Raw genomic sequence first — 288,358 nt, forward strand, 5'->3', positions numbered from 1 at the left:
ACTCACTCTAATAAATAAGGCATATTTATCCGACACTACAACATTTTGACCTGTACCCAGGTCTTTATCAAGTTTGATACTTGATCTTATGGGATATGCTGACATGCTCAGTTAGCACCCTGTTGTTTTTATGATTGAGTGCAGTCCCTCTTTTCTCTTTTAAAACTGGAGAATAATTAGGCTGCCAGGAGAACTTGGCCTTAGCAAAGGATTACATTAAGTTTTTGCTTTATTCTGAAAAAACTAAAAGAATAAAAAATACATTTGACGAAGGAGCAGGAAAGTAAGGGATGTTCTTGCCAAAAACTGTTTTTTTATTAAATGACTCACCACTAACACGTGTGCAGAGAAATGATAGAGAGACAGAGAGACAGACAGAAAGACAGACAGACAGAAAGATAGATATGCATCATATTTTGTTATTTTACATGATGTTAAAAAAACAAAACATAAGGACATACTGAGTAAAACGTAACAGTTTATTGCTCAAAAACGTTTAAAATTGAAACATCACCAAATACTATTGGTTTTAACCAGGATTAAATACAGACATTTAAAAACACGCAAATAATATATCTTGGTATGTACAGTTCTGAAAATTAGCCAAACTGTTTGATGTTATCAACAAAATTAAATGTTCTTTGATGGAAAAGTTGACATGTTGAGTTTCTAGATGTCATTTAAAAAAAAAATATTTTTCTTGTTATTTATTTATGAAACAAGCAAATAGAAGCCTGACTTAAATGGTCACTGTGTTATGCACCTCAGTTATCAATCATTCTTTTAGTTTTATTAAATTATGTTATATCTTTATATAATCACAATCTTTCAGTCATGCTTGAAATTTGAAAAAAAATGTCAGCATCCTTTTTTAGGAGTAAAATTTTACAATATAGTAAGTAACCATTTTTTTTTAATTTTGTAAAGTTTAAGTGTCTTTTTTCATGTACAAATTGAATTCAATAAATTTACAAACAGAAAACCTTATTTGATCAAACTGTAATAGGAGAGAGCAATCTTAATGCTATAGCAAGCAAAACCCTTGATTTCAAAGCTCTGATAATAGCCAAAAATTGTAGCCAGAGGGTACTGAACATTCTCCCTATACAATATTTCATATGTTTATAAATACCGCATAAGCATATGCTAGTTAATGATTTTAACAATTTTAAATGCAAATATTTAAATTATTTATAGCTTGTAACTGCTCTGGTGAATTATTCACATAATGTTATGTAAAAGAGAATAAAAAAAAAAAAAAAACAACTGTTTATTTTCGCTCCTGTACACATTTCAAGTATAAAATTGTCCCGTTCATTTAAGAAATAAAAATCATAAATAATGAAATTGTATGATTGCATTTAATTTACACGGCAGTTCAATGTATATAAAATAATACAAAAATTGTATACAAACATTTTCACAAAACATCAACAGTTCAAAAGATGCTTTTTTTCATTTTTTTTTTTCATTCTTTTTTTTAGTGCACTGTATACCATAACAGGAGAAGCTCAGATTATGGCATAAACACAAGTTGTTGAAGATGACATTTAAAAAAGGCAAGCTACATCACTTCCTTGAACAAAAATATACAAAACATTAGCGTCTAACTAGATATAACATAATACTGGTGATCACAGTTTAACATTGAGCAACTGTGTTTTTTTTAAAGAGTTCCCATACTATAAGGTAATATAAAAAAGTTCCATTCTTCTGAGATTAGTTCAGGTGACTTCAGTCATAGAGGAAGAGTGATTCTGGAAGACAAAAACAAACATTTCACAATTACGCACAGCCAAAATTTTACACAATATATTGTAAAATAGACTACTTGCTTTCTTTCAATAAAGAAGATTTAAAATGGTTGCTGGAAATGTTTTGACTCAACCTATAAGGAAAATAAGGAAAATTACATGATTGTTATTCTCATAGTGATTTTCTCATTAAAATAGTATCAACAGCTGCCAAACCTATAACATTGTCTGCTTGATACTACTGCATAGAAGACCACAGTCCACAACTGTTGTCTTTCTTTAAACTTGTAAGAACTAAAGATTCACTCAGTAACTCATTTTGGCAATTATGTCATTTCCCAGATTGTATGGTCTCCTGCTTTCTGTTCCTTTGTGTCTTTTGTTGATTATTTTACCAGTACCAGCTGAACTATGATAATTTAGCTGTGTCTGTCTTTGATCTATATGGCGACTCATTGTTTCTATTTGCAGAGACACATTGCATTATGCATTAAATATATCCATAGGGCATACCATCAGTTACATTAGCCTTAAAATGCAATATTTTTTTTAATTTGTCACCTACCTAATTAATACCTAACAATAAAACTTTTTTGTACTACTGGAGTATTTAAAAGTCCATTTAGATTATTATCCCAACTCTTCCAGTGCCACAAAAACGGGGTTAACCTACTTTAATCCAACCATGAGATGGTTCCTTGCCAAAGCTCTGCTCGGCTCCCAGGAGATCATCACTACTGATGATCTCACAGCCAACCTAATGTTTCTCACTGAGAATCAGTGAATATGCATGGCAATCAATGCATCGTACCTGCAATGATTTTTATAGTGAGACATTTAATCCAATGGTTTCAGTATTGCCTTCTGCTTTGTATTGGGCCACAAAGCAATCAAGAAGAGCACCCTCCCATTCAGCCTATCATTCAGACAGCTGGGACAGTGCATTCCAGATGCTTCATAAAAGTGTGGATTTCTATTGAACTTAACACTTTTAGAAAATGAGAAAGAGAGGATACTCTGCTAACCCTTAAAGTACTTCAGCATGCTCTAGGGGTTTGGAGTATTTTTAAAAGGTCTTCTATACATAAAAAGAGAATGTTGATTTCACATAAACGATACATTATAAAAATGTCACAAGATACATTTCGAAAGGAGGGGGCGTGGCCAACTGCCGACAGAGATGGTCGCACACTAACTGAGCTCCGGGCATAACAGGCGGTGAATCAGCTTCAAAAGGGGTACCTTACGAAAATGGGTAACCCCAAACGCTCCCAAGACAGCCACTCCACAGCGGGGAAGACCCCTTTGTGGAAACCGGGCTCCCTAATACTGACCGCATACCCAGAAGCTGACCGCATACCCGAGAGCTCTGACTCCAACATGGCGCTAACGGCCTTGCTGCCTGAATCTGCACCACCCAGTCCTGCACCCTCAGAGAATTAATTGAGCTACATGGAGCCCGACATAAGGGAGATACTAAAATATCTCCCCTCCCATAAAGACCTGGCGGATATGCTGGGGAAGCTGGAAACTACATTTCAGATGAGGCTGGAGGGCCTGGAATCTGAAGTACATGTGGGCCATCGCATCCAGGACCTAGAGGAAGATAGAGACATGACACAAGTGCAATTACAGATACTTACCTCCAGGGTAGAATCCCAAGCTGCATGTCTATCACACTTACAGTGTTCCATGGGTGATGTGGATAAAAGGGGACGCAGAAACAACCTCGGGGTCAGGGGCATACCTGAATCTGCAGGAGAGGACGTGCTCACTACTCTGACAGAGCTGTTCAATTTAATCCTGGGCAAGGCCGTAGACACATCACTATTGTTTGATAGAGCGCAATGCTCACTTAAACCAAGAAATACAGCTGAGACACACTGATATTACACAATTTCACTGATAAAGAGAAGCTTATACGTGCTCAACAACACCTTCACTACTCTTCCACGGTCGTGAGGTTCAGATTTACCCAGATATATCGTGGCTGACTCTGTACACTAGACGATCCCTAAAACCAGTCAAAGACCAACTAAGGAGCTGCAACATTAAATATCGCTGGGCTTCCCATTCACCCTCATAGTGTCTCATAAAGGTTCAACCCACCCTATAGCCACACACCAGGATATACAACCATTCTAACAGGTGCTGGAACATAACACGGTTCAAGTTGTAGCAAAAAACAGCCACACCGTCAGAAGGGAAGAACACCTCTGAAGAAATGATGGACAGAGCCCACAGAACCCACTATATACTTCAAAACCTTTTTAGGCCTCACTAGATCCGGTGGTTAACCCTCTAAATACACAACAGGTCTCAATGAACATTCAGACCTTAACCGCATTCATCCTGGAGTACCAGTGATGGGCCCATAGCAAGTAATATAACACTTATTCTCTCTTATTGGGTTATTTTCCACTTTTTCATACTCCTTCAGTGAGGTTGACAACAAAAAATACATAAATAAAAATAATATACTGTTATTATACCCTGTACTTTCCCTCCCACACCATCCCTATCTACTAGGTCTGGGGGATTTGTTCAGAGACTGGGAGTTATAAATATTGCATAAATATTACCCTTAGGTACCTCGTTATCAACTGGTTACCACTTAAAGGATTTCCGCCTAAAAGCTCGCACTCATCTACAATCACTAGCTACTCATACAAAATTTTCCATCACATTACAACACTCATCGAAACACGCATAACCATCCCCCCACATTAAAACTACATTATTGGCCATAAGGTAGTTAACTGGCCCACGCACTTAAGTTAACTTAACCCCCGACTCACCTACTAGTGGTGTCGTAAAATTCCAATCTGTTCCCTGTAGACTCTGGTAAATCTTAGGGATCGACACCAGCATTTTTGGTACAATCCCAAATTCTCATAGCAGAAAAAAGAAAGATATCTGACTGTTTGCTATAATATTGTATATAGTTATTGCTATTGCTATACATTTGTTTTTTAAGCATACTGCAATGTACTGGCATCTCTCTCTTCTCAATCTCCAAACCCCAGATAGCCATCACCCCATCACCCCAGGTATAGGAGAGAAACTAATGCTTCAATCACAGAGCTACTCATGGCTGAGATAAGGGTAACATCAATAAACATAAGAGCCCTAAATTCTCCAGAGAGGTACTTACTGAACTTCAATGACGCCAAGCAGAGGTGGTCTTCCTCCAGGAGACCTGTTTCCGCAGGGATGCAGCACCCAACCTCAGGGACAGACATTACCCCATAGGTTACTTTGGTAACTACACCAGGTCTAAATCTAGGGGGGGGGGGTTGCGATCCTTGTGGGGACCAACTTGCCTTTCACATACGGGGACTATAGAATAGATGATGATGGCAGGTACCTATTTGTAAAGGACAACACAAAATACACACTCGAATAGACTGTGCAAACACAATATAAATAATAAATAAATAAACTTAACTTAACAACAGCTTCCCAACGGCAACTTTCCACATAGGTGCCAAAATAGAACAAATGGGTATACAAATCGGGGAAATCGCTGTCTGAACCTATAAAAAATTAATAAGACATAGTGAAGACTGTTACATATATAAAATAACAGACACGTTCTTGAGTGCACTCACAAGATGTAGGAAGGCAAATCGCTCTGAAATAGCCACCACCTACTCCTGTAGGGGGGTCACACTGAGAATACACTGGATCTTGTAGATATTAAAATCCGGAAACCAAAAGTAGAGCAGGAACAAAGTATGGTAGAAAAAAGTATTTATTCATAAATACAATAAAAGGCACTGGTCCAACGCGTTTCGTTCAAACAGAACTTCTTCAGGGACCTTTCAAGTTCAAAATAATAATACAGATACCATACATAAAAATTCCCGCTGTACCCTCCCTTATCCCACAGTCCCAATATATAAGGCAGCTACTAATCCCATTGGTGGTGTGGTGGGTGTGTTCGAACTTGGTTCCGGATTCCTCAATCACTTGCCGACTCACAGCTGATCGTCAAATTATTTTCCCGCTTCTCGGGTTTCCAAAGTGTCGCCGGAAGTGACGTCTGCGTTCCAAAATAACACTTCCGTGCGTTCCATCTATGATTTCACGTCCGCGTGAAAAGTGGTCCTCGTGAGTCCCTATAGTTATGCATGCACATGCGTGGTCGGCAGAAAGCCGAACTTAGACAAAAAATGATCAGTAACTTGCTATTAACATAGCCCATTGGAAAAAAAGAAAAAAAGTATCAATTTCAAATCATGAAAATTTATCAAATGCACTCATTGCTTCAAATTTAATTCATATAGTGTCTATTTTCGATATTTTTAAACCCTTTAATCCAAAACATATTGAAAAATATGTATAGTAATCATAAAATGCACTCTGAATAATCAGTAATACGTGAAAGAAAAATATACAATAAAACTAATAATAATTCCCATAAAATTAAACAAAAATACTCCATATAGCTCAGACGATAATTATAATACTACAAATATCTAATCATCAAGAAAACAAATCAAATCAATGTCCACATTTAACCCCTTCGGCTCCAGTGTCTGTAAACAGTGTATCCAATAGGTTTCTTTCTGTCGAAGTCGTTTTAACCTATCTCCTCCTCTCCAATGGGGGGGAATATATTCAATGCCCTTACACACAAAATCTTTAAAATTAAATGCAGGACATGACTGACAGTGTAATGGAACCGAGTGGGTTGTGAGACGTTTTTTGATATTATTCAAATGCTCCATGACTTTCAGCAATCTATTAGTGCGTCCCACATATTGCCTGCCGCACGGACACTGCAGTAAATATACTACAAAATCCGTGCGACAGCCAATCAGGGACTTAATGGGAAATGAAATCCCTGTGATGGTACTCTGAAACGAGTCAGAATCTAGTAAAGATGCCGTGCCACATGCCACACATCCTCTACAGCCTCTAAAACCCTTTATAATATTGCTAGGGATTGGTTTATTAATAGGTTTAATATAGCTTGGTGCTAGCATATTCTTCAAATTTTTGTTCTTCCTATGGGCTGGCCATGGCTGGGGGGCATCCCTGGTGCTCTGGCGGCGATACATCGACGATGTTATTATAATTTGGAAGGGAGATAGGATTTCTTTTGACTGTTTTTCTACGTATTTAAATGGTAACAACCTAAACCTGAAATTCACTCCAACATGGGAGAAGGAATCTATTAATTTTCTAGACTTAGTCCTGTTTAGTCAACAAGAAAAGATTCACACTAGGTGCTATTTCAAACCAACAGATGGCAACAGCTACGTTGTCAGGGTACCTGAGGCCTCTACCTCTAAGGGAGGTAGAGACTTGGTGGTGTATCCGTCCAGGCGAGCTGTTTCCTCCGTTCCTCGCGGTTCATCCAGTCACTTAAACACCGGCCGCGAGGAATCCACGTCCTTTTCTAGCAGGACGCTCAATACGTGACGTCATGACGCTAGCACGAGCAATCTGTCACTCAAGTGTCCGATATCCAATCGGTACTTGTCAGAGGCGTGATTTCCATCCAGAGCCAGGGTATTTAAGCTTACTCCTTACTTCAGCTCATTGCCCTGTCGTGGTTCTAGCTTGTCTAGTCACTCAGTGCTCTGGTATTCTAGTTTGCTCTTTTGGTTTTGACTCGGCTCGTTGTACTACCCTGTTTCTCTGTTATCCCTTGACCCGGCTTGTCTCTCGCTTATCTGTCTTCTCGTTCCCTCGACCTCGGCTTGTCTCTGACTATTCTTTACTCTCGGTACGTTAGTCCGGCCATTCTAAGGCCCGGTATACGTACCTTTCCACTCTTTGTACTCTGCGTGTTGGATCCCTGTCCCGATCCTGACATTACGACAGGGCCAATGGATCCTGCAGGTACAAACAGTCAGCTTGGTTCTTCGGATCCCAGGTTTGACGCCATGGAACATAGGATGGATCAGATGGCTTTGGCACTACAGGCACTTTTGTCTCGTGCTAGTAATCCACCTGAGGAGACACGTACTCCTTCTATCTCTCCTGCAGTCTCAGGTCTAGAGGTAGCCACTGTAGGTGCTTCTTCCCGTATTACCCCACCAGTACGTTATGGCGGGTCACCGGAGAAGTGTCGTGGCTTTCTAAACCAGATTAGCATCCATTTCGAATTACAACCCCGCTCTTATCCTACAGATAGAGCAAAGGTTGGATTTATTATTACTCTGCTCATTGAAAAAGCTTTGAGATGGGCCAATCCTTTATGGGAGAATGATAATCCACTAGTCTATAATTATAATGCCTTTGTAGCTGCGTTTAGAAGAACTTTTGACCCTCCTGGCAGAAAGGTCAATGCAGCTAGATTAATGTTGCGCCTTAAACAGGACAATCGAACACTTGTGGATTATGCACTAGAGTTCAGATCCTTGGCGGCAGAAGTTAAGTGGAACGAACAGGCTTATATAGATGTGTTTCTGAATGGGTTATCAGATATAATTCTTGACGAGGTCGCTACTAGAGAACTCCCTGAAAATTTGGAGGATTTAATTTCTTTTATATCTCGTATTGATGAACGCTTAAGAGAGAGGCAGAACACTCGAGATAGGACCCGTAGACCCTCCTTTAAACTAGCGCCTACCTTTCAAATCTCTGAGTTCGAAGACTTACGTATTCCTGAACCTATGCAGATAGGCAGTACTCATCTCACTGAAAGGGAGAGACAGTACAGGAGAAGGGAGGGTTTATGTATGTATTGTGGAGTCAGGGGTCATTTACGCCTAAATTGTCCCAATCGTTCGGGAAACGCTCGCACCTAAGTTCCTCTAGAGGACAGGCCTTGGGTGTTTCTACTTTGTCCTCTATTCACAACTACAAGGAGCTCAGGCTTGTGTTACCCGTTTCTTTAAAGTGGGAGAAGGGAGTAGTTAAGACTATGGCACTAATCGATTCTGGAGCTGCTGAGAGCTTTATAGATCAGGGTTTTGCTGCCAAGCATGCTATTCCATCCCAGTTAAAAGAGACACCTCTGGCTGTCGAGGCCATCGATGGTAGACCGTTACTTGAGCCTGTTATTTTCCATGAGACCATACCGATTAACTTGACTGTTGGCATCCTGCATAAAGAGGATATATCCTTAATGCTCATTTCTTCTCCGTCTATTCCCATAGTCCTGGGGTACTCCTGGCTGAGGAGACACAACCCTATTATTAATTGGGAATCAGGGGAGATAGTTTCGTGGGGAGAGAATTGTCAAGAAAAATGCTTGCGGAAGGTCTTACCTCTTGGATTAACTAATACATCGAATACCTCTGACAATCCTACAGAGACACAAATTCCGCCTCAGTATCTAGATTTAAAGGCAGTATTTGACAAAAAGAAAGCCGATACCTTACCCCCACACAGGTCCTTTGATTGCAAAATTAACCTACTCCCTGGTACCATGCCTCCCAGAGGTCATGTATACCCATTATCTATAAAGGAGAACTCAGTCCTAGAGGAATATATTCACGAGAATTTAGACAAGGGATTCATCAGGAGGTCCTCCTCCCCTGCCGGGGCTGGATTTTTTTTTGTTAAAAAGAAAGATGGTTCTTTGAGACCTTGTATTGATTATCGAGGCTTGAATAAGATAACCATTAAAAATGCCTACCCGATTCCCTTGATCGCCGAACTCTTCGATCGTTTGAAGGGCTCTACAATTTTCACCAAGTTAGACCTCAGAGGGGCATATAACTTGGTGAGAATCCAGCAGGGACATGAGTGGATGACGGCATTCAATACTCGATATGGCCACTATGAATATACTGTCATGCCTTTTGGGTTATGCAATGCGCCAGCGGTATTCCAAGATCTGATTAATGAGGTTCTTAGGGAATTTCAGCAAGAGTGCGTCATTGTATACCTAGATGATATACTCATTCATTCTAGTGACATTGAGATTCATCACAAGCAAGTCAGGAGGGTTTTGCACAAGCTTCTCCAGCATGGCTTGTACTGCAAGTTGGAGAAATGTAGCTTTGATCAAACCCAGGTAACCTTTCTCGGCTATGTGATCTCTGGGGAGGGATTTAAGATGGATCCGGATAAGCTCCAATCCATTCTAGAGTGGCCTTTACCCACAGGTCTTAAAGCCATACAGAGATTTATTGGTTTTTCCAATTATTATAGGCGCTTTATTAAGGGCTATTCTTCCATTATTGCACCTATCACTAACATGACCAAACAGGGGGCTGACACTAAGAATTGGACTACTGAAGCTCTCCTTGCGTTCAAGACTCTCAAGGAGCTTTTCGCTTCCGCTCCAATTTTAGTTCACCCTGACACTTCTCTGCCTTTTTTGCTCGAGGTAGACGCATCAGAGACTGGTTTAGGTGCTGTTCTATCTCAAAGGTTGGGTGTTGATAAACCATTACATCCATGTGGATTTTTCTCTAAAAAATTGACCGGTACTGAAAGCAGGTATGACATTGGTGACAGAGAATTACTAGCGGTTATCAAGGCTTTGAAAGAATGGAGACATTTATTGGAAGGTACGTTACATCCTGTTACCATCCTGACAGACCACAAAAACTTGTCCTATATCGGAGAAGCCAAGCGTCTGTCCTCCAGGCAGGCTCGTTGGTCGTTGTTTCTTACCCATTTCAATTACGTTCTGACTTACAGACCTGGGTCAAAGAATTCTAAAGCCGATGCGCTATCTCGCCAATATGAACCCTCTGCTTCAGTTGAACCACTTTTGTCTTCCATTGTACCCAAATGCAATATTATTGCTAATACCAGTCTCAAAATTCATTCTCCGCTACTTGACCAGATCTTGAAGTCACAACATCTAGCTCCCGGAAACACTCCTGAGGGAAGAAACTTTGTTCCTCCTGAACTTCAACTGGAGCTCTTACAATGTTTTCATGAAAGTAAAATAGCTGGTCATCCTGGTATTCGCAAGACATACTCTCTGATATCCAAGGATTTCTGGTGGCCTTCACTTCGAAAGGATATTGAGGAGTTCGTCGCAGCTTGTGAGACTTGTGCCAAGACTAAACTACCTCATGCATCCCCATGTGGCCTGTTACACCCCTTGGACATTCCTGAGAAACCTTGGTCCTGTGTGTCCATAGACTTTATCGTTGATTTGCCTGCTTCCAAAAGACAGACCGTTATTCTCACGGTGGTGGATAGATTTACTAAGATGGCCCATTTCGTGCCATTACCTAAACTTCCGACTTCTCCTGAATTGGCGGAGATTTTTGCGAGAGAAGTTTTTCGCCTACATGGGATTCCTTCAGAGATTGTTTCTGATAGAGGCTCTCAATTTGTCTCACGTTTCTGGAGATCCTTTTGTTCTCAAATGGGCATCAAATTGAACTTCTCCTCTGCCTATCACCCTCAGTCTAACGGAGCTGCTGAACGTACTAATCAAAAGATCGAACAGTATCTGCGTTGCTTTGTTTCCGAACACCAGGACGATTGGGTCGGTCTGATTCCTTGGGCGGAGTTCGCACACAATAACCTTGTTTGCGATTCAACTCGCTCTAGCCCTTTCTTCATGAACTATGGCTTTCATCCTTCGATTTTTCCTTCGGTTTCCTCTTCTCAGGGGATACCGTCGGTTGATGATCATGTCGCCAACCTGAAGAAATTATGGGATCAGACTCGACAAATTCTATTACATAGTTCCTCGCTGTTCAAGAAACACGCTGACAAACATAGAAGAGCGGCTCCTGTTTTTGTTCCTGGGGATAGGGTATGGTTGAGTACTAAGAATATTCGCCTAAAAGTTCCGTCCATGAAATTTGCTCCTCGCTACATAGGCCCTTACAGGGTTCTCACTCGTATCAATCCGGTTGCGTATCGCCTTGCTCTGCCACCTGCCTTACGCATTCCTAACTCTTTTCATGTCTCCTTGTTGAAACCCCTCATTTGCAACAAATTCTCCTCTAAGGTCCCCTCGCCTCGTCCTGTTCAGGTGGAGGGTCGGGAGGAGTACGAGGTCAGCTCCATCATTGACTCCAGAATTTCAAGGGGAAAATTGCAATATCTGGTCAACTGGAGGGGATATGGTCCTGAGGAGAGGAGTTGGGTACCTCAGGAGGACGTCCATGCTTCTCGCCTTCGCAGAGCATTTCACCTCCGCTTCCCATCTCGCCCCGGTTCATTCCGCCCGGTGGGCGTATCTGAGAGGGGGGGTACTGTCAGGGTACCTGAGGCCTCTACCTCTAAGGGAGGTAGAGACTTGGTGGTGTATCCGTCCAGGCGAGCTGTTTCCTCCGTTCCTCGCGGTTCATCCAGTCACTTAAACACCGGCCGCGAGGAATCCACGTCCTTTTCTAGCAGGACGCTCAATACGTGACGTCATGACGCTAGCACGAGCAATCTGTCACTCAAGTGTCCGATATCCAATCGGTACTTGTCAGAGGCGTGATTTCCATCCAGAGCCAGGGTATTTAAGCTTACTCCTTACTTCAGCTCATTGCCCTGTCGTGGTTCTAGCTTGTCTAGTCACTCAGTGCTCTGGTATTCTAGTTTGCTCTTTTGGTTTTGACTCGGCTCGTTGTACTACCCTGTTTCTCTGTTATCCCTTGACCCGGCTTGTCTCTCGCTTATCTGTCTTCTCGTTCCCTCGACCTCGGCTTGTCTCTGACTATTCTTTACTCTCGGTACGTTAGTCCGGCCATTCTAAGGCCCGGTATACGTACCTTTCCACTCTTTGTACTCTGCGTGTTGGATCCCTGTCCCGATCCTGACATACGTACACAAGACCAGCTGCCATCACCAGCCTTGGCTGAGAGGAATAACTAAAAGTCAACTAATTAGAGTCAAGCGTAACTGTTCTATACCTCAAGAATTTCAAACACAGGCGGGATATATTAAACAAAAATTAATGAAACGTGGCTATAACAAAAATAGTATAGAAAAAGAGATGAGAATTATTGGTATTGGGGAGAGGGATGAGTTACTTAAGGACACGGATAAATCTAAGAAGAATTCAACATCCAAATTTAACTTTGCATTTAAGACAAGATTCAATACCCAACATAATGAAATTAGAAAAGTGTTTGGGAAACATTGGTCTATCTTACAAAGTGACCCTGTTATGGGACAATTGTTGCCGAACAATCCACAAATGATTTATAGGAAGAACAAAAATTTGAAGAATATGCTAGCACCAAGCTATATTAAACCTATTAATAAACCAATCCCTAGCAATATTATAAAGGGTTTTAGAGGCTGTAGAGGATGTGTGGCATGTGGCACGGCATCTTTACTAGATTCTGACTCGTTTCAGAGTACCATCACAGGGATTTCATTTCCCATTAAGTCCCTGATTGGCTGTCGCACGGATTTTGTAGTATATTTACTGCAGTGTCCGTGCGGCAGGCAATATGTGGGACGCACTAATAGATTGCTGAAAGTCATGGAGCATTTGAATAATATCAAAAAACGTCTCACAACCCACTCGGTTCCATTACACTGTCAGTCATGTCCTGCATTTAATTTTAAAGATTTTGTGTGTAAGGGCATTGAATATATACCCCCCATTGGAGAGGAGGAGATAGGTTAAAACGACTTCGACAGAAAGAAACCTATTGGATACACTGTTTACAGACACTGGAGCCGAAGGGGTTAAATGTGGACATTGATTTGATTTGTTTTCTTGATGATTAGATATTTGTAGTATTATAATTATCGTCTGAGCTATATGGAGTATTTTTGTTTAATTTTATGGGAATTATTATTAGTTTTATTGTATATTTTTCTTTCACGTATTACTGATTATTCAGAGTGCATTTTATGATTACTATACATATTTTTCAATATGTTTTGGATTAAAGGGTTTAAAACTATCGAAAATAGACACTATATGAATTACATTTGAAGCAATGATTGCATTTGATAAATTTTCATGATTTGAAATTGATACTTTTTTTCTTTTTTTCCAATGGGCTATGTTAATAGCAAGTTACTGATCATTTTTTGTCTAAGTTCGGCTTTCTGCCGACCACGCATGTGCATGCATAACTATAGGGACTCACGAGGACCACTTTTCACGCGGACGTGAAATCATAGATGGAACGCACGGAAGTGTTATTTTGGAACGCAGACGTCACTTCCGGCGACACTTTGGAAACCCGAGAAGCGGGAAAATAATTTGACGATCAGCTGTGAGTCGGCAAGTGATTGAGGAATCCGGAACCAAGTTCGAACACACCCACCACACCACCAATGGGATTAGTAGCTGCCTTATATATTGGGACTGTGGGATAAGGGAGGGTACAGCGGGAATTTTTATGTATGGTACCTGTATTATTATTTTGAACTTGAAAGGTCCCTGAAGAAGTTCTGTTTGAACGAAACGCGTTGGACCAGTGCCTTTTATTGTATTTATGAATAAATACTTTTTTCTACCATACTTTGTTCCTGCTCTACTTTTGGTTTCCGGATTTTAATATCTACAAGATCCAGTGTATTCTCAGTGTGACCCCCCTACAGGAGTAGGTGGTGGCTATTTCAGAGCGATTTGCCTTCCTACATCTTGTGAGTGCACTCAAGAACGTGTCTGTTATTTTATATATGTAACAGTCTTCACTATGTCTTATTAATTTTTTATAGGTTCAGACAGCGATTTCCCCGATTTGTATACCCATTTGACCTATTTGTAAAGGGACTGCTAGGCAACACAAAGGTCACCTTTGCAAACCTATATCTGCGTAATCGACAACAATATAATGCCCTATGCAAAATCTTGAATAAATTAGAACAATTTACAGAGGGCCTCCTGCTCATCGGAGGAGATTTCAACACATCGTAGACAGCACCTTAGACTCCACATCAACCATACAAACATATCAAAGCACTACACATAAAAAAATACAAACATTTCTAGACAAAACAGAACTGTTTGACTGCTGGTGGACACTACACCCAACAACCAGCGACTATTCCTTTTATTCACACTCTACGGGCTCATACACAAGAATTGATATGTTTTTCCTACCACATCGCCTCCTTCACCTGATCACCCACTGCTCCAACGGCACAATAACATGGTCGGATCATGCACCCCTGTCTCTTGCCATTCAAATCCCATCTCTTTATCCCTCACAGCCCAATGGAAACTAAATAACACTTTGCTAAACGACAGGGAGATACTGTTAAAGCTTAAATCCTCCTTAACCCCTTAAGGACACACGACATGTGTGACATGTCATGATTCCATTTTATTCCAGATGTTTGGTCCTTAAGGGGTTAAACTATTATTTTGCAACAAAGTCACATCCTGACTCACCAAATCCAATCATGTGGGAGGCACACAAAAGTGCGATCAGGGTACAATCATCCAAATAGCTTCTACTAACAAGCGCAAAAGGGAGAAACAGACCAAACATGTACTATCGGACATAAGAAAGCTAGAAAAAAAACATAAAGCCGACTCAGATATAGCAATATATAAAATCTTGGCAAAAGATCAGAACTATGTATCCTCATGGTTACCCAATTTAAAAATAAATTATTACTGAATAAAAGCAAATACTAGCCCAAGTGTTAAAGAAACAAAGACAGATCACATTTATTTTCACTTTAACTGATTCCAAGGGCACCAAATCAAGTATAATGTCTGACATTACCAAGGCCTTTCACAACTTACCATAAACTTTGCAATCTCAGGGATACCCCACCACCAACAGCTGATATCAGAGGTTTTCTTTCACAAAGGATTAAATCGACAATTCCACCCAATATAAAAAACTCCCTAGAATTACCCATTTCAAAGGACAAACTGGAGGTGGCAATTAGATTGCTTCTCTTGGGAAAAAGCCCAAGCCCGGCGGTTATACAGCCAAATACTACAAATGCTTCCACTTACAACTTTCACAGCCCTTTCTAAATACCTTCAACTCACTACTCGCAAACTCTTCCCTTCCACCATCTCTAGACACCACTATCACTCTCCTGCCTTAACCAGGCAAAGACCCCACTCTTTGTGGAAGCTACAGACCTATATCTCTCATAAATATTGACATCGAACTCTTTGCGAAAATCCTCACAAACTGCCTACGCCCCTGCTCCTGGGACTAATCCACACTGATTAGGCAGGGTTTGTACCTGGAAGGGAGGCTAAGAACAATACTACAAAACTACTAAATATCATACACCTCTCTAAATTTACTTACACGCCGACTCTACTACTATCCATAGATGCCGAAAAGGCTTTTGACAGGGTGGATTGGTCCCTAATGCTGGCTACACTGGAACAGATGGGATTTGGACCAAACTGGCTCCGGTGGATGGGAGCGCTTTACTCCAAACCAACAGCGAGGCTTCGTATTAATGGCCAACTGTCGGAGCGGGTTCAGATCACGAATGGCACGAGACAGGGGTTCCCGCTATCCCCACTCCTTTTTGTTTTGGAGCCCTCCATCCAAGGGGTAAGAGATTGGTCACAAATAAGGGGCTTCCGAGTGGGAGGGGTCGACGACAAAGTCACTGTATTCACTGACGATATGCTGTCGCACACATACTTCAAGAAATGGCCATATACAGCAAGGTCTCAAACTTCCAAGCTAATATAAGTAAGTATGTGATTCTACCCTTAAACATTACTAATGCAGCAAACACTCAGATTTGAGCGACATACTCATACACATGGACCAAAGTATCCATTAAATACCTGGGAGTATCGCTCCCCTCCACTCTGGCACAACTATATGACTGTAACATCCCACCCTTAATTCAAGCCATTATCAAAGATCTCACAACATGGCACACCCATTTTTGGATGGTTCTGTAGGATAAATATCTTGAAGATAAATGTCCTACCCAGAATTCTATACCTACTCCAAGTCCTCCCTATTGCCCTTCCGAAACTAGTCTTTAAAGCATTACGCATATTTTTCACAACATTCATTTGGTCACACAAACACCCAAGATTGTCATACACACTATTCACCAGGCCAAAGACGGATGGAGGCTTAGGACTTCCAGACATCGAAACATATCATAATGCAGTACTCCTGGAACGACACCAATTTGAAACAAGCTATTGGTCACAATAGAGAACTCATTCTTTCAGGTCCCTATATATACAGTCCTGTGGCACAAATCAGGTCAAACTTTTCCTACACATTCGCAAAATCCAACTATCACCCCAACCGTAATGCTGTGGTCCCACATCAGAAATCACAAGGATATCTCCCCATATCCATCTCCACTATACCCAGTCTCACACAACCCTCTTTTCAAACCAGGTGAATCCGGTGCCATTTACATACCACATGACCCCTTTCTTGGCTCTACACTCTCTTATAGATGGTAAAGACACTTTACTCTCAGAAGGGACCCACACATACCTACAAAAATTCCAGTACAGTCAACTCACCCACTTTCTGCAAGCGGGACACTACACCCAATAGGGCAACCACGCACTCTCACAGTTCGAAACCACATACTCCATGTACACACTGAAAAAAAAAACAGGTCTCTACCTTGTATTCCGTACTGCAAAACACACAACCAGAGCAATTTACAGGGTTAAGAGTGGGCTGGGTAAAGGATTTAAACCTGACACTGTCAGGTGGTGAATGGAAACAGATCCTGAAATTGATTCACAAATCTTCAATTAACCTCACCACGCAAGAAAGTAATTATAAGAGGATAATACATTGGCACTATACACCAACCAAACTTATTTTTTTTTCCCAAACTCCCAAAGCCATTGCTGGAAAAGGCCACCAACAAAATGGTAACTCAGGGCACAAATAGTGCACGTGTCCAGAGATTTAAAAATTCTGGTCTAGAATTGCCAAACTCAAACACACTATTCTGGGAATACACTTATCCCTAGCACCGGGTGTCTTCCTTTCATCTCATACCTTATACTCAAAAAAAACCCACAAATTCTCTAATCAAACACCTACTAACTGCATCTAACCAACTTGTCCCTATCAAATGGAAACAAGAGAATCACCCATCTTTTATGGGAATGGATACAAAAGGTCGAAAACATTAGGATAATGGAGGAAATGCATTATATATTCTCTCTCTAACAACTACCAGATATATACAAACACTTGGGACCCATGGTGCAAGTTCCTGAAAAGTAGTCCAATAGACGCAACTAACCAAACCCCCAACTAGCACTCCTAAGAAAGAACCTTCCCCCCTACTGCCCTAGGTACGACCCTTGAGCCCAGACGTCATAGGATTAACGGTTAGATAATAGACTAGCTGGACCTGGCTCACCAAACGACTCCTCACACCCATCCTCACTGATATCCCACCCTCCCCTTCCAGTCTATCGATTGCATTAGCCATTAAACAGCTGACGCTCCAAAGAGTTAGGGTGCCACTCAAGGTTGAACAATATGGCTAGAAATTATTTTCTTCCCACTTTTTATGCATTAACCCTGATATATAAGAGATACAGAAACTCCAGAGGAACCTTTATGACATTCACCGGAGCAAAAGGTCGGAACATTCCAACTTAGCTTGTCAGAAATGAATAGGCCAACTCAGGCCACAACACAAAAAGATCTACCAATACATCATCTTCCTAATCCTCCTAGTGGCAGAGAGAGATGCAAAACTTAGAAGAAATTTACAACTTGACAGAAAATGCTAACTGTATAAAACTGTTACTGTTAATTGAGAGAAATTATTTATAAAGATATAGGAAGTATATACATAGATGTATGTGTTAATCAACTATTCAAAGATGTGTTACTACTGTGGTTGTAATGGAGAATAATCTCTACTCGTTCAACTCCTGCTACCTGGTGTAATACTACCATTTCATCTTTGTATTTTATTGTATATGCATACAATCTGACAATAAAGAAATATAAAAAAAAAAAAAGATACATTTCAAAAGAACCCAGGGAATGCTAAAATTAAACAGAAGTCTTGCCCCACTGGATCATAAACATGCTTAGACTGTGCTTTAATTTTTTTTAGACCCTACAATGTTGATTTACAATAAGGCACAGAGATATAAGTCTCATTAGCAAAATACAATCATTCTAGTGGTTTTATAGTTTATGTGAATTTATAGTTTATGTGAATTTTTTTGTGAATTTTCTTTCTTTTTTACTGTTTATTTAGTATTTTTTGTCTTTTTGACATTACATCGTAGTGATTTTCCATTATTTTATGTTTTCTTTACCTTTTTGTTTGTGATATATTTCCTTTTTTTAAAATATATTTTCTTGTGTCATTCAGTGACAACTTTTATATTCTGCAATATCTTCTGATTTTATATATGTCAGTTCATACTGAGGAAAGCCCCGGACGAGGGCTGAAACATTGGTGTGACGATTTTTTGAAAAAAGAAAAACCTTTTATATTTCAAGTCCGTGAGTGCAAGCCATTTCTTTACATATATACTTTTTGGCTATGGCTTTGAAGCACCCGGCCCTTAAATTTGTGGTTAAGCCTGAGTGCAAGGACACAAGCATCTTTTTTTATGTATATACATATATACATATATGTATATATATGTATATACATATCTATATATATATATATATATATATATATATATATACACACACACACACACACAGAAGGTACATGTTCACTTTTTCTTTTTGTAGAAATGTTGATATAAGATTGCCATCAAGTGGTGACAGTGGTAAATTGTGTTTTGCAAAACCAAATATGCAAGGAGGTATAGATCAGTATTACATGAATGAAGTAAAAGTATTGCTTGAGGCACCTGTTTTTATTTGATTGATTTTATATGTCAAATATTTTATTAATGTTTTAAAATAATATATCATACAACATTGGCATGTATATAAATATAGGAAGCAAAAACCAAAAAAGGTTATGGTGCGGAAAAAAATGGGATTGGAAACCCCTTCCACCTGAATTCTGTTAAGCAAAAATCTGTACACCAGGCAAGTCATAAGACTTGTTTTTCCAAGAGAAATGACAAATCTGCAGTGATGTTACTACCGCAAAGGATTCTGATTGGGCATATGCAAATTAGTTTGTCTTACTCTTCCCAGCTCCTTGGTGTGTCTCTTTCCCCCCCAGGCCCCTCTGTGTGTCTCCATCACAAGCGACTCTGTGTGTTTCTCCTGAGCCCCTCTGTGTGTCTCTGCCTCCCCTACCAGCCCTTCTGTGCTTCTCTTTCACCCCTTCCTCAGCCTTTATGTGTGTATTACACTCCCCCTGTCCTTTAATGATCTCTCCCACTTCCCCACGTCCCTTAGTGGTCTCAACTCCACTTCTCCCATCCTGTCCCTTAGAACTCTCCCCTCCTGTCCCTTAGTGTTGTCCCCTTCCCCCCTGTTCCTTAGTGCTCTCCCTTTCCTTCCTGTCCCTTAGTGCTCTCCCATCCCTTAGTGACCTCCCCTCCTCCCCTGTCCCTTAGTGATCTCCCCTGCCCTCCTGCAGCACTAGCTCTTCCCTGCTCCCCTGTACCTTAGTGCTCTCCACTGCCCTACTGGCCCCTAGTGCTCCCCATGCACACCTGTTGCATAGTGCTCTCGCCCCTCCCCCATCCTTTCCTTAGTGCCCCCCTCAGTGTCCCTTAGTGGTCTCTCCCCCTCCCCAGTATCCCTTAGTGGTATCTCATTCCCCCCCCCCAGTGTCCCTTAGTGGTCTCTCCTCCTCTCCCTCCCCCCCCAGTGTCCCTTAGTGGTCTCTCCTCACCACCCAGTGTCCCTTAGTGGTCTCTCGCTCCTCCCCAGTGTCCCTTAATGGTCTCTCCTCCTCTCCGTCCCCCCTAGTGTCCCATAGTGGTCTTCTCCACCCCTAGTGTCCTTTAGTGGTCTCTCCTCCTCTTACTCCCCCCCACCCAGAGTCATTTAGTGGTCTCTCCTCCTCTCCCTCCTCCACCAGTGTCCCTTAGTGGTCTCTCCTCCTCTCCCTCCCCCACCCTGTGTCCCTTAGTGGTCTATCCCATCCCTTCCCTGTTTTGCCTCCTACCTCTGTGTAGTGTGGCCGGGTGGTGTGGACCACGGTACAGGAGCTTCTGTTTCCTGTACCCAGCCAGACAGACAGGAAGTGCTCACTGAGAGAGCACTTTCTTTCAGTCCGGCCAGCTACAGGAAGCTCCTGCATTGAGATCCGCGCCACCTTACCACGCTACATAGAGTGAACCGGTAGGTAAAAAATTGCACCCTAGGTGACTGCCTAAGTCACCTATAGGACGCGCCAGCCCTGGAGTTGGTTCAGGTAGACACTAGTAGTCAGACCACGGTGTCGAGATAACTCTGAATTGAGAGATTGGGTGAATTAAGAGATTTTTTTTTTCTTTGAGGCTTTTCATCTGCGTTTAGACCAGATTATCTGGTCCCTTGTTTACACTAACTTCCCATCAGTCGGACACTAGGGGAACTGGAACTTAGATGCAATGTAGTACTCCAGTTAATGGATCCCCTGAACAGCGTTTAGTAGATCTACCTTTTTTCAAGTTATACTTTTTTTGTTTGCATATCCCTTTTTATCTGTAGATTGATTCCTCATTTCTTGTACAGTATCTCACAAAAGTGAGTGCACCCCTCACATTTTTGAAAATATTTTATTTTATCTTTTCATGTGACAACACTGAAGAAATGACACTCTGCTACAATTTAAAGTAGTAAGTGTGCATCCTGTATAACAGTGTAAATTTGCTGTCCCCTCAAAATAACTCAACTCACAGCCATTAATGTCTAAACTGGTGGCAACAAAAGTAAGTAGTGTTGTCGCGAACCCGAAATTTTCGGTTCGCGAACGGCGAACACGAACTTCCGCAAATGTTCGCGAAACGGCGAACCGCGCGAACCGCCATTGACTTCAATGGGCAGGCGAATTTTAAAAACAACAGGGACTCTTTCTGGCCACAATAGCGATGGAAAAGTTGTTTCAAGGGGACTAACACCTGGACTGTGGCATGCCAGAGGGGGATCCATGGCAAAACTCCCATGGAAAATTGCACAGTTGATGCAGAGTCTGCTTTTAATCCATAAAGGGCAGAAATCACCTAACATTGACACCTGTCCTCAAAGCCCAGCCCTGATACACACTGACACAGAGCAGAATAGAGACTGTTCCCCCTACATAGGGTCACTTGGCAGATATGGATTGACACCTGTCCTCAAAACCCCTGATACACACTGACACAGAGCAGAATAGAGACTGTTCCCCCTACATAGGGTCACTTGGCAGATATGGATTGACACCTATCCTAATGATCCCTGATACACACTGACACAGAGCAGAATAGGGACTGTTCCTCCTACATAGGGTCACTTGGCAGATATGGATTGACACCTGTCCTCAAAACCCCTGATACACACTGACACAGAGCAGAATAGAGACTGTTCCCTGTCCACAGAGACCATGATACACACTGACACAGAGCAGAATAGAGACTGTTCACCGTCCACAGAGACCATGATACACACTGACACAGAGCAGAATAGAGACTGTTCCCCCTACATAGGGTCACTTGGCAGGTATGGATTGACACCTGTCCTCAAAGCCCCTGATACACACTGGGGGGAGCTACTGTCCTCCCCAACCCCTGCGCGGTGGGTGGGGGCCATAAATCACAATGGGGTGACCTACTGTCCTCCCCCCTTCGGCCCCCACCCCTGCGCAGTGGGTGGGGGGCATAAATCACAATGGGGGGGCCTACTTTCCTCCCCCCCGGCCCCCATCCCTGCGCGGTGGGTGGGGGGCATAAATCACAATGGGACGGACCTACTGATAGGAGTGGAGTATTGTTCATATCAGTTTAATACCTTCCGCGTCTCCTATCAGTGGACGTGTAAATGGCAGAGATTTTTAATTGTTGAATCACCTCCCCTTTTTAGGCCAAGGTGGGAAGATGCTTAGACCACTGGTATATTGGTGCCATCTTGGAGGATTTTAATTTTTGGTTTGGTTTTTGAAGCCACAGTGCTGCACCAGTGGGCCTAAAAATTAGGCATGTACACATGCCTGAAAAATTTGGTATTGTTGCAGCCGCTGCTGTAGCAGCGGCCAGAAAAATTGATGTTTGTTTCACAGGCAGAAAGTGCCCTAAAACATGGCGGCTTGAACCCTAGTTGGTGGCGGATAAGTCACGCAAGTCAAACGTCATTCAGAGCTAAAATACAGCAGCGTGTGGACCATTTTTAGCCCAAGGCAGCTCATCTCATCAGGCCTTTTTTAAGCGAATGTATCGCCCAGTGTCAGTCCCTTCGGGATCCATCCCTCATTCATCTTAATAAAGGTGAGGTAATCTAGACTTTTTGACCTAGGCGACTTCTCTTCTCAGTGACAATACCTCCTGCTGCACTGAAGGTCCTTTCTGACAGGACACTTGAAGCGGGGCAGGCCAGAAGTTCTATCGCAAATTGGGATAGCTCAGGCCACAGGTCAAGCCTGCACACCCAGTAGTCAAGGGGTTCATCGCTCCTCAGAGTGTCGATATCTGCAGTTAAGGCGAGGTATTCTGCTACCTGTCGGTCGAGTCGCTCTCTGAGGGTGGATCCCGAAGGGCTGTGGCGATGCATAGGACTTAAAAAGGTCCGCATGTCCTCCATCAACAACACGTCTTTAAAGCGTCCTGTCCTTGCCGGCGTGGTCGTGGGAGGAGGAGGAGGAGGATGACTTCCACCTCTCCCCCTGTTAGATTCCCGTTGTGCTGTGACATCACCCTTATACGCTGTGTAAAGCATACTTTTTAATTTATTTTGCAAATGCTGCATCCTTTCCGACTTGTTGTAATTGGGTAACATTTCCGCCACTTTCTGCTTATACCGGGGGTCTAGTAGCGTGGACACCCAGTACAGGTCGTTCTCCTTCAGCCTTTTTATACGAGGGTCCCTCAACAGGCAGGACAGCATGAAAGACCCCATTTGCACAAGGTTGGATGCTGAGCTACTCATTTCCCGTTCCTCCTCCTCACTGATGTCATTGAAGGTATGTTCTTCCCCCCAGCCACGTACAACACCACGGGTACCAGATAGGTGACAACGAGCACCCTGGAATGCCTGTTGTGTTTGGTCTTGCTCCTCCTCCTCCTCCTCAAAGCTACAATCCTCCTCTGACTCCTCTTCCTCACAATCCTCTTCCAGCGTTGCCGCAGGTCCAGCAAGCGATGCTGATAAGGCTGTTTCTGGTGGTGATGGTGACCACAACTCTTCCTCTTCCTCTTCACGCTCATCTACAGCCTGATCCAGCACTCTTCGCAGGGCACGCTCCATGAAGAAAACAAATGGTATGATGTCGCTGATGGTGCCTTCGGTGCGACTGACTAGGTTTGTCACCTCCTCAAAAGGACGCATGAGCCTACAGGCATTGCGCATGAGCGTCCAGTAACGTGGCAAAAAAATTCCCAGCTCCCCAGAGGCTGTCCTAGCACCCCGGTCATACAAATATTCATTAACAGCTTTTTCTTGTTGGAGCAGGCGGTCGAACATTAGGAGTGTTGAATTCCAACGTTTAGGGCTGTCGCAAATCAAGCGCCTCACTGGCATGTTGTTTCGCCGCTGGATATCGGCAAAGTGAGCCATGGCCGTGTAGGAACGCCTGAAATGGCCACACACCTTCCTGGCCTGCTTCAGGACGTCCTGTAAGCCTGTGTACTTATGCACAAAGCGTTGTACGATCAGATTACACACATGTGCCATGCACGCCACATGTGTCAACTTGCCCAACTTCAATGCCGCTATCAAATTTTTTCCGTTGTCACACACCACTTTGTCGATATCCAGTTGCTGCGGAGTCAGCCACTTTTCCACCTGTGCGTTCAGGGCGGACAGGAGTGCTTGTCCGGTGTGACTCTCTGCTTTCAAGCAAGTCAAACCCAAGACGGCGTGACACTGCCGTATCCGGGATGTGGAATAGTACCTGGGGAGCTGGGGGGGTGCCGTTGATGTGGAGCAAGAAGCAGCGGCACAAGAGGACTCAGCCGAGGAGGTTATGAAAGAGGATGGAGTAGGAGGAGTAGAGGAGGTGGCAGCAGGACTGCCTGCAATTCGTGGCGGTGTCACCAACTCCTCTGCAATGCCACGCATTCCTTGCTTGTCAGCCGTCAGCAGGTTTACCCAATGCGCAGTGTAGGTGATATACCTGCCCTGACCATGCTTTGCAGACCAGGTATCAGTGGTCAGATGGACCCTTGCCCCAACACTGTGTGCAAGACATGCCATGACTTCCTTTTGCACAATCGAGTACAAGTTGGGGATTGCCTTTTGTGAAAATAAATTCCGGCCGGGTACCTTCCACTGCGGTGTCCCAATAGCTACAAATTTTTTGAACACCTCAGACTCAACCAGATTGTATGGTAAAAGCTGGCGGGCTAATAGTTCGGACAAGCCAGCTGTCAGACGCTGGGCAAGGGGGTGACTTGGTGACATTGGCTTCTTACGCTCAAACATGTCCTTGACAGACACATGACTGTGGGCAGATGAGCGGGAACTGCTCAAGGCGGGATACGGAGTGGCGGATGGTTGAGAGGGGGCAAGAAGGACAGCAGTGGTTGACGTGGCTGAAGATGCTGGACCAGGAGGAGGATGGCGGCTTAGAGTAGGCGTGCTGCTTGCACTCATGTGTTGATCCCATAGGCGTTTGTGATGTGAGATCATGTGCCTACGCAAAGCAGTTGTACCTAGGTGGGTGTTGGACCTCCCACGACTCAGTTTCCTTTGGCACAGGTTGCAAATGGCATCGCTGTTGTCAGAGGCAGACACACAAAAAAAATGCCACACTGCTGAGCTCTGCAATGACGGCATTCTGGTGGTGGACACCGCATGCGTTGATTGGCGTGCTGTCGGGCTGACCCCGGGTGCCGATGCATGCTGTCTGACTGTGCCACTAGCTCCTTGCGACGACCCCCCCCTGCTTCCAACTGGTCTCCTCCTCCTCCTCTCTGTCTCCCCAACTGAACTTCCGCCCTGTTCTTCTTCTCTTCTAGCGGGCACCCACGTGACATCCATGGACGCATCGTCATCATCAACCGCTTCGCTTGTATCTGACAACTCAGAAAAGGAAGCAGCAGCGGGTACAACATCATCATCATCACACCGTACCTCCATGTGTTTAATGCTGCCTGCCTGAGACATATCCCTGTTATCTACATCCTCTAGCAATAATGGTTGCGCATCACTCATTTCTTCAAACGGGTGTGTGAATAACTCCTCTGACATACCAAGTAAAGCGGCTGTGGTGCTAGTTTTGGTGGTGGCGGCAGGCGGGTGAGTGCTATCTTGAGAGGTGCCTGAAGCTAAGCTGGAGGAGGATGGTGCGTCAAGGTTCCGAGCGGAGGCTGTACAAGATTGGGTGTCCTGTGTTAGCCAGTCAAATAAGTCCTCAGAACTTTTCAAGTTCAGGGTACGTGGCTTCTGAAAACTGGGCATTATTCTAGGGCAAAAGGGAATCACAGCACCACGACCACGACGGCCCCTGCGGGGTGGCCTGCCTCTGCCTGTCATTTTTTCGGGGATTAGTGGTACTATGCGTGCAAGCTACTGTGAGACCAGATATGATTGGCAATGTGCACTGGAACAGTTCTGCAGAGCACACGCTGAAGAAAGGACTGACAGAGCCGCTTGAAGACAAGTAACTGCTATTCAATCTATAACAGTGAAAAACTAATTTTGGTTTTAAAAGCACGCTATAGAGACACCAGATATGATTGGCAATGTGCACTGGAACAGTTCTGCAGAGCACACACTGTAGGCCTGAGACACCCGCTTGAAGACAAGTAACTGTTATTCAATCTATAACAGTGAAAAACAAATTTTGGTTTTAAAAGCACGCTATAGAGACACCAGATATGATTGGCAATGTGCACTGGAACAGTTCTGCAGAGCACACACTGTAGGCCTGAGACACCCGCTTGAAGACAAGTAACTGCTATTCAATCTATAACAGTGAAAAACTAATTTTGGTTTTAAAAGCACGCTATAGAGACACCAAATATGATTGGCAACTGTCAAAGCACGCTGGAACAGGTCTACAGAGCACACGCTGAAGTAGGCCTGACACCCAGACGCTTGCAGACAACTAACTGATCTTCTATTACTGTGAAAAAAAAAATATTTATTTTAAATCTAAAGCTTAACTAATTGTTAAAACAGATATGAGTGGTGGCACTGGGCAAATAGGCACAGTATCCAATGTGAACCTCACACAGAAGCTGGCAGGCAGGCAACTGCTCTTCTATTACAGTGGAAACAAAATTTTGGTTGTAAAAGCACGCTATAGAGACACAAGATATGAGTGGCAACTGTCAAAGCACGCTGGCACAGGTCTGCAGAGCACACGCTGAAGTAGGCCTGAAACACAGACGCTTGCAGACAACTAACTGCTCTTCTATTACAGTGAAAAAAAAATATTTATTTTAAATGTAAAGCTTAACCTATTGTTAAAACAGATATGAGTGGTGGCACTGGGCAAATAGGCACAGTATCCAATGTGAACCTCACACAGAAGCTGGCAGGCAGGCAACTGCTCTTCTATTACAGTGAAAAAAAATATTTATTTTAAATGTAAAGCTTAACCTATTGTTAAAACAGATATGAGTGGTGACACTGGGCAAACAGGCACAGTATCCAATGTGAACCTCACACAGAAGCTGGCAGGCAGGCAACTGCTCTTCTATTACAGTGAAAAAAATATTTATTTTAAATGTAAAGCTTAACCTATTGTTAAAACAGATATGAGTGGTGGCACTGGGCAAATAGGCACAGTATCCAATGTGAACCTCACACAGAAGCTGGCAGGCAGGCAACTGCTCTTCTATTACAGTGGAAACAAAATTTTGGTTGTAAAAGCACGCTATAGAGACACAAGATATGAGTGGCAACTGTCAAAGCACGCTGGCACAGGTCTGCAGAGCACACGCTGAAGTAGGCCTGAAACACAGACGCTTGCAGACAACTAACTGCTCTTCTATTACAGTGAAAAAAAAATATTTATTTTAAATGTAAAGCTTAACCTATTGTTAAAACAGATATGAGTAGTGGCACTGGGCAAATAGGCACAGTATCCAATGTGAACCTCACACAGAAGCTGGCAGGCAGGCAACTGCTCTTCTATTACAGTGAAAAAAAAATATTTATTTTAAATGTAAAGCTTAACCTATTGTTAAAACAGATATGAGTGGTGGCACTGGTCAAATAGGCACAGTATCCAATGTGAACCTCACACAGAAGCTGGCAGGCAGGCAACTGCTCTTCTATTACAGTGAAAAAAATATATTTATTTTAAATGTAAAGCTTAACCTATTGTTAAAACAGATATGAGTGGTGGCACTGGGCAAATAGGCACAGTATCCAATGTGAACCTCACACAGAAGCTGGCAGGCAGGCAACTGCTCTTCTATTACAGTGGAAACAAAATTTTGGTTGTAAAAGCACGCTATAGAGACACAAGATATGAGTGGCAACTGTCAAAGCACGCTGGCACAGGTCTGCAGAGCACACGCTGAAGTAGGCCTGAAACACAGACGCTTGCAGACAACTAACTGCTCTTCTATTACAGTGAAAAAAAAATATTTATTTTAAATGTAAAGCTTAACCTATTGTTAAAACAGATATGAGTGGTGACACTGGGCAAATAGGCACAGTATCCAATGTGAACCTCACACAGAAGCTGGCAGGCAGGCAACTGCTCTTCTATTACAGTGAAAAAAAATATTTATTTTAAATGTAAAGCTTAACCTATTGTTAAAACAGATATGAGTGGTGGCACTGGGCAAATAGGCACAGTATCCAATGTGAACCTCACACAGAAGCTGGCAGGCAGGCAACTGCTCTTCTATTACAGTGGAAACAAAATTTTGGTTGTAAAAGCACGCTATAGAGACACAAGATATGAGTGGCAACTGTCAAAGCACGCTGGCACAGGTCTGCAGAGCACACGCTGAAGTAGGCCTGAAACACAGACGCTTGCAGACAACTAACTGCTCTTCTATTACAGTGAAAAAAAAATATTTATTTTAAATGTAAAGCTTAACCTATTGTTAAAACAGATATGAGTGGTGGCACTGGGCAAATAGGCACAGTATCCAATGTGAACCTCACACAGAAGCTGGCAGGCAGGCAACTGCTCTTCTATTACAGTGAAAAAAAATATTTATTTTAAATGTAAAGCTTAACCTATTGTTAAAACAGATATGAGTGGTGGCACTGGGCAAATAGGCACAGTATCCAATGTGAACCTCACACAGAAGCTGGCAGGCAGGCAACTGCTCTTCTATTACAGTGGAAACAAAATTTTGGTTGTAAAAGCACGCTATAGAGACACAAGATATGAGTGGCAACTGTCAAAGCACGCTGGCACAGGTCTGCAGAGCACACGCTGAAGTAGGCCTGAAACACAGACGCTTGCAGACAACTAACTGCTCTTCTATTACAGTGAAAAAAAAATATTTATTTTAAATGTAAAGCTTAACCTATTGTTAAAACAGATATGAGTGGTGGCACTGGGCAAATAGGCACAGTATCCAATGTGAACCTCACACAGAAGCTGGCAGGCAGGCAACTGCTCTTCTATTACAGTGAAAAATAAATATTTATTTTAAATGTAAAGCTTAACCTATTGTTAAAACAGATATGAGTGGTGGCACTGGGCAAATAGGCACAGTATCCAATGTGAACCTCACACAGAAGCTGGCAGGCAGGCAACTGCTCTTCTATTACAGTGGAAACAAAATTTTGGTTGTAAAAGCACGCTATAGAGACACAAGATATGAGTGGCAACTGTCAAAGCACGCTGGCACAGGTCTGCAGAGCACACGCTGAAGTAGGCCTGAAACACAGACGCTTGCAGACAACTAACTGCTCTTCTATTACAGTGAAAAAAAAATATTTATTTTAAATGTAAAGCTTAACCTATTGTTAAAACAGATATGAGTGGTGACACTGGGCAAATAGGCACAGTATCCAATGTGAACCTCACACAGAAGCTGGCAGGCAGGCAACTGCTCTTCTATTACAGTGAAAAATAAATATTTATTTTAAATGTAAAGCTTAACCTATTGTTAAAACAGATATGAGTGGTGGCACTGGGCAAATAGGCACAGTATCCAATGTGAACCTCACACAGAAGCTGGCAGGCAGGCAACTGCTCTTCTATTACAGTGGAAACAAAATTTTGGTTGTAAAAGCACGCTATAGAGACACAAGATATGAGTGGCAACTGTCAAAGCACGCTGGCACAGGTCTGCAGAGCACACGCTGAAGTAGGCCTGAAACACAGACGCTTGCAGACAACTAACTGCTCTTCTATTACAGTGAAAAAAAAATATTTATTTTAAATGTAAAGCTTAACCTATTGTTAAAACAGATATGAGTGGTGACACTGGGCAAATAGGCACAGTATCCAATGTGAACCTCACACAGAAGCTGGCAGGCAGGCAACTGCTCTTCTATTACAGTGAAAAAAATATTTATTTTAAATGTAAAGCTTAACCTATTGTTAAAACAGATATGAGTGGTGGCACTGGGCAAATAGGCACAGTATCCAATGTGAACCTCACACAGAAGCTGGCAGGCAGGCAACTGCTCTTCTATTACAGTGAAAAAAAAATATTTATTTTAAATGTAAAGCTTAACCTATTGTTAAAACAGATATGAGTGGTGGCACTGGGCAAATAGGCACAGTATCCAATGTGAACCTCACACAGAAGCTGGCAGGCAGGCAACTGCTCTTCTATTACAGTGAAAAAAATATATTTATTTTAAATGTAAAGCTTAACCTATTGTTAAAACAGATATGAGTGGTGGCACTGGGCAAATAGGCACAGTATCCAATGTGAACCTCACACAGAAGCTGGCAGGCAGGCAACTGCTCTTCTATTACAGTGGAAACAAAATTTTGGTTGTAAAAGCACGCTATAGAGACACAAGATATGAGTGGCAACTGTCAAAGCACGCTGGCACAGGTCTGCAGAGCACACGCTGAAGTAGGCCTGAAACACAGACGCTTGCAGACAACTAACTGCTCTTCTATTACAGTGAAAAAAAAATATTTATTTTAAATGTAAAGCTTAACCTATTGTTAAAACAGATATGAGTGGTGGCACTGGGCAAATAGGCACAGTATCCAATGTGAACCTCACACAGAAGCTGGCAGGCAGGCAACTGCTCTTCTATTACAGTGGAAACAAAATTTTGGTTGTAAAAGCACGCTATAGAGACACAAGATATGAGTGGCAACTGTCAAAGCACGCTGGCACAGGTCTGCAGAGCACACGCTGAAGTAGGCCTGAAACACAGACGCTTGCAGACCACTAACTGCTCTTCTATTACAGTGAAAAAAATATATTTATTTTAAATGTAAAGCTTAACCTATTGTTAAAACAGATATGAGTGGTGGCACTGGGCAAATAGGCACAGTATCCAATGTGAACCTCACACAGAAGCTGGCAGGCAGGCAACTGCTCTTCTATTACAGTGAAAAATAAATATTTATTTTAAATGTAAAGCTTAACCTATTGTTAAAACAGATATGAGTGGTGGCACTGGGCAAATAGGCACAGTATCCAATGTGAACCTCACACAGAAGCTGGCAGGCAGGCAACTGCTCTTCTATTACAGTGGAAACAAAATTTTGGTTGTAAAAGCACGCTATAGAGACACAAGATATGAGTGGCAACTGTCAAAGCACGCTGGCACAGGTCTGCAGAGCACACGCCGAAGTAGGCCTGAAACACAGACGCTTGCAGACAACTAACTGCTCTTCTATTACAGTGAAAAAAAAATATTTATTTTAAATGTAAAGCTTAACCTATTGTTAAAACAGATATGAGTGGTGACACTGGGCAAATAGGCACAGTATCCAATGTGAACCTCACACAGAAGCTGGCAGGCAGGCAACTGCTCTTCTATTACAGTGAAAAAAAATATTTATTTTAAATGTAAAGCTTAACCTATTGTTAAAACAGATATGAGTGGTGGCACTGGGCAAATAGGCACAGTATCCAATGTGAACCTCACACAGAAGCTGGCAGGCAGGCAACTGCTCTTCTATTACAGTGGAAACAAAATTTTGGTTGTAAAATCACGCTATAGAGACACAAGATATGAGTGGCAACTGTCAAAGCACGCTGGCACAGGTCTGCAGAGCACACGCTGAAGTAGGCCTGAAACACAGATGCTTGCAGACAACTAACTGCTCTTCTATTACAGTGGAAAAAAAATATTTATTTTAAATGTAAAGCTTAACCTATTGTTAAAACAGATATGAGTGGTGGCACTGGGCAAATAGGCACAGTATCCAATGTGAACCTCACACAGAAGCTGGCAGGCAGGCAACTGCTCTTCTATTACAGTGAAAAAAAAATATTTATTTTAAATGTAAAGCTTAACCTATTGTTAAAACAGATATGAGTGGTGGCACTGGGCAAATAGGCACAGTATCCAATGTGAACCTCACACAGAAGCTGGCAGGCAGGCAACTGCTCTTCTATTACAGTGAAAAAAATATATTTATTTTAAATGTAAAGCTTAACCTATTGTTAAAACAGATATGAGTGGTGGCACTGGGTAAATAGGCACAGTATCCAATGTGAACCTCACACAGAAGCTGGCAGGCAGGCAACTGCTCTTCTATTACAGTGGAAACAAAATTTTGGTTGTAAAAGCACGCTATAGAGACACAAGATATGAGTGGCAACTGTCAAAGCACGCTGGCACAGGTCTGCAGAGCACACGCTGAAGTAGGCCTGAAACACAGACGCTTGCAGACAACTAACTGCTCTTCTATTACAGTGAAAAAAAAATATTTATTTTAAATGTAAAGCTTAACCTATTGTTAAAACAGATATGAGTGGTGGCACTGGGCAAATAGGCACAGTATCCAATGTGAACCTCACACAGAAGCTGGCAGGCAGGCAACTGCTCTTCTATTACAGTGGAAACAAAATTTTGGTTGTAAAAGCACGCTATAGAGACACAAGATATGAGTGGCAACTGTCAAAGCACGCTGGCACAGGTCTGCAGAGCACACGCTGAAGTAGGCCTGAAACACAGACGCTTGCAGACCACTAACTGCTCTTCTATTACAGTGAAAAAAATATATTTATTTTAAATGTAAAGCTTAACCTATTGTTAAAACAGATATGAGTGGTGGCACTGGGCAAATAGGCACAGTATCCAATGTGAACCTCACACAGAAGCTGGCAGGCAGGCAACTGCTCTTCTATTACAGTGAAAAATAAATATTTATTTTAAATGTAAAGCTTAACCTATTGTTAAAACAGATATGAGTGGTGGCACTGGGCAAATAGGCACAGTATCCAATGTGAACCTCACACAGAAGCTGGCAGGCAGGCAACTGCTCTTCTATTACAGTGGAAACAAAATTGTGGTTGTAAAAGCACGCTATAGAGACACAAGATATGAGTGGCAACTGTCAAAGCACGCTGGCACAGGTCTGCAGAGCACACGCCGAAGTAGGCCTGAAACACAGACGCTTGCAGACAACTAACTGCTCTTCTATTACAGTGAAAAAAAAATATTTATTTTAAATGTAAAGCTTAACCTATTGTTAAAACAGATATGAGTGGTGACACTGGGCAAATAGGCACAGTATCCAATGTGAACCTCACACAGAAGCTGGCAGGCAGGCAACTGCTCTTCTATTACAGTGAAAAAAAATATTTATTTTAAATGTAAAGCTTAACCTATTGTTAAAACAGATATGAGTGGTGGCACTGGGCAAATAGGCACAGTATCCAATGTGAACCTCACACAGAAGCTGGCAGGCAGGCAACTGCTCTTCTATTACAGTGGAAACAAAATTTTGGTTGTAAAAGCACGCTATAGAGACACAAGATATGAGTGGCAACTGTCAAAGCACGCTGGCACAGGTCTGCAGAGCACACGCTGAAGTAGGCCTGAAACACAGATGCTTGCAGACAACTAACTGCTCTTCTATTACAGTGGAAAAAAAATATTTATTTTAAATGTAAAGCTTAACCTATTGTTAAAACAGATATGAGTGGTGGCACTGGGCAAATAGGCACAGTATCCAATGTGAACCTCACACAGAAGCTGGCAGGCAGGCAACTGCTCTTCTATTACAGTGAAAAAAAAATATTTATTTTAAATGTAAAGCTTAACCTATTGTTAAAACAGATATGAGTGGTGGCACTGGGCAAATAGGCACAGTATCCAATGTGAACCTCACACAGAAGCTGGCAGGCAGGCAACTGCTCTTCTATTACAGTGAAAAAAATATATTTATTTTAAATGTAAAGCTTAACCTATTGTTAAAACAGATATGAGTGGTGGCACTGGGTAAATAGGCACAGTATCCAATGTGAACCTCACACAGAAGCTGGCAGGCAGGCAACTGCTCTTCTATTACAGTGGAAACAAAATTTTGGTTGTAAAAGCACGCTATAGAGACACAAGATATGAGTGGCAACTGTCAAAGCACGCTGGCACAGGTCTGCAGAGCACACGCTGAAGTAGGCCTGAAACACAGACGCTTGCAGACAACTAACTGCTCTTCTATTACAGTGAAAAAAAAATATTTATTTTAAATGTAAAGCTTAACCTATTGTTAAAACAGATATGAGTGGTGGCACTGGGCAAATAGGCACAGTATCCAATGTGAACCTCACACAGAAGCTGGCAGGCAGGCAACTGCTCTTCTATTACAGTGGAAACAAAATTTTGGTTGTAAAAGCACGCTATAGAGACACAAGATATGAGTGGCAACTGTCAAAGCACGCTGGCACAGGTCTGCAGAGCACACGCTGAAGTAGGCCTGAAACACAGACGCTTGCAGACAACTAACTGCTCTTCTATTACAGTGAAAAAAAAATATTTATTTTAAATGTAAAGCTTAACCTATTGTTAAAACAGATATGAGTGGTGGCACTGGGCAAATAGGCACAGTATCCAATGTGAACCTCACACAGAAGCTGGCAGGCAGGCAACTGCTCTTCTATTACAGTGAAAAAAATATATTTATTTTAAATGTAAAGCTTAACCTATTGTTAAAACAGATATGAGTGGTGGCACTGGGCAAATAGGCACAGTATCCAATGTGAACCTCACACAGAAGCTGGCAGGCAGGCAACTGCTCTTCTATTACAGTGAAAAATAAATATTTATTTTAAATGTAAAGCTTAACCTATTGTTAAAACAGATATGAGTGGTGGCACTGGGCAAATAGGCACAGTATCCAATGTGAACCTCACACAGAAGCTGGCAGGCAGGCAACTGCTCTTCTATTACAGTGGAAACAACATTTTGGTTGTAAAAGCACGCTATAGAGACACAAGATATGAGTGGCAACTGTCAAAGCACGCTGGCACAGGTCTGCAGAGCACACGCTGAAGTAGGCCTGAAACACAGACGCTTGCAGACCACTAACTGCTCTTCTATTACAGTGAAAAAAAAATATTTATTTTAAATGTAAAGCTTAACCTATTGTTAAAACAGATATGAGTGGTGACACTGGGCAAATAGGCACAGTATCCAATGTGAACCTCACACAGAAGCTGGCAGGCAGGCAACTGCTCTTCTATTACAGTGAAAAAAAAATATTTATTTTAAATGTAAAGCTTAACCTATTGTTAAAACAGATATGAGTGGTGGCACTGGGCAAATAGGCACAGTATCCAATGTGAACCTCACACAGAAGCTGACAGGCAGGCAACTGCTCTTCTATTACAGTGAAAAAAAAATATTTATTTTAAATGTAAAGCTTAACCTATTGTTAAAACAGATATGAGTGGTGGCACTGGGCAAATAGGCACAGTATCCAATGTGAACCTCACACAGAAGCTGGCAGGCAGGCAACTGCTCTTCTATTACAGTGAAAAATAAATATTTATTTTAAATGTAAAGCTTAACCTATTGTTAAAACAGATATGAGTGGTGGCACTGGGCAAATAGGCACAGTATCCAATGTGAACCTCACACAGAAGCTGGCAGGCAGGCACCTGCAATTACATTACACAGGAAAAAAAAAAAAAAAGCAGCCTGATGTTATAGCCCTAAAAAGGGCTTTTTGGGGTGCTGTCCTTACAGCAGAGATCAGATGAGTCCTTCAGGATTGTAGTGGACACTGAATACCCTAGCCTAGCTATCAATTTCCCTATCTAATCAGCAGCAGCTAAACTTTCCCTCCTCTCACTAAGCATGCATCTTCCGAATGAATCGAAAATGGATGCTGGGAGGGAGGTTGGAGGGTGTGGAAGGGAGGGAGTGCTGCTGATTGGCTGTAATGTGTCTGCTGACCGAGAGGCACAGGGTCAAAGTTTGCCCAATGATGACGAATAGGGGGCGGATCGAACTGCGCATGTGTCCGCCCGCCGCGGCGAACGCGAACACGCTAATTTCGCCAGGAAATGTTCGCCGGCGGACAGTTCGGTACATCACTAAAAGTAAGTACACCCATAAAAGGAAATGTCCACATTGGGCCCAATTAGCCATTTTCTCTCCCTGGTGTCATGTGATTCATTTCAGGTGTGAATGGGGAGCAGGTGTGTTAAATTTGGTGTTATCACTCTCACACACTCTCATACTGGTCACTGGAAGTTCAACATGGCACCCCATGGCAAAGAACTCTCTGAGGATCTGAAAAAAAGAATTGTTGCTCTACATAAAGATGGCCTAGGCTATAAGAAGATTGCCAAGACCTTGAAACTGAGCTTCAGCACGGTTTCACAGGACAGGTTCTACTCAGAACAGGTCTCAGCATGGACAGCTAAAAAAGTTATTGCACGTGCTCAGAGTCATATCCAGAGGTTGACTTTGGGAAATAGACATATGAGTGCTGCCAGCATTGCTGCAGTGGTTTAAGTGGTGGGGGGTCAGCCTGTCAGTGCTCAGACCATACGCTGCACACTGCATCAAATTGGTTTGCATGGCTGTCATCCCAGGAGGAAGCCTCTTCTAAGGATGATGCACAAGAAAGCCCACAAACAGTCATGTGGCCTGATGAGACCAAAATAAACATATTTGGTTCAGATGGTGTCAAGCGTGCAGGGCCGGCACTACCCTAAGGCGCCAGGAGGGACAGGAGGGACAATAAAAGGCACAGGAGTGGAGGGGGGGGGGCAATAAAAGGTACGGGAGAATATTAAAAGACACAGGAGGGCTGGGTGGCACAAATAAACATACAGTGGGGTTGAGGGGGGACAAACACAAAGAGGCTGGGGGAGAAAGAGTCGCACAGAAGGGTGAGGGGCTGGGGGAAAGATGCACAGAGGGGCTGTGGGGGAGAACGAAGCACAGAGGGGCTGTGGGGGAGAATGAAGCACAAAGGGGCTAGGGGGAGAAAGAGATGCACAAAGGCACTGGGATAAAAAGACGCACAAATATGTTGGGGAAAAAGAGCCACACAAAAGGGCAGGGGGGCGAAAGACACACAAAAGGGCTGGGGGGAGAAAAGAGAAAGGCAAAGGGGCTGGGGGACGAAAGACACACAAAAGGGCTGTGGGGAAGAAAGAGAAAGGCAAAGGGGCTGGGGGAAGTAAAAAATACACAAGGAGGGTTTTAAGAGACACAGGAGAGATAAAATACAGCAAAGGGGACACACAAAGGATAAAAGGGGGGGCAAGACATACAAAATGGGATATAAAACACTAAAGGGGGTAAGTTAGTCAAAAGGGGGGTAAAAGACACGCAGGTGAAGATACATTTTTTTTCAATGGGGAGCATGATCCCCTCCCTTCGGAGACTGGGCTGCAGGGCAGTATTCCAACATGATAGGTGAGTACAGGTGAGTGCAGCCCTCTTGATTTCATTTAAAGACAGGATTTTGTCCGGATGGACAAAATCCAGTGAAAATGAAAAAATTCTGATATTCATATATTTACTAAAGCCAATTCTATTCGGGCAAAGCACATTTTTAAAAATTGCCTGGATGGATTCACTGTCCGGATTAAAATCAATGTTTTTACATCCAAATCCCATACAGAGGATTTAGAATATTCTCAAAGCACTGGTTTTATTAAAATTTGGCAGGATATACATTCACAAATTATCTTTTACTTGCTTTCTTTGCAAGTGAATGATAATTTTAAGCAGCCAGGCACTTTCTGACAGCCAAAAAAGGGGGATTTAAACCTATAACATAAACATTGCAGTTTCTAAATTACTGCAATGCTTTACATTGCAGGGTTAAAAATAAAGGTCACTTTATTCAAGAGTGTACATTTAAAAACCTCTTAAGCACAAAAAACAAAAACAAAAAAAAAAACTTAGCAATGCATAGGAGCTTTTTCTTCTTATGAATTAACAAACTAGAAGAGTGCATTGGTACCAAAGTCCAAATTACCTATTTGATACTTGTGGATACCCAATGAATATGCAAATAAAATAAAACATGATTTGAATGGCCAAACAACTTATACTCTGTTGCTTCTATCTCACTTTAAAAGTAATTTAAAAGCAATTTAAAGAAGAAACCTTTACCATTTGCATATTAGACAGATGGATGGCACTTATAGGGGCTGTCAGGGGCTGAATGTGACTACAATCCTAAGCTGATTTGTCAGTTTGTGAGGAAATAAAATGTGTAAACTGCTAAAAACAGCCTTTAAATTCCCCTTGCATCATCCATATTCTTAAAAACCTACAGTTTGAATTGGGTAGATCACCTTTTCGCCATAAGCACTAAACAAGTTTGAATGCATTGATATTGTCCATCTTTTTATTATTACTGGGACATTCAAAAAAACTTCATTTTAAATTTGTTGTGTTTTTAACACATTACAAGTTTACAGCTCACAGCAGCGGTGATGGTCAGGGAAACTGTCATTTGGCTGTGTAGGAGATGGAAGGGATAGGGTGGAGGGCTGGGGAAAATATTTCTGTATTAGGGGTAAGGCAGGTAATAAAACACATGGGTGTGAAAGAAATAAGACAACCTTAACTTGTAGAGACAGAAGGTGTGAATTACAAGGGGTGGCAAACACATGACAAGGTATGCCTGGGATACACAAGAAATAGATAAGCACATATTATAATGTAATACAATACCTGTGCACTTAAAGTCTCAAGAGGACTTTCAACTCTCGGAAAAGCCATTAAGGGCAATCCTCTTGGATCTTCAGGTTTTGGTTTAGATGGGGACCCACGTGTTCCTTTGAAGTTGTGCACAACACACAGACCCTGCAGGGAATGAAAAACAGACATGTTTTCTAAAAGAAATATTATCATGATGCAAACTTCAATCTTATTTTGTAAGAACACTCGCGTATCTTTATAACAGAAGCCATCTCAAGAATTTGAGCTTTGGACTTTCCGACTTTCCATAGATTTAGATTATTATTAATAATTTATTATTTACAGCATATTCTGTGATTCATATTTCAAAATAATCGACTTGCACCCGGTGTCTTAATGCTTAACTGGACCCTTGTGCTTATTACAGTTTGCATTTTTTTTTAATCGGCCAAATAACATGCTTTACTGTTTCTTGCTTTGCCGTTTACAGCCCTTGGTGGAATATGTGAAACTATAAACCCATTCAGTGAATACCAAATGGCATTGCATCTTTTATAGTTTCAAAAGGAGCACTGTAACTCTGGTTGGAACCTTTTACTAACTGGCATCACAGCAAAGTTATGTCAGTTAATGGATAACATTTTTGGCATAGCTTTGCTGCAGAACCAATTATTTCAGTAATAGGCTCTAGTAAATCAATCTGTAAGGGTATTGGAAAAGATAGAAAGTAGAAATTGTGATATACTTTTTTCTGTATTCATATGACCATCATGACCTTTTTTTCTAATGGAATCTTTAAGGGAAATTAGTCTGACTAGATGACAGACTGCCTTTAAAATCCCTCTTACATAGAATAGCAAAGGCACTAAAAACTATCCCTATGAATGTGCTTGAACGTCTTCATTGTAATCATGTCGATATAATATCTTGGTAACAAAAGCCTGTCTTGGTTTATAATAGGACAATAAGCTGTACTAGTCTTTTTAAACGGTCAAAAGTTTTTTACAGCATAAATAATGTGATTAAAGCATTGGAGCAGAAGTGGGTCGAACTGTCATTCAAGCAAATAATACTGTTCACAGTGATGCCCCATGTGATGCCAATAACTTTTTTTTCTATCATAAAATCACAAATGAAGATTGTAGCATATGCAATTTCCTGCCATTCAAATTTAGCTATGGTTACGGTATTTAAATTAAAATATTTATTTGCTGAACGCTAAGTATTAATATAGTAGCAGAATACCTTGATAGATTTCTAAGCACCATCCTCACATTGAAAAATAACTCATACTATCGAATCACAGTTTATACTTTCAGGTAGCATGTAATGGAAAAACTGACAATTTGATCTGTTATATGCTATTGGTAAAGTGGATTTTTGATAGCAATAACATTTTATGTGACCAAAGTGCTCCTCTGCTTAAAAGATGATTTTTTTTTTGAATGGTGTGTTCATAAAATTATATTATGCATCATAAGGCTTAGGGATATTAATATATGGTATAATAATACATTATGTACTTTTTAAGCAGCTCTAAAAGCAAATTTAAATCTCTGCCAATTGGTAAATCAAATATAGTTTTACACCTAACCCTGCAGCATTCTATAATAATGACTTCATTCCAAATAGTATATGTGCAGTAGGAGTATTGCAAAGAATATCAATACCTGATTTGTATTAATTTTGTATTATTATTGAAAATAAAAAAATGCATATTATACCTAAATTTGAACACCTCTTCCAATTGATTCTCCTGACTTATCCATGCCCAGTGAAGACGGGCATCTTTATGATGTTAGGCAAAATAACCTCTTAAATACCATGAGGGTACTGATAACTAGTGCATGTTCCTAAATCCAGACCTTGTGCACAAGTGCAGACCATTTAAAAAAAAAAAAACAGTTAAGAGGCATTTATCATTGATAATATTTTACGTGGTCTTAGAAAATAAGCATTACATATGACTAAAGAGGAATTAAAGACTGCTGCTCAAACAGAGCATGAATAAACCAGATATGACCTAAAAAGAGATATTACATAGTTACATATGCTTAAAAGTGGTAGAGGTTAACACAGTGAGGGAGTTTAAGCATGCATGGAATAGGCATAAGGCTATCCTAGATATAAGATAAGGCCAGGGACTAATAAAAGTATTTTGAAAATTGGGCAGACTAGATGGGCCAAATGGTTCCTATCTGCCGTTTCATTCTATGTTTCCATGTTTACCCCAAAGTGCATAACTTTGCATCTATCTACATTCAATGTAATCTGTCATTGGAGTGCCCAGCACCCCAATCTATCTAAATCCCTCTGCAGCAAAGTAAAATCTTAAACATATTGTCTTACTTTACAGAGTTTTGTGTCATCTGCCAACACTGAAACATGACTTTTAATGCCTATTGCATGATCATTTATAAACATATTAAATAGAAGGGGTCCCAGAACAGAACCCTGAGGGACACCACTTGCCACATCTGTCCAGCTTGAAAATGTACCATTAATGACAACTCACTGTATTTGTAAGCCAGTGTTCTACCCAAGAACAAGAATTTTCATCTAGACCAGGGGTTCTCAAACTCCAGCCCCCCAGATGTTGCTGAACTACAACTCCCATGATTCTCTGCCAAGCAATGTAATTCAAAGAATCATGGAAGTTGTAGTCCAGCAACAACTGTAGGGCCACAGTTGGAGGACCCCTGATCTAGACTGATTTCTTTGAGTTTAAACACTAATCTAGTGTGTGGAACTGTATCAATCTCCTTGGCAAAATCCACATAGATCACATCAACTGCAACACCCTGATATATACTCCTACTTACTTAATGGAATGCAATCAAGTTAGTTTGACATGACCTGTGCTTCATAAAACCATGCTGATTTTGGCTAATAACCATGTTCTTCTCAAGGAATTCTTGAATATTATCCCTTAATAACATTTTTATTTGTTATATATTAACTTATATAACAAATGTCAAATAAAATAAATAAATAACATATGTATGCATTCAAAAATACACAAAGACAATATAATGTAAATGTACATTTATTAATAATGCTTATAATATTAATAATTATAACCTTAAATAATGTATTTATCGGCATATGTGAGCTTGTATATTTTTGCTTTGAATATAATTACACTATGTCCTGCATTTATTATGTGTTTGGTAGTTAGAAATAAAATTTTATCAAGCAATTTTCTGCAGTAATGACTTACCTGCAGTATAAAATGATGAAGTTAACATAATGTTATATCTGTGTTATTTCTGAAATAATCTATGGATTTGGCCACTCTAATGCATGCAGTAAACTCCTACTTCCTTACCAATAAATGTAGGTTGTGTGAATGTAGAGCACATAAGAAGGACATAAAGTTACAGAGGTTGATTCACATTCCACGGCAGAAAGGTGAAATTATATTTCTCAGTAGAATGTAATGCATAACAGAATTTAAATCTAAAAATCCACAGATTGATGAGAAACAAGAGCAAAGTTAAGTGATAGGCTCCGCATAACATGCTAAAGTAAGGCAAAAGTGTAAATGGAAAACATGATCGACAGGTAATTGAATAACTGTCTTAAAAGGTGATTGAGGAGAGAGAGGTGCATTGTGGCGGAATAGGCAGAGCAAAGAAAAGAGGGTGTAGGTGATAAAGAAAAATGTATTGTACACACGATTACTTAATGAAACAGAACCATATTTTTTTTTACTGGTCAAGGGTATTTTTTTTATCTTGGCCAATATTTTTATCAATAATTTGAAACCAAGTTTGTACAGCAGTGAGAGACGGCAAGCTGTCTTTCTTTCTGTATTTCGGTTTGTAAATGTTACATACATTTTTTCTTAAATCATGTGTTTTGTATTGTCGGTGCTACCAACACCATCTTGTGATAAAGTTGTACATTTATGTCTGCAAACACTGCCATGCCTATTCCTGTAATTAGTTTCAATGCTTAAAAGGAACCTTTGGGACCAGAACAATTTAATTGAATTAATTATGGTGCTGGCTTACATTTAGGGCTTAAGCTGTTCATAAACAGTTAAACCCCAATGTTTTCCTTGCAGCGCCATTTACCTCTGCCCCTGCCCTTTTGCTTTTCTAAAATTCTCCAGGCACAAAATGTTCAACTGCCTTGGACAGGGATGCCGCTGATTGGCCCATAGCAACAGCTGATTCAATACACCAATCAGTAGCTTGAGAAAAATATTTACATTTCTCAAACAGTTTTTTGAGCTATGGACAATCTGCAGTGTCTTTGTTCAAGGGAGTCCATGGCTTTCTGTTTGAAGAATCTGAGAGACACAGAAGTACAGGTGCTATACAAATGGCACTGGAGAGAAGACTTTGAGATTAAATTGGGAACGTTGGTATGGTGCCCAGAGTGTTCCTTTAATGAACAAATTTAGCTTTTTTGGAGGTGACATTCAAATATCTCTTTTAAAAAGCAAATCATACTGTAAAGAAAGATTTTTTTTATTTTGGAAAGCAGTCAGTGCATACAATTAAACTGCTATCTGTTTGATTTGTTAATTTAATGAGTAGATTAAAAATTGCATAGATTGAATGCATATGTGGGAACTTGACCTGGATGTCCGGTCAGGGATTCTAACTTGGATGAGGGAGTTGGTTGATGGACGTGGCAAAAACAGAGCGCTCTGGTACCAATATATAGATATAAGTAACTGGAGCAAAAAGCACCTGTGAGTGATTAAGTCTTTTAGAGGTAGCGTCAGGCCATCAGTTGTCAGGACTAAATACATGGACTTATTTTGTGCTGTAATGATTATTCACAGACTTACAGGTTTTGCCAACTGAAGCAATTATGTGAACACATGGCTTAAACACAAATAGTTTCTATAGTAATAATATCAAGATTTAAGACTTTGGGATAATAAGCCTAGTTATGAACATTTTAGGTTTAATGTAAAATGTAGAAGGTAAAAAAAGTCTGGAATTATAGTTAATGAAGATGTCATACTTACTAGAAACAAAGCTACTGCAGTTCCTAGGATGAAACCTCCTATGACATCTACACAGTGGTTCCTGTACTCCGAAACACGGTTAAGCCCTGTTAGAAATGCAGAGCAAAGGGTTCCGAGACACAGTACTGGCTTTGCTAGTCTGCTGCTCTTCGTTTTAATTGTACTTGTGATGTACATCTGAAAAAGAATATGAATTAATAAGTTAATGCATATAAAAAAAAATCCAATGGAATTAAATAAAAATATATCTAACATTTTTTTGCCATAATATTTGGCAGATCTCGAAAATTTCATAAACCATTAAAGGACGGATCGTTATTTGATATTTTATCAGAATGCAAACATATGCACACATAAACACACATATGCACATATTTTTATACATGCCTAAACTCACACTAACACACTTATGTATTTAAACAAAACTTCCAGAGCTTTCAGAGAATTCATAAACCCAAGATATAGCCAAGATTTTGACTAGCTAGAATTATACTATTGTTCACGGTTTACTAAAGCCTGCAGTGCATGACCTTTCTACCATTAAAGGTACGCAGGAATCTGACAACCATAGTAAGTGGGCAAAATACCATCTGAGCTGTGATAGAGCAGGAGCTTAACAGAGACTACATTGTTTCAAATATCAATATATTATTGGGGAATGCATGAGCTTTTAACTTCCATTACTCTTAAAGGATTACTCCAAGCACTATGACCCTTCAAAAGTTTGAAGTGATGGTGTGAGCAGCGTTTAAGTATTAAACATTTCACTTACTGGGATATTTAAGTGTAACTTCTGTGTATTTTTCATATAATTCACAAAGGTTCATCCATTGAGTGAAACCACTTAGATGATGTTCTCAATCAATGAATGAAAGAATGGAAGGATAGGTATAGAACACGTTCATCTCCTGATGTAAGGATTACTAAGGATGTAATGTGTGAGCAATTTTACATACAGTATTACAAGCTGCATCAGAAAATGTTTTATAAAGATAATAGTCTTTGTAGTAATATAAGAATGCACTAGAGGGCACCAATGCTCCTTCAAAAATGTTTTAGGTTGTTCTATTTTCAAAATACTATGCTTACTGTTTTCTTTCAATAAGTGCAAACAATTAACAAACTAATAATTGGCATTTCAGAACGGAACAATGTCGGGGTTATTCACTAAAGTCTGAAAAGTCTAAAACCATCCAGCTGCATATGGAGCCATTCATTTTTCACACTATTCAACAATTACCCAATTTTGCACTTCAGGCCCAAATGGGACCTAAATTTGGTCCTGATTTCCGTCAGACTGACCACTGTCGGACAGATGAAATCCATACCAAATATTTAAAATCTAGGCACAGATTTTTAAAAAAATCTGTTGCTGTCAAGTTGCTAGAATGGTCCCATCCCATGAAGATGGGGCAACTAAAATAACTGAGGGGTACATTGTCCCTTCCTCTCTACCCCCACCCGTGGGCATTGGTAAGAGGACATAAAAAAAAAAATCACAGATCAATGTTCACCCACATGCCATCAGACGGGGACCTTAACTATACTTTTAAAAGGTAGGAGCACCAAGTTTACGCCCAGGGCCGCTCCCATTGGCAGTGGGTGGGGGCCATAATGGCTGCCACCCATTGGGGAGATCTAGTCCCTCCTGAGGCCCACACCCATGGACACCCCATTTCCCCTGATCCTACTAATAGAGAGGGGGGCTAATAAAACTAATAGCTGTTTAAATTATATTATACTTATGACCATGACTTCTTTCTTCTAATTTTTCTTTTCTTCAACACCGAAAAGGGCCAAATTAAAATCCATAAATCCCCAAGGCAACTAGTGAAAATAAAAAAAGATTTGCAAAAAAAGCTCTCGTTCTGGGGAAAGCACTTATAAAAGCTTTCCCAAGCTATGTCAGTTATTACATCATGTGGGAAATGTTCTAGGCTACGTAATATCAATCAGAGTGCTCTGATTGGTTGGCAAACCAATCAGAGCATTCTAACATCCAAGTCTCATTTCTCCCACCAAAGACTTTTTATTTTTAACATTTTGTTTTTGTTAATGTGGTGGCTGGCTAGCAAGTTCTTTTCCAATCAATGCTAATTGGAATAATGGGAAAGTTTGAAAATTGTCTTGCCTGGAGATCTCTGATTTCTCTCCTATGGAATTTTAAAGGGATATTCCAAGCACCATAACCACTACAGCTCACTGTGAATATCGGAGTTATAGCGTTGTTTCTTGTTTAGCTATATAACATAGTGTGCTGTCTATGCTATATAGCGTTTCCACTAATACAAATTAATATGGTTTCTGTGTGACCCCACCATTTACCAAGAGAGAGCCAAGTGGCTCTTTCATCCCAGGTTGATGCATGACAGATATGGGATTTAAGGGAAAACTAACATATGATTACCTGCACCCCAAGTATAACCAGTTAAGGCCTCAGAGATCAGCCGACCTTTTTCTCCACCCAGTTTGAGTTGATGTTGAGAAATTGTAACTGAATAATGCCTTTATGAATAGGCCAATCCATTTGTCCACCTCATGTGAAGTGAGTTGGATGAAGACCATAACCACAAAGGCACAAATATTGGCTCTATTGGGTCTATAGAAAATAAAGGCACAAATATTGGCTCTATTGGGTCTATAGAAAATACAAAAGCCATACAGACTTTATTTTCAACTGTATTTCCTTTTAAGGTCCCTGTATGATAAAATACTCACACTGCACTCTACCTCACACACTTTTCTCGTACTGTAATAGTTAAAGACTGTTTAAAATGACTTACACTTAATGGCTGCCTAGCAACACAAAACAATTTAAAGTAAATTATACGAATAGTTATATATTAAATAAAATTGTGCTGTGGGAGATACAGGTATTAAACCAGCTATTACAGCGAACTCCATGGGAACATTTAACAATGCATGTTAATGCAGTGTGATGTGTGTGACTTACCGTCGCATATAGTGCAGCGTAAATGCTAAGAGCAGCGTGCTTGGAAGGAAATGACCTTCTGGCCTTCTCAATAACTTCAGGTTCACCAGTACAGATGTTTCCACTGTTGATAAACTGATGATGAGCAAGACAGTCTGCTCCAGTGTAGTTTGGTTTACACACCGTCAAGAAATAGGGAGTCAAGTTGCCTGTTACTACCTGGCCAGCATTAACAAAAATATCTGTGGCAAATAGGCCAAATGCAAAAACCCCTGTGGGAGAAAAAAACGAAAAATATATAGTGCAATAAATATAATACATATATGTTTGAAAAAAAAACATCTAAATTTCTTTCTTCAAAATGAATCAAAGAAGAAAAAATGTGCTTTAAACTTTTACATATGGAGGATCACCTGGAACTCAAGAGTCACACATCTAAGTTGTGATGATTGTATTTGTTGCTTCATAGAAACCTTTCAAACTATTTGTTGCTTCATAGAAACCTTTCAAATCATTACTTTGTATGTTAGGCTACTGTGTTAGTAATATAAAATCGAAAAGAAATTGAAGATGTGGAAATACTCTGTTGTTTGAAAAATACTTAAAGGGACACTCCAGGCACCCAGACCACTTCTGCTCATTGGAGTGGTCTGGGTGCCAACTCCCACTACTCCTAACCCTGCAAGTGTAATTATTGCAGTTTTTTATAAACTGCAATAATTACCTTGCAGGGTTAATTCCACCTCTAGTGGCTGCTAGACAGCCACTAGAGGTCACTTCCTGATTTGTAGCAAGGATTTTCCTTGCTAGAGTGTCGCTCCATGTCCTCACGCAGTGTGAGGACCTCCAGCATCGTTCAAATCCCCATAGGTAAGCATTGAAATTAGTTTTCAATGCTTTCCTATGGGGAGCGCTAATGCGCATGCGCTTTAGGTCTCCTCGGCCGGTGGGCGGGATCAGTCTCGCCCACCGGCCGACGGAATCACAGGGAGGAGCGGCGCAGAGGAGGAGACAGCGACGTGGGACATCGTCGCTGCCTCAGGTAAGTGACTGAAGGGGTTTTCCCCCTTTCAGTAACTGGGGATTGGTGGGTTGGAGGGAGAGGCACCCTCCAGTGCCAGGAAAACGGATTGTTTTCCTGGCACTGGAGTTTCCCTTTAATGATACTTACTGATTTAATCTCCAGATACCAGATCAGTAAAGAGTAGAGTTGTCTAACTGAGTTGTCTGAATGGCTCTCCAGTCTATACACAAGGTCTATCTCATTGGATTCAATATTTGTCTCATTACACTAGTGCATTAGAACAGTTTCACAGGGCAAGTGTTCACTGTGACAGCTTGTTGAGGATTTGTGCAATTAATGCTGATAGATATTTAATGTTAATATTTTCCTATATGTTAATATTTAAATTAGTCTCAGTTAAAAAATCATATGTATATATTAATATATTTTTTTTATAACACAATTCTTTCTTTAATGACTGCAAAAAAACTGTTTTTTTTTTTTCATGTGCTTGTGGCTATACCAGCATGAAAACGCTAACATAGATTAAATCCTATTTCAATTAAAATAATATATTCAATGGTAATTTATTAGTGAGATTACAACTGTAATATTGTAAATATTGGCCTTCCTTTGAAATATTCGTTTATAAAGAACTTTAATGGTATTGAGAACCAGCAAAATGTATGGAAAGAGATTGTGATAATTTTACTCGGTTTAAGTATAATTAATTTTCTAAACTGATTATATACTGCCCCACTAGCAATACTATTTGATTAGTCTTCTGTAATGTGCTAGAGTTGCTGGTGAATCTCATAGCATGATGCCCAAAGGGATTCCTACATACTCCATTCCATCTGTGGCAGACTGCCAGACATCAATACATGCAAACAGACAACTTAAGTTCAAGGGCATGTCAAAGTCACTTCAGTTAACTCCTTACTAAAGAACATGCAAAACTCTGACTTAGTATATTGAGGTTACATACAAAGAGAAAACTTGGTTTAAAGTTCTAAATGTGGGACAATTACCAAAAACCTTTTTTTCACAATTTCTTGACTTTTAGAATTTTGGCCCTGATTTTCTCTTTATAACTAACCCCAGTTGTGTGAACTGTTTTAGAACAATATACAATATAGCACATAAATGCAAATGGCTCAAAAGCTAATGTTTGTGAATATCAACAAATCATCATCAAAAGTTTACCACAGTACTATGTAGACATAAATTAGCTATTTTGTCATACATTTAGAAATCTAGTTTAAGAGTCACTACAATTCTATTTGTTATTATTATTATTATTATTATTATCATTATTATTATTATTAGCGTTAATACAACACCAACATATTCCGCAGCGCTTTACAATGATATAAACGGGGGGGGGGGGGAATTTAACAATAAATTAGACAATTACAACATTTTACGGGAACAACAGGTTGATGAGGACCCTGTTCAAACAAGCTTGCAATCTAGTCAATAAACTATAGGTAATTGGAGTGAGAAATTGGGAGCAAGAATGGTATCTCTTCTAGCCAAGCTCCTTGATTGTTATATGTAAATTAGCAACCGATACATCGTCTGCATTGCTGCATATGACATATTGATTGAATTTTATTGTTGCTTCAATTCAAACGTTTAATTATTTCTGCATAGAAGAAAAATAACTACATTTAAATGTGTCATCTGTCTCATGTCAAACATCATAAAGTGATATACGTGCCATTCTGTGCAGCACGCACAACGAAAGCTAAATGGTAGTTACACAATTTTTGCCCATTATAGAAGAAATTAAAAATTTGTGTAACTCAATTATTTGCTTGGTTATATGGTCCTAAAATTTATAATTCTAGATTAGTGAATAACAGTAAATGTCTTGAATTGGACACTTCTGATTTTGCTTCTCTAGGTGATGATAATCCTTCTGTCTAAGTAGTCAGGGGTGGGGGCCGGGGGAGGACAGTAGGTCCCCCCCTTATTGTTTTCTTTAGGGCCCCCACCCGCTGCACAGGGGTAGGGGCCGGAGAGGGGGAGGACAGTAGGTCCCCCCCTCATTATCTTTATGGCCCCCACCCGCCGCCCAGGGGTGGGGGCCGGGGGTGGAGGACAGTAGGTCCCCCCCATTATCATTATGGCCCCCACCCACTGGCCAGGGGTGGGGGCCGGAGAGGGGGAGGACAGTAGGTTCCCCCCTCATTATCATTATGGCACCCCCCCGCCGCCCAGGGGTGGGGGCCGGAGAGGGGGAGGACAGTAGGTCCCCCCTTCATTATCTTTATGGTCCCCACCCGCCGCCCAGGGGTGGGGGCCGGGGGAGAGGACAGTAGGTTCCCCCCCTCATTATCATTATGGCCCCCACCCGCCGTCCAGGGGTGGGGGCGCGAGAGAGGGAGGACAGTAGGTCCCCCCTCATTATCGTTATGGCCCCCACCCGCCGCCCAGGGGTGGGGGCCGGGGGGAGGACAGTAGGTCCCCCCCCTCATTATCATTATGGACCCCACCCGCCGCACAGGGGTGGGGGCCTGGGGGGAGGACAGTAGGTCCCCCCTCATTATCTTTATGGCCCCCACCCGCCGCACAGGGGTGGGGGCCTGGGGGGAGGACAGTAGGTCCCCCCCTCATTATCTTTATGGCCCCCACCCGCCGCCCAGGGGTGGGGGCCGGGGGGGCAAGGAGAGTAGGTCCCCCCCCCCTTCAATCACTATTGTGGCCAAAAAGAGTCCCTGTGGGTTTTAAAATTCGCCTGCCTATTGAAGTCTATGGCGGTTCGCCCGGTTCGCCTGGTTCGCGAACATTTGCGGAAATTCGCGTTCGCGATTCAGGAACCGAAAATTTTATGTTCGCGACATCACTAGTGGTTACTCAAATGCAGGTGCTCATCCGTTCCTCTATCACTAGTTCACTAGTTGAATAAGTCTACAATGTACATATTTTATGTCTCTACTATTTTTGTGCATGAAGTCTCTATACATAGTCAAATACATTTAGTTTTAATCAATAAGAGGAATCCAGAACGTTATTCTTGTGAGTTGTGTTTTGGAGGCCACTGGGCCACTAGTGAGGTGAATATTATCACAGCTTAGTAAGCTGGACACTTATTCCATAATCACTATCTCTAGTTCCAGGACAGAGGGATGAAGTAAAACTTGTGGACTTTCTGCTTGCAGTTATTTGTGTGTCTTGACAGTCTGTACTTTTGCATTTTGCAGCTGCTGGGAGGGCAAAGAACAATATTTTATAATTTAGGTGATGTGGGAAAATAATTTAAAACAATTTTTTTTTCTGATGACCACAATTTTTATATGAAAGAGGAATTATTATGAAGCATATATGGAGTAAAATAATAGCATATCTCCAGAGGTATTTAATATGCCTAAAAAAAAATCCATATTGTATTTTATATGTCCTTATGTGTCAGTGATATGTATATATTGTCCATGGATTAAAATGTTATGTTCTATACTAGTAGACAGACCTAAAAGTTACTTGGCACTGACTTTAGGATGCATGGCAAGGTTCAATTCAGAGTAGGATTTGACAGGTAAATAACTTATTTGTTAGTAGTTAATTTTTTTATACTGTAGGTATATATTATAACAGAGTCTTGGGAGATTCATCATGGGTAATTTCACAATGGAACAACGAGTAAAAATAGTGGCATTTTATTTTTACAGTGTCAGGATCATTATTTTGACACAATGAGAAAACTGTGTTGAAATGTAGTTTCAGCAGGATGGGGCTACTGCCCATGCAGCCAGGGCCACAATGGACCTTCTGAGACAGATAATTTCAAGAAACTCTCAGATTAATTGGACGCCATGTTTTCCTGACCTTTCAGCTCCCAATTACTTCCTGTGGGGATAGCTGAAGGAGCGGGTGTACGTGAAAAAAACACGTATGCTTGAGCAGCTCAAGAAGAATACCCATGCAGCCTCAAACATTAACTAAAGTTATGAGCAATGCAATTGGTGGCTAATGGAGCAAATGTACAACATGTTATCTTCTGTATCCAGTCAAAGAAATCTCTATACGTTAAGCATTCATTGTCTATAATATCATTGACATTTGTTCATTAATAAAAAATGTGATTGACCTCTTACAACCTACTCTGAACCTTGGCCCACCATATATTGGATAGCATATAATATATGGACTTTTCCCTAAATTTGTTTCAATTTTAATGTTATTTTGTCATTAATTAAAAGGATTTCTTTCTAACAACTTGCTTGAATAAAAAACAGGAACTGTCCAGCACTACAAGCCTAACAATAGAAATATTTAACCTTTCAATCTGCTATTTAATTCCATCAAAATCAGTAGCAAAATAGTTCTTACAAAATAAAGGTGGAATGCAGACAAAGATCTTACCACTGAAGCTAAATTATAGATAGTCATGCTTGCATTGCCTTGTCGGAATTTGGCTTTTACATATCTTGAGGCTTAAGGACAAAAGAAAGCTTTACCTAGGGATTAAAACGTCTCTGATCTGTCAGTTAACATGGCTTATCTGTTACATATTACTGATTTAAGACTACTTGGTTTGTCATTTGGAATATGTCCATTTTTTAAAAATTAATTAAGCACTTTACAGAAAGGTTAATTCTTCTCCCAGCTAAACCCAGACATTTGTAAAATGTGCTTTTTAATTTGCATACATTCTAATAGAGATTGTATTGGTGGGAAGAAACTAAATACTCTTCTTTGTATAGAAGGTAGTCTTCAGATTCATCTGGAAAGACGTATTATTACACTTTTTCTGGATTATTTTTGAATTTACTGAGTGATTTAAAAAAAATATCTCATCAAAATGCATTTACTTTTTTTATTATTATTATTACATTTATTTTATTTTATTTAGAATGGTGCTAAGACTTAGAATTGATCAAAACTCATTTAGTTGGTTGTGTTTAAGTCATGCTCTGGAAATACAGTCATTTATTCAATAACTACAATATTTCTTAAACACGAGTGGCCAAATGACAGCTCGAGGAGAATTTCTCATGGAAAAGACCATAGAAAGTAAAGCCAATAACTAGATTGTACTTTTGGTGTGTGGCGTATAGTTTAAATAATATTTGATGATTCGTTAGGTTCCCCTAGAGAGGTAGACTAAGTGAGATCTCCCTTTTCAAAAGACATTCGATAAAATAGATGGTAGTAGTTTTGTATAGATCCTTAAGAATAAGGGAGGGCATATATAAAGCAAGGAAGGACTTTTTATGAAAGTGTGTTGAAGTTTGACCATAATATTGCAAACCTTGCAATGAGTAGGTGCAACTGCTTCTATACCCATCACATGTGGTATTTGGAAAACACCTTTTTTTGAACATATAAACCGAATGAGCATATTACACATATAGCAATTTATTTGTTGCCTTATAGAAGAAATATATTTTCTCCAGTGCTTATTACTAGTGGCAGACATGTTTCTTGAGGACACAAATACCATGGGCTTTGGCCTAGAGTAAATTGTATGTCCCCTTTCACAACCTTAAACGTTGGATTGTGTTCTACAAAGTACATTTTGACAACATTCAGAATATTACGTAATCTTATACTGATAAACACAGATAGAAAAAATATATATATAGGGCTGTGCCAAGTGGAGAAAGAAAGTCCAGTAAAAATTTAAATAGGATACCAGTGGATAGCTTTGGACTACCAGACAGTGTTGACGGACGCACTTCCGCTGCATATCCCATAAGCGGGGATTATACCGCTGCACGCTATCCACACCAGAGCTGGCCATAGTTCCCTCAAATGTGGGTTCTCTACCTTTCTCTACCAATTGCACATTGAATCTCATCACAATTGAGAGCACTATTGTTGCTTTCTATCTCTTTTCAGAGTTTTGGACTACCAGACGGTGTTGACGGAGACCCCTTCCCTACATATCCCATAAGCGGGGATTATACCGCTGTACACGATTCACACCAGAGCTGGCCATAGCTCTCCCAAATGTGAGTTCTCTACTTATATTATCTACTGCACCTTGAATTTTAGACATACTGCACCATTGGTCACCTCTACCTCTCTTTTGTTTTCATATACTGAACGGTCAACACCAGACGCACCTACCTCTACCAAGAAACCATACCCTATCAAGTATTCCTGACTATCCACTGGTATCCTAGTGACATTTTTACTGGACTATCTTTCTCCACTTGGCGCAGCCCTATATATTTTTTTTTCTATCTGTGTTTATCCACTGAAGGACCTGAGGGGTTCTCCTTCATTTGGGTTGCTGCCTACCTCTACTAATTGTGTGTTAATTAGCACTGAATTCTTTCCTTTTTGTGTTCATCTTTATACTGATAAACACCCGAGTCACGGTGTATTAACCCTTCAATCCACAACATGAAAACTCTGCACTCACAGCAATACCACCACCATTATATAAATGAAGGTGATCTTGCTCTCTTCATATTTCAGGGGACTCGGGAATAACAAAGTAGTGGTGCCAAAATTAGACCTGGGACTTTTCAGTACCCCACACAGTGCTCCATCCCCCTCTCCTACTACCAGCAACACCGCTGCTCAGAGAACAACCTTCTGTGTAGTAATTAAGCAATCTTGTATACAAACAGAGGCAAATCAATAATTGTTTGAGTTAATTATTCTTAAAGGAACACTACACTCTGGATAAATGTATTCAATCTTAACTATGTTTTCACATTAAATTGATAAATATTATTGCCATCTCTGTCATTTGTCTAATTTTTAAATTTGAGACACATATTTACCTTTATTTAATCTGAGTTTGAAGTCTACTCACAGCAGTTTACTCCGCCCCCTCACACTTTAACTTTTCCTTATATTTTGGTCCAATCAATAGCATCTCATAGAGAAGCACTACGGACCTTAGGTGCATGTGTGGCACTCATGTGATCCACCAATCAAATAATACTTATAGGGAATCATTGAATTCAGTGATCCGCTATGCACAATTGTGAACGCTACACTGTGCATGCCTGCAAGTGTGAAATAAAGGATCTCCTCTCACACACTTAAAAACTTAAATAAATGTAAATTAATATGTTATTTACCATCAACATTAGCAAACTGAGTGCCGACATCACAGTATGAATTAGTAAGTTACAGTACTGGCTCTCAGGTTCAGAGGGCTTGGAGGCATAACTTAAAGCCACACTTTCGAAGCCTCCATACAGTTGAAAGAGATCTCAACAGATGGCATGAGAATGGGGGCCATATTTAAAACATTATTAAAATTTTAAAAAGATGAAGTTATTATAGTGCTTACAGTGCTCCTTTAAAGGACTACTCCACACCACAAAAGTACTTCAGCTTCTTGATGCAGGCATTATTATTAATATTATTTTATAATTTAACTATAAAAAGGGCAGTTACAAGAAACTTACAGGAACGATAGGTTGAAGAGGACCCTGCTCAAACGAGCTTACATTCTATAGGAGGTGGGGTGTAAAACACAATAGGTCAGGAGTTTGCAGTCAAATAAGGTGGAAGTGAGGCAGAGCTGGAGGAGAGAGTAGTGTGCAAGAGAGAGCACACTACTGAAAATAGCCAGAAAAAGTAAATAAACAGAGGAGAGTCAATAAGCTAGTTGAAAAGAAAAAAAAAAAAACACAAAAGAGAAAAAAACAACAAGAAAACAGCAGAGCAGGGTATGCAAGTAAATAGCTGCATATATATATGTATATAAATTGATCCAACAAAGGTGAAGTGAGAATATTGAAAAATAACTATATAAGACATTAACCCCTTAAGGACACAAGCCAATTTTGCATTTTTTGCTGTTTGTGTTGAAACGCAATTTGTGAGGTAGAGGTTAGTCTGGGAGGCCATAAGCTTTAAGAGATGGGTTTTAAGGCACTTCTTAAACGATTGAAGACTAGGGGAGAGGCATTGTAACAGACCGTTTTGCACACAAGAGGTTAAAAATCGTTTAGGCGATATTCCCCTTTCCAGATGCACAGGCAGCTACTGTAAGCACCAATCTCCCGAACTGCAAACTACACGAATCCTCCAACTCCCGAACAGGAAACACACGAACCCGGGAAACAGTCAAACAGGAAAAGCATACAATCAGCTTACACTCCTGGCAAACGGCATACAATTCAAATCCCCCAATAACGAGATGACACTTCGTTTTGTGGGTCAAGCAGAATCTGGTTTACTGGGGCTAACTGCCCTTCTTTTATGAAGGTCTCCCACCTGGTGGACACTCCCCTAGGGGACCAGATGGAAGACTGGGAAACATATTGGACATTGACCAATCACAGACTTACACATTTCAACAATCCCACAATGCATCACAATCCCTCCCCTCTGCCCTGAAAATAATTGGGAAGTAATCCAATTATCTCCAAGGACAGAGGCAAAACTCCATTAACCGCATGTTAGTAAAAAGACATAAAATTACATATGGTTACATTTAACACATAAAACATACACATCCTACATATCCCCAGATAGCTTAGATCTGAGCGCACATTACTACCGAATGATGCTCAGATCACATAAATACAGTTCAATCGCCATGGAGCCAAATTCTTTCCCATAGTCTTTCATTACACGAATAGGCTCCATGGCGTGGCTATCTGGGGTGATGCTGTTCATACGGTCAAACTACTGAATGAACAGTCAGTCGGTTCCACTACCGAATGCAGAGGTAAGGATGCTGGAGGCTCAGCGGTGTTTGTGCAATTAAATGTCCATTTTCAGTTCCATAGTTTGGGCGCTGAACACCTCTGGCCGTTCGGGAGCTAAAATGGCCGCTGCCAAGTGTTCGGCAAACGAACAAAGGCCACCCAGCATTCGTCAATTAAGCTGCGGTTAACCGCAGCTTCTAGGCGGTCAATTGACGGCACACTCCAGTTCCCAGGTGGTCCATGGTTCTGTATTTTGTTCGTAGATTGAATCTACCGAACACCCCGGCAGAAAGGCACGAATAAACCTTTCAGCAGGGGAAATAACAGGTTTGAACTGCAGGGCTATAGTCTAAAGGGAGCAGGCGGCAACCAGGCTTCTCCATTGCACAGTGGCGAGGTTGGTTCCGCCACAGGCATATTCTGTAAATTTTCCGTCTATGCTATCTCACTGACTTTTGTTCGGCTAATACTGACCTAAATGTTGGATAAGAGTACAAGAGCCCTTTGAAAACCTAAAGCGCTTTTCTTATTATTTTTCATGTTTATATAATCAACAATGAATTAATAAACATCACGAGACTGGTAAAACATGGGATAACCAGGGGCAATGCATGTGTTAAATGAGGAGGAGACTAAGGGACAACAGATAAAGAGGAAAAGGAGATGTAAGAAATATCGGGTTAACTAACAAGGTGTTCTGAAAAGTGGCGGTTAAACTCTATTACATTGTAAATGATGTCAGTTTTCGCAGTAATTTCCATTTCAGATGGCTGTCAACTTCAGAGTGGCAGAAAAAAAAGAAAAGTGAAATAGAGCACTTTCTGTTAAAAAAAAAAGGCAGAAAAATTGATATGCATGACTCAAAAAAATGGCATGCATTCAAAAATGATGGTTAGTGTACAAAATAAGCAAGAGATACAAAACCCAACAGATTTAAAGGAACCCTCTAAGTTGTGCCCTTATGGCCTCCCAGTGTAATTAGTGAAATTGTTTAAGAATGGTTTGACATCTTACCCGGGGTCCACTAGATACAAGTCATCTAGAAGCTCCTACAAGGATATTCTGTTAACTCCACTGAGCTAAGTCTAAGAAGCTTCAAGACTGCGACAGAGGAGGCTACAATGGCCAAGATAAGTTGTCAAACAGTTCTTAAATAGTTTCACTAATTACCCTAGAAGGTCATGAGGGCACCAAACAACATGGTTGTGGTTATGGTGGCAATGGTGGTTGTGGTCGTGGTTATGGTGCTTGGAATTAGCCACAAACATGCAAATATTTTATGGGAAAACACTTTATTAAATATCCCCCTAGTGTATTTTGTCTGCACAACATTTTTATTTTATTAAAGTATGCTATTTTAATAAAGCAATTGGAAAGTAAGGTTTTCTTGGCAAAATGGAGTACCAACCAGATGTTTTGAGGGATTCCTACACTCATGCTTGAAATATGCTGTGGCAAAGGTAAAAATACAGCTTAATGGGAATAATAAATTGTCATCTGTTAATAAAAAAAAAATTGTCCTGAAACACAAGAAAGTAAGAGTTTAGTGGGTGTGTTTTAAACCCGATTCAAAGAACAAATTAGTCATTGAATGACTTCTGCTCCGCCTGTCAAGTTGTAATGTTATCAGTTCCCACGCAGAATGTCACTTATTCTGTAAAACTACGAATTAAAGTGTTATCAATGTAAAGGGTACATTGTTGCTGTAGCATTAGTCCAGGGAAATACATGCAGAATAAATCATTATTGCAGTAATTAGTGATACTTGTTATTGTGCTAAAAGTCCAATTAAAATAAACAAGCAAGATCTCCAGCTGATTTTTAAGCGCGGACACAGAGAAATAGGTAAAAAAAAATGTGTAGCCCTGTGTGAGTGCTCGAGTAGCTGCCGCCGATCTTGCTTGCACACTTCTTTTCTTGCTTCTTTTACCTATTTAAATGTATGTGTAAGTGTATCTCAACAACTTGATGGCAGTATGACATCAAGGGATGGCCAATATGAAAGCATATGATGAATTTGAAATAAGTATGTGTGGTAATGTGGCAACATTGTGGTGAAGTGATGTTATGCAGAATGGATGGTTGGTGAGATGATAACATATCTGAGTATATTATGACATATGTTGGGGTAATGTGTTATATTTAGCTCATAGAAATGCTCAAATACAAATTCAATTACAGATGCACACACAAGTGATATAAGATATCAGACCATATCCATCTATCCATCTATCTATCTATCTATCTATCTATCTATCTATCTATCTATCTATCTATCTACAATGATATCTATCTATCCATCTATCTATCTATCTATCTTATCTATCTATCTATCTATCTATCTATCTATATAAGATGCCAAAATACCTTTTTTATTGGACTAACATAATATTTCAAGACAAGCTTTCGAGAATTTTCCTCTCTTCCTCACGTCTGAAGCAATACTGATCAATCTGATAGAGTTTGACACGTAAAACAACTGATGTTAGTGAATGGGAGGGAAGGGAGGTGAGTGGGTGTCATAAATAGCAGATGATGGGCCTGAAAGCGAAAGGTGCAGGTTGGCTGAGAATAGCCAGAAAAAGTAAATAATCAGAGGAGAGTCAATAAGCTAGTTGAAAAGAAAAAAAAACACAAAAGAGAAAAAAACAACAAGAAAACAGCAGAGCAGGGCATGCAAGTAAATAGCCGCATATATGTATGTATAAAAATTGATCCAACAAAGGTGAAGTGAGAATATTGAAAAATAACTATATAAGACATTAACCCATTAAGGACACAAGCCAGTTTTGCATTATTTGCTGTTTGTGTTCAAATGCAATTTGCATCTCTGTCATTTATTGCACCAACACATATTATATATTGTTTTCTAGAGGCCAAATAGGGCTTTAATTTGATGTCAAATATACATAGATACATTCTCATTAATTATAAAAAAATGCCAAACTATTTTTTTTGGCAGTTTTGGCAATAATAGCGTGTGCATAATTTGTCCAGCTTAGAAAAAGTAATTCCAAATAAATAAATTGGTGTGTCTTGATTTATAGAGTACATCATATGTATTGGATTTCAGCTTATTTTGAAAGTTACAGGTCACAAAATACAAGAACTTGTTGTTATGTTTGTCTTGTAGGTTTAGTAGCCATCACAGAAAAAAAAATGCCACTCAAAAGCATATATTTATATAATGTAGACATCACAGGCTATTTACCTAAGGTTAGTTTGACACTTTTTACATAGCCATTTCATCGCCAATCTCTGCTAAATATTGGAGTAAAATTGTGTTTTTTCTTTATTTTGGCAAATACAAATATAACAAGGTTTTTGTAATGTGTATTTCATAAAGCTGGTGTGTGCTATTCCTGCACACAACCCCATATTGTGTTCCGCTACATCTGCTGAGTATAATGATACCCCCATTGTATGCCTTTGACACTTTTCTGTACAGCTGCAATGCCATATAATAGACAAGGCTATTTCAGTTTCTATAGTTAGAATTTTCGTAGATGGATTTAACGGGCCTATGTATCATTTTAGAGTATTATAGCAGTGTGACTGTTCAAATAACCACACAAAGGGCCTTCATTTGATAAAGAAGACACCCCAGAGTATCTTATATGGTGTATATTCTGCCTTAACTTGTCACCATTTTTTTTTACCAATTTATGTCAATGTTTGTGGTGAGAGGGGAAAAAATTGCTTTTTTACATATATGTTGCATTTCTGCTGAGTATTTCTTACACTTGACATGTATCACTGTCATAAAAATCCCCAAATTATGCTCAGTTACATCTTCTGAGTAAAACAATATGCCCAATGTATGACCTAGACACTATTTTGTGAAGTTACAGTGCTGTAAAAGAGACGTGGCAAGTTCAGGTTTTTAAGTGTGAATTTTCATGGAGGGTTTTGATGCGTCTGTGTCCCACTTTGGAGCACTTGAGCAGGCTACATATTACAACTACAACATAAAGGCATACCATTTCTTAAAGAAGACATCCCATGGCATTTCAAAAGGCATATTTTGAACCGTAGCATGGGATAATTTTTCCGCTAGCTTGTACCAAGTGTAGTGGTAATAAGCATTTTTTCTGCCTTTTTGACACAGAAAGTAAGTTTACACAGTATATTTAGCAGATTGTATGTGTGCTACAACTTATAATACTTCATATGTTGCTCAGCTATGTTGGCTGGGTACAGCAATACCCCAGTATGTACCTTTGCCAGGACATATGTGGACATTGTAGGGGCACATTTGAGACACAACCATTCCAGTCTTTTTCAAACTTAAAATTTAAACGCTGTGTCCATGTCTCATTTTTACCAGGCTATATTATCCAAATACCCCATAAAGGCATACAATTTCCTAAAGAAGACATCCCAGGGTATTTCAAAAGGCATATTTTGAACCTTAGCGTGGGATCATTTTTTCTCCAGTTTGTTCCAGGTGTAGTGGTAATGAGCATTTTTAAATGTACTTTTTGTACTTTTTGAAAAAAAAATTACTTTTTAAAACACATTTTTAAACTTTTTTTTTGCTTATTACATTTTTTAAACTTTCCTAAACTTTCTTAAAACTTTTTTTACAGCTTTAAATTTTTTATAATTTTTTTTTACCGTTAACCCCTAACTGGCAGTAAGCAGCACTAACAGTAAATTTTCCAATTTCCCATAACTCCGACCCACCCCAGCTAGCAAAACATATAATTTTAAAATATTGAAATTAATTAATTGAATAAATTGAACCTCTGAGGGTATAATACTGTGATCTGTATTTTGATCACTGTAGGTAATGATCAACTGGCAGGAAAGGGGTTATTTTTTGTTAGGACTGGGTAAAGGGGGGTGGGATTTTTGTAAACTTTATTTTCTAAACGTTATTAAAAAAATTACAACTTTTTTTAACGTTAACCCCTAGCTAGCCTAACACCAAATTCCCCACTAACTTGCACCCACCCCAGCTTGCTAAATATATAATTTTAATATATTTAAATTAATTAATAAAACAAAATTAACCCAATTTTTTTACATGGAGAAGCAGTTCACTGCTGATCCGTCTACCTGCACTTGACACAGAACACAGAAGAGCAGGGAGGTGGATTGCAGCAAATGTGCTCACCCTGACAGGCTATCAGAGCGATCATTGCTGCAGGGACAGCGCGATCGGGTGCTCCCGATCTGCTTCGAATACAGAGGCAGACTGGAGGAGCGTTAACCCTGCGATCGCTGTGATCTGGGGTTAACTTTAGCCCATGACGGACCCGGTCCGTCATCCGGTGTTAACTGCTTGCCTGGCATGATGGACTGGGTCCATCATTCATCACTAAGGGGTTAAGATGTGTGTGGCGAAACCGACCTCGCCACGTGTCCTTGGAGGGGGCTGCTTGCCCGCCTCTTGCCTTTGGACTATGGACCAGACTTTATGTGAATGTGTTAACCCAGATAGCTATACCATGGAGCCTATTCATATAATGAAAGACTATGGGAAAGACTTTAGCTCCATGGCAATTGTACTGTGTGAATAGGATCTGCGCGCTATTCGGTAGTTTTGTGCACTCAGATCCCAGCTATCTGGGGATATGTGAAATGTCTGTGTGTTATAGATAAAAAGTAACTTTCTGTATTTTAAAGTGTTTTATGTCTTTCTGTAACCATGTGGTTAATGGAGTCTGCTTCTAGCCCTGGATAATTGGATTACTTCCCTCTTTGTCTCCAGGATAGAGGCCTATGTAAAACCTGGCTAAACTGGTTTGCCATGCGGCTAGTAAGGGACAAAATATACTTTTAGTAACTTTTGAACCCCTGGTCGGATTCATGCCATTTTTTAATATGTTGTTCCCCTGAATGGATTGATTGTGGATATGTATTTTTATGTGAATGTGATGTATGGTTTTAGAGTTATGAAAGTTGTGTAAAAAGTATATTTTAAACTGTATGCATAATGGGATTATGTGTCACACTAAGGGGAGGGGGATGTGTGGGTTGCACCCATGATACTATTGGTCATTTTATGCCTCCCCCTGGGTGTGGCCTGTATGTGTGAGATGGAAATACAAGCCAGGCTGGATGAGCCAGTCCAGAGTTCCTGTTTAACCCTCAAAGTGAAGTGTCGTCTCATTATTGGGGGAGGATTTATTGTATGCTGTTCCAGTTTGACTGCTAGGAGTGCAAACCTATTCGTATGGTTCCTATTCAACTGTCTACAGCATTCAGAGGCTTGAGAGGATTCATATGCTTCTCTGATACGGTGATTGTGGTGTCTGCCAGAGTGCTTGGAGTCCACAGGAAGCGCTAGGAGCATCCATTAACGGAGGTACCCAGTCGGGGTGCCAGGCGATCCGTTACAATGTGTGTTTATATAAAGTTTTAGTAGTGTGTGAGAAAGCCAGAATCTACATTAAAGGGACACTATAGTCACCTGAACAACTTCAGCTTAATGAGGTTGTTTAGGTGAGTGCTACAGCTACCCGGAGCCTTTTTCTTGTAAGCACTGTATTTTCTGAGAAAATGCAGTGTTTACATTGGAAGCTTGGAACACCTCTTGTTGCAGTCAATCAGACGGCCACCAGAGGGACTTCCGAGTTCAGAGGCCCTAAAAAGGCCTCTCGTCCGATGCATTCTGGGTGAATGCATCAGACGGGCTATCAGCACACAAAGCACTGTGAACGCGCTTTGTGTGCTGACAGCCTGTCAGCACTGCTGTAGGCGTGGCTTCAGCTGACAGCTGAAGCCCGAACCCACAGGGATGCTGTCTGGCCACAATAGTGGTTGAAGGGGGGGGGGACCTACTCTCCTCCCCCCCCCGGCCCCCACCCCTGAGCGGTGAGTGGGGGCCCTAAAAATAAGGGTGGCACATACTGCCCCCCCGGCCCCCACCCCTGTGCGGCGGGTGGGGGCACTAAAATTATCAATAAGGGGGGACCTATTGTCCCCCCCCGGCCCCCACCCCTGTGCGGTGAGTGGGGGCCTTAAAATAAAAAATAAGGGGGGGACATACTGCCCCCCCTGGCCCCCACCCATGTGCGGCGGGTGGGGGCCCTAAAATTATCAATAAGGGGGGACCTATTGCCCCCCCCCCGGCCCCCACCCCTGTGCAGCGGGTGGGGGCCTTAAAATAAAAAATAAGGGGGGACATACTGCCCCCCCCGGCCCCCACCCCTGTGCGGTGGGTGGGGGCCCTAAAATTCACAATAAGGGGGGGGGGCTACTGCCCCCCCCCCGGCCCCCACCCCTGAGCGGTGGGTGGGGGCCCTAAAATTCACAATAGGGGGGGGGACCTACTGTCCCCCCCTGGCCCCCACCCCTGTGCGGCGGGTGGGGGCCCTAAAATTCACAATAAGGGGGGGGACCTACTGCCCCCCCCCCGGCCCCCACCCCTGAGCGGTGGGTGGGGGCCCTAAAATTATCAATAGGGGGGGACCTATTGTCCCCCCCCGGCCCCCACCCCTGAGCGGTGGGTGGGGGCCCTAAATACAAAATAATGAGGGGGGACCCTTTAACTAAAAACCTGTAAAGAAAAAAAAAATAAGATAAAAACAACTTACCATTCGATGTTTTCTTTCTTCTAAAATCTTCTTTCTTCAGCCCCAAAAAAGGCCAAATAAAAATCCATAATAACCGACGCAATAAAAAAAAAAAAAAAAAAAAAACGAGCGCAAAAAAAAATCCATCTTCACCCATGGAGGGCTCCGCGCAGACTGAGCTCCGCAGGGCGGGGGAAGGCTTATAAAGCCTTGCCCCGCCCTGCAATTAGGCTAAGAACACTCTGATTGGTGGGTTTAAGCCAATCAGAGTGCTCTTTGTCATTTTACAAGCGTGGGAAAGTTCTTTGGAATTTTCCCACGCTTGTAAAATGACACAGAGCACTGTGATTGGATGGATTTCAAGCCATCCAATCACAGTGCTCTGTGTCATTTTACAAGCGTGGGAAAGTTCTTTGGAATTTTCCCACGCTTGTAAAATGACACAGAGCACTGTGATTGGATGGATTTCAAGCCATCCAATCACAGTGCTCTGTGTCATTTTACAAGCGTGGGAAAGTTCTTTGGAATTTTCCCACGCTTGTAAAATGACAAAGAGCACTGTGATTGGATGGCTTGAAATCCATCCAATCACAGTGCTCTGTGTCATTTTACAAGCGTGGGAAAATTCCAAAGAACTTTCCCACGCTTGTAAAATGACACAGAGCACTGTGATTGGATGGCTTGAAATCCATCCAATCACAGTGCTCTGTGTCATTTTACAAGCGTGGGAAAATTCCAAAGAACTTTCCCACGCTTGTAAAATGACACAGAGCACTGTGATTGGATGGCTTGAAATCCATCCAATCACAGTGCTCTGTGTCATTTTACAAGCGTGGGAAAATTCCAAAGAACTTTCCCACGCTTGTAAAATGACAAAGAGCACTCTGATTGGCTTAAACCCACCAATCAGAGTGTTCTTAGCCTAATTGCAGGGCGGGGCAAGGCTTTATAAGCCTTCCCCCGCCCTGCGGAGCTCAGTCTGCGCGGAGCCCTCCATGGGTGAAGATGGATTATTTTTTTTGCGCTCGTTTTTTTTTTTTTTTTTTTTTAATTGCGTCGGTTATTATGGATTTTTATTTGGCCTTTTTTGGGGCTGAAGAAAGAAGATTTTAGAAGAAAGAAAACATCGAATGGTAAGTTGATTTTATCTCATTTTTTTACAGGTTTTTAGTTAATGGTCCCCCCTCATTATTTTTAGGGTGAGGGGGGTAGGTAGGGAGATATTTTTTTTTTGGGGGGGAGGGTTAACTAGGGTCCCCCCCCCCTTTGTATTTAGGGCCCCCACACACCGCTCAGGGGTGGGGGCCGGGGGGGACAATAGGTCCCCCCTTATTGATAATTTTAGGGCCCCCACCCGCCGCTCAGGGGTGGGGGCCGGGGGGGGGACAGTAGGTCCCCCCCCCTTATTGATAATTTTAGGGCCCCCACCCGCCGCTCAGGGGTGGGGGCCGGGGGGGGGACAGAAGGTCCCCCCCCTTATTGATCATTTTAGGGCCCCCACCCGCCGCACAGGGGTGGGGGCCGGGGGGGGGGACAGTAGGTCCCCCCCCTTATTGATCATTTTAGGGCCCCCACCCGCCGCACAGGGGTGGGGGCCGGGGGGGGGGACAGTAGGTCCCCCCCCTTACTGATCATTTTAGGGCCCCCACCCGCAGCTCAGGGGTGGGGGCCGGGGGGGGGCAGTAGGTCCCCCCCTCATTGATAATTTTAGGGCCCCCACCCGCCGCACAGGGGTGGGGGCCGGGGGGGGACAGTAGGTCCCCCCCTTATTGATAATTGTAGGGCCCCCACCCGCCGCTCAGGGGTGGGGGCTGGGGGGGGACAGTAGGTCCCCCCCTCATTGATAATTTTAGGGCCCCCACCTGCCGCACAGGGGTGGGGGCCGGGGGGGGACAGTAGGTCCCCCCCCTCATTGATAATTTTAGGGCCCCCACCCACCGCACAGGGCGGGTGGGGGCCCTAAATTATATTGATAATTATTATTGATAATTTTAGAAAGCGAGCTGAGCTGTCAGTCAGACAGCTCAGCTCGCGAACGCGCATTCCGCGCACATGCGCGGTAAAGCGCTCAGGTTCTTCATAGGGCGGCATTCAATGCCGCTCTATGAAGAACGCGATTGGTGCAGCGCGAAGCCGTCCCATTGGGCCCCGCGATTTCGTCATTTTGACGAAAAAGGGGGCACGGCCTAGCGGGGGGCTCGGCGCTGGAACGGAGGTAAGTTTTTAATATAAAAACACCGATTTTTTTTTTTTTAATGAATGAAAGTTCATATAAAAGCAAGAAGGAAGGCTGGGGGACCTGTCTTTCTTGCTTTTATATGGTGACTATAGAGTCTCTTTAAGTCCTTAATTTCTAGTGTTGAAATGTGTGATAATTTTCATCTCGAATGTCTTTTGTTCATGAGAGTCTTTGAAATTCCCTTTAAGAACTTTAATCCTGAGGTTTTGGATAGAGTGACTAGTCTGGTGCAGTGATGACCAACAGGGGTACAATATCAATTTTCCTTGTGGTTCTTAAATGAGTGTCTGTGTAGATTTATTCTGAGATGCAGCTTAAGGCCAGTTTCTCCAATGTAGCAACCTCGGTCACACACTGTACACTGTATCATGTACACCACATTTGCAGATGTGAACGAATATGATCCCTTAATGTTGTATGATTTGTTATTGTGTCTGGCTGTGTTAGTGCCACATATATGTTGGGCGGTTGTTTGAATGCTAGTATGGTAGGTTCAGGAAATATGTATTTGAGTGTGGGTTCCTCTGAAATTAATGGTTGTAGCTCTTTAATAATTTTAAGTACTCCTTCTAGAGTTGGGTTGTATGAAACTACTTGAGAGATTCTTGTTTTGTTTTCCTTTTCTTTGTATTGTAAAAGCCTTTCCCGTGGTGTTTTTAGCGCATAATTTATTTTTTAGATATTGTCTTTTCCTTGTAGCCCTTTTGCCTAAATATGGTGTACATGATACAGTGAACAGTGTGTGACAAAGGTTGCTACATTGGAGAAACTGGCCTTAAGCTGCATCTCAGAATGAATCTACACAGACACTCAATCAAGGACCACAAGGAAAATGGATATTGTACCACTGACCACAAGGAAAATGGATATTGTACCACTTCACCAAGACTCTATCCAAAACCTCAGGATTAAAGTTCTTAAAGGGAATTTCAAAGACTCTCATGAATGAAAGACATTTGAGATGAAAATTATTTCACATTTCAACACTAGAAATGAAGGTCTTATTGTAGATTCTGGCTTTCTCACACACTACCCAAACTTTATATAACCACACATCTTAATGTCTAATATAGTTCTTTTTCAATCTTTTCATTTAACCTTTATTGGATCAATTTATATACATACATATATGCAGCAATTTACTTGCATGCCCTGCTCTGCTGTTTTCTTGTTTTTTTTGTTTGTTTGTTTTTTTCTCTTTTGTGTTTTTTTTTTCTTTTCTTTTCAACAAGCTTATTAACTCTCCTCTGCTTATTTACTTTGTCTGGCTATTCTCAGCCAACCTGCACTTTCAGGCCCATCCTCTGCTATTTATGACACCCCACTCCCCTTCTCCCTCCCCTTCTCTAACATCATTTGTATTAAGTGTTAAACTCTATCAGATTGATCAGAATTGCTTCAGACCTGAAGAAGAGAGGAAAACTCTCGGAAGCTTAGAAAAAGTACAGGGCTACAAAATTAATAAAAAGGGATTGAGCATTTTAGTTACGAAGAAAGTTTAACAAAAAAAATGGCACCTCAGAGGGCATACAATAGCATTACACATATATATTTGGGGCCAGTACAAACCATTGTCTAGAATTCTATTCATAAACAGGACTATACATAGGACACAAGGTCACACATTTAGACTGGAAGAAAATAAAATTTAGTATAAGGCAAAGGAAATTTTACAGTAACAACATTAAGGAATTATCTGCTTGAAGAGGTTGTTTTATCAGAGTCTATACATATGTTTAAACAGCAATTGGACAAATATTTGCAAAACATAATTTTCAGGGATATAATTTTTCATTAGTGGGGTAATAGCTACTTAATGCAAGGAAATATTTGACTGCCATTCTGTGGTCAAAAATATATTTTTTTCCTAGTTTGTTGCAAAATTGGAAGCGCTTCAGACTTGTTTTTTTGCCTTCATTTGGATTAACAGAAAACACAGATATGAGAAAGGCTGAACTTGATGGACACATGCCTCTTTCACCTATGTAAATATGTAACAAAGTAAGGTTACAGAAAATGAGTGGGATTATTATTTTGTTTTTCATTTTAGAGATGCAGTATTTTGCTCGGGAAGGTGAAACATTTTATAAGCATTTTCAAGGGGAAAATATTTTAGATTGAATATTTTATTAATTGTAATTCCACATTTGAATTTATGAAATTAACAATGTAGTGTTAAGCTATGTGTCCCTGTTACTAGCTATAGTATCCAGCATTGTTCACCTCTCAACATCTGGTGACATCATCAAGAAGGCATGACTTCATCCAGCGATTGACTAACAAATGCTTCTCATAGAGGAACATAGACCTGATGTGCATGCTTTTCTATAAGCTGTCCCATCATGTGACTGAGTTTTACTCGTCAAATGCAGCAGAATCACCTCTAGTTGCTGTCTGGAAGAAAGCCTCTGGAGTCATGTTTAACCCTTTAAGGTAAACATTACCCATTCTGAAAGGGTTAAACATACAGGACCACTGCACCCAGATGCCTGCACTGGGTGACTTTCAGGTTAATTTAAAATCTAAGGCCAAAGCAGACAAACTGGAAACTGAACTGACTCAGAGAGGTTTACAGTTCATTACAATTAGCCTTACATTTAAAATGTAAAGTGACAATATAACTGCTTCATCTTATTGATGGGGTTATAGTGTTTGGAGTACCCGGTGCATTCCTTCCATTCAGAGTTAAACCATTTTTAATGTTTCAATATTAAATGAGAGTCCCCAGCAGCCTTTTCCCCTAATTGCTTCTCGGGTAATGAGAAAACATTAAGACCGGTAAGTTACGAGGTGAGGCATCCATGGATCAGATTTGTTGTTCTAGCTCATCCCACAGATGATCCATCAGATTGACATCTGGCATATTTGTAGACCAATGCAACACCTTAAAGTTTTTGTCATGTTCCTCAAACCATTCCTAAACAATTGTTACAGTGTGACAGGGTGCATTATCCTGCTGAAAGATGCCACTGCCATCAGGGAACACCATTGCCATGAAGAGTAGCCCATCATCATAATGACAGTAAACCAGTGCTACTTTTGGTAGGTACTAACCACAGCAAACTTGCTGTTTTGGAGATGTTCTGACTCAGTTGTCTAGCCATCATTATTTGGCCCTCGTCAAAGTCACTCAGATATTTTCGCTTGCCCATTTTTCCTGCTTTCAACACAGGAAATTCAAGAACTGTCTGTTCATTTGCTGGCTAATATAGCCCACTCATAGACAGATGCTGTTGTAACATTATAATCAATGTTATTCACTTCATCTGCCAGTGGTTTGTGGATGTTCATTGTATCTTTAGCATTTAAAACAAATTCCATTCCTGCTTAGAACTGCATACTCTGGAGGATTTACAGTTTTACAATCTCAATAAGATAGAAAATGTTAAAGGGACACTATAGTCACCTGAACAACAACCACAAGCAGGTGGTTTTAATGTTGTGGCTGCTCAGTGTATATAGTGAAAGAACACCTTATTATTTAATCAAAGAAGATCAATCTCTTTATATTTAATCTGAACTTAACAAACCTTAAATCGGTATATCCTGGTCATTGAGTGATTTTTTTCTTGTAAATTCACTAAATATAGTGTATGTAATATACACTCAGTGGACACTTTATTAAGTACACCTTTCTAATACTGATTATTAGAGTTGGAGATTTATCTGAATTTTGGTCGATCAGGTAATCGGTCAAATTCCAGAACTTCAAGCCAAAATGTACCCAAATCACATACCAATAGAAATGTGCAATGATTAAGCATGTTCGTCTTGGTTTGTGATTTTAAATTCCATCTGTGGCACCAAAATAATAGATAATTAATTGGAAAAAAGGTGAATGATGGTTAGGGGACAATCACTAAATCTTGATTTTATTCACAAATCAAGTGAAAAGGGAGCAATAGATGGAAAAAATGAGAGCAGTAAAAATAAATATATATATTGATATATTATACATTTTTAAAAATACATTAATATAGATATTTTTTTTAAATGCTTCTCCTATTTATCCCTCTACTGGTTACTCTTTATCACTTGATCTGTGACCCAAATGTTGGGAAAATTCTCCAGAGTGAATTTAAAGTGAATCTCAAATTTCTAGAAATACTCCACACACCACCTAGACATTTTACATTTTAAAACACATAGTAATTTACACTTTTTTAATGTAACAATACATTAATGTACCTATTTTGTTTTCAAATTCCAGCAATCTATATGTCTGTCCATTATAGAATAGACTTTGAATAAACTCAAAAACCGTGTTAGATCACATAAACAAACATTGAGATGTGCAATATGTTAAGATAATGATCGTTACCTATAAACCGAATAATTCTTCTGATTAATGGATTCAGGTAACAACATTCCCCTGTCAAAATCATTTTTTCTTGAATAATCAGGTTCTCTCTTGTAGACTTTATGAAATATGTTGTTATTTCTCCAATAAAAATCTATAAAAAAAAAAAAAAAATCCAACAAATTATAACTATCATTTAATTAGTCTGTGGCATGTGTGGTAAACAAATCTAAAATCAGTATACTGGAAGTGAGATTTTTAATACATGATTATTAATGCATCAAATTACTTTGATACATCAACAATTATACTGAAAACGAATAAAAATCTGCATCACAATGTGGTATTTCAAAGATAGGTGTTATAAAATCATTTGGAATTTGGTAAACATTCTCTGGACTGAACAAAGAATAGCTAAAAGAACACTAGTAACAGTTACATGAATTGCTATCCTTTCAATCATGCTCACTAGATATAAAAGAGGGATCAAGGGAGACTGTTTATCAATGTCTCTGCACTACATAAAGGAAACAATACTAAGAAATGCCTGTTGCCAAATATGACCTACATTTTGTACCCATGATGTACTGATGAATAGCTTACTTGGCCCCAGTGAGCCTTTATATATTGCTTGTATGATGAAATGTTCATAGCAATTGTTTGCAGAAAAGAAGTTAAAAAAAAACATACAAAGTGGATTGTGTTGATTTGAAAAGTGATCTTAAACTTCAGGCAGAAATAGCCAAGCAGTTTCTTCAACTTGGAGTGAGTGGGACAAGTGCCAATTCTAAGAGAAGGGCACAGCATCATACTGACATGTATATTTAATGTGAACACATTGGAAATCTGCTATTGAAAAGCCCCATTTTAAATGTTGCCAATGGTGATAAGTTCTAATATCACTGTGTGCAAAAGAATGTAGTATACTCAATGTGTGTCTGAGAACTGTGCGTTCATAACAATGCCAGGTTTCAGAGTAAGGTTACAATTAGAGAAGATGTTTGGTAAGATTATAGTTTAGGGATTAGCTGGTCCTTTGCATTAGTGATACTAAGGTGAGGGGGACTTACATGTGGAGGCAAAGGATTAAGGCTACTTGTCTGGAATATGCTCTGGACTGTAACTACCAGGATTTTCAGGGATGTAAATTGTCTGAAATTGTCACCATTAAAATGAGTGTCTCGGTATAATGAAAGCTGTATTATTCTACCAACCTGCTTCCCGTTTCTCTATTTATTTCTTATTCTATCTGTTCAAATAACAACTTTCTGTAGACATGCTTACATCAAGGAGTTGGTGAAATGGAGGTCAATGTCTATCACTAAAGAACATTATTTTAAATGTTATAGAATTTTGGAGTGCTAAATGAAGCATGGAAATGCACAACATTTAATTATTTTCTTTGTATCTCTGATCATCAATATATTTTGCTTAAATGTTGTTTTGTACTACAATTGTGTGCTAGCATGAACAAAAATGTAACTTTTTCATACGACTGTATAGCCCTTACCTGGACTATAGGCAAGCTAATTGAGCCAAGGTAACATCTAGATGAGTATGAGTTTTGCATAGTCATATTGCTGTTTCCCCTGAACAGAACTAAAATGACAGTTTTCCGTATAACTAAATATGTCACATACATTATTAAACACATTTAGCAAATAAATTACTTACGATAGCAGTTGGCGTTGCTGCCAGCACACAGTACAGCACCAGTGGAGAGATAAAGCTTTCATCCTCTGTCCCTGGGTAAGGCTTCATTAGGTTCCCATCTTGGCAGAAAAAGCCTTGAATGTGTACTTGAAAAGTGTCTGTGCACTCAAAATAGTATGCAAGCAGAACTGTCCCAGCCATGATGACAAGCTGAAAATAGAGCATGGTACATTTAAACATATATACAAAAGCAGGTTCTCTTGAGAGCAGATCTCATGAACCAATATTTCCCCCATTACCCAGGCAATCCCTTCATTACTGGAGTTATTGAGTTAGTGTGTTTACGTATAGCACACACTATCTGTTCTATGAGCCTTTTGGCAAGCAGCTTTAATGATTGCCTTTGATCGACTTTAGGCCTCAGCGGGCTCACAGAGGGATATGTGCCATAAGCAGTTCTTTTATCAAAGTGCATACGAGTATCAGTAATGACAGCATAATCAATGAAGCTAAGGACAAAATGTAGCTCAGCTATTACATAACAAATTAAAATCAGAACCAGGCATATTTTGCATCATTTAACCATTTTAGGAAGCTGTATTGTTACAAATGCCTAATGAATAATGATAATACTAATCAGGGTCATTAAAAATACCAACAAGTGTAGTATATGACCATTTTTTTTTATCTATTCTTGTTTTATCTACTGCATGTGATATACATGGTATTGTGATTATATGCTATTATTTTAGTACCTTTGTGTAAAGGTACGGGTTAACTAAAGCTGTAATTCCAACACTTCTCTTACAAAATTAAATATTTATAAAAACGAGATACCCCAGAGTATTTACCTAGTGGGATTTTGTTACCTCTACAATTATTCATGGAAGTTCTTATTAAGATCTTCTTAAAAGAAAGCAAAATGTCACTTCCTCAATTTAAGCACAACATTATAGCTAACTTATAGTTAACTATTGGTTATACATTTTTCCATATTGTCTTTTATTCTTATTCACATGCTTTTCCAGATAAAATATGGTGCATGCGCATACACAGCAGTGCTGGAGAAAATGTCGTACATGCATACAGCATTCGTTCGTTACATTCCTCACGTTTCTGGAAGTGACAGTTCCACTTTAATGTAGTTTTATATAATTACTAATATAAATCCTGCAGAAGTGTCTCAATTCTCAGTATTTTGTAGATTGCTGCTTTTCATTGTATTATACGTGAAATGATATTCTACAGCATGTCTGCATGTACTTTTTCTCATATGCATATAACAAAACTTCCATTGTTAATGTAGTTTAGGTAGGAAATACAATGTACAAAAAATTCTTCTGAGCTTTGTCTCAAAAGTATAATCATAATTATTAACTTTCTGCAATCAAGGTAATGCTAATGATTACTCTGTTTCAGCTCCATTTAATATGCTTGGTGTTATTAGGATAATAAGTAGGCAGAGTGCCTCATTTAACAGCACTGTGGTTGATGTCAATCAGGTAAGAACAGCTTGTTCTGCAGATATCCAAGTTATGCACGTATATTATCAGATGAAATCAAGGTTTTCTCTGAATATCTGCTTACTGGTCTGATGTATTAATGTTTTCAGATTCACTGTGTTTTCCTAGACTTGAGTCAATCATTCATATTGATGGACAGCACAAGAAAAGTGCTACCCTACAGTATGTAGCCTTCACATACTGCATAGGACAAAAGAAATCATTAGTCATTGAGATATCCAACAGCATATGGATTCTATATACTGTAGGGTGTTGCTTATTTTTGGCAGCCTGTCTGCATGTATAAATTATACAGGAAAACATGCTGATCGGTCAGCCCTACTTATGATATAGTCTAGCTTCTGTACAAAAATGACAAGATATAAAATCATAATAAGATGTCACTCAGCAACATACAGCATGCAGACATGAATCCTCTGATTCCAAACTAGATAGGATAGAGTTACAAAGTCAAATGCCAGTCATAACTTCCTGATTTGGGATCTCTATTATGTTTAGTGTTTTTATAATGTCCAATTTTTCAGGAGACCACAGAGAAGTCCCCATTAAGCATGGATGGAGTAAGCAGGGCCGGCCTTAGACATTTGGGCGCCCTGTGCAAAAAATCTTCACAGCGCCCCCCCTCCCCCACTCCTTACCCCTTCCCACACACCCTGTCACACACACACACAGGCAGGCAGACAGCCATACACACACACACACACACACACACAAACACACTCAGGCAGTGATACACAGACAGCCACACACAAACACACACACAGACATAGAATGTGACGGCAGATAAGAACCATTCGGCCCATCTAGTCTGCCCAGACAGTCACACATAGGCAGTCACACACAAACACACACACACAGGCAGACAGCCACACACACAGGCAGACAGCCACACACAAACACACAGGCAGACAGCCAAACACACAGAGGCAAACAGCCACACACACACACACACACACAGTCACACACACACAGACAAACAGTCAAACACACACAGACAAACAGTCAAACACACACTGTCAGACAGCCACACACACAGTCACACACAGACAGACAGACACATACACACACTGGCAGACAGTCACACACACACGCAGACAGTCACACACACACACACACATGCAGTCACACACACACACGCACAGACAGTCACACACACACGCACAGACAGTCACACACACACACAGACAGTCACACACACACACACAGTCACACACACACGCGCAGACAGTCTCACACACACACACACAAACATAGGCAAACAGTCACACACACAGGCAGACAGACACACACACACTCACTAACAGACAAACACACTCACAGACACACACACACTAACAGACACAGACACACACTAACATACACACACACACACACTAACACACACACACACACACTAACATACACAGCCACACACTAACATACACAGACACACACTAACATACACACACACACTAACAGACACAGACACACACTAACAGACACAGACACACACTAACATACACACACACACACACATTAACACATTTTTTTAAATTTATTTAGACACCCCCCCCAGCCTCCTTACCTTTGGGAATGCTGGGGGGGGTCTCTTCCTTCCTGGTGGTCCAGTGGCTGCTGGGCTGGGCGGGCGGTGTTGGCGGGCGGCTGGCGAGGGAGCACTTCCTCTGAGCTGTTTGCTCAGCTCCCTCGCGCGCCGCAGAGTGAGGCTGGGAGCCGGAATATGACGTCATATTCCGGCTCCCAGCCTCACTCTGCGGCGCGCGAGGGAGCTGAGCATACAGCTCAGAGGAAGTGCTCCCTCGCCAGCCGCCCGCCAGCGCCGCCCGACCGCCCAGCAGCCCGGCATGTCTGTTAGCCGCAAGGCTAACAAGACATTTGCCTTGGGCATTTGGGGGCGGCTTTTTTTGCCGCCCCCTGGAAAATGCTGCCCAAGGCAAATGCCTTGTTAGCATTGCGGCTAACAGACATGCTGTGTGAGCTATGCGGCCGCAGGGCGCCCCCTGCACCATGGCGCCCTGTGCGGCCGCACAGCTCGCACACCCCTAAGGCCGGCCCTGGGAGTAAGGGTCTTAGTAAACATTCTCAGACATTCATAAGGTCATAGAAGTGCATTTCCTCTCAGGAGACATCAGGGACTGCAGCCCATGAAACAGCACAGCCAGAGGACAAGGCCAGAAGGTAGGCATTGTAACCAAGTTAAATTAACTGTCAGTCAGGGAGTGGGTGTGGGACTTAGTAGGGATATATATTTCTGCCATTTTTGGTAGTGGCCATATTAAGTAACCTAATCTTACCAATTAGTTGTCCCGCCGACACTCCCCTTTTTCTTCTTGGTTAGCGGGGGATGGCCAGGTGAAATTGGGGGGTGGGGGGAGCATGGATAGGTTTATTGTGTAATAGGCAGTGTTACAGTTGGTTGGTAGGTTCAAGCTCGCCGGTGGCTCCAAACCTGGGGGCTAGGGGTGTCTTTGTAAACCCCTACAGTTTAATCAGTTGGTAATGGGGCCGTTTGGTTGTTCTTATTTGGTGTTTATATTGTCATATATTATTATTATTATGCAGGGTCATTGCCAGGGGTAATTTATGTATCGGGGGAGGTTGGTTTTAAAACATATTATATTATATTTGTTGGCAATGACCCTATTTTGTTATATTTTATAATAATCTAATAAAGCTGTGGATTTGTAATTTTCCAACAGTAAAATGGTATCTGTGTCTTAATGGGGTTCAGGGTAAGGTTAGAGTCTATGCCGAAGGATCCTACTGTGCATTTGTCAAGTTATATATGCACAGTTACAAGGTTTTTCACCGAAGTGAGAATTTAAAGTGATTTCAAATCGAATTTCAACATTATGGCCAAAATAGTAAAACTGAAAGCATAACTGACTTAGAGAATGTTTTCAGATATGCTTTTTTTTTTTTTACTGATCTTGAAAGTCACTTTTAATTCACTTTCAATTCTCACTTTAGTGAATAACCCTGTTTGCCTCCTCTTTAGCAACATCAGTCATCATATATGACAAAAGGAACATTTAAATGTGTTCAATGGCCAGTGATGGGAGGTAATTTGATAAAAAAAAAAAAAAAAAAGATTGAACAATTCTTGTCCATGACATCTTTTTGTTTATTTTGTACTTTTTTTTCATCTACATTTTACACTTTTGTGATTAGTATTGATAATGTGTTCTTCTGTTGTAGAAAAATAAAAATTTCTGTTCTCATTCCACAAGGTAAAACAATATCCAAGAAGTATAACTAGCCAAGTTTGTGGGAAGCCTTTGGCTTAAATTATATATAAATATGGTAATTTAGCTTGACTTTTTTACGTAGTCCCCTTATTATTTAAGATGCAAAAGCAGGCCCCGCATTTAAATTATTCCCAATTGTGTCATTCAGTTTTGCAAAATTAGACCATCTAGACCTTTTCACACGAGATATTTTAAGCCTTTTTCAGTAGATCAGTTTTTACATAAATTCTGCATACACAATGCAATTCCTCTGTGAATTGCATTAAGCTTGAGCAAGTCATACTACTGTACCCCTCCCAATCAATTTGTATTCAGCTAAATCTCCCGAGTACATCAATACTCTATGTATCTCTACTTTAGTCAGGCTTATGGACAGTTATAGGGCAAAATAAGAGACATGCCGTAATTTGCAATTGCCACAATCTGTCACAGTTAAAATTACCTGATTAATAGTCTATGTAATGTGGTAATTAAAGTGTGTGTGCGTGTGTGTGTGTGTAAATGAATGTGTGCATTTAAATATACAGTTATGAGAGAAAGAAAGAATTCTAAGCAGGTGCTTAGCACGTCTTAAAATTCGTCAAATACAACCTCACATGAACAACAACACATGACAGATTACACAGTGTCAGAATTTATTTAACAAAAATAAAACCAATATGGAGAAGCTATGTGTGAAAACGAGGTATATCCTTACTGCTTCCATATTAATTAAAAGGCTAAAAAGCAGTCAGGTGCTGCTAATCAAATGCCCTTGATTAATTGACCATCAGCAAGTGTGACCACCTCTATAAAAAACAACATTTTATTAGTACGCATTCAGGTGTGTGTTAACACAATGCCAAGGAGGAAAGACATCAGCAATGATATTATAGAAGTAATTGTTGCTGCCCAACAAACTGGGAATGGTTATAAAGCCATTTTAAAACAATTTAAAGTCCATCATTCTACGGTGAGAAATATTATTCAGAAGTGCAAAACATTCAAGACAGGTGCCAATCTTCCCAGGAGTGAACATCCCAGCAAATTCACTTTATTTTTGGTCAGACCATGCAATGCTTAGAGAAATTGCAACAAAATAAAAATAATTAAACATCAGACTCTACGGACCTCAGTTCATCACAGTACAATTAGAAAAAGACTGAACAAGTATGGTTTGCTTGCAAGGGATGCCAGGAGAAAGCATATTTATCTAAAAAGTACATAGCAGCATGGCTCAGGTTTGCAAACCACACACCACAAGACTTCTGGAACAATGTCCTTTGGACAGATGAGACCAAAGTGGAGATGTTTTGTCATAATGTACAGTGCCACATTTGGCAAAAAACAAAGACAACATTTGAGCACAAAAACCTCATGCCAACTGTCAAGCCCAGTGGTGGAGTGGTGATGATTTAGGCTTGTTTTGCAGCCCCAGGACCTGGGAACCTTGCAGTCATTGAGTCTAGCATGAACTCCTCTGTATACCAAATAATTCTAGAGTCACATGTAAGTCCATCTGTCCGACAGCTAAAACTTGGCCTATATTGTGTCATGCATTAGGCAATGACCCCAAGCACTCCAGTATATCTACAACAGAATGGATGAGAAAGAAAAGAGTAAAGGTGTTGCAATGGCCCAGTCAATGTGCAGACATCAAAAAGGGAAAACAAAGAGTCAGCGCTTATACAAACAAACCAAAATAGTAAGGAGAAGGCAGCACACCTAGAAATAATTTGGCTCCCTCAAAAACCCGGGATTATATAGTTAAACCTTCTAAGACTCTGATAGGTACAAGGATAACTATAATTAATACTATATCGTACTATAGTATACTTTCAGTAGCGCAGGGCATATCCGAACAGAGAAAGTGATCCTTTCACTTAGAGGTTCATTCCTTGCTTTCTACATGTGTACTCACACGGATTTCTTACATTTAACTCTATACTTACCGTTAGGGATTTAGAGTTTTTACCTCTTTAGACAAACCTCCTGGGAGTACTTGTTGACCCCTCTACTCCTTGGGATTATTATTGATTTTTATACCGACACTGTGATGCTTCACCTACCCGGTTAAACATTAGCATGTTTCATGCCTGCATCACTTCTATTAAGACCATCATTATTATTATTTCTCTTTTTTCTTTCATATTTTGATTCTCGGTTTTTGTTTGCCAGAACTGACTCGCATTTCTAGTCAGTAAGTTATCTCTGGGATAGTTGTGTTATTATCTTTATGTCCCATTGTGTTTATTCCACTAATAAAGGACTTTTACCTTTTTGTTAATTTAAATTTTGGGAACAGACCCTTTCCCTCTTTTCCCTTTTCCCTTCCCCTTTTCCCATACATTATACATTTCTATTTTGGGTTACCCCCTACCTTCTGTTCCTTTACTTCATTAAGACATTTCTATGGCCATTCTCGTTAAACTATCCCTCAAAAACCCCATAAGAAATACGACAATATACAGTAGTAATAAGGAATATGTACAATAATAGATAAAAACCAGAAGAATTAAATCAGCTTAAAAAAAATCTAAATAAGATAATAGAATAAAAATTTCCAAATAAACAGCCAAATGCTGTAGGGGAGTCTCTTCTCAATACCACATCAGAAAAAAAGCTTGTAAAAAAAGCTTGTGTAGATATACAAGAAAACAGAGGAAATAACCAAATAGTGTAGTATATCACAACAGGGTATATTTCTAATAGTACGTTGGTCTTATGTAGTCCTGCTCGTGTCTTCTAGAGCTAGTACCAGCGCTTGTTTGAATGATATACAGTGGTACAATCCCCACTTATAAGATACGTGTGAAGCAGTGGTCAGAAAATATCTCAGCAGTGTAAAGACCATAAAGACCCAAAATAGAGAAAAACACAATAGTGCTCTCTATATAAACTAAACCAGGAGTTATAAAAAATATATTTTACTCACATTTGATTGAGCAGGCAAAACGCTCAAAGGATAAGGAGTGGGTGATATAATTCTCACCTGGGATTCTTTAGTGAGGTCCTCACTGAAAAGAAAAACTGGATGCCAGGCAATAAAATATAAAATAAAGCAATAAGAAAAGGAAAATGGCACATTCACAGTATAGAAGTGGCCAAAATTACTGGATTTATTTTAAAGCTATTTTAATAAAAGAAAAGAGGGTCATTAGGAGAGAAAAGAGGGACAGAGAGATCCAGGCCCAAATAGGAACTGTCCTTCCTAAATAGGGACACTTGGAAGGTATATGTATGCAATACATATATTCTGTAAACAAACTTGCTTTTATTCTATCAAAACAGGACTCCTCAGAATTCAGATATCACAGTTTAAAAAAGATTGATTACACCTTTGAACAAAAATTCCAACAAATTCACACACTTGCCAACCAAAATTCCCGACAAATGTGCAAGTCTATTTCTTTTTCTCAAACATTACAGTTATTCCCAATGTTACTATGAAGAAAAATAAATGAGTAATGGCCCATAAAAATCATAGCATTTTTGCATAATCTCTTGGCATCCTATATTATTTTGTGAACATTAATAACATGAGACTGCAGCTCAAGGTAACCAACAGCTACAAGCAGAATTGCCATGGCAACTACCAATTGAGATTTAGAAGCTCTGAAATGCTGCTCTATTAGCATCTTAATGCAACAGATGTTAGCTAAATCCTTTTGTGCATAATAAAATGTCTAGCACAGTACTTTTCAAATCAAATCTCAAGGAGTCCTCAACAGTTGTTCTCTGTTTTGAAACTGGAGCGCTAGTAAGGTGCTCAGTCATTTGAATATACATGTGCCCATCATTGTGTAAATCAATTAAAGACCTTGGGCTCAATGCTGTTTCACTTACCATATGTTTAGAAGTATTCATTTGTAATTTAATTAAAAAAGAAAGAATTTTAATGTAGTTTGATGTTTCATTTGGTGTTTAGATTTAAACACTTGTACTAACTTGCTATCACATACTTTTTGATGTAAAAACATGGAATAACATTTATTTGAAACACTCAATGCTTAGTTGTAATATTTAGATTAAAATATCAATTTTATGGGTAGACTGCTGTACAAATACTCGGGGCATACATATACAAGTTTAAGTTTAAACATTTGAGTGTTCTCTTTATTTGTTCATTGTTTGCAGAAATATTGGATAAAAAGTTTTAGATACTAAATCGTATACCATGTATTGCAATATTTCACATAATATCACATACAGTAGATTAATCAGAAATACATAAATACAATTGGTAACCCTATCCTGCTTATTGGTTTTAGGAATATCCCTGATACCATTATTAGTATTAAGCAATAATAGCAACACAGCTTTCTAAAATTCTAAAAATTCCAATAAATTGTAAAGCTATCTGTATCAGAGCTTCCATGAAATTAGAACAGTTATACCACTAATCCACTAAACTGTAAAATGTGGATGCTTGCAAAGTTCTATAATAATCAGCATTGTTTCCTGTACTGTTATAAGTGACATCACAGTTCTAGCTCTCTTTATTTTAAAGGAACAGTCTACACTTCGAATGAAAAAGAAAAACCACTATTTAGTATATATATACCACCAATGAATGCATTTATTTATGCAAGTTGTCATTGGGGTATATCTAAATAGAGCTTGCAAATGTTGCAGTCCTTATGCCTGCAGACTTTGAAATCCCTTCCCTTTTGCCTTAGAAGAGACTGTGTATCTTTTTCCCCTGTGCGTGCATACTTTTACTATTAGACACGCGCACGCACAATAAAGCATACACTCAGGCTCGTGTAACTGCCCAGGGGAGCAGAAGGCAAAATAGCACAGCTGCCACTTTCGTTAGCTCAAAAAGAAAGTGGACCTTCCCGTCTGACAGCTAGAGAGGCAGTTCTTATTTTATTGATAAAGTGTTGATTTCTCAAATAAATCCTCTAAAATGGAATACTTAATATATATTAAAGGGACACTATAGGCACCCAGACCACTAAATCTCATTGAAGTGGTCTAGGTGCCATGTCCTACTTTTTTTTAACCCTGCAATGAACACATCGTCCAAATCACTTAACTTCAACTGCCCTCTTAAAAGTTTGCAATGACATCCAAATTGGCATGGAACAGGGAGACTTAACTGGAGCTATTTTCCTTGATTTTGCCGAGGCCTTTGACACAGTAGACCGTGGCATTCTTTGGCAAACACTTAAAAACTCAGGCATCGTATGTTTCAGACCAATTGCAATATGTGGCCATTTCTGATAGCGCTTCCCTCCCTCTTCCAGTCACGTGTGGTGTTCCCCAAGGTTTGGCCCCCTGCTATTCACATTATTTATAAATGATCTGCCTAACGTCTGCAAATCCTCAACTGTACAGATGTATGCAGACGACACTGTAATCTACGCTAGTAAACCCAAGCTACCGCAGCTTGAGGTTGTGCTTCAAAACCAATTCACAGAGGTAGAAAAGTGGATAGCGGATAACAAACTTTTCCTAAACACTGACAAAACCGTTACAATGATCTTTGGAACTGTATCTAAATTACGTAAACTACAGAATCAACAATTGTGTATCAGAACAAATTCAAATGGCACACTGATAGCAGTCTGCTCTTTTAAATACCTAGGTATATTGCTAGACCCCAATATATCCTTTGGCCTTCACATTGAAAAAATCTCTTCAAAACTTTACTCAAAACTAGCTGCCCTGTACAGAAACAAATCCTGCCTAAGCCCTATAGTAAGGAAACAGATAGTGCAACAAATGCTAATGCCGGTCATTGATTATGGGGATGTAGTATATGCACCCGCACCGCATACCCACCTTAATAAACTTAATACGTTATATAATTCGTTCTGCCGCTTTGTACTAGAATGTAATTACTTTACCCACCACTGTGACATGTTAAAAGAGATAAACTGACTGTCGCTGGAATCCCGACGCACTCTTCATCTTTCCAGCCCTGTGCATAAGATCATTTCTGGGAAGCTCCCACCCTACCTGAGTAGAATGCTCTCCCCGGCTGTTCCCACCACCTATAGCCTTTAATCCAGTAATAGCACAATATTTAGCATACTGCAATATAAAAATAAAGTGTCTCAATCCTCCTTTTCCTACAGAGCACCGCAATTATGGAATAACCTCAGGGACACTGTCAAATCTTCATTCAATCTAAAATCTTTTAAGAGATCTATGGCAATATACCTCAGCCCAGAATGCACCTGTCAAGGTTGAATATATTTACAGGACTACAGGACTCATTTGCATTCTACAGTTTTCCCCATAGCGCTAAAGGGCTTTATGGGTGTGAAGTGGTACTTAAAACCTATTGCAAAGATATAGGAGGAAAGGACAGATTCTTGGCAGAGAAATGTGAGAAATATCTCTTCAGTGTGAAACTCATTCCTTAATGAGGTTTATATATTAAATATACTTAGTACTTGTTAGTTCCTTTGGAAAAATAAACCCCTTTTTTGTCAACCTGCTTAAAGAGGACTTGTTTATTCACACATAGAGGAGAAAAATGGGGAACTAGTGGGATCTTTAAATTCAGTCCTGCTTCAGAAACTCTATACCAGGGGTAGGCAACCTTCAGCACACCAGATGTTGTGGACTACATCCCCCATAATGCTCTTGGACCCATAATTCTGGTAAAGCATCATGGGAGGTGTTTTCCAAAACATCTGTATTGCTGAATATTGCCTATGCCTATTGCCTATGCCTATAACTTAAAATTGGAATTTCCCCACATTATGTGTTAAAATGAAGAGGAATCACTGCACAGAGGATATGTAGAAAAAAAAATCTGAAAATTGTAGTGGAAGTGCTTCAAACTTTTTTTTTTTGCCTTCTTTTGGATCAACAGCAAAAAACAAATGTGAGGAAGGCTTAACTTGATGAACACGTCTCTTTTCAGCTATGTAACTATGTAACTATGTAACCTATGTTTGAATTGTGTTTTTGGTTATCTGATACATGTTTAGGTGAAATTATTTTATTTACTGGCTAGATTTTCACTCATTTTGTTTCTAAATTATAGACTTAAAAGGAGAGCATGCCATACTCCAAGATGGGCATTGCCTTCTAGAGTACATATTCTAGAGTAGAGTGGTACAAATTAGACTCCAAGATTTGTTTCATAACAAACAGGAATTTATTTGAATTTGTACTAATCATGTAATCGGTGGAATTCCCAAACTTCAAGCTGAAATGTAGCCGATTTACAAACCAATGCGCAATGGCTGAGCATGTTCATTATAATTAACGATTCTGAATTACACACGTGGCACCAAAAAAAGGAGATGACTGATGGGAAAAAAAGATGACTGATGGCTAGAGAACAGTCAGCTAATGTTGATTTACTTCACAGATGAACTCAAAAGTAAAAAATAAAATAAAACATTTTTTAATGTATATTTATGTATTATATGTTTAATAAATATACATATATTTTTTATTTTATGCATTGCATAACACCTTGCATTATGGTTAATTGAATTGTTTCTTTTCAGTAAGAGAGAAATATAACAAACATATGTATAAAAATAAAAAAGTGAATTAAAGTAGTATGCAATTCTATGGTTACAACATATATACATGAAGTTCATACACTCGAGATATCAGCAATAAAAGTAATCCTAATCCTAATTTAATTAGCTAAAATTAGATTTTTTATAAATTTTACCATTCGTTGTCTTTACAAAAAAGTAGTACAGCTGACATTCATAATACAAAAGAGTTTGACAATATGTAGAAATTGTATTACAGAACATAAACATATATAGTAACAGTATTATGGTTCTAGGCTTGTATATGGTCATCTTTCAGGAATAGGATATTTAATAGGATGTATAATACAAATTTTCCAACAGTTGATATATTTTGGAATGTTAAGGGTGAAAAAGTATAGCTTTGTGAAATGTATTTCTTCTATTTTATTTCTGCTAAGTTAGCTTTAATCTAAGAGACATGTGAAAGTTGGAGACTTTTCAATAATTTTTTTTTACTATAAACTGTTTAAAAATAATTAAAACAAATGGTCACAGCCTCTTTGGCATAATTTTGTAGATGTTCCATCTACAAGTATCTTCAGCAGAAGTTTAAAATGGTTAGTGCATCTTAGGGTAAGGGGATTCAGCATTTATCACTTAAGATCCAGCATCTGACATCTCCCCTAATGCTTTGCCAGCATTATGACTATAGGAGAAGTGATGTCCCAAACGATTCGCTGGCGAATAGTTCCTGGCGAACAAAGCATGTTCGCGTTCGCCACCAGGGGTGAACACATGCGATGTTCGGTCCGCCCCCTATTCGTCATAATTGAGTAAACTTTGACCCTGTACCTCACAGTCAGCAGACACATTACAGACAATCAGTAGCAGCAGGGCCGGATTAAGAGCCCAGTGGGCCTGGTGCTGATAATTATGATGGGCCTAATTACAAAATCTTATTGACCAAAAACACTAAAACAGTCCTACCTCCTAAGCGTCATGTATCTGATGGAGATGATTCTGTAGGGAAACTCATAGGATGCAACTATGAGAAAACACATACCCTTTGCTAATCTCATGCTTTCATCTTTCAAGTAAACCCATGCCCCCTAACAGCAGTGTCCAGTAAAGCAGGAAGTCTATGGATGCGGTGGGTGGGGGCCCTAAATACTAATAAGGGGGGACCTAATGTCCTCCCCCCTGGCCCCCACCCCTGAGCGGTGGATGGGGGCCCTAAATAAAAAATGTGGGGGACCCTAGTCACCCCCTCCCCCCCCAAAAAAATGTATCCCCCTACCTACCCCCCTCACCCAAAAAATAATGAGGGGGGGACCTACTGTCCTACCCCCGGCCCTCACCCCTGAGCGGTGGGTGGGGGCCCTAAAAAAACAATAAGGGGGGTCCTACTGTCCCCCCCCTGGCCCCCACCCCTGAGCGGTGGGTGGGGGCCCTAAATACTAATAAGGGGGGGACCTAATGTCCTCCCCCCTGGCCCCCACCCCTGAGCGGCGGATGGGGGCCCTAAATAAAAAATGTGGGGGACCCTAGTCACCCCCTCCCCCCCTAAAAAAAAATGTATCCCCCTACCTACCCCCCTCACCCAAAAAATAATGAGGGGGGGACCTTTAACTAAGAACCTTTAAAGAAAATGAGAAAAAAAACTTACCATTCAATGTTTTCTTTCTTCTAAAATCTTCTTTTTTCAGCTCCAAAAAAGGGTAAATAAAAAAACATAATAACCGACGAAAAAAAAAAAAAAAAAAAACGAGCGCCAAAAAAAAAAATCCATCTTCACCCATGGAGGGCTCCGCGCAGACTGAGCTCTGCAGGGCGGGAGAAGGCTTACAAAGCCTTGCCACGCCCTGCAATTAGGCTAAGAACACTCTGATTGACTGGTTTAAGCGAATCAGAGTGCTCTTTGTCATTTTACACAGCGTGGGAAAATTCCAAAGAACTTTCCCACACTGTGTAAAATGACACAGAGCACTGTGATTGAATGGATTTTAAGCCCATCTGCAGTGCCAAATGTTGAATACCTCTTTTACAGGACACATAGAGTTTCTTCAAAATTTGTAATCATTCTACATCAGTGAAATATGTTTTAATATAGTCTCAATACAGGCTGTGTTGATATACTTGTGTTGTGTTGAATAGTTATGTAACAGGTTTATATCCTAAGTAGTTCTCAATGTGCAACTCAAATTGTTACATATTCATCATGGCATACAATCTAATGATGGTGGTCAATCAAATATTTATGCAGACACCATGTCCTTAATTTCAAAATATTAAAATATAAAAAAATCATATGAAAATATTGAATTTCAAAATATTATATACATTTTAAAATTGTGTCCAAAATGTTAAATCATTTGAAAAGCGTATGCAAAATATTAAATAGAGGCCCATGTTAGATTCAAAACAAAATTATATATATAGGTTAAACATGATAAAATGTGCAACCTTATCTATTATTTAACAGTAGATGTCAGTAAAGAGACATTCTAGTTTATACTGTATGCAACATGAGGCTGCATAGAATGGATATATTAATTTATACAAAGTAAGAATTTAAAGGTATTTTTCTTAGTATCCAATAGGGTCAATGGCAGTATAAGGCATTTAGTTTGTTTTTCATTTTTTTTTTTTAATTATTAGTATAATTCTTTTTCTGTATTATTTTATGGATATATAGTAGACCATTTGGTTATTACGGTTAATAACGGTTCTATTCTATAGACATTTTCTATTGTGTGTTATGGCTCATAGATTAAAAAAATAATAATAATATCAAAGCTATGAACTGTAAATTAGCTAAGGGAAGAAAAAAACCATTAACATCATATTCCTTTGATGTTTCAGCAGTGCCAGTATACCATATTTGTGCAGTGAGTCACTGTATATTTTTCTGATTTTATGGTTCTTTGAATAAGCTCGACCTTTGTTAGTGTTAACCTAGGGGAAAAATGGATCACAGAAAACACAAATCAAGCTGACTTCTATTTATCCCCATGGGATCTTTAGTTCAAATGCCAGAAAATAGATGAGTAGCATTTCACACAGAAATGCTTGTGTTAAGAAATAAGAAAGAAAACATTTTTACAAAAGTAGAAAAGTAAAAAAAAAATTGAACTTATTTTACGGAACAGGAGACTACCGGTATTTTAATATCAGATCAATAGTAAAATTCAAATCTTATTTTTTTGTGTTTCATACCTATGGCCAATGTAAAAGGTAAAGTCAGGATTTCTCTCCAGTGCAGCTATTTTGACCACAATTTGTGATTAGGGTGACGACTCGCCAAAATCGCTGCTTAGTCAGTAGATCCAGGGATATTTTTAAAAGTAGGAGAGGTTGAAATGGCAAGGTCAGTAGGACATCAATGTGGCATTTTTTCAGAACAGATCAAAAGGTTCAAGTTATAAGGAAAAGATATTCCATTTTTTTTTTTAATTCTTTATTTTCATTGTGCATGAAAGAACATTTGGCATACAGGGCCACGACAGCAGCTGCATGCTTTTTCACAACATTTTAACATTGTAAGGCATGGCAGATTAAACAGCACATTTTGTTTTTTTAAAGAGAACACATTAAAAAAAAATGACTTGCTTAATCACATTGGTAAATTAGTTTAAACATGTGTAGGTTGTCAAGCTTATAGTTAGTGTGATCTCGTTTGAGGTTCAGTTTAAGTACATGGCATTGCTATTCTGTGAGGGTCCAACGTTTATGCTTATGCTTATTTTTTTTTTCCCTTTCTTTTTTCCCTTCACTTTCCTTTTCCATAAATATCTGCTTAGATTCTCGCTACAATAAAAAGTTATGGACAAGCTACGCGTTATAAAAGATTCTTACACGTTAGACATTAGCATAAGTATTCGTTCGGTTCATGAGTATGAACTAGCATATTCACCACCAGAGTAAGCATATTTTAAACCTAGGAGAACAATTAATGTTTAACTGATGTAGATTAACTACCTTAGTATCGGGAGCAAGTGGTAGCATTTGTTATGAGTGGCTAGGTCTACGGCCTCATCAGTGTCAATGTATAATAAAAAATAATAAAAAAAATATATATATATATATGTACATTGTATACCTATTATGTCTCCTCTCACTAATTCATATTGAATAATGTGTACTGTGTCAGTCAGAACAGGTTTGGTGCCACCTTGAGATGCACCCCGGTAGCACATGCATACATCTATTTCGAAGAATTATAAAGGAAATCACGGTTTCACATTACATATACAGTAAATACATGGGGCATAAAGACTAGAACACAATTGGGGAAAAGAGATAGACACACACATACACAAGGTTATTAATTAGGCAAATGAAAATCTGAAAGTTATGACAATAGCGCAAGTCACGATTTACCAAATGAGTGATGTTTGAGACAAGTTGGCAGTTTGTTCTTCAAACAAATTCTTGGTTACTCAGTAATAACAAGTTAATAACCAACTAGAAATAAGCTATACTACAAAAAAACAATTTGTCTTATTTACGGAGACTGAATAAAAAAGAAAAAAGAAAAAACGTGTTGTGGTAATAAGCAGTTGTGAAACTATATTTTTAGTGGCATTTAAACAGTGCATATTGCCGCATTGTGGTCTAGTGCGGTATTAGCAGAGTTCGCATGGGTTGGGCCCCGGCTTCAAGTGGTGGCCTTGGCGTATGGGTCCGATGGCTGCCCCTGGGGGATAAACTCTGGGGCGTTTGCGGCATTACCTCCGAGTGTGCTTGTGCGGTCTGCTGGGTGCAGCGTGAGTGTAAGCGAGCCTGCGGGTAAGTTGAGTAGGCCCAATGTCCCAACCGCTTCTTACATGTCGTGTACAACATGTTTGGAGTCCCCTTTGTCGATGTGTATGGTGCGGCTGGGTCCCCAGCGATACCTGATTTGGTGGAGCCGTAGTAAGGCCGTAAATGCGTGCATGGATCTTCGCCATGCTAGCGTCCCACCTGAAAGGTCTGCGAAAAAGGAGAGGGTCATCCCTTCGAAGGGGTAAGTGGTCTCTTTTCTTGTGGCTTCCAGAACCGCTCTTTTGTCTCTGGCGGATTGGAACTGAACTAGTAAGTCCCTTGGGGCAGCTGGCGGGACCTTCGCTGGCTTTGGTGTGCGGAAAAGGCCCCCCAGGGCGATTACTTTTGCTGCTTTAGGGGTCAATAGCTCAGTGAGTAGCCGCCTGACAAAGTGTGGGAGTTCTTTCTCTGGTATTGAGTCGGCAACTCCCCAGAGCTTTAAATTATTTCTGCGGTTCTTGTCTTCCTGTGCAGAAATGTGTTGTTCATGCTGCCAGGATTTTTGCTGCAGCGCCCGGACCGCCGCTTGGAGGTCTGCTATCTAGGTGGTGTGGTCAGCGGAGGAGGCCTCCACCGCTCTCAGCCTCACCATTATGCCCTTAATGTGTCCTCTTATGAGGGCCACGTCGGCCGCAATTTTCTCGTGGTGGGTCGCCATTAGCTCCCCAATCGCCTCCATAGTCACTGGAGTGGGGGTCTTCGTGTGAGTTGGCACCTGTGTTGTCGATGGGGCTGGCTTGGCCGCCGTGGAAGCACTCCCTTCCTCATCTGATGATCCATCCGTGAAGTCAGAGCAGCCGCCATGCAGGTATGCCATCTTGGCCTCCGCCGCCTCGTGCGCTTGCCGCCACAATTCCCCAATGTCCCTGTTCTGGCGGGGTTTGTCAGGTTTAGTTTTTTTGTTTTTGCGACCCATTTGGTTCCTGCGGGTCTCAGGCGTACTCCCGGTGAGTTTAATTTGGGTGTGTGAGCCCTCAAGTCCCGTTTGTCAGACTTTCTGGCCCGGAGGTCTGCGGCCATGCGACCGTCCACTTCAAGCGCTTAGCTCCACCCCCAAGATATTCCAGTTTAAATCACTTTAGTGGCTGATCACAGAAATTTAGACAACGTATCAGAATAATTCAACTCATTGGACAAGGGGGATAGCTGTTTGACATTGATGATAATTTCACAAGCACCAGTTACAGCTGTCTCTTTAGAACACAGTCCCTAGCAAATAATGTTGCTTACATGGAAGAGTCTAAAAGGATGTATCCAGGAACAGAGGCAGTCCCTAATCCTCAGCATCAAGCTGGATGGTTGCAATTTATTATAAAGGGTGCATACAAGTCTGAAATAGTGTGCAGTTGTAGGACATACCTAAAGATAAATCTTAGAATACCCACACCAAAAATAAAATGTCATGATGCCATTTAGTTGTCATATGTTGCATTAAAGTCAGGTAGACCTTTGATGCAACCTTTACTGTTATGGGCAAATGCAAATATTACAAGTTTTAGAATGTAAAATTCTATTTTAAACTGTGTACTTTGTCTTTAAGATATTGCAAACTGACAAGGTGTTAGAAATGGAACATATTGTTTTTTTTATACAATGTTTCTTTAATAAATGACCTCTTACCCATATATAACAGTGAATAAAATGTTCAGACTTTAGGAAGCCATCTTGTCCCAAGTTACTGGAAATTCCCCAAATCTGGGAATTTCCCATGACGTGTGCACTTACGTTTTAGTATAAACAATAGATAAGATGTTCAGACTTTAAGACACCATCTTGTCCTAAGTTAGGGAATTACCGATGGTGGTCCACCAGGTCAACCGCTCCACTGCAGCTGGAAGCTGTCAACTCTGAACTGAGTCTCACATTTCAGTTTTAAGCTGATACCGTCAGCTAATGAGCTGGCCTGTCACTGAAGGTCTTACCTCAGTAAAGCTAATGGAAGGTTCTGACCCTCGTGAAGGCAGCAGCGGAAGTGAGGAGAAGCACCAGCAGACTCTAGTTAGGAAGCCAAACTGCTCTAAATAGTTTTACTACTTATAATTGTATTGGGAAGGCACCAGGGAATGTCTGGCACCATAACCACTACTGCGCTCTGTGCTTTGTGTGCTCCTTTAAGACTGGCAAAGCATCATGGGATTGGTACTTCTATAACAGCTAGTATCTACCTGCTAACCGAGCAAGCATTAATAAAATGGATAGAAAACATAAACATTTCAAGGAACCACTTTAATAATATAAGATGAAATTGTATTTAAAAAATATGCATTGCAGATCTTTACTAGAACTAATAAATTGCAGTCGGAGCAATTAATTATTCTGACAACAATAACTTAAAAGCTTAAGTGCAAGGTTTCTAAAATCGAACTCCTTAACTACTGTAATAAAATGGAAGAATGCTGAACTTGACAAACACTCACTCTACAAATGGATCGTAAAATTGTTCCAATGTCTTGTGTGTTGTAATAGCATACTTTTCAATTTAATATTAACTTTATGTCTATGTATTTAAACAAGGCTAAACTTTCAAATGTTTTCTTCTAATATTGGCCTTGATTTTTTATATTTTTTTAAAAAGCTTTCCAATTGATTTAATCATTTTTGGATAATTTTTTATATTTTGGATATTCACATGCACTTTAATGGTGAGTTATGTTGATGAATCACTTGCAAAATGTACCCAAAGGTATTAAATCATTCGAAAAGCTTAATAAAAAAATATTTAATAGAGGATATCATTAGATTTTGTTTTTTGCAATTTGTCCCAATTTTGGTGATTGGTGATTTGTCCAAAATCCCAAACTGCTAATTGGACAAATTAAAAAACTAACAATTTTGTTTGTTTTGTGGCACAGAATTCTACCTTTTTATAATTTCTGCATAAACTCTGGCTTTCACACTAAGGAACTAACATAAGTGGCAGGTGTGCTGGGCTACCTGCCTTCCTCCCTTCTCAACAAGTTGTATTCTGACTAATCGAGAAGCACAGGAGAGCTGCGTGCTTGCATTCTCGCGTCTCCAGTACAAAAGCTTTTCAATTAAAAAGCCTCTGATTGGAGTATTACCTAGCAAAGACTAAAAGTCTGTTTAGTGTTTTGGACTTAAGTCTGTGATGGGAAAAAGGGGTGGACTTACAAAGAGAAGTTGTTTATACCCACAAAGAAAACATGTAGACAAAAATAAGGGCTTGTTTTCTTTTGGGTATATCTGATAAATTGGTGATAAATACATACATTTTTCACTGGAGTGTTCCTTTAAGGTTTTGAGTGTTTGAGCTGTGAGGTCACAAGTTTTGCTTTGGGCTGGGTCCCTGGGTATTTTGTTAACTTACCATGTATGTTTGTAAGTGCATGTGTGTGTGTGCATGTTTGTTTGTTTTTTTTTGTCTTTGTATGTATCATTGTCAGAATGTGTCTCAGAGTATGTCTGTGTGTTGCATTCCACCGCAAATGGAATAGCAAAGAAGATTCTTTGGCATATGGTAACTGCTATGGGCGAACTTCAACAAACATTTTTAAAATATAATTTATTATAAAAGATTCATAATTGTGAAGCTTGCAGTAATATAAAATAGTGACAAATCTGTTTTGGAGACATAAAAAAAAAAAAACACTTGACTTCCAATCTCATGGTTTGAATACATATATCATATATATAATTTCTCAATATTGCAGAGCCTAAGCAACTAGTAAGGCCTCAAATTTGCTCACCATCTCATAATGCACATGAGCAAACCAAAATCAATGTTATAATTGATGCACATCATGTCCATTGCATGGTGTATTAATGTGTGGAAAATGCATTTGTATATGTCTCTTAAATTTGCTTAGGCAATGGGGCAATTGTACTTATTGGGTGGGTGGGGGGCTAACAAGCAGACAAAAGCCAAGAAGACTAAGCTCTCCTCTGTAACATGCCCTACAATGTATTGGTGAGCATCAGAACATTGTTTAATAACTCCAGTCCTACAAAAACATCCAAGGACTGCTGCACTGCATAGCTCAAATAAAATAAAAATAGCATTAACTATTTTCGTTTAGCTACTTGGTTGTACAAATGCCCAAGATGTGAAACTTTCACTTTTAATTTCATCACTAGTATTAACATAATTTATCAATCTGCATTAAAATTGTATATGTTCATTTTTCGTCATTTTACTTTACTGTGGAATTGCTTCAAATTGCTTTTATTGAAGATTGCTCTGGCTCTGATATAGATTCTCATGAGAAACGTTGCATCCTGACATCTTCACATTCTTTGTCAAAGGTTGCCTTTTTAATTTTATTTTTTTTTTCCCTTTTTTGAACTCTGAGTGACTTACGAAGAGGAGGCAAGGATAACTTGTCATTTTCAATCAAGACATCAACAAAGCTGAGTCTTCCAGCTCATTTTTAATCCACGGTAGATGTAGCATACTGGCCGTCTATTCATTTACGGTATGCTTTATTAGAGTGCATGGCTTTTGAAGAGTTAGGGACGTGTATGACATTTGAGTTAAGAAGAGTTGACAGCCAGCTGACAAAATGTTCTACACTGGACATGTTTTAACTTCTTACATGCTGTTCTTTAATATATAAATTGGATTAAAGCAGGTTCAGTTAATGCCAGGGTAGGCAATCTTCGGAACTCTAGATGTTGTAGACTACATCTCCCTTGATGCTTTGTCTAGAGCATTATGGGAGATGAAGTCCATGACATCTGGAGAGCTAACGGTTGCCTACCCCTGTTTTAATGGCTATCTTACGGTACATATATACCATTGAAATGAAACACATTAGCATATGCTGCAGCATCAAAACAGTGGTGAAAAAGTGAAGTGAAATTTAGCTAGACTTTACTGTCAGAAGAAAATGGATGTTAACTAAATTAAAAAGAACAGACTGCCAGCCAAGCAATTTGGCATACACTTTCTGGTCATACATCTGTGTGTCAGATCAACCAGTATTCACTTCCAGGAAATCTAATCTTGCATTCATTCCATAAACCTTTGACCGCAATATTCATCAAAAGTGCCCATCAGAAAGTGTTCTAAAGAAAAGTGGCACTTAAAGAAAAACCTTTCTGAATTTATAATGCTCTTGGCTTTAAAGTATATGCATTTTGTCAGTAAAGTTTTAAAACACAAACTTGTTTTAAAACTAAATGTAATTAGATAAAAAAAAAGATACAAGTACATATGTGCGATTCTGGGTTATCCAAGATAATTTAAGGTTTAGATGTATTCGGAATACAGAATTATTTTACTTAAATATGCATTTCTAAGCACACAAAAAAAAGTAACGGTGTAATTTTTCTTCTAGCATTTATTCTTAAAATGCACCAAGATTGCACCTCTTCACTTTTAGCGCTGGTCACTTGATCAAGAAGAAATATGTATATACATGTGTACACACGCACACATATATAAACATATGACCATGTCTAGACTGATACCCAAACATGGAGTTAAAAATATAGGTCACTATATTGAGATTTATATTGGGATTAAAAATTGCTGATTAGAAATAGGAGAAAGGTGAATTGTTTCTTCTTTTGTGTGGTCAAGGTTTGTTTTGAGAAATTCTACCACTTTTTTATTGTAAAGATTTGACAAGTTACTTTGATGATAAATCCATTTTCACCCACATATACAGTTCCTGACAGTAAATGGACACACATTCTATTGCAATGTTTTGTAGTACAGTGTATGTCACAAAATCCCTCTTGTTTCTACGTCTAAAGGGAGTTCAGTTCTCCTATACTTACATATACATAACATATTATTATTATTATTATTATTATTGCCATTTATATAGCGCCAACAGATTCCGTAGCGCTTTACAATATTTTGAGAGGGGGGGGATGTAACAATAAATAAGACAATTACAAGAAAACTTACAGGAATAATAGGTTGAAGAGGACCCTGCTCAAATGAGCTTACAGTCTATAGGAGGTGGGGTATTAGAAACATTAGGATAGGAAATATCAAGTAGGAGTGAAGCAGAGCTGGAGGAGAGAGCAAAGCACTATCCCATAGAGACAGGTATGTAAGGGAGAGATTACTCTGGGAGGCCATACGCTTTCCTGAAGAGATGGGATTTAAGGCCCTTCTTAAATGATTGAAGACTAGGGGAGAGTCTGATGGCAGTAGGCAAGTTATTCCATAGGAGAGGAGCCGCCCGTGAGAAGTCCTGCAAGCGTGAGTTGGCCGTACGGGTGCGAGCAGCGGTCAGGAGGTGGTCGCGGGCAGAGCGGAGGGTACGAGGAGGGGCATACCTCTGGATCAGTGAAGAGATATAAGAGGGGCTGGAATTGTTCAGTGCTTTAAATGTATGGGTTAGCACTTTGAATTGACTCCTATAGGATACAGGGAGCCAATGTAAGGACTGGCAGAGGGGCGAGGTGTGAGAGGACCGACTGGATAGGAAAATCAGTCTAGCTGCAGCATTCATTACAGACTGTAGCGGGGCAGTACGGCTTTTGGGGAGACCAATCAGGAGAGGGTTACAGTAATCCATGCGGGAAATTACTAGAGCATGGACAAGCTCCTTGGTAGCATCTTGCGTAAGAAAGGGGCGGATGCGGGCTATGTTTTTGAGTTGGAACCTACAGGACTTGGCAACAAACTGGATGTGAGACTCAAAGGTGAGACCAGAGTCAAGTATGACGCCAAGACAGCGCGCTTGTAGGGATGGACTTATGTGGATATCACTGACTTGAAGGGAGAGTGAGAGAGGAGGATCAGTATTAGGAGGAGGAAAGACAAGGAGTTCAGTTTTAGAGAGGTTAAGTTTGAGAAAGCGTGACGACATCCAGTCAGAGATGGAAGAGAGGCAAGCAGTGACACGTTGCAGGACGGCCGGGGAGAGGTCCGGTGAGGAGAGGTATATCTGAGTGTCATCAGCGTACAGGTGGTAGTTGAATCCAAAAGAGGCAATAAGTTTTCCAAGAGAGGCAGTATAAAGAGAAAATAGAAGGGGACCAAGGACAGAGCCTTGGGGAACTCCAACCGAGACAGGGCGAGGGGAGGAGGTATCCTTGGAAAAGGAGACACTAAATGAGCGTTGGGAGAGATAGGAGGAAAACCAAGAGAGGACAGAGTCACAGAGACCGAGTGATTGAAGAGTTTGAAGGAGGAGAGAATGATCAACTGTGTCAAAGGCAGCAGAGAGGTCAAGGAGAATTAATATGGAGTAGTGACCTTTGGATTTAGCGGAGATTAGGTCATTAGTCACTTTGATAAGAGCGGTCTCAGTAGAGTGGAGAGGGCGGAAGCCAGACTGAAGAGGGTCAAGGAGAGAGTTGGAATTAAGGAAGTGAGACACACGGGTAAAGACAAGTCTTTCCAAAAGCTTTGATGAGTAAGGGAGCAGGGATATGGGACGATAGTTCGAGGGGGAGGACGGGTCAAGAGATGGTTTTTTCAGGATAGGTATTACAGTGGCATGTTTAAGGTCAGCAGGAACAGTGCCAGAAGAGAGAGAGCAGTTAAAGATGTGTGTTAGGATAGGCACAAGACAAGGGGAGAGAGATCTGATGAGGTGAGATGGGACAGGATCAAGTGGGCAAGTGGTGGGGCGAGAGGAATGGAGAAGTGCAGCCACCTCTTGTTCAGTAGCTGGGGAGAAAGTCTGAAGGGTAGGGAAAGCATGATTTATGTGTGGTTGAGAAGGAGAACGGCAAGGAGGGGACATATATATTCAATAGCAGCACAGTAATGGTTGTGAATTGTTGTTTAAGAATACACTCAGGGGGATGAAGTAAATATGTGTGGTGGGCAAATAACATTGTTTCAAAATACAGTGCATCTAAAGCAATGTTAACATTGCTCACATTGTTTAATAGGAATGGTTTAATTAAATGAACACTCCAAGCACCATAACCACTACCACACTACATAAACCGCCATAGTAAGCAGACAAACTGTTTCAGAACAGCTTGACTTTGTACTTGGGTGCTGCTGGGCAATGCATTCACCTGGGTGTAGGCAGAAGTGAGAGATTACATTAGCTCTCTTGAGTTACACCCTAAGTCATTCTCAGCCAATACGCTAAGATATTCACTGCTAAGTTTAGCTCTTCGAAGTGCTTCCCTCTGAATGGGAACAGGGAGTGACACCCTACAGACCCCAGATAGGAAATCAAACCAATGGTTTGATCACAATAGGGGAGGGTTGCCAAGGCACTATTGGCACAATAACCACTACCTCATACAGTAGTGGTTATGGTACTTGGAATGTTCGCTTAAAAATATTACACTCCCATTCACTGAACTAATCGGAAGAAGCAACATTGAAGAAATGACTGCTTTGTACTTTGTGGATATCTACAAATACAATTTTCTCAAATCAATGGGTTGAAATGACAGTGTGCGTTTCAGTTTTCAGAAACGTTGCTGAGCAGGGAACAGAATGCAAGGGAATAACTAGCAATCAGTTTGTTTTGACATTAACAAGCAGTAATGAAAAGAGTGTAAGACTGACTGCTTGTGGGAGGAGTGAGAGAAATAAAGAAAAAGGATTTCTACAAAAGATAATTTGAAGGATCTATCAGTGAAATTGAAAGAATGGAGAAACTACATCTTAAAATCTTAGAAATGCCCAGGTTTTTAGCAATGAGGGTAGATTTCTGAGAGTTGCAGTTACATTTTACTTTAGGAACAGAAATTGAAATGATAATCATTGCAACTCATATCTACTCCAAGACGTTCCTATAACTGTTCCATGAGCCAAGATCAAGAATACACAGTGGGAATATCAGTTTGGAGCTCTTTCAAGAAATTAGCAGAATGAGCATTTAATAAATAAATGCTACATCTCAGCGTGAGCAACCACAAACTGTGCTGTGTAAAACAATCAATACGTACAACACCTCAGTGTCAGGTTACTATAAAGTGCTTGTGCGGGTAAACTGTTCTTCTGACATGTGATTGAATTATTGTGATGATATTTCCACACTACACCAAGAAAGATGCCTTAAACAAACTCAAAACTTTTTCACCTCTAGTTTAATCTAAAAAGTACTAAACCAGCTTTTTAACGCCAACATCCCGAACACGAGTCAACGTGAATATCTCCACAAACACAGGACTAAACATTATTTATTCCTCTTACATATGCTATTGTAAAGCATGCACAGGTTGAACATAGTCATGACTTTTTCCTAAAAAGATGATTTAAACCGACAGAAAAGGCTACAAAAATACAGGGTGGCAAAAGGAGGCAGTCATATAAAAACAGGGTAGATTCATGGGTGTCCATTGTTTCTCTTTAATTTCAAAAGGGAAAATGAATAGGGTGTTCCATGAGGATTATCGACAGCAACATAAATAGCAATAACGTGTCAGTACTTTTGGAGGAATCCCACGCACTGGGTCTGAGAAGGTCTTCTTAAATCAGATGAAAAATGACTTCTGCACGCCAAAATGTCTTTAGAAAAATTAATGGATGGCCATAACACATGGTCTATGAACGTTTCATTTAAAATTTATTTTAGATTTTCACACCTCGCTCGGGTGGTTTAATTCCTCATTCTGGGGTCTTCTACCAAAGGCCTGGGAGTCTGTGGGCTCTGCGCAGTATCTTAGCTGTTCCTAGAACTGCACTCTTCTGGACAGCAATCTAAAATGTCCCCCCTATAATCTGTTGAAGCCACTCACCTAATTTGGATTACAGCCCTGAGTGCTCCTATCACAACTGGGACTACTACTGCCTTCACTTTCTACATCCTTACGTATATATTATTATTATTATTATTATTATTTTATTATTTATATAGCGCCAACAAATTCCGTAGCGCTGTATATATGGAAGAAAGTACAATATTGTTCACTTAGAACTGTAACCATACAGTAAGTTTGTAGATTAATGTCTAATGAGATGAAGAAGGGCCCACACAATCCTAGGTTCTTTAAGAAAGAGTTGCAGTTGCACGTAGATACTGAGGCTACTTACATAAATGTGTCATAATGACAATACTCTGTCATCCAATGCTGTTGGTGTTTAAAACAAATAAACACATTAAAAATAAACATGAATAAATTCACTACACACATGTGCACTTAAAGGACCACTATAGTGCCAGGAAAACAAACTTGTTTTTCTGGCGCTATAGTGCCCTGAGGGTGCCCCCACCCTCAGGGTCCCACTCCTGCCGGGCTGAAGGGGGAGGAAGGGGGTTTAACACTCACCTTTCTCCAGCGCCGGGCTCCCTCGGCGCTGGGGACTCTCCTCCTCCTTTCGCCATCATCGGCTGAATGCGCATGCGCGGCAAGAGCCACGCGCGCATTCAGCCAGTCCATAGGAAAGCATTCTCAATGCTTTCCTATGGATGCTGGCATCTTCTCACTGTGAAAATCACAGTGAGAAGCGCGGAAGCGCCTCTAGCGGCTGTCAATGAGACAGCCACTAGAGGCTGGATTAACCCTAAAGTAAACATAGCAGTTTCTCTGAAACTGCTATGTTTACAGCTGCAGGGTTAATCCTAGTTGGGCCAGAAACCCAGACCACTTCATTGAGCTGAAGTGGTCTGGGTTCCTATAGTGGTCCTTTAATCTCTACAGAAGAGTACAGCATATGAAAGTGTTCACTTATGTGCATATGTGCACATAATTGTATGTTATATATCTATGTATATATAGCATACAATTATGTGCACATATGCACATATAAATACAAAAAGAAAAGTCCTGCGCTCACTCTCAACACTCCTGGGTGGCAGCAATGACCACAGTACACATCAGCTAATACATATAGTAAAAAACAAAGAAAAAAACAGGGGGAAAAAAGGGTTTTTACTATATGTATTAGCTGATGTGTACTGTGGTTATTGCTGCCACCCAGGAGTGATAGGAGTGAGCGCAGGACTTTTCTTTTTGTATTTGTATTTACTTTTTGTATCCCACAGCTAGGTTACAATGCTGCCGCCCATCCCATGTGTTCCCTATTAAGGGTTAACAAGTATATAGGGGTGTATATAAAAGATATTTTTGCCAGAAGCTCAAGGACGTAATGGACCCGTCTAGGGGGGTGTGCCTTGACGTTGGCAGGCGGGCATTCCCTCCAGTGGCCATTGGAGTAACTAAATGACCTCCATTTGTTTAATCCCTTAAGGACCAAACTTCTGGAATAAAAGGGAATCATGACATGTCACACATGTCATGTGTCCTTAAGGGGTTAAATATACATAGGGATTAAGGAGAGAGCGCAGGTAACTTTTTTTTCTTTGGTTTTTATGCACATATAACTACTGATAAGTGAACACTTTCATATGTTGTACTTTTCTTCCTCTTACAGAGTAACCAAACAGGAATACATTCTGAATCTGAAAGAGCCAAATAGAACACGTGCATGACTGATTTGTAGATTACAAAGAAATGTGCATGCTCCAGAAACTGTCTCGGGCAAGAATAATATTAAATTCTCTTTAAAGGTTGGCAGATCCTGCCTGAAGCATCAGTATTATAAATATAAGAATTTCATAGGTTTATAAACTAAAGCAAGAATTCAGTCTGAATTTAGAGTGAAAGTTAGATATGTTTTTAGTTGAACTACCATGGCCTTAAATTTTAAATTATTTTTTAATTCTTAATTTAGTAAATAACCATGATCGACTCTAAGCATATTAAATACTTCATTTAGTAACTCCTTTAAATGTTCAATGGAGGGGTAGGTGGAATATCAGTACTTGCAATTGTAGTATGTGGCTGCTGAAACTTCCCAAAAAACAGAGTCTCTTCTTTTATGGTGGTACGATGGATGTAGGTAGTAGGATCAGGGAGCAGCGCCTGTGAAGGAATTCCCACGCTCAGAGCGATATGGAGGAGGGAAGGAAAAAGACACGGATATAGTGTAGTATATTGAGTGATGGTAAATGAAGGGAAAGGAATTGCACTTACAATTTTCTGGAGCCTATACTCAACTCCAGATATGTGCGCCTGGACGGTACAATCCCCGCCTATGGATATGTAGATAGTCCTTAGATGTCCTCAAAAAGGGGGTCTCCAGTTGGGGTAGGGTATATCTCCTTTCCAATGGCAGTAGGCCGGTATTCGAATAATTGGTGATATATAAAAAGGATAAAAACACAAAATAGTGCTCTCTGAATAATACAAAATAAAATGATAAAAAAATTGGAGGCATACTCACAAGTGCAGAGCAAATAGGATATTGCTCAATATATGTAGGCGTAGGTGGTATGATCCCCACCAAGGATATCACTCTTCAAGTCCTCCAGTGGTGGTGTTGGTGAGAGTAAAAGGAATTATATTATAAAATAAAATTGAATAAAAGGATAGGCTTGGAGGCTCCAATAGCATAAATGAGCTATCTTTATTAGAGATAAAAAAAATAGTAACATAAAACAGCTTTAAAAAACACTAACATGTTTCTCCTGCAAAGAGGCTTTATCAAAGTATTCACTTTGATAAAGCCTCTTTGCAGGAGAAACGCGTTAGTGTTTTTTACTATTTTATACCTCCATGTTTTTATCATTTTATTTTGTATTATCCAGAGAGCACTATTTTGTGTTTTTATCCTTTTTTATCCTTTTATCCTTTTTATATATCACCAATTATTCAACTACCGGCCTACTGCCATTGGAAAGGAGATATACCCTACCACCACTGGAGACCACCTTTTTGAGGACATCCAACGACCATCTACATATCCATAGGCGGGGATTGTACCGTCCAGGTGCACATATCTGGAGCTGAGTATAGGCTCCAGAAAATTGTAAGTGCAATTCCTTTCCCTTCATTTACCATCACTCAATATACTACACTATATCCGTGTAATTTTCCTTCCCTCCTCCATATCGCTCTGAGCGTGGGAATTCCTTCACAGGCGCTGCTCCCTGATCCTACTACCTACATCCTTTAAATGTTACTCTAGCCATTTGAGTCAGGTGTATTCTGCATACCTGAGAAATATTACTGTAAATTTTCAAATAAGTATTTTTTTTTGCAAAATGTAAAAACATATAACTGTTATAACTAAAATATAACAAAAAATATTTAGAGCAAAACATGTTATAATTGTATTACCTAGAGGGATACAAACAAATTGTTATAATAACTCATGTCTCAAACTCTACTCGACTTTATGGAAAATTGGAGTATTTTTTTTTTCAGTTTTTCTTTCATTCCAAATTTGCTCCATTCATCACCGTACATATAAAATAGCTCAGAATTGATAAAAAGCTGGATTATATTACTATAACCATACCGTTTTTTTTTTTTTTTGTAGGCTGTCCTAGAACAGTTGAATGTGATTAAGAAGGGCATACTCAGTCCAAGGTTCTTCAAGATATAGTTACATGTATATACTGAGGCTATTTACATACATATGTGATAATGACAATAATCCGTCTATATAGATTGTTATACCCCATCCTACAAAAAAAATATCTTTGCATTACAGTACAGTCCTGAAACCTTTGTATTCACTTTGTGCTTTATTTTGCTTTATGTAGAAATACCACAACAATGAAAATGTAATTCAAGGATATCTTATTGCATGTATAAAATTCAAAGTGTTTGCAAAGTTTTTCGTGATTTATTTTAATGTATGACTACAGAAAAATTACAATATGAAGTGTGTTAGACCACATAGTTGGTAGAAAGGATGAAACAATGTAGATAACTATAAAGTGATATATTAAAGTTAGCCTAAAGGTTAATCTAGATAGTGTTATTTACTAAATTGAGAACTCCACATGAATTCCAAGTGAGTTTCAAATTTCAGGTCAAAATAACCAAACTGGAAAAATTCCCTAAGTCAGTTGTACTTTCAGTTTGGCTACTCTGGCCTTAAAATTTAAATTCATTTGGTATTCACTTGGAATTCTCACTTTAGTAAGTAACCCTTACATTGTTTTATGGCAGTGGTCCACAACCAAGTCCTCATGGACCTCCAACAGTCCAGGGTTTATCTATTTCCCTTTTTATTCAAATGGAGATAATGACAAAACATGGACTGTTGCTAGTCCATGAGGACTAGGTTGGAGACCATTGTTTTAGAGGACTGGAGATTAGTGGGAAGGTGAGAAACAGTATTTCATAAGAGTCTAAGAGCAGCAGAGTGAAGGTTTACTCTGTTTATTGAATAGTAATAGTAAAAAAGGAAGCTTAAATAAGCAGAGTAAATCAATGTCATTGTGTCTTGAAGATAAAAGCTGGGGTGAAGGTGAACAGAGGGCCAGATAGAATCACTGCCACTATTCAGTGACTGTGATGGGACATATTTGCTTATTATTCTGAGTACATTATGAAATATATAGGAGTCCATTGTATATACTGGCAAAGTAATAAGTTGAGAGAAGAGCAGCAGGTACGGTAGTAACACTGGCTTCAGCATTCATAATGGTTTGCAAAGGGGTTAAATCTTACAGTAATGATGATTGAGTTGCAATAACCAGGATGAGGGAGGTGGAACAGTATGTTTATTGCAAATTGCTTTACTAACAGGAAGTAGGATTTGAAAGTTGATTGGGTATGAGTCAAAACTTACCCCAAGGCAGTGGGACTTTTGATATGACAATTTACTTGCATTAGGATATACATGAAGGGTTAGGGAGTGGGAGCTTGGGATACTAATCAAGAGGGGAAATCAGTTATGAGAATATAGATGTTATGGGAATCTGAAATACATTATAAGTGTGCCATTTAAAATAGGAGACACCCTATAGAGTCCTGTTTGATATCTTTTTTAAGGTCGTAATGGAGAGAAGGAAGAGTCAGAAAAGGAAACACTGAAAGAGTGAAAATGGTGGCACAAGGATTCAGCAGTGATGCTCATATTGGTTAGAGAATTTCAATGGATTGCAGCAAGTATAAACTATATAGAAATGGGTCAAGTAGTAAATCGGAATCATGAAGTTGGTATAAACAACCCATTGAAAAAGAATGGAGGCAAACAGAATTAAAAGGACACTATGGTCACCCAGACCACCCTAGCTCAATACATTGGTCTTAGTGTCATGTTCCGGTAGTGTTAACCCTGCAACTGAAATCATTGCTGTTTTGCAGGAACAGCAATGTTTATTATTGCAGGGTTAACAAGCCTCTAGTGACTGTCACACTACAAGAGCTTTTGTCCCAACATCCAAGTTAAATTCAGGTATTTAACAGAGTCCATTTGATTAGATCAGCACAGTGTTTTCCTGCTCATGTACACTAGTCTCCTAATGATTCTCTACGGGAAACGTTGGACTGGCTGAGGCCATCTACACGGATGATCTTAGCCAAAGCGGTGGTGCACAAATATGGAGACAGACGCGATAAGAGCTGAAAGGTAAGTAATACTCACCCTTCAAACAAATACATGTTGCAAGGAACACGACAATAGGTAACGTGATAATATAGCATTATGCTGCAGTGATGATTTAGGAATTTTGACAGAATAATCTAATAGTTTTGTGTTTGTGAGAGGTCATATTTGTTGAATTTTTAAACTAAATGCATTATTCTGTTAGTACATCTTAATGGTTAAATAGCCAGTGCTATTTCCAAATTCTTTCACTGTCCTTTATAATATAAACTTCACTCGCTTGGTTCAACTTTAATGTGCTCCACTTCTCCTGGTTAATTTTGTCCGTTTTAATTTCCATATCTTTCAGTGTGATGTGGAGTATTTTTGGCAGTTGCACACACGATGATGATAATAGTGGTGGAGTTCTGGAGTTTATTTATTAATTATTTCTTTATCCTCGCTGTATGAAAAGATTTTAATTTATTTTGCTGTATTTGTTGTTTGTTTATTACATTGTGGTAAGGTAAATGTTTATTCACAAACAAGACAAAATTTGATAGAAAAATTATAACAGATTTTTTTTTTCTTTCAGAACAAGAATCAGATCGGCCCTGAGTGCACAGCCCCGGATTGGGATCCCTGCATGCTTCCCTTATGAAAAAGAGTATCAACTTTTACCTCACACACAACTACTCCAGGGTCCAGGGACTCCAGAAGCATCCTCATTCATGCCACAGCCACTGTCTCCTTGGATGGAGTGAGATCCCATCAGCTTATCAGCGATTATTAAGGAATGTTTTTCGACTACAGCTTATTTTTCTGTGTTTTTTTTTAATTCTTCCTTAATTTCTATTTTTTTAATTTTTTAATTTTTTTTTTTACCTGATGATTTTTGCAAGGCTATATGAACGTCATTACCATATGCCTGGGCAAGCTGATTCACTGATTCAATACTGACCAACAGGTTTTTCAAAGGACTCTTTTGCTTTGGATATTTTTTACTTATTTTATTCTTTTGATTTTTACAGTTTGAAAACTGCTTGGAATAAATAACCATATCTATGAGGACATCTTAATGGCTACACTTGGAAACATGTAAAACAATTCTCCTATTGTACATTTATTTCTGGACATCTGCATTTAATACTAAACTGCTTAAAACAATGGGAGTAGAACATTTAGTATTATATTGTGTGCTATAAATTTTGAATGGAGCAATACCAGAGCTATATGCTAGGCTTATCTGCAGTTGTAAAAATGGTAGTGTGTATTGGCTTTTTTATATTCTACATTTTACTGTTGTTTCTCATTTCCACGTTTTGACCATATTTATCTATGCAATTGTACTCTCAGGTCTTTCAATCTTTTTGGCGAATGCTTGGCTTTATGATCAACAGCAAAAAACTAATGTGAGGAAGGCTGAACTTGATGGACGGAAGTCTCTTTTCAGCTATATAACTATGTAACTATGTAACTAAAAAAAATAAAAGATATTTTCATTTTTGTAGTTACATTGATATTTTTGAGTGCCGTATTATTTCTATTTTAAGTAGTCAAACTGTTTAGTGACGGTTTGACTTTTTACTTGTGATGCATCGGGCACCGCTCTCTAACTTCACTGCAGCCTACTCTCAGCCAGAAGATCTTAGTTCATTGGTTGAGAGTGATTAGTGCAGGGCTTAGCTCAGGAGAGCTAACAGAATCTTTTAAGCAGGAGTTTCTGGCTCTCCCGAGACTGAGAGGAGGCTAGGAGCAGCCCCGGTGGACCCCAAGTAAGAACAGTTTGACTGCTCCCATTGGTATACACTAGGGCACTCCTGGCACCATAACCACTATATATATCCACATCAATGGAACTATGTGCCACAAAAGTAGGAATGCTAATAGATAGTAACACTGCTCTAGACAAGATATTTAAGAGTTAAAGTTCTTTAAACAGTTTGACAATATATCCTAATTATACTTGTTATTCATCAATCTGGTCCAAAAACACTAACTAAAATATACAAAACCACATTTTTTATTTTAATTTTTGCAAACACCTCATCAAAGGTTTTATTTATACTTATATGGTGGCGTATCAGTGCTGGCTGGAGAGTATTTAGAGAGATAATCTTGCCTGATGCTGTCCCTTTCCATGATTGCTATGGCTTTTGATTGTATGTGTATTTAGCTTATGTCTTTTTTATTTGTCCACATCCATATTGTGTTCACACGAGTACAAAAGAGGAGTCTATGAAAGGCCTTGCAAGACTGCTGGATCATCCATAGATTTTATATGACATTAATTGCTCATGTTCCCATCAGTCATCATTCACAGGAACTGGGAAAATAAAGAAGGAGCTCTAATCACTTCCAAGTTTTACTGAAAAAAAAAATTCCAACGTGACAATGGAGCTTAAATAAATGATGGCATTTATTTGTATTGTGATGCACATCTAAAAACCCTGTGGGAAAGAAGATGGGTTTATTCATTGACATTAAGCCATGAATTATGATGAGATGAATAAGTATTGAAGAAAAAAAAAAAAGAGTTGGACGGTGTGGAAATTTTTTTCAGCTCATTTGATTTGACCTACAGTCTGTAATGTGTTAACTAGGGAATAAATCCATGGTCTTAGTTGCATTTTTAAACATGCCAATAGCGCTACTGCAGTGTTCAGATATGCATTAGGGAACTTAATATATCAAGATGATGGAAATGGAGAATTAGTTTTGCAAAAATTGCAGACTTTGATATGAGTTATTTTAATTATATTTTTGCTTTGTGATGTCTGAACGTGGATCACTGTTACTAATTTTTCATACAGTACTTTCAATGTAATAATACATAATTGTTTTTCAAAATTTTTTTTTGTGAAAACAATATTTTTTTTCTATATGCAACACTTCAGAGGCCACATTTTAGAAAATATTGTCTAGATCTATTATCTTGAAAAATCTGCAAACCCACCTCCAAATTTCAAATGAGCTTGGGGTTAAAGCCCTTTTAAATGATCTTGGAATTAAATCCCTTTCAATCAATTCACAATGTACTGGCTGATCAATGAATGTTCCTGAAAAAAAATAGTCTGATGCATTAAATTAAAAAGGACTGTGAATAATTCTTGTTAATCTCTCTCCACTCCTGAGGGAAGGACTAAACTTGCAGATCACGGTCACCTATGCGCAACAGGCATTTGATTGGCTACAGATCATCAAGGCTAAGGATATCACAGCAGAAAGAATAGACTGCAATGAGGAGTCTGCCGTGGGATTGAATTACTGGTAGGTATAAAGAGGGGCCCAGTTTTTCTAAACTAGCAAAGGAACACATCTGTCAAAAGTGTGCATTTTACGCAAGATGACTCATCCATCCATCTATCCATCTATTATTATTATTATTATTACTGGTATTTATATAGTGTCAGCATATTCAGTAGTGCTTTACAATATTATCAAAGGGGGAGATTTAACAATAAATGAGACAATTACAAATAAGCTTAGCGTCTATAGGAGGTTGGGCATAAAACCCAACAGGACAGGAGGTAGCAATCCAACAAGGTGGAGTGAAGCAGAGCTGGAGGAGAAAATAGAGTGCTGCCCTTTAGGAGAGAGCAAGGTGGAGGTTACTCTAAGAGGCCTAAAGCTTTCCTAAAGAGATGGCTGTTGAGGCACTTTTTAAATGATTGAAGACTAGGGGAGAGCTTGTTGGTCATAGGCAGGCTATTCCAAAGGAAAGTAGCCACCCACAAGAAGTCCTGCAAGCGTGAGTTGGCAGTATGGGTGCGAGCAGCAGACAGGAGAAGGTCATGGGCAGAGCGGAGAGACCGAGAAGGGGCATACCTGCGGATCAGTGAAGAAATATGGGATGGGCTAGAATTGGTCAGTGTTTTATAGGTATGGATTAGTACCTTGAATTGACTCCTATAGGATACAGGAAGCCAATGTAAGGACTGACAGAGGGGAGAGGTGTGAGAGGAGCGACAGGAGAGGAAAATCAGTCTAGCTGCAGCATTCATTACAGACTGTAGCGGGTCAATACGACTTGTGGGAAGACCTATTAGGAGAGAGTTACATTAATCCATGTAAGAGATTACTAGAGCATGGACAAACTCCTTGGTAGCATCTTGTGTAAGAAAGGGGCGGGTGCAGGCCCTTATGTTTTTAAGGTGGAATCGACAGGATTTGGTAACAGACTGGTTGTGAGGCTCAAATGTGAGGCCAGAATCAAGTATAATGCCAAGAGAGCACGCTTGTAAGGATGGACTGACTCACCACTCACTTGAACGGAGAGTGAAAGAGGAGGATCAGTATTAGGAGGAGGAAAGACAAGGAGTTCAGTTTTAGAGAGATTGAGTTTTTAAAAAGCAGGAGGACATCCAATCAGATTGAAGAAAGGCAAGCAGACAAGAAGAATTAGTAAAGAGTAGTGCCCTTTGGATTTAGCTGCGATTAGGTTGTTAGTAACTTTGATAAGAGCAGTCTCAGTAGAGTGGAGGGGGCAGAAGCCAGACTGAAGAGGGTCAAGGAGAGAGTTGGAATTGAGGAAGCAAGTTAGATGGGTAAAGACAAGTCTTTCCAGAAGCTTTAAGGAAAAAGGGAGCAGGGATATGGGACGATAGTTAGAAGGGGAGGACGGGTCAAGAGTTTTTTTGAGATGGGTACTATAGTAGCATGTTTAAGGGAAGCAGGGCCAACATTAGAAGAGAGAGTAGTTGAAGATGTTTGTTAAGAAAGGCACAAGACAAGAGGAGAGAGATCAGATTAGGTGAAACAGGACAGGATCAGGCAGAGAAGTGGTGGGTCGAGAGGAAAGGAGAAGCACAGCCACCTCTTGTTCAGTAGCCTGGGAGAAAGTCTGAAGGATAGGAAAGGCATGACCTAGATGTGGTTGAGAAAGAGAGCGGGAAGGTGGTGAGAATTCTTTCCTTAGCTGTTCAATCTTGTCGGTAAAGTAGCCTGCAAAGCTATTGGCTATCTAGCTATGTATCTATTTATCTATGTATCTATGTGTCTATCTATCTATCTACATATCTAATCTCTATCTTAATTGGAGTGGTCCTTTAACTGTCTTAACTAAGACAACTGGATAGTTTTACTTAAACAATAAGTAGCTGCTTTTCTGTCAATAAGGACTAGAATCCAATCCATTATGCCTATATGGGCGGAAGGGAAAGGGCAGAAGAGAGACCCACCATTAGTACCTACCAAGTGAATGAGCGATCTTGAGATCCCACCACATAATAAAAAGGGGGTATCGGTGTAGTTTAGTGATCAGGCATTTATATAGCTGGAAGTACAAAGATATTGAGCCCAATCACGGCATCCAATACTACATGGAGTGGATCCAGAACTCAGAGGCCCCAGAAGGGACATATGGGTCACCATACATCAACTGTGCTAGACACCTTTATTTTACATGTTAATTTTCACGTTTTATGTTAAACACCAAAACTGTATTGACTGTGACAAAGCGATTATAGAGACGACTAAGGGAAGTATGCATTAGCCATACAAGGAAAATCAGGCTGATTATTGCACTCATACATACAATAAGATAGCGAGGCTTGTACCTTTCAGAGGTATTTGGATTATTTTTGCAAATGTTCAAGCTCAATGTCGATTTTTTCCTGGAAACTGTCTGTATCTTCATGTCAATACGAAAATAAAGAATAAAAAAAAAAAAAATAATAAGGACTAGAATGGTACTATTTAGTGCATTCGATCCTTTCCGGGTTTTTTTCAGCTTAAAATAAATGATTTTATAATTATATTCTGAATTACTATACTACAGGGAATATGTTCATACATAACTAGCACTACTTGTCCAAGTTGTGCTGATTGTACAAAACATGATATTTTAGTAGAGTTAATATTTGTATGTTTAATTCCCAATTATATAACCACAATTTGAAAATTATGTAAACAGGCTAATATGTCCTTGTTTTTAATTTGCCGATTGAAAGAATAATATAATATTGAATATCAGTTTTACTATAATACGTGTTAGGAAACATAAAGGAGATATATAAAATGCTTGTTATAAAATCCCCAGAGGAATTGTTTGCATCTGAAGTGTATAGCAAGCTCATGGTGTCTACCTATACAGCTAATTTTGTCCCTGCCATGTAGCAGGGTCCCTGCTGTGGAACTTGTTCAATAAATAAATAATTTTATTTTGTGGTTAATGATTCAGTTGAATAAGTCAGATATATGTACTTTTGCAGGCTGTGAAATACTCTAATATAAAGAAGATTGTGGAGAACTGAAGAGTTCCATTAAGCATACGATTTAGCACACACTACATACCAAGTGTTTGCTTGTTTGAGAATTATATTTCAAATAGTATATTTCCTGAATAATAAACACTGTTTACTATACTGTTTGCACAACAAATGTATAACACAGGAAAATTTACCATGGCTAAGACTGATTAGCCAGGGTAAACAGTTTGAGCCAGTGACAGTACTATTATAGACATGTACCAGAAAACCTGTTAGGGGAATCGTGCCATACACTGATCAACCACAACATTAAAACCACCTGCCTAATATTGTGTAGGTCCCACTCGCGCTACCAAAACAGCTCTGATGCATTGAGACATGGAATCCTCAAGAACTCTAAACTCACTTGCGAGGTGATGCCTCCATTGATGGGATTTGTTGTTCCAGCACATCCCACAGATGTTCAGTCAGAGACCTGAGAAATTTGAAGGCCAAGGCAACACCTAGAACTCTTTGTCCCTCAAACCATTTTTGAACAATTATTGGAATGAGGCAAGGTGCATTATCCTGCTAAAAAGAGACCACTGCCATCAGGGAAAGCCATCGCCATGAAGGGGTGTACACAGGGTTGGACTGGGATAAAAAGCAATCCCGGAAAAAAAATGTATGCCAGCCCTATAATTAATTGTGCCACGTAGTGTGAGGTAAATATATACAAATGATTAATTTCTTTATTGATGATCCAAGATGCATGAAAACTTATATTTTTGCACATTTTTTAATGACTACTCTAGTTTAAATATACACAATATATACTTTTTAAATATTCCATTAATGTTATAGAGGTCAGTCCATCATGGTCTGACTTTAGAATCAACGTTTAAGTAAATGTTTGACGAGGTGTGATAAGTTCTTTGTAAGACACAGGGTAATTGTTTTGATCTGATAATATATGATGGTATGCCTAATGTAACAGTATCAAAGGCTGTGCGTGCCTTATGTCCATATACAGTCATAGTCATCATTTTTGCTTTATGAAGGCATCAGTTTCCTTTCAAGCACACATAAGGAGGATATTTTACTATTTTATTTATTCATTTTATCAAACATATTATATAACAGTTCTTCCTAAAACATAAAAGGGGTGTTTCTTGATGCCATATATATTATACACTGCTAAATCTGAATAAAACATAAAAAAATTGAAACATTTTAAATAAAACCACATTTTATTAGTTTCATTAGGGTCTTTTTCATCCTGGGACTATACGTACCGACTTTCAGAGCTGCACATAGCTCAACTGTCAGTCTGTGGAACCAGCTGACAGAAGAGACCTTTAGATATTCAATGATACCTTGGGCTCCCTGATACCAGAAGGGATTTAACCCTGCTGGTACATTTAATGCATGATGGTCTATGATGTCAACAGGCATTACAGTTCTTCAGAGCATGATGACATAGAATGTGATGTGATCGTTAAGAGATTAAACACTTCTTTTTATGCTGTTGATCCTAAATAAGGCAACACCATTTGCTACAAAAATAAACACCAGTTATGCAAAAAAAAAAAAAAAAATCTGTAATAACTCAGAGAGCTGGACCTGCCTGCCATGCCATACCCACTCATCGTGTATGGGCTCCGGTACAAACTCTTATAAAAAACATTTTTAACAAAATATATACCATCCTTAATGACCCCTAATAAATTTGGGGCACTCCTGAACCCATCGTGGATGACATTGGAGCTTGTTTGATGCCCCGTCCACGTTTCAGACACACCAAGAGCAGGCTGGGTGGCCTGGTGAGTCTGGGGGAATGGAGAAGCAGCTGATCTCCATTCCTGACCTGCGCTGACGAGTGATGTCCCATCCCCCGGCCCTTCTGAACCAGTGGGGGTGATCCCGATCTACCCTCTAGAGGCTCCCCTCACTGCTCATTTCCACGCGGCATACCTGCTGAACACGCAACTAGCATGTACAAGATGGCGAACGCCGCGTGTCACTACTTTGGGGACACCGTTGCAGTCCTGCATGAAGTTACTCTGGGCAAGGCTTAAAGCGTTCTTGAGAGAACCAGCACAGCAATCCTGCGAGTGGTGACTGTGCATGAGGAGGACAACTTTTGATGCACCTGGGCCCAAGTGGCACGTGGCTGCAGAGCATGGAGCCGGTACCTTCAGGGGTGAGACCTACCCGATCAAGCTGGACTTTACAGCCCCTCGAGGAAGTCCCTGATACCTACATGGGACTCACCCAATTTCCACAATGTGGCTGTGCAACTCTGAGCCTACAACCTGGACCTCCATAGAGGGAATGTTCTGGGCCCCCAGAGGGTCATGACTAACCATAATGCTGTGTCACTGTTTACCTGCTGATAGCAATTACCAGCAGTAAGCCTGCCGATCTCACCTATTCCTACTGCCTGTTGGGGGGGGGGGGGGGCTTCTGGGGAGTTTTACTAGTAAATAAGCTACCTGTTGTCCTCTACAGTTATTTCCTGTCCACTTACCTTTAGTGCATATAACCTGCTTACCTTTTACTATACTGATTACGCCAATCTGCACTATGCTACACTTGTCTCCAATCGTTCATTATATAAAAAATGTGCTGTCAAATATGTACACTTACCATCTTTGATAATCTAATCACGTGCCACCTATACAGTGTAAATTGAGCAATCTTTGCAATTAACATGCACAACAAAAATAAAGAATAATAAAAAAAAAAACTGTAATACTTCTATAATAGCAATCCAATTTTTTGGGGGGGATCAATCATGCATCAACAACCAACATACACATTAATTATAACCTTTTTTTAAAATAAATAAATAAATATCTATAGAATTTGGTAGAGGATTTCACATCCTGCTAACTTTTAAAATGGTTTCATATTTTAAAACTTTTTTTTTATTTGTATTTTATTGAATTTCCATTCACTGAAATACAACTGTGTCATAATATGAAAGTGAAAAGTGACAGAGGGTACCAACATTGGTCCATCTGTGATACATTATCTTCATCTGCGTGTTCATAATATAATAACATGCTGTGTATCTCGGTACCATACAGTAAAGGGTTAACTTATCCTTGGGACCTCTGTCCTGTTGTCCTGTCTATTTGTGTGGGCTATGACTGGGCGATGTCTCTCTATATTCTGGCTAAGAGTCTATTATGGGTCATGGCCTCTGAGATGTGTGTGCGGAACTATATACAGTGTCCAACGTATCTCACTTGCTGGTATATTACAAGTACTGGTCCTCCCTTACTTGCTTGCTCGCTCGGGGACCTTTGTGACGATCAGCTGCCTGCTGGCCTAGAGATCTGTGTCTCGACTATGTGTGTGGTTCACAGTTTTCAGTTCTCTTGAGCGTGCCATAATACGGACCTGGCCACAATGTTCTTGGTAAATGCAATTATGTCTCTTTGTGCCTCCGCTGGGGCTGAGGCGGCTTTTCTGATCCGGAATGCGGTCGTCACCATCTCTGAGGCTACTCCAGTTTTGGCCCCCATGTGGGTCAGCATGCGGTGCCGGAAGGGCAGGAGGTCATCCCCTGTGATCCGCTCCGGTACTCCTGTGATGCAGATGTTTTTCTTCTGGTGTCTGGACTCTAGTACTATCCCAGTCTTGGACAGGTGTTGGACCTGCTGGGCAGTCCGCAGCTGTCTCCCTCTCTCCATCTTTGGACTCCACCTCCGTGAGCCTATTACCCAGGTTGTCAATTTCCACCTGTGTTGCCCGTAGGTCCACCTTCCATATTTGCCTCATTTCAGTCAGGAGGCATTTAATGGTGCTGAATCTGCATCGGATGTCAGACTCCCTGGTAGTGCCGCTCGCTAGGGTATTCGCCTTGGGCTGTTCCGCCTCTTGTGAGGCCTCTGCGGCCTCATCCTCACTCTGCCTCTCCTCTGATATCAGGCATTGTACGGGTCTCCGGTTCGTGTTTTTTTTTGTTTTTTCGCCCCATTTGGTCTACTGTTTGGGGGTGGGTGTCTCGGTGCTCGTGGGAGCCGTTCAGGTAAGTTAATCCCTCTTTATTTGGGCCTCTGGTTCAGAGTTCCTCTCAAGCACATCTTGCTTGCTACACAGTCGGTCACGCCCCCCATTTTGAAACTTTTTTAATATTATACTATTTAAATATTTATTAATATATATTTTAGAAATTATATATTTTAATATTTTGAAAAGAAAATTAGCCAACAATATTAAATCATGTGAAAAATGTTAATGTAACCTTAAATTTTAATGTGAGGCTTACATATGTATAGAACTATCATATTACCCTGATACACCTTTTTTCTAAAGAAGACAAATGCAGTTTTTGTAGACTTTGTGTATAACTACTTTTTCCATTCCCCTAAAAAAATCTTTTAGCTCCCTTCTGCACTTTTTTTATAGTTTTGCAATATTTTTCTTCAACTGATGACCAAAATTGCACTACATATTCGAGGTCGGTTCTTAAGATTGATTTATCTCTTATTACAAAAAGGGTTTTAATACATATAAGTACATAAACAAGTGAAATTATGGTGGAACAGACACATATCAATAATGTTAAAAGTTATTCAATCATTAACACAAAGATTAACTTCACTCCTTAAGTAGTTAAGATAGCAATGTTCTATTTATATGCATTGTATTTACAATTTACCATACAAAGTTAATTAGCTTAGAGATTGGACTATTCCCACAACGTCATTGGTGTTTACATGAAAGCAGTGCATCTCCTTAGCTTAAAATAAATGTCAAATATTTTTTTTTTCCAAAACAAAACGCACTCACTTATGATTCGGGATTAATTTCTTTGTATCATGCTTGGTTATTTCATGTTTTTTCTTACTTCTATGTTTTGGTATTCAGGTAACTGTTTTATAATGTATACTACGCTATACAACTGTTAAATTAATAAAAAATATTGAAATCTAGCATTCTCTTCTTTTCTATTATTTTTATAATGCATAAAGAACAACTGCACAAATATACCTGTGATATGTACAGAGTCTATGTTTGTAATTATATCACAATTTCATTTTAGATGGATGATATAATAGTTAAGCAGTATTAAAATAATATTTACATTCTTTTTAGATCTATTGTTAAAGAAACTCTCTAACATTAGAAATACAAGCGTTTCTACCTATTTAACTACATGTTTAGATTATTGGGCTGCCCCCCTAAGAAAAGTTTAACAAAGTACATTTAGTTACTTTTCTACCCTTCCCCCAATTAACCTCACCAGATATCCTAATTTATAGCATTAGTGACTGTGTATCTATTGGCTTCTTGCTGTTACGACCAGCCCTTACCTGTGACATGAATTGTGGGGGCATTAGAGAAGTTTAAAACCTCCTTTAGATTAATAGAAGATATATGTGGTCTCCCATAGGCTTTTATTTGTTACTTAGTATGGGAGATATCTCTCTCAAACTAAGCATGCAGAGTTAATTTAATCCATTGGAGTAAGGAAGCAGTACAGAGAAGAGCTCTCCACTGCTTCTATTTTGAAATGATCTAATTACAAGGAAGGGGATGGTAGCTTTAAATATGTACATTCCCATGGAGCTAATCAAGGGAATGCATTGGAATGTATTTATTAAACTCCCAGAGAGTGAAAAAAGTTTTTTTTTTTAAATACTTCATCATAAAATGAAAATTGGGGTTGGCTGAATTTTTCAGCTTCAAATTTTGGTACCAAAAAATCAAGAAGGTCCTTCAGACACACAGAACAGCATCAAAAAAGAGGACCATTATTGTACAGGCTGTTACAATACCAATTCTGAGTTGACAAGGTTAGTTTATTATTTGTCTTGAATTTAAAAAAAAGAGAACTTAGAATGATTGATTGTAATTTTTTGACTTTTTATTACAAAATGTAAGAACGCAATCCTTCCACCTTGACAAGAAGAAAGCTTTCCCACATAACCAGTAGCATCAGTGACTGCCCTTCAGTTTTTTGTTTTTTTTTATAAACTGTGTCCTAGCGGCTGCAGAAGACATTTTATTGGGGAAACTGGCATTTAACAAAATAAACAAATGACATGAGCATTAATTTCTCACTAGCCTTTTCATATATATATATGTATCCAAAGAGGTAGCAGCACTCAAGGACTTTAAAAGTTCTAGTCTTTATTAGTTCATATTAAAAAAAAATCACGATCAACGTTTGGCCCGTAATTTTTTTTAATATGAACTAATAAAGACTAGAACTTTTAAAGTCCTTGAGTGCTGCTACCTCTTTGGATACCTGGATAACCAAGCCCTGGCTTAGCGCCCGGCACACAAGGGACAATATAGCGTGAGTGCAAGAAATTCTTTATTTTTCTTTATATATATATATATATTTGTAGTCGGGGCAATCTAGCCGTAATGATAGTGTAACATAGCATATTCTAACCAATAGACATATTCAAATGACACCAGTCGGTTGTGGTGTGCCGGAACCGACCGAGCAGTAGGCCTGTAATAAAAGTGGGCCCACCTTAGAGGGTGATATGAATAGAGGGAGCGGTGGGAGGGGTGACTCGCCAGACTGTCCACGGTAAGGTGGGAGAGGATTGGCAGCCCTTTTAAGGGAATTCAGCCCCTCCCACAACTACAGGCCAAGGCCTTACATTTGTAGTCGGGGCAATCTAGCCGTAATGATTGTAATGAGTGTAACATAGCATATTATAACCACTAGACATATTCAAATGACACCAGTCGGTTGTGGTGTGCCGGAACCGACAGAGCAGTAGGCCTGTAATAAAAGTGGGCAAAAAGAAGAATATCATACAAAATTAATCATATACCAACCATCGTTTATTCTGACAAGTCACGAAAAAGCTTGCCTTAAGTTTTTAACTGGATCCGGAATGTAAAGAGTCTAGGTGGAGACTTTCCAGCGTCCCATAGCCCCGATGATATGAGCTGGAATGTGGTTGGAGGAAGTTGAGGATGCTGCCCCTATGCGGAAGGAGTGTCCTGAGGAAAGGTTTGTATTATGCCGAGCCTAGTTAACAGTATGTGAACATGAAGCATGACTTATTATGCTGTAAGAATGGAGCCATGAAGTTCTGATAATGGTTGGAGTGGTTCTATCTGGAAAGTAGTGCCATAAGTACCCAGAAATTTACAGGGCACCATTGTTTAGAGTAGGTAATAGGGGTATTGTGACTGTATGTGCTATAGGGATAGGTATAGACTGATGCAGAGATAGGACCCAATGATCTAAGTTGTCTGGATATCAGCTGTTCCCAGGTATTCAGTGGTAGTTATATTCCTAGTGGTAATTCATTGGGATGTAAGAACCCATAGCGTGCTAGATGTATGGCCGTTTGATTGTCGTATTGGTCATGTGCTCAACAGGAGCGGAATCTACTAAGTCAGATAGTGAATGAAATATGTTGTGTGGATGGGTAGCCTTTGAGATGGTACGTGTGTCTTGAATTTGAATTCCTTTCAGTAGGTCTTCATCAGATATGATGAAAGGAATCCTGTATTGTTGGGGTGTCGTATGGGCATGTGGTGTTGGATATCGGTAAGGTACCGTTTAATGTGTTAAATGATAATTTAAGTTAAGGTGGCAAAATAATTGAACCTAAAATAGATTCCATTCAAACATGTCAAAGAACTTGAACTCCACTATAGACTTAGTGAAAATTTGTGAACACACTATCGTATAATTTCTAGTGTTGACTAAAAGTGTAAGGTGAGAAACGGGACGTGCAAGGTTAAAACAGACATTTAATCCATGAGAATGTCCTTGCATGTGGCTAGGTGTATGTGAATAACATCTGATCGAGTGACCGGCCATATTGGTCCCCAGGCAACGGTAGCCGTCATGATAGGATATCATTCAAACAAGGCCGAAATAGACTTAACGTCTGTGGGCCATGACCCCCCAACGCCATTTATCCCCTCCGATGGCCGCAAAACCAGAGTTTGCCGCTGCATCAGTTCGAACGGTGGTTGAAAAGTCAGAGAGGGAGGAATAAACATGCTCACCCTTTCCAGTATTTGAGGAAAGCGCCACATAAGCAATTAGAGGTTGCATGAGTGTCTAACGTGATACGTGATGTGTCTGTAGTGAGTCGTGAGAATAAAGAGTAGTAACCGGGAAATGAAGAATCTACCCTGTGGAATGATTCTAATGGCAAATTTGAATGACCCCTGCAGATACTTGAAGTTCCTCGCGGTTGCAAGACCGAGGTTGCAAGTAGAGTTCAAATGCGTGATAGGGTGCACTCAATCTATGTCCTGGGGAAGGCTAGCTTGTATGTGGATTAAGTCAAAATTGTGTGGTGTTAGCAAGACCTAAGGTCTTGTGAGGGGAGACTAGGGTAGCCCGGGACTCAAAAAACAACATGTGTGTAAGGCTGCTAGGGGGGAGTGCCTTGGTCTTAATCATGGGGAAATTGTCCAGGTAGAAATAACGGATGGACACCTGTACATATTAAGCCATAACCAACACAAAGTATCAGTCAAGTAGCAAAGATTCTGGGGCTGCTCATGGAGCCAAAGTGAGTTGTGAGAAATAATAAAGCCCTAGTCACTTAAATGCCGTGCAGCTGCCTTAGTGAAGGGTGAAAGGGAAGTAATGTAAACATCGACAACGTCCGTTTCTTAGAGCCAAGCGTCTGTACCAGTCACCCGATGGCCCAAATGGCATAGGTGATAGCGGCATATTGTAAGGAAAGTTCGTCGGAGGGTACGAGGGAATGAAGACTGGGAATAGTGGATACGTTTATGATTGGACAGGGTTTAAGCGAAGTGTTCCCCGTGACCGTCTTATGGGGTTGGTTCTCCCTAATGTGAAAAGGAGGGGAACCAAACCCTTGATCTAGTTCCGCCCTTATAACTGTACACACTAACTCTTGGTCTGTTAAAGCGGTTACAAATTATTGCATTCTAGTGTCCCAGCGTCAAAATGTACTAAACCCACGTGTAACCCTTGAGTCAGCCTTAGCTGATAAATTTAACCAAATGCTGTGAGAGACGGTATTGTAAGTATAACCAATAACGTGACATTCATGCCAGTGTGGTGAGGTTTTAGGAAAACTATATCCGTACACATGGATGTAGCATGAGCCCGGGAATAAAGAGAACAAAACATGTAAGAACCTACCTGAACTAGAACCACCAGTCCCTCCGGAACTTGATACATAACAAATAATATATATGTAACTCAATTGTTATAAGCGAGATGAAGGGGCCGTGTACTGGCAGGCTAGCTAGAAGCCAAGTGGCAAAGAATTAAGCTAACTTAACGTGACAGATGAGTCCCTACTAATTGCCAAGCGGCGTGAGAGGCGCTAACTATGAGTTGGCCCGAGGGGATTTTTTAAGGCCACGGAAACGTTGTGGCGGGGTGTTGGCCTCTCGGTGGCAACTAAAGCATAAGATAGAATGGGAGTGACATGGGAGGCCCTCCCTATGCAACAATGTGAGGCGGCTACCTATGATTTGGGCCAAGGGACGTATACCTCCGAGTATGAGGATGGGTGTTGGCCTCGCGGGACCACTAACGTATGGATTAAGACCGGAAAACAGAAACCTAGTTGGGTAACCTAAATCTCAAAAAGCCAGTACTACTCTAAATAGAAAGGACGGGGGTGTGAAAGCGTGCCTGAAAAAGTTTGAGTCAGGACGAGACTATAAGCAGAAAAATAGGAGCGAGAGGTTGGCAGTAGATACATGCTGCAACCCAGTAAAATAAGGGGAGTATCTGTGCGTACAGAATATGTGAGTGGCCCAGATTGTGGACCCGAACAATAACCGGAAAACCTACCAGAATCTATAGATGAGCAATGAAAATATGGCTGGTAGGAGGTAGGAGACGGATTTGCAGTGCTTTAAAAGCAACCGTCCTGCATGACCAAGGCACCTAAAAAGCGAGATGTTAAAGCCCATTTGACTTAAAACTAGGGACATAACATTACATAATCAGGCCACCAGGTGGCGATATGACATAAACAACCTGAAAATGTTTAAACGAATGGCAGGAATTTAGACGAACCTTGCTTCAGACAGTAACACTAGTTTAAACATAATCACATCATATGACATTACATAAACCGGCCACCAGGTGGCGATATGACTTAAATAACCTAAAATCGTTTACACGAATGGCTGGAATGTAGCCGAACCTTACTACAGCCAGCAATACTAGTTTAAACATAATCACGTCATATGACATTACACAATCAGGCCACCAGGTGGCGATATGACTTAACCACCCGAAATCGTTAAAACTAAATGATGGAATTCATCCAAACTTAAGGGAAAACAAAGCGATTAATAGTGCTCCAGCAAACCCAAATAGAAATTGCCGAACGTGGCCTGAATAGCGTGATATAAGTGAACAGCTTGTGTCCCGACGGCCCTATATTCCCCCTTATGTATACACACAGAATCATTCTCAGTAACATAAAAGTGTGTGGGAACGTAGTTTCTCTGACAGTGATGTTATTTCTCACTTATGTGGCATATGTGGCTGTGCGTGATGGGCTTGAGCTGCTTTGTGCTTTCCCACTTATACTGCTGTTGCAGAGCTGAGGTGAGATCTCATTTACGGCCGGAAATATATACCGACGCCGTCCTTAGAGGGAGCGCACCTGGCAACCACTACCCGTGACCTTCATCATAGGAGGAGGAGAAGACCCAGGGAAGCCGGTATGTGACTCCCATTAGTGCCCCTGTTACTGAGGGATAGGCGTCAGTGACACCCCACCCTGCTGATAGGGGGGGGGCAGGAAGCTGGCATGTGGGTACTCTCCGTGCCCCTGGTGATACCGTGAGAGGGGTGGGGAGGAGGGTATCGAGCCAAGTTAAGTGATACAGACGGTGTACCAGTGTACCCGTCTGTACTCACTGTAAAGCGCGGGAGCCGAAACAGCCCTTTAACAAGGAATACCGCAGACCCCCATGACACATGTGAGTCCGTGGGGGGTCTGTAGCATATCCGGAATACATATAGGACGGTGCCAGGGACCCTGGTGGTTGGCTGAATCTCCGGTATGATACCAACGGTGTACAATTGTACTCGTCGTTAAACTCACGATTAGAGGCATACACGCTGTCATCTCCCGGCAGCACGACCTCTAGAATAGCAACAAGGGTCTTCTCCTGTTTTAACGCGGAAGTGAGGACCCACGGGTAGAACAGGAGCCAGAACCACCATGGAAGGTATGTAAGAAACCAAGATGGCGGTCCGACCGGAAGTGACTCGCCAGACTGTCCACGGTAAGGTGGGAGAGGTTTGGCAGTCCTTTTAAGGGAATTCAGCCCCTCCCACAACTACAGGCCAAGGCCTTACATATATATTTAAATCCATCTTTTTTTAAATTGAATTACTTCTGCTGAAACTGTTCCTCTCTTTTTCAAACATCTGTAGTGGTTTTGACCTGCCTGGCACTGTTTTTTCCCACATTAAAGAATTGGTCAATGACACTACAGATTGCATGTGAGGAAAGCTTTCTTCTCTACGTGGAACGAGAGAGAAGGTAGTCAGTTGCCTAGGCCCACTCATTTTTTACTTTTCCAGCATGCTGCTAATCCTATTATCCCGGGGCTGTATACTACTAATAGTGTTAGTCACAGTAGAGGTGGTGGTGGAAGCACTAAGCAGTGGAGATATTTTAAGGTAGAGGTGTTCCAGTTCTCAGAAGCCATGGCAATCTGCTGATAATGGATTTGTGAATAGAACCACTACCCCCTACCCATCAATTGTGGCTTGCAATTGGTATGTGACATTGATGATGGTGAATTTATTTTACTTATTACAATACATTAGTTAAGGTATTTCAATGATTACATATTGTGTAAAGTTACTACTTTATTTAACACATACTGATGTTTGTGTTGCAAAATAGGTAAGTGATTGGTGAATTTACTACTGTGGTGTTATTCTGTTTAAAACTATGAAACACTGCACAGTGCTTCTCTTTCTCACAGCACAGACTGAACTTAACACAATCAAAATAAAAAGATATATAGATAGACAGACCGACAGACAAAAAAAAATAGATAAATAATCAATGAGAATATTCCTGCCAGGTGCCAATTTCTAGTCTCCCACTCAAAGTTTTCTCCAGTGCTCTTGGCAAGAAATAGCATAAAGCTAAACCTGGTCTCACAAGAGAATCAATGACCCATCGATCTCCCACTCCAACACAGACACAGAAAGGGCAAGCACTCAGGATCACTGCGGGTCTGCCTCCCTCGACAGCTTAAGTCAAAGTGTCTTTAAGAATCATGCTTGTAAGTAAAGTTGTTTTGTTGCTCCCCATTTAGTCACTTCCCTTGATCTGTGAATAAAATCTACATTTAGTGGCTGCCCCCTCAGCCCACATGTTTGTCCATCATATGAAAATAAGCTACCAATTTGCTCTCACCCAAAAAAAAAGCCTCTTCTCCATTCTATACCCCTTTTATTTCTAGGTCCAGAATATATGCTGTGCATCAAAAACAAAACGGAACATGGTTGGTCTTGCACAAGTCAGCTCCCCCAGGATTCTGGCATATGGGGGCTTATAAATCGGAATTGCTTCCAGTCATTCCAGTAGCCTAAATTCATCCAAATTGTATTTAGTTCCAAAACGAATCTCCAAGTACAATATTTACTGAAAGTATGCAATACAAAATAGCAAACAGAGAAGCAACTTTACATAAAATATTTTTATATACACATAATTGCTGTGTTCTGATATATTTATATGCTAGCTATGCATCACTTCTTTGAAATAAATGTTTTGCTAATATTTTTTCAATCAAAAAGTGATTGGAAGAGAAGGGGTTAAAATAAAAGCATCACCCTGTTCAAAGTAAGTTAATCTTACAATACTTTAAATATATAAAAGATTCTTTACTTAGAAAGTAATATGCATAAACATACACGTAATAAACAAAGATAAGAAGGGGATGAAAATGTCACAATCAGCAGCAAGTCATACGGGGGTCTTGCATATTCACTGTGGCCCTGGGAAACTAAATACCGTATATACTCGAGTATAAGTCGACCCTAATATAAGTCGAGGCCCCTAATTTTACCCCCCAAAAACTGGGAAAACTTATTGACTCGAGTATAAGGCTAGGGTGGGAAATGCAGCAGCTATTGGTAAATTTCTAAATAAAATTAGATCCCCAAAAAATTATATTAATTGAATCTTTATTTACAGTGTGTGTATATAATGAATGCAGAGTGTATGTGTATATAATACAGTGTGTGTGTGTATGAATGCAGTGTGTGTGTATATAATGCAGTGTGTGTGTGTTTAACTTAGTGTGTGTGTATATAATGCAGTGTTTGTGTGTATATAACGCAGTGTGTGTATATAATGCAGTGTGTGTGTGTATGAATGCAGTGTGTGTGTGTATAATGCGGTGTGTGTATATAATGCAGTGTGTGTGTGTGTATATATAACGTAGTGTGTGTGAGTATATAACGCAGTGTGTGTGTATATAATGCAGTGTGTGTGTGTATATAATGCAGTGTGTGTATGAATGCAGTGTGTGTGTGAATGCAGTGTGTGTGTGTGTGTATGAATGCCGTGTGTGTGTGTGTATAAAATGCAGTGTGTGTGTATATAATGCAGTGTGTGTGTGTGTGTGTGTGTGTGTATGAATGCAGTGTGTGCAACCTTGGTGGGGGGTGGGCATTTATTATTATTAATATTATAATTTTAATATTACATTTTTTATTTTTAATATTATGAATTTTTTTATTTTATTATAACATTATTTACATTTTTATTTTATTGTCCCCACTCCCTGCATGTTAGCTGGCCAGGGAGGGGGGATATAGCAGTCCCTGGTGGTCCAGTGGATGGGCTGTGCAGGAGGGGCTCCTGTCAGCTACCTTCTCCTCCGTGCCGGTCAGGTCACACTGAAAGTCTCGCGGTCTGCGTGCCGCGCGGAGCGTTGCCACGGTAATTCGTGGCAACGCTCTGATGCTGCGGCTCTTGCGAGACTTACACTGGAGCTGACCGGCAGAGGGGAGAAGGGAGCTGACAGGAGCCCCTCCTGCACAGCCCATCCACTGGACCAGGAACTGCAGGAAAGCTAAGTAACAGCTTGCTGCCAGCCCCCAATAGGACCGCCGGGCTTGTAATGAGCCCAGCGGTCCTGGTCTACATTATGGCAATGTAAGTTGCCATAATCCAGACACTGACTCGAGTATAAGCCGAGTGGGGGGTTTTCAGCACAAAAAATGTGCTGAAAAACTCGTCTTATACTCGAGTATATACGGTATACAAGAATGGATTTAATGAGGCTTTTAGTTGATCTCTCACCTGGTCCTTGTAATCATTATCAAGGATTTATAATTGATAGTTTATAAAATGATGAAACAAATGCTGAAATAAAAACCGTGAACTTAATATTTAGTTAGCTCATTGATTATTTTAATGTGTAATTTGTTGGCGCTATATAAATAATAACATAATAATAATAATAATAATAATAATAATAATAATAGTACAAAACGATCCAATGGAAGAAAAAGAACAGACATCAAACAACAACTGTTAGTATGTTAAATGAAAAGAGAATTTAAAATGAATTTATTATTCTTCATTTACTTCTCTTCACAATGAATGACAGAAAGAAACAGAAAATCTGACAGTTAGCGTCACAGCCTCACAAGAGGTATAGTAATGGAATTATATGCTGCCAGACTCATCATCAAGCACTTCTGAAAGAGAATCACTTGAATAACAGCTCAACGTACCATCAAAACTCGTCTACACGTAACAGAATATTAATTACGGAATTCTGCCATAAAACTCATATGAACTCACACATTGTCAATTTAAAGACAGGAAAATAGTATTTATAAACTACAATTAAAAGTGTGTTAAAAAACAGACAAACAAAGAAATAGCCAATTAGTCTTTAAACTTATGCACAGCAAAAAAATTAGGTTAATCATAATTGATTCATCCCCCCAAATTTTTTTAGTCCATATAGCATTTTTTTTGGAACAAATTTTGTTCTTGCGATCATTTTGGGAAAATAAATCAGATTAACCAAAATGGTATGAAAATGCACCTGTGTACTGCAATGCAAAAAGGATACAATATTGTCTAGTCTAATGGATTTACAATATAAGGCATTTTTGTAATGCCAATTGTGACTTGTTATCTTGTGATATTAATTATATTATTATATCTTTATTAAAGAATATATATCTACAGAGGGGCCGGAGCCAGCACCCGAGCTAACCGGCCGCACATTTTAACAGCTCCGTACGAGATACTGTAATTAACCCGCCCGGAGCCGCAATCCACGGGCACACCGAGCTCCAAAGCCGGCACACAGTATACTCACACTATGGGGAATAAGTGTAAGAAGCAGAGAGCGGATCCGAGCAAGGGGTCCGGAGATATAGGGGCTTTTCTCCATGCTGCCTCGCGGCCTGCAGATTCCAAGATGGTGCCCGAGGCCTATACTACACAATCCTCGGACGAGGACAGCTATTATACAGAGCCCGCAGTGCCTAGACGAGAGCAACAGATGCCTCAAAGACCCATGGACATGGCGGACGCTGCACCAGCCACCAATGCAGATATTAAAGCTCTTGTGAAGGACATTCAGTCCATGTTCCAAGCGGACATGGCGCTGGTGAGGGCAGACATATCCACTCTCACCAGTAAAGTGGCAAATGTAGAAGTGGGCCTTGGGGAATCCAAACTAGCACAAAGCGCCACAGACGCAGCGCTGAACTCTCTCCGCAAACAATATGCAGACCAACAAGCCCAACTGGCCGGCATGGAGGACCGGAACAAGGCAAGGAACATGCGGGTCCGGGGAGTGCCGGAGACAATCACCAGATCGGAATTGCCGCACTATTGCCGGCGGCTTATAGCTACGCTACTGACACCGCGACAAGCTAAGCTGGTCACGATAGACTCTTGCTACAGACTCACCAGGGCAGCCTCCGCACCGCGCGAAGGACCCAGCAATGTAATGCTCAAGTTTGTGCGGGACTCTGATAGGGGAATGCTTTTGGGGGCCGCGAGAGGCTCCCCCACACTGGCTTTTGAAGGAGCACAACTGGAGCTTTACAGAGACTTATCAAGACACACCATGATGTGGCGGAAGACCTTTCGTCCGGTCACTCAGCTACTCCAGGATCAAGCCATCCCCTACAAATGGGGCCCACACCGTCTGCAGACTGAAAAGGCAGGCAAGACACAGGAGCTCTCCCACGCAACCGACATACCGGCCTTCTTGCAAGTACTTGGCCTCCCAGCGCTAACGACTCAAGCGACAACCCGTCCAACATGGACTGCAGCGGAGATTACTCCTTTCGTGCCCAGAGGAGAGGTTCAGAAAACCACTGCCTCAACAACCTGATGTGGCAGCAACTGAGAGGGACTTGATTACCCTTTACCCGTTACAGACAGCGGGAGATATGCATGTTCCGTTCTACGTTTATTATCTCCTATACTGTTTACATTGTTCGCTTATTTCTCCTTTTTTCGTAAAATGTTTCAAATTGCGCTCTCTCCTTGCCTTCAAAATACTGGCTCTGTAAGCCATTGAATTATCATATATGTTAAGCTACCCTCCCCCATATTTTTTCACTCAGAGTGCGCAAAGCAGCTTGTAATTACCGCTAACTCTTTGCAGCACTTGCAGCTCGTAGCCTAGACAGTCCGACCCAGCTATGACAAACACACTCACCTGAACTCAACTGACTGAGGCCCCGCGCTTCATAAGTCCATACCTAGAGGTGCCTAATATTATAATACAAGTCACACGCTGAAAGCAGGCATACAGACACTTGATGCTGTATAGTTGTAACCCCCACTCTACCAAACAAGTGTCAAGCTCTGTAAAATAGGCGAAAGGGGGCTGACCAGGCCCATAAAAAACAAAACCAGGTAGTCCTCACCCACGTGTAATGATTGTTATTAAGCTCCATGTTATCTGATTTGAAATGTACGCATAACACATGATATGGCTTTTACTGTGCTGTACCCACAAAAATAAAGAATAAAAAAATATATATATATATATATATATATATATTTATATATCTACAAATCAATACAAAGATCTACAAAACATACAGGATTATTCACTAGTAAATTTATAGTTTAAGGAAAAACTAGCCAGACTGATTAGAGAATGGAAAAGTTCTCCAAGTTATGTGTGCTTCCAGTTCAGCTATTTTAGCCTTAGATCAACTTTGCATTTTAGCAATTCTCACTTTACTAAATAACCCTGCCAGTGCATCATTACTTGTGCAGTAAATTGCAATTTGAAATACAAATGCAGGGCCACCGAAGCACAGTGCAACTGCAAACCAAATCAACTGTCTTTCTGTCTGTTACAGAAGCTGAAAGAGGTAATGTATTTTTAATTTATTTTTGAATTGTTATCTTGAGAAAAAAACGTGTTATCTTGCAATGAGTTGTTTTCTAGAGATAAGTCAGAAACAATATTAAAGTACATAACCTCAATGGAATTCCAAAGTAGGGCTCTAAAAGAAAAAAATCATATTAAATTATTATGTATCATGCCTATAACATTATTACTGTTGTAGCATACTGCAAAAAATACTCAGAAAAAAAGGAATGTTCTTTAAACAAAGAGTTACAAAAGAAGACCTGCCGCATACAGGGAACGCAGGTTTTATGTTTGCTGTTAACTTTCACAAATTGTGTTGCAATTTGCAAAGCACATGTGGTCAGGGTTCAATTAGTATAGGGGCTGATGGAGCTGAAGCATCAGGTCCATGGCCATGGATTAGGCCATTTGACATTATATATATATATATATATATATATATATATATATATATATTTATATATATATATATATTTTATATATTTTTCACATGCTCTTGCTTTGTGCGGTGAGGTTTGTACGGCTACATAACTTGTGTGGACTGGCTGACAATGAAATTAGTTAAGGTAAAGCTGACTTTGCGTGCTGAGAAAATGGTCTTGCTGCTTCAGTCTCTCTAACAATGTGGCATGTCCCCTTTCTTCTTCACTCACTACATACACCTTTTCTCTGTCCCAGGCTGCATACCAGGAGCTTCTGATTTCTAGCAAGGGGGTATGTATTTGCTTAAGAGATGAAAGCGAGAGATTAGCATAGGCTGTTTTCTTATAGCTGCTTTGTGTGAGTTTCCATCCAGTACCACCTCCACCAGATACATGAAGCTTGGGAGGTATGACAGTTTTAGTGTTTTCAGTCGATAAGATTCTGTAATGAGGCCTATTGTAATCATCATAACCGGGCCCAACGGGCTCTTAATCTCGCCCTGCATGCAGTGGCACTGAAGCATATTGTAAATTAAATAATCTGTTTCACAAGAAATAAAAGAATCCCAAATCAGTAATATAATTCTACATCAGTGAATTAAAGTTGGTGTAAGTCAATGAAGACCAGGAAAAGGCAGGAATTTTAAATAACTATTGCTCCTCTGTATATATTAAGAAAGAACCCATGGCAATAGATGTGCAATTGATTGCTACTAAAAACTTGCATAATAATTGTAATTGGTTAACTCAAGACTAGGTGCTGCAGCAACTAAAGAAAGTTAATATAAACAAAGCTCCAGGGCCTGACGGTATCCATCCACGTGTACTTAAGGAACTAAGTGTAGAAATAAGTGAACCTCTGTTTTTAATCTTTCAAGATTCTTTTCTTTCAGGAAGTGTTCCGGAGGATTGGAAGAAGGCAGATGTGGTTCCAATATTCAAAAAGGGTTCAAAATCCTTGCCTGGAAATGATAGACATGTGAGCTTAACTTCTGTGGCTGGTAACATATTTGAAAGGTTAATAAGGGATAATATTCAAGAATTCCTTGAGAAGAACATGGTTATCAGCAAAAATCAGCACGGTTTTATGAAGCACAGGTCGTGTCAAACTAACTTGATTGCATTCTACGAAGAAGTAAGTAGAAGTATAGATCGGGGTGTTGCAGTGGATGTGATCTATTTGGAATTTGCCAAGGCATTTGATACAGTTCCACACAATAGATAAGTGTTCAAATTCAAGGAAATTGGTCTAGATGAAAATGCTTGTTCTTGGGTAGAACATTGGCTTAAAAACAGAGTACAAAGAGTTGTCGTTAATGGTAAATTTTCAAGCTGGACAGAGGTGGCAAGTGGTGTCCCTCAGGGGTCTGTTCTGGGACCCCTTCTATTTAACATGTTTATAAATGATCTTGAAGACAGCATTGAAAGTCATGTTTCAGTGTTTGCAGATGACACAAAACTTTGTAAAATAATACAATGTGAGCAAGATATTACTTTGCTGCAGAGGGATTTAGATAGACTGGAGGACTAGGCACTCAAATGGCAGATTAAATTTAATGTTGAAAAATGCAAAGTTATGCACTTCGGCGTAAAGAATACACAAGCAACGTATACCCTTAATGGAAGCGAATTAGGGATAACAATACACAAAAAGGACTTGGGAATTGTTATAGACAACAAACTATGCAACAATGTGCAATGTCAATCAGCAGTGGGTATTGTCATGCATGAAAAAGGGCATTCATTCGAGACGAGAATATCATTTTGCCTCTTTATAAGACCACACATTGAATATGCTGTGCAATTTTGGGCACTTGTTCTAAAGAAGGATATTATGGCACTAGAAAAAGTGCAGAGGCGGGCTACAAAATTAGTAAAAGGAATGGAACATATCAGCTATGAAGAAAGGCTAACAAATTTAAACCTATTTAGTTTAGAAAAATGTTGCCTGAGAGGGGATATGATAACATTATACAAATATATTCGGGGCCAATACAAACCATTGTGGGGAAATCTATTCACAAACTGGACTTTACATAGGACACGAGGCCATGCGTTTAGACTGGAAGAAAGAAGATTTTGTCTAAAGTAAAGGAAAGGTTTTTTTACTGTAAGAACAATCAGGATGTGGAATTCTCTGCCTGAAGAAGTGGTTCTATCAGAGTCCATACAGATGTTCAAACAGCTACTAGATGCATACTTGCAAAAACAGAATATTCAAGTATATAATCTTTCAATGTAGGGTAATAACTGCTTGATCCAAGGATAAATCTGACTGCCATTCTGGGGTCAAGAAGGATTTTTTTTCCTAGCTTGTTGCAAAATTGTGCTTCGAACTGGTTTTTTTTTTGCCTTCTCTTGGATCAACAGCAAAAAACAAATGTGAGAAAGGCTGAACTTGATGGACGCAAGTCTCTTTTCAGCTATGTAACTATGTATGTAACTATGTACTATGTACATGGACACTGGCAGATCAATGACACTTCCCACGTCCACACAGGCACAGCAATTGTAAAATAAATCACTGTCTACTGGTCTCTTCTTCCTCAATACTTGAAGTCAAAGTGTATGTGAGAATCCTGATTAGAAGTATATAGATTTTGTTACTGCTTCTTCATTTCTACCCTCTGTTGGTAACATCTCACTTGATATGTGAGTAAAATAAAAAAAATTAATGGCTGTCCCCTAACCATCAGTCATCTTTTTTTTAGCATCTATTGATTGGACAGGAGATAAAGACCACATCACTGGGCAGACTTCTGGTCCATCATAGCAAGCCAAGTTGCATATTTGCCTCCCCCCTGCCCCCACCCAAACAAAACATCTTCTTTTCCATTCCCTTGCCATTTATCTGGTGCCACGGAACAAACTGAGAATCATGAAATAAATTAAATAGCTAGTCCATTGTCTTATTGTTTATTTCTTGATATATCCATGTGGTGTTTTGGAGTTGCAGAATTCAGACAAATCATCAAATTCTGACTTTTTATTATAAATGTTAAATTGAATACACAAGTCTATCTATCTATCTATCTATCGATCTATCTATCTAACTATCTATCTATCTATCTATCTATCTATTTCTCTATCTATCTGTCTGTTTGTCTATATTTTGCTTTGTCTGTCTGTCTGTCTATCGCTCTGTCTGCTGCCTATCTATTGCTCTGTCTATCTATCTACATAGTTACATAGTTACATAGTTACATAGTTACATAGCTGAAAAGAGACTTGCGTCCATCAAGTTCAGCCTTCCTCAAATATGTTTTTGCTGTTGATCCAAAATAAGGCAAAAAACCTAGTCTGAAGCTCTTCCAATTTTGCAACAAATTAGGAAAAAATTCAATTTTGACCCCAAAATAGCAGTCAGATGTCCCCTTGGATCAAGCAGATATTACCCCACTAATTAGAAATTGTATCCCTGTATGCTATGTTTTTGCAAGTATTTATCCAATTGCAGTTTAAACATTTGTAATGACTCTGACAAAACCACCTCTTCAAGCAGCGAATTCCATATCCTTATTGCTCTTACTGTAAAAAAAAACGTATCTATCTATCTATCTATCTATCCTAATTAGAGTGGTCTTTTAACGGTCTTGTCTAAGACAACTGAATATTTTTACTTAAACAGTAAGCAGTTGCTTTTCTGTTAATATGGAAAGACTAACATGGTATTATTTAGTGCATTTCCAGTTCGTTTTTTTTTTTTGTTTTTTTTTTTGTTTAAAGAAATGATTTTCATACATTTATTCTGAATTACATTATAAGGAACATATTAATACATAATTATCACGGCTTGTCCAAGTTCTGCTGAATTAACAAAATATGATATTAAAGTAGGGCTAATAATTCTACTTTAATTCCCAGTTATATAACCACAATTTGAAAATTATGTTAGCAGGATAAAATGTCCTTGCTTGAATCTTGCTGATTAAAAGAATAATGCAATATCAACTATCATATTTACTCTAATAGGTTTTAGAAAACATGAAGGAGAAAAATTAATTAATCTAAAGTATTCCTGACCAATAATGTATTATTAAGCCGGTTGATTTTTTTGTTTTATTTGTATTGAATATGCTCTCCTTTTATGTAAAGTATTATGTACAGTTATTATCTTTTGACCAGTCCAGTATTAATGCAAAGTGTGTATGGTAACAGTATAACGTCTATCTAATAAACCCCTTACCCTTCCCACCCCCCCAAAAAAAGAAAAGAAAAAAATATGTCAGAAGACAGGAAGATATAATTATCATCCAAAATAAACAGATTACAAATAAGTACACTAATTGTATTGTAACTTTTGCCCATCAACCACTCCAAATGTATAAGATAATTATAGCAATTCTTCCTAGAACAAACAGTTTTTCAAACTACGGCTGATTTTTATGTATTATACATAAAGGTGAAATGTGCATTTTGGGAAATAATATCATTGATGGATTCTGCAGACATAACAAACCTCAGTCACCTCAGCATCCTTATGCAATGTCATTACTGGTAGAGAGCTGAATTGGATGGCAACAGCTGCAAATAACAGCTATTGCCTGGCAATATAATTTCCACTACAGAGGTGTATCTTCTGAAGATAACTCCTATGGCAAGCACTAAAATTGTGCCCCTTGCAGCCCTTGCCTAATATGTGTGTGGCGAGTGCTAGCTGTATGTGATGTGTGTATCTGCGTGCTGGCTATATGTGATGTATGTGGTGTTGGCTGTATATAATGTGTGTGATGTTGCTCTGTGTAGCCCTTTTCTACTTGGCTTTCATCCTCCCTGGTGGTCCAACACTGGTTAGCTCTGCCTGGGGTTCTATTGGGGGTCTTGAGTCCCTGATGGTCCAGCAGAATAGCCTGAAATTTGCATCACTGATGGATGCAGACCTCAGTAATTGTTCCCTCACAGTTCAGCACTCAGCAAGTCAGAGTGCAAACGGACTGCGCTCTGACTAACTAGAGAGCAGCAGCTCAAAGTTATCCAGAGGAGCAAACGTCATGCGTCCAGCATTGATCCCCCCTCACCAAGGCTAATTTGCCACTTGCTCATAGCAGGGTTAAAATAAAAAAAACCTACTGACTACCCAGCCACTGCTTAGTGGCGCCAAAGGTCTTCGTCTGTGAATGTTGTGTGTGTGGATGAAGCCACCAGAGTCATCAGAATGCATAGGCAAATATGCAATGAGATAAAAGGACAATACAATGGAAATGGGTGTATTATGCCAGAATAACTCCCTACAAGAGGAGTGGTCCCATCTGCTAGTAATTATATCTATACAAATGTATCAAAATAAATAAAAAAATTCTAAATAAAAAACCATATACCTCCTCTAGTGTATCTGTGCCAAGTGATTCTGACACGTGCCCTGCCTAAATCCCCATGTTAATATTGCACAGAGGAAGATCACCTACAGGATGGACCTCTCAGGCTTTATTATCCTCAGGTCAATATGTTTCAAATGTTTAGTCAATCCACCTAATGATTTTGACAATAGGATAGTTTGGGATAATAAATTGTATGTCCTTCCAAATACAATGTTACATTTACGGATAACCAAAAGGGGGCAAAATAACCGTACAGCATATAACACCTTGGGATATCAGATATAGTGATATAGGGAAGGGAAGTTAGAAATACCAATGTTACATTTACAAATAGTGATGTCGCGAACATAAAATTTTCCGTTCGCGAATGGCGAACGTCCGCAAATGTTCGCGAACGGGCGAACCCGGTTAACCGCCATAGACTTCAATAGGCAGGCGAATTTTAAAACCCACAGGGACTTTTTCTGGCCACAATAGTGATGGAAAAGTTGTTTCAAGGGGACTAACACCTGGACTGTGGCATGCCGGAGGGGGATCCATGGCAAAACTCCCATGGAAATTTACATAGTTGATGCAGAGTCTGGTTTTAATCCATAAAGGGCAGAAATCACCTAACATTCCTAAATTGTTTGCAATAACGTGCTTTATAACATCAGGTATTATGTTGTATCGATCAGGTAGTGTAAGGGTTATGCCCGCTTCACAGTGACAGACCAAACTCCCCGTTTAACGCACCGCAAACAACTGCAAACAGTCCATTTGCACAACCGCAAACTCCCCATTTGCACAAGGTTGGATACCAAGCTAGCCATGTCCCGTTCCTTGTCCTCACTGATGTCATTGAAGGTCTCTTCCTCCACCCAGTCACGTACAACACCAAACGTCCCCGAAAGGTGACAACAAGCCCCCTGTATATTTTTTTTTTTTTTTAAATGTACACTACTGTTACACCAGATATGAGTTGCACTGGTGTGACACTGTGCCCTGGCAGGCCCTGAAACGCACACGTGTGAAGGAAACTGACTGCTATTATTTCACAGTCAAATTTCTCGTTTTTTTTTTTTTATGTACACTACTGTTACACCAGATATGAGTTGCACTGGTGTGACACTGTGCCCTGGCAGGCCCTGAAACGCACACGTGTGAAGGAAACTGACTGCTATTATATTACAGTCTAAAAAGTTTTTTGTTTTTTTTCTCAAATTTGACTTTTAGTGAAAGATTTTCTTTTTTTTTCCGATAGGTGAGGGGTAAGGGATACAGAAAAGAAAAAGGGAACAAGGGAGCAATAGGGTGGATCACGGATCCGCAAAATGTTTTTTGGTTTTTTTAAATGCAAGCTATTATGACACCAGATATGAGTGGTGGCACTGGGACCACCTTAAAAATATTGGATATCGCTAAAAATCATGATCACTATATACTTTCTCTACAAACCTCTAAAACGAACCAAACTACTCATCCATCCGCTATACCACTTTATCCCACCTAGAACTAGTGCCCAGTTAAAATACTTGACTCTTACTTACCCACACTCAGTCATGCCACACACATTTCACCACTACTCTCACTGAATCCCTCTGACTATGGCTAAATTCATCTTCTACATCAGAACACTACTCCTATGATTGGGTTGTATCCATGTCTCGGGTCTTTTATTTAGAATAGGGGCAGCTTCGGTCTCCTTCAACACTGACACTCCAGTGCACATTATTAAAAGATTGGGCAGATGGAAATCCTCAGTCTACAACCGATATATTCCTCATCCCGAGAAAGAATTGAGGAAAGCTTTTAAAAGTTTGGCTTTGTAAATTTGATGCAATAAGTGTGTTTTTCTTTAATACCTTTTCACCCTCTTTGCATGAACCCGATTTACATATATTACTAATATGTTTCTGAACATATATATTATATTATTCACTCACTTACTCACTCACTCTCTGGGCCGGCCTAAGACATCTTGCTGCCTAGGTCCAACGATAAATGACTATGGAGGGATAATGTATAATAAACATAGGTTACTGGCTATGGGAGGGATAATGTATAATAAACACAGGTTACTGGCTATGGGAGGATAATGTATAATAAACACAGGTTACTGGCTATGGGGAGGATAATGTATAATAAACACAGGTTACTGGCTATGGGAGGATAATGTATAATAAACACAGGTTACTGGCTGTGGGGGATACTGTATAATAAACACAGGTTACTGGCTATGGGGGATAATGTTAATAAACACAGGTTACTGGCCATGGGGGGATAATGTATAATAAACACAGGTTACTGGCTATGGGGGGGATAATGTATAAAAACACAGGTTACTGGCTATGGGAGGGATAATGTATAATAAACACAGGTTAGTGGCTATGGGAGGATAATGTATAATAAACACAGGTTACTGGCAATGTGGGGGTAATGTATAATAAACACAGGTTACTGGCTATGGGGGGATAATGTATAATAAACACAGGTTACTGGCTATGGGGGGATGATGTATAATAAACATAGGTTACTGGCTATGGGGGATAATGTATAATAAACACAGGTTACTGGCTATGGGGGATAATGTATAAAAAACACAGGTTACTGGCTATGGGAGGGATAATGTATAATAAACACAGGTTAGTGGCTATGGGAGGATAATGTATAATAAACACAGGCTACTGGCAATGTGGGGGTAATGTATAATAAACACAGGTTACTGGCTATGGGGGGATAATGTATAATAAACACAGGTTACTGGCTATGGGGGGATGATGTATAATAAACATAGGTTACTGGCTATGGGGGGATAATGTATAATAAACACAGGTTACGGCTATGGGGGATAATGTATAATAAACACAGGTTACTGGCTATGGAGGATAATGTATAATAAACACAAAAAAAATTATAAAAAAAAATAAAATAAAAATAAATGAATGCAGCTTCAGAATTAATCTAAATTGTATGCTGTCTAGGAGGTGGGAGGGTCTGGGAAGGAGGGTCTGCTGCTGATTGGCTGGAATGTGTCTGCTGACTGTGAGGTACAGGGTCAAAGTTTACTCAATGATGACGAATAGGGGGCGGACCGAACATCGCATATGTTCGCCATCCATGGCGAACGCGAACAAGCTATGTTCTCCAGGAACTATTCACCGGCGAACCGTTCGGGACATCACTATTTACAATTAACCAAAAGGGGGCAAAATACCGTGCAGCATATAACACCTTGGGATATCAGATATAATGCTAAAGGGGGGGGGGGGGGAGTTAATAATACCAATGTAAATAATTTATATCTCTGCTAGGTGATTAATGTTTCCAGATCACTCCTGTGCATACATAAAGTATCAAGATGCAGTAACAACAGTCCATTAACCCTCTTGATTATTATTTTATATACATTAGATCCTTTCACATTTATGCAATAATATTGGTTTTCCAGTGTTATTTTTATATAAATATGGTTATTCTTTAATGCGTATATGTTTTATGTTTTAATGTTATGTCCTATTTTTGTATAATTTTATTCCCCCTGTACCTCCATATGCTTCTTTACACTCCTCCACACAGCATCTACTTATGAATTATAAATACAAGATGTGGCCAGAAAACATGGAATACAAGCTGAAATGCAAGCTTTCGGGTTTGCGAGATGGAATGCATGACATCATCGTGCACACTGGTAATCATCAAAAACAGAAGATTCAGTCCAGCTGGAGGAGCCAATAAAAGATTGAGAAGGACATGTAAAAGGGTTTAAAAGATGCTGGAGGGAACGTCTGTATTCACTGTTTGTCTGCATTTGTATTGGAATGGTCCCTGAAGCCTGAAGTCATGAGAAAGACCAAACATGCTGGACTGCTGGGTGACTTCTTTGCTAACTATACTTGTTGTTTGTTTTTGTTTTTTTATTCTTTCTTTAATTAAAGGCATATAATATGGGGTACATAAGAGAAAGCAGGGGAAATGTACGAGTGATTTACAGTATAGGGTTGATACATCATTCATCAAGATTACTTTATATTTCCAGGATATCGATGCCTCATTTTTTTATTTTTGTCGTTAATCTTTAGTTGGAAAATACAAGCTATAAGATCCGGTTAGTAAGATGCTAGATTATTAACACAGCAAAAAGCAGTTGCACCATTTTTGGTTCTTTATCAAGCTTAATACAGGTAGGGTGTAGCTGGTGTTTGGAAATGCTTGAATAGTGCGCTAGCCGTGGTTTTCACTAGGTGTGTGAATGAGAGTAAGATTTTATAGTTAAATGTAGTACAAGCTGATTTAGCATGTCTAAAGTGGTAAGGCACGTTAGGGCAACAGGCTTGTGCAATAGACATATATGCCTGGTCAAATGTGGTAAAGCAAGCTGTCATGTTACAAGGCATATCCATGAACAGGTATTGTGTAGTTACTTAAGTTGCGTTTCAGGCTAGTTGCCACCCTGGGACACAAGCATTGTGCTATTCTGGGTATTTCCGCAGCCACGAGAATCTTCAGCGGGAGCTGGACTGAGTCATACAGTGATAGTTCTGAGATAATGTCCACCTATGCGGGTCTGGCGGTGTTTAGCGTCGGCGGTTTGATTTTCTTCCGATGTCGGTCTGTGTGGAGAGCACATATTTGACACATGTTTTAACCCAATGCTGTTTTATAGTGTGTACCTTGCACCTGTGAGAAACTGCAGAATTCAATGGAACTGTGGGTCTGCTGGCGTCAACCCGGGGCAGATAGTAGAGCTTGTGCCCCATGCCCGTTATTCCCCCAAGTTTGGGCTGTGTCAGAGTCCCGGTCAAGTCCTCATATATCCGTCAGTACGGTCATAAACGGTGGAGGGTGAAACCTCGAATGGTGTGAACAGTGCTCCTGTCAATGAGCCGAGATGTCTCCCTGCTTGGGTGGTGAGCTGTCACCCTCTGTTGTCCGGTGGTCGGGGGGAATGGAGAGGTTGCACTGTCTGCCATGGTCGGATAGGTGTGAGAGAGGTCCCGCTGGACCAAGCACGGGAGATCGGCCGTTTCTCCCGCCAGAGCCTCACAGCAGGTCGCAGACTCATCGGCCCACCGGCCGGACGGGAGCCGATATGGACTCAATAGTCTGTTGCTTGTATTCCCCTTGTCAACCGACATCTGCTTAAAGTTGTTGCAGGTAAAAGGGGGTAAGTATAAACTGGTTATTGGAGATTTGTCGCCGAGCTGAGGTGCACCACATCCGTCCAGCTCGGCGGACCGGCCTGCCCCCCATACTTGTTGTTTTTAACTCATATGTAAGTTATTCAATTATTTCAAAATTATACTTTTTTACCAGCATTTCAATTTTATCATCTCTATTCTATAAGTTGATAATGCCTCACTGCTGACAATCATATGGGGGGCAGTGGGGAAGCTCTCCATATTGGAGGAGCTCCCAAACAAAGGGTGAAGGGAAGGAGTCAGGCCATTAGTAAATTAGGGCGTCTCCGACAAAATGGTGACTTAAGAGACTAAATGGAAATCAAATAAATGGCAGACGGGAAGATGATGCTAGCTGGGAGGTCCAAAATAGAGGTGGGATCTGCTTTTGCTTTGCTACTGAGTGTATTTGGATAGTGAAAAAGGGGGGTGGGGGAATCACTTACACCAGTACAAAAACAAAATGACACTAGTAATTGATATTAAAAGGGTGAAAAGTGAAGAAAAATATAAATATAAATGCAAAAATTGCAACTAATCAGCATAAGGTATATTACTGGCTCAATAGCAAGCCAGTAACCAACATAATGCTGATGAGTCGCATTGACAATGAAACAGCTGTCCATGAGTGGTTTACTGGCTTTGCATCTTTTCCTAAGTTGTGTTTCAAAGCTGTTGTATACAGCAAACATAAACTCCACATAATCCATGTTTAAAATGGTATAATGAGGCAAAAAGATGATTTTTTTGTTGAACTAATTTGCATATGCCCACCCAGAATTGCAGCAGTAACATCACAGCAAAGTTAAGATTTCTGTGAGAAAAGCAAGGCTTATGGTTTGACTGGTGTGTGCAGGTACATGTTTAACAATATACATATATATATATATATATATATATATATATATATATATATTTCCTGGCCATATCCATGGCAGCACAACAGTGGGTAGCTCCTCCCCATCCCTAGTTAGACAGGAACTAATTAAAACAAGGGTATAAGTACCCCCTCCTACCCTTCCTACCCTCAGTCTTATAGATGTGCTAATACACTTGCATTACAAAATATTTTGAGTCCGTATATTCTTTTCCCTCCCTTGGTTTTGCTTGGGTATTACCCATTGTTGTGCTGCCATGGATATGGCCAGGAAAGAGGAAAATGTATTCATACTTACCGTAATTTTCTTTTCCTGGTCATAGGCCATGGCAGCACAAAGATCCTGCCCAGGGATTTTGCTGGAATATAAGACTGAGGGTAGGAGGGGTAGGAGGGGGTACTTATACCCTTGCTTTAATTAGTTCCTGTCTAACTAGCGATGGGGAGGAGCTTCCCATTGTTGTGTTGCCATGGCCTATTACCAGGAAAAGAAAATTACGGTAAGTATGAATAAATTTTCCTCTATATATGTATAATATTTTATACTTTTTTTGGTACTTTATATTATCTTAAAGTTGGTCACAGAGTTTTCTTTAGTTTTAAGCTTTGTATTATATTGTTTGACATTATTGGTGTTTCAAACAAATGTTCAATTCACAGATAAGGTGATAAACACTTCTAATGTAAATTAACATCTGATTAAAAATGAAACCATTTTTTTCTTGCAGCCTTAACCAAGGTAAGTATGGCTTGAGCTGCATGGACAGAAACAAATTGATTTAACTCCAAAACCCCTGCAGTCTCATAATTGAACAATGAGACTGCATGGGGTATGCTCTATATGCCAATATTGTGTTATTAAGCTAAAGTTGCTTTTGTGCCGATAGTATAAGTGGCACAATTGCTTCATAAGATATAAACTACTATAATATATTGCTATAAAATGTTAATATTGTGTATTGACTACACATTTAATTTGTTTCTATAATACTGTAGCACAGCCCCAAAACATCTTATCAGGACAATATTAAATAATATATACTACATAATACAGATGTCTTTCAAAAAGTATAACAGAAAAGTGTAGGCATCTGGACAACATTTAATAAAATAAACATAATACTAACCATACATTTTATATAAAATAGAATTAAAATGTCTCAATAAGACGTTTTTTGTAGTCCCTGTATCCTCCCGAGTATTTCATTATGTTTATTTATTATGTATGATTTATCAATATCCTTAGATATAACCTGGTTTGTAGTTTGAACCAGTCCAAAATTTGAACACAAAGAGCTCAATTAGCATACAATTAACAAAAAGCTGAACACCTTCTTGCATTCTTCGCCTAGCACCTATGGGGTGCTAACGCTGCATAATTTAAAACCGAATTGTGACAGTTGCTTGTTCCTTCCACCAGTAATCACTACTACACCATTTAATGGGGTACACAGAACAAAAGAGGTAAGTAAAAGACACATATAACTTCACTGCACTTCCGAGTTTGGCCACATCACTGTCCCCTGATGCTGTACACGCTAATTCCAGAATTTACTCACCATTTGCTGGAGTATATAGCAAGTTTACTCCGGCATTGTTGGAGTAAACTTGCCATATACTCCAGCAATTCTGTACCAATGCATGCCCTGCAAAGCATGTAAATGAACCATTGAAAACCAATTAAGCATAACCTATAGCTAACTATTAGTTAACTATTACATTGTAAAAATATTGATAAAGTGATGATTCTTTTTTTTTTTTTTTTTCCAGACTGTACCTGCCGTTTTTTATCGTTTCAAATTTTTCATTTATGGCTGGTATATTAGTCATCATAAATATTTGCTGGTTCATCCCTATCACTTCTATTATATTTATTATTTAGAATTCCCTTGTTTATTTAAGCTTTATAAAATTTATTTATTCTCTTTCTATTGGTATTCCTTAAAACATATCTCCTTACCATCTAGACAAAATGGGCGGGAGGAGAACCCAGCAAACAAAGCAAAACAAAAAGAAAAGATTCACACATTCATAACTTCATTCACACTATTCTTTCAATCAGTCGTATTTGTTGCTTATTGTGAGGAGTATTGTCTATTTCGAACTTATCTCTCTAGGGCTTATAAATCGCTTAACAATAATTCCCTTTCTAATTGCTCCAATTGTTTTTGCCAATTTACCCATTTATCGTAGTCCTTATAGTGATTTTTGATTTTATTCAACCCTGTTTCCATTTGAATCTGATATCTCAATTGTTGAATAAGCTGTGATACATTAAATGACTGTATATTTTTCCAGTTCCTGGCAATGATAATCTTTGCCGCTACCAGGCAATGAATTGTCAAAACTTGATTCATTTGACTAAAGGAGGGCCATCTTAAGTGCAACAACATAACTTCTGGTGTAGCTTTTATTTTTATATTATTTAAAGTGTACAATAATGATTTGACTATAAGCCAAAAAGGTAATACCTTATTACAGCTCCACCATATATGAAGATAATCCCCCTTAGTAAGTCCGCATCTCCAGCATAGGTCGTTATTATTTTGTGACATTCTTGACAATCTTGTCGGTACCAGGTACCATTTATTGATCACTTTGTAAAAAGTTTCCATCAAGGAGAGACTGTGCACATGTTTGTTAACTTTGGTTATTGTGATGATTCTTTAAGAAGAAAACCGGCTGAGGTCCCTTATACTCTTAGACAGAGCCTTGAAAGTTGAATGGCAAACCTAGTAGTATTTTATGCTCAGTGAGCTTAGCTTTCTAGTTGATTTTATGGTTAATCAACTCACTAGCGCTCAGGGAAGCTCAAAGACAGTAAGCAAATAATGGATTGACTGTGTGCTTCATCAGCTTGAGTCCACAAATTAGCCAAGTGCAACTGACTTATACCTTAATGGTTAGTTCATCCAAGCTTAAGTGGAAGTTTATACTACATTTATATATGATATATGCTATACAACAGTAACAGTGACTGCACAGCCAATAATGCATAAAATCATACTAGTAACCCACTCTTTCTGCTGTGCACAATTTGAAAAATGTCTATTGAGTATTATTTCAACAGGAGATGCTTTGATAAAATTAATATATTTCAACAGTAATGTTTTTAAATAGCAGTTTCAATTTTAAGCTTATTTTCAGAGAATCTCATTCTAAATATGATTAAATTTCTAATCGGTATAAAAATTGGTAAACACGTGCAACAGCAAAATATATAGGCTCTAAATATTGTGTATGCTATAGGTGATCATATTGAATGACTTGTTTCATATGTGACTTAATATTTGAAAGAAACTTACAATTCTAATAGTGGTCTTATTATCTATGCACAGGGTTAGGCAACATTCGGCACTACAGATATATGGACTACATCTCCCATGAATCTCTTAAAGCCATAATGTTGAAAAAGCATCAGGGGAAATGTAGTCCACAATATATGGAGTGCCAAAGGTCCCCAACCCTTAATCTAGGGTGTTACTTGGATTTATTATCTCTTAGCTCTTACAGAACACTCTTTTTATGTTTTAATAGCCAATATGTCGCCTACATGCTACAACTAGTTAAAATAATATTCTTTCCTGTAGGACTAATTTGACAAAATGCACTTTGTACTTCATTGATTTCAAATTTCCTCTCAGAAGTTAAAGGGAATCTGTTACACAGCAAATATGGATAAGTGCTGGTTTAATTGTCTGTGTGGTTGCCTTCTGTAACTCCTATTGATTTTTTAGGTAGCTGCACTATCATCGATCCACTCATTTGTCTCAATGAATGTTTATAATTGGTGACCTCTTGCTATGCAATGGAACTTAACTGCATCAAGTTTATACTTTTCTATTAAAAACATGTATTTGTTATTTAACCGATATACAAATATTTAGAGCAAACACCAAATTCCTTCCAGTACACAATATTTCTTTCCGAGTCATCTTCTAAAAATGTTTTTTTCATACAATAGGTAGTAACAAAGAAGTCTTAGGAATACTAACTCTATATAAATCTTCGGCATTTTATTTACTGATCTACAACAGTCTCCATAACAACACAGACGCCTTTAACCACAGAACACTATACTTACCTCGACAAAAATAAAGCATGGTATAATTGAAAAGCTGCGATGGGTGTTGTTTTCTAAAGCCATTTTTTTTTCTAACTTGGATTGATCTCTGATACTTCAGTGTCCTGTAAAAAGAAAAGAAAGCTGCTTTAGAGATTTCATTATTTTTTGGTTTAGGTATTACAACTGAAATTTTGAAAATGTGCAATGAGCATATAAAATGTGATTAAAGAGCAATTTAAGAGTTAACATGAGTTGGAATTGACTATTATTTACTTAAACATTTATAAAATAATTTACCAGGAAGGATACATTGAGATTTTTATCGTTTCAAGTATGTCCTGCATTGTATATTAGGTTACAATATAATATTTAAAAAATAAAACAATACACAAAATATATATATACAGACACACATATACAAATTTAACACATAACAGGTAATAAATATAATTAACCATGACAGATGCATCCTGTATTGAATGACTATAGGGTACACGTAGCCAAGATGTACAAGAGAAGGGTGTACCCTGAATTATGGAGCAGGTTAAAAGTCAGACTTCATCTTATTTCAGGAATTCCTACTAAAAAATGTTATCACTTTTCATCTTTGTCAGGTTATCTTTTGGTGTGCAAATATTCAAAGGAGTCCCCTGGTTCAACCGAAAATAACCTTGGGGGCGAATTAGCCTTACTAATAATGTGCATCTGGATAGGTTTGCTAGGGTAAGATTTGAAGGATGGGAGTCATAACGAGTGAAACATTTTTTTTTTTTTCCTAGAGCAAATATTAGGATATCAAAACCTCTACTGAGTTTGACTGAACGCTCCAGTATAGACATACTTGTGAGTGATTTAAAGATAGGATATCATAAGGCTACAGGCAATCTATTTTCCAGGTAAACCTAGAGATTATTTACTAAATACATTGTAGCCAAAAAGCTTAAGGCAGATAAACTGTTGTTTAGTTGCAGAGTAGAGCAACAGGAAGCGTTCTAAAGAATATGTCAATTCTGCTTACATAAAATGACATACTGCTTGCTTAGGATTCTATTAAGATTTCGACAGACAGTTCATTCTATAACAGAAAGTATACCCTGGACTTCAAGGTTACCATTTATATTTTTACTTCTTGATTGAGAAAGAGCTTCCCTTAGTTTCGAGTTAAGTAGGTAGATTTTTATATATATTTAAATTCAGACCAAAAAAAACATGTTTGTCAAGGAGCAAGACATAAGAATTCTGATAACACATGATACAATAAACAGGATAACAAAGTATTTCGGTGGCAACACAACTAAAACATACCATGTTAATTCCAGAGTCGAATCTAGTGAGTATTTAAACATATGTGTAGAGTTTGTGAATATTAATACCGGTATTTCTTAGTAACAATGCATAACCAACACTTTCCATATATAACAAGTGGCTCAAGTATATTGTAGAGAGAGAAGTATAGCAAAGAGTACTTACAATAAAGACTTTTAGCATTGTCATTATAAATGCAAATTCAATCATTCTAGTTTGTAGACACCATATGTAAATGTAAGACTCTGTAAAGGCATAATTTAAGCAAATATTGAAAGTTTGCAAACATGTTTAACAAGCAAGAAGTCTAGGGCAGTTTGTGATCCAGGCAAATCTAAATTCTACAAACCTGGCAAGTCCAGCAAAATTCTACAAACCTGGCAAGTCCATACACAAAACCTTTAACATGAGTCAATGGCTATGTAGCCTATATATTAGCAGACTACACAAGATGGTATATTGAACTTTACTAAATTACATTTATTTAGCTCAAATATTCCTTTCAGGCTCATAATGGGGAAGAGGTAAATAGTGTAGAGTTTGGTAAAATATAGAAATAACTTTTTAGTCCTGCCAACCCCTCACCCCAACAACTGTTTTGAATTTGGATTGAAATTTTCTGTGAACTTGCAGACTTCAATTGTAAAATATCTGAGGATAAAAGAATAAGTAGGTGCGAGCACTGGATGTGCGTTTCGCTCTATTAGTGCAGGGCTCATCAAGAACTAAAAGAGCGAAACACGCTCAAGGTGCTTGCACCTACTCCCTCTGTCAATCTACCTTTGTATCTAGTTACTCCTGGGACCAAATACCTAGGACAAGTCTAGCCTGTTATTACCTTGCATTGCATATGGAATAGTCGTATATTTCTGACAACCGCTTTTGGTTTGCTACTTTGGTAGTCTTCTACTGTCTGTCGAGATATATTATATCTCCCCCTAGTGGGTGACTCATGTTTTATAGCTTTATGCAGGTAAACAAAGATTGACATATCATTATACTGTTTGGCTACAGTAGACTGGATATATTATTATACTTATGGCATTAGTGACCTCACAGAATTTGAGTTTTTTGTCAAATCATAAATGAGGAATAGGTGTCCTACTATTGTGGAATTTTAAAAAATTTTACTAAAATACTATTACTATTTTTTTCTCTTCTTTTTCACATACCATGTAGTATTATTCACAGTTTGTAATTGTAATAGTAAATGTCAACTTTTAGTTATCATATATTCATGTATTTTCCTATTTCTAACCTGAGGAATAGAACCCCTCGGTATACCAAGACTGACAGAGTCAGTGTCATGAAGCAAAATTGTATCATTTTTAATCAGAAGTAGCTTACTTTAAACGTTCTTATCTCCTGCTCTGTACAATTGAGCTTTAATTACTCACATGAGGCTCATGCAGGGTCTAGCAAGCTATTACCAGAGAAGAAATTCTGAATTAAATATCATTTGCAATAATGGAAGTGTAAACATTAGATGACTCTTTACAGGAAGTGTTTAGGAAGGCTGTGTAAGTCACATGCAGGGAGGTGTGCCTGGGGAATGCATAAACAAAGTGATGTAACTCCTAAATAGCAGTGAATTGATCAGTAAGACAGGAGGAGCATGATTTATACATGAAAATCGCTTCATTAAGCTGACGTTGTTTTGGTGACTATAGTGTCCCTTAATTGATGGAGCAAAGGGAAGCAAAATCAAGTCAAGTTACTCCACAATATTAACCTGCACTCCATCACTGTAAGGGTGAAATTGAAAATCAGGTACTAGCTGTTTAACTTTCTGTGCAGAAATGAGAATTGTGACTGTCTGTCTGTTTGTTAAGGGCTCCTACCGTAACTTCAAATGTGTATTTCTATTTTTTAGATACATTTGAATATATATTTTTTTATTTTGCACATAATAATTGCACAAATGAAGGAAAATATATAATTCTGGATTTTCCTGTGCATCCTCCAAAATATGGAGTAAGCAGAAACAACTGGATTGTTTGGGGTGGGGTCAATACTTGACAATTTTGTGAAAACTGTGTAGCCAATAGAAAACAAATATATACAAAACTATGTTGGAGCACTGGGTGCAACACTCACCCTTTTTAAACTGATATATGTGTCTCTAAATAAATAAATACAAATAGTGTAACACGGTATAGCAAGTGAACATATGAAGTCAGTGAAAAATGTATATCACTTATACAGAGCCTATAAGATACTTCTGTACTCTTATGGCAGTACACCACCCTCCTCCAATAGTAGTTACTCCCAGGAGATGCAAAATGGTCAAAAGCAAAAGAAAGTAAGTACTGGGACTAACTTGAAGATTTAAAAAAACGCACTGTTTAGATCCTCAGTTCTGCTCAGTGTAGTCATTTATGGGACTTATTAATTATCAGCTTTCTACTTATGAAAAACTTTTAGCTGAAGTACAAACACCAGAAACCTGATTATGCTTCCTGATGACATGTACAATTCTATTATTGAATATTTGGTTATGGGCAGTGATGTATCTACAGCGAGGCTGGCAAGGCATTTACCGTGGGCTGCACTTTCAGGGGGTCGGCAAAGAAAGCCACCCCCCAAATGCCTGGGGGCCTAGAAGCTGGCCGGCTGGCCACCTCAGGGCCCCCCGAGTCTAGCATGTGCTGATGTAGGAGGCGGCAAGGGAGCACTTTGCCCTGAGCTCTCCCCTGCTCAGCTCCCTGCCGGAGCCGGAATATGATGTCATTCAAGCTCGGCATCACAAAGAGGCGAGCGACGGAGATAAGAGCCCACCTGAACTGTGAGCCTGCCTGTCTGACCGCCCGCTAGCCTGCCCGTCGTCCTGCCAATATGCAGCTAGCCCCACTGATACCCAGGGAAGAATCAACTCCAGCACTCCCAAAGGTAGTTAGGCTGGGTGGATTATACTTTAAAAAATAAATAAAAAATTGTGAGTGTGTTCATATGTGTGTCTATTAGTGAGTGTGTTTGTGTGTGTGTGTGTCTTTTAGTGAGTGTGTTAGTGTGTGTGTGTTAATGTATGTGTGTGTGTGTGTGTGTGTGTGTGTGTGCCTGTTAGTGAGTGTGTGTATGTGTGTGTGTGAGTGTGTTAGTGTGTTTCTGTTACTGAGTGTGTTAGTGTGTGTCTGTCTGTTAGTGTGTGTGTCTGTTAGTGAGTTTGTGTGAGTGTGTTAGTGTGTGTGTCTGTTAGTGAGTGTGTTAGTGTGTGTGTGTGTGTGTGTGTGTGTGTGTGTGAGTGTGTTAGTGTGTGTGTCTATTAGTAAATGTGTGTGTCTGTCACTGAGAGTGTATATATTTTTGTTAGTGAGTGTGTATGTGTGTTTGTCAGTGAGAGTGCATATGTGTTTGTCAGGGAGTGTGTTTGTCAGTGTGTGTATGCGTGTATGTCACTAAGAGTGTGTGTCTGTCAGTGAATGTGTACATCTTTCAGTGAATGTATATGTCTGTCAGTGTGTGTCTGTCAGTTAATGTGTGTGTCTGACACTGAGTGGGTGTGTGTCTGACACTGAGTGTATATATGTCTGTCAATGAGTTTGTGTATATGTCTGTCAGTGAGTGTGTATGTGTGTTTGTCAGTGTGCTGGTGTCAGTTAGTGTATGTGTGTCTTAGGATGTGTGTGTCTGGAACTGAGTGAATGTTAGTCTGTCAGTGAGTGTGTATGCATTTCTGTCAGTATGTGTGTCTGTCAGTGAGTGAGTATGCATTTCTGTCAGTGTGTGTGTCTGTCAGTGAGTGTGCATGCGTGTCTGTTGGAGAATGAGTGAATGTTTGTGCGTGTAACTGTGAGTGAGTGTAATAATGAATGAGTGTGCGTGTATGTCTGTGAATGTGTATGTTTCAGTGAAAGTGTGTGTTGGTTAAACAGTGTGTGTGACAATGACTGTGTATCTGTCAGTGAATATTTGTCATTGCATGCATCAGTGAGGGTGTGTGTCTGTCAGGAAGAGAAATTTGGAAAGGGGGGTGAGGGGTTGCTCAAGTTTTGTCATGCCTAGGGCAGCACAAAACCAGAATATGCCACTGATTATGGGGGGATGGGGGGGGGGGGGGACAGAAAATAAAACATAACCTCACTAACTCGTGTACATGAGTCAACAAGAAGGAAGTATTTTAGAATGTGGAAAGTATGACAGAGGAGGTGGGGTCAAGATGCAGGATGCTAAAAAAACACATATATATATATATATATATTAAGTTATTTTGCAATAACTGTAGAAAATTAAAGTTGCATAACAAACAATAATACCCCTAAAAATGTTAGCTTGGTTCCTGTACTGTGCCTTCTGGCAAATGTCAAGTAATTCCAAAGCAATACAGAAACCTTTTATTGATTTCCATGTTGAAACTAATTGAGCCCTTTACTGCAGCCCACTGAGAAATGCGGTCCTGTATGCAGACTAGGGCATCCCTCCATAGAGGCATGGGTATTCACAAGTGGCACTGGTTTGGGTTAAACAAATATGCAAACAAATATGCATAACATGATCTCAGTAAGTTATTAAGTAAAAACAACAAAAAATTAGCAAAACAATCCTTAGCAGTTAGGTTGTGCAAAAAGAATTTAAAATGGAAGATACCCACAGGTGACAGTTTTCACTGTAACCTTTCTTTTCATGCAAATTATAATCATGAATCTGCAGTTCACTTACTGCTGCCTTGCTCACATTTTTCAATGTATCTCCTCTGAGCTGTGTAAATACCTAGAGTTGCTATACCAGCTAAAGCCAATGGTAGTCATTTAAGTAAATCAGACTTCTTACATCTCTTAATGGAGCCGCTCCACACTACACGCAGAAAGGGCATTGTGCCCTTGTTGTGAAGTTATTTCTTAAAAGCAAAACCAGTCATTGACTTACATTCATTTTAGCAGGCAGTTCTTCTGGGAAAATCAGTGTCCTGTGGTCTAAAGCTCTTAGTCATAAATCTTTCAAACTGAGATAAATATACAAAACATATCAGTTTTGTTTTCCCCTTCCTAGGTTACATACTTTTTACAGCAAATGTCAGGAGAATCTTGCAAGAGACTTTGAATGTTCCATTCTATAATCCATGAAGATGTGACAATTTGCAATGGTTGCGTATATGTGCTGTGTAGGCATTTGTATTTATTTTTGCTTGTAACTTTTATTTGCGTCATATACAAAATGATATGGTAAGGCTGAGCAAAAAAAAAAAAAGTAAAGCAAGAAATATATGACAGTTATTAGAATGTAAAAAGTAACAAAAATAAAAAAACAGCTGTTTTGAAAAGAATGTAAAAGAGGATCACTACAGTAAAGGCACACAACACACATGCAGCAAACCTATGTATATTGTATTATTTTGTTATTATATGCTTTTAAATTTAAAGCATTTTTTATAATCTAGCCTCCAAATTGTAGACCTAATGTGATATGCTATTACTTCATTGTTCCACGTGCCCATACAAAACTAAACTGTTCTGTTTAAAACTGTACCGTAAAATCCATGTTTTATTTTTTACATCAAGCTCTTGTCCATGACTTAACTCAAATCCCTAGCTTCCTTTCCAGAATCCTACCTGCTATCACAAAAGATACATTAATGCTTCTGCAGAAAGACATCCCACTGTGCAGTTGATTGCACAAAAGGAAAAAAATCAAATCACAGAAGAAGAACAGCAACGTCTGCTTGGCCATTCTTTCTCTTCTTAACTCCTTAGCTGTAGAACAAGGATTAAAGTATTGTTATGTCTCCATGTATGCATCATTAGTAACACCAAGGGTAGTGTATTCAATTCTTATAAGTGCTAGAGTGGCCTTCAAGAATACAAGGGGATATATATTTCAGTTGGCCGCAGTATCTGGGATGACCAGTCTGCATCTGCTATGAGTTTTGGGAATTTTTGTCACTTTCCCTGTATTATAATTCCACCTCTGAACAGGAGGAGGATACGATTTGGGGACTAGTGCAGTCTGTTGATATCCACCCAGACAGTCTTTCATTAGCAGTATTATAATCTATGTGTTGTAAAGCGACATAGCTATCTGGAAACATTCTCTCGGGATGGAAATATTTTTTGAGATCACAACTTCTCCAGAGGCACCCAACTGCACGAAGTGAGGAGTTAGCTACACAAATATTTGAGCTTGACAACACATCTCCTTTGTGACTTTGTGGCAATTCTGGTCAGTTATTCATTTAATTCAAATATAAATAATAGATTAATATTAAATTATGGGCACCCTCCTCAAATGAAAGTATTAGAATAATTAAAATTTATACAGGAGGAAGAGATTGCTGCTTTTTAAAGAAAAAAAAATAAAGAGAATGAGGCTAAGAGGGGAATTAGACATGGGTGAGAAGATAGGTAAAAGGCAATAATATGTAGTGAAAGAATTTAAAATGTGTTGTAATAAAATGTGAGGAGACACAATATGTTAACAAATCCATTGAAGTTACGGCTGCACATACAATGATAACCTGTGTACAAAAATAAATAAATACATTTAGAAAAGAGTTATAAATGTATGCATTTACAGAAAAGCAAGTCAAACTGTCTGAACATGCTTCTGTTAGGGTCCAGCATTCCTGAGCAAACGATAGCATGCAGTTAATCCATACAGAAATCTTGCCAATGCTAGCCTTCTATATGATGTATAAATGCCTGATTGACGAAAATAAAATGACTAGGCTTGATATCTATGGGGTGGAATGTTGGACTCATTGCAGCAAGCAGTTTAAATAGTTTTGTAATTCCCAGAGATGCTGGGTTTTTTTTTTTTTACATCTTACTAAACTGAATATTAATTTAGTTTTGTGCAAAATACCAATATTACATCTGCTAGTAGGCATGCATTTAAAAATATATATCACCAGGTAGACAAAATGAATGGAATACATTTTCACAACTAAGAATTTAAATCTTGTTATACACTGATCAGCCACAACATTAAAACCACTGACTGGTGAAGTGAATAATGTAGATTATATTGTTATAATCTCACCTGTCAAGGGTGAGATCTATTAAGCAGCAAGTGAACAGTCAGTTGTTGAATTCCATGTTTTGGAAGCATTTAAAATAGGCAAGCAAAAAGATTAGTGACTTTAACCAAGTCCCAATAGTGATGTCTAGATGACTGGGTCAGAACATCTCAAATACAGTAAGTCTTGTGCGGTGTTCCCAGTGTGCAGTGGTTAGTACCAAGCAAAAGTGGTGCAAGCAAGGACAACCACTGTCAGGGTTATGGGCGCCCAAGGTTTATTGATACACGTGGGGTTTAAAAACTAGACAGTCTGTTGTGGTCAACCAGAAGAGCTACTGTAGTTTATTTGCTGAGATACATATGATAGAAAGGTGTCATGATATCATGGCCATAATGGAAAAGTGTCAGAACACACAGTATATTACAGTTTGCTACGTATGGGGCTGCCTAGCTCAAGACATGTCAGAGTGGCCATGATGACCCCTATCCACTGCCAAAAGAGACTTCAGTGGGGACAAGAGCATCAAAACTGGACCATGGAGCAATGGAAAAAGGTTTTCTTTCTGATTAATCAAATATTGTTTTTTTGATCAGGTGGGTGGCCAAGTGCATGTGCATAATTTACCTGGATAAGAGATGGACTATGAATTTTGAATGAAGGCAGGATGAAGGCAGGCCAGCGAAAGCAGCATTATGCTCTGGACAGGGTTCTGCTGGGAATCTTTGGTTCCTTTGACTTGTACAACCTACCTAGAGTTTGGCTATCAAATTCTCCAGGTCTACAATCCATGGAGGCCCCCACTTCAAAACTTGCAGGACTTAAAGGATCTGCTGCTAATGTCTTGGTGCCAGATACCATAGGACAAGTTCAGAGGTCTTGTGGCGTCCATGACTCGATGCATCTGAGCTGTTTTTGGCAGTGGTTTTAATGTAGTGGCTGATCAGTGTATGGGTATTTTATGTGATACATTGCTGTGTGATTGATAAATACAATGCAAATGATGTATATAAGAAGATATTTATGTATGTTACTTACACAATGTAAGATGATTCAGGATACAATATTTCCACCCAGGTGCACACTATGCTGGCATAATGAAATATAGGGCTGGCATAAAATAATTTTCAGTTTATTCCTAGTCTGACCCTGTTTAAAATTAATCTTAGTAGGTTTAATGTTTCATAAAATAAATCTTTACTGCATGGTCTGCAGTTTTGTGAAAGTTATTCCTACAGAGAAACTAGAGTTTCCTTAATTTATTAGAGACTTAGGAACAAGAGGTGATAATAGCCCTGCTCCATCATGGTGATGAGCGACCTGCTTAAGCACCTCTTACTTAATCAGACCTACATACCTTTATGCTTGCAGTTTACAAAAGTCACTGGTAGTTTCTAACTTCTCACGATATTTTAAGCATATCCTCAGTAAATATATTCATTTCTCTCTCATATTGCTACAAGCCTTAGATTGCTATATACCGTTGATCATCAAAGAAATATGTACCAAAATATTGCATGTTACCCTTGAATAGTACATGCAGTCATCACATTCTTTATACATATATGCACATATAATATTGATACTGATATTTAAGTTATAAACAAACAAGAATAAACTAACTATATGAATAAATGTTAAAAGAATCACTAACTGACTGATAAATTATTTTATTTCGTTTTAAGTTACTTTTAAAAATTATTATTGCAAGTAGTGCTTTGTTCCTTTTGATCTAACAGCGCATTGTTTTATTAACTCACTGGCATTTTGTTTTTACTTTTTACTTAAACAACTGGATCAACAATTCTCACAAACCGATTTGAAATATTTAGAATTCCTACTTCTAACTTCTTTAAATAATCGTTCATGCACATATAAGGCTGGAGAGGTGGCTTACTTTAAACCGCATCTTGGTAGATGACTCTATACATCATGATTTCCTAACTACATACTAAAAAAATAATTGTATAGGTAATTTGCCATAGTTACATTTTCAGTGCACTGTATATGTATATCCAATTTTAAGGAAACATACTGAAATAATACATCATAAATATATGACAACACTTGATTTGAATCTAAGACATATAAGCACTATAACCAACACAGTTTACTGTAATGATCCTTGTGCAAGGCACTGTTCCACTGTTTGAACCTGGGTCCTCAACTTAACTTGGTCCTCCAGGCTTCACATATATCACTAAAGCACAAATTGGTACTTCTGCAATAGCGATATCAATTCTGTCCATCTTTAGATGAAGTTTATTGGCGGCTAATTCTCTGCCAATGGATTGCATCCAAAGTAGAACAAATTTCTATTTCACAAGATCTTAAAATAAAAGGGGAACACCACTTTCGGTTTAATTTTTAAGATTTCGACATTCTCTCCGGATATGTTATATTGCAACGCCGCTTCCTGTTCAATGAACTCTGTAAAAGGTGTTTTATTGGTGTTGATACCTTGTTAATAGCTATTCCAGAATGATTCTCGACCTATTATTAGAAATGCATTTACTCATTAAGGTATAATTGTATAATGCAATAGAACTTTCAAATTCTAGTTCAAGGATAATATACTTTTTGACATTTAAGTAACAAACAGATATTTCGATAGATTATTGGTATTATTACCAATAATATTTTATTTTATTAAATATTTCAACTCTGAGTTTTCTGCCTTGCTACAATGCATCCAACTCATTTTTGCATTTACTCAGTTTTCCATCACAAACTCTAGAATATGAATTCCATACCTTTATTGTAAAGAACCCTTTTTGTTGCTGTAGATGAGTCAACAAATAACCTAGTGATGTTTACTGTTCAAGAGTGGAACATAGTTATTGTTTAAAGCCCACTCCAGTGTTCCACAATAACTATGTTAATGCTAAGAATGAAATAGATGTTTTATTTTAATACATGTATTGGTCACATACACTATGAATCAGAACTCTGTGTTCTGTTAACTGGTTTATGAATTTCAAGTTTGATAAATATTCGTAATTGAATATAGTACATTTTCCGTGAACTCATGCCTTCTGATAATTTTAACAGCTAAATAGACTGAACATTACACTTTCCTATTATAAGGGTACTGTAGACACTAAAACAACTTCATTATGCATTGAAACCTGGTGTCAGCTCACAGTTCATTGTTAAACCGTTGTCTAATGGTTTAACACTGAATAATAGTCCCTCGCAATCCGCACTGCTGTACCTTTTTGTAGCTTGAGCTAATGCAGAAAGAGGCAAGGATAGCAGTGATACGTTGGCATGAGTTGATTTGGCAAAGGTGAAGCATAATCATAGCTATACCTTGACCAGCAGTGTCCCTTTTTCACTTAGTGCTGCAATGTAAAAAATTGCAGTTCCAAATAAACTGCAATGTTTACACTGCAGCACTAAGTCTGCCTCCACTGGCTGTCTTCCAGACAGCCGCTGGTGGTGCTTCCTGGCTCTAAATGGACCTTTGGTCCGAAATTTGACCCTGGACGTCGCCACACTCTGCATGAAGACATCCAGATTTTTCCCATAGGAAAGCATTGATTTAATGCTTTCCTATGGGGAGATCTAATGCGCGTACGTTTCCGTTTTTTCCCCAGCTAACATCTGCATGGCAAGTATTTGCATTATTGCAAGCGCATATCAAGAAAACATTCACTCAACAGTAAAACTAAGTATGAGTCACTATGTGCAGTTGCCCTGATTCACTATACATAACTATGTTGAGTTTCTATGTACAGTTGCTTTGAGATGCTATGCATATTTGTGTTAAGTTACTATGTATTGTTACTAAGGGTCACTATGTACAGTTGCCAAGTACAATTGCATTGCATGACAAAGTACAGTTGCTAAGAGTCACTTTGTAACAATGCTATGACTCACTATGGTATGTGTCTGTGAAATTGCTTTGGAATCTCTGCTATATAATTAAGAATATAGTAAAAAATGTATATAATTATGGGGCAAAAACAAAAGTGTGTATATATATATATATATATAACAGAACAAAGGAGAAGACAGAAAGCTTATTTTTCTGTTTCAATGAAGACATATTTTTAACATTGCAAATTCTGCATCAAGCACAGATGAGATTCCCTCTAATGTTAAGAAAAAAATATTGATTTACAGAGAATTAATAAATTAATAAAATAATAAAATAATAGTAATAATAATAACATATATTATGTAAAATAAAAATAATACCATATATATATATATATATATATATATATATATATGGTATTAATATACCATATAAATAATAATAATAATATATACATAATACAATAATAATATATACATATATATATATATATATATATACATACAATCCTCTGTAAATCAATATTTTTTTCTTAACATTAGAGGGAACCTCATCTGTGCTTGATGTAGAATTTGCAATGTTTAAAATATGTCTTCATCGGAACAGAGAAATAAGCTTTCTGTCTTCTTCTTTGTTCTGTTCCATAAATGCGCAAACCTCAGGGATGTTTCAGTCTGTTGGCTAGATTATGTTTTGGTACAAATTCAATTATTCTGTTAGATTAATGAATTGTCTTTCAAACAGACTGGAAGTGTGTGCGGAGAGCTGGGAATGGTGCAGTGTTGACTGTTTTGCCAAGCATTATTAATAGGTAACTTAAGAGGGGATTCCACATTTCAATTGATGGGTGTGTTCTTTATGCAATATAATAGCACTTTCACAGTATAACATGCAAGTCAAGTTATCATTCCATTTTCTATCAAATGCCAGATTATGTTGAAGCTTCTAGCAGATTACTATGGACCACTACAATATTATATATTTTTTTCTATCTGTCAAACACTGAATTAACATGTACTTGTATTTAAAGTTTACAGTGAGGCATTTGATCCCCTGCTGATTTTGAACGTTTGTCCACTGACAAATAAATGACCAGGCTATAATTTTTAATGGCAGGTGTATTTTAACAGAAAGAGACAGAATAAAAAAAAAAAAAAAAATCAGAAAAACGCATGTCAAAAAAGTTATAAATTGATTTGCATGTCAATGAGTGAAATACGTATTTGATCCCCTATCAATCAGCTAGAGTTCTGGCTCCCAGGTGTCTTTTGCACAGGTAATGAGCTGAGATTAGGAGCACTCTCTTAAACGGAGTGCTCCTAATCTCAGCTCGTTACTTGTATAAAAGACACCTGCCCACAGAAGCAATCAATCAATCAGATTCCAAACTCTCCACCATGGCCAAGACCAAAGAGCTGTCCAAGAATGTCAGGGACAAGATTGTATACCTACACAAGGCTATTATGGGCTACAAGACCATCGCCAAGCAGCTTGGTGAGAAGGTGAAAACAGTTGGTGGGATTATTCGCAAATGGAAAAAACACAAAATAACTGTCAGTCTCCCTGGATCTGGTGCTCCATGCAAGATCTCACCTCATGAAGTTTCAACGATGAACGGTGAAGAATCAGCCCAGAACTATACAAGACGATCTTGTTAATGATTTCAAGGCAGCTGGGACCATAGTCACCAGGAAAACAATTGGTTACACAATACGCTGTAAAGGACTGAAATCCTGCAGTGCCCGCAAGGTCCCCCTGCTCAAGAAAGTACATATACAGGTCCATCTGAAGTTTGCCAATGAACATCTGAATGATTCAGAGGAAAACTGGGTGAAAGTGTTGTGGTCGGATGAGACACAAATCAAGCTCGTTGACATCAACTCAACTCCCTGTGTTTGGAGGAGGAGGAATGCTGCCTATGACCCAGTGGCGTACACACAATCCATGGGGCCCCAGTGCGAAACTGATCCGTGGGCCCCCCACCCCCTCTCTCTCCCCCGATCCGTGCCCCCCCATACCCACCGACACATACATACACACACAAACATACAGACAGACACACACACATACATACACCCCCGACAGACACATACATACAGACACACACATATATATACAGACAGCCACACAGAGACACATATATACACACACAGACAAATACACATACGCACATACAGAGACACACACACACATACAGAGACACACACACATACAGAGACACACACACACATACATAGAGACACAGATACACATACAGATAGACACACACACATACATACAGAGACACACACACAAATACATACAGAGACACAGACACACACACATACAGAGACACAGACACACACATACAGAGAGACACAGACACACATACAGAGACACAGACACACACACATACATACAGAGACACAGACACACACACAGATACGCAGACACACACATACAGAGAGACACAGACACACATACATACAGAGACACAGACACATACAGAGACATACATATGCAAAATGTTTCCTACCTTGTGACTTTCCCTGGGGGCTCAGCCTGATGGGAGTCATAGTTCCCACTCTGACTCCCTCCTCTTCCTTCCTCCCATGCGGTTCCTGATAGCTGGGAGGAGTGACCGGGGAATCACTTCCTCCCACCTTGTGATGTAATCACAAGGGGCCCGGTCGCGCTGTTAAAGCGCCCAGCGCTGACCGGGCCTCCTGATAATCCATATCCATCGGGTGGCCCTGACAGCATGGGCCACCCGATGGACCCCTAGGATGGCGCCCCGGTGGTTTGCCGTGCGGGCTGGGGCCACCATCCTAGGGGTCCATCGGGTGGCCCGTGCTTTCAGGGCCACATGATGGATATGGATTATCAGGGGGCCCCACTCCTTCTTCCTCCCGTGCTGGTCCTGATAGCTGGGAGGAGTGACCAGGGAATCACTTCCTCCCAGCTTGTGATGTAATGGAGGTTGAAACATTATGCTTTGCAGGGTGTTTTTTCTGCTAAGGGGACAGGACAACTGCACCACATCAAAGGGACAATGGACGTGGATATGTACAGTCAAATCTTGGGCCAGGGCATTGAAAATAGTTTGTGGATGGGTATTCCAGCAATGACCCAAAACACACAGCCAAGGCAACAAAGGAGTGGCTCAAGAAGTAGCACATTAAGGTCCTGGAGTGGTCCAGCCAGTCTCCAGACCTTAATCTCATAGAAAATCTGTGGAGGGAGCTGAAGGTTCGAGTTGCCAAACGTCAGCCTTAAAACCTTAATGATTTGGAGAGGATCTGCAAAGAGGAGTGGGGCAAAATCCCTCCTAAAATGTATGCAAACCTGGTGGCCAACTACAAGTAAGGTCTGACCTCTGTAATTGCCAACAAGGCTTTTGCCACCAAATACTAAGTCGCAGGGGTCAAATACTTATTTCACTCACTGACATGCAAATCAGTTGATAACTTTTTTGACATGTGCTTTTTAAGTTTTCTTTTTGTTTGTTATTCTGTCTCTCACTGTTAAAATACCCCTATTATTAAAATTAAAGATTGATCATTTCTTTGTCAGTGGGCAAACTTTCAAAATCAGCAGGGGATCGAAAGATTTTTTCCTCACTGTATATTATTTCAGAAAACTGGCAGATTACACACCAGTCTAGATCCTAGACCTTTGTCCTATAAAAATATCATCCAAGATTTAATAATATTGTCCACCAATACTTTTTTTTTAACTGGGCCCCGTCAAAAATATATATTTATGTTTATTCAATTATTTATTAAAAGTTTATATTTGTCAATGTGTGAATAGGTACAGCATTAACTATCAAAGAATACAGTGCATTGTAAATATAGTATCTATATATTTTTTGTTTTTAGACATATGGTAAATTATTATTCCACACAAGAAAAACAAGTTACAATAACTGTACTCTACTGTATATAAATAGGTAGATATATTACTTTAGTATATTGTTCAAATAAACAACACAGTTAAAATTTGTCTTGTTATAAAATAAGCTTAGTGATATATCATCTTATATATTATTATATTATATTCTAGCAGCCCCTTTTTGTGATGACGTTGCAAAAAGAATAGTTTTTTAAGTAAAGTTGGGAAAAAAATGTTCGTACACAGTAAGCCCAATGCTTCTGAGAGCCCTATGAAAACAGTGGCTCAATTTGAGGAGAGTAATTATCTGTAGCTTCAGTATTAATTATGCTTTACTAAAAAAAATTCAAGACCCTATTAAAAATGTAAAAAAAAAAAAACAATTTGATAACACTTACACTACACCTAACCTTAATTTCTTACATGTTTATTATTTAAGAAGTATTTATAGTAATTCAGTATTGCTCTTGTTATTAAGTGAAAAATGATGTGTACATTTATTATAAGTAACTACTACTTTGTTCGCAAGTTTAGTTTTTTTGCTTTGTTTTTTTGAGCAGGATATTTCTTCTGTTCTGCTAACCTAAATTTAGTTGTAGTGTATTTGTTGTTTTCCACACTGTTCAATGGTTTGTAATCTGTTGGTGGTATAATGATAATTATAATATTACAGTTTAAATACTTTTTTTGTAATATGGAACATGCTATCAGAGACATAAAATGTCATGATATACAAAGGTCCCACAAAGTCATGATTCATAACATACCACTAACACCATTTAATATACATAATAGATAAAATATGTTCAAGATCTTCTCTGTTAGATGTATATCTTTGGAGCATGGTGGTTTTTATCAGAGAAATGGTTAGCAGGGCACAGAGGGAAGGCAGCCAGGCGGGAAGGACAGATACAGTACCATCACTCAAAGACCGATTACTTTTCTTTTTCCAGCTAGAATCATGTATCATCATAGAAAATCTAAAGGAACAGATGGTACCAAACGATGACCCATGTGTTGCTGCCAGAATCACACAAAAAATAAAGAATTGTGATTATAACAACATCCTGTGAGAATAAGAGTTCAATTTAAGCACCAGTCATACATTATTAGACCTGCTGATAAGGACCATATTGTTTGCATGTGGTCTTGTCTGTTTCATATTAAGAATCAGTAAAATGGAAAATAATATCTGCTGTTTTGAAATAAGATAGATAGATAGATAGATAGATAGATTATAGATATTAAAAAGCAAGTGAAAATAATTTGTGAATATGCATCTACTTTAAAATTGGTGCTATATACATATTGAGAACCCTATACTTTGTATAGCATGTGGATGTTAAAAGAGCATATTTTAAATTTGAGAGGGGCATAACATACCAAACGCTTGTGACCAAATGACACATTCGGTTAATTAAAAATGGTCATTTAAAGAGAATGCTAATATACTTCCTGAAGGAGAAATATATGATCCAGTTGATCCTATAATTATGCAATATTCTTAAGATTGTTCATATAGTTCAGAGGTAAGACCATTTTTGCCTTATATAAGTAATGCGTGAAGCCACCCCTACATAGGCCTTGATTTGATATTTTTGGATAAACTTTTCAACTAATCGCAATATATTGAAAATTATTTTTAAATGAGGAGCACTTGCCCTATGATATGATATTCTCTAAAACATAACGTTTAATATATTTGTTAAAAGACACATTTTGTCACAAAATAAATTTGTTTGAAGCTAAATCGAATATAAGAATAAACCTAATTTAGTCCATTTAAAATAAGGGAAAAATAGAAAGGCAAAAGAGAGAAACAATATAGACATCAGTATCAACCAATTGATCATTGAATTAGAGATCAATACGTTTAATTTCCTGTTAGGTATATGGAATCAGAGGGATATCTGGAATCTTGTGATGTTAGTCAGAATGCCAGAAAAATGAAAACTAACAGACTGAGATAATAACAGTATCAAGTTTAGCGAGTATAACAAAGTATAAGTATTAGCAACTAAAAACTAATGTAGCAATTGTCCTTGAAGTGGGCTGCTATAATAAAATATATGAAAGTTTTAACTTGAACAGGAAAGTCTACCTCAGACCAATAGTAATTTCAGCAAGGAAACAAACTCTCAATAAAATTGATTAAAAATATATAATTACAAATGGCGCTGTAATTGATCTAGTGTGAGAATTCTAAGATGTGCCTTCGAGGGCACCTATTCTATATAAATATGATGTCTTCTAATCTAAGGTTAGCACCATTTAGGGTAAGATAAAATTAACCCTGCATTTGTGGCTCTGGCTTCTCTCAGTATACTTAATCTGTGGACAAACTCTTACCCCATTAAAATATGTCGGCCAATGACGGGTGAAACGTGCATTTGCATTTACCTCTGACTTCCAAGAATAACAATACTTTCAGTACTGCCCTAAGACATATTTTAGTAAATGAGAGAGAATGGGTCAAAGTACAGATCCCTGAGGTACCCCACTGGTAAAAAGACCATGCTTCAAATATACTTCACTGACTACAACCCTCTGTGACCTGTTACTCAGCCACTGCCTTACCCATTCAACAATATTGGAATCCAAACTTAAAAATTGCAGTTTATTGATAAGCCTTCTATGTGCAACAGTGCCTTACTGAAATCTAGGTAAGCAATGTCAACTGCACCACCCTGATCTTTTATTTTAGTTACCCAATCAAAAAAAACAATAAGATTAATTTGGCATGATCTCCCTGAACTAAACCCATGTTGTATCTGATCTTGAAATCCATGTGATTTTAGATGTTCTGTTTTTTACTATTTTGGCCACATCTGCGGAGTACCACAGTGGTTTCTTAAATTTTAATATTACTGACAAGTGTAATGAAACTTTCTGTCGCCTGCAGCAGTGCAACTTTTAAATAATCCCATTTCTCTTGGACTCCAATTAAATTGCTCCAGTCTGATAATGAATCCTTTACACATATTCTAATTTTAGAAAAGTTTTTTTTTCTAATGTCTAAAACTTTAGTTTTTGTGTGGTGTGACTCAGTCACTGTTCTTATTTTAAACCACGTTGACTGATGATCACTGGATCCTAAACTTTCACCTACAGTAACATCTGGTACCAATTCTCCATTTTGTTAACACTAAATCTAGTATGGCCTCCTTACGAGTTGGCTCCTTAATGACTTGTTTGAGAGACAATCCCAGTAGGGAGTTTAGAATATGTGTGCTCCTGGCACAAGCAGCTATTTTGGTTTTCCAGTTCACATCAGGAAGATTAAAGTCACCCATGATGATAACTTCCCCCTTCATTGTCATTGTAGCTAATTCCACAACTAGTAGATTATCTAACTCTTCTATTTTCCCTGGGGACTTATAAATCACATCTACATGAGTTACTGTGTGATTACCAAATTCTAACGTAACCCAAACAGACTCTATGTTTGCCTCACTAACTTTTATTAGGCTAGATTTTATGCTGTCCTTCACATACAGGGCCACACCTCCTCTTTCTTGCCTTTCCTGTCTTTTCTATATAAAGAGTACCCTGGTATTGCTATGTCCCAGTCATTGTTATCATTATACCATGTCTCCGTAACAGCAACTAAATCTACATTATCAGTTGCCATTATTGCCCCAAGTTCATGGATCTTATTCCCTAAACTGCAAGCATTTGTAGACATGACTCTAAGCTTATCTTTTTTTTAACACACTTGCTACAGGCACTTTCTGTTATTGTTTTGAGGGGAATTTGGATTGATGTTTTATCACCCTTCTGCTTATCCCTCCTAGTTTAGATACGTCCTAGCAAAACCTATCAACTGTTCACTGAGAACATTTGTTCCCTTTTGAGAAAGATGCAAACCATCTTTTTTGTACAGTTTATTATCATTCCAAACAGAGCTATAATGAGAAATGAAACCAAATCCTTGCTCCCGACACCATTCACCAAGCCACAAGTTAAAGTCCCTAATACACATCCGTCTGTCATTCTGAGTGTTATGCACGGGCAGAACTTCAGAGAATGACAGTGTGGAAGCAACTGCCGTATATATTTTTGACAAAAACACAAAAACTTCCTTTACCTCTGAAACCTCATTGCAAGCCAAGTCATTTGTCCCTAGATGGACAAGTACATCCAATTCCCCTTCCTGCTTTGCTAGCTTAACAACATTACAAATACGTCTCCTGTTTCTGCGAGCAGTAGCTCCAGGAAGACATCTCACAAGGCCACTATTGTCCAGCTCCACACCACCTGATAGAATCGCCTAACGACAACTGCTTTCTATCAGGCCTCACCTTGTCCTTTTTGTCATAAGCTGCATTATTGCACAACTCTGACATAGAGGATGGTGGTTCCACAAACTGGGTGCCTGAGAATGTCTCCATAACACTATTACACTCTATGTCTGAGCTTGTCTCCACAACACCATTACACTCAGGACCTGAGTCTGTCTCCATAACACAGTGCCTGAGAATGTCTCGGTGCTTGAGTTATACTCACTCAACTTGATACTGTTGTTATCTCAGACTGTCAGTTTTTGTTTGTCTGGCATTGTGACTAACGTCACCAGATTCCAGATATCCCTCTGACTCCATATACCTAGCAGGAAATTAAACTTATTGATCTCTAATGATGATAAATTGATTGATAACGATGTATATATTGCTTCTCTCTTTTGCGTTCTATTTTTCCCTTATATTAAATTTACTACATTATGTTTATTCATATATTAGGTTTACTTTCAAACAAATTTATTTTGTAACAAAATGTGTTTTTTCTCTATTCTATACTCTTTACATAGGGTAAAGCCCTATTGACTCAAGACCTTCAATATTCCAGATTTCTCTCTTATAATGCTTTTCAAATTATTTGCATCTACAGAAGTCACTATTAAAGTGTAAGGTAAGTTTAGCAGATAAATCATTAGATTTTTTTTTTTCTAACATATTGTAATAATTTCAAAAGTTTATCCAAAATATTAATCATAATCGTTGTATCACCACCAGTACATTATATGACCTTATTTGTATTCTTTGGGATTCAGAAAGTTTATCTTACAACATTCTGTCATTTGGAAAGCTTATTCAATCAAAACCTTAGATAGATAAAGCATGTGAATGTAACATTTCTCCATGAGTATTTTCCTTTACTCATAGGAAATGAAAGATGCATATATTTTTAATTTTATTTAATTACCACTGTTAGGGGCCCTAAATAGAGAGAGAGGAAGAGAGAGAGATGGTTTAGCACTTTGAATCATCAGCCTTTCACGCTTACACTAGGCTTGACAAGATCATGGAGGCATGCCTTCTGCATGTTTTCTGCCATTTTCTTTGATAGTCCCTTGAAATCTCTTTAAAAGCCACTAAGCAAATAAAAGGACTATTACATTACCGACACAAGTCATATTAGCAGCAAATATAGAAAGTGCCTCTCCTCTTCCAGCAGCTTCATCTGCTGTAACCTATCAAATGTTGATTATCGACAGCCGATGAGTGGCTTTTCACAGTGGGACAGACATATATAAATCATTAGTGTTAAAAGGTTGAACAAGGATAAAACCATTTATGCTTCAAACCTTTAGCATTCTATAATTTATCCAGCCCAGTATTTATATATTCTTATTGCTGTTACTGTGTTTTTCAAAAGCTACTTTGTTGCACATTGCTTTAATAATATTATTATTACAATGATCATAACATGTATATACACAGTAGTCAGTAAAAGGTATTAGTAAAAGCAATACAAACAGAAAAATGATGCAATATTGTTTAAGTTACAAATATTGCAGGTTTTCTGCCTGCAGCTTGTCTAGACGGGCAACTGGATCCTAGATACAGAGGGGTTTATATGTCCATGTGCAGTGTTCAAAAAGTAACACCAGTGAAAAAAGCTCTAAGCGTTATTATTACACAATACAATATAAAATTATAATACTTAAAATATGCAGTGTAGCTCATCTCAGAGGGAATTCTGAGATTCAAGATGATATGGCTGGAAATAGCAGGTGTGACTGTGCCAAGTGCATACATAGTGTAGAATAACTGATTGCATATTCTAATATAGTCAGTGATAAATTAGGTGTGTTTAATTGTGCCTTTGGCACAGATGTTTGACACCACCATTGAACAAAGGCTTGAATGCAGAGCATATGCATACCAGGTGAATCGCTACTGTTCCTAGACAGACGAATAATAGCAAGGTGATTAAGCATAGTCCTGTATTGTTCAATGAGTAATGAAACCTTACACTCCCAAGAGGTAGCCGCTTATCTGAGCTACAGAAAATGGGTAACTGTTCTTGTTGATTGAGACTTCCATTACAGGCATTAGCTGCTAAGCAGGCAGGCTTAAAAACTAAACGTAATAACATATGCTCTATTTACTGAACAAGCTTTGTGAATCAAAGACTGCAATAATATGCTAACCATTTAAATGTGTCAATACTTAAATATAATTTAAGAGGCCACCTAAAATGCAGATCCCAAGTTTGAATGAAATACCACTGTGCTTTAACAACCTCTAATTATTAACACTGATGACCATGACTGGTTCCTGATAGTTAGAAAATGTAAGTGTTATACTATATTAACTTAATAGGCATTATCTGTGTCAGATTACAAAAGATCACAAAATCCACAGGTCTGTAGTATGCTACGAAAATCAGTTGTTCAAATCCAGGTCAGGGTTCTCCATGCCCTAGGTAGACTATGGTCCAATGCCGCAATCAAGCTTCAAAACTTTGTAGCTTTATCCACTTGTATGAGACAGCAAGGAAAATAATATTTGTGTACCACAGTGTGCAGCATCCAACAATAAGCTTTGCCCAAAGAAGACATACATGATCAAGTGTTAGATAACTTGTTATGCTGGAGTTGGGGCTGCTAAAAGTTATTTCCTACCGGTACTGGGTATATATACAAGATCCAACATTGATGCTCTTGAACACGAGAGTTTATTGAGAGAATGTATACTTTACCGTATTTTTTTGAATTCTATATTGCAGTAACTTACTACACTATTAGTTTATGATGTGTTATTTACAGTTTTGGATTTAAAACCTTGGGATCAACACGCATATAAATATATCATATTATAAGTATTATATATTATTTTGCTATAACTTTGGGTGTAATAGGAGACATTTTATGCATTCAATAGCAAACACCTGCCCGTCAGTCTTAGTATTGTCATCAGCAGTTGTATTCATCATTAAATGGGAATGGATCTGCTGTGCAAATGTCTGTGCAAATTAAAGAATGCCATGCATATTATTTAAACATGTTTCATTCTAAAATGTGTGTCGGACTGCACACAGTGATTTTGTAACAAATTAATACCTTTGTCACTTCTGTATATCAGCTACTATCACACCTACTCCTAGCCTCTTTACTATGAAAATCATAGAGATTATCCAACTATATTGAGAATTAGCCTATTCTCCCTAGTAAGAATATGTACTTTTCCATGAAAATTAGAACAAGGCTAGAATAAGGCTAGTGCTGGATTGGTTGCAAGATGGCTACATATTATAATGCATACTTTGTATAGGACATAAAGCAGATATCAGCAGTAAATCAAATCAAATTCCAACACCCCTTCATTCAAGCTCTACATTTACTTGAAGGGACACTATAGTCACCAACACAACTTTAGTTTAACTTTAGTTTAATTATGCAGTTTTGGTGTATAATCATACCCCTGCAGTCTCACTGCTCAATTCTCTACCATTTTGGAGTTAAATCACTTTGTTTATGCAGCCCTGGGCACACCTCCTGTAATGTGACTTACACAGCCTTCTTAAACACTTCCTGTACAGGGTCATCTAATGTTTACACTTCCTTTATTGCAAATTCTGTTTAATTGAGAATTTCTTATCACCTGTTCTGTTAATAGCTTGCTAGACCCTGCAGGAGTCTCCTGTATGTAATTAAAGTTTAATTTAATTTACGCAGGGCATTTTGTCTTCTCACATTTTTAGCACTATGCACTCTATATCACTTTCATTTTCTAGTTTGAGGGTTTTGATGTTTTAGTCTTGGTATGATTTGGAGGGAAGGATGGGTTGTTAATGTGGGACAGCTTTCTAGCTTATAACACCCCTGGAGGTGTTGTTTAGGAGCTGTAGCCACTGGCGTATGTACCGCGGTCGTAGGGGTAGCAGCTGCGACCGGGCACACCACTCCATGGTACCTGCCATCATCTTTTGCAGCCCCGGCCCGTTCAAGGGGTCCATCGGGTGGCCCATGCTGTCAGGGCCACCTGATGGATATGGATCACCTGGCACGCCAACTGGGTACCTCCGTTGAAGGATGCTCCTAGTGCTTCCTGAGGGCTCCAAGCACTCCAGCAGACACCTCCAGGCACTGGACACTACTCAGTCCTGGGAACTCTGGAACCGAATGGGGAATTAGATCTAGTCCTTACAAGGACTTTCCCTGTTGAGTCTCCTGCAAGCTGGAACAGCAGACACAGGAGCCAATATTCTTCCATCCAATAACTGGACGACACACAGTTTGGAGTGTAAGCAGGAACAGCCAGAGCTGTGGTTTTATTGCTTCTTTTATACATATCTTTACACAATGTTACCACCCACATTGTTTTGTAGAACAGCCAATCAAACATGTACAATACAGTTAAACACTCCCATTCATTCCCACAAAATACTCCCCTCTGCCTGTGATATAATTACTGTACACAATGGGTTAACGTAATTGTCACAGGCAGGAAAAATATACTTTTTACACATTTACTATAACTTTAAAAAATATACATCCAATTTCCATGAAAGTTATCTATTATTAATCAGCACACGTCAAATATAGACATATGCAAAATTCATACAATTCCCTCCAGGGGTTAAAAAGTTAGTTAAAAGTCCTTCTTGACCGACCGCAAGCATGCTTTCCTGCCCAAAACAGTTCCATAGATTTGGGCTGTGAGGTCGGTCAATTTCACTCAGAAAAATGACTAAGTCCCATTTGAATGCACGAACGGTGCACCGTTCGTGCAAATAGGTTAGTATCACTGTGCGTTTGAATCGTTAAACAGGACATAGTTTTCAGACGCAGCGTCTAAGTGGAGTTGAAGGTAGGGGTCAGCGGTGTCCGTGAAAATGTGTAGCTGATTTTAATTCCATGACCGCCAAAGATGGCCGCCACTACGTGTTCGACTGCACAAACGGAGGCCACCCAGCGGTCGGCAATTAACGTGTGGTTAACTGCCAGCCTGGGAGGTAAATTAGCCGCACACTTCCACTTCTGTGTGGTCTGCCTATGCAGTCATTGGTTCGGTAAGCTCCATTTACCGAACCAAATAGGAAAAAGCCACGAACATAGTATTTTAAAGGTCTGGGGACACAGTCTTAAAGAGGCATTGTTCCCAAAAGTCTCAATATGCCCCAATAACAGTTTTAAAGGGCCATACACCACAGGTCCATTATCTTGGGGCAAAAGGCGAGCAATCAGGCCCCTCCAAAACCCAGTGGCGAGATGTGTATGTGTGTCTGTCTGTGTGTCTGCCTGTATGTATGTGTGTGTGTGTGTTTTTCTGTTTGTATGTATGTATGTGTGTGTGTGTCTGTATGTATGTATGCCTGCCTGTATGTGTGTGTGTCTGACTGTCTGTCTGTATGTGTCTGCCTGTGTGTATGTGTGCCTGTCTGTTTGTATGTATGTATGTGTCTTTGTATGTATGTGTGTCTTGTGTGTGTGTGTGTGTGTGTGTGTGTTTGTATGTATGTATATATGTGTGTGTGTCTGTATGTATCTGTCTGTATGTGTGTGTATGTGTGTGTGTGTGTCTCTATGTATGTGTGTATGTGTGTCTGTAGGGGGGGCTAGTGGGGGGAATAAGGAGGGGAGGAGGGGGGGCCCACGGATCAGTTTTGCACCGGGACCCCATGGATTGTGTGTACGCCACTGGCTGTAGCCCTATTTGGAATTGCAAGGTGGTTAGGTAGCAGGACGTCTAGTATTGAATACTCATAGGTGTTTTCCTAGGAGCTGCAGACCATTGTACTATCTGATAGTGAAACTGTTGTGGCTTTTACCATTTTAGCTTCCACAGTCAGGTAGCTATATCCTAGGAGCTGGTGACTTCCCTACAAGTAACAAAGATATTTATATCTATTTGCAAAGTAGTTGGGGACGCCAACAATCTGCTCCCTTTGGGGATTTCACTTTACATCATCTCCAGACTTATTCCACCTCTTAATCTAACCGTCCTCCACCTCCACTTTGTGCAGTTTTTACTCTCTCAGTGGATACTACCCAGCTCACTGTTTAGCGAATAGTACCCCTGTGACAATTTTGTACCTGTTTAGGCAGCAATATCTAGATGCATTTAAGAGTATCCAGAAGATATATGCTGTTCATGATAACAAGGGTTTATTATCCACATATTTTTGAAGGTAATTGCTCACCACTCCCCAGCTGGGAATCTTAGAACAATTGTATCTTATTTTTCATTTCTATGCACAGCAATAAATTTATTTTCTCATTTGAATACATTGTGCTTAATAAGTTCCCTGGAGGATTTATGGTGGTTTATCCTACTAAGTTATTGTAGATATATTGGTTAGCTCTGTTTATTAAGTATTGGCTATTTATCTAACAGTTGGAATCCCTCACTCTTACTGAGTCTGGGATCCCCTTCTCTTTTTTCTTATATATTGTAATTAATCAGACCTTTTCAAATCAGAATTTCAAATAAGGGTTTATTATTAAATTTGTATACTTCACATATAAAAGCGGCATTAACTGTTCGCTCTGTGTTAAAAGACAGCTAGGCTAATGCTCTTTGACTTGATTAGATTGTCCAAAATGTCATGTCCGAGTTTGGATGCAAACAAAGCATTAATTTCATCATACTCAGCTTTCAGAGCCACATCATGTGCAGTCAGATCGTTGTATTTTTTCCTGTTTATACTTGCATAGCATCCCAGAATCACCTCTGTAAATTTCCTCCCACCCAAGCCAAGCATCTACCTTATGCAGGGCAGTATTTTTGAGGACTGCCACTCTCAGCACAGGACAATCCTCATTATAGTACAAAGGTCAGAACCTTCATCTAAGAGCTCTTCCACAGATGATAGGTCCTCTTCTCCGTATAGGAATACGTCCTTGAGGAGGTTTTGATTTTCAGGAAGGGGTCTGTCCTCTGCAGCTGCTTTCGGTTTTCGGCCATTCATTTTGATTTTAAGATGCACATATAATTATTTGGACACAAGGGGGTCTCCTAACTAAACAAAAAATAGCTTTGAGTTAAAAACCACCAAACTAATATTTTGAAAGAAAACAAAAATTGGCCCCAGATAAATGAATTACACAAGTGAATAAAACTATTTAAAATCCCCTATAAATCATGTTAATCTTTTATCATGTGATGCATCATTTTCTTTTAAACTTATATTAAAGATTCAACAAATGGCATACAACCCAGTTCCGTCCAGGCACAGCAATGACAAAGAATACATTACAAATGCTGAGGAGAAACAGAAACACTTTTTTCCTCTTCCCTGTATGATTTCTCTATGATGAATGCCAGAGCTTATTACAGTGATTGCAAGTGAGGAAAGAAGGTGTCACAAATCTGCATGATATAAATTTCTAAATGTAATTTCATTTGCACATTTTTATAACAATAGGGGATAGGTAAACATAATATTACAATTCCTGAGAAGTAATAGTTGCCCTTTAAGTGAGTAGATCAAAAGCAGGCTGTGTTCTGGTTAAAGTTAAAATGAAATGTATTACATCTAGCCTCTCCCTTGCTAATCAATGTGCGACATCCTCAATATTGCATACGTTTATGTGTAATGATTCACTTACGAGGTAAACTATATCTGGAGAGTAAATCTTGTTGGTGACCACTGAATAATAGCTTGAAATGGACAGCAAACTAAGGCATATTTTATTTGTTGTTTGTAGACCAAATTGTACAGAAATGTACAACAGGTATCTGGTTCTAAGGCCAGGTGCACTTTAATATGGGAACATTAAAAGACCACTATAGGCACCCAGACCACTTCAGCTTAATGAAGTGGTCTGGGTGCCAGGTCCCTCTAGGATTAACCCCTTTTTTTCTATAAACATAGCAGTTTCAGAGAAAATGCTATGTTTATATTAGGGTTAATCCAGCCTCTAGTGGCTGTCTTATTGACAGCCGCTAGAGGCGCTTGCGTGTTTCTCAACGTGAAAACCACAGTGAGAAGACGCCAGCGTTAATAGGAAAGCATTGTAAATGCTTTCCTATGAGACTGGCTGAATGCGCGCGCGGCTCTTGCCGCGCATGCGCATTCAGCCGAAGAGGAGGAGAGGAGGCGGAGAGGAGAAGGAGAGTCCCCCGCCCGGCGCTGGAGAAAGATGTATGTTTAACCCCTTCCTCCGCCTAGAGCCCGGCGGGAGGGGGACCCTGAGGGTGGGGGCACCCTCAGGGCACTATAGTGCCAGGAAAATGAGTATGTTTTCCTGGCACTATAGTGGTCCTTTAATTGCCCCTCATAAATCTGGAATATATGCAACCCGCTGTCCCTTATTAGGAGTACCGGCCTAAAACCTAAAAGACAAGTCAAAATAGTATATATCGTCTTTGATAAAACCTAAAAAACTTTCTAATGCATTTTGAGAGTCAAACTGATTTTGCAGTGGATGGCCATTTCCTTACAAAAACCTCTCTAGGGACAGAAATATTGAAACTTTACTTGTGCAATGAGTTTAAGGATTTTACTGTTAATTTAGTTTCTCCCTCTTTATTTTGTCTAATTGTTTGGTGTAGGTTGTTTTGATCATATTTGTGTGCACTGTGACTATTTGTTGTTTATAATAAATGTTCCTTTATTAAGTTATGCCTGTGTCTGGTATAAGAATTACATTACCAAAGAGACTTATGGGTAGTACCCTGGTTTCATAGACTTTTTTTTTTTTGCTAAATTGTGTTTTTTAAAAGAAATAATGGTGCACAAAAAACTATTCACAAGTGTAATATGTGCATATTACACGTGTGAATATTTTGTTTTGCTTTAATTTTTTAAATCTGGATATATGCCAATGTCGGTGCACCTAAGTAATATGTGTGTTTATTTCACTACAGTTGTGGAGTTGTGGCATTTGTATTTGTTAGACACCACTGTTTCACCGTAATTGGTCATTTAAAATTGTTATATACCGTATATATATTTTTTTTTTCATCTAATTTAGTTGGTAACATCAGCAAATAGTAATTTTGAACACTTTCACCCACTGATGGAAGTCACATGCACACCTGGAGTAACTTGGTTTGTGACAATAAGCTCTGCAGTCAAATATGTGATGTAAAGTGTCAGCGAAAGTATAATAGCTGGTAGGGGTTTATATAAAAAAGGAACTTGAGCTTTATCTTGTTAATCAGCATCTGAAAAAAGAAAATAGAACAGCAGGTGTCTCGTTCACAGAACAGCTGCGTATTAGCAATTGGCTTGAACTTCCTAGCAGAAACCAACTCTCAACCCATAGCAATTTTCACCTATATTTTGTTCCAGATACATAAAAATTCTTATACAGCGCTTTTAATCTCCTCTAATTCATGTAATCTGCAATGACAGATTTATAAACTGCAGATTTGCTTTATACCTTAAGATACCATAATACCTAAAAAAAATATATTTTATGGGATTAGTATTTATAATTAAATTCAATAATTCAGTTTAAAATAGTCGCAAACTGGCCCCTAATTAGAGCACTGTTAAGTAGTTAGATTTGGCTCAGAATTTGGAATAAATTACACAAAGTAGATGTTACAAACCAATTCGTAAACTCCAAATCTTGAAATTAGACCCCAAATAAATATAAAACATTGCTCAAATGACACTCTAAATTGTGCTAATTTTAATTAATGTATAGGATTCTCCAACTTATGGAAGGAGCCTCATTAGCTGTTCGGTTCCACAAAATACCTGTTCACATGCTTTCTACTTGCTGCTCTCCTGATGTTATGGATTAACAAGCACCTGATAAGTGCAAAACCTCCCAATGACTAATGCCAGCAGGAATCTTCATCTGACTTACGCCACTATAAATTTATGTTACACTCCTACAGTTTGGCTCTTTCCTCCACAAAAAAAAACTACTTCAACACCCTCATCACCACACCACTTTCCCACTATTAACTCTCTTCTTCTCCCTTTTGCTGCTCCTCCCCCTACTAAATTGACCACTACAAATTTTGCAACATACTTCACTGAAAAGATGTCCATGTTCAGAAAAGAGATCTCTATACTCTCTCCTTCCCCTAGCCCCTACCCTGCACCCTTGTCTGTTTTATGGTCACTGCTACACCAGCAGAGGTTTTTACTCTGATTTGATCCTCCAGTTCCATCACTTGTTCCCTCAATCCTATTTCATCGCATCTCACTCATGCTCTGTCTCCTCCTGCTCTGCCCCTCACTAACCTATTCAATCCCACCCTCTCCTTTGGCATATTTGCTTCATCTATTAGGCACGCAACCATCACCCTGATTCTCAGAAAGTTCAACCTAGACCCTAACTCCCCATTTAACTACTGCCCTATCTCACTACTACCATTTGCCTCCAAGATCCTTGAGAGATTTGTGTATGTTAGATTGACCGACTTCCTTGAATCCAACTCTTTGCTCCACCCACAGCCTTACGAATTATGTGCTTGTCACTCGGTCGAAACTGCCCTTACCAATGTATCCAATTATTTAATTGCTGCTAAATTCAGTGGTTGCTACTCTCTCCTAATTCTCCTTGACCTTTCTGCTGTTTTTGACACTGTTGATCATCAACAGTTTCTTCTTATCCTCCGTAACCTCGGTCTACTCTTACCTGTTCTACCTATCCCAGTTCTCTTTTGGTGTTTTTAATGTTTCTGACTCTTCCTTTTCTCCACAACATTTTACTGTCAGTAGTCCCCATGGTTCTGACCTTGGTCTCCTACTCTTCTCAATGCCTCCCTTGGTAAACTCATCAGCTCTTTTGGCTTCCATTATACTTTCTATGCAGATGACATGTAAATCTATCCTCTCCTAATCTCTCGCCGTCTCTCTTGTCCCGTGCCTCTGACTGCCTTTCTGCTATTTCCAGCTGAATGGCTGCTCATTTTCTTAAACTTAACCTCTCCAAAGCACAATCTCACCTTTTTCAAGTGTTGATACTCCCGTGTCTGTCTCCCTCCAAGTCAATTGATCTACCATCAGCTCAAACTTGCAAGCTTGCTACCTAGGTGTTCTCTTTGGCTCCAGCCTTTCCTTCACCGCTCAAGTTTAGTCACTTGCTAAATCCTGCTGCTTCTATCTCAAAAACATAGTTTGTATCTGCCTCTATTTAACACCAGATGTGTCCATGCTGCTATATTCTCTTGCCTTGATTACTGCAATCCACTTTTCAGTGGTTTTATGCGTTCCCAGATGGCCCTATTACTGTCTATAATGAATTTGGTGGCGAGGCTTGTTTTCTTGTCTGCCAGCACCTCCCATGTCTCCTCCCTCTGTCTGTCCTTACACTGCTTTCCTGGATATAGGGCTCAATTTAAAATGCTGGTGCTTGCTCTACATAACTCTACTCCTACCTATCTATCTGCACTGATACACAAGTATGTCCTGTCCAGGTCTCTATGCTCTGTTCAAAATCTGCGTCTATTCTCTGTTTGTACTCGCACCTTTGATGCCCATCTTCAAGACTTCTCTAGGGTTGCACCTTTCCTACGCTCTTTTCTTTTGTCTTTTAGACTGTCACCCAGTCTCAGTTCCTTCAAAAGATCATTAAAACTCACTTCTTTAGGAAAGCAAACAATTAAGGAACACTATAGTGTCAAGAATACAAACATGTATTTCTGGCACAATAATATAATAATAATAATAATAATAATAATAATAATAATTCCTGACACTATAAGTGTGAAAACACTTTTTAGCCCCCTGGCTCCCCTTGTATCCTGTGAAAGTTTACTTCCCTTTACGTACCCACCCTGCTTCCTCTTCTGCAACTGTGTCATTCAATAAACTAAACCTTCACTGTAAACTATTATAGTAATTAACTTTTCCTCATACATGAAATACATCCTAGCCATACCTCTCTTGCCACTTTACTCCACTCCCTCTAGAGAGTAAGCTTGTTTGACCTGGGCCCTCAACACACTCTGTTCTTGTGCATCCAGGTCGGCTTGTTATAAATACATATCTGCAAGTCCATGTATTGTCACCACTACAATGTGTTGTCACCTTATAAATAATAATAATAATAATTGCAATTACTATAATACTGGCATCAGTTAACCATGTAGGATTTTGGTAATTATCATACTAATTCATTTTTACATGTTTTTTTCTTAAAGGATGTTCTAAGCACAAAAAATCACTTTATTTGACTGGAGTGATTATAGGGTATAGATGCAGCCCCTGAAATTTAGCAAATTAATGCAGTGCTGTTTCCTGCTAGACAGCACTGCGTACATTTTGTATTGCTGAACCTTACCAGTGCCTGACATTCAGACAGCCATTAGTATTCAAAATGATTACATTCAATCTCTGGATTGGTGGAGAGTGCTAATTGTTTAACAAGCTCTGTGTGCCCTTTAACAGGGCCAACATCAAGGCATGACATCCATGACAGTTGTCATGGGCCCGGCGGTCCTGGGGAGCCCGGACTGCTCAGGAAGTACTGGGCCCCAGATTCCCTCTGTGCAAACATATATAGCTATGAATGCTATATATATGTGCACCTTCAGGCCCCCAGCTACCTGCACACTGCAGAGGGGGCCCAGCACACTCCATGTCCACTTCCCAGTTGTTCTTCACTAAGTCTTGCGAGCCCCGCAGTCGACAGAGCGTTGTCACGGGTTACCATGTTATCACGTGTGCTGGACTCCCTCTGCAGTGTGCAGGTAGACGTGGGGGGGGGGGGGGGGGGGCACCATGCCACCAGACCACCAGGGAATGTGATTCCCCCTCCTTGGCCACAGGTAAGAATAAAGAGGGAGGGGGAGAATGCAATACAATTTTCTACAATTAATGAGAAAAACAACAAAGATGCTTCCCCCCCACAGTATGCACCCAATACATTTTACACAACATTTATACACACTATTTCCTTACACACACTCTGCATTCACTACACACACTACATCCAATTCATAAACACACACTTTGCATTCACTAAACACACTACATCTATTGCATAAAAACACTTTACAATCACTACACACACTATATCCTGATGCAACATACAGTAGATGTAACAGAAAAAGATTCCACCTGTGAGGATGGGTCCAAAAGATAGGAACCTTCCCACTGGTGGAAGAACACCTTTATGGACACTCCAGTGGTCAGGGACGGCCTTAGGCATTTAGACGCCCTGTGCGAAAAATCTTCACAGCGCCCCCCCCCCCCCCCATCATCCATGTATGCTGTAATGTTTGTGTTGTCTGTGTATGTGATAGTAGGTGTGATATGTATGCTATGTGTGATATTTGTAATGGGTGTATTAACAGTGTGTGATATGCGTGTATTGGTTGTATGTGACACACACACACACACACACACAGAGTCAGACGGCCATACACACACACACACAGGGAGACATACACACACACAGACAGACAGTCATATACACACACACACACAGACACACAAAGGCAGACAGTCTCACACACACACACACACACACAGACACACACAGGCAGACAGTCAGTCATACACACAGACACAGACAGTAATACACACAGACACACACAGAGGCAGTCAGTCATACAGACAGACACACACACAGTCATACACACAAACACACACAGAGGCAGACAGTCATACACACACATGCAGACAGTCATACACACAGACACACACAGGCAGACAGTCATACACACAGACACACAGAGGCAGACAGTCATACACACAGAGGCAGACAGTCATACACACAGAGGCAGACAGTCATACACACACACACAGACAGTAATACACACACAGAGGCAGACAGTCATACACACAGAGGCAGACAGTCATACACACACACACAGACAGTAATACACACACAGAGGCAGACAGTCATACACACAGAGGCAGACAGTCATACACACAGACACACACAGGCAGACAGTCATACACACAGACACACACAGGCAGACAGTAATACACACACAGAGGCAGACAGTCATACACACACACACAGACACACACAGGCAGACAGTCATACACACAGACACACACAGGCAGACAGTCATACACACAGACACACACAGAGGCAGACAGTCATACACACAGACACACACAGGCAGACAGTCATACACACACAGACAGTAATACACACACAGAGGCAGACAGGCATACACACACACACACACACACACACACAGAGGCAGACAGTAATACACACAGACACACACAGTCATACACACAGACACACACAGAGGCAGACAGTCATACACACACACACAGACACACACAGGCAGACAGTCATACACACACACACAGACAGGCAGGCAGACAGTCATACACACAGGCAGACAGTCATACACACAGACACACAGAGGCAGACAGTCATACACACACAGACAGTCATACACACACAGACACACAGAGGCAGACAGTCATACACACAGACACACAGAGGCAGACAGTCATACACACACAGACAGTAATACACACAGGCAGAGAGTCACACTCACCTGACAATCACACAGTTACCTGTGGAGGCAGTGCAGCTCCTGGTGACTGTTTGGTGGGGAAGCAGGGACTCCTTCCTGCTTCCCCTGCAGCAGTTTTCTGGCGCTTTTAGCTCCGCCCCCGCCGCACGGTAAGCTCCGCCCCCGCTGCAAATTTTAAAAAAAAAAAAAATATTTTTTTTTTTTTTTTTTAAATCCCGGCCGGCTGTGCGGCCGCACGGCGCCCCCTGCTCCATGGCGCCCTGTGCGGCTGCACAGCTCGCACACCCCTAAGGCCGGCCCTGCCAGTGGTGTCCTGGGGCTTAACCCCTATAGCTACGAGAACAAACAAAAAATACTCAAACAGCTGGAAGAATCCAGACTGGCCGAGTATAACTGGATGTGATAAGAAAAATAAATAAATAGATAGAATCGATACAATCTAGTGGAAAATACTAGTAATTAGATAATAGTGTGAAACTTGCCTTGATGGCTCACCTCTATAAATATCAAGTGATACCCTGATACCTACAGTGCTCCAAAAATGCTAACTGGCTACTGACTTTATTGGGCAAAAGAATGGTCAAGTCCAGAGCTGGGAGCGTAAAGGGTAGGTGTATGTCACTTAGCTGACATGGGTATCTAGGGTATGGTTACTAAAATATAACCTTAGAAAATTCTTGTGCCGTATAGCTTGTAAATGACTCCAAACTATTAGTAGTCTAAATATATGCAGTTTCAGTAAACTGTAGTGAACCGAGTCATGGACCAAGCTGGCATATGGGGCAGCGTATAGCTATTCCCTGTATATCTTGAAAGGATAAAATCTAGCTTTAGGGAGGAATACAGAAAATCCCTTTAAACTATTTCGCTAGAAAACTGTAACATCAAGCAAATAACGGTTGCAGTTGATACCAGGGAACCCCCAAACTATTCTGTGAGAGTTAATCCTCTGCAGACTGTTATAAAGTAACCATAACCCAAACTAAAGAGAGAGGTGAAATGAGACAGAGTTAAAGTGGCTCCATGTGCAGAACCATACTTAGAATGTTGGTTGCCTGCACATGGTGATAGATAGCCCTAAGTGAATTAGAGGTGAAGGAAAAGAGCCCATAGAGCCCGACGCGCGTTTCGGTGCTTGCTTAGATGCACCTTCGTCAGGGGCTGATAGGAGACTGGTTCCCAGCTCTGGACTTGACCATTCTTTTGCCCAATAAAGTCAGTAGCCAGTTAGCATTTTTGGAGCACTGTAGGTATCAGGGTATCACTTGATATTTATAGAGGTGAGCCATCAAGGCAAGTTTCACACTATTATCTAATTACTAGTATTTTCCACTAGATTGTATCGATTCTATCTATTTATTTATTTTTCTTATCACATCCAGTTATACTCGGGCAACATACAGTAGTGATGGTGTGCAACAAAGAAAATAGCATTCACTGTGGACCTTGTATAGAGAAATAGTATGCATCGGTGTTATTACATAAGGTGCATATTAGGTGTATTAATCTCAATAGCTGGTGCAAAACAGTGATTGTGATAAACAGATATAATCAGTAAGTATACTTGCAAACAATAATCACTCTATCTATCTATAATCACAAAAAAACAAATAGCTCTCAAAGTATCACACTCACAAAGTTGGAGTGGTAAAAGCACAACTTGTGGCTATGGCACTCAGGGAGGATCACCCCTAGAGTGCGTAGGATCCGTGGGAAAGACACTTGTAATACGGATGACAGGTAAGTATTCTTTATTAGACAGCAGTTAAAAACAAAGATGTTAATTCTTGGTCTGCTCACCAGCCTCAGGAAACCGAAAGGAAAGTTCAATACAAATACACAATGCAAAAGTCCTTCGGATTTTGTGTCCTGGCGGTTCTTGATGACCTTCTATAATTCACTTCCTGGTTCCGGATCCATGACGCGTTTCGCCCCTCCCCTCGGGGCTTTGTCAAACGGCTTATGTGTCCTCCCACTTTCCTCCATCTTATATACAAGGACCTGTAATTCAATTCGTCCTAAGGTCCTTCTGCCCAAAGTCTCTTATTCATTTCTGAATAATTAAACAGCACCACTGATCCCAGTGCTGGCTAATATACATAGGACTTCAAACAGTTACCATAAATATTTTGGTAATTCCTGGTATAAACGGAGTATAAAAATATCATATGCAAAATGGCAATGGACATCTCTTTGAGCTACTTTCAAATAAACAAATGAGAACATGAATGGTCTTTTTAGAAAACAGGTCATATAAATTCATATAAAACCATATAAAAAATGTGGACATCTGAGATTTAAGGACTTAAAAACCTAGTTCATAGTGATCATATAGCAACCCATCCATCTGATCTATGTCTAAAAAGTATTAAATATAGCAATATTTAAAAAAAATCCTAAAAGGGGTGCCTTGTCTAAATCAAATCTTGACAGACACAACTATAGTTGATAAATAATTCAAAAATTACAAAAGAACATGTACAAAGAGCTCTATATACTTAATAGATATCTCTTAGAGTTTATAAAAAAGTAAAAAAAAAAAAAATTCTACATAAAAATCCTTTATAAGGGTACATATAGAAAAAAAATCTCTTTATAAAAAATGCTAAACCTATAAAAGAACATGCGTCAGATAGAACAATCCTTTGACAATTCAAGAATCCAAAAACTATAAAAGGGGTGGATTGTCTAAATCTACTAAATATCCTTACACAAACACACACTCTGCCATCACTATACACACACTACATCCATTACACAAATACACACTATGTATGCACTACACACACTACATCCACTACACAAACACACACTCTGCATTCACTATACACTTACTACATCCACTACACTACATTCACTATACACACACTACATCCACACTACATGAACTCTGCATCTAATACACACAAACACTATATAAATTAGCCAAATGTACAATCTGCATCCACTATACACAGTGCATCCATGATACATTCTAAATACACTATACACACACCACATTTTGTACACACACACACTTCATCCTTGTGGGTGGACTCAGGGACAGGCCCTGTGGGCGGACCAGGGGACGGGCCCCAGAACTTGAGTTGTGTCAGGGGCCCCAAAATTTCTGATGGCAGCCCTGGCCCTCAATGCCTAGGAGTAGCATCTGGTTGGACAAATATCATCAGAGTTCACAAAGGCTTGGGCTGCAGTGTTGAGACTGTTTTTAAATCAATAGGTTGACTATTCATAGAAAAGAATAAGAACAAATATTATTAATCTATGCTTTTATGCAAAATGTTTCAATTTAGTTTTAAAAACCTTTTGTGAATAACCATCAAATTACGTTTAAGCACATTCTGGTTATTGTTATACCAAAAAAAGACTTGAATATTTCACAAACTCAAATTCTAGAATCAGTGTATTAATCAACTAAAGCAGTGCTCCCCAACCTTTTTATCGCCGCGGACCGGTAAACGTTTGATAATTTTTCCGTGGCCCGCTTGTTTTGATTTAATAAGACAAAAAAAAAAAAGAGCACATATATTAAAAAAAACACACAGACACATACATAGTGAGAAAATCACAAACACAGTCACATAAAGACATAGACTCAAAATTGTTGGTTCAGGGTCCCACACATACTCAGACTGAATGTATATAGCATGTTCATGTGAGAGTTAATAAAAATGGGGTACATATGAGGGTATGTGACAGACAGGATAGGTAGGTAGTGTTACACCAGCAGACTAATGCTGATGTAACACCACCTATACTCAGCAGCTTCTTTCCCAGTCACAGACTGGGGGAGTTTCTGTGGCTGGGAACTCAAGGCTGTATTTCAGTCTCCTACCTACCTTGTCCCAAGCTGCCTCTGCTTCCATGCAGTGCCCCTTCTCTCTGGTGCCCGATCACAAGTCTCCTCTGCCCTCTGTTATGGCGCCAGTAGTGTGTGCATGGGGGCAGTGTTTGTGGGGCAGTGTGTGTAGTGTGTGTATAGGGGCAGTGTTTGTGGGGCAGTGTGTGTAGTGTGTGTATGGGGGCAGTGATTGTGGGGCAATGTGTGTAGTGTGTGCATGGGGGCAGTGATTGTGGGGCAGTGTGTGTAGTGTGTGCATGGGGGCAGTGATTGTGGGGCAGTGTGTGTAGTGTGTGCATGGGGGCAGTGTTTGTGGGGCAGGTGTGTAGTGTGTGTATGGGGGCAGTGTTTGTGGGGCAGGTGTGTATGAGGGGGCAGTGTTTGTGGGGCAGTGTGTGTAGTGTGTATGGGGGCAGTGTTTGTGGGGCAATGTGTGTAGTGTGTACATGGGGCAGTGTTTGTGGGGCAGTGTGTGTAGTGTGTGTATGGGGCAGTGTGTGTAGTGTGTGCAGTGTGTGCATGGGGGCAGTGTTTGTGGGGCAATGTGTGTAGTGTGTGCATGGGGGCAGTGTGTGTATGGGGGGTAAGGAGGGTAGGGAGGCTTTTTTATAAATTTTTTATTTAATTAAAATTTATATATTAATGTCCCCCCTCCCTTCTTACCTTTACTGGGAGGAGGGGGGGCATTTCTTAGTCCCTGGTGGTCCGGTGGGGAATCCCTGGTGGTCCCAGCGGTGGTGAGATGAACTCTAGCCCAGTTACAGGGCTAGAGTTCACTCTCGCGAGATTTGGAGTGTTGCCGTGGTTACCGCAGCAACGCTCCAAATCTCGCGAGAGGAAGACCCGGAGGAGCTGCAGGTAAGAGCTCCCGGGTCCTCTCTCACTCCCTCCCCTGCCGGCTGTCAGCACAGTGCCTGCAGACCGGGGAGGGAGATCTCTGATCTCCCCTCCGGTCCGCAGGCACATTGCAGGGCTGGCACTTGGGCAATGCCAGCCCTGCATTAGCCGGCAGACTCGCACACCCCTGGGCGGCCCGGTACCGTTTGATCCACGGACCGGTACCGGTCCGCGGCCCGGGGGTTGGGGAACACTGAACTAAAGGACCAACTGTGTTACAATTCCCTGTTAGCCTCTATGGGAAACTTTCCCTTTAGTAACTAGATGCTACTTACATCACAATTATTTTTGCAAATGTCTACATCTTTAGAATACAACATGTAACTGTTGGTTCAGGATTGTTCTGACCTTCATTTATTTCAAACTACTTAAAATTAGGCATGAATATTTTCCATCAATTCTGAAAAACATAATTAACATTTTAAATTTGCTATGACAGATCATTTGCTCTTTTAAAGTGACTCATTGATGCACGTCTCTCGGAATATTACTCCTATTTTCAAATTGTATTAATTTTTTTTTTTTTACTTCTAAATGCGTAATGTATTAGCTTTTTTATGGTGTTTATAATCATATTAGCCATCATGATTACTGAATATGACAGCTATATGGGTGCTGCTAGGTTTGACAAGACAAATGACGCACATTGCATCGACAACTATTGACTTCTGCATCATTTGAGAGTAGTCATCCTTCCAAATGGCCTTGTGCATCTCAACAAATAGTATAATATAAACATTAACATTTACTGCCAGTATCTACCAATATCTCAAACCATGTATATTTTTTTTATACGTAAACTTAATCAGGAAAACATTTTTTTCACTTATTACACAATTGGGTATCTGTAAGATTCATAGTTTGTTAAATAAACATTTTAGTAAATAGTTCTAACCACATATTGGTTACAGAAAGTATGAGAGAATACAGAGAGTATGTTCAGGATATTTCCAATGTTTTTACAGCTATCAAAAGCCAGCAATATATATATGCTAGTTAAAGGGACACTATAGTCACCAGAAGAACTACAGCTTAATGTAATTATTCTGGTGGCTATTTCCTGTTCCTGCAGACTTTTTAATGTAAACGCTGCATTTTTAGAGAAAAGGCAGTGTTTACATTACTGCCTTGTCGTAACTCTAGTGGCAGTCGTTCAGAATCAGCTCTACATGGAGAGTCTGATTGGGGCACCGCAACATTTTGCTGTGCATGAGCATTAGCCTTTAGTGCTTTCCTATAGGAAAACATTGGATTGGCTGATATAAAAAAGTTTGATGAGGAGGTGGAGGGGGGCAGAGCGAGCAATGATCAGACGTGCGGTACTGGAAAAAGGTAAGTTTTACTCCTTTTTAACTGGAGCCGGCCACCTGAACCGCAGTTTTAAAATTATAGTATCAGGAATAGTTGTCTGTATTAATGACACCATCGTCTTACTTTAAATTGAATGATATATAATTAATAGTCACTGTTCTAACGAGCATTGATGAGCATGATGAATCACAAATAACACATTTTGAGGAAATTGAAGATGTAAATGTATGACCTGATGAATGTTTTGTTTGGAAACTGACACACTGACTGTTTTATCCAAGCTGCAATAAAAGCTAAATTTTAGCTATATATATTTTCAAAGTCCTTGGAGTGCTATCATGTTCTGGAAAACTAGATAGATAGATGGATAGATAAGATAGATAGATAGATATATAGATAGATAGATCATTGCAGATAGATAGATATATAGATAGATAGATAGATAGATCTTACTAAGGGAGAGAACCAATGGCATTTCTGTGAAAGCAGCTTCTTAAAAATACCAAAAGAGCATAAAACAAATGTCTATATTTTAGCATGATGCCTTCATTCAATAATTATATTAATACCAAATATCTACACTATGTAGTGTTTATTAAGCAGCAAATGCAGTCTGCAAAACTCTTTGCAGTATAGTCAGTCTGTACAGAGCCATTTGTTCTCCTCCTCCCTGGTTGTTAGACTACATCAATGAAGTGTGTTCCAAAAATGTTGCTGTCAAGTATGGGGGGGGGGGGGGGCAGATACATGGAGTCCCTCTTTACAGATGCATAAGGAAATAATAGAGCCATGGAACAGATTTTTTTTTTAGCTTGGTAAAAATCAATATTGGAGCAAAGGGGTACTTAATGAGAAATGTTCATTTTTTTACATTGCTTTACAGTGCATAAAAGGTAATCTAGCGCATGTATATAAGTTGCTGTTCAGGGAAGGGTTAATGTCACATTTTTTATATGAATTATAAAATATGCTGTGGAAATGTGTGGTGTGTTCAACTGGGAATGAAAATCTTCAGTGTATTTACAGCCAACAGAAAGTGAAATCCAAGAGACAGCTGATACATTACAGCCACAGTTACATAAAGCACAGTGTTGGGCTTTCTTCCTTTAACATCTCCAGTTATTGATGAGTCTATAGTTATGCAGTGACCCTCGTGAAATCAATGATCCATTTTAATGGTGTCAAGAGAGTCAGAAGAAAGTGCATTGTTTTCATCAAATTCAACAAAATCCAAATCATTTGGAACTGATGCTAATCCCTAAAGTGAACAACACAAAAAAATACAAAACACTTTGACTGTGGCAGTTGTAATACAATTGCAATATAATATAAATGTTGTGTATTTTATTTTTGACTTGTAATGTTTAAAAAAACCTTTTTTGCGTATTCTTTTTATATGCATGATATATAAAACATGTTGGATAGTGATGTCCCGAACAGTTCGCCGGGAACCATTCGCTGGCGAACATAGCGTGTTCGCGGTCGCAAACACGCGCGTTGTTCGGTCCGCCCCCTATTCGTCATGGAGGTGGGAGGCTCTGGGAGGCAGGGTCTGCTGCTGATTGGCTGGAATGTGTCTGCTGACTGTGAGGTACAGGGTCAAAGTTTACTCAATGATGACGAATAGGGGGCGGACCGAACATCACGCTATGTTCGCCAGCGAACGGTTCCCGGCGAACTGTTCGGGACATCACTAATGTTGGATCATTTTAGTCATAGATTGCAAGTTCATCTGAGCAGGGACTTGTTCACATCTTATCTCTGTTAACATTGTGTTTGTCAATTACTTGTAAAATATCCATTCTATAATCCCAGCATCATTTTAAATACAAACAGTCCAATGAGTTTGTGACATGCATCTAAAATAGCCTCTTTTACGATGCTATAGAGGTGTAAAAACCCACTTGCACTACCCCTGGAATGGAAAGGGTTATTAATATGAAGCCGGCATACCCACTCAAAACACTTTTTGACAAGTGAGATTTTCCTTTGCAATATTGCTATCAATGAAAAACTACCTTACTTTTAAATGTATATTCATAAGCAGGGCCATACTGGGAAAAAATCTGGTCCAGGCATTGTTTAATCACAATGGCTCATTGAGAAGGGGACAGGGCCAGAGAGGGGGTTGTTTTGTCATAACCAATGACGAGCCCGCCCTTCCTTAAAGTAAGCATGTTGGTTCATTGCTTTTCCAGGGTAACCATGTGCAGAGCACTGCTGAAGAGCTCTCACGAAAAAAAAAAAAGAACCTGTATTTGTTCTGTGCAAATTTGTTTGTGACTTGTCTCTTGTGTCTACATAAGTGGGATACTACAGCCAAAAGGGCCAGGAAAGTTTATTGTGCATGTGTTTGAAGGCTGCTTGTTGGATTGTGTATAGTAAACTGAATGTGTGAGGGGTGCAATGTGTGTGTGAGGTGTGCAGTGTGTGTGAGGGATGCAATTTTTGAAAATGCTGTGAGGTATAAGGCCTATATTGTGTTTGCATGTTTCTTCATTATTATTTTATTTAAGAAAAAAATTAATAATAATGAACTTCATATCCCCTCTTTATTCTTCTTACCTTTGTCAATGTGGAGGGACATTGCAAACTATGGTGGTCTGGTGGTACTGAGGGAACTCTAGCCTGCAGCTCCTGCAGCTAAAGTTTACTCTCGTGAGATTCAACAGTGTTGTAGCATTGCCATGATAACTGAAGCAACGCTCTGAGCTTGCAACAAGAAGATCCAGGTGTAACTGCAGGCTAGAGCCCCCAGGTCCTTCACTCTCTTCCTTTCCTTTGCCACACTTAAGAACCTGTGGGACAGTGAGGGAGATATTTGATATTCCCACCAGCCTGTGAAGGCACACTGCAAAGCTGGTGCTTGAATAGCGCCGCTCCTGCATGGGCTGGCAGGGGAAGGCTGAAAAAAAATGGTAGGGGAAGGATGAATAAAAATAAATGGCATACGATGGGAGCCTTACATTTATTTCCTTTATTCTTAATGCCACATCTTGTTTATTATTATTGTTTCATTGTGAATATTTCGTACATGTATTTTGAGAGACATTAACCGAACAATGTTGAGCGTGATGATGTCATGCTCAGACTCCTTTGATTATGACCGTGATGGCCATCAGCTGGAAGAAAGGCCATTTAAAACACCAATGGAGGGTAAATGTGGTTATACCTTGAGAAAGGCTCTAGTAACTGTGCTGAAACATTGAGTTTTGTTTGGTACAGGTGTCCAGCCCAATTGAGCGTATATGTCATTGTGGTTTAAATTCATGTTATATAGCCGCTATCACTGGTTGTTATAGCCTTGCAATACAATACCATGTTAACTTTGGATTTATTTTTATTTCAGTTTGTTTACTTTGTGTATATAATAAAGAGATTTGAGTCATTAACTAAGGTGTGAATCTATTTTTGTATATAATATGATGAAAGGCAGCATGCAAAAATACTATGGTGAAATTGAGTAGAATTAATAAATATTCTGCATGGGTATAAAATGGTTGTCGGAGAGCAAAGAAGTGTGGCAAGGATGAGTATAAGATTGGTGGCAGGGTATGAAATCGATGGTTGGAGAGGATAGGCATGAGAATGTGCCCTGGCAAAATATGTTGTGAGCTTTATAGCAGTTGAAGAAACAGGAGATAGATGAAAAGGGAATACAAAGAAGAAAAATTAATTTGGCAACAAAGGGTTTCTATGTTACAACATTTAACGATTAGTGGCTGGTAATTAGCAACTGCTGAAAGTTTTAATGTCTGTGATAAAGATTAACAGAAGTTGTTAAACACTAAGAAGCAGCTGCTTCTTAATGTCTATGTTTTTGTTTATTGCGATTTGAATAAAAACTACACCTCCTCACCTAGCTATAAAGAGAATAAATAAGTTACATAACGGCAAACACTCACTACATCCAATATTACAAAATAATAATAATAATAATTCTATATTTAAGTAATGGTAACTTTAAGGATATCTATAGGCATGTATGCAGTTTGCAATAAAATGCTCAGTAAAATTTAGCAAGTCAAGTGTATGAAAACACAATTTGTTCAGATTATTGTAAGTGAAGTATTAATGCACTGAACAAACGTTTCATACTGTCTCCGTGTTCTAGTGCAGTTTCTATGGCAGTGGATTGGAAAAGGATCCCTTTACTTGATGCACATCTTATGTGTAAGATGGTTAACTCTAAGCGGTGGTTGGTATTGGTGGAGACAGTTGTGAGTAGCGAGTAGCCTTTACTCGCAAAGGAGACCATGAAAATCTGACACTTATTTTTGAGCCGCAATCATCTATTGGCTATATTTAATTCATATCTATAAATAGAAAATAAAATATAAAAAATATATCTCCAAAAATATGCAGTCTCTTAAAACTCATAAGCCATCTGTTTATATAAAACACTGAAACAAATGTAAATATATAGGATTTTCATATTTGCCAAAGATCAAATGTATACTTCATATCTATCGAATAATGCTGGGAATCAGACACATGTAACCTCAAAAAATATTCATATTAGTTCCCTATTGGCAAAACAAGCAACCAGTGGGAAGATAGTTAAAAATCCCTTAGCTGTGCAAAAGAAAACAAAAAAAAACTATTTGAGGGTCAATGTGGCCCCAATATAAGTCTCAGGACAATTGTATCTTCCCTTAAGCACCACTCAAAATGCAAAACATGGGAGCATATGTACTGCATAGTAAGCAGACACAATGCATGATCAACCATTAATACTCTATCCCCCAGAAAGTAGTATGGGGTATTATTATAATGAGAATAAGGAGGGGGGGGGGGGCATCATTCATATATGATTCTCCTTTCTCACTCTTTCAACAATTAGGGGTTTAAATAGATTATGAACTCGGGACATATTGCATTAGTGGTGGAATAAACCCTTTAAAAGTATGGGGGAGACCTGGCACTGGCCCCCACAACCTCTATCAATGGTCAGCAGGTGTAGGGTATAGATATAAAGACAGGGATGGACGTACCATTATCTACCCACTGCCATTATCCTCGTGAAGCAAGTTAGCTCTATGTTATAATAAAAGAGGGGGCATGTTATTGTGCCAACCTACAGCAACACTTGAAAAGTGCATGGAGGCAAATATTTGCTACTAGGAAGAAGCATGCCAATGCCCCCCACCCCCCTCCATCCCACCCATCCACCCATAAGTCCTGAGGTTTTAGTATGATGTACACCGACACATTACTGGGCAAGTCTCAGGAGAAATACAATTTGGCCATCTGAGCATGCTTGGCTTTCAAGGCAAATGATTAAACCAAACTCTAACTACAATTCAAAGAGTGTGATGATTAGCTGAGGTTTTTTTTTTTTTTTTTTTTATCAATGCTAGTGGCAAATTATAAAAACTATTTGAATTTCAGATCAACATTTTTAGTATTTCAGCGATTTAGTTACATCCAGCCAGGCTAAAATCCAGACAATATTAATCTTTTGAACAGTATCTCTGTTTTGCAGTCGGAATGCTCTTGGATTGAATAGGGATAATTGTTTCTAATCCAGACCACTGGCATGCAACTTTACTGAATAATCATGTACATTTTAAATGCAAATCAGGCAATATAATCAGTTTAGGATTTTAACATTGCAATTGTAATTTTGTGCAGGTAGCTTTTCAAGCTGCAAAAATGTTCGTAAATTTAGTTTGTTGATACATTATTATTGTAATCGGAAAATAATAATTGAGTTGTAATTTTAAACACCACTTCCATTCCCATTTTAAATTATGTTACCGAATCAGTACAGTTATAAAGTAAATTCTAAACATATTCTAGATGTGTTTGTTATTAGTTATTTTTTTATGGATTTGTTATGCTATATAATTGTGTTATTTTCCTTTTTGAGAAAAAGGCTCTATGAAACCATCATAACAGTATTTGCTGATATATAACATTTATTACATTTTGGAAACATGTATACATAGATATATAAAAATGGTAAAATAATAAATTGTGATTATGTAGCATTTGATCTGTACTCTGGTTTCTGTGCCACAACTAAAATGGAACCCATTTTTTTTTTTTTTTATCTAAAAGGCAACCTGCACGACCACTTTTATTCAAAGCCAACAGTCCTATTGTCTTTGCCCCAGAAAGTAAGAACATTGCATTTCCATAAGCACAGCAGATGCAATGTGCATTCAGAGTCACACATGGAATGTCTGTCTGCTGCTTTAATCCTCTGAGTGGCACTGCATTCATCCAACGCCACTCTGCCATTCAAAGGGTTAAAGATGCACTGTCTCTTTTCGTTTAAAAGGATTCTGGGACAGCAAGGACAATGTGAAATGAACTAATAGCATGTCATTCAAAATAAGATGTTATGTAACTGCCATTTAGCATGTAACAAACTGATGTAAGAAAATAGATTTGTTATACACAATATGGTATACATTGAGTAAAGACATCTTAGAAATATACATGCTGTGTGTATTGCCATCGTGCTATATTGGCTCAAAATTTTCTTACCTCCCCCTTTTTGTCATTAAAGGAGCACAATATCCCTGTGCAGATTGCAACCCCCTCTGGGGAATTTGGGCCTGAATGATTATTTGAAAACAACACCAGCACTAGTTTATTTCACAAGCCCCCAGACCTTTTGTGGTGGTCTAAAATAATAACTCATCATGTCTTCTGGTGACCTCCGTGTCACCCTTTTCTTTATTTTCTTGTCCAACACCAAACTGGGGAACGTTAAAAAAAATTACACCTATTGAGTGATTTAATGTTTTGTTTTACAATTTCATAATGATTTTCACACCTCTTTCCTCTTCAGTTATCTACATAAAAGAACATTTAGAATCAGCAAGTTACTACAGAGAACCTGCCCTACAAAATCTAAAAGCATCTACAACTGCTGGTGCTGCTGCTTCTGGGGGAGAAAACGATAGATGCAAATTCAGGATCTCCTAATGCTGATCTGAATTAGGCAGACATAAATCTCTGGTTTTGTGGTTTCATTCTAGGGTTCTATCCCATGCATTATTTCAGACTGCAAACAAAGCTAATGCAGATTGCCATGAGGATATTTTTAAATACAGATATACTCTATAATAAAATGTATGTAAAAAAAATTTCTAATTTAAACCAGAAGCTATTCGTATGTCAGGTTGAAAACCCAGTCATTTGTAACATTCCAAACGACAAGTATTTTCCAGGGTGCCTTAATTTGTCTTTCTCTTCTATTGAATAAGCAACCCTCCTCCCCATTACATTGTGTGATTGTTCTAACATCTAATTGTATGTCTTACCTTATTTGTTTTCTATTCTTTGCAGCCAGTTCATCCAGCTAGGAATCCCAATATCCCGTCCAACTTGCATGAGACAAAATCCCAAATGAATGCATCCTGATTCTCGCCCTGTGCGTTGATTTCCTTGTTTGTAATCTGCTGTTAATGTTTCTGCTATTTAATCCTGGCAGTGCGCATTTAATCCTCCATCTAAATGTCTATTTCTCTCTTTCTCTACATTTCAAATCCAGTAGTTCCAGGTTGCTCAGGCTTCCCCTGTTTGTATTAATGGAAGGAATTAGAAAGCCACTTGCTGAGGAGGGGGGTTGTAAAAAAAAAAACCTTGGAGCATGCGTAGAGAATGTCATTAGTGTCTCTCTGAGGCACGCAAACACACATCCTCTGGGTACTGAAAAATAAAATTGCAAAATATATTACAGAATGCATATCCAGATCTTTTTGAGATATGTAACATGATCTTAATCAGAATGCTCTTCTAGAAAACATAATGAATATACCTGAAATAATTCTTCCACTGTTGTTTAAAATAAAGATATGTACATCATGTGTATATAACACGGAGCTGGTTTTATGAACACGCTGAGGTTGCCATGGTGTCTGAATTGTCTATATATTTGAATTTGGCCTTCAGAAGCAAAAATGGAGCAGAGTATGAAATAAAACCAATAACAATTAAAATATTTTATAATTGTTTTTGTAGATTGCAGATTCTTTTGCAGATTCTTTTGAAATTATAGCAGTATCACCAGACATTATCTGACTCTAAAAGGAATGTCTTTTTCATACATATTTCAATGTTTATGAAAAAAGAAAAAAATACAGACAGTTTTTTTCCCTTTGTGTATCAGATACAGACAGAGTTATTTTCCTCTATCATTAGTTCATGCTCCCTCAATCCCAGGCGTCTCTTTGACATCTTTAACTCTCTTATTTGCCCTGCTGTGGCCCCCCCTCAAACTAACCTTACAGCTGAGAGCTTTGCATGCTACTTTACCGACAAGATTGAACAGCTAAGGAAAGAATTCTCCCCAACTTGCCTTTCTCTTTCTCAACCACATGTAGATCATGCCTTTCCTACCCTTCAGACTTTCTCCTGGCTACTGAACAAGAGGTGGCTGCGCTTCTCCTTGCCCCATCACTGTCCCACTTGATCCTGACCCAGGGCCGGCCGGCACAGGCGGCCGCCTTAGGGCGCACCGGCTCTGGGGGCGCAAAATTCCAGTGACCGGCAGGAGGGAAGTGCTCCCTCCTGCCAGGTCACCTCCTGGATCCCCGGAGATGCTGGGAAGCGTGCGGCTGAAGTGGATTAGGAGGCGGCGAGGGAGCTCTCTGATCTCTCTGACCGGCTCCCTCGCGCGCCTTTTGCTGATGCCGCGGGAGCTGGAATATGACGTCATATTCCGGCTCCCGCGGCATCAGAAAACAGCCTGCAAGGGAGCCGGTCAGAGAGATCAGAGAGCTCCCTCGCCGCCTCCTAATCCACTTCAGCCGCACGCCTCCCAGCAGCCTCACTGGACCACCAATGAGAGACCCACACCAGCACTCCAGGTAGGGAGGCTGGGTGGGACATTTAATTGTAATGTATTATTAATTACTTTATTAATTACTGTGTGTGTGCATGTGAGTGTGTGTGTGTCTGTCAGTGTGTGTGTCTGTCAGTGTGTGTGTAAGTGTGTCTATGAGTTTGTGTGTGAGTGATTGTGTCTGTCGGTGTGTGTGAGTGTGTATGTCAGTGTGTATGTGTGTCTGTGAGTGTGTGTGTGTCTGTCAGTGTGTGTGTCTGTCAGTATGTGTGCCTGTCAGTGTGTGTGTGTAAGTGTGTCTATGAGTTTGTGTGTGAGTGAGTGTGTCTGTCGGTGTGTGTGAGTATGTCAGTGTGTGTGTGCGCATGTGAGTATGTGTGTCTGTCAGTGTGTGTGTGTTCGAGTATGTGTCTGTGAGTTTGTGTGTGTGTGTGTGTGAGTATGTATTGTTCTGTATGCCTGTCTGTATGTATGTATCTGTATGACGGTATGCCTCTGTATGTATGTATGTGTCTGTATGCCTGTATGTCTTGTACGTATGTTTCTGTATGTCTCTGTATGCATGTATGTAACTGGATGTATGTTTGTCTCTGAATGTCTGTATATATGTCTCTGTATGCATGTATGTAACTGTATGCCTTTAAGTCTCTGTATGTACGTATGTGTGTGTCTGTGTGTCTCTGTATGCCTGTATGTCTTTGTATGCATGTTTCTGTATGTATGTATGCGTCTGTATGACGGTATGCCTCTGTATGTATGTATGTGTCTGTATGACGGTATGCCTCTGTATGTATGTATGTGTCTGTATGCCTGTCTATATGTATGTGTCTGTATGTCTTTGTATGTATGTGTCTGTATGCCTGTCTGTATGTATGTGTCTGTATGACGGTATGCCTCTGTATGCATGTATGTATTTATATGCCTGCATGTCTCTGTATGCATGTATGTCTCTGCTTGTATGTCTCTGACTGTATGTGTCTGTATGTCTCTGTATGATTATTGCTGTCTTTGTATGACAGTGTACCTGTATGACTTTGACTGTGTGACTGAAAAATGATGCCTGTGTGCCTGTGGCTTGGGAGGAAAGACACACAGGTGAAGATGCATTTTTTTTTTTTAATGAGGGTCGGGGGCGCCAAAATGCATCTTCGCCTGTGTAACTAAAAATCCTAGCACCGGCCCTGTCCTGACCCATCTCACCTTATCAGATCTCTCTCCCCTTGTCTTGTGACTTCCTTAACACACATCTTCTACTGCTCTCTCTTCTGGCATTATCCCTGCTGACCTTAAACATGCTACTGTAGTACCAATCCTGAAAAAAACATCTCTTGACCCATCCTCCCCCTCTAACTATCACCCCATATCCCTGCTCCCTTTTCCCTCAAAGCTTCTGGAAAGACTTGCCTTTACCTGTATGTTTCACTTCCTCAATTCCAACTCTCTCCTAGACCTTCTTCAATCTGGCTTCCGCCCCCTCCACTATACTGAGACTGCTGTTATCAAAGTTACTAATGACCTAATCACAGCTAAATCCAAAGGCCACTACTCCATACTAAAACTTCTTGACCTCTCTGCTGCCTTTGACACCGTTGACCATGCTCTCCTTCTTCAAACTCTTCAATCACTCTGTCTCTGTGACACTGTCCTCTCATGTCCGCTCATTCAGTATCTCCTTTTCTAATGATATGTCCTCCATTCATCCTGTCTCTTTTGGAGTCCCCCAAGGCTCTGTCCATGGTCCCCTTCTATTTTCTCTATATACTGCCTCTCTTGGCAAACTTAATGCCTCTTTAGGAATCCCCTACCACCTGTACGCTGATGACACAGATATATCTCTCCTCCCCAGACCTCTCCCCTGCCGTCCTGCAACGTGTCGCTGCTTGCCTTTCCTCCATCTCTGACTGAATGTCCTCCCACTTTATAAAACTAAATCTCTAAAACTTTCCTCCTTCTAATACTGATCCTCTTCTTTTGCCCCCCCCCCCCCTTAAGTCAGTGGTATCCACATCAGTCCATCCTTGCAAGTGCGCTGTCTTGGTGTCATATTTGATTTTAGCCTCACCTTTGAGCCTCACATCCAGCATGTTACCAAATCCTGTAGATTCCATCTTAAAAACATAGTCCGCATCCGCCCCTTTCTTACGCAAGATGCTACCAAAGAGCTTGTCCATGCTCTAGTAATTTCCCGCATGGATTATTGAAACCCTCTCCTATTGCCCCACTACAGTCTGTAATGAATGCTGCCGCCAGACTGATTTTCCTCTCTAGTCGGTCCTCTCACACCTCACCCCTTTGTCAGTCCTTACATTGGCTTCCTGTATCCTATTCAAAGTGCTAACCCATACCTATGAAGCATTGTCCAATTCTAGCCCCTCTTATATCTCTTCACAGATCCATAGGTATATTGCCTTCTCTGTCTTTTTGCTCTGCCCGTGAGATTCTCCTGTGCGCTGCTTGCACCAGTATGGGCAACTAATGCCTGCAGGACTTCTCGCCATCAGACTCTACTGTAGTCTTCGATCGTTTAGGGAGTGCCTTAAACCCCATCTTTTTAGGAAAGCTTATGGCCTCCCAGAGTAACCTCTACCTCACATACCTGACTCTTGCTCTCTCCTAAAGGGCAGCACTATACTCTCTCCTCCAGCTCTGCTTCACTCCCACCTTATTTGATTGCTATTTCCTGTCCTATTGTGTTTTACACCCCACCTCCTATAGATTGTAAGCTTGTTTGAGCAGGGTCCTCTTCAACCTATCAACCCTGTAGGTTTTATTGTAATTGTCCTATAGTTAAATCCCCCTTATAATATTGTAAAGTGCTAAGGAATCTGTTGGCGCTATATAAATGGCAATAATGATAAAATAATAATAATTAACTAAATTGAGAATACAAAATAAATTCATTTTTTAATTTAAGGCCAGAGCAGCTAACTCAAAAGCAGAGCTGTTTTAATCAAGTTTTCCAGTTTGGCTTTTTTAATCTTCAATTTGAAATTCACTTTGAATTCTCACTTTAGTTACCGTATATACTCGAGTATAAGCCGACCCGAATATAAGCCGAGGCCCCTAATTTTACCCCAAAAAATTGGGAAAACGTATTGACTCGAGTATAAGAGTAAATTTCTAAATAAAATTAGATCCTAAAAAAATTATATTAACTGAATATTTATTTACAGCGTGTGTATATTATGAATGCAGTATGAGTGCAGTGTGTATATGAGTGCAGTGTGTGTATATGAGTGCAGTGTGTGTATATGAGTGCAGTGTGTGTATGAATGCAGTGTGTATGTATGAGTGCAGTGTGTGTATGAATGCAGTGTGTATATAATGAATGCAGTGCAGTGTGTGTATGTAGTGTGTGTATATGAGTGCAGTGTGTATATGAGTGCAGTGTGTATATAATGAATGATGAATGCAGTGTGTATGTGTGAGTGCAGTGTGTGTGTATGAGTGCAGTGTGTATGCAGTGTGTGTGTATGAGTGCAGTGTGTATATAATGAATGCAGTGCAGTGTGTGTATGAATGCAGTGTGTGTATGTGTGAGTGCAGTGTGTGTGTGTGTGTGCAGAGCATTGGTGGGGGTTGGGCATTTTATTAATTATTATTTAATTATTATCTTAATATTTTTTTTGTTGTTTTTTTTTAGGTAATTATTTTTTTATTTTATTATTAATTGTATTATTTTTTTTGTTATTATTAGTTTAATATTGTTTTTTTATTATTAGTTGTTTTATTAATATTTTTATTTTTTCGTCCCCCCTCCCTGCCTGTTAGCTGGCCAGGGACGGGGGCTCTCACTCCCTGGTGGTCCAGTGGATGGGCTGTAGGAGGGGGGAGGAACAGAAAAGAGGGAGACCCTGGGGGAGAAGAGGACAAATATCCTCCCTCCACAGGGTCAACCAAAGTAGGAAACCCCAACCTTATGGTAATGCTAAAACTTAACTTTTAATAGTATTGAATAAAAAAGCAAATACAAGCAAAAAAATAAAAAAATAAAATAAAAATAGAAAAAGGGGGTGCAGACACTGTCACTTAGGGTGTTGATAGCAGATATATATAATACAACCCACTAAAACCACCTAGTGATACAGATACGGGAGGGGGAATCGTCCTTATAACACAGACAGACAAGATACAGAGGGAGGGCACGAAAACGTTATTGAGTACCAATACAAAGGTCCTTAATTTCTCTGACACCATACTCACTGAACTACAATACCGAGTCTTGATGAAGGGGTTCTCATTTGTTCCGGTACCCCCTTTTAATAAATTTGAATGGATAAAAGACATCCACTTATTCGGTAGACGTTTGGCTCTACATAAATTCTTTCTTAACATTAATGAAAAAAGAGCCAAAGATCTCGGTTTTAGTGTCAGAGAAAATCAATGCCTCAATGATTTGGTGTCCCTATTGGAGGGCAATGATGATACTACTTCTCATCCCTATACAGATCTGTGCCTCAGCAGTAAATTTACACCCAATATCGGGATTTTAATAACATAGACATCTTCGGTGAGTCATCCTGTAGTATGATACAAAAATTTAAACTAGAGCCCCGACCTCATAGCAACCTCTCGAAGGATGTGTGGCGGGCCCTCCATGACCTGCAGGACAACGAGGACATCATCATAAAACCGGCAGATAAAGGGGGGAACATAGTTGTTTTGAATAGAACACACTATGTTCAGTTAGCAATAAACATACTTAAGGATGATAAAACCTATCATACATTGCATACTGACCCCTTCATTAAATTTCTGTCAGACCTTAAGGGTCTGCTGGACTCAGCGTTCAATAATGGCATCCTGGGTAGGAAGGAACATGCATATATATACATCAGAAACCCTGTTGTTTCTACATTTTACTGCCTACCCAAGGTGCACAAAAAGTCTACTCAATTAACAGCTAGACCGATTGTGTCAGGATCAAATAATTTGACAAGTAAAGCTAGTCTATATATAGACAAAATACTTAGACCTTTTGTTGAAAGGCTTCCCTCATATTTGGGGCTTGAGACATGAACGCCATACGCAATTCACTATTGAATTATTGAGATTTGTATTAACCCACAATTTCTTCCTCTTTGATGGCCAACTTTACCACCAGGTGCAGGGTACTGCTATGGGTACGTCTTGTGCCCCATCATATGCCAACCTGCACCTGGAGTTGTGGGAAGAAAATGGTGTTTTCAGATGAAAACGCTGAGTTCACAAAAGATATCTTTCTGTGAAAAAGATACATCGATGATGTCCTCGTTGTCTGGATGGTCACGGGGGACTCCTTCATCACCTTTGTACCAAAACTCAACTCCAATAATTTGAACCTAATGTTCACGATGGAGATTGGTGGTTCCACTTTGAATTTCCTGGACTGTACCCTCAAAATCTCCAATGATTTGGGGATTGAGACCACCCTCTTTAGGAAACCTACCTCAACAAATACCATGTTGAGGTGGGAGAGTTACCATCCGAGTACACTTAAGAAAGGTATCCCGGTTGGCCAGTATCTACGTTTAAGAAGAAACTGTTCAACTATGGAAGAATTTATGGATCAGGCTAAGCTCCTTAGAACCAGGTTCAAGGAGCGGGGATACCCAAATCGTTGCCTCAAATATGCGTACCAGCGGGCACTTTTGAGTGACAGAATGGAACTTTTAAAAGACAAGGAAGCACCAACCAAACAAGAACCCATCCGCTGTATAGCCACATTTGATTCTGGATGGGATCAGACTAAATAGATTCTAGGTAGATTTTGGCCTCTGATATCCCAAGATCCCCAACTTAAGGGAGTTATTACTACATTCGTTTCCCTCACTGCCCGAAGAGGTAAAAATTTAAAAGAAGTTTTGGTTCCCAGTCATTTTTCCACCAAAAATGTCACCAAAAATTGGCTCTCCGTGCAAGGCACCTACCAATGTGGTAGGTGCGTAGCTTGTCAGTACATGACGAAAGATTCCAAAGTCCTTATGGACTCAATGGATAATGGAGTATGTCATGTCAAACAATTTTTTAACTGCAACACCAAGGGGATTATATACCTACTGATGTGTAAGTGTGGTCTTAGATATGTAGGGAAAACCATTCGTCCCTTCAAGAGGCGAGTTATGGAACACATACACTCAGTCAGAAACTCTAAAGATACCCCAGTGCCTCGACATATCATAAATAATCATCATGGATACACGAGAGGGATCAAGTTTGCAGGGATTGAAAAGGTGCAGTTGGGTCGTAAAGGAGGTGATCTAGATCGAACCCTTCTCAAAGAGAATGTTTTTGGATTTATAGATTTAACACCCTGGCCCTTAATGGACTTAATGAGGGGTTTACGTTTACCCACTTCATTGATAAATAAGTTTCACAGGAATTAATACTTACCATCATAGGTATGCAATATTACTTAATTTTCATTTATTAACTTTTGTAAATACTTTCATTGACTTATTTTGTTTTTATTAATAACTTTGTTAAGTTAGCCATATTGTTCATCCCATGAATTAGCAAGTAACTTTTACTTTGCACATTACAACTTCATTATAGAGAGTCATTTCACCACTTTCACTATATTAGTGTGTATGTCTCTTTAATGATTATGACAAGAGACATTTAGAAAGTGATGTATGCTCTCTTCCTTATAAGGAATTAATTAGTCTTTTGTACAAATTTTCCTGGGGAAAAATATTTAAAAAAACCCTATATGTATAGTATATATATGTATAGTGGGGCTTTAACTTTGCCTCTAAATTACTGGTTATCAAACATTGAGTTCTTAGATAACACAGTCTCCAAGGTGTTAAATTTTTCCCCTAAATAACTTGCTAAGTATTCTTCAGTGATGGTACTTTAGGGCTTAATACCCTTTAGGTCTTAGTACTCTAGGGGTTAATATCGATCTGCATACCCTGTCAATCTCTAGTGACACGCACTCAAAGGGGGCGGTATCAGTTCGAACGCCGGTTTTGGCGAGAACAAGTCCTACACGCCCATTCAATCTTTCGTTGGCTCGATGCATATAAAAGAGCCGTGTAATGCAAGGACCACTGATTTGCCTCTGACGAAGGCGCATTTAGAAGCGCCGAAACGTGCGTCAGGCAGGATAGGGGTTGGAGAGAACGAACAAGGAGGAGAGGAGAGAACGAACAAGGAGGGGAGGAGAGGGGGGGAGAGTTTTCTCCGTTATGGTTTAGGAGTCCTCTGCATTGGGGTTTTTTTGCACTACTGCACTTTTTTGCACTTTTTACTTTGGTTCAGTTTAAGTTATTCTGCTGGCTACACTTGCCAGCTTCTATTAGCTTTTTGCATTAGCAGTGTTGGTTGCTACTTGTATTACATTTCTTGTTGCACTCTAGACATTGCAACATTATTACCTGCTACTTTATTCAATAGTATCCCCAGTGTTAAGTTGTTCAACGAGGACTCACTGCTTCCCTTCTCTCTCCTTCCTCTATGTATAGAAGGTCTGTAGGAAGTTTTTTGATCTATGTGGTCACTATATCCACATCTCTCTTCACCTCCATGTCCTATTTTTAGCCCTATTAGACTGCCCATTTTCATGGTATACTTTAGAACAGGTTTAGTGAGCTCTATGCCGCAATATTATCTGTATCACTAGGTGGTTTTAGTGGGTTGTATTATATATAGCTGCTATCTACACCCTAAGTGACAGTGTCTGCACCCCCTTTTTCCATTTTTATTTTATTTATATATTTTTTTGTTTGTATTTGCTTTTTTATTCAATACTATTAAAAGTTAAGTTTTAGCATTACCATAAGGTAGGGGTTTTCTACTTTGGTTGACCCTGTGGAGGGAGGATATTTGTCCTCTTCTCCCCCAGGGTCTCCCTCTTTTCTGTTCCTAGTCCAATATGTATGGAATGGTTACCCCCTTCTTAGGATTCCCCAGACACACACCTACGCTGGTTGTCCCTAGCTGTTCTCCTTTTTTTGTTTATACAATACACACTGCATCTCCAAGATGTGCGCAAGGTTTTGGGGGCAGCATATTATCTTTCAACCCAGAAAGCACAACGTCTTGGGCCGGTCCTGGGTCTCCACATATTAATGGACCACTAAAGCCCCTTCATTTCTCTGCAGTGGCCTGGGTTCAGTGGTTCCGCAGTTTTAACCATACAATGTAATACATTGCATTTGTTAACATTGCAGAATTACCTCTAGTGGCTGTCATATGGACAACCACTAGAGGCGCTTCAGCAGTACTAAGCAAGCTAAACTTGGTCATATGATGTGGATGCCCCGGTAGGAAAGCATAGATTCAATGGCTTTCATACTGGGAAGTTGGATGCGTGTGCGACACTCGCAGAGCATGTGCATCAGATCCTAGTGGTCCTCTATGATGCGCATTGGATTAGACCATGGTGGTGTAAGCCATGCATCCTCCATGATGTTGCAAGAGAAGGAGAAGTAAGGTTACCATATTAGGGAGCTATCTACGAAACAACTGAAAGAGAAAAATTAAGTAAAAGACATTTGCATAGTAGATAAGTCACTTCATTTTTATTTATTTTTTGGGATTGGTTTCAGAATACTTCTAATGAAATTCAGAACAAAACACCAAAACACATTTAATATGTCTATTTCCTACCTTACCAATATATTTTTTTTAAATACAGTGGGACCTCGGTTTACGAATTTAATGTGTTCTCCGGGATGTTTCTTATTGCGAAAAATTTGTAAACCGAACCGCGGTTTCCCATAGGAATGCATTGAAAACCAATTAATCCATTCTAGAGGTCAGAAAAAAGTCAAAATGAGCTGGCATGGAAACTAACCCACAATGCAGAACACACAATAAAAGGCATGCAAAAGACAACGCTCAGCTCCTACCTTTCCACAGCTTGAGAAATGCACCAAAAAGTCCCAAAACAACTGCAAACAATTTCCAGAATGGCTCCAAAACCCGATGCAAAAGCCGCTCCAACACCTCTAACACCACTACACTCAACGTGGCGAGGCTCCAGCATGCAGGGAACGGTGCTATAAACCTCCCAGGTGCAATGCATCCTGGGGAAACTTGCTTGGTATTGCGAAAAAAAATGTGTAAACCGAGGCATTATTTTCAATAGATTTATATTTCAATGGATTTATATTTGTAAACCAAAAATTATGTTAACCGAGTCGTTTGTAAGCCGAGGTCCCACTGTATATGGAAAAGTAAACATAAAAATCCTGAGGAATGAGAGTTTCCCATGAAGCACTGCATAACACAGCAGCTTTCAGCTTCCCTGCCATACCTTCAGATGATGTTATGCATTAGTTGCCCAGGTTGCTTCTTCATCTGACAGTAAACATGGAGACACTGTATGCCAGAAATACCTTTCCAATTCTAGAACCTAGTCAAAGCAGCCCTTATAAAGGCATAATTACTAAGAGGATTTATTAAATATGTATTGGGTAAAATTCTGCCAAAAATAATTTAAAGAACAGCTTAATTTCAGGAACAAGGCGGTTTGACTGAATCTTGTAAATTAAGAGAGATTCCTGAAAATTAATCAAATGCACCAACAGACACAACAATGGTCCAATCAGTGTACTGCAAAATGTAAACATAATGTAAATTTATAAAAAAAAATATGTATATACATTGCAGTACACTGATTTGAGCATTTTTGTGCCACTTGGTTCACAGATCACATGAGAAAAAGTAATGTTATATATGGATTAAATTTATAAAATATAAATATTTTTTTTTCCTTTGAAGGTCACTTCCCCTACTGATTTTCCGCTAGCCATTAAGAACCTTTTTTTTTTTCATTAATCATCTCCTTTTTTGACAGCTAGGGTGAAAATCAAAATCGCAAATATAAACGAACATGCTTGGCCATTGTACTTTTCGTTTGTTTCGTGATTCGGCCATTTTTCAATTTGGAGAATAAGAATGCCAATGATCATCCAATTGGACCAAATTTAGATACACTGAAAAATTAATCTGCAAGTCTAGTACTAGGCTGGGCCTAAGGAGAGCTAGGAGGTGATATGATTCATCTGTGAACACTGTTAACTGAAGCAGCTCCATGGGATTTATATTTAAACTAATTACCAAAGTGACCCTAATGCTACATATATGTTTTCCTTTTTATTTTTATACAATTTTAACAAAATCACATATCACATATTATTTCAGTCACATCCATTTGACTGTGTATTATCTTTATCCATTTATGCCCGGTTTCCATACGCTAGTTTTCATGATTTTAGTTTTGATATTGTTTTTAATTACTTGATCAAAAGTTGTTTAATGCACTGGTGGTTTTATTTCCTGTTCTTATAAAAATATCTTATTTACAGATGTCCAATTTGAATGCTACTGTATACACATTAAATATTTGTAGGCGCTTGCTTCATCTAGTATTGAAACGCCTGATCATGTCACTGCTCCTATTGATCTCACTCTTAATTAATCAAGAGACATTTGGCAACCTCATCACTCTGGTTCCTGGCACATGGCTAACAATGAAAATGTCTTAGTCTATTGATCTCAAGGTCTTTGGAAATTACCAATAAACTAATTTCAACAAGATATCTATTCAGACAACATATGGATTAAACTAGCCAAACTAAAATAATAAGAAACACATGACTCGAGAAAAGAAACAACTGTTCTTAGATCAATACAAAACCCCTTAAGGACCAAACTTCTGGAATAAAAGGGAATCATGACATGTCACACATGTCATGTGTCCTTAAGGGGTTAAAGAAATCACTTTAAATTATGACAATATCAAGACATGATACATGCAGTGCACTATTTAACATAAGCTCAGGAAAAGGCATTGAGCTTGAGTAAGCACCCACTCACACAAATGTAATTACTCTAGAAATTCAGCCATATATCATGATAATATTTAAATCCTTCATAATCAGCCACCGAATCTCTGTTTTACCCTGCTCTGCCTCCTCCCCTCTCCCTGCACTCGCTATAAGTAATGTACCCTTCTATCCACCCACAAAATTCTCCTTGTCCTTTCCTTCTTCCACAGAAAGCAGGTCTATTATCCATATATCGTATTCTTTCCCCCTTTCCATGAACCCTTTCTCCATCCCAAACCAATCATGATTTGCATCATTTTATTCCTCTCTCCTTTTTTGACAATTAAGTGTGACACGTGGGCTATTCCATGTAATTATAGTTGTAGTAACAGAGGAAATGAAGTGAGTAGAAGATTGACTCTTTACCCTGTTACCTTCTGTAGTCCTCTAAAACTGTCACTGTGTGTGTCTTCCATTAAATTTAAATGCACATTATTTTTCTGTCCTTTATCCAGATCAATACATTAATGGTAAGTGGAGTGATGAAGGATGCAGATACCATCTGTACCTGACTACAGTGACAAATTGAGTTTTAATCACAAAGTGTAGTCATAAATGCAAAGCCTTGCAATTATATCAATGTACCCAAATTCTGCTTTGTCCAAATCAAATTTCATTACATTTTAGCAGTAAGATTACTATTCTTTGGTTGTTCCAGAAAGGCTACTGCTTCTACTGGAGATTGACTGTAGAAAGAAATCGTAAAATAGCATTCTTAGAAAAATATCAGTTAGATAATTGCAGAAGAGCAGAAAGGTAAACCTAAAAGTGTGGTGATACTTCCTATGTACATGTAGAAACAAATGACCGATTTACCATGTGAACAATTGTGCTTCTGAAATGGCCACAATGTATATATAATACATTGTTGGAGCAGAGAATTAATTTTTTACCAGCAATGAATTAAGTTAGTTTTGCACTGTAGTGTAAGGAGAAAGATGCTAAAAAAAAAGTAATTAATAGAAGGAAAAAGCATGATTAGAAACATATTGGATTTAGGTAATTACAAACTAGAGAGATTATAGTCTGATCAACAGATTGTAATGGCTTGTATAGGCTCTTACTCAGTAAAGACAGGCCTAACACAAAAGGAGATGTAGCATAGATAAAGAGCAGTGAGACATATTTCCAGTCCTTCAAATGGCCCAGCTTAAAGGACCACTATAGGCACCCAGACCACTTCAGCTCAATGAAGTGGCCTGGATGCAAGATCCCTCTAGTTTTAACCCTGCCACTGAAAACATAGCAGTTTCAGAGAAACTGCAATGTTTACACTGCAGGGTTAATCCAGCCTCTAGTGGCTGTCTCACTGACAGCCACTAGGGGCCGCTTTCGCGATTCTCACTGTGAAAATCACAGTGAGAAGATGCTGATGTCCATAGGAAAGCATTGAGTAATGCTTTCCCATGGGCGTTTTTAATGTGTGCATGGCTCTGTCCACGCATGCGCATTCGGCACCACTCGGGAGCCGACGTCAGAGGGGCAGGAGAGGTCACCAGCGCAGAGGGAGCCCGGCACTTGATAAAGGTAAGTGGCTGAAGGGGTTCTAACCCCTTCAGCCCAGCGGGAGGGAGGCCATGAGGTTGGGGGGGACCTAAGGACTACATAGTGCCAGGAAAAACTAGCTTGTTTTCCTGGCACTATAGTGGTGCTTTAACATGATAAACTTAGATGAGGTGAAATGTAAGATATCCTAAAGGGTTCAATCAGAAAACAAGTTAGAATGCCAGACACATGCATAAACCAAAACCTAGACATGGTCAGAAATACCATAGAAGATACCTGCACATAAATGGAAAAAAAAACAACAGTAGTTCAGAGGAACTTTCTATTGACTTGCTAGAACCACAGAAGAGAGGTATATAAATATCTAAGGTGTTTTAAATAGGCTGGAGTTCAAATGATATTTAGTCATCAGTCAAGTGTGTCTACTCTTTCTACTGAATGTAGCTGTGGTGCTTAGTGCCTCTAATAGTCATCAGATCTTTCTGGGAACTATAAGAAACTCTGTGGGAACCTGCAGCATGCTGAAGGAGCTAACCACTGTCAGCACCTTGACAAAGACCTAGCAGTGCACTTAAAGAAAGCAAGAATGAAGGATGTTTCAAACATTTCTGTCAAGGTAACTTAATCAGAGCTGCTGATTATTCATAAATCACAGTAATAACCCACTGAAACTGGAAAACAAAGATGAAAAGAATGTCTTTATTTGTGAAGTTATCTCTTTTCATCTAAATATCTCCAGTGATAACTCCACTGATGTTTAGTCAAAATAATGTTTGAGTGTACGCACCTAATTGTTTTATTTTTTTTATGATAATTCCTTGTAAAATGCTTACGTAGCTCTACGGAGCTCATGATATTTGATTTGTTGTTGAGTTGTTCATCCATTTTTATTTCTTAATGACATCCAAGAACCAATCGATTATTAACTAATCTTCAGTTTATTTCACTATTGATTTTATGTTTTGTTTTTAGTTACAACGGTTATTGAGGTATTATAAGGATAATAATCAATATAATACACAGTGAAAATCAGTGTTATATGGTGCCATTATTTTTCCACAAGAAGCATAATGGATAATGCTATGGATACGCATAATATCATTTGAAGATATTTACTTTCTTTGAGGTTTGACAAATGGAGATAGTTAGACAGATATTCAACAAACACATCACATACTGTCGTCTAAAGGGTATGAATTAGCGAAACAGAATTAATGGCAGCTGGAAAGTTTGTTAGCTGTCTGTAAGCTATTTGTGTGTCTGATCTTGTTGCTTGTGGTGCCTTCAGTGTGTGATGTAGAATGCAGATTAAGAAAGCTTGATTTTCTCATCAAAACGATTAAAAAGAATGATCAATGTACATTGATTTTCAAAAGGAAATTTGCATTCACAAAAATATGCATTCTATGCACTAAAGGCATTTTGAAACATTTCAGAGCATGCTCGTACACCACACGCATACCATACACATTTAGATAAGTCAAATATGATTTTTATTTATTTTACTGTCTCCAAAAGAGACAAAAATGTACAGGGAACGCACAAATACTAACTTGGAGGGGGAAATAGTGACTGTGCTTTTGCACCTTATCTTTAATAGTCCAAGATACCGCATTTTTGGCTCTCTTTGAATTATACTTCATCAGAATTTTCTTTTAGCATTTTCCCTTCAATTATGCAGTCACTGTATTTTTCTGTCTATCTCTCTCCCTTTGTCACGGTGGGCTAGATTCTACTGTAAAAAATCAGCATATATCTGGTAATTAAAGAGCAATTTGCACATACATGTCAATTGAAAACTTGTTACTCACTTAACAGAGTTAAGTATATCTCTTGTAATAGAATCCAGACATGAGTGGGAAGAGAGGCAACCAGATCTGAGCAAAAATATAAAGAGTGGAAAATTATAGGTGTTTATCAACCACCTTTAACCCTTTAACGGAGGCATTTGTCCAAGTTCTAAGCCAAACAAAAACTAGAATTTGTTTTTGTTCCACTGGAATTAAAGGGTTTATCATTAGCCACAACATTAAAACCACTGACAGATTAAATGACTAAAATTGTTTATATCATTGTAATGGCCCATATCAAGGGGTGGGATATATTGAGCAGCAAGTAAACAGTGTACTTCTTGAATTTCATGTGTTGGAAGCAGGAAACATGGGCAATCAAAAAGATCTGGTGCGACTTTGGCAAGAGCCAAATAGTGATGGCTAGACGACTGGATCAGGGCATCTCAAATATGACATGTCTTGTGTGGTGCTCCCAGTATGCAGTGGTTAGTAATGAAGCACAACAGTTGAACCTGTGTCAGAGTCATGGGTTTCCAAATTTCATTGATGCACAAAATGTATGATTTTGATGCCCAATTAATTTTTCCTGTGAATTTGTGGAACCCTTTGACATAGTGTATAGTGTTGTCCATCCTCACCTCTCTTGCTACCCTTTTTTTCTCTCATTATTAACATATGCTTCCAGTATTTTACTGTTTAGAAGGTCAGTCCAATATGACTTTTTAACAATTCTGGAAATTATAGTTTTTGCATCTCCACAAATATGGATGCAAGTTTCAAATTCCAATTTTGCAATTTCTGAATTTTGTCATTTCATAACAGTCAATGAGAATGATAGCAATATATATGCAATATAGTTTCCAATTCCATACTCCAGTCCTGTGGGCTCCTAACAGTGCTGATTTTATGGTTCACACTGTGTCGAATTGACATACCAGTGACTCAACCTTTTAGATTACCCGAGCAATGCTTCTGCGGGGAGTCACTAAATGAAGTACACTCTGAGGGCTGAAGAAAAAGAAACAGACAAGTAATACCATATATTCTCCCTGATGACCACATTTAATTAACAACTAATTGCTGCACATAACAGGAAACTGCTTAGTAAGAATTCAGAAATAAATAGCAGTTGTCAACAGGCTGTTTGATTGGCAGCCTTAAATGACACCCCAAACACTAAAAATGCCCCTTCCCCCTTAGATGGGTTTAAATGCTCCCCTGTATCACACATATTCCTTCTTTTAATTAAAGCTACAGAGATATGCACAAATCTTTCTAAATATAAGTATACCTCCTCGGTGAGAAAGTTATATTGTATTTTATGAATACAAGATCTTATGTACAGTAGATGGTACATGTGTCACCCCCAGAGGTAACTGAGTTACTTTAAACAATACATTTGTTTCTTTGCTATTTAGGCATTTGGACATGATCAGTAGACTTAGGGCAAAGAATTGGGCCCCCATTGCTTTGAGGGTGTCATATACAGGTGATACTCGAAAAATGAAAAATACTGTGCAAAAGTTCATTTATTTCAGTAATGCAACATACAAGGGGAAACTAATATATGAGATAGACACATTACATGCAAAGCAAGATAGGTAAAGCCGTGATTTGGGCCCCTTTTGCAGCAATTACTGCCTCAATGCGGCGTGGCATGGAAGCTATCAGCCTGTGGCATTGCTGAGGTGTCATGGAAGACCAGGATGCTTCAAAAGCGGCCTTCAGCTCTTCTGCATTGTTCGGTCTCATGTCTCTCATCTTTCTCTTGGCACTGCCCCATAGATTCAGGTCAGGTGAGTTTGCTGGCCAATCAAGCACAGTAATCCCACGGTCATTGAACCAGGCTTTGGTGCTTTTGGCAGTGTGGGCAGGTGCCAAGTCCTGCTGGAAAATAAAGTCAGCATCCCCATAAAGCTCGTCTGAGGAGGAAGCATGAAGTGCTCCAAAATCTCCTGGTAGACGGCTGTGTTGACCCTGAACTTAATGAAGCACAGTGGACCAACACCAGCAGATGACATGGCTCCCCAAATCAACACAGACTGTGTAAACTTCACACTGGACTTCAAGCATCTTGCAGTGTGTGCCTCTCCATTCTTCCTCCAGACTCTGGGTCCTTGGTTTCCAAATGAGATGCAAAAGTCGCTCTCATTAGAAAAGAGGACTTTGGACTTTGGACCACTGAGCAACAGACACGTCTGTTTTTCTTTAGCCCAGGTAAGACGCTTCTGACATTGTTTGTTGTCCAGGAGTGGCTTGACAAGAGGAATACGACATCTGAAGCTTATGTCCAGGATCCGTCTGTGTGTGGTGGCTCTTGATGCACTGACTCCAGCCTCAGTCCACTCCTTGTGAAAGTCCCCAACACTTTTGAATGGCCTTTTCTTAACAATCCTCTCCAGGCTGCGGTCATCCCTGCTGCTTGTGCACCTTTTTCTTCCACACTTTTCCCTTCCACATAACTTTCTATTAATGTGCTTTGATACAGCACTTTGGGAACATACAACTTCCTTTGCAATTACCTTTTGAGGCTTTCCCTCCTTTTGGAGGGTGTCAATGATGGTTTTCTGCACAACTGTCAGGTCAGCAGTCTTCCCCATGGTTGTGATTCCTACTGAACCAGACTGAGAGACCATTTAAAGGCTCAGAAACCCTTTGCAGGTGTTATGGCTTACTTGGCTGATTAGAGTGGTACATTGTGAGCCTAGAATATTGCACCTTTTCATCATATTCTAATTTACTGAGATTGTGGATTTGGGGTTTTCATGAGCTGTAAGCCATAATCATCGCACTTATGACAAATCACGGCTTGAACTATCTTGCTTTGCATGTAATGCGTCTATCTCATATATTAGTTTCCCCTTTTACGTTGCATTACTGAAATAAATGAACTTTTGCACGATATTCTAATTTTTCGAGTATCATCTGTATCTATACAATAAAAAAGTACAAACTGCTCGATTTTTGGTACCTGTGTCATGAGTAAAGACCCCTGCTCTATGGATCCAAAACTAATAATAAAAAAAAAAAATAAAGCTCCAGCACAGTCTTCCCAAATGAGAGGCAACCTTTTGACACTATATGTGTCTTTATCAAGCCATCAATGAAACACATTTCACCTGAAATTACTGAGAGCTTTATTTCTGTAAATATATACATTATTAGACTCCCTTTCAATTTATATTGGGATACGGCAGCCCACCTGCTCCTTTTAATTGTAATTGACTGTTGCACTTTCACTGGTGAATAGCATATCAGTAATTATTACTTTCATCAGACTCAATGAAAAAAACGTTTTTAGAACTAATCTCTGAACATTGATTTCTGTCTCTTTTTTGTTTGTTTTTTTTAGTGTCAAATCATGTGATTTTTTTTAGAAATACGAGATAGCAAAAAAATTCATATATATTTTTTGTGCATGTCAGATGGCATTTAATTGAGCCCTGTCTTAAAAGGAAAATGGCTTCCAAAGGTGTTTTCATATCCTTCTAAAAGTAAAATGGTTAAAGTACAAAATCCGAAATAAGTAATGACGCTGAGGATGCCGTATGAATCTGGGCTATGTACTGTGCTTGAAAATTCTTCCCTGTAACAATGCGATCCAGCAAAAAGTGGGTGCTACTTGGCTCCCAGCTACACACTACACTAAAGCACCACATATTGGGCCTATCCCAGAGCTTGGACCTTTTATCACAGGCATCAGAGGCCAGACTGCTAATGTAGTCTCTTGGTGGGGGAAAGTCATGGAACTAAACTGCAAATATTTGTTCCAATAACATTTTCTTTACAGACAAAGCTTTGACAAAGCATGTTACAGAGTGTTCTGAGTATGTCTATTTTTCACAGTGGAGCATTAGTAAAGTGGTTGTAGTTGGACTTTAAATCCTGTCATGTTTGGCCAGCTGGTAAATGACTGCATAATATATCTGACAGATCATCCTTCATATGTATATCGCAGTTTAGTAGAAAGGGGCCCTGACAGGGCTAGGAGGGCATAGGTGGAGCAGTACCAGGATTGGTAGATAAGGGATAAGGGGTGGGGGCATATGTAGCGGTACCCCTAGTAGTGGAAGGGTTTCACTGCCAGAGATATCCTTTAACCAAGAGTGAGAGGTGCTTTAGTGATTACAGAGTCATCCGTGAGAGAAACAGGAACAGCTCTTACGAGAGCTGGTGATTTGTGATATAGCGGTTCCTTACAATAAGAGACAGAACTCAGTATTGAGGGTGAAGAAGTTTGAAGTTTTAATGGTACAGGTTTGCTTTATAAACAATTCCTCAGGCCAGAGGAACACCCCCTGGACCTGACGGGGCACCGAATTACAAACTGTACAGACCAATAAAAACAATGTAACAATGTGTGGCACTCCCACATACAGCACACAATCCCTCCCCTTTGTGATATAATTAAAGTAGCTAATGTATTAACTTAATTATCCCCAGGCAGAAAAACACATTTTTACACAAAGTATCGAAAACACCCCAAAACACAACCTATCCCCATAAAAGTGGCCCTGATGTGATCAGAGCAGGGTTTCAGGAAATTCCTGGAAGTCTCTTTTGACCGACAGCAAGCATGGTTTCAGGCCCAAAACAGTTTCAGAGAATTAGTCTGTGTGGCCGCTCTATTTAAAACATTCGAAGTACCGTTTACCAAACGGAATGGTGAATGGCCATAGTAAATGTGTGTCCCTTGTTCGTGGGTTTCCACTCACTGAATGCCGTTCGACTCCCGTTTGAATAGTCTACGTTTTCTGGAAGGTAACAGTGCAGTTGCGTGTCCGATTTGAGTTCCATGAACTCGACGACAAACCACTGCTGAACATGTTCGACTAAATAAGATGGCCGCTGCCACGTGTTCGGGTGAGTTTGTGGAGATTGTCTTGCTCCTCCCATTAGAGGAATACATTGACATCAAGGATGATGACAAAAAAGACGCCAACAAAGAGGAAGAGGAGAAGAAGAAACGGTACCGGCTGAGGCCGTTTTGCTAGTGTCTTATTTGGGATCTGGGAGGCGTACCGAATGTATGGTGGGCTCGTGTGGTGGAAATACGACTAGCAATTTCAGCAGCGGCTGGTGGCTAACCCGGGTATGAAGCGGGACCGGATGGATCTCCCCCTATAGATTAAGCTGATGATGGCTCAAAAGGTGCCTCCCTTCCAGCAAGGGGCTGGAAGTGGCCAATACACTGCATCAGACGCATTTCGTCTGCTGGATCTTTGCTGAGGGTCAGTGCAAGTGGGGTACAGACTGTCGGTATGCCATGAGTGTTCAGGCTGCGAGGGGGTGGGGGCGCCCACAGCCTGCTAAGATGCTTCAAGAAGGGAAAAGGAGGGTTGCTGGGGTGTCTGCGGCCGTGAGTCCAGGGCCCGTTGCCGCTGGGCACAATGTCGGTGAGGCTAGGAGAGATGTTACCATGGCTAAACCATTATGGTAACAAAGGTGATGCGAAATTACAGAGGTCAGGTTTCTTATATGGGTTTTTTATCCCTTTCTGGGACAGGGAAGGGGTCGGGGGTTACGTAATTTGAAGTCTGCATTGGAATTTCTTGGAGTGGTACAGGACAAGTTGATGAAGGAGGTGCAGTTGGGTAGGATGATGGGTCCATTTCCGTACCCCCAGCTCGATGAGCTGCCGCTGTGCCCGCTGCATATTGTGCCCAAGAAGGAACCAGAGAAGTACAGTTTGATCCATCACTTGTCTTACCCGCGGGGGTCGTTGGTTACTGACGACATAGATAGAGAGCTGTGCTCGGTCCCCTACGCATCATTTTACAAGGCAGTCGAATTGGTTAGGAGCGCCGGATGTTATGCCCTTACGGCGAAGGTGGATGTGGAAGTGGCGTTCCTACTGCTACCGGTCTGCACTCACTGGGTTGCAGTTTCAAAGGGCAATGGGTTGTTCTATTTCGTGCTCAGCACTTTCTTGGAGTGGGTGGTATGGCAGGAAGCGGGGAGTCGCTCAGTGGTCCATTACTTGGACGACTTTCTGTGTGTGGGTCCTGAGGACTCATCATTTTGCCTGCATCTCTTGCGTGCCTTCAGTGGGTGGCCAGGTTATTTGGGGTCCTGTTGGCGGGGGATAAGACGGAAGTACCCACGGACTGTATTTGCTTCTTGGGGCTGGCAATTGACTCAGTGGTGGGCGAAAGTTGGTTGCCTGAGGACAAGCTTGAGGTACTTCAGACTGCGGTGGGGTTTGTCAGGTCAAGAAGAACACGCCTCGGACATTGCAATCTTTGCTTGGCAAACTCAACTTTGCTTGTCGGGTGATTCCCACTGGGAGGAGTTTCAGTAGAGGGCTGGCTCAGGCTATGGCGGCAGTGCGGTCGCCACATCATTTTGTAGAGGCGACTGAAGCCATGAAGGAGGATTTGGTGGTTTGGGACATGTTTCTGGCAGACTTTAATGGCACGGTGTTGTTTCGGGAACTGTCGAAATCAGTAAATGACTTGGAGGGTTCCTGTTTGGACGCACTATTAGGGTTTTCATTCGATTTGCTCAGGAGGGCCTCGTCGCCAGCGGTCGTTGACAGGCACATGGCGGTGGGGGGACCTGACAAAACACTTCATTATTAGACAGGCTCTGAAGGGTTTCCGCAGGGGTCTGAGTGTGCCAAATGCGCCTAGACCCATTCGACTTTTGGGTGATCTGGTTCGGGTTTTGCCTGAGGTTTGCTTTAGCACCTACAAAGCACTGCTATTTGGGATAGCGTATCGCATGGTGTTTTTTAGGGTGTTTTGGGTGAGTGAGCTGGTTAGTGCCAATCCTGAAGTTGGGGGAAGCATGCAGTGGAGCGACATCTCGGTGGCTGCGGACAGGGTGATCATTCATTTGACCCGTTCAAAAGCAGATGTGCAAGGGAAGGGTAAGGATATACACCCTATTCCTATTCCAAATTATTATGCAAATGATATTTTTCTTATTTACCTAAATAATTGATGTAAATAACAGTCTCAATAATTCTCATGTTATCAACTATTTAGAGTACAATTCAAATTTTATTGAACAAACCTCCTAAAAATAACTGTATTTGTAAAAACTTACAATGCACTGTTCCAAATTATTACGCACAGTAAGTTTCAAAACACTTTATAGGTTGTAAAGAACTGAAAATTGCCATTTGTTGTGTTTGCAGCATATTTCCTGAATTCAAAAACGATTTCAATCAAAATTATAGAAAACAAGAAATCACAAACTCCTGATTAAGGTGAATGTGTGGTGTCTACCAGATATCCAAAATAGGGGGTAACCCTGGTAAACTTGAAAAAAGAAAAAAAGGGATGTACTAAGGTTCTAACAAGTAGACCCTAGAACATAACTAGGATATCTGTAGAGATTGGTCTAAATACGATATAATGAAAATAAAAAATAGCTTTATTGAATAAACAGACTCCTAACTACTAATTCAAACACATAAAGGTGAATCCCAGAGGGGAGCTATAAAAAAGTTCAAATTGCCAAAATAAACCTGTGGAGCCATGAACAGTGGAAAGTATATCCCTAAGGAAAGTTAGCTTGTGGCTACTCCTATCTAGAGGGTACAAAACCCTTCTAACAAGGTAAATACTAAACCCCTAGCGCATATAAATACAGAGTTGCAGAATATCTGCTAAAAGGGTAACAAGGTATAGCCAGTATAACAACTTTAGCGCTTGCATAAGGATTGCAACAATTGCAAAAAAAGAGAGAAAAACGCTCAAAATTAATGAAGGACTGGACTTAGGAATTGTATACCCTGGTAGGGGTGTACACTGAGGATATACCAGATGAAATCTAGCTAAATAAGCAAAATAGCAAAGTCCTCAGATAGAAATGACTTCATTATGGCTAGTACTGCAGAAATCTCAATCCTATAGGTGTTATAGATCTCAGAAAACGGACCCTATAACTAAAGAGATGGTAGCACTAAATAGAGGTGCCCCTTACTCAATCCTGCAGGTGCTGTAAAGAGATTCTAGCACTAAATGGAAGTCCCCCCCCCAACTAGTAGCAGACTGCGACCTAGAGGCTCTAAATCCGAGCTGGCAAAACCCCCATAAATAAAGACCCCCCAAAAAAAAAACGTGCTTAAATAAATCGTGCTGAGTGAAATTAAAATGGCATAATGCCTAGAGCATGATGCCTAACGCGTTTTGGCGCTGCTGAAGCGCCTTTGTCAAAGGCAGAATGAACCGTGCTGACTTCTGCGTGTTCTTTTATACCTGAAGGGAGAGCTTAGCCATCCAATCGCTGTTGATGGGCGGGTATGCGTTCGAACCAGAGCGAGGCTTGAAACGCAACGTGCTGACAGAAGCACTTCCCATCCGATTCTGCCGCCCCTTCAATTACATCCTCGACGAAACTCCGCCTAATAGGTTGTGTATATGAAGTCAGTACTAATCCTGAGTGTTAAACCTTTGGTCATGTTACCCCATACTTCACTTAAGGTCCTGAAAATTCGGACCCCTGAGTGATCCAAGAAAATATACACAGAAAGTGGGGTTGGTTTATTTGAAATATTATCATACAGGTGACTGATGTGACACTAACAGGAGTCTTATTCTGGTTCATTACATTTGTAGAATATTGGGAATTTAAATTAAAAAAGCAAACAAAAATCATTATAAATAGTAAAGCCAAAACATTATTATTGTTACTGGTCCTTCTCTAGACATTAGCCCCTTAAGACCGCAGCCAAATGTACAAGTTGTTAACCAAAAAAAATGTAAACAAACCACAGATTTTGACTATATGTCTGTTCAACAATAATTTACCTCTTTCATATTAAATGCACCCACACTTATTATATATCATTTTATTCAGGGGAAACAGGGCTTTCATTTAACATCAAATATTTAAGTATGGAACATAACGTAATATGAATACAATATAAAAAAATGAGAGAAAATAAGATTTTTTTTAAATGTTCTTAGTTCTATGTGACATTCTAACTGTGATGTCATAATACTGTTTCCTTTTACTGCAATAAAATACACATATTTGTATTCAGTGATGTCTCACGTGTAAAACAGTACCCCCTATGTACAGGTTTTATGGTGTTTTGGGAAGTTACAGGGTCAAATATAGCATGTTACACTTTTCAGTTTTTTCACATTGAAATTTGCCAGTTTGGTTACGTTGCCTTTGAGACTGTATGGTAGCCCAGGAATGAGAATTACCCCCATGATGGCATACCATTTGCAAAAGTAGACAACCCAAGGTATTGCAAATGGGGTATGTCCTTTTTTTTTTAGTAGCCACTTGGTCACAAACACTAGCCAAATTTAACGTTAATATTTGTTGGTGTGTGAAAAATGCAAAAAACTAATTTGAAAGCCAATTTTGGCCAGTGTTTGTGACTAAGTGGCTACTAAAAAAGACTGAACATACCCCATTTGCAATACCTTGGGTTGTCTACTTTTGCAAATGGTATGCCATTATGGAGGTAATTCTTATTTCTGGGCTACTATACAGTCTCAAAGCCAACGTAACCAATCTGGCGAATTTCATTGTGAAAAAACTGAAACGCAAGCCTTATATTTGACTCTGTAACTTTTGAAAACACCATAAAACCTGTACATGAGGGGTACTGTTATACTCAGGAGACTTTGCTGAACACAAATTTTTGTGTTTCAAAACAGTAAAAAGTATTACAGCAAAAATATCGTCAGTGTAAGTGCCGTTTGTGTGCGAAAAATGCAAAAAACGTCACTTTCTCTGACGATATTGTTGTAATACATTTTACGGTTTTGAAACACAAATATTTGTGTTCAGCGATGTCTCCCGAGTAAAACAGTACCCCCATGTACAGGTGTATAGTGTCTTGGAAAGTTATAGGGTTAAATATAGTGCTAGCAAATTAAATTCCCTATACTTTCGGCCTGGGTTGTTAGGCAGGTCCCGCAAATTGTAATTAATAAAATAACCTAAATATGTAAAATTATTACATAAATATATATGTAAAATTATTATATATACGAGTGTGTATATATATATATATATATATATATATATATATATACCGTATATACTCGAGTATAAGCCGACCCGAATATAAGCCGAGGCCCCTAATTTTACCCCAAAAAACTGGGAAAACTTATTGACTCGAGTATAAGACTAGGGTGGGAAATGCAGCAGCTACTGGTAAATTTCTAAATAAAATTAGATCCTAAAAAAATTATATTAATTGAATATTTATTTACAGTGTGTGTATATAATGAGTGCAGTGCGTGTATGAATGCAGTGCGTGTATGAATGCAGTGTGTGTATATGAGTGCAGTGTGTGTGTATGAGTGCAGTGTGTGTGTGTATGAGTGCAGTGTGAGTACAGTGTGTGTGCGTATGAGTGCAGTGTGTGTGTATATATTAATTGAATATTTATTTCCAGTGTGTATATAATGAATGCAGTGTGTGTGTATGAGTGCAGTGTGTGTGTATGAGTGCAGTGTGTGTATGAGTGCAGTGTGTGTATGAGTGCAGTGTGTGTATGAGTGCAGTGTGTGTATGAGTGCAGTGTGTGTATGAGTGCAGTGTGTGTATGAGTGCAGTGTGTGTATGAGTGCAGTGTGTGTATGAGTGCAGTGTGTGTGTGTGAGTGCAGTGTGTGTATATGAATGAAGTGTGAGTGTGTGTGATGCAGTGTGTGTTTGTGTATGTGTTGGTGGGGGTGGGCATTTTGATATATTATTAATTATTTTATTTTTTATTTTTTAATATTATTATATATTTTTATTTTTATTATTTAATGGAATTATTATAAAAAAAAAATTTTTATTATATTTTTTTTCGTCCCCCCTCCCTGCTTGATACATAGCAGGGAGGGGGGCTCCTTCCCTGGTGGTCCAGTGTCATTGGTAGTTCAGTGGGGGAAGAGGGGGGGCTGGCAGAGCTGTACTTACCTTTCCTGCAGCTCCTGTCAGCTCTCTCCTCCTCCGCGCGGTCTGTGCAGCTCCCTCTGTCAGCTCCCAGTGTAAGTCTCGCGAGAGCCGCGGCTCTCGCGAGACTTACACTGGGAGCTGACCGAGGTGCTGAACGGACGGCGCGGGGGAGGAGAGAGCTGACAGGAGCTGCAGGAAAGGTAAGTACAGCTCTGCCAGCCCCCCTCTCCCCCTGTCTGTATTATGGCAATGCAAATTGCCATAATACAGACTCTGACTCGAGTATAAGCCGAGTTGGGGTTTTTCAGCACAAAAAATGTGCTGAAAAACTCGGCTTATACTCGAGTATATACGGTATGTATATATATGTATATAATTGTTTTACAATTATTTTTATTTATATATAGGTATACATATAGTGATGTATACTTATATACTTAGGTATATACATATATATATTATTTCGTTCTACATGTATTTTGATATCTATATATATATATTAATATCAAAATACAGTTAGAATGAAATTACACACATATATATATTTTTAATTATTTCTTTTTTCTTTTTCTTTTTTTACGTATTTACATATTTTTTATTATAATATATATATATATAATTATAATTATGTATATAATTAATCAATATCCTTCTACGTGTATTTTGATATATATATATATATATATATAATTATATATAAATATAAATATTAAAATACACTTAGTGTATGTGTAAATGTGTGTGTATATATATATATATATATATATATATATATATATATACTTAGATCATATATATAATATATAAGTATATTTTATTTGTAACTTTAATTTATTTTAAACTTTAAGGGGTTAAGAGGGGAGGAGAGGGGCAGAGACAGTGTCAGCCAGTGATTTTACATCACTGGCTGACACACAGGATCAGTGATCACAGTGACTGGCTGTCACTGTGATCACCTCCTGCAGATTGCGGTAATTGGCCACAGTGGGAGTGCCTGGGTGGCCAGGCATGCCCCCCACCGCGATCTGCAGGGGGATCCTGCCTGTAGTTACATGTGTCAGCCAATAGGCTGACACATAGTAGCTCTGATCGCAGTGACAGGCTGTCATTGCGATCAGATCGCAGGGAGAGGCTGTCTCTGCATTCAGATCGCAGAGACAGCCTCTCACTGCGATCATACTCTGCTGACCGCGGTCACTGACCGCAGGGGGACTGCCTGGGGGCCAGGCATGTCCCCCGACCGCGATCTGCAGAGTGAAAATGCCGCGGCTCCATGTGTCAGCCGATTTTAAAATCGGCTGACACATGGTAAATACTGATCGCAGTGACAGCCTGTCACTGCGATCGGAAGCTGCAGACCGCGGTCCCCAGGCACAGGGGGGCTGCCTGGGGGGCCAGGCATGCCCCCCGACCGCGATCTGCAGCGGCCATGTGCCGCCGGCCACGTGGGAGGCAAGACCGCCCAGGACGTTCTATGCTGTCCTGCGGCGTTTAGAGCCGTCCAATTAAGGACGGCATAGAACGTCCTGCGGTCTTAAGGGGTTAATGAATGGGGTAAAAGAAAACCCTTCATTAAGTCCCTTTGGTGACATGGTGTCCAATTTGCTTATCCAGAAACATTCCCTTCTTCTTAAGATCAGGTCAAAGTTTCCACCTCTTTTGCCCTTATAGACACGTTCAATACCTGCAAATTTTATGGCTCTTGATGAGTCATTATGGTATTGTCTCATATGCTTGGCCACTGTCTCTCAATGATGTTATGGAGTGGACATGCTCCATTACCCTTCTCTTAAAGGGACGTATGGTCTTCCCCACATATTTCATGCCGCAACTGCAGGTCAGGAGATAGACCAAACCTGCAGTATTGCAGTTAAAGAAATGTTTTATGGGGATCTGAATTGTACCTGTGGAGTCAGATAGAATTTTGGAGTCCTTGGCCATGAAACAACATGCGACACACCTGCCACATTTATATGTGCCGTGTACCGTGAGCCAACTTCCTTTGTTTTTATTTTGAAGCTGTAAATGACTTGGGACACGTATCTCTTTCAGATTCTTAACTCTCCTAGCCGTAATTGATACTGTAGGAGATACCACATTTTTTAGATGGGGATCTTGGGTAAGGAGGGGCCAGAACCTACCAATGATTTTCTTTGCCACATCCCAACCTGCATCATATTTGGCTATGCAGCGTATCATTTTTGTAGTGTTTGGTTCAGGGATATCATCAAAAAGTTATCGTTTTGCAATGCCTGTTGGTAGGCTTGTTTCAAACATCTACCTGGGTAGCCCCGTTCCTTGAATCTTTCTCTGAGATCTTTTGCCTTTACTTTAAAGTCCTCCACAGAGGAACAATTCCGTCTAAGTCTTAAGTACTGACCTATCGGAATCCCACGTTTGAGTGCATTAGGATGAAAACTTTCCCACTTTAACATGCTGTTTGTGGATGTGGGCTTCCGATACAGAGTGGTGACAATTTCCTCATTATCTGATATGGTGAGTGTACAGTCCAAGAAATTCAAAGAGGGATTTCCCATTTCTGAGGACAATTTGAGGTTGAGAGTATTCATGTTCAGATTTCTCACAAAGTCTAGGAATAGTTCCCCGGTTCCAGTCCATATTATTAGTATGTCATCTATGAAGCGTTTCCATAGAAAAACCTTATCCCTGTATTGTGAAAACGCTTCAGAGCTTACAACTTCGTTTTCCCACCACCCTGGTGGTAGAATGTATTCTGAGAAAGGAAAAAATTGTGTGTAAGTATAAACCTTAATAGGTCTATAACAAAAGTAGTGTGTGGTAGATGTTCCATTCCTCTGGATGCCAAAAATGACCTTACATTGTTAATGCCGGTCACATGGGGTATTGAGGAATATAGGGCTTCCACATCTAAACTACACAAGGTCGCTCCTTTTGGTACTTTTATACCTTTCAGACATCTCAGTGTATCCTTGGTATCTTTTAGATACGACTTTAAATTCTCCACATATGGTCTCAGGATCAGAGCTGTAGGGAAGATCCCTCCTTTCAGTCACAAGAACAAAAATTACAACAGAATATACAAAAATATCAGAATGGCATAAAGAGTCGTAAACACACTAAACTCCTGGTGCTCCTCCTACCTCTCCCAGCGCTCTTTCAGTGTTTCTTTCTCTGGTTCTGCCTCTTCTCCCCAACCCCTCTCTGTCGGCGTCCCCCAAGGTTCTGTCCTCGGCCCCCTATTGTTCTCTATCTATACTGCCTCCCTTGGTAAACTCATCAGCTCCTTTGGTTTCCAATATCATTTATATGCAGATGACACGCAAATCTACCTGTCCTCCCCTGATCTCTCTCCGCCCACCTTGACTCGTGTTTCTGACTGCCTCTCTGCTATTTCCAACTGGATGGCTGCTCACTTCCTTAAACTCAACCTGTCCAAAACAGAACTTCTAGTTCTTCCTCCCTCAAGTGCTGCTACTCCTATTGTTTCCATCCAAGTCAACGGCGCTACTATCACCTCTACCTCGCAGGCTCGCTGCCTAGGGGTTCTTTTCGATTCTGACCTCTCTTTTACTCCCCATGTCCAATCGATAGTCAAATCCTGTCGCTTCCAACTCAAGAACATAGCGCGCATCAGCCCATATCTAACGCCAGACGCGGCTAAGATACTGGTTCATGCTGTTGTTCTCTCTCGCCTCGACTACTGCAATCCCCTTCTCACCGGTCTTACATGTTCCCAGCTTGCACCGCTGCAATCTATAATGAATGCGGCTGCGAGGCTTATTTTCCTGTCCAGTCGCACCTCCCACGCCTCCACGCTCTGTCAGTCCCTGCATTGGCTTCCAGTTAGATATAGGGCCCAATTCAAAATTCTGGAGCTTGCTTACAAATCCCTACATAATGCTGCTCCAACATACCTATCCTCCCTCATACACAAATATGTCCCGTCGAGACCCCTGCGCTCATCCCAAGACCTACGCCTATCCTCTGCCCGGATCCCCACCTTTGACGCTCGCCTTCAAAACTTCTCTAGGGCTGCACCTATTCTGTGGAACTCCCTTCCCTCCTCAATCAGACTTTCACCCAGCCTCCACTCCTTCAAAAAATCTTTGAAACTCACTTCTTCATTAAAGCGTATCAATTAAACTGTCAGCAGGCTTCTCATCCCCCACCCCATGACTCCTTTCCTGCAACTGTCAAAAATGACCTACCAAGCACTCAATAAACTCTTCTCTAACAAACTATTTAATTCCCCTACTTTAACCCTTTGTGTCAGTATACCCCACTCCCTCTAGCATGTAAGCTCATTGAGCAGGGCCCTCAACCCCCTCTGTTCCTGTGCGTCCAATGGTCTGATCTCAATTATGTATCTGTTAGTCCACCCATTGTACAGCGCTACGGAATTTGTTGGCGCTATATAAATAATAAAATAATAATAATAATAATAATGTGTCCTTAGGGGGTTAAGCGATAATATTCAAGAATTCCTTGAGAAGAACATGATTATCAGCAAAAGTCAGTATGGTTTTATGAAGCACAGGTCATGTTAACCAGTTAAGGACCAAACTTCTGGAATAAAAGGGAATCATGACATGTCACACATGTCATGTGTCCTTAAGGGGTTAAACTAACTTGATTGGATTCTACAAAGAAGTAAGTAGAAGTATAGATGTGATCTATTGTGTTGCAGTGGATGTGATCTATTTAGATGTTGTCAAGGCATTTGACACACAATAGATTAGTGTTCAAACTCAAAGAAATCGGTCTAGATGAACATTCTTGTTCTTGGGTAGAACATTGGCTTAAAAATAGAGTAGAATGAGTTGTCATTAATGGTAAATTTTCAAGCTGGACAGAGGTGGCAAGTGGTGTCCCTCAGGGTTCTGTTCTGGGACCCCTTCTATTTAACATGTTTATAAATGATCTTGAAAAAAGCATTGAAAGTCATGTTTCAGTGTTTGCAGATGACACACAACTCTGTAAAGCAATACAATGTGAGCAAGATATTACTATGCTGCAGATGGATTTAGATAGACTGGGGGACTGGGCACTCAAATGGCAGATGAAATTTAATGTTGAAGAATGCAAAGTTATGCACTTCGGCATAAAGAATGCACAAGCAACGAATACCCCTAGTGGAAGCGAATTAGGGATAACAACACTCAAAAAGGACTTGGTAATTGTTATAGACAACAAACTATGCAACAATGTGCAATGTCAATCAGCAGTGGCTAAGGCCAGTAAGGTATTGTCATGCATGAAAAAGGGAATATCATTTTGCCTCTTTATAAATCGCTGGTAAGACCACATTTTGAATATGCTGTGCAATTTTGGGCACCTGTTCTAAAGAAGGAGTACAAAATTAACAAAAGGAATGGAACATATCTGCTATGAAGAAAAGTTAACAAATTTAAAACTCTTTAGTTTAGAAAAACATTGCCTGAGAGGGGATATGATAACATTATACAAATATATTCGGAGCCAATAGAAACCATTGTGTGGAAATCTTATTATACCGCAACTTCGGGGCGGCATGCAAGGGATGCATGGAGATTGATCGCTGTCGATGTAAGATGAACAGTTTAATGGGTAGCTTTATTCGGAAGCTGGGGGTTGGTAGCCAGGCACAGGGAGCTGGAGAATAGATTCCCTGGGTATTTCCGTCGAGACGGGGTGCACCTCTCTGAGGTGAGTTGGGATTTGTTGAATCTGGAATTTCAGGAAGGGCTTAGCAAGGCACTGTTTTTGCAAGGTGGCAGAGCTCAGACGGCTTAAGGGGTTAAGGTCTGAGCTTGTGGCGGGGCTGGTAAGGGGAAGGAAAAAGGGGGATAGGGAATTTGGAGTCAGAAAAGAAGGAAGGGGTAGGTAAAAAGGAGTGGTGAAATAGAATTGGGGTTATACAGTTGGTTATGGTGTTGGGAGGTTTTAAATCTGTAGGTGGCTCAGAACCTCGGAGGTGTGGGGGTATCCGGGTATACCCTCACCACTGGACTGTTAAGTAAACATTTGGACATTTTATTGGTTACGTGTTATATATTATTATATATATATATATATATATATATATATATATATATATTATTTATGGTTGTAGTCATTGCCCTATTTATTATTGGGTCTGCTAAAAAATATAAGATGACAATAGGTGGGGGACAATGACTTTTGTTATTATATATTATATATTGTGTTCAATAAAAGCTGTGGATAAGTTTTTCCCATACATAGCATTGTTGTGTCTTATTCAAGGGGGGTTGGGGATTGCTTTTCTAGGTACAGATTTACCTGCCCATATGGCGACACTGCACCTGCCATGAAATTCTCTCTGTGATATGAGGATTTCCTTTAACTCAGATTCCTAAACATTTTTAATGGTTGTCTATGTTCTTAAAAAAATATGGAAAACAATAATTCAAATAAAAAACATAACTTTTTTTGGCAACGTAATTCCCACCTCATCTCAGTTGTCAGTCTGCTTTTATATACTCTTGCTGAAATTTTGCGCACTTTGGATATTTTTTTTTTACTTTTTCTAGTATTTACACTTTTTTATGGCCTTAGAATATTGCACTTGTCTATCTGCCCTATACTCTAATAATACTATACCTTTAGAAGTCTTAAAGTAACATTTCAAGCACCTTAACCACTAAAGTATTATGTGATGGTTATTGTGGTTTAGACCCGTTCGACTAATGGTCACATCATAGGTCATGTGACTGTTTTTTAAATTAACTATAGAACAAATAAAAATATATAGCAGACACTATAGGGGCAAAAAAGAAAGGAAGAGGGACATTGAAAATGTATAAAAATAAAAATAAAAATAAAAACAGGTGTGTTAAAATCCAGAATGGCTTATAACAGGGGTGCCCACAAATTAGATCCCCAGATGTTTTAAAACTGCAACTCCCATGATGCTCTGCCATTCTAAAATCATCCTTAAGGCATGCAAAGCACCATGGGAGTTGTAGTTGGGAACCCTTAGCTTATAAAGATCTATGTGGGTGTAGCAAGATGGAGCAGCGATCCGCGCCACAGGATCCGCTCTTATGCATCTACAAAATATGACCAAAATGTAGCACTATATTGAACTGTGCCTAACATAGTAGGAGAAGGAGGGAAAAAATGAAAACAAGCATTATCAGAGCTGGGTCGGCTGATAGATGGGATTAATAAGTTGGCCACAGCTCTAAGGAACACAATTAAGTTAAAAAAATTAACTACAGAATAAAAATGTGTTCTATAGTTATTTTAAAAATGACCACATGGCCTATGACATCATATGACCGTTATATTTAAATGTTCAATGCATGTACTCTGGTATATAAGAAGTGAAGTTCCTTATGTCTGTCATACACTTGAAAAAGTATATTTATTGGGTGAAACTCATTGTGTGCTAGTTTACTATTGTATTGTTTTTATTATAACTATTATAACTATTATAACTAAAAAGTTAATATTTCACCGCTACCTCTGGACCTTCCTGTTACCCATACGGTGGGAAATAATTTTCCTTGCTGGGATATATACCAACTGCAACCTTTGGCTTGAGCAAAACCATTTTTGCTCTTAACCAAGGGAGTGCATCTCCTGTTATTTTATTTCATTTTAATAACACAGTGTACACTATATTTTATTTTCTGTTTTTATACCATGTGAGGATTTTAACCCATCCATATCTGAGAGATGAGACTGCACATATAACCAAGAGTGGGGATCATTACACTCCAGGCCTTATGCAAGGAACCATCTGAAAAGTGTGCACTTATATACAACTTATAAACTATCTCTGACATCTAACATACTACACTATATCAATGTCTCTATTTAGTTTATATTGCATATCTGAACCATACGTTATTAAACCAAGATTTCAGACATCTATCCACAGGCAGTGATTGTACCGGCCAGGCTTTACATCTAGAGCTACATCTAAGTGTATCGCTTTTTTTCTCTACCTACTACACTATATTCCCTTACTTTGTCCTTTCTTGTCATTACATATCATCTCGAATGTGAGGACCTCTTCAAGGTGCTGCTCCCTAATTCCATCTTCTCTATGCTTGTGTTTTGCTTACACTTTTATTTTGCATATAATTTGATCAATTATTATTGGCTGCTTATTAGTAGTATTGTGCTGCTTTATACTGTGCCTCCCCCCCTAACCCCCCCCCCCCCCCCCACGGGGTGTATTGACTAAGGTGTGAACTTGAACTGTGCATTTTATATATATACTTTTTTAATAGATTAGATTTTTTTATTTGTGCACCCTGTGTTACCTATCTTGTAATCTTTACTTGTCAAACTGCAGCCACTATAAGCATATCTCTGGTAAAATGCACACATTGCAATTTCTCTGACACAGCAATGTTTTATATAACCACACAAAATGGAAAGGGGCTCTTCACCAAAACCACCTCAAATATATACCTGTGGTTACCTCCAAAGGTGCTCTGTTCTTTAACCCCTTAAGGACCAAACTTCTGGAATAAAAGGGAATCATGACGTGTCACACATGTCATGTGTCCTTAAGGGGTTAATCTGTATTATGTATGAATTTTGGTGACTAAGGCAGCACCATTCATGTGAAATGTATGTTTCGGTGTGCCCCCAATTCCTTTTTGTCTTTACTATGTAAGTTTGGAATCCAGACCGGATTGCCTTTGGGGTTAAGCACCGTGCCCAGCGCCCCAGCTTCAGGGGCCTCTTTAGATGTGACGACAGATATATATTTGAGAATGCTTTGGATAGTAATGTCACTTTAATTATAACTTTAATAGGGCAGATATATGATATATGCATTATGAGTATATGCATGAAAGTACTATCACTTTAATTGTTTAGTTTTGACACTGCATTTTTTTTATTGCATTTATCACATTAATTTAAAATGTTATATATTCACAATGCTCTAACAACAGATTATTTATATACACTTCAGCTTGTTAAGAACTATTTAATTTGTCTCCCACGTTGGGGTACTGTGAAGTAGTAGAGGTCTTAAAGCAATATGGCCATATGGTGGAAGTGAATCCCCATATTTGTTTGCTGAGATAGCTGATTTTAAGTAGCCTTATAAAATTAAAAAATGTATTTTATGTGTGCTGTTGTTAATCTGTATTATGTATGCATTTTGGTCACTATGGCAGCACCATTCCTGTGAAATGCATATTTTGGGTTTGCTCTCAATTCCTTTTAGTCTTTTCCATGCAGTACAGACACAAAACGAAAAAGAAAAGTCTGTGAGCTGCTGATCACGCAACATTTCTATAGGAATTAATATTGGTCCTACATCCAGAAACCACTGGAATCATGTATTTGTATTGGATACTCAGAGGTAGGATCAGGCATATCTCATTTATCAGACCCCAGGTAACCTCCCACAATAAATTATTTAACCCCTTAAGGACATATGACATGTGTGACATGTCATGATTCCCTTTTATTCCAGAAGTTTGGTCCTTAAGGGGTTAACATAGTGGCATCATCTCCCCAGTGAACTAGGAACCTCTGGAAAGAGTATTTTCTATGCTGAATACAGTATTTTGCTAAATTTAGTTCAACTTTAAAGAAATTGATTACTTGTACAGTCTGCACCATCATAGTGTCACTTGTGAGGGTCTCCTCGCTGGTGTATGGTGGTCACCATGATCTTCGCGGATTCATTTGTGGTGAAATGCCTGAGATATTTATTGCACATTATAAAAAAATAGTTTGGTTTCCATAAGCCATCACACATACAGTCTTATTTCAGACAGTTGTAGTAGTTAGAATCGGAGATGGTTCTTCCCTACGACGTCCTACACAGAGACAAATACTTATAGTGGAACTGAATCTAGCATGTCTTGGGAAATTAATCCATTCTCCTTGGGGACTGCCTTAACTTCAGTAAATGTCTGTAGTTTACTGCCACAACCCTCACAAGAGGCAGTGATTGGTTACTATAAGTATACATGCTACCCATTTCATTAGGAGTGCAAGATGGCCTCGCATATTAAGATGCAGATCGCTCCTCCCCTGTACTTTAAAGCAATAATTAAAGCAATGAATTGCAAGCTGGTAAAGTAGTGAGAGGCAGGCTGTCAGACTATGGTTTGAGACCCTGCTCTGTCTATACAGTGCATGGAACCCATACAAAAACAATTTAAATGTTAAACTATCCAACAACAAAAAAATGGTGGAAAGAAAAGAAAGACTTCATTGAACATGGCAAGTGAGTTGTACAAAGAGTTCTATGGAGTGTTTCTTTTCGTTTCACCTCACTTTTGTTGGTGGTTTACCAACTGGACTTCTATTTGTATAGTTTCAGTAGAGAACAAGCCTCCTCTTTTACTCTGTGAATGCCTGGTTTCAGCTGAGGCAGTAGCTATATTTATTCAGTATATAATATAAGGGCTCCATCTACTTTCCTGATTATAATTTTTTTTGTTTGTTTAAAAAATCATGAAACACAAAAGCACTGTTTAAGTACTGCCTGCTAAAATGGCAACTGTTTTGAATTTGCTTGGACAGTTCCATGTGTTGGGCTCTTGGACCAGCAACAACTGAATTGCAGGACCTGACCCGCAATGAAGCTACCCAGGTTGAGTCACTGCAGCATGTCTATAGTCACTATGAGGGAAGGGTGGAATCTTGGATATCGTTCAGCCTTCAGAGCAAACAGAGACAAAGAGAGAGAGAGTGAGAGAGAGAGAGAGAGAGAGAGAGAGAGAGAGTGAAAGAGGAAGAATGCATCCTTCTCTGTGTGTTTCTGCTGTTCACTTTATGTGTGGCTCTGGGTTTTTTGCTTTTGTGTATGTGTGCCGATGGTTATTCAGCATGCATGATACAGCTTTTCTCAATGTGTGTATTCATATGCATATATTTAGAATTAATTTTCAGAGAAAAGGCAGTGTTTACATTACTGCCTAGGAACACCTCTAGTGGCAGTCACTCGGATAGCGCACTAGAGGTGCTTTCTGGGTCAGTGCTGCACAGTGTCTGCTCTGCATGGGAATGTTGATTGCTCCCCGTAGATATTCATTGATTCAATGCACCTCTATGAGAAGATACTGATTGGCGCAGCACAGCATTTTCCACGCAAGCGCAATAGCCTCCCAATGCTTTCCTATGGTAAAGCATTAAATTGACAGAGACCAATGAATTATATGATCTCAGCCACGGAGGCGGAGCCAGACTCAACAAGAAAAAAGGTGAGTAAACACATATTTTACTCAACTGACCGGTCGGCCACCTAAACTATACTTTCAAAATTGTGTCGGGAAGCCATAATTGTATCTTTGACACTATAGTGTTCCTTTAAGCTAAAGTTGTTTTGGTAACTAGGGTGTCCCTTTAATGCTGCTCAAGTTACGAGCAATCCCTATACTTACCACACCATTTCATAAAAACACTGTGTTTTTTTATCACTTAATCCATGCAGTAATAAATCTGAGTTTGTGTTAAAATGTGACATATGCTATTTAGTTGAATCCTTGTGTATATTGTACATTAACAAGCAATGTTACAATATTCCAAAACTGAGTTGTTCCACAGTTCATCAGCCTTACACTTTATCAGGGCCAGTATCTATATACAGTATATAAAAATTCATTGAATGGCTCCACTGATATGTTCTGGGAAACTGACCATCCATTTTGGATTTAATTTATTTTGCCTATTTTTATTTGAGACTCCATTTGTTTCCAGCTTACTTTCCTCATGGTTTAGATTATTATAATGAACTTCTACAAACTCTGAATGCACTCTATTTATTGACCTGTTACTATTGATATGGGGGTGCATTGCTAATGACTTCTGCATAACTGACAGCTTCTATAGAGATGACTGCTTCTTTTTAACTGACACCGTTAATGACCTCTTCTCGGTGACTGTTAACTTCTGTGTGACTAGTAGTTTCTGCACAGTTAATGGTTTCGGAATTACTGACTTATTTTGCATGACTGTAGCCGTCTGCATGTTTGATGATTTCTGTTTTACTGATGTTTTTTGCATGGCTGCTGGTTTCTGATTGGGTAACTGCTTCTGCCCCACTGACTGTTTAAGCATGACCAGTGGCTTCTGCACGGTAGACATCCTTTGAATAACTGGCTGTTTCTGTGGAACTGATGATGTCTTATGTCCTGCTGACTGTTTCATCACGGCTGATGACCTGACGGACGCCTTTCTCTGTACTCTAACCTGCTTCTGCATTGGTGATGGTTTCTGTATGACTGGCGGTTTCAGCATGCCTAATGGTCTCTGTATGACTCCCATCTTTTGTAAGTCTGATGACTTCTGTATGACTGACTGTTTTTTCACAACTGATGTTTTGTGCCCTGCTGACTGGTTCTGCATGAATGTAGACTTTGGCATGACTGCTGCTCTCTGCATGTCCGATGCCTTATACATGATTACTGGTTTCTGCATTGCTGGAGTCTTTTTCATGACTGCCACCTTTTGCAAGACCGGCATCATCAGTGTGACTGCCGCTTTCCTCATGACTGGTGAGGTAAGAGGCACCTTTTGCATGAGTTCCACCTTATGCATTATTGGGACTTTCTGCATGAAAAGAACATTTTGCTTTTGGCTCACCTTCTGCATGCTTGAGCCTTTCTGCATGACTGATCCTCTCTGTGTGACTGGTGGCTTTGTCATGACTGGGGATTTCTGCAAAATTGATTCTTTTTTTCTGGGTAGCGTCTTCTTTATGATTGATGATTTCTGAGTAATTGATCCTTTATTCACAACTAGCACATTCTGCTTGGCTTGTGTCTTCTGCACTATTGGGTCCTTCAGCATAACTGCCATCTTCAGTATGTCGGGTGCATTTGGCATGGCTGCTCCACATCTAACTGCTTCTGCACATCAAACTGCTTCTGCACATCTGACTGCTTTGAACATTCTAAATGATGGCATAAATGGGTCCTGTTTCAGTTTAAACCAGAATGATGTCATAAATAGGTGGTGTTTTATCTCAGAGAGATGTCTGTGTGTGTGTCTATAATTTCAGTACAGTCTTGGAAGTTTCATCTTACAAATTACAAGGAATATGATACTTTTTAAAAGCCTACATTGAAAGGATAATGGGATAAAACGAAATGATCACACTTTATTATTTGAAAGTAGACATCTTAATGTAATCATATGTATATTTTAACATCAGTCACTGTACATTTTGTAAGTAATATTCAACTTGATTTACTAGATCACAGCATTTTTCTCACCTGTAAAAATAATTGCTCTCTACTAACTAGTGTAAATTTACTGCAATGTACATTAGTATAAGGTTCCAACTTCCAGGTAAAGAGCGAGCCTTCGAAAAGAAACCAAAGAAATCACAATCCCATTTGTGTTTTTGTTCTAAATTGGCTCTGTGTTATTCTAAACAGTTTTTTTGGGGGGATATGATTTTTTATTTATTTTTTAATTGCCCTTTTTTAAGGGTCAAAGAAAGAAAACTGACACGGTTATTCGCTAAGCACAACATATTTTTCTGGATGGACAAAATCCATTGAGAATTACTGAATTTTGATCACAGTGGCAATTCTCATATTTACTAAAGTCAAATATGATTGGAATTTGCAATCACCTGATCTTAAACCAATCGAGCATGCATTTCATTTGCTAAAAACAAATCTTAAAGCATACCCACGAACAAACAACTGAAGACAGCTACAGTAAAGGCCTGGCAAAGCATCACAAAGGAGGAAACCCAGTGTTTGGTGATGTCCACAAATTCCAGACTTCAAGCAGTCATTGCCTGCAAAGGATTCTCGACAAAGTATTAAAAAAAATAAACATTTTATTTATGATTATGTTAATTTGTCCAATTACATTTGAGCCCATGAAATAAGTGAGCTGTGTATAAAATGGTTGCAATTTCTAAACATTTCATATGATAGTTTTGTTCAACCCCTTGCATTAAAACTGAATGTCTGCACTTCAATTGCATCTTGGTTGTTTAATTTCAAATCCATTGTGGTGGTGTACAGAGCCAAAACTATGAAATGTGTGTCAGTGTCCAAATATTTGTGGACCTACCTGTATAAGAATATATATGAAGATATATTCCATATGTCTTTTGGTCACGTTACACAGTGTACAGGTAGTAATAGCATATTCATTTTGAAAACTGTTGCAAGATTAACTTAACTTTCATTACACTTAATATTGTTTTATTTATTTTCATGAGTCTTCCAGCAAATAATAAAAATGTAATTAAGTTTAAGATGACTTACTCTCTGGGTTATACCCATTTAGGGGAGTGAAATACAGTCTGGCTTTGGTCTTCTCAGTGTGGATTGTATTCCACTCCCCTAAAGGGGTAGAACAGAGAGTAAGTAATCTTAAACTTGATCTACTGGACTTTCAATGCTGTCCTATAACCCTTAAAGACCACTCTATGGAGGAAGGCATGGAACGTCCTAACATCCTTACAGGACCACTATAGTGCCAGGAAAACATACTTGTCTTCCTGTATCCCTTTCCTCAGGATGCAACATCCCTACACATTAAATGTATTTATTTGCTTTCTTTCTCTATTGGAGGCCAGTGATAAACTAAAAAGCATAATCTGAAGTTATCAGCCTATCATCGGTGACCAGTGGAAGGCTTCCTTTTTGAAGCTGCTGCTGGAGGAGGAAGCAGGGGAGCTAGGAGAATGGGCTCCATCTGGTATAGGGGTTAAATAATTTGTATACTGTTTAGCCCCTTAAGATAAGACAATGCCTAGGAGTAATTTCAGTTTGCATGCGTGTGTGATGGTTGGGGGCAATTTGAAGGGTGCCCAACAAGCATGTTAATGAAACCCTACACCTCATATGGTCAGACATCAGATTTACTTAATCATTGGTGTAATGCATACACCAAAAAAACACATGATTCACAATATGTCATGAGATAGTGAATAATAAAGCTTTTGTAAATATAGTGAAAATGTTATCTCAATTTAAATATAATAGGAAAAAATTATTATCTTGTATGGAAGTAGAGTGAAAACATATTGAACATCCTAGCCACATGCTATTCTCATTGGAACGCTTCTCAAGAACTTTTGTTAGGTAAGATTTCAACCATTCATAAAAAGTTTGACTACTTACAAAGGTTGGGGTGTAGAGGCACCAGGACACACCTATCACTGCAGCTCATTGTAGTGGTTATGGTGCTTGGAGTGTTCCTTGAATTTTAGGGAAAAGAAGGATGGATGAGGATGAGTATAACGTCAAATTATTATATTTGTTTCAATACTATATGATAAAAGCATATTAAGAAATATATTAATTGAGCTTGATTACAGAATATTAGGCTTAGTGTATTAAAAGCCCAAGTAGGTGCTCACTTTTTTCAGTTAACTTTTTCAGATAGGAATAGTTATAGGTTTTAAGTCAGAATTTCAATTTTATTTGTTGCCCTGGAAACATCTTTTCTTTGTGATAATTATGTGAACATGTTCTCTGTAACAGAAGTGCTGTTTTGTCCTTATCAATAAGATGTACTACATTGTATTATTTTAGTTTTCCTACTAGAAACATTTTCCTTTTACATGATATAATCCCTGTGTTACAATGACAGGGGGTTATACCTTGCAGAGGCAATAATCAAATATTAGGAGTGCAGTTGATAGCAGAATACATCTCCAATAAATCTTATTCTATCTTTGTGTTTTGGATGTTGCATCTGTCGCGGGAGGTTTTTGTCTTTTAACTTTCTCTAATTCAATAAAGGGACCTGTAAGGATACACCTACAAATGTATATTTGTACTCTATTCTATGTTCATATCTGAATTGAGATGGGGAAATACAGAAACCTGTATGCGTAAATCCCATGGTATGAAATATCCTATTTATATGTCGGTGTTCTTGTGAAATCCTACTGAGATTGACACAATGGTTAGCGATCAAGCAGGTCCATAATGCAATTAATGTCATGGACAATATGCCACTCATAAAGGGAGTGTGCCATCCGGATGCACATGCATACTAGGATGACAGGCTTCCTAGTAGGGAGACATCTTTGATTTTATTGTTCTTATGACTTTTGTAATTGAAAGTCTAACCATTGACAGAGTTTTATTCAGGACTAATAAAAGTTAAGTTTGAATTTCTAGGTATGGTAAAGGATCTGTCTTTTAGAATGACATTTTGGCCAAATTCTGATTCTAATTTCCAAGCTGCCATGCACTAGAATCTCAGGGGAACTGACTGCTGCAAGCCTGAACATATTTGAAAAAAGTTGGATACAATGGAGAAGAGCAAATAAACAAGCTAGTTTTAAATGATGGATACGATTCCTTTCCTGATCAACTGACAACTGTCCAATAGACAGGAAAAATGAGAAGCAGTAAAGCAATCTATATATCCAAGCAGGATTTTTCTATACACTTTGACTGCAGCTACTGAGGAAGTCAGACGAGCACTTATACTGTGTGTTTTACCTTTGCTGTGCCTGTGTGGAATTGGGAAGTAGCCTGGGTCATGTATTCTAGTGTGAGACTAGGGTTATTTTATTTTATTTTATTGTTTTTTTTTTGTTAATTGTTTGCATAAAGAAAATAGTTTTTGTGAGAGTAAAAAAGAAAAAAGCCTAGCTACTCCCATATTGGCGCTTACCCAAACTTTGAATGGTAAAGATAGCCTGTATCATTCATCCTAGTGTTATTTCATTACCCCTACTTATACCCTTTGTGCCACTAAATCCCACTCCCCCTAGCATGTAAGCTCATTGAGCAAGGCCCTCAACCCCTCCGTTCCTGTGCGTCAACTTGTCTGGTTTCAATTATGTGTGTGTTAGTTCACTCATTGTACAGCGCTATGGAATTTGCTGGCGCTATTGAAATAATATAATAATAATAATAATAATAATAATACTGTTTTTTATGTCTAGTGCAGTGTAACACTTGTAGCCTCTACCACTTAACACCAACTTGTAATCATCAACATATAGCTATCAAAAGTGTTTTGTTTTTGATTAATTCTTAGTTTGGTGAGTGTGATGTTCGGTAAAAACCAACAAAACAAAATCCTCTTGCCTAGCTGATCTCATATTGGTGCTAGATATAGTCTGCCTCATTCATCTTAGTGTGACACTGTTGTATACAGTCAGTGCAGGGTCACACTGTTAGCCACTGCGCCTTAAAGGAGCACCCAACTCCCATGGAGCACTTCAGCTTGCTGAATTGCAGCATGGCTATGGAGTATCCCTTTAAAATCCCCATTTATAAAAGTCCCAATTTCATTTTTATTTCAAAATTTAAACACCTCCCCAGCTGTCAATCAAACAGCTGGGGAGAGTCACATCCTACTTCTATTAGCTCCACTGAGCTAACGGAAGTAGCAGGCGCATTTGAATATTGTCAGCAAGAACTGCTGCAGTGTTTTGGAAGATCTTTTTTTTTCCTACACTCGTCTAATTGTAATGCACTAACAGCAATTGATGAAAGGTAATGACTAAAATATTCAATATTCTTGCATTGGTCAGAATCTAACAATTATAAGGACCTTTTTGAAAAATATTAACATGGATCATAAATCTTTTGTTGATTTTCTTGGGTAGTCCAACAAATACAAAACAATAAAGAAGCAAACACTTTACTGCTTTTTCCATGCTGAGCTACATTTCCCTCAAACACTCTGCAAGATTAGGACACTGCATGGTTAGTAGCCACTGAGGCACGTCTTTAACCCTTACTACAGAGTTTTAATAAAATTGAACATTTATACTTAGCTAGCACTGTTTTGTATATACACTTAAAGTAAATCTGCTAAATGTACAGTGAACACATCATATATCACAGAGATCCAGACTCAAGGATCTCAATATGAAAAGCAGAGACTCAATAGGCACACTCCAGATAATCCTATATATAGCAAATACAAACAAACAGTGAAAGTATGGGGGGAGGAAACAAAGACACCGAGTGAGGGTGCTAGAAAATTTAGATATAGTATAGTGACTATTTGTTACCTTTTAAGTCTATATTTGACTATTTGAAGTCACTATATCTCAATTTTCTAGTGCCCTCACTCGGTGTCTTTGGGGTTTTTCCATACTTCCACCTTTTGTTTCTATTCACAGAGATACATGATGTATTCAATGTAAAATTTTGCTCTTCTGCAACACTCAGCTCCATTCTACTCATGCTCTTCATGCAGTCTTCTGTGATTTGTCCTGCTTAGTGACACTTTTCCAAGTGTCCCATGGGCGGCAGGTGGGGGCTAAGTGTGAATACCCCCCCAGGTGAATAGGGGTCCCCAAACCCCTAGTCACCCCCACCCAAAACAATTAAATAAATTCCTACCTATCCCCCCTCACCCTAAAAATAGTGAGGGGGGCACGAGAAAACTAAATACCTGTAAATAAAAAATAACTTACAATTTGCTGTCTTCTTTTTTCTAAAATCTTATTTTTTCAGTCCCAAAAATGATCAAATAAAAATCCATGATACCCATCGAACTTTGAAAATAAAAAAACAGAGCACAAAAAAGAAATCAGACGAAAAAGAAAACCCAACACTAAAAAAGTAATCCATCTTCACCCAAGGAGGGCACAGTGCAGACTGGTTCCTACGCTGTGCAATTAGGCTCAGAGCATTATGATTGGTTGTGCTCTGACAGGTAAATGAAGACAACACTCTGATTGGTTGCTTTCAACCAACCAATCAGCGAGTTATGAGTCAAATTACACAGCATGTTGAGAATTCCAAATAACTTTCCCACACTCTGTAAAATGACACAGTGCACTCTGATTAGCTGGATTTCAAGCCAACTAATCAGAGTGTTCTGTGTCATTTTACACAGTGTGGGAAAGTTCCTTGGAATTTTCCCATGCTGTGTAATTTGTTTTCTCATTCCCCCTCACTATTTTTAGGGTGAGTGGGGTAAGTAGGTCTTTATTAAAAGATTTTTGGGTGGGGGGGTGACTAGAGGCTTGAGGACCCCTAGTCACCTGGGGGGTATTTACACTTAGTCCCCACCCATTTCCCATGAGTGAGCCAGGGGGAGGACAATAAGTGCCCCCATTATCATTTAGGGCCCCCACCCGCTGCTCATGGGTGGGGGCCAGGAGGGAGTACAATAGGTCCCCCTTATTGTAATTTAGGGGCCCCACCTGCAGTTCATGGGTGGGGACCAGGGTGGAGAACAATAGGCTCCCCCCTATTTTCATTAAAGGCCCCCAGCCGCTGCTCATGGATGGGGCCAGGGGGAGGACAGTAGTTGTCCCCCCCAGTGTAATTTAGGGCCCCCACCCACCACTCAGGGGAGGGGGCTGGTGGCCCCCAGCCACCGCTCATGCACGGGGGCCAGGAAGAGAGGACAATAGGTCCCCCTCCTTATTGTAATTTAGAGCCCCCACCCGCTGCTCAGGGGTGGGAGCCAAGGGGGAACCTATGTCCCCCATTTACTTGAATAGCCCCCACTCACAGGGCATGGGTGGGGGCCAAGGGGGGACACTATGTTCTCCCCAGGTTAGCTAAAAGATGCCCCACCATGGTCCCATTTATTGGGAGGGGGTGGGTTATTTATTTATTTAATGTTTACAACAGTGAGCATGCCCCTACTCGCAATATAGCGAGTAGTGGCAGATTATTTACTAATACCAAGTAATTTTCACTTAGTATTAGTAAAGTTGGCTGAAAGACCAATATTGGTCTTTCATCTTTTTAGTAGATAGCTCCCTAATACCGTGGGAATTAGGAAGCTATCTGCTAAGCAGCAGCAAGATGCAGCCGAGATCAGATCGAAATTTCATCCATTTGAATGAATTTTCGAACCGAACAAAAGTCCCGGATTTCGTCCTTACATGAATGGATGAACTGCTCTCATTCTGTTAGGATGAAATTAGATAGTTTTGCTGGCGTTCGGGAATAAGGAAAGGAGGCATCGCAAGAACACGGAGGAAAGGTGAGAATTGTTGGAAAATTGCTTTGACCTCAGGAAACGGAGCACACTTTGTTCCTTTGCTGGTCAAAGCTGGTCAAGAGCAGTAAACCTCCACAAGACAAAGTAGTCCCTACTTTGTCTTATGTTTTAAAGAAAACTAGAGCAGACAGAAAGAAATGAAGAACAGATCCTGACAGAGGGAGAGAAGAGGAAGCAAATAAAGAAAGTTTGGTATGACAGTGACGCTTTAAATGTATACATGATTTGTTAACTAACGGGGGGCTCTAGAAAAGCTTGTTTCTAGGGGTAACAAATGGTTTAGGAGTACACCTTCACATTTAAATTTAAAAAGTTGATATTTTTGGTAGGTTATTAAGGATTGTAATGAGTTCTCATATCTAATACAGGTTGCGGTCCTTGTTAGAATAAATCATTGCTGCCAACTTCCTCTCACCTAGTTTTCTTTCTCCTTCAGGGAAAAAACATAAAAGTTATTGCTGTGTTAAATGAGTACCACAAATGTCAAGTGAAATAATGTCAAAATTATTTATCCTGCTATTTTGCAGTACTGTTAACTTCAGTGAGATGCCTTAAAAACTAATGTACAAAGCATTTAAGTTACTATGGTTACAGTTGAATAGACTATTTATAGTAGCTGGCCATGCTTTGACTGAAAAATATATGTTATTATGAAAACTTTCAATACTTTGTTGAAAATGAGAAAATTAAATGCAGAAATCAAATATGTTGAATATTTTTTGATAAATAACTAGTGCTTCTTAGAAATGAAATATACTATAATAGCTAATTTTCCTTCAAATATTTGCAGACTCATGGATCGCAAGGCAGTCTTTTATATCTCCCGGAGACATCTTTGTTGTAAAGATTTAATTACTTCAAGCATTAATCCCCATTTTATGCTGCCAAAAGCATTAACCCTACTTTAAAAATGAGTTAACATTAGCAGGGCCGCCATCAGGGCATGACAACCGTGACAATTGTCACGGGCCCGGCGGCCCTGGGGGGCCCGGCCGCCCGGGCCCCACGTGTATCAGCTTAACTGCCGCCGATGCATCTGCACCGGGGCCCACACACTGATGGGGCCCATCAGGTGGCCCAAGCATTAAAGGCCACCCAATGGGCCCTATTATCTTCAGGGGCTCGGTCAGCGCTGTAATAGCGCGACCGGGCTAGCGCGACCGGGCCCCTTTAAAAAGAAAATGCAGCCGGAAAGCAAGTGCTGCTGGGAGGGAGTGACGTCCGGTCACTTCCTCCCTGTTTACTCCGCGCGGAGAAAGGAGGAGAGAAAGGCAGCGAGGAGAGGCAGCCGACTCACATCCTCCCCTGCCACCCTCCTACGACGAAATGGTAAGTAAGAGATGAGGGTGGCTGAAAATGAGGTGTGTGTGTGTATGTATGTGTGTATGCCAGCGTATGCCACTGTATGCCAGTGTATGTATGTATGCCAGTGTGCCAGTGTATGTATGTATGTATGTATGCCAGTGTATGTATGTATGTATGCCAGTGTGCCAGTGTATGTATGTATGAATGCCAGTGTATGTATGTATGTATGCCAGTGTATGCATGTATGCCAGTGTGCCAGTGTATGTATGTATGTATGTATGCCAGTGTGCCAGTGTATGTATGAATGTATGCCAGTGTATGTATGTATGCCAGTGTGCCAGTGTATGGATGTATGTATGCCAGTGTGCCAGTGTATGTATGTATGTGTATGCCAGTGTATGTATGTGTGTATGCCAGTGTATGTATGTATGTGTATGCCAGTGTATGTATGTATGCCAGTGTATGTATGTGTGTATGCCAGTGTATGTATGTATGCCAGTGTGCCAGTGTATGTATGTATGTGTATGCCAGTGTATGTATGTGTGTGTATGCCAGTGTATGTATGTATGTGTATGCCAGTGTATGTATGTATGCCAGTGTATGTATGTGTGTATGCCAGTGTATGTGTGTATGTATGTCTGTGTATGCCTGTGTATGCCAGTGTATGTATGCCAGTGTATGTATGCCTGTGTATGTATGCCAGTGTGTGTGTGTATGTATGCCACAGTGTGTGTGTATGTATGCCAGTGTGTGTGTATGTATGTATATATCAGTATGCAGTATGCGTATGTATATGTATGTTTATCAGTATGTATGTCTGCATGTATATGTGTGTGTGTCAGTATCTCCCTATGCATGTGTGTATGTCTGTTTCAGTATTTGTATATGTTAGTGTGTGTGTATTCCTGTGGGCGGGATTTGGAGGTGGGCCCTGTGGACGGGCTTGAAGGGGGGCATAGACCTTGAGCTGTGTTAGGGGCCCCAAAATTTCTGATGGCGGCCCTGAACATTAGCATGCCTAGCGCCGTCATCCTGAGAAACAGGACGTCGGTGGGAGGAAGGTAAAGCTGATGAGCCAGTCCCCCAAGGGGGCTGATCTGCTCAGAGAAGTGGTGGGTCTGCATGAGTTTATGACAGGTCAGCCTGGCATGAATGCACAATAGGCTTTCTTTCAAGCATGCATGCCTGTACACTGTAGGCAGAACATGCAGGGAGCACTTTTTCAGTGCTCACTGCAAGGTCCTTGTGCCTTAATCATAGAGCGGGATTTCAAATATATGTCAAATCTATCTATCTATTTATCTATGCCAGAATCCAGCGCACTCACTCACTAAACACTAGCTTGAAAGCTCACAGATCATTTTGGGGCCCCTGACAAAGCACAAGGTCTGACCCCTCTCCCCCCCTCCCGGGCCCTGCCCATGCCCTACCTAGTCCGCTGACAATGATGCAGGACTGAATGTGGTGTGTATAGTGGAAGTGAATTAGAATGTGTGTAATGGATGTAGTGTTTGTTTGTATTAGATACCGTTTGTGCAGTGAATGCAGAGTGTGTGTTTGTGTAGCGGATGCAGTGTGTATAGTGAACGCAGAGTGTGTTTGAGTAGTGTATGTAGTGTGTGTGCAGTGATGTAGTGTGTGTTTGTGTAGTGGATGTAGTGTTTGTATGTACTAGATGAAATGTGTTTAGTGGATGCAGTGTCTGTAGTGGATGTAGTGTGTGTATTAGACGCAGTGTCTGTGTATAGTGAATGCAGAGTGTTTCAATTTGTGGTGGATGTAGTGTGTGTACTGTGAATACAGGATGTTTGTGTAGTGGATGCTGTCTGTACAGTTAATGCAGAGTGTATGTTAGTGTATTGAATGCAGAGTGTGTCAGTGTAATGAATGTAGTGTGTGTGTTAGTGCAGTGAATGCAGAGTGTGTGTAAATGTGTAGTGAATGCAGAGTGTGTGTTAGTTTGTAGTGGATGCAGAGTGTGTGTTAGTGTAGTGAATGCATAATGTGTTAATGTGTAGTGAATGCAGAGTGTGTGTCGGTGTAGTGGATGCAGTGAGTGTGTTAGTGTGCAGTGTATGCAGTGTGTGTATTGTGTTAGTGTATGCAGTGTGTGTTGCATTAGTGTATGCAGAGTGTGTGTTGCGTTAGTGTATGCAGTGTGTGTGTGTTGTGTTTGTGTATGCAGTGTGTTGTGTTAGTGTATGCAGTGTGTGTGTTGTGTTAGTGGATGCAGTGTGTGTTGTGTTAGTGTATGCAGTGCATGTGTTAGTGTATGCAGTGTGTGTGTGTGTGTTAGTGTATGCAGTGTGTGTTGTGTTAGTGTATGCAGGGTGTTGTGTTAGTGTATGCAGTGTTTGTGTTAGTGTATGCAGTGTGTGTGTTGTGTTAGTGTATGCAGTGTGTGTGTGTTGTGTTAGTGTATGCAGTGTGTGTGTTGTGTTAGTGGATGCAGTGTGTGTTGTGTTAGTGTATGCAGTGCATGTGTTAGTGTATGCAGTGTGTGTGTGTGTGTGTGTTAGTGTATGCAGTGTGTGTTGTGTTAGTGTATGCAGGGTGTTGTGTTAGTGTATGCAGTGTTTGTGTTAGTGTATGCAGTGTGTGTGTTGTGTTAGTGTATGCAGTGTGTGTGTGTTGTGTTAGTGTATGCAGTGTGTGTGTTGTGTTAGTGTGTGCAGTGTGTGTTAGTGTATGCAGTGTGTGTGTGTGTGTGTGTGTTGTGTTAGTGTATGCAGTGTGTGTGTGTTGTGTTAGTGTATGCAGTGTGTGTGTTAGTGTATGCAGTGTGTGTTGTGTTAGTGTATGCAGTGTGTGTCAGTGTAGTGTATGCAGTGTGTGTGTTGTGTTAGTGTACCCACTGTGTGTGTTAGTGTATGCAGAGTGTGTGTTGTGTTAGTGTATGCAGTGTGTGTGTTAGTGTATGCAGTTGGTGTGTTGTGTTAGTGTATGCAGTGTGTGTTAGTGTATGCAGTGTGTGTGTGTGTGTTGTGTTAGTGTATGCAGTGTGTGTATTAGTGTATGCAGTGTGTGTGTGGTGTGTTGTGTTAGTGTATGCAGTGTGTTGTGTTAGTGTATGCAGTGTGTGTGTTGTGTTAGTGTATGCAGTGTGTTGTGTTAGTGTATGCAGTGTGTGTGTTGTGTTAGTGTATGCAGTGTGTTGTGTTAGTGTATGCAGTGTGTGTGTGTTGTGTTAGTGTATGCAGTGTGTTGTGTTATTGTATGCAGTGTGTGTAAATGTGCAATCTGGGGGTGTGGGGGGGAGGAAGGGGCATTTTCCCCCTGATGGCGACCCTGCCCCCCTTGCCCCTCTGTATGTCTGTGTTTCCCCCCTCAAGCCCTGCTGTGTGTTTCTTTCACATCCAGCCCCTCTCCCCTCTATGTCCCTCAGTGATCCCCTCCCTTCCCTGTCCCTTAGTGTTCCTCTCCCCTCCTTACTCCTTTCCTTGTCCCTTAGTGTTTTTCTCCCCTCCCTGTCCCTTGATGCCTCATCTGCCGCCTTATGAATGCGCTGGCCCTGACTAGAGTTGTATTATACTGGTACTTGAAAAGTAAGGAAAAATGTAGGGCTGGCATTTCCAGTCACTCTTAGCGAGACAGATTAAGTGACTGGAACTCTGCTGGAAAAATTAATTGCTGGAGTCAAAGGATGATGGAAGGGGATTTCATGAGGCTACATTTTGTTTTACATTTATCTCATGCATGCATATTTTTTATATATATCTATGCTGTCCCCATTATAATGGGCCATAAAATATAAAGGTAAATATATATATATATATATATATATATATATATTCTACGACATATATATTTAACTATAAATTTTACAGAATTATTTGATTTTAATAATGATAATTTGAGGGACCTGCCTGACAACAGGCAGACAGTCCAGATAATTTAATTGGCAAGTCCTATATTTAACCATGTAACTTTCCAAAACAACATAAAACCTTTACATTGGAGGCACTGTTATACTTGGGTCACTTCAGGAGACTTTACTGAATACAAATACGAGTGTTTAAAACCTTAAAGTGTATCATGACGATGATATCATCAATGAATCAATGAAAATGCAGTTTTTGTGTGAAAAATGCCACACAAAAAAAATATGAATGTTAAATTTGGCCAGGATTTGTGACTAAGTGGCTACTAAAAAAGACTGAACATACCCCATTTTGAATACCCTGGGTTGTTTACATTTGTAAATGGTATGCCATGATGGGGTTTATTCACATTCCTTGGCTAACATATGGTCTCAAAATCAATTTAGGCCCAGCAAACCAACCTAAAACATAAACAAAACATGCCTACAATAGACGAGGCTACATTGTGTGGCATTATGCTGTATCTTGAAAAACGGTACCAATAAGTAATATACAACAATCCCCTGAATAGGTTACATTTAGTGTTGCACTTCCTCGCTTAAAACCTATTGCACCTGATGCTGTATTTATTTGTGGACTTGTGACATTTTTGTTTTTTTATTTATTACTCTCCTGTTATACTGTTCATACTACTTATCTGTACTAAATATGGATATATCTGATTTATTGGTAAATCAATAAGCCTTGAGTTGAAAAGATAAAGATGTCTAGTCTCACGCAGTGATGGACTATTTTGCTGAAACATTATTAGCACATAGGGGGTGCTTATTTGGTCATGTGGGCATGGAGGACCTCTAAATATTCTCTATTTCTCATTAGAATCTGCTCTTGGAACGTTGGAAATATTAAATTGAATTAGTGATTTCCGTAGCTTACTGAAAGTTATCTTTCTGAAGTTCTTGAACATTCATGCTATAAATAATCATAGTGTATTCCAGTAAAGTGAACAAGTAGAGACAGCAGGTGCCATTTTAATAAGGGTAATGCTACATAATTGTTGAACAGATGGTTTAACTGCAATTTTTTTGGCTCCCATCATCATCTTGAATTTAAAAAAGCTATTTTTTTCTTTTGCAATTTCTTTGCCAATGTTTCAATCTGCCAACTGCATGTGCTGCTTCAGCAAAATTATGTTATTTAAAAAAAATAATTACAATCTGAACATTATTCAAACATTTAAATCATTGCGTTATTTTTGTTACCAATGAAAGGGTTTTAATAAAACCCCAATAATTTTCACCTAACTAAACATATTAAATCATTTTCATAGGAGATTGATTATTTAGTATTTCCTTTAAAGGGATACTGTAGGCACTGTAACTCTTTCATCTTATAATAATGGTTATAGTGTTTGGAGTCCCCTGGTGCTGTCATTCCATAGAGAATTAAATGTTTTTTTTTAATGTGTTAATGCTAAATGAGTGTCCCCAGCAGTCCATGCTCTGTGTGCAGCTTGAGCTTATGAGGAAGTATTAGCTTGAGCAGCAATGGGTGGCTGTGATTGACTGACAGTGTTAGCATACTGCTTTCAGTCTCTCACAGGGCCTGTGACATTACTGGTATGAAGAGGTATGATTACTAGGAAGTGTGTAGTCTCTGCCTCAGCCACACATCTAGTAGGAGCTGGACAATGGGTAGCCAGTGTTTAAATGATCTAAAATGGTTTAATACTGAATGCAGGGAAAGTGCCAGCGGACTGCAGGCCCTACAACCGATTCAAAAAGGTTCCTTTAATATGACTGATTATGAAAAAAATTGAAAAAGGCCCTGGGGAGATAGCACAGCTAAGCGGAAAAGGGCACATGTATGAGTGTGAGGATGGATGCATGTGATTGGTTGTGTCTGAATGTGTGGGTGGGATTATGTGCTGTGTGAGTTTGGTGGGGGTGGTCTTCCCTCAGTGCCACTTGGGATTCGGGCCAGCAAACAGCTTCCCTCCCACCTGCCCAAGTGTTATATTTAGTCGCAGCTAGCTGGGGGTGTGTCATTGCCAATTAAGTTTGAGGCGGATATGTCAATATGTGGAATGAGGTGGTCAAGTTTCAGGTCTCAACCTCCCCTGCTCTAAAGGGTTACCTTAGGTTACCAGTTAGGATGTTGCCCACCAAGCGAGGAAAAAGGTCGGCTAATGGTAAGCATTGGGATGAAAAATAATTTTGTGCCGAGTGGGGAGGTGAGAAGAAGTGGTGCATAGGCTCATTGTCAGTATATTGGCAAGGACGGTCGGGTTATACTGTATGACACTATATGTTAACTTATTTGTTAAGTTATGGTCATTTATGTTTGACTTTTGGTTTATATCAAGTAAAGATAAAGATTAAAATAAATTATGGATGTGTTATACAGTATTTAATATATGTTATAATAAATGCTGTGGCCTGTTTCATCCATGCTACGTTGTCTGTCATTATTTGGGTGGTAAGTGTGATAGTTTTCTGTTATTATGCTGCATCAGGATTCCCCAGTAAGTACATACATGAATAAATTACAATCTAATCTAACCTTTACATTGATCGCTCTCTCCATTTTATTCATCACACTTGTGCATGCACAACGCATATCCTTTCCCTCCCAAAAGTTTATATTAAACTCTTCACTTCTTCACACCCAGTGAAGTGAACTGTATAAAAAGAGGTGAGACATACTGACAATGAAAGGCAAACAGACACACTGAGACAGATTGGCAGGCAGACTAAGGCCTCAAGTTTACAAAATGAATACTTTTAGAAGTATTTTACAAATGATTTACCTACAAAAGATGTCATAGACTTTAATGGTGATTTCTGTAAGAAAGTAATTTGGAAAGTTCTTCAAACAGTATTGATTCACTTGGAAAGCTTTTAAATCAAGGTCTAATCGAGGCACCTTGAGTACATTTATGTAGACAGATCAATAGAGACAAGATTAACAGACAGGCCGAAAGATTGACAGACAGGTACATGTTAAGACAGGCATAAGGCATATTAAGACTGACTGGTAGAGGGACAAGCAGACAAATTACAGTAGACATACTGACAGACAGCTTGAGAGGGAATAAAATTAAATGAAGTAGCTGGAACTACAATATCTTGTAGCAAAAAGTAGGATTTGTATTCCACCACAGTGGGCTCAACAATGTTTCAACCCTATAGGGTCTCTGTCAAGCCCAGAGTCCAAAGGAAAACATGCCTTTAAATACATAGTTAATTACACACAATTACATGTAATTAGTATAACAATATAGATTATTGGTGGAGTATCAAAGCAGACAATATGATTAATGCAATAAAGTGAGAACTAATTGCCAAATGCAACAATTAAAAACATGTAAATACCCTCCTATAAATTCACATTTGCAGAAGAATATACGTTAAAGTTTATGAATCCATGCTCCCTCTATTATATAACATAATCAGACAAAAAATAAATAAATGTGAGAACTTTTAATCAATTAATTTTGAAAAAAAAAACAAATAAATTTGGGAAAATAGAATATATATTTAAAGGGACACTATAGTCAACAGAACAACTAAAGCTTAATGTAGTTGTTCTGGTGAGTATAATCATTCTCTGCAGACATTTTCATGCAAACACTGCAGATGGCCACTGGAGGTGCTGTACAGCACTGTCGTTCAGTGTCTCCACACTCTGCATGGAGGCACTGAACTTTCTTCATAGAGATGCATTGATTCAATAAATCTCTACGAGGAGGTGCTGATTGGCCAAGTTGGTGTTTCACCCTGTCCCCATGAAATCATTGAATTGGCTGACATAATAAATTCTGATGATGTCAGCAAGGAGGTGGATCAGAGGTGGGTCCAAGGCCGGCCGAGCCGTGTGGCGCTGTAAATAAGGTACATTTTATTACCTTTGAAGTAGGCTAAGTTGGGCCAAGCCACCTAAATGGTAATTTTAACACTATAGTGTCAGAAATGCATGTTTGTGTTCCTGACCCTATAGTGTTCCTTTACATCCTGGACAGGAACATATCATGATGTTCAAAAAGTCACAGGTATGTGTTATAAGCAATCAAAAAGAACCTATGGAGCCTGCACCCAGTTATATATTTGAGTGCATGTTCTTATTCTTTTTGGGTTGGTGTTGGACTTGAGAGGGTAGAGTTACACAGACAGAGCGGGTGGATTAAGAAAAGCAGGTAGATTGAAATAGGTAGACCGAAAGAGGTAAAAACATTTTCCCTTTTCTTACTGTCATCCTTATTCAGTTCAATAAAAAAATGATGTTGTGTTTAAAAATTTGCAAAACTTTAAATAAAAAATACAAAAATGAAAAGAAAGAAGAAAACAGACAGACAGTTGAGAGATGGACAAAAAGAGAAGGTGTGTCTAGTCATATGATTTTATTATGTGATACCCAACATAAAAACGGTTCTTCCTATCTCCTGCGCAGCTTTGGCACGTGGCTTTATTGAGCCTGGGATTTATTTTATAAGTTTTATTCAAGAGCATGCACTAGGTTTAAATCACAAGTTATTTCAGCCTATATTTAAGTGCTTCAGCAATGCTCAACATATGGACAGTAGAGATGTCGCAAACATAAAATTTTCCGTTCGCAAATGGCGAAGGCGAATTCCCGCAAATATTCGTGAACGGGCGAACCGGGCGAACCGCCATAGACTTCAATAGGCAGGCGAATTTTAAAACCCACAGGGACTCATTCTGGCCACAATAGTGATGGAAAAGTTGTTTCAAGGGGACTAACACCTGGACTTTGGCATGCCGGAGGGGGATCCATGGCAAAACTCCCATGGGAAATTACATAGTTGATGCAGAGTCTGCTTTTAATCCATAAAGGGCATAAATCACCTAACATTCCTAAATTGTTTGGAATAACGTGCTTTAAAACAACAGGTATCCATTTGCACAACCACAAACTCCCCATTTGCACACGGTTGGATACCAAGCTAGCCATGTCCCGTTCCTTGTCCTCACTGATGTCATTGAAGGTCTCTTCCTCCACCCAGCCACGTACAACACCAAGGGTCCCCGAAAGGTGACAACAAGCCCCCTGGGACGCCTGCTGTGTTTGGTCTTCCACGTCCTCAAAGCCACCTTTCTCCTCTGACTCCTCTTCTTCAGACTCCTCTCTCTGCATTGCCTCACTCTGCGTTATTTTAAGGTGTGTTAAGTAGTACTATTCCTATCAGTTTAACCCCTGTTACATCCCCTATCAGGGGACGTGTATATGGCATCGATCTTAGGAACCGGGAGATGGAAAAAGATGCTTGGTCGGTCCTCCTACTTCAAATTTGGGGCACTGCGCGTGCAATCTAATGTGCCACCAGATAGGAGTGGTGTGTTAAGTAGTACTATTCTTATCAGTTTAATCCCTGCTACGTCCCTTATCAGGGGATGTGTATATTTTGATGCTCTCTGTGCAGCCTTCTGGAATCGGATTGAATCACGGCAGAGGGCTTTGCTACTCACCTCACCTAGGATGGAAGAGATCTCCAGAGGTGCCCCAGCATTGTGCTCTCCTTTGGAACAGAGAGCCAGGGGGGGTGGCATGCCAACCAGCCGCCCACGACTGAACAGGACCGATCCCAGAACCTCACAGGTTACTTATACTGAAGCTGGAGGGTGACCAGGCATCTTCTTCCACAGTGGACTGGGCTCGGGGAGCAAGGGTGCTGATGCACCGACCTGCTGACCCTCGTGGTCTGAGCGATCCTCTGGTGCACCCGGCAGGCGGTGGAAGCACTACTAAGCGGCACATGGATGCGAGTAGAGACGACCACTCTCTGAAGCATGTCAGAGGAATTGGCTAAAACATCTCTGCTGCTGAGAATCTAAAATGCCCTTGTTATGAGGTGTAGTCAGTTGTCTAGCATTTAACATCACTCACTAAGAGGTTATTTAGTCTACTTATTTCTAGTTTTGATATTCTGATTCACACATGTTGATCTATAACTGGTGGTGTTAATCCCCTTACCCCTCTTCAGTTTAAGCATGTGTATTCAAACTTACGAACACTCTCAACATGTCTGACAATTTCCCTATGCCATGCTTTTCACTTATATCAAGACAGGTTTACCTAGCATGATTGTTTTATATTTTAAAAATGTGCAGTTCCTCTTGACATTTTGTTTCATAACTCTAAGTCTGTATTCCATTGCACCATATGTCATTGCTACTACGTGTATGTTCACTGCACTTCAAAAATAAAGAATTAAAACAGCAAAAAAAAAAAGAATGCAGCTTCTGAATGAATCTAAAATGGATGCTGTCCAGGAGGTGGGAGGGTCTGGGAGGGAGGGTCTGCTGCTGATTGGCTGGAATGTGTCTGCTGACTGTGAGGTACAGGGTCAAAGTTTACTCAATGATGACGAATAGGGGGCGGACCGAACATCGCATATGTTCGCCCGCCGTGGCGAACGCGAACAAGCTATGTTCACCAGGAACTATACGCCAGCAAACTATTCGGGACATCTCTAATGGACAGCTCTAATTCACCACCCTACCGAGCAGCCTGGTATCCTGTCAGTGGAATAACATGACACTTTCATCCATCAGTGAAACTACCTGCACAATTAGCATACACAGCCAATATTTATTCCAGGTTTTATTTTGATTTGGTTTGTATTGGTCTGATTTACTCATATCACTTCTTTTCTCTGGTATTATCATTAAGTCACATGCTTGCAGTTAACTTACACTATCTAGTTCAAGTGTACCCAAAATGTAGATCTCCTAATCTAGTTAGTTCATGTTGAGCATTGTTAAAAAAAAAGTAGATAGCTTGCTAAACTAATATATGCCTAACTAAGAGGAGTGCACATGTGTGTAGTTACCACCATCGTAATTACAATATGTAATTAGTAAATAGTTTTATCACATATGCATTTATGCGTACTATGTTATTTATTCATTATTTTTGTGAGTATCCCAATTAATTTTAGATTGGTGATTAAAAATTAGCTTAAGTGAATTTAGATCTTTCTTCCGTTTCTGCTGACATATTATTTCTGTGCTCTACAAAAAGCAATTCATTCACCATGGTTTCCATAGAAACAGATAATACTGGAATACATGGAAAATCTTGCAGAAAAAAATATGATCTGTTGAGTCGACAACAGCATAATAAAGAGTAATTGTAAATATAGATGACGTGCAGACATTTAACTTGAACGTGCATAATCATAACATTTTTACCAGCAGTATTCACGTTCAAGCTTCAGTCGTTTTAAATCTTTCTTTGCAACCTCACGTTCTTACGAAATGGCAAACCCTTTGACATTATTAGCATTAAAGAAATGACAGATCTGGGATTCCCTGCTCCCCTTCCTTTTTCTAGTATCTAGTGTGAATTTGTCTATATGTGTCATTAGCTCTTATAAATAAAGTATACATATCCAATGTGGTGATTTCATTAACTAGAACATACAATATGGAATTACGTGGGGAAAAATGCTTATGTAAAACTCTCTTCTATAATAAATGTATTTAGGAAGATTGTTTGTGTAACCAATACCTGTGTAAATTTAAAGACACATGCCTTACCAAATAGTCATCAACAACCGATTACATGGTATAACTAGTGTTACATCTAGCAGGTCACGTGTCAAGCATTGTCCTCTTACTAACAAACACGGAGATGCCTGTATGCAGTTCCCATCATAAAAATGGGTAGCAGTCAGTGGGACATGGGTTGTACCTTTGTTAATTATATCAATCTTTCATGTTCTGTATTGGGTCTCTTAACCACCACAACCACTCCACCATAACCACTTCAGTTGATGAAGTTATGAGGTTATGGTACCAGGAGTCCATGGCCATTCTGGATCACTTTTTAACAGCTTTTTTACCATTTAGTATTGGTTCTCAGTCCTAGGCAGCCTCAGGCCTGGACTCCAATGAAGGTATGTTGAAGACTGCATACCAATACATACCAGTGATTGACTGTAAGCAGTCAGGTGATGATCTCCCAATCACTGACACAGAGACACAGTGGATACTAGATTTTAAGCCTCATGGGCAGTACTATATTATAATAACATCATTTTCTAAATTAAATATGCAATACAGCAATGTTAAAATAGGACTTTCCAATAGCAATGATTTGCTCTAACATATTGGACTGAGTAATATCTGTAAAGTCATTAATGTAATTTAGCCAATAATACTATAATATTATATATTTAATAAGTGTTGATGCCACATTTGTGGTTTACCTTTTGATTTGTACCTGTGGACTACAGTAGGTAAACCAAACCTGAAAACCAGATTAAGAGAGCACCGTTTAGAAATTCTCTAGCAAGGCAACAAGTCTGCAATAGCTCAACATTTTTAAGCAGTGCACTACAGCTATCCCAAATATATTAGGGTAATTAGAATAGAGTGTATCTCATCAGAATGGGATGTTAAAAGAAAAAAGAAAAGGATGTTAACTGCAAAAACTAATTGGATTTTAAAGTTGGTCTCTTTGCGACCAAATGGTCTTAACAAGGAATGAAATATTTCCTACACAGCAATCACATCATGTTTTCATTAATATTCATGTAATATTTGTTATATTATATTGTACTGATTTTCGCGGTGATGTTTGTCATTACGTCAATATGGGTCTGAATATCACATACAACATGGGGAGTTCATATATATTTTAGAATATGTTTTATTCTTTTTATTTTCATTTTGTATTTTTAGTGAGATTCTCAAGGTGAGGTTCTTCAACTAATTATTTTGGATGCCCTTTTTTTGGGGGGGGGAGACCCTGTTCCTTTAAGAATAAATTTGGACAGCTAGTTTCTATCCCACCCCTTGATTTGGGCTGTATTAAAACAAACCTTTTGACTACTTTATATCAGCATATATCTGCTGATGTGGATCATCTGTAAAGCAGATTCATTTTCAAGCTTTGGCTGCTAATTCTTTTGTGGATATGAGCACCTATACTTATTGTATCCCACAAACTGGAGGAGAGGTCACTAGCGCCGAGGGAGCCTGGCGCTGGATTAAAGTAAGTAACTGAATGGGTTTTATCCCCTTCAGCGCCAAGGGAAGGGGGCCCTGAGGGTGGGGGGACTTAAGGGTTTTATAGTGTCAGGAAAACAAGTTTGTTTTCCTGACACTATAGTGATCCTTTAATGAATAAACCACAAAGTCTCAGATAATATGGAAATAAAATACTACTATAACTTGTAAGATGCGATTCATTTCATATTCATCTTCAAAACTGTTCAAACTGAGTGACTTTATAACAATAAAAAATATATAACTACATATTTGAACGAGAATGAATTTATGTATATCATTTTTACACGTTAGGTTTTAAGTTTTAAAGCAAATTAAGTTTGACCCTTCACCTATGAGTACATTTGACAAAAGTGATTGACAGATCCTTTAAAAATAATTTCCCTAAAGAATATTTGCATTTGTCACCTGGTGAATACATTTTTTGGGGGGGATGGAAGGGGATATAGATGGGCAGAAAATTAAATCACAGTTATTCTGCACATTTTAATAAATGGTACAATAAAAAAACAAGTATTTTTGTATAGATTAAAAACTTCATTACGTCTCTCTGCTAGAATTACCGGTATGTCTGCTGTTGCTGTCCAGAAGTATAACTCCCACTAGGCGTATGAGATCCATCCATGTATGTCTTAATTAAGGTTCCCTGTCCTGTATATGTCATGGCACCGCCCTAAACTTAAAAAGATCCCAACTCAAACACTGACCTTAAACATAGCCCTTAATACATAATGCAATACAATGATGTATTTGAAATTTTCAACAGCCTATGCCTAAAACTGAATGCTATATGCAGGTGGAAGGATTCCATTTTTTATTTTTTTATTTTTATTTTCTATTATTAAGCAGGTAGCTGCTTAAGTAGACCATGCAATTGTGCCATTGCTGATATAGACAGTAAATACAAAGTGATTTTCTGGTACCTGATGTCTGTTAATTGGGCCATAAGCTAAGGGAAAGCAAGAAGTATTTAATGCAAATGGCTAAATAGTTCCCCTGCTTTTCCAGCAGTCAGGAGCCTCAGGGACTGTGCTGTGATTGCACCTCCTCTCCTCCCTCTCCAATGTCTGTGTGTGATTGTGTGTGTGCACATGCATGTCTGAAACGATGCGATTGATCGGGTCTAAGTGACTGTGAATGTGTATATTTCTAACTGTGTAGGTGATTTACTGTCTGTGTATGTATGCAAATGTGTGTTTGTGATTATGTACTGTGTTCATTTTGTCAACTATCAATTTTAGTCAAATTTTAGTCGACTAAAATGTTTGAGATTTAGTCAACAAAACTAGACTATAAAATTATTCAGATGACTAAAATACGACTTAAAGTGAAATGGCTTTTTAGTCAAAAGACTATGACTAAAACTAAACTAAATTTGCCACCAAAATTAACACAAAGAGGGTCTGTGGAAGGGGCTTGGCAGACAGACACCTAGATGGTATAGAAGTACACAAAGAGAAACAGATGGGCCGGGGAAGAGGCAAAAGAGACAGATAGAGGCTTTAACAAAACCCACTAGATTTTAGTTGTGCTGACGAAAATCTACTGGAGATTTAGTTGACTAAAACTAAACTAAAACTAAAACAATCCAGATGACTAAAATACAAATAAAACTAAAATGGCGTCGTAGTCAAAAGACTATGACTAAAACTAAATTGACATTTGCTGACAAAATTAACACTGATGAGGTCTCCATGAATATATGTAATTGTGTGTGATTTCATGCCTTCATGTGTGTGTCTATATATGGATAAATAATGATGCTGCTAGATGAATGGCTATGTATTATGACAGGGGGACAGGATAGATAGTTGGATGGATGGATGGATGGATGGATGGATGGACAGAGAGACAGATACTATGGCCATTTTTTAAACAAATATCTTTGGTTAAGAAGATTTAAACTGTATGCAGTCAACATGCAGCTGTCATGGAACTATATCATTACTAGCGTTGAACACCACTGAAACACCATGAACCTGACATTCATAATACAGTTGTCACACACTAGATTTATAGCAGAGACAAGTCATCCCAGTTGTGGCAGAATATAAATCGCACGCTCTCTCTCTGAAGAAACATGCATCTGAGAAACTGGTATTTAATTCAGCATCATAGGGTACGCATTCACTATAAAAATGAACAATACAAAAGTTCTGCATCCTTCCATTTTTCTCTGTTCTTCTATTTGTATTCATGCTTCTAGTTTGGTTATTGATTCTTTTTAGACACAGCCATCGATTATTATATGTTTTCCCAGAGTGCTCCCAGGTAATTCCAGGCCTGCCATTTTCTAGCAAGCAGAGTTCCCTGGAGGTTTTATTTGACAGGTTATATAATAAAAAGGTTACTCTAACCTCATTAATCAAAAACGAGCACAAGGGTTTCTATATTTTGTTTATTCTTACTTCATTTTTCAGTCCCATACCGTGCAGGATTTAGGCTTTTGTGCCATGTGCCTAAATTGTAATGTACACACTTTGGCAGAGAATATTAATATATGAGTTAATGTACGAGTTGATGGCAATCCCTCTCCACTTAGCACTGCAAATCAGCCCATGCTGTGTCAGCATTGATGCCATAATAAATCCACAGGACTTTTCTTAAAACCTTAACATCGATGCTTGATTTACATGTTGAATTTCATCACAGAAGAAATACTATACCATTTAATCGGATGTGGCAGGCACTGGAGTAACCAGTTAGCTCCTAAATATTAGAATAGAGAAGTCAGTTACCTTTCTAAATAAGCTATATAACATGCACATGAAAATGAAAGAACTACATACTTAGATAACTCAGTTATAAATCTTTTGAAATGAATATTTAATTAACAGCTGCTATGATGGTAGAAAGAGATGCATACTCAGTCATTATAGCAGCTTGAGGCTAGAATAGAGCCCACATCTTGGACATTAGGTACAGAGACGTGTATTCCCTTAGGTGACACAAATTGAGGTGTACAGTAAAGTGTAGACTTGCTTTGTTCTCACATCCGAAGTAGTCAGCCAATATAACCAAGACCATCCATTACATGGAGAAAAGGACACAATTAAAAGTTTGGCTTACATCAAAAGGTTTCAAAATGGTTGTGTCTAGGATGCAGTACAATCCAGCTATTCCTAGATTTATGATTTCACAGCACACAAAGTAGGATACCACTGATGAGCTTCCTTGTGATTAAACATAGGTTCCTGTGGAGAATTGACAACAAATCTGCAAATTTTACACCAAAAATCACCAATAATGTAATGCCGGTGCTCACTTCTACCCATCTGATTATATTTAATTATTGCTGTGTATCTGTACCCAATTCTTGGAATGCACTAGTTGGTTTTGCTTGTTGGATTAAAAGAAAGAGAGAGGGGGAAAATATAGATAGATAGAAAGAAAGTTTAATTTCACATGTATGTTTATGTATTAATTTTATATAATTATGTGACTTTATTAATTATATTTTGAGGGGCCTGTCTGACAACTCCGGCAGAAAGTCCAGAGAATTTAATTTGCAAGCCATATATTTGACCCTGTCATTTTCCCAAACCCCCAAACAAACTGTTTTTGAGGGGTACTGTTAGACTCCTGATCAGTGGAAGGGAAGTTTGTTTGTGAAAAATGCAAAAAACAAATATGAACATTAAGATCGGGCAGAATTTGTGACCAAGTGGCTACTAAAAGACTGTACATACCTCATTTTGAATACCTTGGGTTGTCTTCTTTTGCAAATTGAATGCCATGATTGGAGTGGCTGGCACACGGTCTCAAACCAATCTGGCAAATCTCAATGTGTAAAAATTGAAATGGGCAAACTCTTTAATTGGCCCTGTAACTTTCCAAAATAACATGAAACCTGTACATGAGGGCATCATTGTATTCGTGGGACACCACAGCATACAAATATGATATATAAAATTATATATAAAAAGTGTAGATGCACTTAATATGAAAGAGCTAATTTAAGATTGAACAAACATAAAGGTCAAATTCTAGGTTCTGTTTTGGTCGGAACTCGTACAATTGCCTCTGTCCTTAAGAGGTTAAGGTAAGTATACATGGCCTTCAGGGTTGAGCTTGTTTGCAATGGGGGTGAAGAGACATGACCTAGAGATGAAGATAACCATATCTTTATACTAGACCTGTTACTAAAATAATCAATAGGAAATTTAGAGTTGCTAAAGCTCGGTACATTAAAGGGACACAAAAGGCACCAAAACTACTCTAGCTGTTTTGGTGTATATATCATACCACTACAGTCTCATTTCAAAATTTTCTGCAATTTAGGAGTTAAGTCACTTTTACTGCCCTTGTCAGGACTTCATGCAAGTGACTTGTACAGCATTCCTAAACACTTCCTGTAAAGAGAGATCAAATGTTTAAATTTGCTTTAATGCACATTATGTTTAATTTAGAATTCCGTATCTCCAGGGCCGTCTAGAACCTGCAGGAGCCTCATGCGGGTTTTAAAAGTTGTATTTTTACAGAGCATGAGATAAAAACATTTGAAGCAAGATAACATCTTATTGTTGAAATATTTTTTTTTTTTTGTGGCTATGGCTGAATGTACAGAAACAAAGGTTATTTAACTCCTAAATGGCAGGGAATTGAGCAGTGAGATTGCAGGGGCATAGTCTATACACCAAAAAGGCTTCACTTAGCTACAGTTGTTGTGATGTCTATAGTATCCCTTTTAGTGCTTGATATTGCTCTTAAGCAAATTCTATGCTATATGAGCAGTAAAGTCTGCTAAGGCTTTAACCCCTTAAGGACCAAACTTCTGGAATAAAAGGGAATCATGACATGTCACATATGTCATGTGTCCTTAAGGAGTTAAATATAGGTTATTTCTCAACTGATCACTGCTTAGTGAAGATTTGCATGTCCTTTTCTAGCTTTGCTCTCTGCATTCTTAGCTGGAGTTATTGTTAATAGGCACAGACCTGGAGACCAGATATAGCTGGCCATGTCAACTTCAGGGCCTAATCGGAGTTACACCATCTTGATCCTATTCAAAAAGATGTTATATTGACAAATTATAGTATAATGGGATGAAGGTTTGGTTGAGATTTTAAGCAACTGAACTGCTGGGTGGACTGGAGGACTAAATGTTTGCTTTTTTGCTTTGTATATCATCTTGTATATTATTTGGCTGGTGCCATTTATGTAGGCTGTTTTCCTTTGATCTATCTGTTTTATATGGTAGTTATCTTGATGTAACTGTGTCCCACAATATTTTCCAACTTTCTTTTTCTGGAAGTGACTAGATTTCTAGATGTTTAAGTCTTTCTAAAATATATACTCACTCTTTTTCATAATTTTTATTTGTTATTTAATTATTTGTTATAATTTCCATCTAGTAAAATGAACCCTAGTTTCTATGGTGGCAGAATATGTGGAATGGAGTACACATCATAGATTATGTGCAGCTGCCTCATTCATTTCACAATGCCATTTTAGAGGCATAGGTTCAGTCTCCAGTTACATATAACTTTGAGTTATATATTTGCTGGCGAATTTGTCAGATATAGTCATACATGAATACATAGCTCCCTTTCCTCAAGTTTTATGTTGATAGGATTACTTTGACCCTTTAGATTTCTGAAACAATGCAAGAAACAGGACATATATTGCTTGAATAAGAATTTAATTTTAATAATTTAAACAGAAACAACAGCTCATATAAGCAAACTATATTTTAGTAGTAAAATGCTCTTGTTCGTGATAAACATTCAATGTATTATTATCTGCTTGATGTTACTAGTAAATGTTATGTATTTTAATTAAAATGCATAGAATAATTATATTATATATATATATATATATATATATTATAATTAGTTAGTAGACAAACTAGATTTATTCTCTAAATATTGAGATATGATGATTTAATATAAAAAAAAATAGGTGCACACTTTCTTGCAGGCATTTAAGTCATTTTATTCAGTTTGTTTCATTGTAACACAGTTTTAATGCAGTTGGTGTGAATCTCTAAACAACTGAACAAACAAGCAATATTATGCAGTGCTAGTAAAGAACAATGCAGCTATTTGCAAGGATCTATGCACCATTACACCCATAGCCATTTTTACTATCAGATTATACAAATTAGATTATTTGCAGTTTAGTTAAATTGAGTTTCTAGAGTTATAATTCAATGTGGTTTACTCTCTAAGTAGCATTTTATGATGCTTTGAAAACTGACTTGGTAACATTTGCACTAAAAGAATTGAACTGGAAAAATGTCTGATTAGCCAGTTTTTGCCAACTATTATATTCCAGTCTAAAGTCAGTCCTCACTTGTCTATAGATCTCCTCTGAAATGTTAATGTATTCTCATACCAGCCGAACACAACCACTGTTCAGCCACAACATTAAAACCAGCTGCCTAATATTATGCAGGTCCCCTTTTTGTTACAAGAACAGTTCTGATAAGTTGAGGCAAGGACAGGATCTCTGAGTGTGTTCTGTGTATCTGGCACCAGTTTTTTTTAGTGTGGCAGGGCGCATTGTCCTGCTAAAAAGGGGCACTGCCACCAGGGAAAACCATTGACATAAAGGGATGAAGATGATCTGCAACAATCTGTAGGTTGATGGTATGGGTTAAAGTAATATCCACATGAATGCCAAGACTCTAGGATTCCAAGAATATTGCCCAGAGCATAATACTGCCTCTGCTGGCTTCCCTTCTTCCCACAGTGCATCCTGCCGGCAACTCTTCTCCAGGTAAATGATGCACATACATCTGGGTGTCCATCAAAAAAAAAATGCAATTCATCAGACCAGGTAACCATCTTCCATTGCTCCATGATCCTGACACTCACTCATTTAAGGAGCTTTATACAATGGACTGGGATCATCATGGGCACTCTGACTAGTATGCAGCCATATGCAGCAAACTACACTGCACTGTGTTCTGACATCTTTCTATTATGGCCAGCAAATTGAGCTACTGTAGCTCTTTTGTGTGACTAGACCAGATGAGCTAGCCTTTGCTCACCATGTGCATCAATGAGCTTTTGGAGCCCATGACCCTGACGTTGGTTTCCTGGTTGACCTTCCTTGCATCATTTTTGGTAGGTACTAATCACTGCATACTAAGAACACCCCACAAGACTTGCCATTTTGGAGAGGCTTTGACCCAGTCATCTAGCCAGCACAATTTGGCCCTGACTGTTCACTTGCTGCCCAATATATCCAGCTACTTGACAGGTGCTATTGCCAGGGCCGTCTATAATATTGAATGGACCCTGGACAAGCATTAGCTTGGAACCCCTGGACCCTGTCCTCCATCTCCCACTCACTGGCATGCAGTCATACCCTACAAACCATCACAATGACGGTACTAAAGTAGAGAGCCCTGGTGCAATCATTTGTTGTGCGTCTTATCGCAAGGGTGGCCAAAAGGTAGATCCCCATCTGTCATGCAGCTCCAACAATGCTTTAACATCTGGGGCTCTACATATTCCCATGCTTGCAGGGTTGTATTAAGCAATTAGCATTGTTTGTGTGTTTGAATGTAAGAATGTTTTCGTATGGAGTATGGTTGTGTGAATGTAGGAGTATGTTTATAAGTGGTGTTGGTGTTTGAATGCAAGCATGCATTTATGAATAGTGTTGATTTTTTAATCAAAGGGTGTGTTTTTATATAATTTATAAAATTATAATTTATATTTAAATAACACAAATCTGTTTTTGTATGTATTGTTGATATTCAATGTAGGAGTGTGCTTGTATAAAGTGTTGACGTTTGGTGTACTTGTGCGTCGTGTTAGTGTTTCAATGCTAAAATGTATGCACATATACACATATACTGCTACACAAACACACATGCAGATACACACACACACTCTAAAAACATGCAGACACACACTGACACATATGCAGATACACAGATACACACACTGAATACATACAGATACACACACTGAGACAAACATACACAGATACACAAACTGGCAACATGTATACAATACACAATGACAGAAAACAGATACACAGACACATGCTCACACACAAACACACACAGACACACACTGGCACGCACACTGACAGACATACTGACACACACATTGACAGACATACTGTCATACAGACACACTGACTGATACGGACTCACACTGACAGACTTACTGACACACACACTGACTCATATACTGACACAAACACTTATATTGACTCACACAGACACACACATTGACAGACATACTGACAGACACACTGACACATATACTGGCAGACATACTGGCACACAAAGACACACACTGACAGACATCCTGACACACACAGACATACTGATACATACACAGACTTACTGATGACACACACATGCTGTATTAACACTTAGCCACCCTCCAGGTTCTTATCTTTTTCTGGAGGGTGGTTTCCCTGGGATCCAGTGGCAGGCTGAGGTAGTTGGGACTTAGCCTCTGGAACTCCCGGCCTGGCCCCCTCCTCACTGCCTTACTCCTCCCGTGTGGCTCTGATTTCTTTGTGGGAGGAAGTGACTGGCGGCTGTTACTTCCTCCAAGCCGGCTGCAGACAGAAAGGGTCCCGGTCGCGCTGTTTAAGCACCACAGCGCCCGACCGGGCCCCTGCTGACACAAGCCCACCCAGTGAACCTTAATGCATGGGACACTCGGTGGGCGGTGCGGGCAGTTTGACTCTGTGCAGCCACCCCACCAGGTCAATGGGGCTGCACAAATAAATTGCAGGCAGCAGGGCCCTAGGGGCAGCTGCTCAGGGGCCCCCGCAGGTGTAACTGGGTCTGGGACAGCTGCCCTATTTGACCCACATTAAAGATGGCCCTGGCTATTGTAGTGATCTAAACAATGTTATTCACATCACCTGTCAGTGGCTGGGGCTGATCAGTGTACTTAAATGGATTTATTAGATTAGTACGCTGTATTGATTATAGTCGCTGCATAATGATTACAAAAATGCACTTTACTAACTGGCAGAACTTTGCCGCATACCAGTGTACACCTTATTGGGCAGATCTTTCATCCAAGCTAACCAATCACAGTGATCTTACTAAATATAAAGATGGGAGAGGCATACATATATATCACATTGTTCTTACTAAATATTAAGATGGAAGAGGCATATATATTGATTTTAATTATTGATTTTTATTTTATTGAGTTAGAATGAAATGGAATTATTTTGCCGATTTGATCCCTAGCTATTAATTATTAATGTGAAGGGGTAGCTACGTTAAATATTGAGGGCAAACATCGAGTAGCATATTGCATTTTTCACCACTTTTTATTATATATATACTTTTTTCATTACTTTTTTATTTTAATGTTTGTATTTTTTCAGTTTTTAAATTTTTTTTATATTTTTTTCATTTATTTTTTATATTTTCATAGTTTTTTATTTTATTTTGATTATTTACACATATACATATATGTAAATAATCAAAATAAAATAAACTATGGAAATATATATATCTAAGGATGTTTTGTGCTGTCTTTCAAGTTGTGTGATCAAGTAGGTCAATAATTTTCAGTGAGTATTGCTTTTTCTGTTGGGTTAGGTGCCATGTTTAATAAGCAGGCCCCTGACTACACATTTGTAGGCTTCCAACAATTTAGTTTTGGGTGTTCCATTTGTAAGGAAATACTGGTTGAAGTGAGTGTGGAGGTCTGTCGCGATGAGGGAGTCATCTTGGAGAGTCTTTTTGAGTCTGCATATCCATTGGTATTGTAAGACGTTGTAAATGTAATTGAAATAGTGACAAGTGCATGATCAGACTATGACTTGGGGGCGATAGACACGGTGTGCAATTCGGCTAGCTGTCTGTGCTTCATTGAGAAATAGTCTATGTGTAAGTAGGATCTATATGGAGGAGAGAAAAAGTTGTAGTCCCTTTCAGTCTGGTGGAGCCAGCAGTCAGACAGTTTGTATACATGAAGAAGGGCTCATATACTATGAATAACATGTCCGGCGAGGTATGCGGTCCTGATAGAGGATCAAGGGAAACATAAAAATCACCAGCCAAGATGAGAAAGACTTCACTGAAGGACTTGAGAGTGCACAGAGTAGAAGCCATGCAAGGTTTCTGGTCTTTACTTGGCAAGTATAGGTTGGCAAAAGTTATTGAATGTCATTTATTTTTCCTTTAAGGAAAATATATCTGCCCTCCAGGTCTGCCAGTTCAGCTTCCCTCCAAAATGGGACTCCCAACACAAAAATGATTTTTAAGAGGACAGTGTTCAGTTTGTCTTTTCACAGCAATAAACACATCTACTACTGTTTTCCTCATCTTTACTAAAAAGTATTTTTTGCTAATTCTTTGATGAATTACATCTTTTGAAAATCATGGTATTCTAAATGTATAAATAACTATGGTTTATTCACTAAATTCAGAATTGTAGCAAATTAAAAAAGGCAAAAGGTAGACCAAAATGGCCAAGAAGTTTCCAGAACTGATTTCGAGGTTTTTTTTAGCTTACATTTTGCTATGCAGGTTTAAACTTCTTCAATTTAGACTTTAGCGAATAAACTGCACGTGTTAGTTGAAATGCTGAATAATAAGTTCCTTAGGAAATATTTTGGCAGTATCTTTCATAATGTTATAGAAATAATACAGCCGCAATGAGTGCTCAGAATGGTCACTCATCGAGGGTGTGGTGGTTGACGGGTATAAAGGGCATGACCCTGAGTAGAATTAGTAAATAGAGTTGAGGCTGAAGATAGGTTAACTAAACAGTGCTCCCACCAAACAGTCCCTATACCCTGGATATTGCTCCGTATAGTGTGAAGCCAAAAGTTGCTAAATCATGGAGCATAAAAAGAACTGAAAATAATAAATACATTTTATTGGTCCCTCTTGAGGGATAGGGAGAATATAACAAACTCCCAAAAGATAAAAAAAAATTGTATTAAGGAAAAGGAAATACTCAGTAGTATATAAAATAAATTAGGATCATCACATATTATGGAAATGTTGATGAAGTCAGGTTTAATAACCACATCAATAAGATAGAAATAGTAGTCGTGACCTGATATTAAATAACAGCTACTGATATTTGTAAGCAACATGTTACCAAGTAAAGAAGAAGCACATAGGCACTGATACTATCCTCCAAACAGACCCTTAGTTATAACTGAAAACACTGACTGTATTTGCAGTAACTGTCTGGTCAATATAGGAGTGAGGTCAGAGTGTTTAACTGACAAAAAGCATCTAATTAGGAGTACTCAAAGCACATACTGTTGATAGAGGGGTATAACAATCAAGGATGACTGGGAACAACGTATGGTAGTAAAGAACATGAAAATTACACAAGTCTAAGTGCTAACCGATACGATAGACTGGTCCCGATTAAGACACCAATTAAAATACCTAGGTAGAGTCCCTCATAAGGTAAACAGAAAGAAGTTAACTCAAATTCCTAGGATATATACAGTAATTTCTCCAGCTACTATCTGCACTGTCTGCACTGATCCCTACGTGATGTATCGCAAGGTGAGTGTATATTGAGCGGTACAGCAGAGTATCTGAGCTCCCGATCTGGTAGTGCTTCCCTAATTAGTATGCAGTAACCCTAGGTCAGCTAAGTGTGATCGAAATTAATAGGAAAGCCCCTAAATAAGATTTAAATAAGATTATAGTAATCAAAGAGAGGCAAGCGCTCAATGCGCGTTTCAGCACAAACGTGTGCCTTGCCTGAGCATTGCCTGACTGTGGAATTCACGCCACATATTCGTGACGTCATCATGACGTTCCGACGGCGGGATGGGGTAGTGGCAATGAATAAACTTAGAAGTAGGGAGCTTTAGTTCCCTATTGAACTAAAGATTATAATATAGAGTCCCTACAGAAGGGAACCATATTTAGTATAGTTCAAAGTTTACAAAACACATATAAACTGTTCAGCAGGTAAGTAAAGTCAAAAAGCAAAGAAACCCGACCAAAACAATTATTAAGGGACTGAATGTATATAAGTGAACTGAATAGATAGGTAAGTTCATCAAAAGATGGACTAAATATTCATTAGTTTTATTCTATTTGATTTAGTTTTTCTCCATTTGATATTAGGAAGGACATTAGTTCTAATGAGCAATTTACTCTAAGTGTCAGAGATGATATCACTAGAGTCACGTAATGAAGGACCATTAGAGGTTACATATAATGACAAATAGTGATGAAAATAGGTAAGATAAATAAACAGTAGTGTTGGGGAGGGAATAATGATCCTAGAGTGTAAAAGGTTCTGCTGGGAAATTGATAGTGATCCCAGAACCCCCTTATCCAGTTAGTATGAACTGGAACCCCTAGTAGTCTAAGGGTATCATAGTGATTCCTAACATCCAGGGAAATAAACATAGAGTGTATACATTTGTCCCATTTCGATTGAATGATGGTAAAAAGTTTTAAATAAAAGGTGCAAATGAGAAGCCCTCATTTAGCCCATTGGGTTGTAATGTTTTAAGGTATATCCAGAAACTTTCATGCTGTCTTACGAACCTGTCATAGTCGCCTCTTCTTTTATTGCGTTTCACCAATTCCAGGCCACAGAACCGTAAACCACGTGAATTACTCGTGTGATGTTCCCTCAAGTGTCGAGCAATTGGTGTTTCAATACACAATTTAGGTGACCTGACATGTTCCTTGATTCTTTCTTTAAAGGGGCGAAAAGTCTTTCCTACGTATTTGCAATTACATTCGCAGGTAAGTAAATATACCAACCCTGCGGTGTTGCAATTGAAAAATGAAGAGATGGTAAAGCATTGTTTATTTTCACTGTCAGATACTGTTTTTGAGTCCCGCTTGATATACTTACAGGCGACACAGCGCCCGCATTGGAAGGATCCAAAAATAGGGGTGCTAAGCCAGGTCTTAGTATGCGTGCTAAGAGGTTGAAAATGACTTGGGACTAGGAGATCTTGCAGGTTTTTTTCTCTTCGAGCTGTCATTTCAACCCTGGGGCCCAGGATTTTTTTAAGGTGAGTATCACTGGTTAGAAGAGGCCAAAACCTCTGAATGCCATATTTTAATCAGTCTTAGCCTTTGAGAAAGGCGCTCATTTATGCGCCGAAACGCGTTAGGCTGATTATTAGGATTTTTTAAAATCACTTCACCATTTATTTCAACACTTTTCGTTTTTTGGGGTGTTTATTTATTTTTATGGGGAATCTTAGCCGTAATTTTGAAATATAATCTAGCATAGGATGCAGCCTGCTTTATGATTTAACCAGCTATGTATAGGATTAGCAGTGGTTAGTTTTCTTATTTATGAATTTAACAGGATGATAGGGACTTGTTTCCTGTGAACTGCTGATTAGTACCTATTACTATCCCTTCTGCTTATCCTGAAGCTTTATTAAAATTGGATATGCCCTACTTATGCTACTACAGTGTAGATATTATTTCTTATAGCTTCAGAATGGACTATAGATTAGAGAGGTTTATCTAGAACATATTATAGCTCTTCTAGATATCTATTTAATGTGCTTTAGTTGCCATTTAATAGCTACTTACCTCTCTTTTTCTTTTTCTCTTTCTCCCACAAATTCTGGCTCTCCTTCCCTAGCAATTTGAGCTTTATTAGTTTTTCCTCATTTGGGGAATTTGGGTGTGTGCTTTTTTATATTTATTTTTATTTATTTTTTTGTTTATGTTTATGATGTTTCAATAAACGTATGGTTTTTATCAGTAATAGCTTACTCTGAATTATCCTACTTGTAGATCCTGGACATTTTGTCTCAGGTTCTCTTTCTTTTGTTTCTGTTTTCTGTCCCATCCTGCATCGTATGTTGCAATCATACGTGGGGAAGGGTTTGTGGGTGTAGGTGTTTTTTTAGTCAGAAGGGTCTCTCTATCCATTTCCAAGGCTCTCCTGTATGCTTCTTTTAGTCAGCGGTTGGGGTAGCCTTTATCTTTGAATTGTAGTCGCAGTATGTTAGCTTGGGTTTTGAATTCTTGAATGGTGCTACAATTTCTGCGTGCTCTTAAATATTGGCCGATGGGTATGCCACGTTTTAAGGGTCTAGGGTGAAAACTATCCCAAGTCAGGAGGCTATTGGACGCTGTAGGCTTTTTAACCCCTTAAGGACCAAACGTCTGGAATAAAAGGGAATCAGGACATGTCACACATGTCCTGTGTCCTTAAGGGGTTAAAGAGGGTTGTCTGAATGGACCTTGAGTTGTCGAGTGAGATGGTCAGATCCAGGAAATTGAGGGCGTTCCCACCAAATTCAGAGGTGAGCCTTAGATTAAGGTTGTTGTTGTTAAGGAGGCTCACAAAAAGATCAAAGTCATGGGATGTGCCTTTCCATACAATTAGGATATCATCTATGTATCTTGCCCATAGATGTATCCTAGATGTAAAAGATGAAAATGTGTCTGAGCCCATGATCATTTCTTCCCACCAGCCCAGGTGCAGGTTTGCATATGATCAGTTTATATGTGTTTTTTACACTTTGAACTATACTAAATATGGTCCCCTTCTGTAGGGACTCTATATTAGAATCTTTAGTTCAATAGGGATCTAAATCTCCCTACTTCTAAGTTTATTCATTGCCACTACCCCATCCCGCCGTCGGAACATCATGATGACGTCACGAATGAGGGGCGGAGCATACTGGGTTTAAAAAGTGGCGCGAATTCACAGCCAGGCAATGCTCTTGACAAAGGCACACGTTTGTGCCAAAACGCGCGTTGAGCGCTTGCCTCTCTTTGATTACTATAATCTTATTTAAATCTTATTTAGGAGCTTTCCTATTAATTTCGATCACACTTAGCTGACCTAGGGTTACTGCATACTAATTAGGGAAGCACTACCAGATCGGGAGCTCAGATACTCTGCTGTACCGCTCAATATACACTCACCTTGCGATACATCACGTAGGGATCAGTGCAGACAGTGCAGATAGTAGCTGGAGAAATTACTGTATATATCCTAGGAATTTGAGTTAACTTCTTTCTGTTTATCCTATGAGGGACTCTACCTAGGTGTTTTAATTGGTGTCTTAATCGGGACCAGTCTATCGTATCGGTTAGCACTTAGACTTGTGTAATTTTCATGTTCTTTACTACCATACGTTGTTCCCAGACATCCTTGATTGTTATACCCCTCTATCAACAGTATGTGCTTCAAGTACTCCTAATTAGATGCTTTTTGTCAGTTAAACACTCTGACCTCACTCCTATATTGACCAGACAGTTACTGCAAATACAGTCAGTGTTTTCAGTTATACCTAAGGGTCTGTTTGGAGGATAGTATCAGTGACTACTTTTTTACTTGGTAACATATTGTTGCACACAAATATCAGTAGCTGTTACTTAATATCAGGTCACAACTACTATTTCTATCCTATTGATGTGGTTATTATACCTGACTTCATCAACGTTTCCATAATATGGGATGATGCTAATTTATTTTATATACTACTGAGTATTTCCTTTTCCTTAATACAATTATTTTATCTTTTGGGAGTTTGTTATATTCTCCCTATCCCTCAAGAGGGACCAATAAAATGTATTTATTATTTTCAGTTCTTTTCATGCTCCATGATTTAGCAACTTTTGGCTTCACACTATATGGAGCAATATTATCCAGGGTATAGGGACTGTTTGGTGGGAGCACTGTTTAGTTAACCTATCTTCAGCCTCAACTCTATTTATCTTTCATAATGTTACTACTGGTAGGGAATTTCCCATTGTAATAGTAATATTTATGTAGCTTTTACCTTTTTTTTATGAGATTGTCCTTCAAGTAGACTTGCACAGAGATACAATGTGATTCATAAGAATTGATTTGTTTTCCCAAAAATAGTTTTGGCCAAATTGTTGTTTGTACATGTGGCATTTCGGTTTGGACAAATTTCTACTATAGGATAGTTTCAGGAAAAATTATTCAGATGAACCAAAGTGTCACAAAAATGACCCTATTAGTGTACTGCAAAATATACACAATAGAAATATTGTTTGATAGATCAAGTGAGAATAAGTAATCAATAGAGGGAAAAAATAAGGAGCACAATATATATATATATATATATATATATATATATATATATATATATGTATTATATACTACTTACTAAATATATAAAATATGAATATATAAAAAAGCAAGTAGTTTCTTTTTTTTCTCTCTGTTACTCACTTCTCACTTGGTCTGTGAATAAAATCTGCATTGTGTAGCTGTCCCCAACCATGAATCATCTTTTTTCCATTATTCATATCCTTTTTTTGGGGCACCACAGATATCACTTCAATCTCGAAACAAAACAAAAGTCCCATAAATTCAGTCAGATAATTGGACTTTGGATGACTCGCCGATCGTCCAAAATTCACACACATAGCAGTTTGAAACTGAATGCACAAGTCTACTTTCTAGTACTACCCCGTAGAACATTGACCTTCTAACTGGAGGGGATAGTACGTTTAGTTTCAATTAGTTGTTGGTAACTTAAATCATTTTCTATTCATATAAATGACTAGCACCAGGCAGAACCGTGCTCTGTAGGGAGGGGAGATGCCCTTTGCACCCACCTGCTGCCTGTCACCGGAATGCCCACCCACTCCCTTGGTCATGATTTCTATCTTGATTTCTATCTTGCAAAACAATACAAGAGTGATCCCAGCAGCTTCCTCAGTGCTTGCACCGCAAGCAAACAGGTAGGCAGAACTGTGCTCTGCAGGGAGGGGAGATGCCTTTTTCACCCACCTGCTGCCTGTCACCAGAATGCCCACCCACTCCCTTAAGTACATCACTGGTCATGATTTCTATCTTGCAATACAAAGTCACTTGAAATGATTTGTTATGTTACAAGAACAAGATCTATCATAGGAATTTGGGAAGAGCGCGGGTAACTTTTTTTCTTTGCAATTAGTTTCTGATTTGCATAAAAAAATTGTGGAATCTGACTAGGTTATTGTCTTCGAATCGTGAAAAGTCTTTAGGGTTCATACCAGGAGTGAACTACATGTCCCACGTTTTTATGGATGTCAGAATCGCTGGGGATGTGAAGGGAAGTGGTGGTCTGGCTTGTTTTGGAAACCAGATATATAGGGATGGGAAATCCCTCCCGAATATGAAATGCTCCAAGTCCACCAATCTTTTTTTTTTTGAATTCTTTATTTTTGATGTGCAGGTAGGTACATGACATTTTAAATGCCACAACAGCGTAAATATATATGCATATAGATTGAGCAGTGGCATGCGTGCGTGCACATTTTTTGAATATAAACAATATAACAGGCTTAACATAGATGAATATTTACTGCCACATAGTATGGCATGTGAAAAAGTTAAGGTTGCTTAGCTGTACACTGTACATGAGATTGACTAATGTTTAGATTTCAATTCTGCTGTTGTAATGCTATCATAGACGTAATGTATAAACGTAATGTGTAAACACAGTTTACAGTACAGCAGTTGCGAGATTAAAGAATATATGTAAAGGTTAGACTAAGTGTATCTAGGGAGCGACATACAGCAGTTAACTAATCATGTATAGGAAGAAACACAGCAGGTGTTCAGTGCCACACCAGTGGGGTACAGCCTTTTTCAACTTTAGTTATGGCTGAGAGAGCATATTATTAAGTTTGCCTCAGTAACAGTTGTAAGCATAGGTTAACGTTCTATGGCTTCAGTCCAGTTATATCTGGTTAGGTAGACAAGTTGGGCCAAGCATCTATCCTTTCTGTGTAGAATTAAGAATTAAGACTGGGTAGTCAGCATTCAATATTGCTAGATTGGCTATGGATTACTGGCACATTAAGATCTGGTAAGCTGCCCGTCTAGCCGTTAATTGCTTGTTTGCATTTTGAGGAAGACATTAGAAAACACATATGTGGTTCTGGTCGAGGTTACATGCTAAGGAAATAAAAATTCTAGGAATACGTGGGTTAACCATGTCTGTGACACTGTAAGTATATATAGCAGGCCGAGCAGAGAGAAGAAAAATGCATAAATAAAAGGCATAATGGAAAACTTATAAATAGGTCATATAAAAGAGGGTCCGTTTTAATGAGGCTTGTAGTCGTGTGTCTGGAGTTTAAAAAGGGCTAGGGAATACACAGCTTGCCTGACTCCGTTATATGTTGCTTTCGTTAGCCCCGTCCCATGAGGTGCCTGAGGCAGAGGCTAGAGTCCAGCATCATACGCCCGTAAGGATTCCCCTTTCAGCCTATAACCGCCGGGTGTTCTGTTGTGTCCATCTTGGGGGTGCCTTGCCCGGGGGTGGCTCGCTCTTTTGGTGAGGTGCCGGTGATTGTGCTGTCGCGGTCAGGTGGTTGCCCCCTCGATGCTCTCGTTCCGTTTGGCCGTGGGTTATTCTTTTGTTTTAGCCATTCGGACTCCAAATCTGCTGCGGTGTGGTTTTTATTGCCGTCGGCTCTGCTAGTCCCACTGTGCCGGGTTGCGCTGTGCGGAATGGCTGTTGCTGGGGCCTCTTGTCGGTAGGTAGGTCGGGTACTCCTGCAAGTTCCCTGCTTGAGTTTGGGGTCGCGTGTGTTGTCCTGCCGGGAGGCTGTTTTGGAGCGACGTGGGGGGTTCCACCGCAGGCCGCGGCGGGTCGCCGGGCAGATCCACGCCGCCACCGCTTTCGCTGCCCGTCTGAAAGGTTGCCTCCTTGCCTTAAATTGCACCCACAGGTAGGAACAGAGTCTGTAAAAAAATTCTGTTATGTGCTGGGGCGGCTTGGGAGGCGAGTGCTTCTTCCTGTGCTGTACCAGCTCCGCCATCTTGGTTAGTCCGACGCCCCCGGTTGGGCGCGGATTTAGTCGCTTGGGTTTAATGGGAAGCTGTAGCCGGTGCGCTGGTGCCGTGATGACCCTCAACGGCGGGTGGGGAAGCAATGCAGGCAGCGGGGAGACCGTCCGTATCTCCCCAGCCGCTCCCGCAAGCAGGCCCAAAAGAAGCGTTTTGACTGCCGGTCAGGTGAAGAGGTGCCGTAGGAAATGTCTCCCAGGAGAGTATAAGTACTCCAGCCGGGTAAGAGCTCGTTTTCTTAGGTGGAAAAGTGTTATTTTCATCCTTTTGGTTTCCCTTGTCGGGAGCTCGCTTCATGTGCGTCCTGTCTGCATGGCGGTCAGGCCCCGCCCCCAAGTCCACCAATCTTTTGAAGCAATAAGAGACATGGATGTTTTGAGCTTGGGCCATTTGATCAGCATGGAATTGAATAAAGTGTGGCAGTCCTCCTGCTTTGTTTGGCATTTGATTCTAGCATGTTTGCGGAGAAATTAGGAATAGTCTATACAAGAGTGTGATTGATGAGGGTGAGAGAAAAAGGAGCAGCCTCTGGAAGTTGGGTATTGTAATCTCCAAGCATACTCTAATTTTGCTTGTGTTGTGGAAACATGGAAAAGTGTATCTGATTTGCCTGTAGGGGGTGAGCGGGCCTTGTGGGTGTTGGCCCGGTGTCTGTCTATTAGGGGAGATATTATGGTATTATAGTCTCATCCAATGACCAGGTGGTGAGAGGAGAAGAGACGTAGATGAGCTTGAATGTTCTGCCAGAAGGAGCTAGATGGCGTATTGGGCGCGTAAATTGAAGTGAAAGCGTATTTGTGGGTTCTTATGCGGCCAGCAATTGTTGTTGTTTGGTCTATGAATAAGGGGTACGATTTATGAAGTAGGATTGCTACGCCGTTTTGTTTACCGGTTGCGGAGTTGGCCAGAAAATATTTGTTATAGTGTTGACGCAGGAGAGGGAATGGACGTGCCTGGGTGAAGTGGGTTTCCTGCAAGAGTATGATTTGAGCTCGAGTTCTGTTTGCACATCGTATAACTTGATGGTGTTTGGAAGGGTTATTAAGGCCCTTGCAGTTAATGGAGACGCAGGACAGAGAGGGCGACATGGTGGTTAAGTTGTAATCTGTTTAGTCAGTGTGTATCCAGGAAACCAGCTGGCGTAGGTACGTCAAAGATCCCCTACCGGGTCTGTCCTGAAAAAGAGTTGTGTCGGGAAATAAGGGAGAATGGGGGGGAGAAAGAGAGTGAGAGAGGATAATGAAAGAAGAATAAAAAAGAGGGGGGGATGAGGGGAAGAAGGGGAGAGTAGAGTGGGGAAGGCACCAGATGGGGAAGAAGAGAGAGGAAGAGAGGAGTGTAAGACAGTAGTGTAGATAGAGATAAGTCTTATACATGGGTAACCAGGTGTCATAATGATGGAGAATTTCTGGTCAACGGAAATGTGGAAGGTAATAGATTTTCCGTAGAAAAATTTGTGGGAGGAGAGGAGATGTCCAAGTGAAGTATATATATTTTTCGTGGTTCCATTCCTCTCCACCCCCCCCCCCCCGAGCTTGCACATAAATAGTATATACATAATGGCTCACAAAGCTTTAACATAGCACCCAATAGCCACAACCACTGGTCTCTCTTCTGTTTTGCCTGCAGCACAAAGCCTCCGAGAATTACAGAGCATGTAGGAGGCAAACCTGGTATCATATTTTAGGTATATAGATGATCTCTTCTTTATTTGGGATGGGCCTGAAGATAGCCTTATTTCTTTTATCAATGTTCTTAATACTAATAATAGAGGTATAATTTTAACCCATGAATTCAGTAGGGAACAAATACACTTTTTAGATCTCAATATATTTATGAAAAGTGGAAAAATTCACACAAAACCTTTTTTAAAAAAGTCTGTGTTAACACAGCAATTGATAAAAACAGTTGCCACTATAAACCTTGGCTTGATAGTGCCCCAAAAAGCCAATTTTTAAGATTACGTAGAAACTGCACAGAATTAGAAAATTTTAACGAACAAGCCGACATTTTGAAAAATAAATTTAAGAAAAAAATTACTTAGAAACAGATCTACTAGATAGTATCAATGAGATAAAAATCAAAGATAGGGATGAACTTTTAATATATAAACCAAAAACTAATAATGATCCTATACTCCTCCCTATTACTTTCAACTATAACAATAAAAGTAGAGAAATAAAAAAGATCATCAAAAAACATTGGCATATTTTAGAACATGATGACAAACAGTAAAATCATTCCAGAAAAGCCAAATATAATTTTTAGAGGAGCCCCCAATTTTAAATCGATTTTAACTACGAATTTTACTAAAATAATTCCACCCAAAAACCCACTATCTTTTTTTCACCAATCTAAAGGGTTTTATAAATGCAAAACATGTATTGTATGCAAGACCACTGACTCTAAACTGCCATCTAAAATTACAGAATTTATCTCGAACAGGACCAAAACTATTTACAAAGTAAGAATTTATAAGCTGTAATACTAAAAATGTTATTTATTTACTAGAATGCCCATGTGGCTTCCAATATGTTGGAATGACCACAAGAAGTTTAAAAATTAGACTAAGCGAACACTGTAGGAATATTAAAAATGGATACTTAAACCATTCTGTATCAAAACATTTTTTAATTCACAGTAAAGATCCAAAAAATGCTTAAATGTATGGGGATAAATTTTTTTTACCCTACTCTGGAGAGGAGGTGACATAAAAAATATTTTAGGAAAAACAGAAATGGAATGGGTCTATAGGTTACAGACCCTTGCACCTCAAGGGCTAAATGCAGACTTTGATTTGCATAATTTTTTATAAATGAATACTATCTGTTTTTATTTTGCTATTGTATTTATTTCATTTTATCTATGTTTTTAAATATCATATTATGTATGTCACCTTTTATCAGTATCCAATTATCTCACTGTTTATTATTTATTTATTTTTATGTATAGTAATGTCCATTTTTATTTATATATTTTATATTATCTGCCTGCATTAACATTCACTTATTTGTGACAGTAATATTATTCCACTACTTTGTAGTATAATTTATTAGGCTCATTTTGTAGTTATTTGGTCCCTTTCCCCTCTCTTATATTGGCTTTGCACCAAGTGGGAGTGGCTGCCTATCGGTATTTGCAAGTCAGCCTGCTCGCAACTTTCCCCATGCACACAGTGACCGGCATGACTACATCTCCCAAGGAGCATAGCTCCAACATGCCGGTCACATGGTGCTAGGGGTTGCGTCACACACCTGAGCGACCCGCCCACCATTCGCTCGCGCATGCGTACCGCAATACCCTAGCCCCGATCACGTGACTTTACAATCACTATTCAATATCGCTAATAAAGCTTTGTTTTGCACAAATAAATATAGTTTACGGTTAATATAAGCCATATCTATGTTACTATATAGTTTTAAATCTGTTTTGAGGTTGTTTTAAAAAAAAAATTTAAAACTTGTTTGTAATTGGTGCAACAGATTTTGGCGCCATTTTTAACCACTGTGTACTCTTATAAATACTGTTTTATGCCAGGTATATTGTTCTATTACCATTTTTGATAAAGCCTTATAGGTGAAACGCGTTAATGGTTTTAAATTGTGTATTTTATAACAATAAAATTTATTTTTGGTTATCTTTTTTATAGGACCAATCTTTTACTTATTTTATTGTATTTCACATACACTTTTACTATTATTATTCCTGGCATTTTTTTATTTTTTTATTTTTGTATTATTTTATTCTTATTGTATCCCATCTCAAGAAATCCATAGGTGGGGATAATTCCACCAGAGCTGTGGCAACAGAGCAGTATTTTCTGCTCTGCTCTTGTGAGTATATTTTATTTTACTTTTATTTATTTTATTGTTCTTACTGAGAGCACTATTTGCTGTTTCTTATACCTTGTGGAATACGACGGAACCCAAGCCGGACGGACGGACCTACCCTCCCAGTACATCCTTTAGTTGGGATCATACCACTAAGTGCCCTTCATCCCAGAGCTGGCCCTAGCTCCATCAAATGTGAGTGTACAATCCTCCTTTTTACTTATTTTTACCCTTGGAGCTACAATATTTCACTATTGGCAGTTTTCTGTGCTTTATTTTATCTTCACATATACGGATTATCTACAACCCGGACGGATCAACTCCTGAGGATTGTACACACACCCTATCCATATATCAGTGAGACTGTTTTTATTGGTTTTATTCAACAATTTTTTTTTATTTTTATCATTTGATCTTTACTGAACATCTGGATGGACTCTGTTTTATTCATTATTTTCATATAATTGCAAAAGAGACTATTATACCCAGGTTTTATCACTTGCTGTTTATATACTTCAACCAATTGGTTTCTATTTTATGGTACTGTTTTCTGTACAATAGCGCAGCCCTTAACTCCTCTTTTTTCTTCCTATTTTACCAAGGGTCTTGAGGGATTCCCTTGTTAGGGTTGCTGCTTTCTTCTCTGTTATTAAGCGCAGACTCTTCCCCTCTGCTTTGCCTCATCATCAGGCAGAGTCATGATTCATCATTAGGCAGTCTCATCACTCATCATCAGGTAACGCAGGTACAATGTGGGCAATGTGGCATGGATGTGGGCATAATAAATCTAGGCAGTATGGCATGTGGGAAGTGTAGCATGGATATGGGCATAATAAAATGTGTGCATGTAACAAGTGGGCAATGTGGAATGGATGAGAGCATAATAACAATTAGACAATGTTGCATGGATATGGACATAACAAAATGGATTCAAACTGAAATAAATGTAGGCAATGTAGCATGTGGGCATAATAACAAGGTCTAAAACTAAAACAAATGCAAGTTATGTGGCAGATGGGCATAAAAAATGTAGGCAAACTTGAAAAATTTAGGCAATGCTGCATGTGGAAAATGTGGTAGGTGAGCATCATTATATAGCTTGCATTCACATTTGTATTATATTAAAACATGGCAATACAGTTTTATGAGCCATAAGAGATAGGTTGGGACAACATTATCCTAAAAATAATAAGTTTTTATATTTGCACAAGCATTCTGTGCACACATGCTTTTGTATCAGGAAAAAAATGTGCACAATAATATGTTTGCTCAATTACTAAAAATTAGAAGGAACATTGACCATAATCTTCTCTCATTAGCAAGTTAATTTATAGCCATACTCTGCTTAGTTATCATTTCAGTAATGGTGTTTTCACTATATTTGACTGCTGCCAGCCAACAATATTTCTTCACTTGTTCAATCAAGCATAGTCATAGCCTCTTCTTCATAGCCTTTTTACTAATTCTCTATTTTTCACTTTGACATTATTGAGTGTGATGAAGCCAAAAACAAAAGTTTTAGAGAAAAAAGCAGACATATATGAGTAGACAGATCAATCTAAAGACAAATTGGTGCATAGAAGAGTCTAAGGAGACAGTGCCTAACAAAAAAATGTTTTGAGGAAGCATTTAGGAGGAAAAGAAGACAAAGGAAAAATAAAAAGAAAAGAAACGAGGAAGGCCATAGAAAAAGCTGATTATAGAAGTTTATACACAGATGTAGAAATGGTGGAGTATGAGGAGACTATAGGAAACCAAATAAAGGAAAGGAAGAAAGATAGAAAAACTATATTACCTAATATATGTAAAATAGCAGAAGCCAGGGGAGAATGGAAACATGGAAATATCACAAGAGAGTCATGGAGATACAGCATGAGGTGGTCAAAATGCAAAGGGTCCAAAATAAATATATGGAAAGATTCTAGAATGTCATTGACAAGAGCTATGGATATCCATGGAAACCATTCCTACAGCATTATCTACACAGTCATATTTCTTCTGAAAGAAACCTTCATTTTTTTCCCTTTGCACCCTAGAGTGGGAACTGCATGTCTATGTGCATGTTGCAGCACCCATATGATTGCTTATAAAATCTTTATGGTCTCTATGGTACTGGAGAGGAAAGTAAATTAACGTCTTACCACACCTCCCCTCTGTCTCGCTATGCAGCCATTTTGTATTAGAGATGTAAGAAAGTTTTGTTCCTTGTGTTCAGAAATCAGTCTGCTCCTGAAGTCCTCTGTCTTCTAAATGCTGATGCCGCGCTAATATAACTGCTTCAACAAAATCACTATCTGAATATGGGTGGGAACATGGCACTTTATGCCTCTAGCATTGCACAAAGACAAGATGATATCTGTTGCTAGGTTCGCTGCCATGCCAAATGCAATGTATGCCATTTATGAGACAGCAACTTGCTTGAATGTGTAGTTTTGCCTGTTACTTTCATATTCATATTGACAAATCTGACACTATAGTGCCATTCTTTCCTTCATGAAAAATGTACAAAATAAACAGATTTTTGTGACGGGATCAGAGAAATGTTTAATTACATTCATAAAAACACAAATGTTGGCTGTGAATGTCTAAATTAATATTTTGTGAACATCGCTGAATGCTCATCCAACATTTGCTTAAACATTCGTCCAACATTTGTGTGTTCTGCAAATATTACAAAACACATAAAACGCATTAACTATTTAAAACAAGAACAGTGTAGTGTGTAGATGGGCTGTGAGTAGGTTCACACTAATTATTATTAATTATTTTTTATACTTTTGGTTTAGCTGTTTTACAAATTACATTAACATATGCATGGCAGATAAATTGTGAATTCTTTGTTATATAAATGGATTTACCTAGTCCATTTTCATAAACATGTTAACATTGTCAATATCTAGTTAAATGTCAGAATTAAATAACAATTCAAGTTTACAACTTAAGGTGATGATTTCTACCCACATACAACTTGTCTTGGAATACACACAATCTGTTCTATATTAATTCTTAGATTTTCTTGGAATCTAGATGACATTCATTTTTCATGTCTAAAATATACCAATAACACAGTCTCTCAACATTACTCCTGAAATTCACTTGGCATTTTAAGCCTCGAGACATCTATTAAAAATTTAAATGAATACATGAATATCATGTGAAAAGTATTGGATTTATTTTGCACACCATTAGCTAACATAATGATGTGGTCTCCCGTAATATTACTTTTTCCTATTTTAGGTGAATAAATGACATACCATTAAAAATGAGTTCCCAAAAAAGTGCTCTAACAGCAACTACTAAGCTAGGATGAAGTGATTTAGATATGTTTCAGTATTAACATTTTACAAAAAAAATAAAAAAAATAGAACCGCTAAATAATATAAAATTATTCTATGTAGCTTAATATGGTAATTGAATAACGTGTCACTGAGCTAACATTATAATTAAGGGCTTGGTCACCAAGTTATTATCATGAATGTTAATTGAGTCCCTTTCTAAATCATTTAGACCCCTAGGGATTAAGAGCTTAGAGACAATGTGGTAGCGACACAGCACTGTTGTGTCGTCAGTTGGGTAGGTTAGCTTGGGCACATGATTGTCCTTTGATAGGCAGCAACAACTGACAAGTTTGTTCGTGTTTGGAAACTGCTCCAGCAGGCACTTAAATTCCCGGATTACTTGACACGTGCACAGTCGTTATTCGGCATGTGCTAAATCCTTAATTGAATGACACTCGGAAACCAAATTTTTCTGTTGGAGTATAAAGTCCACAGCTTTATTACTTATTATAAATATATATATATATATATATATATATATATATATATATATATACAATTTAACAATTTAGGGTCATTGTCACAAGTAATAATTACTTCCGACCTTCATGCCCAATACCCCTGACAATGGCCCTACCAAATAACAATAATGAACATTCCAATAATGCATAACGTTTACCCATGGCCTACCAAAGAGGCCCCATAACCATATGTTTAACTGTAGGTGTGTACCCAGACACCCCTACACCCCCAAGTTCGTAGCCACCAACGAGCTTGAACCTACCAACCACTTTTCCACTCCGGCCTACTCCAGCCTAGACCTTGGCCTACCCCCTTTTCTATTCCACCTAAATCCTTTTTAACCCACGCCTTATTCCCGCTGTGACCAAACAGAAACTGCTTGAAACCAAAGGGAGTATGGGAGGGACAAGTAACAAGTAAGTGAGGTTTTTTATTAAGATGGCCACTTCACTAAAATGGACATTATTTAAACCCCTATTCTCCTCCCCCTAACCAAATATACATTTTTCCCCACCCCTTGACCTTAACTTCACCTGTCCACTCTCTGGCCCTGTCAAAGCCCACTCCCCCCCCCCCCCCCCCCTGCGTTGCTCCATGGGCTTCATTATGGGAGTTAGTATAATAATGAAGATTGTGAGAGTTAGGGAGTTTTATACATTGGATTTATTCACAGGAAATTGTGGTAAACTGAAACATGAATTGTAAAATTTAGACCAAAATAGCTAAATAGCTCTTTTTCTGACTTTGATTTTCAGCCTAGTTTTTAAATTAGATTTTCAATACACTATGATTTACTGTTTGTGGAACAAACTCTTAGATATGCTAAGGAAGCACATTGAAGATAACGACTGCAGTTCTAAAATCAAAATTGTCCTTGTTCTTTACCCCTGTAGCTATAGAGAGTTAGAGTAACAATGTAAAACACTTTGCAAAAAATGCATTATTTTTTTTCAATTCTTTATTTAAGGTTAGACAGCAAGATATACAATATTCAGCACGTGTATAACACAGAATAATTATACATAATGTCATATATTCCCACAATCCAATATTTTAAAATAAGAAACATATTGTCCCCTCAACATAGAAAAGAAGAGAAAAACACTGCCGAACAGAAAGGTAAAGAGAGGAAAAAAGAAAAGGAGTAGCTTCAAGGATGGGAGTCAGAGGAGGAAATGACCAGGGGTAGAGAGGAACTATAGACTTTGAAAAACCTCCCTTGGAAGTCATGTTTCACTGAAAATGGGAGATTGTTCCTAAAAAGTTTAAAGTGAAGAAAGAAGACAATGACAAAATGGATTAATATAGTTTTCTTGCAATGGGAGAACACTGAGCTAATGTTTTCGATATGTACAACCGATGGATAAAGCTCAATTTCCTTTTAAAAACTGATTCAGAAGAATTCAGGAATATATGCTTAAATTAACAACCTGGACAATATACAGAAACGCTGATTAATTTAATTAATGCTGTGACAAATGTAGATTTAACCTTTTTATTTACAGTATTGTGTTTCTTTGCTTATTAATGAACTCAGACATCTTAATTAATAAATGTTGAATTGAAAATTTGTAAAGTCAATGATGCATGCTCACTAACAGACAGGGTTATTCACTAATTTCCGAATTGTAGCAAATTAGTATCTGAATAGCAAAAGTAGGCTAATATAGCTGGAACTGAATTGGAGAATTTTGCCAAATCAGCTATATTAGCCTCAGTTTTGACATTTGAATTTTATATTGCGAGCATTTGGAAATAATTGTATAATCCAGCATAGTGTGCAGCTGGTAAATCTTAGAAATTGACAAGCTTTGGCCTTTGTGTGGTTTAAGAATTTTTTTTTGCAATAGGAAGCAAGTTTCCCCAGGATGTATTGCGCCTGGGAGGTTTATAGCGCCACCCCCGTTCATGCTGGAGTCTGTGGGTAGCACGTGGCGTTGAGTGTTAAGGTGTTGGAGCGGTTTTGCATTGAGTTTTGGAGCCATTCTGGGAACTTTTTGCAGCGGTTTTGGGACTTTTTTAGTGCATAACATTTCTTAAGCGGTGGAAAGGTAGGGAGCTGAGCTTGGTCGTTTGCATGCCTTCTACTGTGTGTTATGCATTGTGGGTTGATTTACATGCCAACTCATTTTGACTTTTTTTAATCTGGAACGGATTAATTGGTTTTTAATGCATTTCTATCAGAAAACCACGTTTCAGTTTATGAATTCTTCGCAATACAAAACACCCCGGAGAATGCATTAAATTCGTAAACTGAGGTACCACTGTATATATATATATATATATATATATATATATATATATATATATATATTTATATATATATATATATAAATGCAGTATGGATTTGGGAGTATAGAAGTCAAGATTGCATTTGTTCTTATGGTAGGCTCTAATGGTGAATACAATGGATGACAACAATATAAGTTAACTCCTAAGTTAACTCCTATGCTACCGCCCTTTCTTGTAATAGACACAAAGTGCGTTATTGTTCCAAAACATCCTAACATCCATGTGAAGAACTGTAAATAGCTGATAGTACATGGTTTTCACATCAGCATGACAGATAGAATGCAGTAATGCTAGTACTTAAGATTTTTAAAACAGTCTTCTGTACATTTAAATCCAACTTTTTATCCGTTAGATTCTTTGTATCTGACAGGTTTTCTTTCTTCACTAAACTAGGAAAGGTGGAAAATTAACAAGGGGAATGGAAATTTTAGACCAAAAGAGACAAATCATTAGTAATCAGCTATTTTCTATCTCTGCCATTTCTTTTTACTATTGGCAATTCTCCAGTATTAGTAAATATATTTGCAGCAATAGTAATATTAAATGTGTTAAAACAGGTACAAATGTAATGTAATGCAAAAATCAATTAAAAGTGAACAAGGAAATTATATAAATTGATTCAACAAGGAACATACCTGTGCTATATATAAATGTGCATTTTAATGAAATGTTATATAAAATTGCAATAATGTTCTATATAATATTCAAAGTGGTCAATGTGCGGAATAACTACTATTACATTTGCAGAAAGTCATATGTTGACTGTTTATCTTTTTCTTTAGGTTGCTCTTATCAGTATAAAAGATTAGTGGAACAGTATTTATGCGTTCAGCCATTTTTGTGTTTATATTTGTAGCAATATGTTTGCAGTCTAGATGCTGAGTCTAACTGTAAAATCAGAGACATATAGTAGGATTGTGATTGGCTGAGTTATCTCAGTCATTTCCTAGTTGAAGAGAAAGTTATTGCAGAAAGCCTCAGAACTTAATGATATGCAACAAAACTATCAATATAGGGTCACTCCAGGCACTAGCACAACTTTTATATATTATAGCTATTTGTAGTTTCACTCAATCTATAAATATATTTTATGCAAAAAAAAACATGTTGCAGCATTCCTAATCAGAACATCCTTTCTATTGTGTCTTTATACACCACTCCGCTAGACTGTAAGCTTGTTTGAGCAGGATCATCATCTACCTATTGTTCCAGTACAATTTTGTAATTTGTACTTTTCTAATTTTTTGTTACATTTCCCCCTTTCATAATATTTTTTTTTTTTTTAATTCTTTATTTTTGCACTCGACAGGAAAGGCAGAAGCAATACGACATGTAGGCTTGCGCAGAAGCCAAATTATACAGGAACATATAATCAAAGACAAATACATAACACCTTTGGCACTCACAACAATTCACTGTATGCAGTCTGTAATACCTGCCCCCTATCGAGGGATTTTTTTTTTTTGTGTGTAACATCAATTAAGTTCCTTACTGTTACACAGGAGAGGCATAGCGAGAAATAGCGGTAAGACAAATCCTGTGCAATAGTTTACAATGTTAGATAACCCCTACCAGAGCTCTTATCGTACCAAATGCCAGTTCTACAGATAATCCACCTCCGGCATTCCAGGCTATCCGCCTCTCTGCAAGTATATTGTACTACCAGACAGGTCTTGTACCTTAATCAATAGCCCAGAGGCCACCCAAGGTAGGATGAGCCCCAGGGATCCCCGTCTCTCCAACCTGTCCCATGTCTGTGTTAGGAAGGAACCACTTCCAATTGAACTGAGACAACACAAATGAAAGAATAATAGAGGAGAAAACCCCTATCATATCAAGGGTTTTATGGAAGTATAAAAAGAAGAGAAGAAGAGAGAAGAAAGAAATAGTAACAAGGATTAAGGAATAAAGAGGGGGGGGGAGGGGGGGGGGGGAGGGGGGGCTGACGAGCTAGGGACCTCCCGAAGTAGTGTGCGTGGTCCCATCCCATTAAGTATCCCCAGTGCCCGGGGCGCTAGTGTCCCACGGTTCCCAAACTTTTTGGAAGGCCGCCACAGTCCCTCGCATCCTGGCAGTAAGATCCTCCATGATCCTGCTGTCCCTTATTCTAGAGATCACCCCCCCGAACTCCGGTCCTCCAGGTGTTAACCAAGCCGCTGCTATAGTTCTACGCGCACTTAAGGTGATTGTTCTCACCAATCTCTGTTCTTTCCTGGACCATCCCTCTATAGTTCTATTTAAAAGATAGATCCACGGGTCTAGGGGGAGGGGTCTGCCAAATGTCTGTCTCAATAGGTTTTCAACAGCCTTCCAGAAACCCTGGAGCGCCGGGCATTCCCACCACATATGGAGATACGTACCCTGGAAACCGCAGCTCCTCCAACAGTCGTCGGTGTCTAGTTTGTGCATTTTGTGTAAAATGACCGGGGTAGTATACCATCTTAGCATGGTTTTCCATGCCTGTTCTTGTTGTGTGACGCATATGGAGGCGCTCTTGGTGGCTTCCCAGATTTCCTGCCATTCGATACCTTCGAGTACTTCCCCTAAGTCCTGTTCCCATTTGTCAATGTACGCCAGTCTACCCCATTCTCTAGTTTCTGTACTAAGGTGAGCGTATATGAGGGTGATCATCCCCTTGGGGGCAGATGCATCTCTACAAAGTTTCTCGTAGAAGGTAAACTGCCCCTTGGCCGCGGCTATAATATCTGGTTTCCTAGCAAAGTCCCTCACCTGGAGGTATCGAAAATAATCTGTGGGAGTCAGGTGGGTGATTTGTTGGAGGTCTTGGAAAGGGATCACGGTCCCCCCTCGATAGAGTTGGTAATACCGTTGAACCCCGGTTTTTTCTATATTACGAAAATTCCTCGGGGCCATACCAGGTGGAAATGCTCGATTCCTAAGTAGCGGAGTCATGGGGGAGGGGGATGAGGTGAGTCCGAATTTGGTGCTGTTCACATCCCATAATCGTAGAGAATTAAGGATGGCCGGGCAGGTTACCCTGACCATGGGCCTATGTTCTCTCGGGACCCACATAGTGAATTGGGGAACATCAAGACCGACCATCAAAGATTCTAGTTCCACCCATCTCCTGTCACCCACAGGGGAATGCCACATAATCACCTGGGACAGCTGGGCCGCCAAATAGTAATAGTACAGGTTCGGAAGCCCCAATCCCCCTCTATCTTTACGCCTATACAAAACTTGTCTGGCTATTCTATGCCGCTTATTCCGCCATACGAAGTTACATATCGCCCTTTGTAGCGGTTGTAATTGAGATTTCGTGACGCGGACGGGGAGGGCTTGAAACAGGAATAGAATACGAGGGAGGATGTTCATCTTGGCGGAGTGAATACGACCCAGCCAAGAGATAGATTTATCGGTCCATTTGTCCATGTCATTCATTAAAGCCCGTAGCATGGGTTCATAATTACTAGAGTACAGTCGGTTCGGGTCTGCCGTCAAATGAACTCCCAGGTATTTGAGGGAGTGTGGTTCCATTCGCATGTGGTAAGCGGTCTGTATCTGAGCCACATCTTCAGCTGTCATGCCGATTGGCATCGCGCTGGATTTTGGAATGTTTGCTTTGTATCCAGATAGGTCCCCGTATTCTCCTATAACTCTCTGTAATGCGGCCATCGACTCGAGCGGGTTCGTAACGGTGAGGAGAACATCATCTGCGTAGGCAGATACGGTGAATTCTACCCCTCCGACTTCTACTCCATGGATGTTCGGATGCCTGCGAATCGCCTGTAGAAGAGGCTCGAGGGCCAGCACAAAGAGGAGGGGAGAGAGAGGGCACCCCTGCCTGGTTCCATTATGTAGGTGGAAAGGAGTAAGCGGGGCCCCTGAGATCTGTATCTGAGCCCTTACATCATGGTACATTGCCCTCGTGATGTGCACGAACTCTTCCGGAAATCCCAGGTGTGACAATACAGCGAATAAGAAATTCCATTTGACCCTGTCGAAGGCCTTCTCGGCATCGATAGATATTACCAGGGAGGGCGTATTCGTCGCCACCTGTTTCCAGATCAGATCAACCGTTCGCCTTGTGTTTTCGAACAATTGTCGGCCTTGTATGAACCCCACCTGATCGGCATGTATAAGAGTAGTCAGAAGTGGGTTCAGCCTGTCTGCCTGTATTTTGGCCAAGATCTTCACATCATGGTTAATCAATGATATAGGCCTGTAGTTTTCAGGTAGGTGTGCATCCTTATCCGGTTTGGGTAGTAATATGATCGTAGCCAATGACATGTCAGGGCCCAGTCTTCCTCCCTGTCTTAAGGAATTAAACAGCGTGGCCAGGTGAGGTGCTAGCTCCTCCCTGAAGGCCTTGTAGTATGAGCCATCATATCCATCAGGGCCAGGTGCCTTGTTCCCTTTAAGGCTCGATATGGCCTTGTCTACCTCCTCAGCACTGATCTCCGCCGCCAGGTTCTCGGCAGCGTCCCCTGACAATTTGGGCAAGTCTAGTCCCTCGAGAAATCGTTTTATGCTTCGGTCCTCTTGGCCTCCCCTCAAGTGACCGTTCGGGGAGTGATTATACAATTGTTTATAATATTCTTCAAATACCTTTGCGATGTCTGTCGGTTTTGTTTTCGTCGTGCCGTCTGGGTGTCTGATGGCCGTGATGTGGGGTCGTTGTTGCCTGGGCCTAAGCGTCCTGGCCAATAGCGTATCCATTTTATTGGCTTTATCGAAATAGGTCCGTCTGGACCATGTCATGGCCTTAGCCGTGTCATCTAGCAGAAGTGTGCGTATGTCCCGTCTGACTGTCTCCAGTCTACCGTGTATTTCAGCGTCCGGGGTAGCCTGGTGTTGCTGCTCAAGGTTCCTCAGCCGTTTAAGCAGAGTTTCCAGATGGAAATGTTTTTGTCGTTTCTTTCTTGTGGCCAGTTTAATCAATTCCCCTCTTATGACCGCCTTGTGTGCAGCCCAAATCGTGCTGTTGCTTACGTCAGGTGTGGTGTTGACCTGAAAGTAATCCGTAATAGCCTTCCGAATGCTGTCTAGAATCGACTCATCTCTCAGCAGCGATGAATTCAGTCTCCAGGACCATGGGCTCGCCGTGCAAAGATTACCTAAGACTATAGATGCGTCAGCGTGGTCAGACCAGGATATACTTCCCACCTCTGAGCTCGAGAGCCTGGAAAGGCTAGCTGCATTTATTAAAAATAGGTCTATTCTAGAATAGGTGCCATGGGGAGCAGAGTAAAAAGTATAATCTCTGTCCATAGGGTGTTGCGCCCTCCAAGCATCCACTAGTCCTGTTTCCGCAATAAAGGTCTTAAGCTGGCGGTCCTGTCCCCCGCGTCCCTGCGATCTCGGTCCTCCAGCCCTGGAGCTCCTATCCATCGCCGGACAGGGTGTAGCATTAAAATCTCCCCCCATAAGGACCATGCCGTGTGGCAATGCGGCAACCTTATCACGCAGTGTAGACCAAAACCCAGCATCAGGCTGATTCGGGGCGTAAATGTTGATCAGGTGTACAACGTGTGAGTGGAGAGTCCCGGTGACTATAATGTATTTCATAATATTTTAAAGCACTGCAGAATAAGTTGACACTATATAACTACCAATAATTATAATCATAAATAGCCCAGTCTTCACAGTCTCAGCTCCGTCATTCTAAAATGCTTCCTTCATGCTGGTTCCCAAACAGAGGTACATGATGTCAGAGTTCTATAAGCCTATCTTTTCTGACCCTCACTTCTAAGAAACACAATAAGCCACCAGGAAGCATACCTATCTGCAGTACTGCTCACATCTTTTATAAGTAAAAAGCTGAATGAACTGAAAGTCCCATAAACCTTTGATCTCACCATAACTCAAGTTGTGCACAGAGAACCTTGAAATCAGTTAGCAACACTCATCCCCTTCTCTTTACACTGTGCAAACCCGGGCAATTTTTTAGAGTGACAGATTTATAGATGAAAGAGACACAAACGGTAAATTATTGTGTAGGCCAGCTCCTGTTATATTTGTAATCTCTGCAGAAAGCGTTGAACAGTTCCCAGTCTACACTTTGACACTTGTGGGGCAGTTCAGACTCCAGGCTAGAGGACATAGCTCAAAGCTGATGATCTAAAGTATGGGAGTTATTTGTACATATAGTAACTTTAAATGTCAGTATTTTTTTTAATCTCTGGTTATTTTGGATGACTTGTTCTTCCATATTTTCAAGCTTTAACTATATAATGATTAAAAAAATTTTTTTTAAAAATGGGCTGGCAACAGCCTGGATAATCCCTTTATTTAGAGGTAAATATCTTTTATTATTTTCTTTATAACTTTGAATTCAAAGCATTTGAAAATCATAGTCCCTTAATGAATCCAGCATTTACATTATAGTGAGATATGATGCTAGAACAGAGCACAGTACATATGTGAGCTAAAATCGGACCATTAAAGCACAGAGAAATCAGCTGCTATTAATGGAAATGAATGCATAATCATTGCCTTCAGCGCACAATCTGCTCCTGTATACACTTTGTGCTTTTTTCAGGGATACATAAAAGTAAATTTAAAGGTAAGATGAGGCACTGCAACATATGTTATTTTACTTCAGATGCAGAGACTCATCATTCCTGGTAGTTGAAAACTAAAGGCATGTATAACGGATTACATTTACATTTATAGAATGCCCTTTTGCTTAGCTTGCGTGACAATTTCTCCATAGTGAATTACTGGGGTCACATGGTTCTCAGTAACTCCAGTTTTTATGTTATAAATAGCAACAGTCTAAGAAATTATTTTGATATCATTATTAACATAGCTTCAGAAAATTCTACAGGACTGTACAAAGGGGATATAAAACAAAATAAAATAGTAATCAAATGAAGATAGACATAAACCTCCTGTCCCTCCCCTACACTTGCAAAACTTGGTAAGTGTCTACAATCTACAGCATAACATACCTATATCTCATAAATCATAGTGACATACAATAAAACACATGTTACGTTTCAAATTATATGTACATAGGTGGTGGGAGAGTCCTATAGTCACCCTTCTGGGACAAAATTAAAGATTTTTTTATTGTCTTAGATTGTCTTATTTTATATTGCATGGGCCTTTTTTTCTGGGTCAACTGGTCTCTTTTACTGTCGAGTCCAATTGACAATTTTCCCACGCATTCTCAAAAATAGTTTGCGAAGATTACTTATGCAGAAAGGAGAGCGTGAGCCACAGGTTGACTGAAACCTAAAGTCCTCACTGCCCCTGAGGTCTGAGGACAAACGATTGATGGACAAGCTTTTATTCTGAACTCTCTGACCTGTTTACCAAAATCTGGTCTCCTTGGGGTTATTATAACACATAGGAGCAATGTTTCCATTTTTTTGCTTGTCTCGCAGTGGGTTCCCAATATTTTTCTTTTTTGATTCTAAAATCCTGTGTTTGTTCTAAAAGAAAGAAATCATGACTAACGACTTGTAAAGATAAATCATTAATTCCATTCACATGTGAACATAACCTTATTAAACAGATAGTGTTGAAAAAAAGCATAGGAATATAATATTAAACATTAATTAGATCAGAAAAAAAATAATATTATTCCCTCCCACCTACACATCCATGAGTCTTATCCTCACATCAAACTCCCTGAAATGTGTTTGTCACAAAAAAAAAAAAAAAATCCACTTTTTATCTGCACTAGAGCCAAGAAAAATTATGATTATTTTTCCAATTTGGCTATTTTGTCCAAACCTGGCACCATTACCACTACAGCTTGGATAAGGAAGGTATGCATAGGTTGACATCTTCTCTTCTACCCAAGAATGA

The 288,358-nt window shown here is 39.4% G+C and overlaps 1 protein-coding gene across 1 annotated transcript; it reads right to left on the reverse strand.

Moving 5' to 3' along the window:
- Positions 1–465: 465 nt before the first annotated feature.
- Positions 466–191,715, reverse strand: PLPPR1 (phospholipid phosphatase related 1). The gene is made up of 8 exons (XM_063457253.1): positions 191,393–191,715; positions 143,494–143,597; positions 71,885–72,073; positions 70,232–70,364; positions 46,537–46,787; positions 43,584–43,760; positions 38,630–38,761; positions 466–1,757 (listed from the first exon to the last, which is right to left on the reverse strand). Exons 2-8 carry the CDS (start codon positions 143,554–143,556, stop codon positions 1,725–1,727), a joined length of 978 nt encoding a protein of 325 aa, XP_063313323.1. The 5' UTR covers positions 143,557–143,597; positions 191,393–191,715; the 3' UTR covers positions 466–1,724.
- Positions 191,716–288,358: the final 96,643 nt, after the last annotated feature.

The sequence above is a fragment of the Pelobates fuscus genome, chromosome 5 (assembly GCF_036172605.1).
Source record: "Pelobates fuscus isolate aPelFus1 chromosome 5, aPelFus1.pri, whole genome shotgun sequence".
Taxonomy (NCBI): domain Eukaryota; kingdom Metazoa; phylum Chordata; class Amphibia; order Anura; family Pelobatidae; genus Pelobates; species Pelobates fuscus.

Bases quoted from the DNA above. Each gene is read 5' to 3' on its own strand.
- PLPPR1 (XM_063457253.1), bottom strand. From the start codon at position 143,556: ATGGCTTTAGAAAACAACACCCATCGCAGCTTTTCAATTATACCATGC. The intron at 70,365-71,884 runs GTAAGTAATTTA...TTTTTTTTATAG, and splicing joins CAGCAACGCCAACTGCTATC to ATTTTTATTGGAGAAATAAC. The intron at 46,788-70,231 runs GTAACGATCATT...TTTCTCCCACAG, and splicing joins AAGAATTATTCGGTTTATAG to GGGTTTTTGCATTTGGCCTA.